This window comes from Rhinatrema bivittatum, chromosome 3 (assembly GCF_901001135.1).
Source record: "Rhinatrema bivittatum chromosome 3, aRhiBiv1.1, whole genome shotgun sequence".
In the NCBI taxonomy this organism is placed as follows: Eukaryota; Metazoa; Chordata; class Amphibia; order Gymnophiona; family Rhinatrematidae; genus Rhinatrema; species Rhinatrema bivittatum.
In genome coordinates, this window is record NC_042617.1 from 169561894 (window position 1) to 169850251 (window position 288358).

Below are 288358 nucleotides of genomic sequence, written 5' to 3' on the forward strand. Positions count from 1 at the left end.
AAACACACTAGCAACAGCAGACTATAACTTGGGCTCCTGGAGCAGCAGCAGCATCTTCCTTCTCCTGTGCTGCGGAACTGGATGCTGCCTGTTTTTTATTCCTCATTTGATGCACAGGCAGGAAATCACAATGTCTATTGGCCAAGGCAAACAGGGCGGGGCTGCAAGTGGCTGGATACAGGAAACAGGCTGTGCAGGAGCAGTTGGTGTCACGAGGAAGCGAAGTTAAAAAGGTCCGAAGATGGTAGAAATCATTGTCGAGTTCCTCCTTTTTCAGCCGCACAAGACCAATGACGTTCCTTTCTTCTTTCCGAGTCCAAGCAGATTGGTTTTGCTGCAACACCCGGAGATTTCTGGTATTGGCCCAGAGACCTGGTAATTCTTTTAGAATTCCGGAGTCTCTGGGCCAAATCTGGAGAGTTCCCAGGTATGGCTAGCAGCAAGAAGGAGCTTAGCACGGCTGGTGGTGGAGAGGAGGCTGAACTACAGGCTAGGTGGCCAGAGAGGAGAAGGCTCAGGTAGCTCAGAACAGAGCTCACTGGAGGCCTCTGCTGGTGGAGAGGTGTTGTAGTAGGCAGAATCAGGGCATGGTGAGGCTGCTCGGCAGATGAAAGAAACTGTGACAAATATCCCTTGTAAGTTAGCCAGACAACTTTTATCTAGTTAGCTCACTTAACCATGTTTCTTTGAATATTTATTTTATTTATTTATTGATTTTTTTTTTTATACCGGTGTTCAAAATTAAGTATCACATCGGTGAACAAACTAATCATGCCCTGTTATAGGCATTTAAAACATCAAATTAAAGGAATAATATTCAATCTTGAGAAATAAAAGACAAAACAACAAAATAAATAAGTTGCCTACCTGTAATGGGGCTCTCCATAGCCAGCAGGTTAAACCAGACACACATGTCCACCTGTCTTCTGGGTAGTAGACTCCTAGTTAGAGACTAGGACCAGTGATTCTCAACCCAGTCCTCGGGATACACTTAGCCAGTCAGGTTTTTAGAATATCCACAATAAATATGCATGAGATAGATTTGCATGCACTGCCTCCAGTGTATGCAAATCTAGTTCATGCATATTCATTGGTATTGAAAAAGTAAGCATTTTCTGGCATTCAGAAATATACATATTTACTATAAGATACATGCATACTTTCAGGGCAGAAATACACAATATTTTATAACTGTCCAGTGCTTGCCACCCAGTTTATAAAATGCTTACCTAAATCTCTGCATGTCTAGTTATGCTTGCAAATTGTGTACCATAGACAGTTTTGAAAGTTGGGCTCATAGAGGGCTGAAGACCACATGTAGACAGGACACACAGCCTTCAGTCCTAACTTTCAAAATGGACTTACACATGCAAATTCTCTTTGAAAATTAGTGTGGGTACGTGGTACCCTGCCTGCATGGTGTATGCGTGTATATTTATGCCTGCATGGGAACTAGAGGTGTGAAGGCCAAATAATCTCTTTTTGTGTCATGTTGTTTCATTGGGGGAGACTGTCACCCAAATTTGTTTCATTGGAGATATTTTCATTTTGGGGGTTTTTCTTCATTTTTTAAATTTTGGCAAATACTGTGCATTAAAAATGATAGGAAATTTTAAAAAACTTCAAACTTATTTTTCTATCATTTCTTTTAAAAAATGATATGATATGATATAGACAATGTGGTTGACATTCTCTTATGTCATTTCAAATTAAAGCACATCCCCATGCATGTGTGTGTGCATATGTACGCACATAATTTTGAAGATCGAAAGCTTGTGTGTAAATGGTTTCCCACCTCAATTCTGCCCCGGGAATGCCTCTTCCAAGAACGCATAAAGGTCTGCACAACCCCTGGGGTGATATTCAAAAAGCCCATTTCCGCATGTAAAACCATGCTTTACACACAAAGGGGCAGATCTTTAAACCTGCGCGCGGGCGTAGATTTGTTCGCGCAACCCAGCGTGAACAAATCTACGCCCGATTTTATAACATGCGCGTGCTGCCAAGTGCATGTTATAAAATCCAGGGTCGGCGCGCGCAAGGGGGTGCACAATTGTGCAACCTGCATGTGCCGAGCCGCACAGCCTTCCTCCATTCCCTCCCGCCCCCCGCACCTTCCCCTCCCTTCCCCTATCTAACCCACCCCCCCAGCCCTATCTAAAACCCCCTCCTGACCTTAATCGGGAAAGTTACGCCTGCCTCTGGGCAGGCGTAACTTGCGCATGCCGGCCAGCTGCCGGTGCGCCATCCCCTGGCACAGCAGCTGTTCCGGAGGCCTCGGTCCCGCCCCTGGAGCGTCCCCAGGCCGGCACCCCTCCCATGGCCTCGCCCCCGGAATGCCCCTTTTCGAAGCCTCGGGACATACGCGCATCCCGGGGCTTGCTTGGCATGCACAGGGGCAGCTTTTCGGGGGTTACGCGCGCAACCCTTTGAAATTGTGCCCCAAATACTTTTGAAAATTACACCGTAGATGTTTTTTATTTTTAGATAAAATTTACTATGTTTGTGTATGGGTCACTCTGTCAGTCATGCTCCAAAAAAACATATTTCATCTGTCTCTTAGGACATTTATTGATTGATTTTGTATCCTTATGGTCTACTCTTGGTATCCCATTAAAACTTTTTTTTTTTTTTTTTTTAAATATTTCTTGTGGGTAAAAATCATGCTTACACATGTAAAATGGGCTTCTGATCATTGCCCAGCCTCTGTGCAGGTAAAACTATGTTCATAGGGTAACAGTGCATGTTCTTTCACCTGCTCTTAAGAATGCATGTGCTGTCTTTCCCCACTAAGAAAAAGGATGCTCCCAGAAAAGGAGATGGAGATCGGGATAGTGACTCTATGCCTTTTTCCCCTATCATACTATGTGTGTGTGTGTGTGTGTGTGTATAATGTATATGCTCACACACACATACACATTCTTCTAGATCAGGTAGGAATTTGAAATAGCACCAGCATTTGTCTTAGGCCGGCTGGTTAGACGTCAATGGGATGATAGGGTTTTTAGGCATTCCTGTTTAGAGTACAGCACGAATGACTTATGGGAAAATCATGTCCATCTGTCTGTCTGTGACCTCTCACATCACAGGCAAAATGACAGCAACTATGGCCTTGCATTTTTGAAGATTTAAGCACTATTGTGTGCTAATTGCATAACCCAATTTAGAAGCTTGTCGGTTCTATCAATCCATTGGTTCAATGTGTCAAAGGCTGGACAGGAAGATGTACTGTACTACTGTTCGCTGTGACCGAAGGGATCAGTGCTAGGACCATGCAGGGGACAGAAGGGGATGGCGTGGCGGCAATGTCATAGCTGCAGGGACACCACAACCCAAGGAAAGAGGGGGACAAATTGCTAGAAAGGCAAGGAAACAGAGAATGCAGACTGCACAGCATGAGAGACAGAACTGGCAACAGCAGAGGTTAGGTTAGCTGGCAGAGGAGACAGATGGGAGATGAACAGTGCTGGTTTTTCCATTAGGTGAACTAGGCAGGTACCACCTACCCATGTTTAAGGCATGACACCACAACAGAGAAGGGAATGGATGCTGGGTAGGTATGGGGATAGAGACAGAGAAGAAGCTGGGTGGGTAGGGGAATTGTGAAGGGAGGGTGCTGGATAGGTAAGGGTGGAGTAAAGAGAGAGGGACACATTGAAAGGATCCTGGGGCAGGTAGGAGCGGAGAGAGTGGATGCTCAGCACTGCAAAAAGGGTGCAAAAAGATTGGGATGAAGCTGAAGTGCTGAGCAAGGCGTGAAGGGGATAAAGAGGAGGATGCTGGGAGCAGAATAAAAGGAGAGAGATGCGGGACAGGGGGGATAGAGAGAAGGGATGCCGGGCACTGTGTCCAGAGTGCAAAAGGAGGGGGATGCAGGAGTTGGCAGAGGGTGAGAGGCAAATGAGAGGTGGATGCTGACTGGGGCTAGAGAGAGAGGGAAGCTGTGCCAGAGCTGCCACCGATAGGAAGGTTTGTAAGGGGGAGGGCAAAAGATGGAAAGTTTGCCTCGGGTGCCTAATAATGCCTTTGCACCAGACCTGGAGCTGGAGCTGTGGACATGAGGGACTAGAGAGTGCTGTGAGTGGTAGAACCACTCCCACACGTGCTCCCGTAGTGGTGGAGTGCACTTTTTAATCTTGTTTCTAACTCAGAAGAGAGATTGGGGCATTTTTTTAAGTCAACCTTCAAAATCAGAAAGAAAAAAAAAATCTACTTTCAGAAGTCGAGGGACTGTTTGCAAATGACACCACCAAACCTGCTCCTCCTTTTCAGCTAAAAAGCTTGGCTCTTTTTCCTCTGGATTCACACTTACAAATTGCAGGGTGCTCCCGAGAGTGGATCTTTACCTTTAGTTGTCAAGGGCTTAGACAGACATCCCTGAAAGGAAAAAAAAAAAAAAAGTGGGAGGGAGTGGAAATTTAAGAGAGGCCCATCTAATGCAGCAGCTAAATCAATATGAGGCGCTCAGTGTGTGCATGGAGTTTGGTGGGCTCTCGGGGATGAGAGATGGGTGAGAATGTTTGATTAGCTCCTTTCAGGAGAGGAGAAAGGTGCTCAGGCCTCCCCATTTCCTTCTGGCCCTTGGAGTATATGATGCTACCGTAACTGGAGTTTGTTGGAGGGCTGGCGGGGAGGAAGAAAGGCTTGCAAAAAACATTTTTTTTTTTTTTTACTTACATATTCACCAGGCTGTGCAGAAGGAAAGGAATACAACATCGCTTTGCAGGCAGCAAAGAAAGGTAAGCTTGGAGTGACTATTATTCAGTATTTTTCAGTAGCTGTGGATTCACAGGCGTTGTTAAGCAAGGGTGAGCTACAGGAATATTTAGGTTAAAGCAGGCTGTTTTGAGCACGCTGTATGCAACAACTGTGGCACACCGACCTCTGGGATGCGTACAACCCTCCACTGTGCATCCAAAGCTTGTTGCCACCTCCAGCTATGACAGTCACATATAAAACCGTGGAGTTTGAACATCATTTTTGAATTGTGGTATTAAATGATACCTGTTTTCTCTGTACTTTCAAAAGCATGCAAATGTCCCTGTGTGGTTGGATCAAGTGCTAACTACTTGCCATAGTACCATTTTAAGCTGTCCTCTAATACCAAACTGAAAACAAAATGCTCTCTTACTTATTTGTATATTTTATAGGCAGTACAGAGAACTATTTGTCTGATGCAGGCTGACACTGAAGAAAGAATGTTGATAGTTTTTAAAAGCTTGCATCCTTACACATTCCTTAGCTTTATAAAGGTTTCACCTCTTTTTTTTGGCTTTCTCATCATTAATTCTGTTTGGTGGACTAACACGGAAGTCTGATTCTAATGTTTGGTGCATAAAAACAGCTGTTAAATAGGTTAGCATACCTTACAATAAATTTCCTATATTTTGCCATCCCCCCTTGAAGGCTGAAGCTTTTTGCTACCTATTCAGTATCTTTTAACAGGAGCCTCTTCCTCATAGTGAATGAAACATGACATTTTACACGTTTTAAGAAGGAGGAAGGTAAAACTTAAACCAGCTTTATTGTACGGTAGCTCTAATCAGGTCCCTCTGGTGCTCTCACGGTGTTTATTTTCCTGCCCAGTCTATGTCCTGTGTGAAGCAGACAGCGCCTGGAAACGGGACGTCGCTGAATTATTTCCCTCGCCACCATTCAGTGCATCATCGGCTGCGTCTCTCCGTTTATCTCTTATTATAGCAAATCTTTCTTTATGCTCCGCTAATAAGACGACCCTTGAGATCAGCAAAAAAAAAAAAAAAAGTTCTTATACGCAAAACATGCTTGCATTTAACTCTAACGGGTAACTTTAGCAGTAAGGAGCATATTGAGACAGTATATACAAATATATTTAAAGGACTACTATTATTCATGCAACAAGCAAAATGTGTGCGTTTCAGCTCGCTAGAAAACGTACTTTCCTGTCATACCACTTGTGTGCTAAATGTTTGATTTAGTGAGAAAACAGTAAAAGAAGCATTTGACAAATACAATTATTGTGCCTTACATTGGAGCTCCCCCTATGCCACTGCAGGATTAGATTTATGCGGCATCTTTAACAAACGTGAGGGTTGGGTCAAGCCTGCACAAACACGAAGCAAAACCCAAACGCCCCGAGCGAACAGTTTGCAGAGAGAGCAGGAGAAAGCGTGAGCTCTGGGTATTTTGGTCCCAGAACCTTATGGCAATTGCGCCACATTCAGAGCACTACAGGAACTGCGCCAGGAAATAAGTGAATTCTTGGGCTGTTTTGCTGCCGCTGTTAAGCATGATGATATATACCAGAAATATCTACTCTTCCCCAAAGGGTCAGGCTACTGTATAAAGCAGAGGTATGTCTAAATGAAATTCATCAGCAATTCATACTAGTAAAGTGCTTGGGGTGACTATGGACTGAATATCTTGCTAAATTAGACCAAGGTGCAAACAAAACTGTAGGGGATGGATGGGGCTTTTGAAAAATTGCTACAATACATGCTATTGAATTGTTTTACCCACATGAAGTGCACTTAACGTGAGTAAATGGACTTTTGAAAATTGCTATGATAATATTTTATATTTACATTTTCCTTTGAAAATTACCCTGAATAGCTGCTCTCCCTCAACCAGGAGAATTTCAAAATTAGGGTTAATCCATAAAACAAAAGTATTCAAGCCAAATTAAAGAAAAGCTTCACAGTGTGGCATTGCTGAGTCTCATGGGCAATGTTCCCTATAAGGATTGGGTTGCTGTGAGCAAAATGTTTTGTTTCATTACCCTGTGAGCACCACCTACTTTGATGCAAAAAGACTATCAATTTTAGGCTCACAGCAACCCAATCCTTAGAGGAAACATGGTAGCAGCATGCGCACAAACTTTCTCACATGCACACACAGTAACATATTTGCATATTCACTTTCATACTTTTTCTCACACATACATTCTCGTTCTAACCACACACACTCTCATTCCTTTCATTCACTCCCCAGACTCTCACACACATCCACACTCAGTTCTTCTCTTCCACACACATACACTGCAAACCCTTCACTGCCAAACACTTTGGGAACGATGTAATAAGATGTACTGAAGCTGCTGCAGGTTTCTTTATGCATGTACATGCATTTTCCTGCACAAAACCCTATACGGGGATGTAATAAGGATTTTGTGCACAGGGAAAAAAAGCACGTACAAATGCGCTGACTCGCATTTTTTTCTGCGTGAGTGCATGCTAATGGCATGCAAAGGAGGCGATTATCTAATCATGGGCAATGCAGGGAGCCATGCTAATGTTAAGAACAGAAGAAATTGCCTTGCTGGGTCAGACCAAGGGTCTATCAAGCCCAGTATCCTGTTTCCAACAGTGGTCAATCCAGGCTACAAGTACCTGGCAAGTACCCAGACACTAGATACCATGCTACTGATGCCAATAATAGCAGAGGCTATTCTCTAATACAACATGATTAATAGCAGTTAATGGACTTCTCCTCCAAGAACTTATCCAAACATTTTTTAAACCCAGTTACACTAATTGCACTAACCACTTCCTCTGGCAACAAATTCCACAGCTTAATTGTGTGCTGAGTGAAAAAGAATTTTCTCTGATTAGTCTTAAATGTGCTACTTGCTAACTTCATGGAGTACCCCCTAGTCCTTCTGTTATTCAAAAGAGTAAATAACCGATTCAAATCTACCCATTCTAGACCTCTCATGATTTTAAAGACCTCTATCATATCCCCCCTCAGCCATCTCTTCTCCAAGCTGAACAGCCCTAACCTCTTTAGCCTTTCCTCATAGGGGAGCTGTTCCATCCCCTTTATCATTTTAGTCACCCTTCTCTGTACCTTCTCCAGTGCAACTATATCTTTTTTGAGATGCGGAGACCAGACTTGGACACAGTACTCAAGGTACGGTTTTCACCATGGTTTGATAAAGAGACATTATGACATTTTCTGTTTTGTCATTCCCTTCTTAATAATTCCCAACATTCTGTTTGCTTTTTTGACTGCCGCAGCACACTGAACCAACGATTTCAATGTATCATCCACTATGATGTCTGGATCTTTTTCCTGGGTGGTAGCTCCTAATATGGAACCTAACATCGTGTAACGACAGCATGGGTTATTTTTCCCTATATGCAACACCTTGCACTTGCCACATTAATCTGCCATTTGGATGCCCAATCTCACAAGGTCCTCCTGCAATTTATCACAATCCGCTTGTGATTTAACTACTCTGAATAATTTTGTACAATATGCAAATTTGATTACTTCACTTGTCGTATTCCTTTCCAGATAATTTATAAATATATTGAAAAGCACCGATCCCAGTACAGATCCCTGAGTTACTCCACTATTTACCTTTATCCACTGACAAAATTGACCATTTAATCCTACTCTCTGTTTCCTGTCTTTTAACCAGTTTGTAATCCACGAAAGGACATCGCCTCCTATCCAATGACTTTTTAGTTTTCTTAGAAGCCTCTCATGGGGGACTTTGTTAAACGCCTTCTGAAAATCCAAATACACTACATCTACTGGTTCATCTTTATCCACATGTTTATTAACCCCTTCAAAAAAATGAAGCAGATTTGTGAGGAAAACTTGCCTTGGGTAAATAATGCTGACTGTGTTCCATTAAATTATATCTTTCTACATGCTCTGTGATTTTGATCTTTAGAATAGTTTCTCTAATTTTTCCTGGCACTGAAATAAGGCTCACTGATCTATAGTTTCCCAGATCACCCCTGGTGTACTTTTTAAATATTGGGCTGCAGGTTTTGTACCGCCAAGGTCAGGGCATGAGCTAAGTGACAGCGCCATCTCGGGGACTATTTTATCCCAATGCCCGCATTGGTGTGGTGTGGTTGTGTGTCCGTGCAGCTCTGGTGTGATTTTGATGATGGAGATTTCTGATTGTTTCTATTCCTGATGCTGTGGTATACCCTGCGGCTTCGCCAAAGGATGGCAGCAGCAGAAGGTTTGGCAGGTGACAGAGGTCATGGCAGGAGAGAGAGGATCCGGAGGGAATAGATTTGTGCTTAGCTGGTCACCCAAGCATTCAGATTTGTGGCCAGCTGAGCACCTATCTTGGCAACCGAGCAGCCAGTTTCGTGATTAGCTAGGCACCTGAGTGTCCTGACTTGCGTCCAGCTGAGTGGCAATCTTGGTGCCCAAACACCCATGAAAATATTTGCCATGTTTTCTGCAGCACACAATTATTCAAAATATTAAAAATACATCCCAGGGTCATTTTTTGCACTAAATAGGGAGACCCATTCGCTCACTTTTATGCGTGTGTTATCAGTGCGACTTTTCTGCACAGATGTGGCAGCTTATTACATAAGGCTTATCACGCTTAGCTATGCACTTTTTTCATTGTGTGCACGAATTTCTGCACGCAAATAATTTGCAAATTTTTTTTTTTTTTTTTACATCCCTCGGAGGCGCCAGCTTTAGTTGCACATGGTGATCAAAACCTGTGCTCATAACTAGCATCTGGTTTTGCCGCGGGAATTATTACTTCGGCCCCTTTGAGAAGTAACACAAACCCCTGCAAAAAAAAGAAAAAAAAAACCAGACACCTAGAACCTTGCCATCCCATATCAGCATTATTTCAGGTCTCAAAGAGGTTAATTTTAAAAGCATTGCTTGCACAAAAATGGCCACTTACACATATATGTGGGCCATGCGGGATAAGCGTATATTTTTAAAGCCACAAAATACGCGCATATACGCTCGTGCTCAAGCAACAGTACACGCGTACAAAAGGGGCGTCTTAGGGGCGAGGTCTGGGCATGACTATACATATGCGCAATTTGCGCATAATGTAGAAATACTGCATATCAGTTACATATGCAGAACACAGACAGACCCTTACCTAATACAGAACAAGTGACTACAAATTAAAAACAGAAATATGCAGACAAAAATAAAATGGAAAACCCAAGAAACCAGATTCTGAACAGTGGAATACTGAAGAAAGAATAAAATAGAAATATATAATGCACATTCCCAAAGATAACATATGCCAATCACTAAAAAATCAAAATCAAAATTTTTTTTTACCTTTTTGTCTGAACTTATTTTTCTAATTGGTTAGTCCCAGGCTTTTTTTTTTCCACATTTCCTTTCTTGGTTTTTTCCCAATTCCTTTTATGGGATCTCTATTTTCCTTTCTATTTCTATGTCTTCTCTTTTTCCCTCAAACACACACTCAGGCTCTCATTCTCACATGCTGGCTCTCTCACACACACACACGAACTTACTTTGCATGCTCTCTCACACACAGGCTTCCACTCCACATGCTGTCTCATACATACACACACCAGATCTCTCTCACATGCTGTCTCACACACACACACACGGCTCTCACTTTCACATGCTATCTCTCTGTTATACATATACACTGGCTCTCTCTCACATGCTGTTTCACTCACACACACACACAAACAAACACACAGACTCTCACTCTTACATGCTGTTTCTCACATATGCAGGCTCTTAACTCACTCTCACACACACTCACTCACTCTCTCTACAGGGCCTCAGCCTCCCTCTCCCCTCTGGGCCTCCTCTTCTTGGGCAGCTGCGAGATGGGTTTACGGCAGCCTTGACACAGATGCTGCTCCTTTTCTGCATGTAGGCCAACACTCCTCCTTCCTGACCACATGGCTCCAGCGTTTTTCTTTTGGGGCCATGTGGACAGGAAGGGAGAGGAGCACCGGAAGTTTTGAGGCCTATTTTTTTCTTCGGGCCATGGTGGGATGGGTTCCACCACTGATCCACTGGTCTTCAGGGCGGGGGGGGGGGGAGGGGTGCGGGTATAAGCTGTGCACAGCTGTGAGAAAAGTTGTGCGTGGCTATGCATGTGTGCAGCCTAAAGAGAACAGTGATCATGGGGTCAATTTTCAAAGAGCTGTTGTGTTTCCCGGCCCCGGCAGGCCCGCAACCGGCTCTACTCACCCCCGACGCTCAGGTTCTGGACGTGGCCCTTCCTCAGCAGTGGTAGGCAGGCGGCTATGCGCTCGTGCTCCTTCTTCACTCCCAGGTTCCTCCGGCAGCTCTGTGGCCTTCCCTGGTCCCAATCGGGTCTCCCCACATGCATCGAGTGGAAGCGCCACCATCACCTAATCTCTATCTGTTCGCCTTAGGAGCGTATGCACCTTCCCTGACTTTAAAGGGGCTGTGGTGGGAAACCTTCCCATGGCCCTGGATGATGATGTCCCCACTCAACAGGTCTCCATGCCTCCTGTCTTGTGCTTAGATGCTCATTGTGTTCCTGTTCCTGACCTAGTTTCAGTCTTCATGTTCCTGTTCCAGTCCTTGCATTCCAGTTCCAGCTCCCTGACTCCTGAATACCCGTTGGATAGATTCCTTGGCTTTGACCCTTGCTTGTTCCTGATCACACCCTGGATGGATTCCTTGGCTTTGACCCTCGCTTGTTCCTGACCACGCTCTGGACGGATTCCTTGACTCTGACCCTTGCTCGACCTTTGACCTTGTCTCCAGCCGCCTGCCCTGACTTCAGCTTGAACCTGACCTTGTCTTCAGCCACCTGCCTTGACTTCAGCTTGAACCTGATCTTGCCTCCAGCCGCCTGCCCTGACTTCAGCTTGAACCTGACCTTGTCTTCAGCCGCCTGCCCTGACTTCCGCTTGAACCTGACCTTGTCTTCAGCCACCTGCCCTGACTTCAGCTTGAACCTGACCTTGACCTTGTCTTCAGCTGCCTGCCCTGATTTCAGCTCGAACCTGACTCTGCTTCCAGCTGACTACCTTGGACTTGGCCTTTCTTAGGCTTCTGCCTTTTACAAGCCCGGACTTAATGTGCTCCTGACTCCTAACCTGCTTTAGTCTGTCCAGGCTTCTGGAACTGGGCCCTGTCTTTAACTCAGCTCCGTTGGACCCTGCATCTCCGCTGCTTCCTGGCCCCTTACTTGGAATACTCTTCTCGGGATCAACCACACGGAGGAGGCCCACCTAAGACCAGCCGGCCCCGGTATCCAAGGGCTCAATCTGCAGGGAACGAGGACTGGTATTGGCAAAGCTTCAGTTGGCCTCCGCTTCCCGCTCAGCTCCACTTCCTGATGGTGGGGACCCGTGGGGGCATCCCCACGGGTAGCGCCAACTCCCTCCACAACAAGAGCCACTGAGTGGATAAGATAACCTGTTAATTTCAGCCCATTATCTTTAGGAAAATTTTCAGATAAACCTACCAGAGAGGAAGAAACTCCATCTGGCAGAGCAGGCAATTGGTCTTTCTCTGCCATCATTTAATATATTACTGTGTTACCATCAAATTGCTTTTATTACAGGCTAAGGGGCTTTTGCACTAAAGGCTAGCATGCATGCTAAGGCAGTTTAGGATGCACAGACTACATAGTGTGCTATATACGTAGACCCTATCAAGCATTCTGAACCGGGCTTAGTAGACATTACTGGGTAAGCACTGAAATTAGTGGGCACACACATGTAAATTAACATACATCATATGCCAATTAGGCTTTAGTGGGTGCACAGGAAATATCCTGGAATGCTTTCCTCCACCCCTATTTAACAAGTGCTCCCTAAAGCCTCAGACCAGATGTTAACCTTTTAGCAAGCATGCAATATTGAAGGGGCTCAACTTCCAGCACGCTTTGTGGCTTGAAAAATAAAATGAAGGTGATGTATCAGAGATGACACTGGAAAGGTTTAACCACAAGCCATGAGCTACAGCATACCTTCCCATATGTCTCTTTGGAATAGAGAGATATCAGCACACACTATTTTTTTTTTCTATCTTCTTACACATTAGTTTTACTGTCTCTTCTAAATGGCCATTACAAACTAGAATGGCATAATTGTGATGATCATCGATGCTATGGTTGAGATTATTCAGTCCAAAGTTCATTCTAGTCAAGTGCTTTCTTTCTGGAAAAAAAAAGGTGCCGGTCAAATCAAGCAGATGGAAGAAAAGGCACCGGTACAATTACTGCCTAAAAAAAAAAAAGCCTGGATTGTAGATATATTGAGGCTTGGCCTGGAAAAGCAATCTGGACAGCCATGTCTAATCTGAAGCCCGTAAACATTGCAAAGAAGCACAGAACTCTTTTTAGAGAGCCTTGAGATACTCATTGACTATTTCCACTCTGCTTTCCCCACTCTACTTGCCTCATTCAGGGCCTCACATTCTTCCCCCCTCCCGCTCCCCAATTTCTTCAGATTACCTGCATAAGACACCACCAGAGCTACATCTGGCCCTGGCCCCAGTGCTACAGGGTGCTTTTTGAGCGTGGATGGTTACATGCTGGTGCTTTCTGGAGTCAAGTCTGGCAGATAACCCTCCCTAACGTATAGACCAAAGACCAAAGCATGTCTTATTAAATTAAATAAAACAGTTTCGAAAAATAGGTTCTATAACGAGATGCTCAGACTTTTTACTGACACCGTACATCAGTGACTTAGGCATCCCACGAATATAATCACGCGCCTACAATTTATTTAAACCATCTTTGTGAAACCTAGGAAAATAAAAAAAAAAAATCAAAATACTTATGCGTGCAGCATTGGCAAGGAGGGAGGAAAACAGAGTCTAAAGGAGGTACCCATAAGCTGCTCGTCTACACTCCTGCTTTACTTTGCAAAGTGATCTCACTAGGCTTGGGCAGGGGAAGACTGATAGTAAGAGATAATTTGGGAGACTAGACTGCGGAAAGGAGAGGGTGAGGGAGGCTGCTGGGACGGAAGAGGTTCTGAAGGCTACAGCTGAAGATGCTGGGAAAGGGAGGCGAGAGTGAGACTGCTGGGATAGGGGGTCGCTGAAGTTGGTGGCCTTCAATTCAGGGGCAAGCACACACACAAATTCACTTCTCAGTGGAAGAAAACTGATCTCAACTTATTTAACCCTGAGGAAGCCAGCGAAACACAGCCTGTGGCAGCCTAATTAAGAAAAAGATATGTACAGCATCTTTTTAAATGCATATTTAGATGTTTAAAATCGTTTTGAAAAGAATACAATAGGATTTGGACCATTTGAGGCTAGTTGTGTGGAAGTTGCCTACGGGGGAACTCAGGCACTGGGGGACTCAATGGGAATTAGGAGGAGAGTGGACATTCAGGGATTGGTACAGATGGGGGGGAGGCTGATAGTGGAGAGTTGGAGACTCAGGGATTAGGCTAGGGGTGGGGAGAGAAAGGGACACTCAAGAGATTACTTGGGGAGAGGAAAATGGGAACCCAGTGATTGGACTGGAGGAGGGAAAAGTGATGACTCAGGGACAGAGAGAGTGAGAGCAGGGACAGGTGGATTGAGTGAGGGCTTGGGAAGGTAGAAACTCAGGAATGGGGGGGGGGGGGGACCAGTAGTGACCGAGATTGGGTGGGACTTGGGGATTTAGTAGAAGTGGAAAAGTGGGAACTTAGCAATTGGGGAGGGGGGTATGAGCAGGAGGTAAGAGATGGGGCTGGCCATGTGAAAGGGGTGTGAGAAAAAGGGAGTCAGAAGGGATGAAATCTGGCTAGGAGTAGATAGAGGCAGAGAAGAAAAAAAAGAGATGGAAGGGAAAGATCAATGTCACAGGTAGATGTAGGGGAGGAAATAAGATGACAGGAAGAAAGAGAAGAAACAGAAAGAAAGCTCTGGAAAAGGAGTTAGAAGACTGGCAAGAGGCAAGCAAAAAGTAAGAGAGACCTGGATCAACACAATTAGAAAAATACAATATCCTGACAACAAAGAGAGGGGGAAAAAAACATGTTATTTCCAGTTTAGTGATTGAAGTATGGTAGTTATGGGAAATGGACATCTGACGTCTTTAGATTCTGCACAGTACAGGAGGAATGCATTTCTGGTTCTCTTTCTCCAGTGTTGCATTGCATGCAGAGTTAGACTTCTTGTGGCCTGCAGTTCAGTTTCTTCCTGCACATTTCTATGTTTAATGTTTGAGCTACTCCTCTGTATTTGGTCCGCGTTGTATGTGTATCTAAGGTGGGGTATTATGTTAGCATGTAGAGATCTCTAGCATTTTGGCTTGTTCTGTTTCCCCAATAGGAGATGTAGTGGGGCTCTAAGTTCTGTTGTTATATTTGCATTGCTGTCTTTTCATAGGTAGATTTTTCTGCTGTGTGAGTCCTGAGGGGGTTAGTGCTGTTTGGTATGGCAGGCTTGCTCTATAGCATCTGAGTGTGATTTTGCAGGGTTTTCAGTAATTGTTGTGCTTGGCACCGTGGCAGGGCATGTAAATATAATATACGTGTCAAATAAGTGATAGTCTTACCTCAGAAGACTATACTTTGAAGGACTCTCTTTATTTATGTGCTGTTTTGAAATATCCAATTATCGTATTCTTTTTTTTTTCTTGCAAAGGAAGGAAGGGTGGCACAAGACTAAAGGTTCAACCAGGGTGTCTGGTGTTTTAGGAAAGGAGTCTTTTAACACTAGTGAGCAGTAGTGAAACTTTGAACAGTATTTTTTTTTATAAGATTTAAAAGGAAGACTCACAGATGGGGGGGGGGGTAGATTAATTAAAGAGGGACGTAGCATGTTTTAAGAATACTGGACATATATCAAGGTAATGTATACTTTTAAATTTATTATCTCTGCACTCACTATCCTGCCTCTCTAATAACTTAAACTTTATTAACAATTAGTTTACTATGCTAATTAGTTAGTATTTTAGTCTATTTAATTATATTTTGAAACCATGTATTTACTTCCTTTTCCTTTTGGAAATGCAATTATTATTAAATTAATATTTGTTACCTACTGTAAACCATTTTGATATGTTCACATGAAAAATCCGGTATATAAAAAAAATTATAAATAAATAAATAAATAAAATAATAAAGCATACAAATTCAAATTATACTTTGCCGCGAACATTCTTGGAGAGCAAGTTATAAATACATTAAATAAGTACAAAATTCTTATTCTCCATTTTAGATCTCACAGGTATTCTGATAATTGGCTGATTCTCCATTTGGCCCCAAAACAGCACTGAAAGAGCGATAAAATCATGGTGACAGGAGGGGAATCATCTCAGTTCCCCAAAACCATGAACTCCCATAGCATTTGAATGGCAATGGAGCAGAGTTTGAGATGGGATTGCACGAAAGTCAGATACAAAGCAGGAAGGCACTGGTGATGTTTATTGTTTTGACGTAATAATCGGTTTTGACAGGAAATAGATGGCAGGAACTGCTGGCTGAGAAAGGAAATAGTCTGCAAAGCCAAGAAGTACGATGATCTTGCTCGTGTCCTCTATCAAAGCTCATGATTAGTCCCTGTTAATCATGAAGAACCGAGAATGCTGGGCAAGACTGCAAACTTTTCAAACACTGACCTCAGCAAAATGAATCCCATGCCAACAATGCCCCAGGGAACACGAAGAGCTCTTCCTGAAATGGAGGAAAACGTAATTGTTCATACAGGGCAGCAAAAAAGCTAGCACAAGCCCTGCTCTCAGTCACTCGCACACATATAGGCTCCACCACGGCCCCGCGAGCCTCCCGTTTTCTTCGGACCATGGTGGGATGAGCTCCACCACAGCCTACTGACCTTCCTGATTGGGGGGGGGGGGGGATGGAAGCCATCCATCAGTGCGTGCGCACGCAAAGGGAGGACGGGCCTCTCATTTTCAGCCCCCTGTGGTTTGAGCACAGGCAGTCTGCAGCCTCTTTCCTTCTTCAGCCGTTGGCAGATTGAGCACCGGCGGCTTAGACCTTCTTTGGCTGCCGGCAGGTTAGGCTCTACTGGCGGCTAAACGGCCTCTCCTGCTGCCGCCAGCCTGCCGCCCCCTCCGGGAGTGCCACCCCATGCAAATGCACGATATGCACACCTGGTCGCACCAGACCTGTCGGAGAGCCTCTGGGTATTTGAGAGCCTGTGTGTGTCTGTGTATATTTGCGTGCGTGTGAAAGCCCATGTTTCACATATAGGTTCCCACATGCACACACACACACACATACATAATGTATCTGTGAGGGAGAGGGAGCCTATGTAAGCTAGAGTGAGAGGGCGTGCACGAAAGAATGAATGAGTTATTGTGCGTATGTGTGAGAGAGAAGATAAAAGTTGTGTGTCCCTACCTTCCCAATCAACGACAATCTCAGGGTGGCTGGAAATCAGACGATCACAGGTATGGTTAAAATTATTGGGTGCAATTTGATGATCCTGCTCTTTTAAAATATTTAATTTTGGGGAGGGAATAGAACATCTAAAATTATTGCATTTTTTATTCAACAGATGTTTTGAAATATTTTATTGGTGTTTGGGAAATTTTGGATATTCTTATTCATTAACTGGTTTGAAATATTTATTCTTGCTGGGGTAGATTTTATAATTCTATGCGCGCGCAAACAAAAGTACGACGGATTTTACAAGATACGCGCGTAGCCACGCGTATCTTATAAAATCCGGGGTCAGCACGCGCAAGGGGGTGCACATTTGTGCAACTTGTGCATGCCAAGCCCTGCGCGCGCTGCCCGTTCCCTCCGCCTCCCCCCACCTTCCCCTACCTTCCCCACCCCCCTGGCCCTATCTAAAAACCCCCCACCTCTGTCGCAGAAGAAACGCCTGCAGGCGTAACTTTGCGCGCGCTCCGGGCCGGCTGCCGTGCGCCGTGTTCCAGTCCGGGGGCTGGTCCGGAGCCCGCGGCCATGCCCCCGGAACACCCCCGGGCCGAAACCATGCCCACGGCACCGCCCGCAGATGACGCGCCAACCGCATCACGCCCCCCGACACGCCCCCCGATGACGCGCCGTCCACATCACGCCTCCCGACACGCGTGTCCTGGGGCTTTGCGCGCACCGGAAGCCTATGCAATATAGGCTCGGCGCGCGCAGGGGGGTTTTAAAAGGGTTACGCGCGTCACCGTTTTAAAATCCATCCCTTTATGAATATGATTTTACTATTATGATTGATGTTTTATATTCTTGATTTTCTTATTTAATGTTTTATGTAGAATAGTAATGTTTCTGTTTTTACAATGTTGCTCTGAATATAGAGGCTGGCTTGTTGCAGGTTCCAGTTCAATTCTTCTTAGCACGTTTCTGGTTTATATTTTCTGATCTCTTTATTCTGTATTTGGTGAGGGTCTGTTTATGTTCTGCATATATGACTGCAGTGAGATATTTTGTTGGCATGTAATTTCTGTGTAGGGATCTACAGCAGCCTGATTTCCTAATAAGAGTTTTTCTAGTGTTCTAGGGCCTGGTGTAATATGTGCAGTGTTGCCCTTTCATAGATAAGGTGGTTAGGATTGTTTTGGTACGGGAAGTTTTCTAATTCTATTTATTCATGAGGACCAAGCTCACAGCCAACACACTTTACAAAAAGTCTAATGCCATAGGTGTTCCAAGTGTATTTTTTGCAGATTTTTCTGGTTGGCACCATAGGAGTGCATGTAAATATAATATGCATGTTGTGTTATTTTTGCCTAAGAAGACTCTACTTTTGAATGTTCTTTTTCATTTAAAATTTGTTATAAATGCATAATTTAATTGTGCGGGTCTGTAAAGGGTGTGGGAGTGTATGTGTGAGTGGGAGGGCTGGTGTGTGTGCAAGGCTGTAAGGTTTGACTAGGATACCTGATACCCTTCCCTATGCATGTGTTCTGGGGTGGGGGTGGGGCATGTCACTTTTTTTAAATATAGATTGCAAGATAGAGCTGGGCTTTATTTGATGGGCCCGGGACAGACACTGAATGAATATTGGGGCGGGGGGACAGCACACTAATTTTTCGCACAGGGCAGCAAAAAAACGCTAGCACCGGCCCTGTGCCTATCCAAGCCAACCTTGAAGAGCTGGGGCAAAGAGGAGAGCAGAGCAGGAGTAACAAACACTCGGTTGTATTAGGGTACAAGGGCTGCCTAGGACAATTTTTATTAAAGGGGCAGCTCTTGATTCACTGAAGTTTCATTTAAAGGAACAATGTTAATTTTGTTTGAAAGCCCACTATAGAGGCTCCTTGCCTAAGTGCCATGGCTGGATTTGGAGCCCTCGGATATCCTCAAGGGGCTCTCTTATCACCAGGAAGATGACACCAGCTTCAGAAAGAAGACCAAGGAAACTTTTATTGGAAGCTGCTGCTGTGACAAGATTTGCCACTGATTTTGATATACCAAACAGGATGGGAAATCGCCCTCAGGCATCTCATTCTGCGTGCACAGACTTCTATGAAAGGCATAGCTTGAGACTGTGAACAACTGAGAATATCATATAATCCGGGATGGGAGACAATCATTAGGCTGTGTGTTCTGAGTGCGTGGACTCAAGTTACTAAAGTGAGATAGCTGCGGAATCTGAATACCTGAGTGACCAGGTAATCTTAAAAAAAAAAAAAAAAAGTCTGTCATCTGAAGGGCTGTTCTGTGGATGTGCATATCAAGTCAATCTTAGAGACATTTTCAGTGTTTCTCTGGGTGGTTCATTTGTTGGTCATCTCTTTTCTTCCAGTTCTGGCATGCTGGAGAATCGTAACCAGGAACCTGTGTCTGACTCTAGTTTGAGGTTCCAAGTGAGTGGAGACCCTTAAGGTTAAACTGGATGCAACATGGTGTTTATAATCTGCAGGTCAAGGATATTTGATACATGAATGTAACAGTACCATACACCTGAACTTCATGCTCTTTATTAACACTTATTTTTCACACTGGAAATTGCAGTAGAAATAGTTGTAAAACTTGGGATATGTTACGCTGGGGCAAATAGTTGGAAAAAAAAAGGTGAAAAATGGTTTCCCACCTGTCAATGGTTTAGAATCATTTTGTATAGTCACTAACACAATGTTTCTTTCTGGTGTATGAAGAGAACCAGTAGTGACTACTATATTCTGCTAATTTTATTTCTCTTTACAGCTAATGTAAACTACAGAGATTTACAATATTACCTACCATGTGAGTGGTTATAGGAGTTAAATTTCCAAGGCATGGAATCTTGGACAGGGTTGGATGTCCAAAAAATAGATAGTGGTGGTGTTTGGAGGCTGACAAATGTGTAGCTGAAGAATGTCAACCATATGCAAGAGCTACCTCAGGATATTTCAATATGTATTAATTTGTGTTGTTTAGGAAGAACAATGAAGGAATATAAAGTGTATTATGTGTTTCTGGGAAAGAGTATATAGAATAGATAGAATGTAAAAATGTTCTAGTGGGATGTTTCTTGTTCTTAGCCAGAATAATAGATTTTCTCTATTTTCATATTGGTTGGTTACAGATTCTTTTAGGTAGTGTTATTATGGAAGAGTCTTGATTAACATCTGGCAAGAAAGAAGTGGATATCATCATATCTTTAACACTTTTCTGTTTTCCTATAGGTTGGGATGGAGCCTAGGTCTACATGTCTTATGTTTGGAGTTGAGTTATTTCATTTATAATATGTATGGATCATCATGTAACTGGACTCTTATTTTCAAGAAATGTGAGTGAATTCCACCTCACCAGCAGTAAGAGAGCTTATCCATAGTGGCAGTACACTGTAAGAAGGCAGAATATTATAGTTGAGTATTTTCTGGAACACTCCAACTATGGGGGGCCTGGCGGCAGGAGTGACAGAAGTGTTCCTCTGTTTCACTTATTTGTTTAGTGTCTCACATGGGGAGTGGATGATGCAGAAAAGAAGGTTTTGAGATTTGTAATAGGTACCAGGTCAATGCAGGCCAATAATAAACTCTCAATGAGTAACAATTGGAAGTTTGTACAACTGATTGGCAAATCTCAACTGAAATGGAATTTAATGATTTCCATATTGTTATAGATGTTTCCATACCTATAGTCTTGTGGGATTTTTCATTAATTAATCTTGTTTTCCCATAGGATGGAGTACAGACCCACATCAGTGAGTTCCTGTACCAGGTGTAGAGCCCGTTGTGGTTGAAGTGCTAAATCACAATAGAAATGGGCTTCGTTCTACTCTCCTTGTATGTTTGAATTTTGTATATTGTGACGTATAGTGAGCATTGTAAGGTAAATTTGTGGCTTTTGTCCCAAATTTAAAAACCTGAGGGAGAATGTAGAGATCCTTCCAGATTGCTAGCAGAACTACATTTCTATTGGAAGGAATATTCCAGTGATATAGGGAGGAAATGGAAAAGTAATTAATGTGATTGTGTAGCTCCCCCATGTGGAGACTAGAATGGTGTGCTCTTAGAGTATATAGATCCCCCTACTACCATCTTAGGATGTGGAATTTTTAGTTGACCCTTTCAGGGACAGCATGTCCACGGCAGTTCCCTGTTTATGTTTATTTTTTAAGAAGGAAGGCCTCTGGGGTCTCTAGAAGTGAGACTTGGGTTCAGAAAAGAGACAGAGCGCCTTTGCTCAGTTAGTAGATCATGTTTTGTGTTTGAGAGAAGAGTTTTTTTCCACCCTCCTCATCTCATGTTTTGATTTCTCTTTTTTGAGTAGTTTGCTTTTAAAATATATGGGTACTCAACCAGATGCTCAGTGTATGTAACCGAAAGGAGTAGTTTCTAAGTCCTGGGGGAATTCTGCACTACTGCAGAGTGCAGAATTTGTGCAAAATTCCCCCCCTGTGCAGAATTGCCAAATTCTGTGCAGAAAATGGCAGAGGAGACCCCGGCATGCTGCAAACAGAGCGCTTGAAGATGAAGGTCCCAGTGCGCTGTTCGAAGCGAAGATGAAGGCCCCTGTGTGCCGCAGGACGTGCTCCGCTCGCAGCAAAGATGAAGGCCCTGGCGCGCCATTTGCACTGAAGATGAAGGGCCCCCGTGTGCCGTGAATGGAATGTGCATGGTTTGAGCGAAGATGAAGGCCTCTCCTTGTGCCATGGGACACGCTCTGCTCATGGTGAAGATGAAGGCCCCAGTGAGAGTGAATGTGAGTGTGTATGAGAGGACAGTGCAAGGGGTGTGAGAAAGGGGAGGGGGTGTGGGGGAGGGGATGTGAGAGAGGAGAGGGGAGGGGAGGACAGGGGAGTGGGTGTGAGAGAGGGGAGGGGCATAGGAAGAGCGAGGGATGTGAGAGAGGGGAGGGGTGGGGTATAAGAGGGGAGAGGGGGTGTGAGAGAGAGCATGGGAGGTGAGAGAGCAGGGGGGGATCCTTGAGGGTGGGTGCCAGAGAGAGGGAGCCTATATGAGGAGATTGTGAAGGAGTGTGTATGTGTGTGAGAGATTGGGAGCGCGGGTGTATGAAAAATGGATCATGTGATTGTGAAGGTGCTAGCCTGTGTGAAGGGATTTTGTATGTGTGAGACGGAGCCTATGTGAAGGGGTGCATGAGAGAGAGACATAGGTAGCCTGTGTGAGGATGTATGTGTGAAAGAGAAAGGGAGCGTGTGTGGGTGTGTATGCAAGAGAGAGGGACCCTGTATGAGGGGATGAGTGTGTGTGAGAGAGTGAGAGAGAGCCTGTAAGAGGCTGTGTGTATGCATACTAGAGAGAAGGAGCATGTGTGAGAGAGAGGGAGGGACAGAGGGAGCCTGTGTGAGGGGCAGTACTGAGAACAGGGTCAAACTCTGGGACTGGCAATAGAGTGGAAGGAGTTGAGCCTAGAGGTGGAGGGGAGAGATACTGGCAGGTGGAGGAGATGGGGCCTTAGAAGGCAAAGTGGCTAGGAGTGTAGGAAGAGCGAGTGGAAGGGACACTCTTACAGTGAATTTTTAGGGAAATTCTGCTCAAAATATTTAAAATTCTGCATCTCTAAGTAATAACTTTTTTCTGTATTAATTTAAAATGTAATTACTTAAAGACTGTCACATAAATTGTGTTATTTTGACCAATATAAAATTTGCAGAATTTAAAGTTTTTGTGCGCAGAATTTTAAATATTTTTTTTGCACAGAATCTCCCCAGGAGTAGTTTCCTAGTTAGAGAACATGAGAGGACTGTGAATAGTTCTGAAGAGGAGTAGATTTTCATTCATTCCTGGATGAAGGAAAGAAAGGAAAGAAAAACTGGTTGGACCTATTAGTAGGTTCCTCATCATCTCAAGGAGATTCAAGGAGAAGAGGAAAAGAGAGGAGCTCATCAAGTACTGAGAGTAATAAGGAGAATAAGGGAAAAAGTTAAGGAGAGGTAGGAGTTTTGGACTGTGCCTATGATAGTCCTTTTAGTCAAACTGAAATGATCTCCTGTCATGTGGGAGGGAGTTTACAAACTGCCATAACATTGATTGGAGAGAGAGGGGGATTTGATTTAATTGAACTATTAATATAAATTTATTAAAATGAAGGAAGGTCACAAGTCTACTTAAAGAACTATGGCCTATATTTACTAAATGTTTTTTCCTGAGTAGCCTTTTACAATTGCTATAAGATATGCTATTGAATTGTGAATAGTTTTTACCCGCATTAAATGCACTTAACGCAAGTAAATGGGCTTTTGAAAATTCCTATTATAGTATGTTATGTAACCCCAGGGCTGATAGTCCAGGATAAGGTCCCAGGGCCCACACCTCAAATATTTCCTTGTACTTTTTCCTTTGAAAATTGCCCTGCCATTGTTTTGTATGATTGATTGGTAAGCGTAATGAGGACAAGAGTCCTTTGCAAAGATCGATTAAAGCAGTAGACAAATTCCACTGCAGCCTAGCAGAATGAATAGGGTAGATTTATTATTAACCTTAGCATAGAATCTGGTTAAACCCTTTGTACATCAAATAGTTTTATTTGTAAGGCAACTGACAAGAAGCAAACTACTGATGTATGAAGTTACAATATTTTATGTAAAACACTGCAGTGGGTGACTATAGTCAGCTGTTAAAAGGAGAAGTGTGTTATTGTCTGACTGTTAATGAACCATGGTTATATAGTTCGTTTGAAAGAAGGCATCAGTTCTCAAGTTCAGCCCTCAGCTATTCAGCTTGAAAGGTTCTTGGTGTCTGGTTCTTATAGTATTAACGGCACCAAAGTCAATACATGGTCAATATGATGCGGCAGTTAAGCCATGAGAATCTATTCTCTGTTATTAACCTGGCTCAACAGTTGATTGCTCACTGGTGCAGCTAACACGTATTCAATGGAAGAAGATTTTAAGCATTAAATCCAATGAATGAGGGAAAAACAAATGAAATTTGGACATCCTTTCTTAAAGTCAGTACATGAACAAATAAAGATTTTTTGTCTTTTTTTGTTTTATGTGGTGGGTAAACGCTGTATTCTGTTTCTACTTACTGGTGCAAAAAATAAAAACTGATAGGTTACTGCCCTTTATAAGGAATCTATTATATTTGCCTCGAACCAGTTTTCATAGTGTTTTGTTACATCACAGTGTTGCTTTCTACTTAAACTAAACTCTGACTAAAACTCTTCAATGTAAAGTTTTATTCAACATAAATACCCAAGGCTCCATTGGCCCACAGCTCGAGGGCACAATATGGCTGCTGGCCACATGTTCAGAGGGTCCCATTGGGAATCTGGTGTATGCCTCAGCCTCCAGACCCAGCCCAGCATGCATAATATGGGACTAGAGGGAGGGGGTGGGGTAGTCGGGGTGACCTAGGGTTACCAGACTGGGGCAGAGCTGGTGGTGAGGTATCTGAGAGCATTTGGAGGCTTGCCCCCCTGAGGCCTGTGAGTTGATCATGCAATCCCTCACTCAGGGCACCTGCAGATCCTTCCTTCAGGGGCTGATAGACATGGATGCCTTCTTAAAGAACAGAACTCCTAGCTCTGCTGGCCATTAGCACAGCACAACCTCCTGCAGTTCAATATTTATGTGAAAGTCCTTGGGGATATCCCCAAGCATCTTTACTAATGGGATTGTCATTTTTCGCCAAGGTCCAGAGATACAATGACCCCAGCCTGGCCTTCACTGTAAAAAATCTGGTTAAAGGTAGGTGAAGGGCTCCCCAAGACTGGGAGATAGTATAAGGCCAATAACCCATAGCATGCCCAGGAACATGCTCGAGGCATTACCCTTTGTACCCTTTAGTAGCTACGAGGTTATGCTGTTTGCATGTCTTTTCTCCTTTGCCTCTTTTGGGGCCTTCAGGGTTGGTGAATTGTTCCCCAAAGTCAAATATGCTGTGGTCTCCAGTGGTCTAATGGAGTACAATGTGGCCATGTCTCAAGGGATGCTCTGCATTATGCTGTGCAGATCCAAGATTAACCAATATGGCAGAGGGCCAGTTATAGCACTGAAGGACATAAAGGGTTTGCAACCTTGCCCCCTCAAGAACCTCCTCAGATTCCAAGCTGTCAGACTACCATCAGACCATGGCTTTTGGATCATGTTAACAGGACTCTGCTGACCATATTTCAGTTCCATAAGATGATGGAAAGGGTTATAGAAGAGCTGGGTCTGGATATGTGTCTTTTTGGAACTCAGTCCTTCTGAATAGGAGTGGCAACATCAGCATCAACGTTAGGATTGCTTCAGAAGGCGATCATGAAGCTGGGCAGATGGCGCTCTTCCCATTTCAGGTCATAGGTACATCCTGCTGATATTCTTCTATATATCAAAATCTTGCTACAATAATAATCAAGGGCTTGACTTTATAGAGTGACCATCATATAGTGCTTATGGCTTTCCAAAACGGATCTGCCCTGACCAGTGCTAGGGCTTTGTAATCATCAGTCACTCTATGCATGGTTTATATGCTTTGTGATTAAAGCTATATTGGTATTCATAAAGATGCTTTGTATTACAAGCTATCGCCACACTTATCTGCAGTGAGTCCACTGTGTTGGTGAGCCTCTTAATAGTTGATCGTGGTCCTACATTCCAATGTTTCGGAGTTGTGCTCCTTCTTCAGAGAATAGAATCGGCTTGTGTGGATTGTAGTCAACTTATCTGCAATGTATAAAAATGAGTTAAAATTGCCCTGCAAATGATTTCTTTCATGGCAAAAAATGACGGGAGTCACTCACTTGGTCAGAATGATCATGCGTGCTAATTGCTTAGTCAAGTTTCTTCAGCACTAAAATCAGAAAATTTGGAGTCAAGAGTTACACATTTTGGAAAAATATGTATACATATCAGAAATGGATACACTGCTCCCAATCTACTTACGTTAGTCACCAAGGTGCATTAAGGTGCCACAATAGATACTGACTGAACATAGAAGCCGAATTAACAACAAAGACCTAAAAGCTCCCACCGTACAACACTGCATAGAAGGAGGACACCGATTTGAAGACTTTAGTTGGATCATTCCTGAACACATTCCATTGCACTAGCACGGAGGAGACAGATCACACACTCTCAATTACAAAGAAAATCAGTGGATCCACCATCTACAATCAATGAAGCCCAAGGGGTTGAATGAAAAATTAAATGGTATACCCTCGTTTGACTTCAGCAATACGTCATTTCTGGATGTCAATCATTCCCGGTTTTGTCGGCACATTTCCCTTTAAAAATGGTGGCTATAGAAGGTGTCCGCTGTCAGTATCTATAGCTCACAGCACCTTGGTCTGATCCAGTATGGCAAATCTTATGTTCTGAAAGGGGAGGGGAAGAGGGGCAGAGGTTGTGGGAGGAGCCTGGGACCCACGAGTTCAGCTAGACAGAACTGTGACATTTTAGGATATGCCAGAGAAATGATTAAATTATGATTCCCCATATATTAAACTAAATAAATGCTGGCAGATATGTTCATTCCGAGTCCTGTACGGATGCACAAGAATGATGTAGACTGAGCTTGCCATCTAAAGCTTTTCCAACTGTCCCTCTGTAGTTCTGTTTACTGCTTGTTTCCCTGATGTACTATATTTCCTCTGCCTGCTATACTTTCTCCTTCTTTAGCACAGAGTACAACTAGCAGGTTTCTTTATGGCTGACATGATATTACTGACAGACATTATGTGTCCTCTAATCAATTGCGCCTCTGCCCTATAAATAACTCCTCAGTTCCATGGCATGGTGTGAAAGACCCCAGCTGCAGCAACATCTTGCCACAGAATCATGGCAAACTACCTCCCACATATCAGCCATTAAAACTGCTGGGTTTTCCTCCTGCCTAATGTCACAGCTCATGGTGCTGCCACTACTTCCATTACACTAAATGATGGTCTACCATCCAACCACTGCTGTAGTTATGCCGCTACTTAAAGGACCAGAAGCCTGCTCTTTGTTCCTGCAAGCTATGTGGCTTTGAGTTCTAGGTTGCTTGGTGCTAGAAATTGCACAGTTAAAAGTAAAGACAAGTCATACCAGTAACAGAGCTGGAAAAGGGAGTGGCCAGCAAGGAATCCAGGAGGTGAAAGGGAGCACAGAACAGGCACACCAAATCCCAGAAGAATCAAAACTGTCTGTTCAACGCTAATGCATCTGAGCACAATTGGAAAAATCTTTAAAGGACTCAGGTCTAGATTTTCTAACCTTCCACGGCGTCTTGAGTCACGTGGGACGGGGGGGCGGGCCTGTGATAGCCAGCGAATAATAAATTTCCTGCGGGGTATACTAATCCAGCGTTCCAACGGTGGAAACGACAGGGTATAGGCCGGTGGGGTATTTTGTGGAAAGACACAAATCTAATTCCTTTCCCAGAGCTACAAGTGCAATTTCACTTACCTGGTGTGGATACACTTGCATACATGCAATTGAGGCATTTTGCACATACATACTCCATTGGACACTCACTTAGGCATGGTAAATCTGCTTTTGAGGAGTTGTGTCTGAAAGCTGACCAGGGTATCAAGTTGCTTTCCCAAGTATATTCGCTGTTGGGTTCTTCGCATTTTGGTCGTACCAAACAAATGATAGCTTGGGAAAAGGATCTTCAATGTTCCTTTACTCAAAAGGACTGGGAAACGATTTTTAGTCAACTGGGAAAGGGATTAATTGCAGTATCTATGATTGAAAACGCTTATAAACTGCTCTACCGATGGCATTACAGTCCAGTACACCTACACATGGTCCAAGCGACAATATCGGATCTATGTTGGAGGGGCTGTGCACAAAAGGGGGACTATTTTCATATGTGGTGGGGCTGTGTGTTGATTCGGGATTTCTGGAGGGCAGTGGAGGGCTGGCTTAGCCTCCTTTTCAAGATGAGGATTGAACTCTCTCCTGGCCAGGCGTTATTGGGTCAATCCTTACCACTGTTAGGGCTGCAAGACAATCGGCTGGCTTCTTTCATCCTTACGGCAGCTCGTCTTCATATAGCCCAGAAGTGGAAGGACAGTCAACCCCCTACTATGGGTGGAGTATACTCTAAGATGCAAAACATTTATATGTTGGCGGACCTTACGGCACGACTTCATAAAACCTATGGAAAGTTTGTGCGGACTTGGCGGCCATACCGAGCATGGCAGGAGAGCGAATAGAACATATCTGGGCTCGAGCTTTATGGGATATTATATTGGGAATGACATACTTTTCTATCATACATTGGGTATATTTTTGATTGGGGTAGGAAATGGGGATGGGGATTATAAATATAATATTAAATATACGCTAACAAATGGATCTTAGAGATTTCTAGGTTTTTGCTAGTGGTCCTAAGGGAATCTGAGTCATAACTGGTTATGTTAGCATAGATATGCTTGGGTTTTGTGTTTTAACAGTATGGAGCACCTCCACTGAATGTTGACGTGGAGATGTTATGATGTTTGTTCTTTTGCTGATTCTTATTATGCTCATGAGACGTACTTACTGTTCTGATGATTTCATGCTTATGTATGAGATGTTCTCTTTGTATCGTTTTGTACCTCATTTTCCTAAGGATCTAATAAAGCTTGTAATAACAAAAAAAATATAATAAAATCAAGAAATATAAAACATCAATCATAATAGTAAAATTATGGTCATAAAAATAATATTTCAAACCAGTTAACGAATAGAATATCCAAAAATTCCCAAACACCAATAAAATATTTCAAAATATCTGATGAATCAAAAATCCAATTCAAATATGAGCTAATATTTCCCCCCCAAAAAACAATAAAATATTTCAAAATAGTAGAAATATCAAATTACACCCAATAATTAAAATTAATAAGGATTAAAAAGTCTCCTGCTCTCCATACCTGGATCTTTTGATTTCCAGTCACCCTGAGATTGTCCTGGATTGGGGAGGTAGAGCTACACAAACTATCTTCACACACATACACACACACACACTCCATCTCTCTTATTTATTTATTTATTTATTTAGCATTTTTATATACCGACTTTCCAATAACAGAATTACTGATCAATTCGGTTTACATTTTAACAGAACAATAACATTGACAAGTAAATGTCTTACAAAGAACAGGTCGATATAACTTGGATAAGTAAATATGGGGTTAACCAGTAAAGATACATTGCCTAATATAGGTATAAGTAAAAGATACAGTGCCTAATGTAGGTTAAATAAACAGTTGCTAATTATAAGACTAGGTTATGTCTTCGACTGCCATAGATTAAGTGAGTTCTATAGATGATCTAAATAGCTCTCAGGTGGGTAATCATTGGCCGAGATGTTCCACAGGAAGCTGTTATGGGAAAGCTTAGTTGAACAACCAAGTCTTGAGTCTTTTTTTAAATGTAGATGAGCATTGCACTGCTCTGAGTTCTGGTGGGAGAGAGTTCCAGATTTTGGGGCCCGCTGTAGAGAAGGCTCTTTTGCTTAATGCTGACTTCATCGGTAGTGTATGTAGGTTGTTTTTATAGGCTTGTCTTACTGGTCTGGAGGAGGTGTGGAATCGGAGAGGGATTTTGAGCTCGAGTGGTGCCAAGTTGTGTAGAGCCTTGTGGGTTATTGAGAGCACTTTGAATAGTATTCTGAATTTCACGGGTAGCCAGTGTAGGGTTTTCAAAATAGGTGATATGTGGTCTCTTTTATTGGACTTGGTTAAGATCCTTGCTGCTGCGTTTTGCAGCATCTGTAGGGGTTTTATGGCGTTAGCGGGGAGGCCTAGTAGAAGCGAGTTGCAATAATCTATTTTCGTGAGAATGATAGCTTGTAGCACTAAACGGAAATCTTGGAAATGGAGGAGAGGTCTCAACCTTTTCAAAACTTGTAATTTGAAGAATCCATCCTTTACGATATTATTTATGAGAGATCTGTAATTCATTTGATTATCAAGGATAACCCCTAGATTTCTGACTTGTGTGGACATTGTTAATTGAGAAGACAAGATGGTACTGGGATGTGTGTGGGTTCCGTCTTGGGAGATGAGTAGGTATTCTGTTTTGCTTTGATTTAGAATCAGATTGAGGCTCGTGAGCAAGTTGTTGATGGCTAGTTGGCAAGAGTTCCAGAAGTCCAGGGTTTTTTGGAGAGATTCAGTGATAGGAATCATTATCTGCACATCGTCTGCGTATAAGTAGTGTATGAGATTTAGATTAATGAGGAGCTGGCAGAGTGGTAGAAGGTATATATTGAATAAGGTTGGAGAAAGTGACGAGCCTTGTGGGACTCCTAAGGTGCAGGTGACTGGTTGCGAAACTTCCTTGTTGACCTTGACCTTGTACTGTCTGTTCTGTAAGAATGATTTGCACCATTTGAGGGCCTCATCTCTGATGCCTATGTCTGACAGACGATCTATTAATGTGTTATGATTGACCGTGTCAAATGCCGCCGAGAGATCAAGTAGGATGAGAAGACAAGGGTGTCGGTTTTCCAGGTTTAGTAATATGGAGTCCGTTAGTGAGATAAGTAGAGTTTCCGTGCTTCGTGATTGGCGGAAACCGAACTGAGCTGGAGACAAAATGTTGTTATCGTTTAGGTATTCAGTTAGTTGTTTGTTTACAACACGTTCCATGTGTTCCACAACACGTTCCATGATTTTATACATGCCTATACTCTCACACACACTTGCTTTCTCTCCCTCACTGACACATTATGGGGTAGATTTTAAAAGGTTGCGTTTGGGTGCAAGTGCTACCTGGCACGCGCGCATGTTATAAAATACTGCGTCAGAGCGGCCTAAGAGGGAACTTCCCTTCCTACCCCTTCCCCCAGCACTACTCTAACACTCCCTCCTGTCCTTTATTTTACCTTTTGCACCTGCCTCTGGGCAGGTGCAAGTTGCGCAAGCCGGCCAACTGCCGGCGCGCGATCCCGGCACAGCAGCAAATATGGCTGCTGTGCCAGGAGCCTGACCCCGCTCCTGCCCCAACCCTGCCCCTTTAGTAAAGCCCCGGGACTTATACGCATCCCGGGGCTTTACGCGCGTCGCCGGACCGTTTGAAAATAGGCCCGGTGCACATAACCTTTTTAAAATCCGGCCCTATGTGTATAAGCATGCCTTTGAGAACCTATATGTGACACATAGGCTTTCACAAGCACACACATGTACAAGGTACTCGCACAGATATACACACCACAAGCCCACAAGTTCTCACACAGACACACACACAAGCTCTCACACAGACACATGCACACAGGTTCTCACATATACACACACAGGGTTTCCTTTCTCCAGGCCACAGTGGGATGGGCTCCACCGCGGCCCCCTCTGTCATGCTTTTCACTTCGGCCGAGGTGGGATGATATTCACCATGGCTCCGCCAGCGTCCTTCTCCCTTAAGCTCGGGGTGTGGTGGGATGAACTCCACCATAGTCCCTGGGCTACTCTTTCCTTCGGATCCACCAGCTTTTTCTGTGAAGGTGGGGGGCAGGGGTGGGAACTGGAAAGCTGTGAATATGCGTGCAGCTAAAAGAGGAAACTACTGTGGCCTCTCTTATTTTCGGCTGCCGGCAGGTTAAACTCCGCTGGCAGCCTACCTCTCTGCAAACTTTTTTCGTTTTTGGCCACTGGCGAGCTGAGCTCTGCCAGCGGCCCCATGGTCTCTCCTGCTCCTGCCCCCCCCCCCCCAGGTGTGCCGCCCCATGCAAATGCTTGCACACTTGGTCGTGCCGGGCCTGACCATAAGCGTACTTAGTGGCAGAGACGCATAAGTAGTTCCAATGTTGCAGGGCAGAGCTTTCTGCTCTTTTTGCTGGTACTTCACAAGTTCTGTACAAAAAGGGAAGAATGGCACCAAGTGCAAAACCAAAAGCACAACATTGGTGACATCTGGTGGTCACCAGACTCACAATCCATTGTATGTTCTCCAGTGACTGTACCGAAGGCCCTTTATATGTAAAGAGAATTGACATTCACTTTTTGATCATCCATGAAATCTGTGAGATTTGAAGGCCTATGAAAAAAACGGCACCAAATTTATTTTGATTTTTTTTTCTCATAAATATACTTGGATATCCCATTTGTGGATATTTTTGTTCTCTACTCCCCTCTCTCTCCTGAGCTATCTTTTTCAGGGTGGAATTTGTAACCTGTCTTGGTGGTGTTACTTGCCTCATTATAATGCTGATTTAAAACAATATTTTTAATAGTGATCCTGTCACTTCTAATTCTTTTGGTTTTTCACATTATTCTCTCATTCTGTTGGTCGGCATCCTTTGCCATTCAACTACTATGTGACGCCCCTATCTTCTCTTTGCTTTACCTACTCAGTCCTGTATCTTATCTCACCCTTCTCACCTGCATTCCACATTCCAGACCTTTCATTCATCTTGGAAATTTGGTTAAGTACAATGATATTATCTGCCCTATCACACTTTGTGTGGTAGTCTGTATTTATTCTCATATTTTAAGTAAGTCATTTTGAGTCAATTATTATATTTATATTGAATTCATTTAAGCAATAAGATGTTTTTAGTATTCTTTTACATATTGTTCTAGTAATAATAGTAAATAAGAATCCTTTTATTTAATTAATTTTGTAGCTTCATCTATTAATATTTTTTTAATATTTTTTAATTTATTTCTCCGGAGAGCAATAATGAATAAAGATAGTCCTCTCATTTAATGTGACATATTTTTCATCTTTTTTGTCTTTATGTTTGTTTGTTTGTCTTCTTATAATTATTAATTTTTTATAATTTTTCTTTATATACAGTTCACAGTCTTAATACTTTTGAAGGCAATCCAATGTTATAATTCATATTTCAAAGACTATTTTCTACAGGTAAAATCACCTATACTTTCAACTAGATTTAATTTCATATATGCACATATTTCATTTTAAATGTTTATATATGGTTACATATGTCTTTTCTGATTATTGGTTTTATAATTTTTGTATGTCATGCATCTTTTATTGGTTCCATTGTTATATCTGTTTGACGTTTAGTCAGGACTATGTTCCATTTTAAGTGTTTTATATATGTTTCATATCCATTGTTACCGTTTATGTTTTAATATTTTTTGTCTTTATGATTTGTGTGTGTTATGTAATTTTTATTGTATTGTCAATAATTTAAATGTATTTATTGTAGCCCCTGAGGCAGCCCCAATGAGTGGGGCGAAACTTGGCCTGAGTCGGGCATATTGCACTTTGGATTTGTAAGTCTCCTGAATAAAGCTTTTCAACGGACATTTTTAGGCATCTATTGTGTGTGAGGCAAGGATAGGGCAGCAGGATCTGTCCTAAATAGGACCCAAGGGTGGTGTCAACATCTGGGTCTGCGGGAAGTTTTTCCCTCCATGGCCCCTTTAAATCTATTTGAGAGCCACGCGTGCCTAACAGCAGCAAAGGCCAGCAGTGCGGTGGCAGGATTGGCTCCCCGCTGTGCTGGAAGGAGGCAGCAGCGGCGGCTCGGGGGGCCGTGTAGAGGCCCGGACCGGCTCGGAAGATAAGTGTGGCTGGCCGTGAGGCTCTGCGGCCGGCCACCGCAACAGGTTCCTTTATTCTGTGTTTGGAGAGGGTCTGTCTGTGTTCTGCATGTGTAACCGAGGTGAGGTATTCTGCTGGCATGTAATTGCTGTTGAGGGATCTGTAGCAGTTTGGCTTGATTTGTTTTCCTAATATGAGGTATTAGGTGTTTTAAGGCCTGGTATAGTTTGAAGTGTTACCTTTCATTGGCAGGGTTGTTTCTGTTTGAGTGCTGACAGTTAGTGCTGTTTTTGTAGGTAAGATTTACTATATTGCAATTGTTTTTCAGTTTAAACCTGGCTTTCTGAGGGCCATATCTTCACCCAATATGCAGTACAATAGGCATAATACCATATGGGTTCTAACTGTCTTTTTTGCAGGGTTTTCTGGTTGGCACTACAGTAGTGCATGTAAATACAATATACATATTGTGACATTTTTACCTCAGATGACTATACTTTGAATGCTCCTTTTCATGTAAAATCTATTATAAATGCATAATTTTTAATTGCGTGTGGGGAAGATGAGGCTAAGGTGGGGAAATGCAAGGCTGTAAGGTTTGCCTGTAATGCCCAACACTGGCTCTGGCTGCACACGTGGGAAAGCAGGGTTAAATGTAGAGCTGTGCTGCTTTGGTTCAGTAATTTTCTCCAGTCTGAGCCAGGACTTAATTTTTTTTTTTTTTTTTTAAGCCCTGGAGGAACAGCATGGATCACGTCTGGTCTCCCCTCTCCTGGAGTAGGTAGACAAAGCAGAACCTGGATGACCATAAAAGCAGTAGTCTCTGTGTAGCACAAAGTCACTGGGAATGCACTGGAGTGGGTGGGGAAGGGAGGAAGAAGGAAGAGATGGGTGTTGAGCTACAGTCACAGAAGGGGAAGGGGTGAGCCAGGAGGAAGTGCTTGTGCAGTACTAGTGAGGTTTCTGTCTGAGTTGGCTGGGCTGACCTCTGAAAGGGGAAACTAGCTGTGGAATCAGTGAGTGTCCTGGAGAGAGAGAGGGGGGGTGTCGAGTTACGGTGGGAATGAGATAGGAAGGACACTGCCAGAGACTGGGGAAGGGCTGGCAGCAAGAAAGAACATCATAAAATGATGCTGCAGTGCTGGGACACTCATACACAGGCCGATACAGAAAAACCTGCGGGAGAGCCGGCGAGCGCCCCCTTTGGCAGGCGTTAATTTCTGAGACTAAAATGTGCGGCTTGGCTACACATTTTACTTTCTGGATCGCTCAGGAATGAGTAATAGGCCCATCAACATGTATTTGCATGTTGCGGACGCTAATAGTTTCGGGGGGGGGGGGGGGTTTGGCCACGCGTTTTCAACGCACTATTACCCATTACTGTATAAGAGGTAAAAATAGCACATCAAAAACGCGCGGGCCGAATGCGGGCTAACAGTGCGCTCCGCCGGAGCGCATTTTACTACATCGGTCCATGTGTGAGCAGAAGAGCAACAGCAGAATTTGTGTGTCAGAGAGTCTGTGGATGTCTCTTTGTGTCAGAAGGAAAGACACCTACCTACACACACAGTCTGTCTCAGACACAGTGGGGAAGATTTTAAAAATTTGCGCGATTGTGTACTTTTGTTCGCGCACCAGGCGCGAGCAAAAGTACGCTGGCTTTTATAAGATACGCGCGTAGCCGCGTGTATCTTATAAAATCCGGGGTCGGCGCGTGCAAGGGGCTGCACATTTGTGCAACCTGCGCGCGCGTGCCGAGCCCAGCGCGCGCTGCCTGTTCCCTCCCCCCACCTTCCCCTCCCTTCCCCTACCTAACCCACCCCCCCCCGGCCCTATCTAAACCCCCCCCTTACCTTTGTTGGCAGATTTACGCCTGCTAAAAGCAGACGTAAATCTGCGCGTGCCAGCGGGCTGCTGGTGCGCCATCACCCGACCCGGGGGCTGGTCCGGAGGCCTCGCCACATCCCCGGGCCGGCGCCACGCCCCCGGGCCCGCCCCCGAAACACCGCGTCACGCCCCCGAAATGCCGTGTCATTTCGGGAACGCCCCTGACACGCCCCTCCCCGCCCCTTTTACGAAGCCCCGGGACTTACGCGCGTCCCAGGGCTCTGCACGCGCCGGCGCCTATGCAAAATAGGCACGCCGGCGCGCAAGGGCCCTGCGCGCATAAATCCAGCCGGATTTACACGCGCAGGGCATTTAAAATCCGCCCCAGTGATTGTGTGTCTTTATATCAGAGAGAAATACACACACGCTCTCACTTTCTCTCAGACACAAAGGGGTAGATTTTCAAAGTGTTACGCGCGTAACCCCTGAAAACCTACCCCAAACCCCCCCCCCCCCCTGCGCACGCCAAGCGTATCTTTCATAGGCTGCCGGCGCGAGCAAAGCCCCAGGACACGCGTAAGTCCCGGGGCTTTCCTGGGGGGGGCGTGTCGGGGCGTGTCGCAGCGGGCACGTCATCGGGGTTGTGTCCGGGGGTGCGTGTCGCGGCTGGCGTGTCATTGGGGGCATTCCAGGGGCGTGGCCACGGCCTCCGGACCAGCCCCCGGACTGGACCATAGCGTGCCAGTGGCCGGCCCGGCGCAAGTTACGCCTGACTCGGGCAGGCGTAACTTGTGCAACAAAGGTAGGGGGGTTTAGATAGGGCCGGGGGGTGGGTTAGGTAGGGGAAGGGAGGGGAAGGGGCAGGGGGGTGGAAGAAAAGTTCCCTCCGAGGCCGCTCCGATTTTAGAGCGGCCTCGGAGGGAACGGAGGCAGGCTGCGCGGCTTGGCACACACAGGCTGCCGATTTTGGCCAGCCTTGTGTGCGCCGACCCCGGATTTTAACAGATATGCGTGGCTACGCACGTATCTATTGAAATCCGGCGTACTTTTGTTTGTGCCTGGTGCACAAACAAAAGTACGCGCAAGTAGTTTTATAAAATCTGCCCCAAAGTGTGTGAATGTGGGTGTCTGTGTTTGTGCATGCCTGACACCGGGCTGGCGGTGTGGTTGGTTGTCTTATTATTTGGCGACTTGTTTAAGAGCCGATTGGTTGGTAAGAGACTAACTCCAGATCAGAAATCCAGGATGTATATGTAAAATATAACCAAAACATGTGGGTGGCCCAACTGATGGCATAGAATGAGGGGGTACTGCAGCTCAGTTTGCTCACCTTGGCCTAGAGTGAGCTCTAATACACAGTTATTTAAGAAAAATATGAAATTTATGTTGGAGAAGTTTTGGCTCAGTTCTGCCAAGCTCATGATATGCTTCTCAAAGATCAGCTTGGTGTACTTTTGGGAGTTGTTAAAGCACATGCAACACAGAAAGTGCACAAGGAGTCAGACTGATACCCCGTGGGCTGGTTTTGAAAAATATCCTCTGAGCTGATATTTTCCTGCAATCCACATCTATTAGTCATACAAGTTCCCTCTCTATCTTAGAGGCAAACAAAATTTGATAGGTAAGCTGAGCCTGCATTGGCACAACCATAAGATGAACCAAATCTATAAGCACAAACGAAGCTGTCCCCACAACTTGACCATAATACTGAGCAATGCAGAAGTCTCTGGTCTGAGTCTCCTACCCAGCAGGGCTGGCAAAGCTTGGGCATGTTATAAGAGTAGAAAAGAAGAATAGTTGATGTGCCTACTGCTTCCAGAGGCACACCTCAGCCCATCTAGCAGTAGTAGGCACACCAACTATTCTTTTTCATTCTTAACATGTGAAGAGCTCGCCAACATGGGGCATGAATTTCTGACATCATTACTGACATTCATGACATGCAACCAGTTCTAGTTTAGTTTATCCATCAAACTTCTTGTTTACCTCTAGAACATAGCCAGTGAGGTGTAGATATTGAAGGTAGAGAGGGAACTAGTATGACTAATAGGCATAGCACAGACAGGCTCAACTTTCCAAGGCAAGCCATCTGAGAAAGGGAATTTCAGTGGAAAAGATATTTCCCTAGGGAAAAAAAATCAATTTGCAATGCTCAACAAAATGAACTTTTTTGTGACTGTGGTGTAATTTATATTATGTCTCTGTTCCCTCCTTCTTGGCTTCTCATTCTTCTTCTCCTTCCAAACTTTTCTCATTTCTGTCTCGCATTTCCTCAGCTTCTTTTTAAGTCCCCACTCTCTCCTCTTAGGGTACATGTTTCTACACATCTCTCCCTTTCTGCCCCCAAGCTCTGCCTTCTTGCCCTTCTTTCTCCCAAATCAGCAGCCATTCCAGGGTGACCACAACTCAAAAGTTCCCAGGTCTGGGAGGAAGGATTTGAATTTGCCTCCAAACTTCTCCGGACTCGGTCAAATACTCCCACAAAATCCCAACTGCATTCTTAGTCAAATATACAGTGCTCTGGGTGGACAGCAGATTGCAAAGGGCTTAGCATCCATAGCAGAAGAAATAAAGTGTTGATGGATGTATTTGGTTCTCTTCCAGGGTCCCCCATACTGAAACTACTGTCCTCTCATCATGAACGGATTAACCATTGCAGCCCTTTTTGGTAAGTGTAACACTTGGTTGTGTTTTTCTGTAAGCAGTGAATGAAATCCAATAAATACTAGGGATGTGAATCGTGAGCCCGATCGCCTTAACGATTGAAATCGTCTGGCAGGATGGTATCAGGGATAGGGCACTGCGTGCAGGAAGATCACAACACACCCGGTATCATGGATAGGGCACTGTGTGCAGGAAGATCACAACACTCCCGGTATCAGGGATAGGGCATTGCGTGCAGGAAGATCACAACACTCCCGGTATCAGGGATAGGGCACTGCATGCAGGAGGATCACAACACTCCCGGTATCAGGGATAGGGCATTGCAAGTTAGAAGATCACACCTCTCGAGATCCTGCACAGGGCAGTGCAGAGAGGAAGATCACAACACATATTGGGGCTCTATCTGATGATGTCACTCATGTGTAAGGACTAACATCCTGCTGTCCTTGGAGAACACCTGTTACAAGTAAGCAACTCTGCTTTATCACTGTATCATATAAATAAAAATCTATTTTATATTGGTACCTACCCTAAAACGGACTCTATTTATATTCAAGAAATTCAGCTGTTCAAATGTGTTTTTACCCTCCTGTATACCCATTTATTGTATCAATGTCTGCAGGTAAGTGTAAGTCATCCTATAACTGGTAAACAAAGTTTTTGTTTCCTTCATGCTTTTTAGTGTTCCAAATAGATTTTTTGATGCTGATCACAGATATTACTTTGAAATTTGTACATCACGTAAGGTTTTTGAGAAACGAACAATTTTGTGTTAGAATAATTGTAAAATTTTAAAACAATCTTGCGTACATATATTGTCTTGCTGGACAGTAGTTTTTATGATTTTAAAAACTCATTTCATATTTTTGACGGCCATAAGCAACGTAACAAATAACAAAGACTAACTTTTTTAAAAATACACTAAGAAACTCTGCCTGATCATGCCAGAACTTGCTCGGGCAAACCCCAGCTCAGCTGCAAGATTCCAACTTGTTTCCATGACAATGCAGCCTTATATAAGCAGCAGCAATGAATAGTCTCCTATGCAACATCTGCATGATTGAGCGAATTGTATGGCTAAAACTGTTGAGTTTAAACTTGTGGATTTAATTTCATATACTTTATGAAATGTCACGTCAATGTTGTAATAGCCATGATACGTTTTGTTACATCTATAGTGAGTTTACTCTGAAAGCACAGAAAAGGAAGGCATACGAGTTATACTTTGGGTGCAAAATTGGTGACCAGGACAGAGCATGGGCTCCTCATATATGTTGCGCATCTTGCACCAGTAGCCTGCTGAAAGGTGTGCGACCTGGCTGAAAGGTCTGTGACCATCCATGCCGTTTGCCATCCCAATGATATGGAGGGAACAGAAAGATCATATAACTGACTGTTACTTCTGCATGACGAATGTGTCAGGATACTCATCAAAGAACAAGTTTATAGAGTACCCTAACCTTGCATCAGCAATGAGACCAGTGCCACATGACGACATTCTTCCTGTTCCAAAACCGCCAGAGGTGTAGACACTTGATGACGAGGATGAGGAGGTAGGCGATGATGGCGAGCCATCGCAGATGGAAGCTGTGGCTGATCCTGACTTTGTGCCATCAACATCCAGTGATCTGGTCAGAGATTTGGCTTTATCGAAGAGTCAGGTGGAGCTGATTGGGGCAAGGCTGCAAGGATGGAATCTTTTGTCATCAGATACAAAAATTTCAGTATTTTGCAGCCGTCATGAAGATTTGACAAAATATTTCAACCAAGTAGACAGTCTGACTTTTTTCTGCGACATCAATGCATTGTTTTGTGCTCTCGGATGTGACCACAACCCAACAGAATTGTGACTGTTTATTGATTCATCAATCTTAAGTTTGAAGGTTGTTTTGCTGCATAACGGCAATATTACCCATCAATACCTGTCGGACATGCTGTTCATATGAAAGAAACATATGAGAACATGCAGCTACTGCTGAACCACATTGAGTACTCTAGGTACAACTGGAATTTGTGTGGTGATCTCATGGTAGTTGCAATTCTAGTGGGTCTGCAGCTTGGTTACACCAAGTATTGATATTTCCTTTGTGAGTGGGACAGTCGAGCAAGAGATTTGCATTACGTCAGAAAAGTCTGGCCTCTCTGCAAGAAGTTGGTTCTAGGGCAGAAGAATGTTGCACATGACCCATTGGTGGATCCAAGTAGGATATTTCTTCCACCTTTGCACAACAAACTTGGGCTGATGAAAAACTTCATTAAGGCAATGAACAAGCAAAGTAAAACCTTTGATTATTTGCAGCAAATGTTTCCATGCATAAGTGATGCCAAGATAAAAGAAGGTGTTTTTGTTGGTCCAGAAATCCGAGCTGTGATGAAGGACAGCCACTTTGATTGTCTTCTGCAAGGTATAGAATGTGTTGCATGGACAGCCTTCAAGAATGTCATTTGTAACTTTCTAGTCAACTATAAGGCAGCAGACTATGTCAAACAGGTTAAAAATCTGCTTCAGGGATACAAATTGATGAAGTGCAACAAGTCATTGAAGATACATTTTCTTCATTCCCACTTGGACTTCTTCCCAGACAATCTTGGGTGCTGTGAGTGATGAGCATGCTGAAAGGTTTCATCAAGACATTGTCAAAATGAAGAAACGGTATCAACGCAAGTGGAACCCCTCCATGCTGGGTGACTATTTTTGGACTCTCATTGGCAAAGCATCAGACAGTGATTACAAACGAAAATCTGCAGCAAAACATTTTTAGTTTTGTTGTCTGGTGCCAACATTGCCATTATAGCTTATACCGCTACAGACACGTAACAATGCTTAATGTATATCACACTTTTCTGGCAAACGGTACGTGATACAGACATAAAAAATGCATATTTGTGTTCAGCGTTTTAAAATCTACTTGTTTCACCGAAGGTTGTGGAGGAAACAAAATGTTCCCAGAAATGTGTTTACCATATGTCTATTTTGCAATAACAATGTTAGTAGTATTAACCTCCTGTTAGATGTACCAGTAGAGTATAGCCCCGTACTAAATAACATTGTATACTGCTTTGGGGTACAGATTTATTTTCAAACAGTGGTTAATAAATCATAGTACATAAATACATTTCTGAAGACCATCAAAAGGAAGGTGAAAGGGCAGTTACCCTGCCCTTCCTGAACTATCTTATCACTTAAAAATAAGCAGGCCATCATTCAAAGAGTTCTAGCCGGCTAAATTAGACTTCGCTGGCTAGATAAAAAAAAACTTTGAAAATTAGCCAAACTAGCTAGCTAAATTTAGCTGGCTAACTTTCACCAGACAGTACATTTAGCCAGACAATCTGGATGGGCTTGGGGGTGGGATTAGATACAGCAAGAAAGTTAGCTGGCAAGCATCAATTTTCAACACAAGCTGCCCAAGCTGGTCGGACAAATTCAGGTGCTATAATACCAATCCTAAATTTGTCTGACCACTCTCCCTCTGGCTCTTATAAGTAAAAGAATTAAAAAAATAAAATCCCAGGGATCCCAAGCTATTTCCGCCCTACAACTCAAATATTTTTAGAACATAGATCCCGGGACATACCAACTTCCTCACTCTCTCTCCCTCCCATCATCCTTGAAAATATATATAAAAAAAATAAATGTTCCCACGCATGGCCAACCCCCTTGCTTCCCTCCCTCCATCCTTCTAAACATGAAAAGGTTTTATTAGACACAGCAAGATCCCTCTTCTTTTCTTCCTATCCTCTACCTATCTAAAGTGGCAGTGCCTGGGATTTCAACTTCCTCCAAAAAAGGGCAGTGATGTGGGGGATTCCCTCACCTCCTGTCCAAAAAAGGAAAACAATCCTTTTAAGGACAAGAGATCAGTGGATCTACCCACCCACCCACCACTGTGTCACTGCCCTTTTTTCAGACGGAGATGTACTTTAGAGTGGTGAGAGGGAGGATGAGGGGAGGGGAGGAGAGGATTCCTGCTGCCGCCCAGTGACATTTTTTTTAAATTTTTGGATGGGCGGAGGCCAAGAGGTAAGGAGGCTGCCATGTACGGAGACATATTTTCTTTTTTTTTAAAGGGTGCATAGAAGGGAGGAAAGGGACCATTTAATATGAGGACGTCTTTTACATTTTCAGGGGTGATGGGAGGGAGGGAGTTGGGATGCCCCGGGAACTATGTTAACATTTTAATTGTTGGAGGGAGAGAGAGAAGGTGACCCGGTTTTGTTTTGAAGAGGATTTAGCTAGTTAGAGCCAGATTTCCAGCACTGACCAGCTAAGGGAAAACGGACCAGTAGATGTAGCCTTGTTAAAGTTGATCAGCTAGAATTAGACAAATATTCACCTGAAAACCTAGCAGGTTTCAGATGAATATTTGCCTAAAGATAACTGACTGAAACTAGCCAGTTATCTTACCCAGTCAAGGGCTGTTTGATAACTCCCCCCCCCCCCCCCCCCAAAGTTAACTGATCTGGCTGAAAAATATATAATAAACATTCTCCTAAACTTTCTGGCAGGGGAAATTTCATACAAATAAAATTCCAAACTGAAGTGCTCTTGATCTCCTAGACAAAAGCTGGCGCTAGACACCTGACAGAGATTGTCTGCTAATGTTAGTTTTTAAGTCCAGGGAAGAATGGCTTATCAAGATGAGAAGTGGAGTTCTCCCAGACATAACCAAGCCCACACAGAAAAAGAGACGGCAGTCTTTGTCCACTGCAGGAGCATTTTCAAAGGCAATTTGATAAATTCACTGTAGTTAACGCCTAGCAGGTTGCCGTTACCGTGCTGGCAGTGCAATTGTAATAAAAGAGCAACATGACAGAATCTTTTGACTTTGGTCCAGCAGTTTTCTCCTGCTCCTTTAGGCTTCTAGCTCATTTGGAACTGGCCTATATTAGACCATCATTTCATGAGCCTTCATTCAAAACCGTCCAGGTAATTTTCTTTTAATAGTCTTTATAGCACCTTCCACAGACAGCTCAGCCATTGCATTGACAATCCTCAGCAAGGGTCCACAAACTGCAGCTCCCTCTGGAACCTGGCTAATGTGGACCCTGAGCCTGGACACGAGATAAGGCCATTGAGTGATAAGCGAGATCCCCCTCCCTGCAGGGGTTGTCTCTGCAGTATTCTCAGCTGGCCTAGGACCGGAACCCAGGTCTTCCATGTTGCAGTATGCAACACCTGCCACGGAGCTACAGGGCTGGCCCCTAGCATAATGAAAAGTTGTCCCTTTCCTAGGGTATTCTTGTAAGCAAGACTCTGTGCTCTCATCTCACAGACATTGTTTCTTTATTAAAAAGTCTTGTGTGTGGAACTGGGGCGGATCCAAGATGACTGCACAGTAGCACAGCTCGGCGTTTGCTCCGAGGGCGATTTGAATAATTTACATTTTCTTGCGAAAAACTTTCTATGATGGGAAGAAAGTGGAAGCCAAGGGAGGAACTATACCCTGTGGTCCCCCGACGATGCCTGTGACGGAGACTCAGGAACGGGACTTCAGCCGCTGGATAGAGGAGGAGGGGAAGAGGAGCTCCCCTCTCTCCTTGGCTCACTATCTCCTCTCAGCCCCGCAGAAGGAACCCCGCCGAGGAACATTGCTGCAGAGAGAAGCACTTCCGGAGTGGCAGGAACATTGTCAGACCAAGGAGCCATGGAACGGAGCCTTGCAGGGACCGTGGGAAGTGCAGCAGCAGAGAACTCAATTTCAACGGGGCAGATCGGTGAGGAAAGAAGCACAGCACTGGGAGAGACGGAAAGTGGCACAGAAGTTAGCCCTGAGACTATCTCATTGACTGTGATAAGACCTGCTGTCTTTTCTCTAGAGACAATCTAGGAATCAATAGTTGAAATAGTTGAAAGTTTCTATATTGCGATAGCTACAACCGACAAATACTAAGTTAAATGAGTTGAAAGGGAAAGTTGAAGTTTTGATGCATACCAATACGAATCTGGAACAGCAAATTATATCAAATAGAGAACAAATAAAGGGACTCCAACAAGTTCAAACAACAATGATAAAAGATAAAAAGAACATGGCGGTAAACATAGAAAATATGGCGAATCAAATAAAAATTCAGGAATTTAAGATTTATAGATTTTCTGCAAATACCCTTGAACTCTCCAAGAGAGATGTTTAAAAAATATCTCCGAGAAGTCTTGCAAGTAGAGGAATCTGCTATGCCATCTGTTTCAAAGATCTTTTACTTACCTAGAGTAAGCAGCCCTATGTAACAAAGAGAGACAGTCGGCGATATTACATCTCGGCGATATTACATCTCGGCGATATTGGAAACGTCAGATACAGAACAAGCATTACCTGCAACCCTAATTGTGACCCTGGCCCTAGAGCCAGATAAGGAGTGGTTGCTTATGTCTAAGACATAGAAATGTTGTACTTCTAGGTTGTAGAGTAAGAGTATTCCCAGATGTCTCGAGAGATACTCGAAGAAGAAGGAAAGCTTTCCTTCTTCTGAGACCACAAGTATTGTCAGTTGGGGGGAGTTTTTTCCTTAAATTCCCATGCAAATGCATAGTAAAGTATGCTAATAATACGTATATATTTTTGAGCCTCCCCAACTGACACAATTTTAATAGGGAAAACTCCTGTTACTCCCGTGGGAAACAGTTTGTGTGCTTTGAGTTCCTCAAATTAAAAGAGTCTCTGAAATCTACTGTGGATTTGCTTTATTAATTGGACTTTGCTTGAGGTTGTGTTTTCCACCCCCTCATTCTGTGGACTTTAATTAAGAGAATATGTTGTTCATTTCTTAGAATATTGTTTTTGATTGAGGGTATTGAATGTATTCTCTGTATTTTCCTTCAAGATGTTATCTTGTAAATTTGTTTAAATGCATAAAGAAAAAACAAACAAACAAAAACAGTCTTCTGTGTTTCACCAGAATCCATTTCTATCTATGCAGCTTGTTGTGGTTAAAACATTTGAAGCACTGAAATATTTTATGGTGCTGCCTTCAACTCCTAGAAAATGCACCAGTATTATTAAATAGAGGGCTGGATATACTGAGTGCTTTCCTCATAGACACAATATGGAAGAAACTTTACTTACTACACCTGGCTCATGGGGTTTAGAAGCTGAGGTTTTGCTCTACCACAGATGAAGTCCACAGTTTGTGTAATCAATATGTCTTTTTTTTTTAGTTTTGCTGTTCATCTTTACACGTGCAAGTAAAGAAGCCACAAAGACGAACAAAAAACCAAAACACCGTAAGTGATTGCAGAAGCAGGATGGATGCCCAGCTGCTGTATAGCCATCATTTACAGGCTCTGCAGCAAGCTTAATGCAAAGGCTATGCACGTCTTCAAAACAGTCCAGTTTTTTAAAATAAAATATCAACCATCGCTTTACATTGTCAACAAAATATAAAGTGTAGATTTGAAAAATCCATGTTTACACACCATTTTTCCCCGTTATAGGTAGCGGAACAAGGTGGGCCACCAGCAACTAGGGAATTTGGGAAGCAGGGGTGGAGATGTTTCTACTACCCCTGGTTTCCTGCCCTTACCTAACACACCCCTATGTCACAGGAACACCTTTTTTTTTATTCTGGCACAACATGTGTGTACTTTTACCTGCCATGAGAGAAACAGTTTTTGCTCAGGGTAATCTAGACAGGAATTACGGAGTTTACCTGGCAAAATCCATTTGAAAATTAACCTTCCCGTTCATGTTACTTGCTATTTCAAAAATATGTATAACAATGAATGTATTGAATAAAAGAATAGCCATAAACACCATGAGAGAATTTCAGAAGAGGACATGACATCATGGGTGGGTTTATATATTTCTGAAAGAGGAGGGCTAGTGGCAGGGCCATAGTATACCACTTTGCAGTGGTATTATATATGCCAACACTTGAGAGATGAAGATCTGATGAGAGAAGAGGGAGATGTCTTAATCCCCTAGTGAAATACATTAAAGGACAATGGGGAGGAACAACAGGTGCAATGTTCATTTTTTCCCTGTTTGCGTTTCTGCAGTCTTCCTAAAATATCCAATTGATTATGGTAAAATGAGCAGAGCTGATAAGAAAGTCCTGTCTAAAACACTATATATATAAGTAGTGTTACAGAACTAGACAGCCACCATGGATAGCTTCAGATCCTCTTCCCTTTTCATCCTGGCACTACATCGTGTAAAACGCTCCAGTCTTACAGTATCCCACCAGTATGGAAGATCAGTCATTCATCTGTGAAAGTGAAAGACTGATGTCCAACTGTTTCATATCACAGCACTTTTATGAAACCTCAGAAGCTCTCTTCCACAATTTCTTCATATTTAGAGAAGCAAGCCAGGAATCATACTATAACTAAAGTCTTGCAGATATCTACTTGTTTCTTTGGTAGTTTCATAGTTTCCCCTTTCAGGTCTTGCTTTTCTTTTTTTGCTTTTTACCATTGCTTTAAAAAAAGATGTTAACAAAGTGATGAAGCAAAGCACAAAGCAACACCCTCCAAAACTGAAGCTGCCAGAATTTCATCCAGGTTCAGCAAATATACCAAGCAAGTACATTTCTAGAACAAATGTGTACAGTTATATGACCAAATCGCTGTGCCACAGACACAAAAGTGTTTCAGAAAGTAATACTTGCTGACTTCAGGAGTCAACTCAGGCTTTCATCCTACACAGTTGATAAGTTGAGAATCATAGTTTGTCTTATCATAATTGTATAAAGCAGATAAAGTTAGCTAAATTTTAGGCAGAACTTTGAAAGAAATCGAACACTTTGCTCAGGAATTAATTCCTGACACTCTTTGGGTTCCTTAATAGGGATAGTCATTCATTTGAAATGATTGTGAAAAACATAATGAATGGGGCCATTTTTGGTTCATTCCAAACAGAATGAATTGAAAATGGTCTCTCATGAAAATACCTGAAAATATTGGGGTATTTACGATTTTCATAAAAAGGCTCTTCCAAGGCCTTCTACAACCCTCCTGCCTTTCAAAAAAGGGCCCCTCCCAGTTCCCTTCAACCCAAATCCCCCCCCCCCCCACTCTTGTCAGCAAAACTAGCTGGGCTGAGTCATGTCCAGCCAGTGCCTCCCAGGACCCCTCCCCTTCTACCTCCCTAAAGAACTTGGCCAGTTCCGGGGTTGACCTTCCCTCCCTAGTGTGGGGGACCTGGCCCTCATTTACCTCTTCTGTTCAGAGGAGATCACCAAGATGCCCATAATGCCTGCCCTTATGAATTCCTTTTAAAAATGGCACCAGCTGCCTGGAAGATGGCATCAAAATAAAGTCACTTTGGCGCCTGTCTCAGCTGTGGCCAGCACCAGAGTGTTATAATACCATACTTTTGTATGCCTTATGGCCATACAGCATTATGGCATTGGCCACACCTGAGACAGGCGCCAAAGTGACTTTATTTTGATGCCATCTTTCAGGTGGCTGGTGACATTTTTTATAAGGACTCCATAGGGGCAGGAGCTATGGACATTGCTCCTTCCCCTTTTCTGGTGATACCCCTTCAATGAAAAGATTAAATGGAGGCTGGGGAGGTGTCCTGCACTGGCCAATTCTTCAGGAGGGAAATAGAGGGGGCCCGGAGAGGCCCTGGTTGGGCATTACTCAGCCCAGTTGGATAGACCTAGGCCTCAAAGCTGTTTTTGCTGGTAGGAAGGGCCTGGGCAGCTCCTACCTGGACTTGGCCCAAGCTCCAACTCATTGCTGAGGATTGGGAGATGATGAAAGGCCTTGGGGAGGCTCAATCTGATTTATTTTTTTGTTCTGGATGTTTTTGGGGGGTTTAATGTTTTTTTTTTTCGGTTCAGGAAATGAGCCAAACCAAAAAAATATTAAACTGAACAAAAAACCAAAATATACCTCAAATGAAAAAACAAATCAAAATGAAATTATTGGGCCTGCACAACCCTAATTCTTTAAGTATCAGTCGATCAAATAAATGTATTTAATCCTCACTGTGGCAGCTCTGATAGCTGGAGCCAGTACAAGACAATTATGGACTGTTAGATGATTGAGAGGTTAAAGGTGCACTTAGGGAAGATAAGGCAATCATGGAAGGACTAAATGAATTCTTTGTTTTGGTGTTTACTGAGAAGGATGTTGGAGAGATACCCATTCTGGAGACAGTCTTCAAGGGTGACTATTCAGATGAATTGACCCAAATCACAGTGAACCTGGAAGATGTAGTAGGCAAGATTGACAAACCGAAGAGTAGCAAATCACCTTGATAGTTGGTATACATCCCAAGGTTCTGAAAGAACTAAAAAATGGCATTTAAGACCTATTACAAGTAATTTGTAACCTATCATTAAAATCATTCATTGTACCTGAAGACTGGAAGGTGGCCTATGTAACCCGGATATATAAAAAGAGCTCCAGAGGTGATCTGGGAACTATAGACCAGTGAGCCTGAGTTCAGTGCTAGGAAAAATCATGGAAACTATTATAAAGAATAAAATCAGAGAGCATATAGACAGACATGATTTAAAGGAACACATACAGCATGGATTTACCCAAAGGAAGTCTTGCCTCACAAATCTGCTACATTTTTATTGAAGGGTGAATAAGCATGTGGATAAAGATGAACCGATAGATGTGGTTTATTTGGATTTTCAGAAACATTTGACAAAGTCCCTCATGAAAATCTTCTAAGAAAGCTAAAAAGTCATTGGATAGGAGGAGATGTCCTTTTGTGGATTGCAAACTGGTTAAAGGAAAGGAAACAGTGGAAAAAGGTAAACAGTGGAGTGTCTTAGGGATCTGTACTTGGACTGGTGCTTTTTAATGTATTTATAAATGATCTGGAAAAGGTACGACAAGTGAGATGATCAAATTTGCAGATGAAACAAATTTACTCAGAATAGTTAAATTACATGCAGATTGTGATAAATTGCAGGAGGGCCTTGCAAGACTGGAAGTTTGGGCATCCATATAGCAGATGAAATATAATATGTGCAAGTGCAAAGTGATGCATATATGGAAAAATATCCCATGGTGTAGTTATATGATGTTAGGTTCCATTTTAGGAGTTTCCAGCAAGGAAAAAGATCTGGGCATCATAGTTAATATTACATTGAAATCGTCAGCTCAGTGTGTTATGGCAATCAAAAAATGAAACTGAATGTTAGGAATTATTAGGAAGGAAATGGCATATAAAATGGAGGATATCATAATGCCTCTATGTCTCCATGGTGAGACCTCACCTTTAATACTGTGTGCAGTTCTGGTCACCACATCTCAAAAAATATATAGTTGCACTGTAGAAAGTACAGGGAAGGACGACCTATGAGGAAAGGCCAAAGAGGTTAAAGCTGTTCAGCTTGGAGAAGAGACGGCTCAGGGGGGATATGATAGAGTTCCTACAAAATCATGAAAGGATTTGAAAGGGTAAATGTGAAATGGTTATTTACTCTTTCAGATAATACAAGGACTAGGGGGCACTCCACGAAGTTAGTAAATAGCACATTTAAAACAAATCGGAGAAAATTCTTTTTCACTCAATGCACAATTAAGCTCTGGAATTCATTGCCAGATGATGTGGTTGAGACAGTTAGTGTAGCTGGGTTTAGAAAGGTTTGAATAAGTTCCTGAAGGAGAAGTCCATAAACTTCTATTAATCAATAGGGAATAGCCACTGCTTGTTGCCGGCAGTAGTAGAATGGGATTTATAATTCTGGGAACTTGCGAGGTACTTGTAACTTGGATTGGCCACTGTTGGAGACAGGATTCTGATCTTGATGAACCCTTGGTCTGACCAAGTATGGCAAGTCTTATGTTTTTATGGCTTCCTTACTACTGACATCTGTCTTCTGGAAGTCTCACTGTAGTTAACTACTTCAATAAATAAATTCTCATGCTACTCCAGCTTCAGTCACTCTCACTGAACACACTCAATTCTAGAGCATGTTCACATCTATTGGGCGGGCACTACCATTAGGTCTCACACCTCATTGGTTCATCCACTCTCTGAGACACACCATGTGGCATAGAAGCCCGACAAGGTATTTACAATATATTTAAAATAGGTTAGGAGTCAAAGAAAAAAAAAGACAGCAATTTATTTTGTTTCACTCAAAACATGTGACCCTTTAAGAATAGCTGGGCTTGCCTGTAATTGTGTGTCTGTGGAAAATCAGTGGGGAATAACAGTTTTTGTAGCTTTTCACTTCAGGCAGAATGTGCACAAGCTCCTTCTCATTGCCTGTAAGCAGAGCATTTGTGTTTACAGATTTTAACCTGCATTTGGATTTATAAATTTTATATTACATTTTGCTGTGACTCTTGTCCTGAAAGTGCTACCCATGTTTTAGTTATCGCTTCCCAACCTAGACATTTCTTTAAATGGTGCCTCTATGTCTATGTGGTAAGACCAGGTGTGTTATTCCAAGCGTGCCATATGGCCTTATGGGATGCACTGAGAGAGACTCTTAATATTTGTTCAGTTTACAGGACAGCATATCACAGGATTGGATAAGCTCAGCTGTATCAGAAAAATACAGTAAGACCAAATCTGACAACAGTGAAAGCCAGGAACTCACTGAGGTCATATTCAAAGCTGTTTAGCCAGATAACTCCAAAGGTATCTATCTAAATGGCAACTTTTAAAATATCGGGCCACTTATCCAGCTAAATTATAACCGGATAAGTCATTATCCGGCTATAATTTAGCCAGATTAAAAAAAAAAGGCATTTTGGGATGGGCCCAAGTTATTCAGTAACTAAGTTTTCAGTTGTAACCACTAAAGATGTGCATCATTTTTTGTGTTTGTGTCATTCTTCGTTTTTTGGCTGCCATGGAAAATGTCGGGTTTTTTCGCAAAAAATCAATTTTTAGTTAGTGCACGCTAACTCCCATTAGTGCGCACTAACAAAAACCGTTAGATTTTGTTACTTTTTGTTAGTTTTTGTTAGTGCACACTAACGGGGAGAGTTAGCGTGCACTGACTCCCGTTAGTGCGCCCTTGTGTGGCTGGATAACCTGCCACTTAATCAGATACCTTCAAAGGTATCTGGCTAGGTGGTGCTGTCAATTAATTGCCTTTCAGGCCTGCAGCCCAATTCCTATCCCTGTTCCCAAGATCTCATGCATGACCGTACTGGGCTGCATACACCCCCCCCCCCCCCACTCTCAAACCCCTCCCATGTTTAAAAAAAATAAAATGGTTAGGTTGGCATCTCTGAGCCACCCCTCATCCTGTTTGTTTTTTTAAATGTAAATACTGAGCCTCTCTCCTTCTCCCTGCCACCCATAACCAATGTAGCCCTGACCGCCCCAGCCCAACGCCTCTCCCTCTAGAACAAGAAATACTCAGGCTAGGGGCGAGATATTTGCCTACCTACTCCCATGCATTTCCAGTGCAGTTTTGACAAGAGAAATGCTGGTTAAGCTAACCCTCACTTGTTCACATCTGTCACTTTCAGCACTGCTCAGACAGGTGGATGGGATGCTGACCTGAGTATTTTACTTTTTTTTTTTTTTTTTTTTATAAACATCGGAGGGGTTTGGGGGATTGGGGGACGCACAGCCCGGCAGGCCATGTTTGAGATCTTAGGGAGGGGGGTGCAGGAATTGGGCCACAGGCCCAAAAAGGCCCTTAAATATAATTTTGACAGTGCCCCTTACCCAGATACCTTTGATGATATCCAGTTAAACGGTAGGTTGTCTGGCTAAACAAGGCTGCATACATTAAAAATCGAATTGGTTATATTCAAACTTAACTGGTTAGAATATTTTTTTAACTAACATTTTTATTATTTTACTAGCAATACAGCTATCACACATTATGACTGGTGCAAATCAACATCCAAAATGATAATCTCACTCCCCCATCCACTCCACCCACAGTGCCTTAAACATGAGAAATATACAAAGGGTGAAGCCATGGTTACCTCCAAGATCATACCAGTAATTTACACAGATCTATGGAGAAATCGCAAAACTGGGGCCCACAAGTTTTTAACCTTTTCAGATTTTCCCCTGGATTTTCTCCATCAAAACTTCCATTTCCATCATATCACCCATTCCCACTTTCCATTCCTGTAGCACAGATGGGTTCTTGTTCTTCCATTTACCCAACAGAACGCTCCTACCCACACTAAGCAAAGCTTCTTAACAAGATTCCCATTGCTATCCCAGTCTAATCTTTCTAACCAATTTTCAAACTGCATTCCCCCTCAGTTGTTTAGCTACCCTTCCTTTCTCAAAACAAAATACCCATTTTAGTCATTTTCATAAGCTTATCAATCCATTCCTGCAAAGGAATATTCAACTGACCTCTGTCTCTACACAATTCCTTAAAACAATCTGTATTCCTCATTTCTCACATGTTCTCTTTCCAACTTCTTAATTTCCGCTTCTAACTTCTGCATCTTAGACCCTCTTTGCTTCCTTTTATATGAACAAATCATGAAAAAAAATCACATATATTCAACGTGAATTATTGAATAAGGTACACCCTCATACATGAGCTGTTGTACATTTACGCTGGAAGAGCATTTTAACTCTTATGCACTTGTTGCAAATGTGCCTGCGCACTTGAATTAATCATGGGGTAACCCTTTTCATTTCACGTTGAGGTATGCCACTCTTAAACAGAGAAAAACATTTTTTGAAAGGTTTTTTTCAAAGGACAATTTTGTTTAGAATTTTAACCTCATTAACGGTTTACAACATCAGCTCCAACTTAGTAAGAAGACATCAATGGAATAGAAAACTTACCTTTCCAAAAAAACGGACTAGAGCAAAGAGCTCGTCAGCTCTGCTCAGCCAAACGCCCGACACCGCTGGTGTTTCGAAGGCTTCTTCTTCAGGGGCTTTAAACACTAAAAGATGGAACAAAGAACATATTTAGCACAAAAACGCCGACATTCAGGTTAAACGGTTTTAGTAGTGTAAGCATACATGTCCAGAGTTGGAGAACAGATTATCTGGTGTGCGGCATACTAGAGGACCCACCATCTTAAAACCGACGTATTTAAGGCTGATGTAAAAACTCCTTAGCATGATTGTTCTGCCTAGGCTTGACTTCTTCACTAGACACTAATGCCTAGACTCAATACATCAAGCATCCTGATGCAAAAATGAAAGAATGAAAAGTTTGATGCACAACGAAAACATAAACCTCAGTTCAGTTCCCACTATCATCTCCCAGCCATTCTGAAGGGTCATCAGAACTTCTGCCTCCCCAGGGCTTTAAACTCCAGACAGTGCCCTTCCCGCTGCTTGCATATAGTGCTGTGGTGATCGAACCATCCCAGGCCACTCCCAAACATCCTTCAGGGCAGAGCAATCATCTTCTCCCTCCTTTCTGGTATTCACGCTTCCATTACCCCTCTTTCTCCGATCTAAGTCTCTGCGATCTGCACTCGCTGCACTCTTAGCTGAACTCAAAGGTGATTCACTGCTTCATGGTTTACTGGAGGTGCCATTTTGTGGAAGCAATGTGATAAACGTTAGTGTTCTTTTCTGGAGAGTTAAATCTCTTCCAAACCACCTCCACAAGTATAAACAGCCTTGCCCGATACAACAGCCAAAAACTCAGTCGTTTACTCTGAAGTATTTTCTCAACTTCCGCAAAGGCTGCTCATTTATTATGCAGCCCAAAACTATATAGTCAGGATACTGCCATATGGTGACCTTAGAACTGAAGCAAGCTCGTTTTCTTTTGCCTTTTGTAAAACCCACTCCTTAGCTTTAAAGTGGTGAGATTTGATTAAGAAAGGTGAAGATTGTTATTAATGAGACGCCGCTATCCCAGAGAGTAATGCCCTTGATCAATGGTTAGTCTCAGATCACTAGCATCCAGGGTAAAGAAGTCAGCAAACATCCAGTCCAAAAAAAAAAAAAAAAGATAGCACCACTCTCCTCCATTTCCTATGGTACACCAAGTACTCACACATTTGATCTGCAGGACCTATCTTCCAGGTCAATTACTTTATCCTGCAACATTTTTACATGCTTTCGGAGCTCAATGAATTTTCTGCGGTTTCCCAATCTTCCAAATTAGAAACATGGAGGTCCATATTCGGACACAGCCTGGATAGAAAAGTTAGCCGAATAAACTTATCCAACTAACTTTGCAGGTATATTTAGTGGTGCAACCATACCATTGAATATAGCCAGCTATCTTAAAGTTAGCCAACTAACTGTAGCTGGCCAACTTTAGGACAACTTTTTTGGATTCAAAAATACTAACAATCATTCTTCAAATCTCATTTCAAATGGCACTTGCATAAGGAAGGCTCTCAATGAGTTGAGGCCACCAGGAAAAATGCAGCCACAGTCTAGTAGTGGTGCTCAACAAAAATAGGTTTACTTCAACTTAGTAAACAAAATCCAGGCCAAAAGGGAAAAGATCATTAGTCCAAAAAAGAACTCCTCCTCCTAGGGCTGCAGTTTATTTGTCTTTTTTTTAATTATTATTATTATTATTATTATTATTATTATTAATTTTAACAATTATAAAGCATAATATCTTTGCACAGAAAAAATATAAGATTAATATTTTAAAGGAAACAAACTCCTAATAATTAGACCACAAATTCTTGAGATGGGGACAGGTCCATAAGAGGAGCACAAAATAAGAAACAATATGCAGTTTCTTTGTCTAAAGGGCTCCTTTTCTTAACTCTTCTCTGATCTGAATCAATTTCCAATGTCCTCCCCTTGAATGGTGGGAAAATTTCACAATCATAAGCAAGGGATAAATATTGGGGGGGGGGGGGGGTGAGAGAGAGACGACTCGTTGATCAAACTGGATACAAAAATAATTTCTTCCAAACTGGCAATCTTTGTCCCAGTGTTAATTGGTCACAGGGAAAAGCACTGGAAAATCCAGCCCTTCCAGCTAGGGGTAGTGGCTCACTGTCAGGAATTGTCAAAAATCCAGAAATGTCTCAGGTTCTCCAAAAACACTCACAATTCTAAAATCTCTTAAGTGAGCTGTAAGGCCTACCAGGAACTCCACCTCACTTCCCAACTACTCCTCAAAAAAAAAAAAAAAGGTCTCTATTAGAGAGCTTCTCCTCCGAGCCTCCCTGCTCGAGCTTGCATTGAGCACGCTCACCCACTACAGAAATAGCAAGACCCAACCCAAAATAAAGGGGATGGCCAAAAGATGGGGAGAATTTAAGTAGGTAAAAACGCCAAACACAGCTGCAACATGAGAAACATTTAGTGCAGGTTGCAAAGCCACTGTCACATCTATGTCCCTTTTATTTCAAAAAAATCAAAGCATCTGTTAGGCAGGTAAATGAAGAGAAAAACCCCTGGATGTGGATGGAACCCTATGAAAGCGCATCCGTCGCCAACAGCGCTCAACAGCACCCCAACCGGTTAGGATTTGAAGTTATCCAGCTATATGAAGCTCGAGAACTTTAGATGAGAATATTCAGCAGCTTACTAGTAAATATGAACCTCACTGATTTTAATCCCTGAAAAGGGCCAACAAACATCAAATAGAGTACAGTATATGATATACTTTCTGCCTTATCTACATTCTGGGTTTTGTACAATGAAAGTTACAGATAAGACATACCACCTACATATATTGATTTTTATTTTCACAGATGTACCTCATATTGATTGCGATGATAAAGCTGGAAAGATAATGAATCCAGAATTCATTGCTAAATGCCCAGCTGGATGTCAGGAAGGCAAGCATCGTGTCTACGGCACAGACATTTATGCATCCTTTTCCAGCGTGTGCAGTGCTGCCATTCACAGGTTTGTAGAAATGGGTTTTTTTTCCCACAAATTTAGATAAATTCCTCAGATTATGAAAGGACTCATGAGTTGGCAGGGTTGGCTCTTCCATTAAGCATACTAGACGATCGTTTAGAGTGCCCAAGTTTTGGGGGCGTCCTCAGGGGCAGCATCAGGGGCTTCAGACATGAGTACACTACTCTATTATCCAATGCCCCAAATCTCAGGCAACGAGAACAGTTTATCTGATTCCTGCTCCAGTTCCTCCACTCCAGGCAGTGTGCGGGGAAGAAGAAGGGACGGTGGGTAAAGCTAGTTTGGACACAGCAGAATAAGAGCGAAACACTTGTTAATCCAGCCCCTCCCTTTCTGCTGTGCAGGGAACAGGACCATCCCGTGAGTTGCCCAATGTAGCACTTTGCTAAATGACTTGAGTGTAAACTGCTGATTATCTCTTTCTTGGATTGCTGGAGGAAGCAGACTTTTGTTTTAACTTGCCAATAATAAATAAAGAATTGCAAAAGGATAGCCAAGAGTCCAAACTGAATCTGTCCTCTGGCAAACCAAAGAATGCTGATGGTGTCACATTCACACTGGTAGAAGTCTCTACTGCCACTCTTCTGCGTGCCAAACCTCTTCAGCTGCAGATACTCACTCTCTGGAGCTTTATCTTACCGATGTCTATCCATGCCTTCACCAAGAAAATAGATTTGGATGACTGCTAAAAGAGCAAGAAACCTGGGATAGGTTTCCCTCCACTGGCTCTTAGCAGGACTCCTGCTTAGAAGCCCCTCTCAGCTGTTTCAAGTACTCACTCCTTCTCAGGAGAGTCAGGGACTCTAACCTTGAGCCCCAAAATCCACCTCCAAAGACAGCCAGGAAGAGAGAGAAATTTCTGGGTTCTTCAACTATATTCAATTCACAAACCCTTCAGGCACCTCCCATTGGGGAGTGTCTGAATAGCACTACACCTCCTTTAGCAGGATTGCAGTGTCTCTCTGTGGAGATACATGCCTTACTAGTAACAGACCAGCTTTAACGCAATCCTGTATTTGTTGTGTAACAGTCTTATAATTATAATACACAAATTGGCTTTTACAATTATTTAGTATTGTGTGGGTACTTAGTAGAACATACACAAATAAACCCTGTAGTTAGGAAAGTAACATCACTATTGTGTTGATCAATATGAATTTATGGTATTACAAACTTTATTACACAATATATCTCTCATACCATTCCATTCCAATACTAAAAGGCTACCAGAGAATAAAAATCCATACTCATGAACTAAACATACACCATACCCTAATTAATCATTACCCATTCACTCTAAATATAAAAGCAATCCTAAAATATTATTTATGCAATGCACTTCATATAGAGCAATTGTGCAATAAACCTGCTAGATTTGTTACATATATTGAAACCAACAATAAAGCATATGTAAAGCACTTTCAATGAAAAGGATACAAGTAAAGGATACTTGGTATATAACAATGAAAAAAATTCATTTCGAGCACAATTCAAAAAAAGGATACTTTGTAAATCCTTAGTGGGTTTACATTGTATAGAGTCCAATACTTTTCTTTATCCCTACAATGGCCTCTGTTTTGCCATCATAGGCTTATTCAGGGGAAATAATCTTAGCACAGCCCTTCCTGCAATGACAACGTGATGTGTTTGCAGTAACTTTATATGGTGAAAAACACACTGTATTTCCTGACTTGCTTGTTGTACTTTCTATGCTGATTTCTCAGCTCGGTGGTTCAATTTCACCTGCCTTTAATAATGTGCTATCTAATGCTGGACATAACTGATTGTAACCTGTTATTTCCTGCACTCTGCGGGTAAAGAACATTTGCATTACGTTAACATATCTTTACCAGTGGTTGCAGTTCAGGTCATATATATATATTTGAATACTGACCATATTCAAAGGCATTTAGCTGGGTAACTTGTGAATATTGGAGGCACTTATCCAGAGCCGGAGAACATTATCAAATTAAAATTTAGCTGGACTTAAAAAAAAAAAAAAAAAAAGAGCTATTCCAAGAAGCATTCTAGGGTGGGGTAACATTATCCTTCTAACTTAGCCCATCTCCAACTGTGTCCGGATAAGTGAGCCAGACAACTTTAGAACATTCTCAGAACAGTCTTAAAGTTATCTGTCCGCATGGGACCAGATACATTTAAGCTTAACCACCTATGTTCAAAAGAAGTGGTCATACACTTAAAAAAAAAAATGTCCCTTGCGGGCCTATGGCCTAATTCCTTGACCCCCAGCCAAAATGTTAAAAAGCTTCTCTGCCAGGCTGAGCCCTCTCCTCCAACTCCCCCAAACCATAACCACTGAGCCAGATCAGTCTCTCCTTAGTTATCAAGTGGGTGGGAGGGTTAGAGTTGGCATGCAGGAAAGGAGGGAGAGGAGGGGGGTTAATGCATTTGCATTTTGAACATTTTGCCTAATTGGAGAGGGGATGGGGAGGAGGGCAGCCATTGCGGACCTCTCAGACTTTTATTTTTAAATTATACTTAGAGGGCTTGGGGGAAGGGGAGGCTTCACCCAACTAGGCAAATTTATAACATTTTAGCTGGGGGTCAGGGATTTGGGCCACAGGCCTGCCCAGGACTTTTATTTTATTTTTTTTAAGTATATGGCCACTTAGCTAGCTATTTTCTTTTCAATATAGCCAATTAGGTTTAAAGTTATCCAGCTAAAAAGTTATTTGGATAAATTTAATGAAGGATATTCAACAGAACATTTATCCCACTGAGTATCCTGGATAACTTATCCAGCTAACTTTAGCCAGACAAGTTAGCCATTTTTTTAATATTGTTCTGATATTTCAGTTTAACTTTTAATTTTTATGGTATGCTTTATTTTAATTTTAGATTTCTTTGTACATTGCATATGAATTTTGTTATAGATTTTACTTATTTTATATTCTATTTATTTTTGTAATTGTGAACCGGTATGACTGATCACAGAATGTCAGTATACAAAATAATATAACATATAATATATAATATAAATAAATAAACATACCACAACCAAATAAAACACTACTATGGTGAATAATAAATGTGAAAAATAATATTTAATAATTGCACTCTATGTTTTTTATAATTATATTAAATTCAAAGGGGTAAAAACAGAAAAAGCCAGTTCATGACCTACTGAGCAGGCAGGAATCGAACTTGAAGGTCTGTCACACATGTGCCAGCAGGCCTCAAGGGATTTTAATCACTACTGGCAAAAAAATCCCACTGAAAATAGCATTGTGTTGTCTGCCTAAGATACTTCAAAATCTAATTATAGTCTTAGAAACACTATGGATGAAATAAATCATAACAATTACTTCTGTCACTTGTGAAGCAGTGCAATGGTAATGAGCATGTCAAAACCCCTTTTCATGATCATTTAAAATTGTTTCTCATGTAGAAAATATATGTTGGTACAAAAGCAGCACAGTGTTGGCAAACTCAATACCCCAGCTTGAGGCCCCCGTTTCACCACATAGCAATGGCTTCCTCGGAGGGTTAACAACATGGCACTAGCTATTTCAAGACTTGAACAGGGGCAACATGTGAAATACAGCCTTTATTGTTAATGAAAGTTTTACATCCACTCAAACGTTGCTGCTCGGCGAACAACCGCTTTTATAACATGCTCATTAACACTGTGCTGCTTCAAATTTGTTATGATTTATTTCATCCATATTCTGCTGTGATACCACCTGTGGGAGGGCTCCGCGAGTGGCCTCACTCACCAATGCTGGCCTTGACTCTGTGAGCTATGCAGCTAGAAAGATGCCGCCAATCTGCCTTGCAGCTGGGAGCCACCACTGCTGCCATCTTCTTTGCAGCCTGTGCACCACCGACTTTGCTGGGCCACCTTGCTCCTGCATGGCCTGGAAATGCCACTTCTGCCTTTCTGTGTGGTCCTGAGCCGATACCACCTGTTCCATGCGGTGGAGATGCTGCCGACACTGCCAGACTGCCACCAGCTTTCGCTCCTGCTGGTGCTCTCTTAGACAAGCACACCTCTGCTTAAACTTTAAAGGGACCTTGGCAGGAAAAGCCCCACAGCCCTTCCTAATGATGTCTTTTCTGCAGCCCTATAAAAGCGCTCTTCAGTCAGTTCTTCCTTGCCTTCACAAAGGTCTGCTAACACTTTCAAAGTCCTCCATGTTTCCTGTTTCATGTTCCTGGTCTCCTGATTCCTGTGGTCTCTCCATCTTTTCCTGAATCCAAGTCCTTGCCTTGTCCTTCATTCTGTCTAGAGCCTTCAGAGTCTTCGCTGCTGTTTCAAGTTTCCGGAAGTCCTTCCTGGTTCCTGAGTCTGAGTTCTTGAGTCCAAATTCTGAGTCTGAGTCTGAATCCGAGTTACTGAGTCCTCTCCCTGGTCTTCAGGGGTCTCATCCTAGCTTCCGCCTTGTTCCAAGTCTTTGAATCCATTGCCTGTGCTGCTATTGGTGTGGTCCATGGCCAGCCCTGGGGTTGTGTAGGGCATGCAGTGATGCTGGTATCTCTCAGAGCCTTCTTCATGTTTCCAAGTCCTGAGCCTTTGTCTTGTTCCAAGTCCTGAGCCTTTGTCTTGTTCCAAGTCCTGAGCTTTCATCATGTCCAAGTCTTCAGCATCTTGTCCACATCTCCAGAGTCATTGCCATAACCCTCAGCCTCCATCTGTCCTCATGCTCAAACCGCTTTTGAGTAGCTGGAGAATTACTCCAGAGACCAGCATGGGTTGCTGGTTCTCAGTTCCTAATCTCTTTCCACTATCTCTACGAACCAAGTTGGATTGACTGATACTGCCAGATCAGTCACATTTACTGTCAAATGAGTCACTCTGTTTTTCTAATCTTAGTCAGGGACATCTTCCCATCCCAGTGACTGGGCAAGATCCAGAGTCCCATTCCAAATGTCCAACAAAGAGTCCCAGCAAAATACCTCACTGATATCCTGTTCATTCCCACATTCACTCTCCAGGATGAGCGGAGTCCTCCTTGGGCGGTCTTCCCTTAGACTTTATATCCCGAGCCTTGCTAAGATATGGTAAACAACAGCAAGGTGAGGTCACGTGATGTGGTGTAGCTGAACAGACATGGGCTTGTTTGGCTCCAGGCTCCATCCTCTTAAATATCCGACAATTAACCCTCCACAGACAAAAGGAAACACTGAAACCGAACCACAGAAGAGGTATGTCTATAGACAAATATGTACTAAAATTGCAAGCAGCTATGGCTCTGAGAGGGGGTAAAAAGGAGAAGGAGAAACTCAAGGAGGTTCCAGACAAAATGGTGCTGGCAGCCGGCCATAATATACCTTCTCCTACTACGAGTGATATGCCGGGCTCACCGCTGAAAGAACCAACAAGTGATCTCATTGCCCAAGTTTCTGCGGCAGTAGTAAGTGCTTTAGATTCTCGCTTCACAGATTTGGTGGCACAATTCCAGGAACTTAAACAAACCATAACAGATTTCCCCCCGAGACAGGAGCAAGTGGAGATCCGCATTGGTCAGTTGGAGGAAGAAATTATCTCTCTAACGCAGAAAGTCTTGGTACTAGAGAAGTCTGCTCAGGAAACCGCAGACAAGCTCGACGACCTCGAAAACCAAGAGAGACGCAATAACATACAAATAACCGGACTGCCAGAATCAATTCAAGAGCTTAATTTAGCTCCCTTTCTGGAAAAATGGATGTAGCAGGCACTGTCCCTTTCTGATATGGAAGGGAAGCTTCGCATCGAAAGAGCGCATAGATTAGGCAGACAGCAGGAGAACGGCACGAGACCCCATCTACTAATCGCCCGAATATTAAACTGGGCCAACAAGCAACAAATCATGCAAGCGTCTCGATCGAAAAAAGATCTCACATACCAAACGGCCCCAGTGCGTATTTTTCAAAATTTCTCCGCCCAATTATCTCAGAAGCGGAAAATGTTTAGCCCATTCTGCATAGACCTCTACCGGAGGAATATTAAATTTCAGTTACAATACCCTGCCAATTTAAAAATATGGCACGGAGGGTCGGCTCATCTCTTTAAAACTTTCTCTGAGGCGAAATCCTTCGCAGATGGTATTACAGGAGACTGAGTATGTGCATGTATGATGGATATAAATCGGCATCCATTTTTTTTTTGTTTAACCTCCTCTTTGTCTAAACATTACAGTTGATCAGGAGGTCTATATGGGCAGAGGTTTTTTTCTCTGTTTGGACTTAAGATTTTATACACCAGGGTATTTTATTGGTTGAAACTTCGGCTCAGTTTCTTAGCCAAGCTCTTTTATGTTTGTAGCGGTTACAGCTTTCACATGTCTATCAGATGATGCTCCGGGTTATAAAGTTCAATGATGTCGTCATGCAGTTTTCCCTATTGCAATGCGTAGCTGTGTCAAAGAACCAAGCAGGGACATCACTTGAGTCAATCAGTTTTCCAGAGCTTGCACCAATAGTGCAAGAAGGAAAAAGAACTTTGGATCTTCTTAAGCTGATGGTAAGACTAAGAGTCCTACCAGCGGGAGAATATACCCCGGACTATTATTATCAGCACAACTGCAAGACTTGAGTAACCCAGGGGGCCTTCCCGGAAAGGGAGATCCAGCTGGCTTCAAGGCTCACTCCTTTTTTTTTTTTTATGGTATTAAGAGCCAAATTGACTTACAAACACTTTTCAACAGTTGGGGAGGATGGTGCCCAGACATGTCTTTAGTGATCTTTACCCTTCCTTGTCTTTACAGGAAGGACATAAATCATGAGTAGTGAGGGAAAGGGAGGGGGGAGGGGAATGAATAATCTAGCTCTATGGTTGGTATCAGGAACAAAGAATAACGTGATTGTCTTAATGCCCCCTCCTGTTTTATCAGTAGCCGGAGGGTACAGGATACGACAATGGCTCGAGAGTCTAGGCTGGGGGGCTCTTGGGCTGACTATAATGAATCACCATGTAATACCCTTTGTTTTTTTATTATGGTTAGTTCATGGCACCCTCTACATTAAGACTAGCAAGTTTAAATGTAAATGGGCTTGGCAACCCCATTAAAATGGCAAAAGTACTCCAAAACTTATGCAGGAATAAAATTGATGTAGCATGCTTGCAAGAGACTCACCTGACTGCGGCTGAAAGCAAAAACTATTTCAAAATTGGGTGGGGCAATTATATTATTCCCCGGCTAAGGGTAAAAAGGCAGGAATGGGGACTCTTTTCCTTAAAGCTTTAAATTTCCAATTGCATTCTGAGATTGATGACCCAGAAGGTAGATATTCTCTTATTACTGGTAGACTAAATGGTAAGGATATTACTCTTTGTAATGTATATGGCCCTAACTGTGTATCCCCCACCTTTTTTCATCAGTTATCCAGTCAGATACTGAAACACACAAAGGGTTGGCTTCTAATAGGAGGAGACTTTAACACAGTCATGGTTTCCAAACCACTTGGGGTCCTGGGTTTCCCCTACGTTGGTCTGCTGCACATCTGAAATATTTAGGGGTCTTGATACCTCCCGACATCACCATGATCTACAGGGCCAATATAAGGCCTATGCTGAAAAACCTTAAGGGCACCGCTTAATGAGATCACTTACCTCTCTCTCTCTCATGGGAAGGATACACTTGTTTAAAATGAATGAACTCCCCAGGTGGTTATATCTGTTTCAGATGCTCCCAGTGTGGCTCCACAGATCAGACCTCCTGGAGATTCAACGGGCCTTCAGGAGTTTTATATGGCAAGGTTGGAAAGCCAGAATAATGTTGCGTTGGCTCTATGAACCCTTGCATAGGGGTGGATTAGCACGCCCAGATTTTAAAAAGTATAACCTCATTTGTATGTTGAGACACTTCAGGGATTGGTTCGTAGGGACATCCTTTCATTCCTCCCAAGCACACCTACAAGCATGCTTTCACAGGTTTGCACCTACTGCCCTCATACAAGTACCCCAAACGTTACTCCCGCATAGTGTCCAACACTTTTTAATTTTAGAGTCCAGCAGGAAAGCTTGGATATGTCTTCGTGCATTCCAGATTCTACAAATCGTCATGACACCTCTAACCCCAATTTGTGGCAACCCACAGTTCATACCGGGCAATACTGACCCGATTTTTAGGCGTTGGGCGAGTAGAGGCTTAAAATACTTAGGGCAAAACTTAGCTTTATGGAACTACAGACCAAATACAAGTTACCAAGCCTGTATCTGTACGCTTACATGCAAGTTAAACATTACGTTATGTCTCTGGGCTTACACCATTACCCACTGGAAGATTATAGGTTTCTAGAAGCCTTATTTCTGGGCCCCTATCTGGGAAAACTGAAGTGTGCATTTTTTGCCCGTGCTTTGCAGGTAAGCAGTCCTGACTCACTTCCAGCAGTTATTGCCCAAAAATGGGGGAATTGCTCAGATTTGGAAGTATCTGACACAAAAGTCAAGGAGTATTTGAAGAATATACCTAAACTTACTGCAAACTCAAATTTACAGGAACTGCAATTCAAATTCATTTGGCAATGTTACTATTCAAGGAAGACAGCTTTCCAATTGAGGATTTGCCAATCCTCCTTGTGTTTAAAGTGTGAAAGGGAAGTTGGGGATTACTTTCATTGCTTCTGGCCGTGTCCCAAGGTGCATGACTTTTGGCTAGAAATACAAACTACCTGCTCCAGTTGTTATGCACATGATGTTCCAGATGACCTCAATTTATGGTTAATAGGGGCAATGTCTAATACACAGATAAGACTCAATGCCACTCAGCAGAAATTCCTGAATATAGCTGCTGTTCAAGCTAAACAGACGATCCTAACAGTATGGCTCTCAGCAGAAGCGCGGTGTATCAGCACTGGTTCAATAAGATGACTAAAATGGCCACTTTTGACTATATAACAGTCCAGCAAGGGACGTCCGGCAAAAGGAAACAGATTAAAAATCTCTGGGACCCATTTCTTTCAAAATATCCAGAGACAATATAGGCAATTGAATTCCCTAGGCCATGAGGATAGGCACACACAAGAACACTGAAAGTAGTTCTTTAGTGGTAATTTAAGAGATACACATGTTCTTGTCCCTCATGGGATAGCTCAGATAGGATGGAGGGATTGGACATACACTAACTTTGACACAATACCAAGTTGGACAATAAGCACAATACAAGTATAAGACAAGGGCTAGTAGGGCAAGGGGGGAAGAGGGAAGGAGGGCAATAGGGATGGGTTGTTGTTACAGTTCATGGTTATTACTAAAAGTTATACTGGGATTTGATCCTTCTATTGGAGCTATGCCAGAAGACCTATTATACGAAGGTTTTACTTACATAGTAGCTGGGATACCAGTCCAGTGGCTGTATTTGTTCTGTTGTGCCATACCATTAGCCATTTATGCTCTGTTCTGTTTAGTAATCATTTGTTTTGCCCGGCTATGCCCAGTTATGTTATTTTTTCATGGATTCCCTGTCATACTGATTATTGTTTACATGGGTGATCATTAATAACTCAAAGATTGTATTACTATTGTAAAGGTTCTTCTGGTTTATACGTTTTTATCGGTCATTATCCCAATAAAGTCAATTACAAAAAAGATAACAGCAAGGTTGTATATACTCAGTGAGCCCCAAATTCTCTAGCACACGTATCACTGGCATCACCTTGTTTGGTGTCTTGGCTAAATCATATTGGTGGCATGTCCATCATTGTCATTGTTAACTTGTTGGCACTTATTACTTTGAGGCACATATCAAGGCCCACTCAGCTTCAGTATAGGCCCTGTGAAAATAACCTTGTGGCACATTGCTCACCAAGACAACATGCACCTCCAATGATGAGGGCCTTGACCTCTGTCCCAGTGACAATTGTTCCTTGGTGCATCCTGGGCCTTACTGCCACTTCAGTCTCTGTACTGGCAGATGGCTCTCCAGAAACCATTGCCTTACTAGGCACACTCACCCAACTCCAGGGTAGGTTTCACCTCCAACATCGCTTCCATGCCGATTGCCTCTTTTGCTTTGGCATGGGCCCTGCAGAACTCCAAATAAGGCTCACAAAAGACAGACATAAATAGGGGTTCCCCTACACATCGGTGCATTGGAACAGGAATTATATGGGCAACATTTTTTATATTGCTAACTATGGCGATAATTTCTGAAACACAGAAACAGAAAGGACAGCAGAAAATGACCCACCCACTCTGCCCAGCAGGCTTATGCCAGTAGATCTGCTGCATTGTGCAGGTTACCCCCATGCTTATCAGTTTCCTAGACTGTAAAAGTCAGGGCCCTCGGATGCTGTTTGAATCCAATTTCCCTTAACCCTTGCCATGGAAGCAGAGAGCAATGTTGGAGTTGCATCAAAAGAATCAGGCAAAAGGGTAGATTTTAAAACCCCTGTGCACGTAAATCCCGGGGTTTACACACATTGCCGGGCCTTACGTGCGCCGGGCAAATTTTCAAACGGGCCTAGTCACATGCGTAAACCCCGGTACGCGAATAATTGCCAGGCTCTGAAAAGGGGGTGGGGTGGAGGCCGGCCAGGACAGTGGCCATTAGCCACGGTCTCGGGGAAGCGTGCGTCGGCAGCTGGCCAGTGCGCGTAAATTACTTCTGCTCTGGAGAAGCAGACTGGGAGGGAACTGGGGAAGCCCAGATTGAGTCGCTGCGCAGAGTTTTTAAAAGTCCCCCCTCCCCCTTGCGAGCACCGCATGCACATGCGCACGTGGTTTATAGTTTGGTCCACTGTTGTTCCACCTCTCTCATTTTCTCCCAGTCTGCTAGTTCTTCTTCCAGGTATGGCCCCATTTTGACAAAGTTTGTATTTTTTAAATTTAAAACTCGGGTCTTCATGTGACCTCTCTGTATCCTATTTGCAATATCAAACCACACCGTTTGATGATCACTGGTGCTCAGTGGACATTAGAGACATTATCCCCATTAGTGAGCACTAGGTCGAGTGTAACTCCCTCTCTCATGGGTTTCATCACCATTTGTTTGAACAGAGCCCCTCGCAGGGCACCCACTACCTCCCTACTTCTGGTAGATTCTGCAGAAGGGATTCTCCAGTCTGTGGCCAGCAGATTAGAATCTCCAACTCACTCTTCCTTCAGAATATGAAGCAGTAGTGAGTTCAATTGTTTCCCAATCAGAACCACCTTGTAGACGATGGCTGAAAGGAAGAGATCAGAGGGAACAATTTAACTGAAGGATATTTTTGCTAAAGGATGTGACAGACCTGTCACAGGTGGTAGATATTATCTCAAGCAAACTGATGGAAGGAAGCATTGATTATTTATAATTAATCATTTCCCCAACTCTCAAATATAATTTCCCAAAACAATTTACAAAAGAAACACGCATAATATGAAAGCATAAAATATAACATGCAAAAAAAACAAAAGCAATGTTGATCCACAATCTGTTACTAATTACCTTTCACATCACGCTGCTAATACATCAAGATTATCTGACCACATTGCTGATCCATCATTATTTATCTAGCAAATATTATGCTCCTTACCGAGAGAATAAATAGGTCTTCACCTTCTTATGAAAGGTCAGATAATTTTTCTTCATCCTAATCTCAGTTGGCAGTAAGTGCCACAGCATTAGGGCCATGACTGAAAATGCTTTAGCTCGCAAGCATATTCACCTCAATACCTACCGTGTTTCCCCGAAAATAAGACATCCCCCAAAAATAAGACCTAGTAGAGATTTTGCCGAATTCTTAAATATAAGACCTCCCCCGAAAGTAAGGCATCCCTTGTAAACAGGGGCGGATTGACCTATCGGGGGATCGGGCTTCCCCCGGTGGGCCGGTCAATCCTGACACGTCATTTTTTTTTAATTTTTTTTTTTTTTTTTAAATAAAGTTTCCAAAGTATTAGGGGCAGACGCGAGCAGTGGTATCCCGAGGGGAGCCAATGCCCCCGGGCACAAGGAGGCTCATGCGGCTGCTGAGCCTCCTTGCCCGAAGAAAAAGATCGCGTTCAAACGCGTTGATGCTCTTCCTCCTTCCTGCCTGTGCGGCCCGGAAGTAAACGTTGCCGGAGCCGCGTGGGCAGGAAGAAGAAGGAGCATCAGCGCGTGCAGAAGAGGAGCCGCCGCGGGCTGCTGCGAATCCCAAGTCGCAGCGGCCCAAGAAGAGGAAGAGGCCCGGTAGCAGGGCCGAGGAAGAGGTCCGAGAAGTTCAGGGCTGCTGCAGAGCCCATCCTGCGGCGACCCGCGAAGAGGAGGCCCAGAGGTGAGAGAGAGGCTGAGGGTCTGTAGAGGGTGTGTGCGTGCGTGTATGAGATGAGTTGAGAGATTGTGTGTGGGAGTGAGGATCTGAATGTTTGCAGAGGCAGCATGTGAGAGCCTCTGTGTGTGTGAGAGAGACAGCGTGTGACGGTGAGAGCCTATGCTTGAGCAAGACAGCATGTGGGAGTGAGAGAGAGCCTGTGTGTGTGAGCGTCAGACATCATGTGCCAGTGAGAGACTGTGTGTATGAATGATTGTATGAGAGACAGCATGTGACAGTGAGAGCCTGTGTGTGTGTGTGAGAGAGAGAAAAGCATGTGAGAATGAGAACCTGACTGTGTTTGAGGGAAGAAGATGGAGAGAAAAGAAATACGGAAGAAAAAAGGACAATATAAAAGGAATTGGCAAAAAAAATAAGAAAGGGAAGGTGGAAAAAAAAAAAGCCTGTGACCAACCGATTAGAAAACTAACATCAGCCAGTAAAGGTAAAAAAAAAAAAAAATTACTTTTTAATGATTGGCACATGTAATCTTTGGGAATGTGCAAGAATAGCACTTTCTCTATGCAGATCTCACAATGTACGAGATCAGCATGGAGAAAGTGGAAGCCCACGGGGCTACACAGAGGAGGCAGCAGAATGGGCTTCAGTGTCAGTAGCAGCAATCGGCACCTCCCCAATAGCCATGTGGCAGCAGTGACAGTGGCATCAAGATTACTGACATCTGGGGACGGTGGCAGTACCAGTCGGGGGACCCCTTCCAAGCAGTGTGCAGAGGTTCAAAAGCAGCAGAGTCAGCCCAAGCTGACTACCATGAATGCTGCACACTCCTACCTCTCTCTGACAGCACACTGGTGAGGCATGGCTGGTAAATAAGGCCTAGTGCATCTTTGGTAGCAAAAATTAATAAAAGACACCGTCTTATTTTCGGGGAAACAGGGTAAAAGGAAGGAATTACTAGCAAAGCCTCCTGACTAGTTCTTAGTTGTCTATTTGGTACATATTAATACAGTTTTTTTCACAAATATTCTGGCCCTGACTCAAATAGAACCCAAAAAGTGTCAGTAGCCCATCTAAGGTCAACCTTTATTGAGGAGATTTGCAAGGCTGAAAACTGGAGCTCATTGGTGTTGGTGACATCACTCATCAGTGTGACTGGTGATTTCTTCTGTCTTCAGAGAACACCTGTTACAGGTAAGCAGCTTTGCTTTCTCTACACAGAGATGTTTTCAATCAGGGACCCAGCTTCAGAGATGATCAGTCAGCATGGGTTTCCCTTATTTATAAATGTATCCTGAAAATAAAAAAAACACATATTTTAAGGTATAAGTTATCTTCTATAATCCACTTTGAACACTATTCCGCTTGTGAAAGTGCAGAATAGGCACTGTAACTAGACAAGTATTTATCAGCGCATCTGCAGTATAACTGCATCTAGTTAAGTTTTGATCAGTGTAGTTCCATAGTAACTACAACAACAACTACATTGTTAAGTATGAACTAGTGTATTAGTATAATTAATGTACTCTAACTATTAAACAAACAATCAGTGAAAGTACTAGGGCATTAATGTGTTTCCATCATGCTATCCTAAAAAGTGTTATCTAAATTGAGAAAGAAGTGTGCCCTTTCTTAAATACAGTTCACTATACCTGAAACTTGAATAAACACAGTACAACACGTTTTATTATTATTTTGTTTTCTATTTGTATTACCTTTCATGCTAACACACGAGTTTTCTTCATTTATGATTAGAGTAATCTAAACACATTTTTGTGTTGTGCTTCATTTCAAATAAATGGATTTTTTTTTTCTTCTGCAGTGGCACAATTACTAACGCTGGAGGAAAAATTCTTGTCCGAAAAGTTGCTGGGCAGTCAGGCTACAAAGGGAGCTTCTCGAATGGCATTCGATCCTTGTCCTTGCCACGCTGGAAAGAATCCTTCATTGTTGCTGGTATAATCCCCTATTTTCCAAAACCCAGAGAATTAACTTGAGGATATTTTGTAAAACAATGAATTGTGTGCTGCCTACAAGGCATTAGTAGATCAAATTAAGTTACCGTACAGTAATGTATAACAACATAATTCATCTGATCTGTAATGTGCCATTAAATTTCTCCGACCTCTTGCTAATGAAAGCTAACATGGAGTGTACATTGAATGGAAATTATTAATTACTATTAGCTCAGTAAGCACTGATTTGCTGCTGCAAAATTCTGTGTTTGGGATGCATCGAAATAAGACTGCATTGGCAGTAAATCCATGTGTGATAAGTCTGAAGTCTTTTTTTTAAGTGCAACTCTTTTAAGGTTTTTAGCTTTCTTTTGTCTATATTTAGCATTCTTGTCACTCTAAAAATCAAGATTCTAGACTTCCTAGCCACTATGGACTGGATTTCCTTTCTCCTATTTAGCCACCTACTTTAAATAGATTCCTAACGTATATTGGGTGTGGGCCTAATACCAATTCCAAGGGTCTTTTGACCTTTTTTGCAGGGTTTTATGGTTGGCACCACAACAGTGCATATAAATATAATATACATATTGTAATTAATATTTTTACCTCAGAAGACTGTACTTTGAATGTGCTTGTTCATGTAAAATCTATTATAAATGCATAATTTTTATTAGTGTGTGGGGAGAGTATAGAGGTGGGGAGGACCACGAGTAAACAATTATAATTTCAACAAAGAAAATCTCCTATACCAAAACAGCAAAAATTGCCAGCACTCAAACAGTAAGAACCCTACTTATTAAAAGGCAACACTGCAATTATTACACCAGGCCCTGAAACATCAATATAATTCCTATTAGGAAAACAGAAGAAGCCAAGTTGCAACAGATTCCTACACAGAAACTACATGCTAGCAGAATGTAAACAAACCCTCACCAAATGCAAGATAAAGTGACCATAAAGTAGAAATAAAAACATGCAGATAAAAACTGTTTTGGAAACCGCAACAAGACAATGTAGATAGTGTAACAATAGAAAATCAGAAACATTACAGTTCCTCATAAAACATCAAACATCATCAGAAAACATAAATCATCAATAGAAGTAAAACCATATTAATAAAAAGAATAAATATTTCTAAACAGCTAATGAATAGAATAACATCCAATAATTTAAAACTCATACAAAATGTCCAAAGACCAATAAAACATTTAAAAACAGCAGACACAAATGCCATCCAATTCTTAAAATTAATAAGAATAAAAAATTCCTTGCTGTCCATACCTGTGATCTTTTGATTTCCAGATGCCCTGAGATTGTTGTGGATTAGCAGGAGAAGAGAGGAGTTGTTGCTCACAAACTTTCTCCTCTTTCTTTCTCATATATATATAGACGTTCAGTCACAGGAAAATGCTCTCATATACATAGACACACACATACATATTAAAAGCCTAAATGTGGGCACTCAGCCCTAGTAAATTTTCAAAACAGTCAATTTAAGAGCATAACTCCAAATGTTAGCGCCCTAAACCCTTTGAAAAATGACCCCTAAGGAAGTCATTTTTAAAGTCATATACATGCATAAAACATGGGTTTATGCATGTAAATGTCTTGTTATAAAATATCCTGAGTTTGTGGGCTTAACCTGATTTTGTGCATATTTTTATGCACACAAATGATAGGCATTCTGGAGGGTGGAACTAGGGTAGAGTTTGGATTTACATGCATACTTTTGATGTTAAGACGTGTGCCTGTAAGTTGATGTGCACAGATTATGCCCCCTGCAAAGAACAGGAGTAACTTTATGCAGGTTACTTTCTGCATGTTCTTAGAGATCATTTTCAAAGTGAACCTATGCATATAAGCTCACTTTGAAAATCATTTTAAGTTATATGCTTTGGCAATGTACAAGTTATGCGGGTCGTTGTAAAGTTATCCTGTAAAGGGAGGTTGACTCATCCTTTAAGGAAAGCCCTGAGGTCCTCCCCGACAGCTGGCAGGACTAGGCTGGTATGAGACTGGTCTAGGGCTTCACATTTACCAACCCCTTTCCCCTTAGGTTGAGCCCTCAGGTTCTCAGGGCCATCAGGACTTAGGTGAGAGTCTTGTGAGGAGTAGTGCAATGGGAAGTCCTGGTCATGGCTGTTGTGGGCGTGGACACGGAGTGAGGTGGGGTTGGCGCAACGACCCCACCATTGGCTGGTGGAGTTGGTTGAGGCAGAGGCCCAACTGGAGCTTCACTAATACCAGCTCTCATTCCCCTCAGATGCCAGGGCCAGATGGATATAAGCGTGGGCCTTTGCTGACGAGGAGAGGATCCATTGAGACAATAGAGTTGCAGGCCAAGATCTAAGGTGGAAGGAGCAGCAGCAGATTCGAGATCTGGCAGTAATCAGTGGCAGGTGGAGGTCAATCAGAGGCAGTGGCTGGCGGAGGTCAATCATCAGTGGCAGGCAAAGATCAATCAGGGTCTGTGTCCAAGCAGGGGTCAAGCCAGAGATCCGTCTGAGGAACAAGGAGGAATAGAGAGGTGGAGGGTAGGTGAGGAAAAGCACAGGCAAGAGCAAAGACATTGAAGACAGAAGAAGAAGGGATGACGATTGACCACAAGAAGACAGAACTCAGAAGCAGGGGCAAGACAGGAACAGGAGTCAGGAACATGGAAACCAAGAACTGGAGCACAGGAACACTGTGGCAAAGCACTATTTCCAGGGAAATCGACCTATTGCTGAGGCAGGGAACAACTGCAGGAGTTGCCCTTATATATGCCCCATGTGATCAGGAAGCGCCGATCGTCATACCCTGTCACTGGCCCTTTAAGAAGGGCAAGGTCGGATGCATTTTTGCCTTAGGAGGTCCCAGGGCTGATGCAGCATTGGAGGCTGGCTGAGCACGACGCCCTGCTGCATGGACATGGGAGAGCAGCATCAGCATCTCCAGGAGCAGCAGAGGCGGCTGGCATGTGGTGGCCTACTGTATCCATCTTTGGAGATCTTCCCTGGCATCCGCTTGCGACGGGTCAGCCTCAGGGCTGGAGGTAAGAGCAACAATCCATGGGCCTGCCCAGTGGACTGCCGAGCTCAACAGTGTCTAGGGTCAGAAGCAGGCGGCAGACAGGGATAGTTGTTCAGGCTGAGGTCCAAGGCAGGTGGCAGACAAGAATGGTCAAGATCTAGGTTGTGGTCAAAGGCAGGTGGCAGGTGAGAGTGGTCCAGGCCCAGGCTGTGTTCAATATGAGAATTAGTCTGAGGAGAAACTGGGCTAAGAGAGATGAGGTAGGCGGGCAAGGATGGAAGGACAAGGCAGGCAGGCAAGACTTGGAGAGGTCACTGGTTAAGTTCATCCATAAAACTGCATGCTCCAAACAGAAACCTCAGATCAGCTAACAAAGGACTATTAAAGATCCCACCTTCTCGATCTAAACAACTCACCTCAACTCAAAAGAGAGCAATTTCACTTGGAAGCCCCAAACTCTGGAATACTCTCCCAATTGAACTAAGAATACAAGAAAACTTAAAACCTTTCAAAAAGACCTAAAACATGGATGTTTACTAAAGCCTACCAACTCACCCACTGACTCTAAAACACTGCTCCCCTCCTATAACACTAGCCAAACTGAAGGACCCATGAAAGTTATGATTATTACTCAGTTATGTAACATGTTTTGATTAATATACAAACCAAGTTCATAAATGATAACTTCTATGTTAGCAACCTTTTGAACCATTTTGAAACACTGTTAAACACTGTAACTTTGTAAACCATTGTGAAGGCGAAATCGAATGACTGTATATAAAACTTGATAAATAAATAAATCTGTTAATAAAGGGCACTGAGACAGTACAAACAGTTTCAACAAAAGAATGAGAATGTCTTGTGATGTTGGCGCCTGAAAGGCACATCCCAAGTTTCCTAATACATTTTACTGTGCAGGAGCTGAATGTGTGAAAGGGATTTTGAACCACTAAACGAAGTAGACATGGGCAGTCTTTCATAAGGAAATGCAGTCTCTTATATTCACAAAATGGCATCTGTTGTTTTCATCTTCTGTATTTTATTAGTTTTATAATTTAGGTTAAATTTTGTACACCATTTTGAGTGGCCTATATATGACAAGGGAGGCTGTTTAGAAAGGTTTTTAAATAAAGACAGACCCATCATTCTCCCACTGAAATGCAAGGTATTTTTAGGATAAAGAGCACAATCTGGTGCAAAAAAAAAAAAAAATTAGTTTTCCTCCTGACTGGATTCAGTATATAAATGGTGATTGAGAGCAGTAATAACTAATTATTGCCCAAAGTAAAGTATTTGGATTTTAATATAATACTAGACATCATCTTATCTGACATGCTTATCAAGGCTCTAAAAGAAGATATGCTCAATGCCTCTGCTATAATGCCTTTTAATATTTCATATAGATATTGAGGTAAATAATCAAATTACCCATGTTGTTACAAACTCTGTGTGTAGTTCTTACCCATGGCGTTTGTACGAATGATCAAAGTAAACACATGCAGATATTTTTGCTTTGATTAATGTCCCTGGAAAAATTACCTGTAAAGATCAATGCCTGCTTTCTCTGTGGGTAATTTTTCCATCAGAAGCATCGCAAGTAGTTTTGATTTTACAAAAATCCGCTTGTTGTTACCTCCCTCCGAGCAAACTCCTTTCTCTGGAATGCAAGTAAAACTATACATGTTGTTGAACGACCCACTTGCTTTGCTCCACATTGAGAGTGGGCAATAACCAGAGAGCCCATTTCTACTGATAAAACACTGTTGTGTCTGTGGAAATGGCTTACATTTTTGCCCTCCTTCTGTGTTTTTTTTTCCTCAGTACAAAAACTTTAAATGTTCTGACAAACACTCTAAGGACCACAATAACACAATATAGTATAGTCAATAATCAAGAAGGCCCAAGGTATACAATTCTTTTCCAGTAACAGCCGGGCTCTCTTTTTAACCTGTATTGTTTCTTTTCACAGAAGGAAAAGCGAAAAGGGGCGTAACCTACCCAGCCATTCTTGACTACGTGACTTCAAAAGATGCAACAGATAAAACAGGCAAGGAACTTCCGTTCTACGATGTCTGAGTCTGTTTTCCACTGTAATCTCTACCAAGAGATTTTTCCTCCTAGTGGCTTGTGCAGTAGGCCCAAAATTTATAATCTAGAACACAGACAAACTCTCTATGCTGAAAAATCCAGGAGTACTGCACAAGTGTTGCCTCTTCGAGCTTCCTCCTACAAAAGTGATCACAGTAAAAAAAAATAAAAAAATAAAAAATAAAAATATATATACACACAAACACACACACATATACACCCTCCCTAGATAGATAGGGGTGTGTGTGTGTGTAGGGATGTGTAACTACCTCTAGAGGTCTGACCACAAACTTACACATCAGGGGTCCTCAGACTCAGTCGCAAGATCTTAAAGGAATAGGCCTCCTTGCAAAAGCTACAGTCCAGAATAATTAGGAGCACTTCACAATAAGGCACCAGTTCTTCAGTAAGTAAAAATGTACTATTTTAAAGTAGTGGCAGCAGCTAGCTTGAATCTTCAGTATATCAATGTGCTTGTTTCTTAGCTGTTATTCTTTTGGTCTTATTCCTAGGCCATTTTTATGTTTTGTCCTAATTATGTTCTCTGTTTTACATACTTTTAGAATAATAGGTGTGTTCATGTTAAAAATATCATTCTGGAATGCGTGGTCTTTTAAAATTATATGATTACATAGGATTCAGATAAATATTAACACACAAGTGCCCCAGTTTTCATACATTTATATTGGTGAGAAATGCTTAAGTTGGAGACCCTTTCAAAGCACATGGGGACCTACATACTAAAGTGTGGATTTGTACTATAGGGAAAATTACCACGGGATTTACTAAACTGTGTTACCAAGAATCACAATTTAGTAAATCCCATGGTAGCTTTCTACATGTTACTGCAGCCGGCAAATTCACGAGTTTCTTACCTTGGCAACAGGCTATGACGGTCCCTATCCTAGGGATGCCATGTTTTAAAGGGGCTGCACTGGACTGTGTGACATTCCTTGAAAGTCTAGTGGGACCCCCTTCTCTCAACCTCTCTCCTGCACTTGACCCATTCAAAAAATACAAATTTGCAAGAAGTCCCTTTAGGCCTTGGCTCTCAGTTAAGATGACCACTCACTTGGGTTCCCCCTCCCCAAAGTTCACTTGAAATGCTGGTGGTCTACTAGGGACAGGAGTAACACCCTCTACTCACTCCTCCCTCCACTAGACCACCAGGATTTCATGTAAGTTTTGAAACATAGAAATGATGACAGAAAAGGACCAAATGATCCACCCAGTCTCAGAGGGAAACTTTTTTTAAAGGAGAGAAGAGTGGGGTCTAATGGGGCTTATTATGACATTTTTTTAATTGGGTCAAGATGCAGGAGGAGGGGTTGGAAGATGGGAATTGGAAGAGGTGTAAAAAATAACTTATACCAAAAAAGTTTTTCATGAACCATCAAATATGTTTTTGATTTACACTTCACTGTTTTAAATTTTTATTTACTGTCACCATTTAATTCATTAATAATATTTTTTAAGTTTTTTCTATATTGTGGATATTTGATTTCAGATCTTGATGATGTTTAAAAAGGATGTTTTATTCATTTTGATAAAATTCTTTTTAATATTTATGAGATCTTAATAATATCAATATTGGTTTTTAGTAAATTATTGATTTGTGATTGTTTACTCTGTTTGTAGCCCCTGAGGCAGCGGCTAAAGAGCTGCGAAACTCGGCCTGAGTCGGGTGATTTTTACGTCTCTGCATCAATAAAGTTTTGGAAAAGAATCAGGCATCTATTTCTGTGTGTTCACCTAATGGTATCATAGATCACCTACCCCTTTGTTTTCTTGGACCATCCCTCCTGAGTCCATCAGGGCAGGAGTCTGAACCGTAGCCGGTTCGCAGATCACGGAGACTGGAAGAGAGAGCAGAGGAGAAAACGCAGTTTGGCCCAAAAACAGTCCTCCCACGGGACTTAGGCCCGTCCATTTCCCGGATGAATGGGGCATGTAGGGACATCATGGCCGGGCTGACCACAGTACATGCACAGGCCGCGTTTCTTCCAAAATCTTCTCTCCTTGGAGGTCAAGTGTCCATGACCAAGTTGCAACGGCTCAACTTTATCAGCAGCAGAAGTTACTGAGACCATCCGAGGTGCAGTGGTAGTACTAGCCCATTTCAACCCAGGTAACACCTTAGGCCAGAATTCCTTCACCTTGTCTCGGAGCCAGTGATCAATCCAAGTGGCCAAGGCTATTAATTCATCCAGCGAGTCAGGTGTCTGGCGAGCGGTCAGCTCGTCCTTTAAGCGGGATTCCAGGCCTCTGCAGAATAGAGTCTTGAGACAATTGGGATCCCAGTGAAGTTCTGCTGCAAGAGTCTTGAATTCTATGGTGAATTCAGCCAGTGACCTGTTGCCTTGCTTCAAGTCCACTAAAGCAAAACCGGAAACAGAAATACAAGCAGGGTCATCAAAGACGGATTTAAACAAGTCCATAAATCCTTCTAAGTCCTGCAAAATAGGGTCCTTGCGTTCCCACAAGGTAGATGCCCATGACAGGGCTCTCCCATCCAAGTATGACAGGATGTAGGTGGTCTTTGAAAGAGCCGTAGGAAATAAAGTTGGCTGTAAGGTAAAGTGCATGCAGCACTGGTTCAGAAAGCCCCGGGTCTTCTGGATTTCTCTGGAAAAGCGTATAGGAGCCGCCAGTGGTACAGCAGTCTTTAAAGTTACCTCCTGTAACTGACCTTCTTGGTTAGAAGCTGTGCCTTGTATCTTCTGTGTGTGTAGCTGATGAATTGCTGCAGTATGTTTCCCCAAAGTTTCTTGCTGCTCTGAGATGCGTTGAGCCAGGCCTGGTATAGCCTGCAAGGCAGAGAAATCTGCCGGATCCATGGGGTTAACAACATCCCAAAGTTGAAGCCGGATCCACTGGAGTTAGCAATCTGTTATTAATCTGAAGCTACGAGTTGCTGAAGTTAACAATCTGTTGTAGATCTGATGCCTGATGGGCAGAGCAATCAACTAGGAGTAGCAATCTGTTAGGAATCTGATGTTAGTTAAACTGCGGAGATAGTCTGTTATGGATCTGTGTTGCAGGCTCCTGAAGAGGAAGTAGTTAGCAAACGTGTTAGGAAAGTTCTGTGTAGAGCTGGGAGTAGCAATCTGTAATTCTGATATAGTATGGATGGATCCCTGGGCCGGTGGCAGATGACCACGCCCCCGGGAGGATATTCCGAGAGGGACCACCGGCTAGGCTTGAGTATGGAGACAAACATACATTAGTTCTTTTATTAAACAGGTTTTTGAAACCACCAGAGGTGGCAGTAGTGAGCTGATATGCCCGGCAGGGTTGTGTCCCTCAGGTACTGGAACAGCGATCCAGGATGGCTGAGCTGTTGAGAAACCGTAGAAAGTGAGTAGGCAGAGTTCATGAACAGAACTAGATGACAAAACTCACGTAAGGTCTCAAGGAAGCTCAGGAGCTGGAACGGTTTAGGCCCTCGAGGAGCGAGTACCTGGTTCCAGGGAAAGCTCTGAGAGAGCGATAGTAACTCACAATTGTTTGTAGCAGCAATAGCTTCCAGGCAGTAGAGAATCTTCAGAGTATCCAGGAACATGGGCCCTCGAGGAGCGAGTACTGGTTCCTATCTGTAATCTGAAAGTAAAGAAAAGAGTGAGGCCCCTGAGGAGCGGGTACCTCTGGTAAGTCCGAGGAAGCAGAATAGCTTGGACAGCCAAAGCGAGTCCTTAGCGAATCCTTGCTAACTCAGTTAGTTAGCGATTACAGAGACCTTTAAATATTGGAAGCGGATGATGTCATCTCAGGGGGATGCCCCTGAGGTTCGCGCCCTTGGTGGTACTTCAATCAGAGCGCACGTGTCGCACATGCCTTAAGTCTTCAGGCAACATGGCAGATCTGCAACGTCGAGCTGGTCCAGGGACGCCGGAGGGAGATGGGATGGAGATGCCACGGCAGCCAGCAGTCCATCAGACCCAGAGGGAGTCGCCACAGAGGTAAAGAGGGCGGAGTGAGGGCGTCGAGCAGCGATGGTCGCAACAACCCTTTCCTCATATATACACAAACACAGTCATGTTCTCACACACACAAACATGTTCTTACACACATACATAGATGCTCTTACACATGCTCTGTCACACACATACATATATTCACACATGCTATCACACACGCACACAGCTCCTCCAACACATGCTCTCTCACATACACAGATGCTCTCACATGAAGATGCTTACATACATGCTCTCACACGCACACAGATACATGTGCTCCTTCTTCACATTCATAGCACATGCCCTCTCACCCACAAACACACGCTTTTTCTCATACATACCCATGCATATGCTCTCTCACAAACATATACTCCCCTCTACCTCACTCACACATGCTCTCTCCCTTTTTTTGTTTTTTGGCTGCCAGCAGCCGCAGACCATTTTCTTCTTCAGCCACTGGTGGGGTTTTCTGTTCTAGCCCACTGGACCACTTGGTCTTCTGCTCTTCAGCCATGGCAGGTTGGACTCTGCTGGCGGCACAAGGGGCCTCCACCTTTTTCAGCTGCTGGCAGGGGGGTTGGGAACCCCACCAACATTTAGCTACATAAGTATCAGATGGTAAGGTGAAATGACCGCCAGGCATTTTGGGGGACACTTTTTTCTGCTCCAAAATTTTGCCGCCTGAGGCAGCTGCCTCACCTTGCCTCATTATAGAACCACCCCTGCGCATGGACCTAGTAATCTATTGTAATTAAGAGTTTGAGTGATGAGAAGCTCAAATGTAATCTGTTTAATTGTGAATTTGGACACTAAATTCAAAGATTTGTTCAGTTAGAGACTAACTACAGACTGAAGCACAAGTACCCTGGCAGAGTGAACTGCTGTTTATAAAAGGGAAGGGGTTGTTTTTTTTTAGACCTGCAAGAATTTGATTGGAACTAAATCTCCTAATGAATAACTGGGGTGAGAAAATCTAAAGAAGATCTCTCTGCTAACAAAGGACCTCATTTTCTAAGCATTTTTCCCATAGACACGGAATGGGAGAAAAGCCTTAGTAAATCAGGTGCTAAAATTCTTCTGTACTTGAGCTGTAGGTATGCCAGTAAGACTGACAGACACACAATTAGTGAAAGAAAGCAAATTTGAGTAGCCTGCAAAAATTAGATAAGGAGACTTTTTTATTTTTGTATTAGCTAATTCACAATCCAGCTCAGTGATTCCTGCGAATGAGGCATATGCATAGCTAGATCCTGCTGGATGATAATTTGCATAAAGAGAAGATGGTCTTTCTTTTTGATTTGGTAAAGCTCAGGATAATTGGTGGTATGCCTGGACATGGACTAGAGTTCCCAAGGACCAGATGATCAAAGATTTCAAGAAGAATAAACCATGCCAGCATACTTCAGTAGCACCACGAAGTACTGCAGAACTGTGAGCTATTTCTTGCACACCTGTTACAAAGACATTACATTTCTGGCCAGAACACAGAAGACCACAAACAGAAAATACACACAAATACGCAGGGACACAAAGTGGTGCATCGAGTGAAGCATAAGAAAGATGGACAGAAATCTAGTCTTGTGACAAAAAAAACCCTACCCCTATCTTCTTTCTCAATGTCAACAAATTCAAACAAAATCATGAGGCATAAATCCTTTTACACATTTATTTTTATTTGTTTTTTCTATACCGGTATTCACTTTTAGATATCACATCTGTTTACAGTCAACATGAGTGGTGCAGGAAATCAAACATTTCCTTTTGTCTAATACAATGAACATCTGTAACAGGTTAACGGATAAAAAGAAAATAGGAACGTTAAACAATAGTCAATGGCGCAGAAATTTTACCTTACAATAGAACCTCTATGATTGATGAGAGGTGACCAAATAACAAGGGTAAATAAAATGTATATCATGGCAGTGTACAGAGAGCTGATGAGTTAGTATGGACAGGGCTCCTCTTGTCGATTACAAAGTAACACATAAAGTGGATAAACAGCTGAACAAAGTCTAACGAGTAGTTATTGCAGGTACTGATTGAGGTGGTAATTGACAGGTTTTCAATGGTTGTAGGGGATAGGGTCTGGTGAAGGATTTGGTCACATTATTGCTGCGAAGGCTTTGTGAAATAGCCAGGTTTTAAGTTTTTTCTTGAAAGATTGAATTGATGGATCTGTTCTGAGTTCAATAGAGAGCTTGTTCCACAAGGTGGGTCCAGCAAGTGAAAGCATTCATTCTCCTGTTGATAATTTGTATGTTGCTTTCAGAGACTTTGTTTGATGATCGGAGGTTCCTTGGTGGGGTGTGGAGGTGAAGGGGTGGGGTTAGCCAGTTGGATTTGTTGTTTAGGAGGGTTTATGTATTATGGTTAGAGCCTTGTATTGGACTCTTTGCTGAATGGGCAGCCAGTGTAGTTGTTTAAGTATGGGTGTGATGTGCTACGATCTTCTGGTGTTTGTGAGAGCTCTGGCAGCAGCGTTTTGAAGAAGTTGGATAGGTTTAAGGGAGGATGCTGGGAGACCTAGTAGTAGTGTGTTACAGTAGTCAAATTTAGAGACCAGAAGGGCCTGTAGGACTGTTCGAAAGTCTTGTGGATAGAGAAGTGGTTTGAGTTTCATAGGATCTGGAGTTTGTGGAATCCATCTCTTAGGGTGTTGTTGATGTGTTTTTTGAAGTTTATTTGGCTATCTATGATGATGCCTAGGTTTTTTACTGTGGAGAGTATTTGGTTTTTTTGTTGGTGTGTGGTGGGGTCTGTGCAGGGAGGTCGCGTGGGTTTGTTGGATATGTAAAGGATTTCTGTTTTGCTTTGGTTGAGAGTGAGTGATAGTTGAGAGAGTAGGTGTTTTATTGTGGGTTAGGTGGGAGTTCCATAAATTTAGGGTGCGCATAAATCTACGCCCGATTTTATAACATGCGCGCGCAGCCGGGTACATGTTATAAAATCCGGGGTCGGCGCACGCAAGTGGGTGCACAATTGTGCACCTTGCATGCGCCGAGCCCTAGTGGAGCCCCGATGACTTTCCCTGTTCCCTCCAAGGCCGCTCCGATTTCAGAACATTTCTTCCACCACCCCCACCTTCCCCTACCTAACCCGTCCCCCAGCCCTCCTAAACCCCCCCAACCTTTATTTTGGAAGTTGCGCCTGCCTTTGGGCAGACGTAGGTTGTGTGCGCCAGTCAAGTGCTGGTGAGCGATCCCCCGGCATGGCTGCTGTGCCGGAGGCCTCGGTCCCGCCCCGCCCCTTTCACAAAGCCCTGGGACATGCACGCATTGCCAGGCCTATGCAAAATAGGTTTGGCGCGCTTAAATCCAGCTGGATTTATGCACAAGGGATTTTAAAATCTGTCCCTAAGGATGTAGTAAGCAGGTTATAGTATCTCTAATCATTTCTAATGCACCTTCTTATAGAATACTGATGTACAAAGCCTGTGCATCCAAGGTCACAAAAAGATCTTGATCAGTGACCACAATGACCTCTTCCAATATCTGGAGCATACAAGACGTGTCTTGTATGAAAGATTTCATGTATTGCGCCTTATCATGTATCACAGCACTTACAATTATAGTCAATGGTTCTAAAACTAAAATTAGTGCCAACACTATCAGGCAGTACGGTGGAGAATTTAATGATTTATGTATCTTTGATAATCCTTATATGACAGGAATGTCAGGCTGCTGAACCATTAGTCCTGAGAGTAGGTGACATACTGGGAGGAGGTAAATGTTAAAGAGAGTTGCGGACAGGGCTGATCCCTATGGGACTCCTGTTTGTAGTTTGATTTTGTCTGATAATGTGTCTTTGATTTGTACTTGGAAACACCTGTTGCTTAGGTATAATTCAAACCAGTCTATTGTTTTGTTATTGAGTCCTATCTCTTTTAGTCTATTGATTAGTATTTTGTTATTTATAGTGTCAAATGCTGCAGAGAGATCCAGAAGAACCAGAATGTAATGTGTTCCTGTATCAAAGCCTCTTAAGATATTATCTGATAGAGCTAGTAGTAATGTCTCGGTACTGTAGTGTTTGCGAAATCCATGCTGTGCAGGATATAATATGTTATTAATTTCTAAGTGGTTTGATAGTTGTTTTTGGATTGTTTTTTCAATTAGTTTGGCTATTAGGGGTAAGTTGGAGACTGGTCTATAGTTGCTCAGATTTAGGGGGGTCAAGGTTTTTTTTTTCTTAATGATTGGTTTGATTATGGCTCCTTTCAGGGTATCTGGCATTGATCCTTCCTCTGGGAAAGGTTGATGATTTTAGTTAATGTTGGAGCTACTGTGTTGGCAAGTTTTTTTAATTCCAATATGGGTATGGAGTCGATTGAGGGAGAAGTAGGGTTTGGTTTTTTTTATCATGTTCTCAACTTCACTTCTTCAAACTCTGACCATGTGTTGATGTCCCTTGCGGGCATTTTAATCTCTTGTTTGGTTGTATTAGGGATTTTTGTTCTTAAGTTTTCAATTTTGTCTTTAAAGAATTGAGCTACTTCGTTGCATCAAATCTCTTGTAAGGTCTGCAGATTGTTAGTGTTGTCGCTGGTGAGGTTTGTAACTATGTTAAATAGGGTTTCTAGCATTATTTGCAAACTTTTCTATTTTTGAGCTAAAATACTTCTTTTTGGTTTCTAGAATTACTTTTTTGTAGTAGGCCAGTTGTTTTCTGTATTTACTTAAGTTCTCAGTTGTTTTGGTTTTTTCCATTCTTTTTCTTTCTTTCTAAGAATCCGTTTTACTTCTTTGATTTGTTCGTTATACCATGGATTTTTAAATTTTTCCCACAGAATCTACCCTGAGCTGCCACAGGAAACGTAGGGAACTGTGTCTTAGGAAGGGGAAGAGGGGGGGGTGATAGCACCGCCAAAATCCTAAATCAGTCTCTAGGAAGCACACAAGGGCGAGGAGCCCAGAAGGTGCTCGGGGACCCTACAGCAAAGGCAGAGACAGAGGTTGCTGAAGAGGCAGCCAGTTTTAACTGCACTGGGGCCACTGTGGGAAAGACAACCGAGGTGACTCCAGCATGGGGGGGCAGGAAATGGACTCCAGGAAATGAGAGAGAAGCTCTGGCGGTGGCAGGAGAAGCTCTCTTTGAAACTCCAAGATGGGAAAGAGGGCGACTCAGATTCCTTTGGGGGAGGTGGAAGACCAGCCATTTGAGTAAGGGGGGGCAATGCTGGAGACTTGGTGATTGGGGGAGGGGAAGAGCTAGAACTTTGCTATTGGGGCCTGGGGAGGGGGAGTGTGTGGAGGGATCCAGGGAAGAAGAGAAAAGTAGGAAACTCTGCTATTGTGCGGGGAGACACAGGATGGAGTTGACAGGAGAGGAAGTCCAAACTTGGCATGGGGCAGAAAGAGGACAGGGAATGAATGGGGGCAGAGATTAGGGAAAAACGGGTTTCCCTAAAGATAAGGGGAGGGCAGAAACATGAGGAGGGTGATCAGGAAAGTTTCCTGGGGATTAGGAAGAGGGAAAACCAAATCTGGGGTGGATGAAGCATAGAGAGAGAGAGAAAATCCAGTATGGCGAGAAAGGGGATCCTAGATGAGGGGGGGAAGAAGAGATGGAGGCCCCAGGATAGTGATGGGGCAAGAAAGACAACGAGGGTGATGGAATGGGGAAAGGGTAGAGGGAGAGAGGATCTTGAGGGAAAAAGATGGAGAAAGAAAAGACCAAGGATAGAAGGAGAGAGAGTGCAAAAACTGAAAATAGGAGAAGGAAGAATTGGGGAAAGAAGAGAAACCTGGGGATATGGGAGAAGGTTTAGAGGCTTCATGAGGCAGAAGAAACAAGGTGGCAGCAGGGATAAGAGAATAAGGGTGGGAGAAAGAGGAATTCAGGGATGGGGAAATAAGTCCTAAGGAAAGTGGACATTTCTCTTTTATTGTATTGTGTTGTATTTATTTTACACCTGTTGGCACTTCAAAGTGAATTACATTGAGGTACTGTGGTTATTTCTCTGTCCCCAGATACTTGGGATAGGAGAAGAGCAGGGGACATGGGTGGGGGTATTAGACGGAATGGGGTTGTGAATCTGGAAATGTGGGGAGGGGTGGAGAGATGGCATGAAGGAAGCAGAAGGGCTGGGAGAGGGCAGTTCTGTAAAGGGAGTGAAAGTGGGGAAATGGGCTGGGGAATGGGAAGTTGGGTAGGGGTAAAAGTTCAGGAGGAGATAACCTGGGGTTGATAGTCAGAGGAAGGTAGATGAAAACTAGGGATGGGATGAGGACAGATCTGGTGGGAATATTCACTTAAATTATATAAGTAAAAGTTAGAGAGGAATAGGAGGCTGGGGAAGGAGTAAGAGAGGGCTGGGGAAGGAGGAGAATGGAAAATGAAATGCTGGTAGGTAGGTGGAAGATAAGGGGGAGCCTGAGGACTGAAAGGGGGAAAGAAGGGTTAATTCTTGCTATGAATGGGTCGAGAAGCAGAGCAGAGAAAATGGAAAGCAAAGACACAAGGGAAAGATCAGTGTCAGAGACACATGGAAGGAAAAGAAGACAGGAGGAGAGAGAAACAAATGAAAAATGGAAAAAATCCCAGAAAAGATCTTAGAAGCCCAAAAAATGAAATAAGGACCAACCTACCGAGAAAAATAAAATGCCCAGACAAGCAAGGTCGACACAAACTGCATTTCATTTTCAGTTTTTAGAGACTGGAATACATCAACTTTGAGAATGTGCATTTCCTGTATCTTTATATTTTGCTCACTGTAAGCAGAAATGCATTTGTTTCTCTTCTTTTCAGTATTGTACTGCTTAGAGTCTGGCTTCTTGGGGTTTCCACTTCAGTTTTGTCTGTGTGTTTCTCTTTCTAAATTGTGGTCCTTTATTTTAGATTAGGTAAGGATCAGTCTGTGTTCTGCTTGTGTGGCTGATGGAAGAGATTCTGCTGTCAGGTAGTTTCTGTGTAGGGATGTCTAGCAGCCTGCTTGTTCTCTTTTTCCATCAGGTGGTGTACTGGTGTTCTAGGCCCCAGTGTAATATTTTATAGGTAGGGTTGTGGCTGTTTGAGTCATAGTTTTATTTTTGTTGTTGAGTTTGCTTGTTTTTTTATCTTTGCAAAGTGACCGGCAATGGAAGTAGTGTGTGTTGCTGTGAATGAGATGATACCAGAATTTGATTATATTATTTTGTATGGTAAGTTGTAAGGGGTAAACGTCCTAGTGTAAGGGGTAAACGTCCTAGTGCTGCTGTTGGGGGAATGACTGTGAATGTGGAGTATGGGTAACAGAATTGGAGATGCAAGGTTTGATGGGTGGTTGAAATTGGCTGAGGGTGTGTTCTTTTGGGGGGGGGTTTATCGTATGGAAGGCCTTTGGGACTCCTCCTTGTCGTGTCTTTTATAGTCAGTTTAAAAGCAGGAGGGGCCATACTGTGGGGGTGGCAATGACACCTTGGGTTTGCTCCCCTCCATATGCCCAGATTCTTCTGCTCCTCTGTGCCTCTCAATACATTCCTCAATTGCACAGAAATAAAATTGAATAAAAAGGTATCGTCTTATATAGAGAGAGATTATAAAGTTTTTATTAGTTAACCTTTATTTCTGTGCATTCAAGCGGACTAATATGACCGCCAAAATAATGTCTTCCATCTGTCAGCACTTCACATCTCTCATAATTTTGCATCTCATATTTTGTTTTGTTTGTTTTTTTACTTCTCACATTTCTATTTGCCATTTTATTCCTCCAACTCTCCACCCCATCCTTCCCTGACTCATTCCCTCCCACCTATGTATCCCTTACCCCCTCCTAGCCCTCTGTCTCTCACTGTCCCTTAGCCCTTCTCAGCAGTCCAGCTCTCTCCTCTTCCTCCTCTCCCTCTGTGCCCCATTTGTCATTCTTTCTCTCTCCCTTTGAGCCTTCTCTCTCCTTCTTCCTGCATTCCCATGGCTCCCCTTTTGCCTCTCCTCTCCCTCCTCACCTGTGGCTTCTCTCAAACTTTTTCTTCCTTCCCTCCCATTTCTCTCTTTTCCTTTCCTCATGTTCCTTACCCCCTTTCTCCCCCCTGGTTCTTCTCTGCCTTCTCCTCCATACACTTCCCTGTGACCCTCCTCTGTCTATACCCACTCATACCCCTTTGTCTTTTTCCCCTCCCTATCCCAGAGCACCCATTCTACCTCTCTCCCTCCCCTCCAGGGGCTGCCGGCTTTTTCAGTAGCAACAAGCTTTATGGTAGTTCTTTTACACAATGCACCAGTAATTCTGGGAAACCTCTGTTGCTGCAACAGTTTGGAAACAGCAAAAAAAAAAAAAAAAAAAAACACCACAATTATGGGAATGTGAAGGCAGAAAGGAAACACTTAATATGAGAAACGCTATGGTTTTTAAACCCTTCCTTCTCCAAAGACACTGTGGCTGGCAGAGGGGAGAGGCGGGAGTGAATTAATTAGGTACAATCTTTATTTCATGATCCCTTTCTCCCAAAAACATGAGAGAAGTGTAAGACGCAGAGCTGACCGCGTGGCAGTGCCATGCAGAGGATTCTTGGCTCAGCCCCTGGATTGGTTGGGGCCGGGGTGGCAGCATTCACAGCGCTGCTGAGGGAGGGAGTCACACTCATTGTCAAGAGTGACACCTGTTGGCTGGATGTAGAGCCCATGATTCAGGGTTTCTAAAAAGAGCTCAGGTGCATGGCTCCTCCTGGCCTCAGGCCCATTGCTACAATAAGCAAACTAGGAACAGTGGGAGGGAGGAAGGGTCTATGAAAATAGGAGGAGACTCTATGGGTTACTGTGTCTGAAGGCTCGTGGCACCAGAATCCCAGCACTGGGTGCAATTGAGCGTGATGAAAAAGGAGGAAGGGAGGAACTACCAGGCCCAAAAAAAAGAGAGTGATGAAGACTCAAAGTGAGGCAAACTACTGTAAAATAATAATAATAATAATAATACCTAAAACACAAAAATAAACAAAATGGTGCTTGGTGCAGCTGTTTATTTGCATATATGAAAAAAGTGAAAACAAAGAGGTCCATATTCAAAAGATTTGTCTAGGACATTTGGGAGTTATCCAGACAAATCTATGCTTTTAAAACTTTCCCTGTCTTACTCTCCATTTAAATTTTGTCTAGGTAAATCATTATTCAAAGAACATTTAAGCCAGATAAAAGGGGCATTCTGGGGGCAGGGCATAACTTTAGCAGGATAGCGCCAGATAACTTTATCCAGGCATATTCAATGGAACACATAACCAGGTACATCTAAGTAAAATTATCCAAATAACTTCTCCACTCACTCAGTTTGGACCTCTCCCTGATTAAAAGCACTGATGGTTCTTTGAGTCTGCATGGCTGTCAGGATCTATTATTTTGCTGTGAATGCTGCAGCTCTTTGCTGCCCCCAGAAGCTGCCGTCTGGTACTGATGGCAAGGTTTGCACACCCAGTGGCACAAGCCTTGTGTACAGTGATTTGAAAATGAAATCACTCCCCCAGCCTACATCCTCCTTATCTGCATGAAAATCTTTGAAAATTGTCTACAGAACCACTAGATTTAGATTCCGGGTGTGTAATACAACTGAATGACAACACGATGTCTTAATGTTATGAATACGGGATGGTGGGTTGGTCCCCTTAAGAGTCTGGGTTTAGATGATTGGTGAATGTGAGTCTGGCGTGTGAAAGGAAGAGGACTCGGAGGGAAGTAAAGTACCTGTTGGGATATGAAAGGATGTATACCTAAAAGTCGGAAAATTTGGGTACGTGGAACTGTAAGGAATGTAATCCATATATTCCAATAAAATGTTTAATATCGGGAGTTGGACACTCTTATTCCTGTTCAAGTGAATGCTGACTGGTACTGTGATCCTTTGGGGTATCAAATGGTATAACAATGGGGAAGATTTACTCTGAGTATTGTATCCCATGAATTCTGAGTATTCAGTATATAGAGATGTGCTTCGGGTTTTCATATTGTGTCAGGCTTCGTTTCAGGACCCTCCCGCAGGAATTTCATTTTTCCCCACGGTTCGGGGTTTTTTTATTTTTTGAGGGCCCCGATTTTCGAGTTAGTGCGCACTAACTCCCGATAGCGTGCACTAACGGGGAGTTAGCGCGCACTAACCTGGAAAAAATTCAATCATTTTTCGGTTCTCCCAAACCATTCCGAATTCGTTGAAATTGCCTAATTCGGGAAAAACGAATGCACATCCCTATTCAGTAATGAAATGCCTACCCTATTCTATTCCTGTACATCGTGACTGGCTTGAATACCAGAAATAAAGCTGAGAGTTTGGGTTTACCAGAGAGAAATGAGACACTGATACTTTATTTATACCAGTACTCAGAGATAGTTATGGGGGACAGGGTTTATGGAGGGAAGGTGGACGCAGTTCTCCCTGACTGGTGAAGGGAACGTGAGTTACACCTGCTGTTTCTAGCTGGGTCCATTTCATCATCTAATGACCTATAATTTGGAACCTACTAAATATATTTTAGAGGTGGACCCTTACTCTAGTAGGGAAATGCTCCCATCATTTTATGTGCCCCGAGATTAGAGTTACACATGTTTAAAGTTTGATTCCCTAGTCATCTGATAAGCTGAAATGAGGCTTCTGTTGTGTGAGAATAAGGCCCTTTGTGAACTTTGCTGCAACATTGTGACTAAAATGGTATGTTCATACCACCTATGATGGTTTCTAGCATAGTACAGCTCACCAGCATTGTTTTGACTATTACTATAAGGAAAAAGGAAAGGACACCAACTGTTAACATTCATTTATCATGAAAGTAAATTGAAATTAATTTGGGTGCCATTTTCTTTCTGTGGTTAGCCTAATGGCCCATTGTCTTAGCTCTCATTGTTTCCATGCAAGAGACCCTAGCTAGAAACCATCCTCAGTTCTCTGTCCCTTCCAAGACAGAGAGAAAATGGTGCAAAAAAAGGGTGTTTCTTTTGTAATGAAAGCTAAAGACAATTTTCCTCCTTAAAGGGATGTTGCCGACAGTCATGGTAACTTGTTTCACCAGCTTTTGGGTTTAATTGGTCATCATTCCCATAAAATAGACAGATGAAGAACTCATTTTAAATATTTGTAAGGAATAGATCTGTAATCCCCATTTTGTCTAGATGGCATGCATGATTACTTCATTAGCTGTATGCACCACATTTTTTTCATTGCATCTTGGGTTTTTTAAATTTTTTGTTTGTTTTGTTTGATGTTTATTTTGGTTTGTTTCATTCAGCTGAATGAAAATAAAGCTAAAACCCCATAAAATTGGAAATTTAAAGAGAAAAGAAGGATCCCCCTGCCCCCACCACCAAAAACCTACCGCACTATGAAAATTAATAAAAATCCCCCCCCCCAATCCCCACCAAGGCTTCCCTTGATCCCCCCCCCCCCCCCCCCGACCTGATCTGATCTTATACAATCCATGGGGGCTGTAACACAAACGGTAGAAATGGGACAGGAGCATTGATCACTTACTTCAGGCCCTGCCAAGTTCAGACTTAAAATTGAGGCTTGCACCATTTTGTACAACATACAGCCACACAACCAAATGGCACTGGACTCAGGGCCGGCCAGTGCCATTTTGAAAACAAGACTGGGTGGATCAGGATCACTTCTGCCCAATTCCCACCGCTTCTGCAAAGTTCGACTCTCACGGATGGGGGTAAGATTGGCTTCAAGGAAGGTCGAGGGACAGAAAAAAATCCAGGGAGGTGTTATTCAATTTTTAGGCTGCAATTAGGGGGTCTTGCCTGCTTCTGAAATGAAATGAGGATAAAAATGAATTTTGGAGGCATCTTTTTTGTTTTCATTTAATTTTCTAAAAATATGAAATGAGGGTTTTCCTTAGAAAAAAATGCATATCCTTGTATCACAGCAGCTACAAAATAGCGACAAGTTTGCAGAATGTATGAGCTCCTATTGAATGGTAATAATTACTGGATATCATGTACAGGCTGCGAGTTAAAAAAAAAACAAAAAAAAACTGTATATTACACTGAAAAGACTTGCAGTAACCATGGACAATTATTCTAGAAGATGTGTTCCGGAAAGAATTTCATGCATCAACAGTACCACAGTCTACCACCACCAGCACCACCACCAGCACCACAGCCACCACCACCAGCACAACCACACCAGAACCCACAACTACACCGCCGAAACCAACAACAACTCCCACGACAGCCAGCACCATAACAATTACTACTGTCAAGCCTCGTCCTCCAGTGCATCGCGCACGGGATACAGGTCAGTAGACGGGAGGCTGGTTTTTTGGGGGGGGAGTTGTGCCATCTCAGATATTGCATTTTGTATTGCATAAAAAATAAAGGACTTTAGTTTTCAATCTCTATTTTTTAAATATGACTCTTTGCTTTACAACTCTCGAGAAGAAAGGATATTTTTACTATAAGAGCAGGCTAGGAAAGAGTTCTGATACGAGCATTATATGCCAAATCAGGAATACTTCCTTATAATTATAACCAAAGTAGCATTTCTTTCTTTGTTGTTGTTAGGTAATGGGAAGGAAAGTGAATATATCTCACTTTCAGTAAAACTTTGACTCCGTCTCACGTGACATTTATTTTATCTGATTTTTTTATATTCTGTTTTTCTGCACTTCAAAGCAGATTACATTCAGTTATTGTAGCTATTTCCCTATCCCTAGAGAGCTTACAGTCTTACAGGGACATTCATCAAAATGGGTTAGGGCCCTAACACCCACGATAATGCCATAACACATGCGTTATTTTTCACCTCACAAGATGTGTATGCAAATTCTGAAAATTTAGTCAAAGGGGAGGAGTTTGGGCAGAGTTTATGAAAAAGAGGGGTGTTTAACGTTGCATAGCTCATTTCGGGCAGGAGTGGAGTGTAGTGTAGAGAGAGAGAGAGAGAGAGACAGCCTCTGGGGAGGCACACATATTAGTCAACTACTATTTATACCACTGTAGGAGGGTCAACTAGGAACTCGAGGTGAGGTTTTGATGGTTGTCTAGGGTTTTACTTACACAATCAGAGGTACAAACAGCACAGTATGCCGTGAAGATTTGATTGATTTGGAGTGAGGAAAGGTACACAAAGATGAGATTTGTACAACGAACTCTTGTCCTAGCTTGATAGCTAGAGAGTGCATCAAACCAGGTCGAGAGTACAATGTACAAATCTCATCTTTGTTTACATTTCCTCATTCCAAATCACATCAAATCTTCACTGATGCATACTGTGCAGTTTGAACTTCTGATTGTGCATGTAAAACTGCCCCCCAAACCCTAGACCAGGGATGGCGAAGTCCAGTCCTCAAGGTCTGCAGACAGGCCATGTTTTCAGGATATCCACAATGAATTTGATTGAGAAAGATCTGCATGCACTGCCTCCACTGGATGCAAATCTCTCTCATGCGTGCTCATTGTGGATATCCTGAAAACCTGGCCTGTTTGCAGCCCTCGAGGACTTGACTTCGCCATCCCTGCCCTAGACCACCACTAAAACCTCACCTCAAGGTACTAGTTGACTAATATGAGAGTCTTGTAAAGTTTCTCTCTCTAGCCAGGAGTAGCCAAAATGTGGAAATGCCAGTCTGAGCACTTCACAAGCTGCAAAGTGAAAATTTCATGGGTGCGACAAATTGTACATGCGTTGCAGTAAAATACCTATGCGAAGTGGGAAAATAGCACGTGTTGCAGTAACTCAAAAATTATCCTAACCACGCCTCTTTTTTTTTTTTTTTAATCACAGGAGCTATTCATGCAAAATTTATAGCAAAATTATTAATCTAGGCCTTAGTTTATAAACCAAATAAGAAAAGATGATCTAGATAATACTGTTAGGTGAGTGCACAACTAATTTGAAAAATTAACTCAGACTAGTTGTTAAAGATCTAGAAGGCACATACTCAGTGCTATTTGTCCAGGTTTGAATTTAGCCAGACAAATGAGAGGATTTGTAAATCCCACTGCGCTGACTGGCCCCGAGTTAGTCTGATACAAAGAAACATAAGAAATTGCCATGCTGGGTCAGACCAAGGGTCCATCAAGCCCAGCATCCTGTTCCTAACAGAGGCCAAACCAGGCCACAAGAACTTGGCAATTACCCAAACACTAAGAAGATCCCATGCTACTGATGCAATTAATAGCGGTGGCTATTCCCTAAGTAAACTTGATTAATAGCCGTTAATGGACTTCTCCTCCCAAAACTTATCCAAACCTTTTTTGAACCCAGCTACACTAACTGCACTAACTACATCCTCTGGCAACAAATTCCAGAGCTTTGAGTGAAAAAGAATGTTCTCCGATTAGTCTTAAATGTGCTACTTGCTAACTTCAAGGAATGCCCCCTAGTCCTTCTATTATTCGAAAGTGTAAATAACCGAGTGACATCTACTTGTTCAAGACCTCTCATGATCTTAAAGACCTCTATCATATCCCCCCTCAGCCATCTCTTCTCCAAGCTGAACAGCCCTAACCTCTTCAGCCTTTCCTCATAGGGGAGCTGTTCCATCCCCTTTATCATTTTGCTTGCCCTTCTCTGTACCTTCTCCATCGCAACTATATTTTTTTGAGATGCGGCAACCAGAATTGTACACAGTATCCAAGGTGCGGTCTCACCATGGAGCGATACAGAGGCATTACGACATTTTCCATTCTATTAACCATTCCCTTCCTAATAATTCCTAACATTCTGTTTGCTTTTTTGACTGCTGCAGCACACTGAGCTGACGATTTTAAAGTATTATCCACTATGATGCCTAGATCTTTTTCCTGGGTGGTAGCTCCTAACATGGAACCTAACATCGTGTAACTACAGCAAGGGTTATTTTTCCCTATGTGCAACACCTTGCACTTGTCCACATTAAATTTCATCTGCCATTTGGATGCCCAATCTTCCAGTCTTGCAAGGTCCTCCTGTAATGTATCACAGTCTGCTTGTGATTTAACTGCTCTGAATAATTTTGTATCATCCGCAAATTTGATAACCTCACTCATCGTATTCCTTTCCAGATCATTTGTATATATATATTGAAAAGCACCAGTTCAAGTACAGATCCCTGAGGCACCCCACTGTTTACCCTTTTCCATTGAGAAAATTGACCATTTAATCCTACTCTCTGTTTCCTATATTTTAACCAGTTTGTAATCCATGAAAGGACATTTCCTCCTATCATATGACTTTTTAGTTTTCTTAGAAGCCTCTCATGAGGGACTTTGTCAAACGCCTTCTGTAAATCCAAATACATTACATCTACTGGTTCACCTTTATCCACATGCTTATTAACCCCTTCAAAAAAATGAAGCAGATTTGTTAGGCAAGACTTGCCTTGGGTAAATCCATGTTGACTGTGTTCCTATAAATCATGTCTTTCTATATGCTCTACGATTTTGATCTTGAGAATAGTTTCCACTATTTTTCCCGGCACTGAAGTCAGGCTCACTGGTCTATAGTTACCTGGATCACCCCTGGAGCCTTTTTTAAATATTGGGGTTACATTGGCCATCCTCCAGTCTTCAGGTACAATGGATGATTTTAATGATAGGTTACAAATTTTAACTAATAGATCAGAATTTTCATTTTTTAGTTCCTTTGGTACCCTAGAATGCATACCATCTGGTCCAGGTGATTTGCTACTCTTTAGTTTGTCAATCTGGCCTACCTCATCTTCCAGGTTCACAATGATTTCGTTCAGTTCGTCTGACTCATCACCCCTGAAAACCATCTCCGAAACTGGTATCTCCCCAACATCCTCATTAGTAAACTCAGAAGCAAATAATTCATTTAGTCTTTCTGCAATGGCCTTATCTTCCCTTAGAGCCCCTTTAACACTTCGGTCATCTAATGGTCCAACCGACTCCCTCACAGGTTTCTTGCTTTTGATATATTTTAAAAAGGCTTTATTATGAGTTTTTGCCTCTATGGCCAACTTCATTTCAAATTCTCTCTTCGCCTGTCTTATCAATGTTTTACACTTAACTTGACAATGCTTATGTTTTATCGTATTTTCTTCAGATGGATCCTTCTTCCAATTTTTTAAGGATGTTGTTTGGCTAAAATAGCCTCTTTCACCTCACCTTTTAACCATGACGGTAATCATTTTGCCTTCCTTCTACCTTTCTTAATGCGTGGAATACATATGGACTGCGCCTCTAGGATTGTATTTTTAAACAATGTCCATGCCTGTTGAACACTTTTAACCTTTATTTATTTATTTTATTTATTTATTTAAAGAGTCTTCTATACCGATGTTAGTCGAAACATCACCTCCGTTTACATGGAACAAAAGCAATGGAAATTACAAGTAACAGGGGAAGGGTAGGGGGTACAAAAACCAATAGGAGAGCAGAGAAGCATAGGAACAATTAACAAGTGAACTATAATGTCATAAGAACAAGTTCATAGTCAAATTTAGGTCATGATCCATCACAATTCAATATTCATCAAGGGTGTTGGGGAAAGGCTTTTTTGAATAGCCAGGTTTTGAGCTGGGCTCTGAATTTGGTGATGCAAGGTTCAAGTCTGAGGTGGGTTGGGAATGAGCTCCAGTGCATAGGTCCAGCAATGGAGAGCGCCTGATCCCTTGTAGCTGTGAGGTGTGCTTTCTTTAGGGATGGCACATGGAGGGACCCTTTGTTAGTGGTCCTTGTCGGTCGATTCGAGCAGGCAAATTGGAGGGGATCTACCAGCCAGTTGGAGTGATGGGAATATAAGGCTTATGGATAATGGTCAGGGATTTAAAGAGGATGCGGGAAGGAATAGGGAGCCAGTGTAGGTCCTTCAGTATAGGGGAAATATGGTCGTATTTATGAGCATTGGAGAGGGTTCTGGCTACAGTGTTCTGTAGCATTTGGAGGGGCTTTAAGGAGGAGTAGGGTAGGCCAAGAAAGAGGGAGAACCTTTGCAGCTGCACCTTTCATTTTTTTTCTATTTTCCTCATTTTATCAAAGTTTCCCTTTTGAAAGTTTAGTGTTAGAGCTGCAGATTTAATTATTGTCCCCCTTCCAGTTATTAGTTTAAATTTGATCATGTTATGATCACTGTTGCCAAGTGGCCCCACCACCGTTACCTCTCTCATCAAATCCTGCGTTCCACTAAGAATTAAATCTAAAATAGCTCCCTCTCTTGTTGGTTCCTGAACCAATTGCCCCATGAAGCAATCATTTATTACATCCAGGAACTTTATGTCTCTAGCAAGTTCTGATGTTACATTTACCCAGTCAATATTGGGGTAATTGAAATCTCCCATTATTATTGCACTGCCAAATTGGTCTGTTTCCCTGATTTCTCTTAGCATTTCATCATCTGTCTGACCATTTTGTCCAGGTGGACGGTAGTATACTCCTATCACTATACTCTTACCCAACACACATGGGATTTCTACCCCTATAGATTCTACTGAGATTTTAGTCTCTTGTATGATCTTTATCCTGTTGGACTCTATACCCTCCCAGATATAAAGTGCCACACCCCCACCAAGTTGATCCTCCCTATCATTGCAATATAATTTGTACCCTGATATAGCACTGTCCCATTGGTTATCCTCCTTCCACCAAGTCTCTGTGATGCCAATTATATCAATCTCATCATTTGCTGCTATACACTCTAACTCTCCCATCTTACTTCTTAGACTTCTGGCATGGCATACAGACATTTCAAAGTGTGGTTTTTGTTTGTTTTAACAACCTGCTTTTCAGTTTAACATTTTATTTAGCTAAAAAGTTATCCAGGTACAAAGATCCCAAAATATGCTTGTTGAATATTGGCCAAGGTGTAGGTACTCCATCCCAAACTGGTCTGATTATTCAGGTAGTGACAGCGGCTAGATGCAAAATTGCATCGTGGTGGAAGAGACAAGAAATTCCAGCTTTGACTGATATTATATGGAGGACTGAGAGGCTGTATTGCTTGGGACATTTTACAAGCTATCCTTAATGATTGATTGAATGCATCTCAGAAACTCTGGGAGCCCTATCTTCGTGGGAAAAGTGAAGCTCAATAAGGATAATTTGGGGGTAGAAGGGTTGCTGGGTGGGGGGGGGGGGGAACTGAGGAGTATAAGTTGGGGGTCATTTTATGTTTAGTACATAAAACTAAATCCATGGGGAAACATTGTTAGAGGACGTTGTAGCACTTACAAGTTGGAGGGGGATCGCCTTGTAATTTGATGCCATTTTGGCACTTGCTGATTACAAAAGTATATTCAGTAGAATATCCCCGAGTGAGTGTTGTGCTGAACAGGCCTGACTAAAGTTAGCTGGATAAACTTTTGGACAGAAGACTTAACCAGCTAAGTTTATTCGGGCAGTGACGAATATCAGAGCTAGCCAGATATTTTAGCTATGCCCCACCCTGCTTCTTTCTATCCAGCTATGTTTTAATTGGGTAATGAGTTAACCTGGGTAAAATTTGCCAGTGAGAGGTGTGGGAGATTTAAGTCTTGTGATTCGTGCAGATCCCTCAAAAATCTCAACCTGGGAGGACCCATGAGGCGGGGCTTTCACAGAAATCAGTCTTGAGTTGCGCACACTTTTGGGGATGGGCTCTGTTTCATTTATCCATGCTGTCTGATACTCTCCTCCCTGACCCCAGTACTTTGTTTCCCTCCGGCCCCCAATTAATCTGATGCTGCCAGCCCGCTGTTGCCACTTTCATCCTCTGTGCCAGCTGAAAGGAGGCCAATCTGTATGTTGCCTCCACTCTCTGGTCCTTGCTGGCTGACGCAAGCATACCTCTGCCTTCTTCTGGCCTATACTAGGCCATGCCGGCACACCTCTATCTTCTTCCATCCTGTGTGGGGCCATGCATGTGCAATGTGAGGCAGCCTTTGCCTTCTAGCCATGTAGGCTGGAATGAGCATGGTATTAAGGACCTTGTGCCATGGGAAAGACCGATTCAAGGGCATTAGGGGTAGTAGGTGAACCTACAGCCTCGCAACCCCACCCCCATCCCCCATGATTGTCTTTTAAACCAATAGGATCCTCCCGCAGACATTTTGATAATCAACTCAGCAATTTATTATGACCCCACCACCACCGTTTCCAGAATTATCTATTTTCAACTCAATTCCAGTGACAAACTCCCTCCATTACCAGATACTTTGCAAAGTAGCAAAAAATCCTGCAAAGAGTCATTTACAATAAATATAGGAAACCTACCATCCCAAAAAAGTACTAACCCTCAGACTGGTAACAATCACCAAACCTATATGAAAAAGCAACACTGCAAATATTCCACCGGGCCCTAGAACACCAATACACTTTCTACTGGGAAAATAGAATAAACTGGACTTCTACAGATCCCTACACAGAAATACTAGCAGAATACATCACCTCCGCTGCACACATAGGGGCAGATTTTCAAAGGGTTATGCGTGTAACCCCCGAAAAGCTGCCACTTCCACCCCCTGCGCGCGCCAAAACTATCTTGAATAGGCTCGGAGGCGCACGCAAGTCCCAGGGCTTTCCTGGGGGGGTATGTCAGAGGCGTGTCGGGGGGCATGTTGTGGCCTGCGCGTCATCAGGGGGCATTCCGGGGGCGGGGCCATGGGCATGGTTCCAACCCAGGGGCGTTCCGGGGGTGTGGCCACGGCCTTCGGACCAGCCCCCAGACCGGAACATGGCACGATGGCAGCTGGCTGGTAAGCATAACTTGTAAAATAAAGGTGGGGGGAATTAATTAGGGCTGGGGGGGTGGGTTAGATAGGGGAAGGGAGGGGAAGGTCGGGGGGGGCCAGAAGGAAAGTTCCCTCCGAGGCCGCTCCGATTTCGGAGCAACCTCGGAAGGAACAGAGGATGGCTGTGCGGCTCGGCGCGGGCAGGCTGTCGATTTTGCGCAGCCTTGCATGCGCCGACCCTGTATTTTATAACATGCGTGTGGCAGAGCGCTCATGTTATAAAATCAGGAGTAGATTTGTTCGCGCCGGGTTGCACGAACAAATCTACTCCCGCGTGCACCTTTTAAAATCTACCCCATAGAACATAGATCTTCACTAACTATAGAAGTAACTATGAATTAGAAACAAAAATATACCAACAAAAACTGAATTCTTTAGGGAGCGGATTGGCTCTTCTTATGCAACAAAGAAATCCTGGACAGATAAAACCTTCCCAATAAAGCTCCTATTAAAATTGTTTGATAGCATCATTTAACCAATTGTCTTATATGAACAGGGGCGGTTTGTAACAAAACTCAGCCTGGTCAGGCTGGAGAGGGGGAGTAGCAGGGGAGAGGCACGGAAGATGCCTGAAGGGAGAGGGTCTCTCTACCTATCCACCCAGCGTCTCAGTCTCCCTCCCTCCTCCTTACCTTACCATTGGGCCTGTGGTTCCTGTTAGCACCACAGGCTCCCCTCCCCATATTCCTGGCTGGCCCACTCAGCACTTTTCTACTTTTGAAAAAAAAATTCACTGCTTATTCTCTTCTTTACTTTTCTCCATTTGCGACAAAGTTCATGTCTGGTCAGCTGTACATTTCTCCTTCATAGCTGGATAGATTTTTTTGTTTAACTTTCTCTTTATAATAATAATTTCAATGCTATATGTCAAGAAACAAGCTTTTAAGAGGAATATGGAGAAGAAAAGACACCACAGAAACTGCAGGCATTGTAATACATTTTGCCATTATAAGTCCACAATATGTAGAAGTCATCCAAAATTGAAAAAAATCACGCCAAAAATATGAAAAAAAAAAAGGAAAGGTTATTAATTCATTCTAAGAGGATTCAAGCTAGAGAGGAGTCCTATAAATTTTGGCATAGAAGCGAGGTTGCTTCGATAAGCAGCCAGGGGGTCAGAAAAAATATAGGAAACATCCTGTCATCTGACCTAGCTTCTTTGTTTTTCTTTTTATGATCATTTGCCCAACTTCAAAAGACACTGCCAAGCCCGCCTACAACCCCAGGACATGGTGGCAGTATGTAGTTTGAAACTGCAAACCCTTTGTCAGGGTCTGATTTAAATTCCATGCAACAGGCACACCACCTTTCAGTAAGGTTTAATGAAAAGCAATAAAAAGTTCATGGGTTTCCCGCCTTACGGATTACAGAAAACACCCAGGTAATTCAGCAATGTGGATTCTCATACCGGATAGGCAAGGGGGAAGATCTGGCACAGTCCTGTGTGTTCAGCAAACCTCATCCTCTTAGAAACCCCCTGCTGGCTAGCCCTTAAAAGCAGCCATGCAGTCAGGGAGAATCTACTTGCTGACTTACCATTACCTGTTTGACATAGCTCTACCCAAGAATTCCTAAGACAAACTAAAAAAAAAAAAAAAAAAGTTACAGGGGGAATTCTCTCTCTCTCTCTCTCCCGGATTTGCTAACATTTTGATGATTCTTTCCACCAATACCAAGGACTCACAGGACACTCGAGTGGGGTGTTCCAAAATAACATTTTACTATACTAAAGCTTCAAAGTCATTCACAGGTATCTTCTCATTTAATCTTCTAATACGGATGTGAATTCAGCCTTAGCCCTGTTCTTCCACTATTGTGCCCTTCAGGTTGGCAGGCACTAGGTGAACCCTTCTTCCAGGTGGGGAACCCAGGCTCCTAGTGGGGATACCAGGGTCTCCTGTTTTCCTCAGATGTTTCCAGGGACTTTGAGCCGCAAACAGTGTACTCGTCAGGTCCTTCTCCTGGGCAGGAATGATGGGCAAAAATTCTGTCCAACATAAAGGAACAAAAATCCTCTCCAAAATACAGCAAATTTCTCTGATGTGAGATACGATTGTTCTTCCTTGTGTTGCAGGCTGTTTCCCTGACATTCTCCAGCAGGGAGGAAATATCCTCCCAGAGGCAGGAACAGAGATTCTGCACAAAAAAACAAAAGCTCTACAACAATTTCTCACTCCCTTGAAGCAACTCCTTCCAGGTCTCCTCCCCTTCTCCTAGTATCAGGCTGAGGGGCCTAAGTTTGGAGAGTGGGAACCTCCAAAAATTGCACCCTCCTCTTTTCACATAGCTAACTCAAAAGCCACACACTGATTTCCCACTTTGCCTGCGTTTATACAGGCAGCACTGACCAGTCCAGCAGCCCCACTGGAAGCGCTGGTCATGGATGGTCCGCCTCCCACCATGCCTATCCCAAGGCTTGAGCTAGAGATATCTAGTGGAAATCTGAGGGGGGGGGGGGCGCCTCAACACATGTTTTTACACATTCGTTCTTGGGGCATGGGAGGAAGCCTGATTGGGATTGTTGAATTTAATTATCAAATGTTTAGGGGGAAACAGTTCCCCAAGTTTCTTAAGTACCTAGCAATGCCTGTGTACACGAGTGAACCTATACTGTACCGTTAAGTAGCATAACTCTAAAGGAAAATACAAATCAAAGAAGAGAGACGTGGCATCCTCACTTAGGGGCGGATTTTCAGAGCCCTGCTCGCCTAAATCCGCCCAAAACCGGGCGGATTTAGGCGAGCAGGGCCCTGCGCGCCGGTAAGCCTATTTTACATAGGCCTACCGGCGCGCGCAGAGCCCCGGGACTCGCGTAAGTCCCGGGGTTCTCTGAGGGGGGCGTGTAGGGGGCGTGTCGGGGGCGGTCCCAGTCGTCGTGGCGTTTTCGGGGCGTGTCGGCAGCGTTTTGGGGGCGGGTACGGGGGCGTGGCTACGGCCCGGGGCGGTCCGGGGGCATGGCCGCGCCCTCCGTACCCGCCCCCAGGTCGCGGCCCAGCGCGCGGGGATTTACGCCTCCCTCCGGGAGGCGTAAATCCCCCAACAAAGGTAAGGGGGGGGTGTAGACAGAGCCGGGCGGGTGGGTTAGGTAGAGGAAGGGAGGGGAAGGTGAGGGGAGGGCGTTAGAGGATTCCCTCCGAGGCCGCTCCGATTTCGGAGCGGCCTTGGAGGGAATGGGGGTAGGCTGCGGGGGTAGGCTGCACGGCTCGGCGCGCGCCGGCTATACAAAATCCATAGCCTTGCGCGCGCCGATCCAGGTTTTTAGCAGATACGCGCGGCTCCGCGCGTATCTACTAAAATCCAGCGTACTTTTGTTTGCGCCTGGAGCGCAAACAAAAGTAGGCTATTCGCGCTCCTTTTAAAATCCGCCCCATTATACCCAGTTCCCCAAAAGCATTTCATTTACAAAATCACATTTTTATTATATGCAACAAAGAGAAGTGAAAATCAGGCAAATAGAGAAATGAGACTGATGTAAGAGAACATGATCTGTAAGGAAAATTCAGTTTGGTTTCTTTATTACCAGTTGCCTTTTTGAAGTAAGAAAATGTCTTTTCTGCTTAGGATCCAGCAAAATCCACCCAGCCTACACCTCTTTGACTGCTGCATCAAGTAGGTACAGCCCTTAACCTCTAGTCTCTGCAGTGCAGGTGACGTATACAATGCATATAGCTTTACGCCAATGTACAATAACACTATGACCCTAAACTCTGTACAGTTTTATTGAGCAGAAATGCAAAATGCACATTAACAAGTCCTGTATTGCTCACATTAAGGATAGACAAATTCAGACCTTGAAAAAAGTTGATTACCACCTTTCTCCTCCTCCCACTTGCTGTTGGTTGCACAGTTGTCCAGTAAGTGACCACTTTAAGATACTCACAGGCCGATTCAGAAAAACGTGCGGGAGAGCTGGCGAGCACCCGCTCTCCCGCACTAGCTCGTCCCTAGTGCCTCCTTTTTGACAGGAGCGGCGGCTGTCAGCCACAGGTTTGGAAAATGGACGCCGGCATAATTGAGCATCCATCTTCTGACCCGCAGGCCGTGGGCCGATTTTTTTTTACTTTTGGGGCCTCTGACTTAATAACACCAATATCATTCAGAAAGAAACTAAAAACGTGGCTGTTCACTCAAGCCTTCCCTTGCTGGACACCCCACTAACAGCACAGTCCTGCACTTCCTTTTCAAAGATCTGCCCCCACCTTTTCCCACATTCTTGCCTTCAGTGTTTGATCTAAAGATTAAGCCATTGTCAAAGCTTGCTACATTCCTTCCTTTTGTTAAACTTTGTTATGTTAAACTTTGTTATGTTAAATCTTATTCTAATCTTTTTGCTCTCATCTCTCCCACTCTGTAAATCCCTGTTCATTGTAACTTTATCTTTCTAGTTAATTGGTTACCCCTTCATTCGCTGTAAACCTGTATGATAAGACCCTAGTCTTGAGTATCGGTATATCAAAAGAACTTAAATAAATAAATAAATAAATGATATTAAGTCGGAGGGTGCACAGAAAAGCAGTTTTTACTAGAGATGTGAATCGTGTCCTCGATCGTCTTAACGATCGATTTCGGCTGGGAGGGGGAGGGAATCGTATTGTTGCCGTTTGGGGGGGTAAAATATCGTGAAAAATCGTGAAAAATCGAAAAAACGTAAAATCGCAAAACCGGCACATTAAAACCCCCTAAAACCCACCCCCGACCCTTTAAATTAAATCCCCCACCCTCCCGAACCCCCCCCCAAATGACTTAAATAACCTGCGGGTCCAGTGGCGGTCCGGAACGGGCTCCTGCTACTGAATCTTGTTGTCTTCAGCCGGCGCCATTTTCCAAAATGGCGCCGAAAAATGGCTGCGGCCATAGACGAACACGATTGGACAGCAGGAGGTCCTTCCGGACCCCCGCTGGACTTTTGGCAAGTCTTGTGGGGGTCAGGAGGCCCCCCCCCAAGCTGGCCAAAAGTTCCTGGAGGTCCAGCGGGGGTCAGGGAGCGATTTCCCGCCGCGAATTGTTTTCGTACGGAAAATGGCGCCGGCAGGAGATCGACTGCAGGAGGGTCGTTCAGCGAGGGTTCCGGCGCCTCGCTGAACGACCTCCTGCAGTCAATCTCCTGCCGGCGCCATTTTCCGTACGAAAACGATTCGCGGCGGGAAATCGCTCCCTGACCCCCGCTGGACCTCCAGGAACTTTTGGCCAGCTTGGGGGGGGCCTCCTGACCCCCACAAGACTTGCCAAAAGTCCAGCGGGGGTCCGGAAGGACCTCCTGCCGTCCAATCATGTTCGTCTATGGCCGCCGCCATTTTTCGGCGCCATTTTGGAAAATGGCGCCGGCTGAAGACAACAAGATTCAGTAGCAGGAGCCCGTTCCGGACCGCTGCCGTTCCGGACCGCCGCTGGACCCGCAGGTTATTTAAGTCATTTGGGGGGGGTTCGGGAGGGTGGGGGATTTAATTTAAAGGGTCGGGGGTGGGTTTTAGGGGGTTTTAGTGTGCCGGCTCACGATTCTAACGATTATAACGATAAATCGTTAGAATCTCTATTGTATTGTGTTCCATAACGGTTTAAGACGATATTAAAATTATCGGACGATAATTTTAATCGTCCTAAAACGATTCACATCCCTAGTTTTTACTGCTTTTCTGTGCATTTCCCCGGCGCCGGCAGAAATTAATGCCAGCCTTTGGGCAGGCATTAATTTCTGAAAGTAAAATGTGCGGCTTGGCGGCACATTTTACTTTCTGTATCGCGCAGGAATAACTAATAGGGCCATCAACATGCATTTGCATGTTGCGGGCGCTATTAGTTTCGGGGGGGTTGGACGTGCGTTTTCGACGCGCTATTACCCCTTACTGAATAAGGGGTAAAGCTAGCGCGTCGAAAACGCTCGTCCAAATGCGGGTTAACAGTGAGCTCCACTGGAGCGCACTGTACTGTATCGGCCTGTAACTGCAGCTATTCTTGTCAGATTTTCTTGCTTAATTCAATATGAAGGGCCTAGAAAAATTGAGACATGTTATGGGCCTAAAATAGTTATACATACATAGCAAAACCTTTTTTTTTTTTTTTTTTTTTGGGGGGGGGGGGGGTAGCTGCATTCTCTTCTCTTTTTCAGAGCCTCTCAGCGTCATTCCTCTTTTTATAAGATGTAGTTGTACTGTTTCAGCATTAATACATAAGTATATTTCAGTATCGCGTGCATTCTCTGCAAATATAATATTCACTGGAATTAAATCAGTGGTCACTATTGTGCCCTTGATTTGGAAGGTGTACAACCATTTTACAGTATAGGTTCACTTTGAAATAAAACCAAAAGCTGTCACAGAGTGGGGTTTAATGCACAAATGTCTGTTGCTATACTGTTTGTCATTAAAAGTAGTTGCTGTCAATGCCTCTGATTTCCAAAAAGCATTGTGAGGTAGCTGTAGCAGAACATGGAGTGGACTGGATTCTCTACAGGTTGAAATACCTTTAATTGGACCAAAGTAAGAATTATCCAGACAATGCTGTACATGAATATCTCATTCTGCAAAGAATCAGCAACATGTGCCAGTTTAAGCTGGTTAGCCTCTGCTCGGATAATCGACTAAGGGATAATCAGTTTTCAAATATATATGGAACACTGGCAACTTAATCTCAATTTTTTGAATGCAGATAAAAACTGAGGTTAGAAGGTACAATGACAATTTTCAAAGGCTTTAGGTGACTAACTTTAGGAGAAGGACACCTAAATTGACCCCCTTTAAAAATTGCCTGGGTTTGAACTCCTAAATTTAGGACTAACTACGGACCTTAAAAGCGAGTGTGGCAAAGGGTGGGGGACAGGTCACAGGAAGGGCGCTTGGCAGCTAGCTCTGATTTTCAGTACCAGCCACCAGAGTTTGGCAGCCAAATCTAGGCCCTGCCAGAGCAGCCTTAATCTAGCTGTCCAGATCCTCCATCCCTCCCGCTGATACAAAAAATTGGACAGGGGAAGGCCAATAGCCACCCAGCCACCCCCCTCTATTTTGTTCAACTTCAAAAGATTTGCAAGGGGAGTGCCAGCCCTCCCATGCTCCCCATCTTCCAATTGCAACCCCTATTCTCCCCTCAGACCTCCACCAGCCCCTCCCCTCATAGCCCCCCAAATCTCACCCACAAGATCCCAGCTGAGCAGGCAGGATTCACTCTTCCCACCTGCCAGTTTGCTGTCGAGTGGGTGGGGGAGGGGGGCAATGGCCATACATTTTAAATGTTATTCTGGCTGGTGGGAGAGGACTTAGCCTGTTAGTGAGGATTTTTCAGCACCAAGGCTTAGGATGATTTTCAACTAAATATCTAGCCATCTAGATTCAGCGAGAATTCAGCTTATTCAGCTAAGCTAGGCCCTCGGCTGTTTTTTTTGCAAAATGGCCTATCCAAGTCTAAGTTGGTACCTAGAAATGTATCCTTAACAGTACACCCATAAGGTATTAATCCTGCAGCCTTTTGTTAAAATACAATTATTACTTACTTACCACCTTTAATGTAAACTGGATCAGACCGTACCTTACGTCATGCTTCAGAAGCATACGTGCTGCTGGCACATTTGTGGTGCCCAGACTTTGCAGGGTTCCAAAGGGAATGGAGGAGAGAACAAGGCCATTGTCTTTATTATTCAATTCCAGGTGAGTAAAGTACCGCACAGTAAGAAAAAGTGGCTTATCCAAAGTCATACAGAGACAAAAAAAAGATAATGAGCTCCAATTGAGCCCTGGGAGGCCTGATTCCTGGTTTCTTGGTCTGTTGATCTGTTTTTGTGTTTATGATATGTTTTTATTTATTTGTTGCACTTTATTATACGTTCTACTAACAGAGCTCTAGGTAGCTGCTGCTGATAGGGCATTGAATACATGCAAGTATAAATATAAACACCACAAGGTCACACCCTTTTTCTAACAAAATTTGATCAGCACCATTGTGCCTCAGTGGTCCTTTAGGGGCTAATTTTCAAAAAATGGAGTTAGGCATCTGAACGGCTTTTCTAAAATTGACCCAAGCTCAGAGCGTGCATAAGAGTGCCCACGTAAACCAGCTTTGCTCGTACCTTTACACTCACTTAGGCAAGGTGTTCTGGGTGGAGTTGGCACTTAACTGTAAAAAGTATGCATGGAACTGTAGATGCATAAGGTATGCCTCAGTGAAGAGGAGGTGTAACTTTACACGCGTGAATGTGTGTACGTACTCAGACAATTACCAGAGTATATTCAAAGCAAACTGACGCATATCAGTTCACTTTGCAAAACCTTGGTAAAGTCTAAATGTATAATATACGTACAAGCAGGCTTTACCACTATGTGGCCTATTTGAAAATTACCCTCTCAGTTTTCCACTGTGAGTTAGTCATTTGTGCTTGAGTTTTGTTGCATTAATAAAATGCTGGATGACTAGTCAAAGCACACAAGTTGTAACATACTCACAAGAAAACCCCGTACGCTATGAATAACTTTATTCTCACTTCTCATAGCCTAAAGAGTACAATGCAGTTCAAGTAATGCCAAAGTACTGAATTAATGCTGACAGATGTAAAATGTGAGACTAACCAAAAGCCAGATTGATAATACTGGAGGCTTTGTAGGTTTTGATACCTTTTTAAAGGACCAACAAAAAAAAAAAAAAATAGGCAGTGCAATAAAAGAGCTTTCTGGACTTCAGATGTCATCTGCAGCAGAGGTCTATGAAGTATGAATGGGTAAAATATAACAAATGAGACCATTTTTGTCCCATTTGTGCATCCCTAAAATGAACAGCGGGTGCCCATGATTGAAACAAAGTTTTTTGTTTCATTCATTTATGTTTCCCATTGAAGTCTAAAGTCCATTGAAAAGTGCTGCAGCGAGACTGGTAATTACAGTATAGCAACCAAGACATTCCCGAGTGATGTACTAGCCATAACAATGTCAAGGTTGGAGAAGAGGGCAAGCAGACAGGATGGAGAACCAAAGTAAAGATCATTTGCTCCTGATGACATAGCTTGGGGATCTTGCTGTCACTCTGCCTTGACATCATCTCTCTTATCCTGTCTTGGGGGTCTTGTTGCCACACCCCAGACTCTATGCCTTAGGATTCTTGATACCACTCTGCTTTGTGCTGTACTCCTCATGTTACATCCCTGATGCTACCCTTGGGGGTCTTGCTGCTATAACCTTTATGCCATAACCCCTGATGTACCACCTTGGGTGTCTTACTGCCACTCTTCCTTGTTGCTCTGTGCTTGAATCTACACCTTGGGTGACTAAATGCTACTCAATGCATAGTTAAGCTCTGGAATTCATTGCCAGAGAATATGGCGAAAGCTGTTAGTGTAGCAGCATTTAATACAATTTTGGACAAATTCCTGGATAAAAAGTCCATAAACCAGTATTAAGGTGGAGTTGCAGAAATCCACATTTTATTCCTGGGATAAGCAGCACAGAATCTATCCATCCTTTGGGATCTTGCCAGGTACTTGTGACCTGGATTGGCCACTGTTGGAAACAGGATACTGGGCTTGATGGACCTTTGGTCTGATCCAGTTTGGCAAATCTTGTTCTTATGCCTTGGTGGCATCCATACCCCTGGTGCTACACTTAGGAAGAATAACAGCAAGATTCCCATCTACTATGCCCTCTATGCCACACACCTTGGGGGGGGGGGGGGAGGGATATTGCTGCTATTCTTCCTTGTTGCTATACTTCCATATGCCACACTTTGCGGGTCTTGTTGCCACTCTGCCTTGCTGCTATACCACTTATGATTTACCTTGGGGGTCTTTATGACACTCAGTCTTGATGCCATACCCCAGACTCTGCACATTGGGATGTTCTTGCCATGGTGAGTGGCTGTTTTGCACCTCTCGTGGTGCTTCGGGGTCTTCATGCCATGCTTTTTCCCCTCTATCAGGGCCTGGGTTTTCTTTTCGGCCCCCCTTTTGCTTTTTTCCTCTTTCACGGTACCTTGGTCATGCCATTCTTGGTGCCACTTTGCCCCTCTTGTGCTGCCTTTGGGGGTTCGTGCCACTGATATCGATGCCCTCTTTTGAAGCCTTGGGGTATTCTTGGCACTCTTGCTGCTGATTTGCTAACAGTGCCTTGGAGAATTCCTGCCACTGCTGGTACCATTTTGCCCCTTCACAATGCCTTAGGCTATTCATGCAACTTTTGGTGTCATTTTGCCACAGTCTTGGTGGCCTTGGAACTCTCTTCCACCTTCTGATATCTACCTACCAGTTTCATTAGAACTGATTAAAAAAATCCCAATTTTGAAGCTCAAAATAGGCTACATTGCTTCCCTAACTAACAAAGAAAAAAGAACAAAAGGAATAAAGCAGCAAAAACAATTTTCCATTTTAAATAAATCAAATAAATTGAAGTGCCCTACAAAAAAATCCAGATGAAAACAAAAATATTGTCTGTGCACATCCCTATTATAAAGTCTTGAAAGCTTATTTAATGCATCTTTTGTTTTGCTGGTCCTTATATAAAGGTATCACAGCTTTAAAAGTTGTCAGTTTTCTCCAGGACCAATACAGCTACCAAAATGCTAGACTACTAATACCACAATAATCTTCCACACAAGCGACTACAGCTGTATGTTTCTTTTTTGATGGCTACTACTTCAGGACAGATTCAGGCTGCGCAGGGAAGAGGACAGAATCAAGGTACGTCAAGAGTCTACTATGCTCCAGAATTGCTGGAGTTTACAGCTTGAGAATTATTTTCTCTCTGTCATTTTTTAATTCTATACACTGACCAAAACATGTTTTTAAAGCATTCAAGGCAACATCGACTTTTGCAAGCAACAGAAATCTTCCTCGTACCAATGCAGGTAAAGTTTTCAGCAGATTTTTTTTAGCTTTCCAAATATTAACTAATTCTTAAAGAATAGAAGTTAACCTGGCAGTCCACTGTGGCTAAAATAGTTGTCACCTCTGTTAGAAGTTCTTTGTTCTTTTCATTCTAAAAACTAATTTTTTTTAAAAACCTACCTCTCCCTACCCTAAAAGTAAAACAGGCAGGGCCCCTGGTCTCTAGGTTGCAACTCCCTCTGCCTAACCCCCATGATGATTCGGCTGCAGGAAGAGTAGAGCAGTGGCAACACATCGGGCCATGTTCTTTTCTGTCACTCAGGGCCCAACTGCACCTTTCAACTGTGCTGGTCATAGGGCCCTGCAGTTGAAAGCTACTGTTAGGCTCAAAGCGGGAGAGGAAGAGGATGCAGCTTAATCTGCTGCTATCTGCTTCTTAAGGCTGATCAATATGGGGGTGGGTGGGTGGGAGGATGATGAATACTCGAGAAGTGGCTTGGGGGGTTGAACAGAGGTGTTGGCAGGAATTGAATATACAGGATTGGTATATACAGTGCATTCAGAAAGTTTTCAAACCCCTTAACTTTTCCACCTTCTTTTATGGTACAGCCTTATTCTAAAATTGATAATATGCATTTTCCTTCCTCAATCTACACACAATACCCCATAATGACAAAGCAAATTCAGGTTTGTGTTGAGGAAGTGGCCCCTTGGTGCAAACCTACAGGGAGGAGCTCTACAAGTCCTCATCATCAACAAGCAGACCTGGCTGAAACAGAGGCCCAACTGGAACTTCACCAATTCCAGCCCTCATTCCCCTTGGGTTGAGCCCTCGGGTGCCGGAGTCAGCTGGACTTATGCCCCGGCCTTTCTAGAGGTGAAGTTCCATCACGTGGAAGATGTTGCAGGCCAGCACAATAAGGGAAAGCGGAGTCAGGTCAAGCAGCAATCAGGGCAGGCAGCAGGTTGACATCAAGGTGGGCAGATTTCTTTCAGAGCCGAGGTTCAGGCAGAGGTCAGGCCAGGCAGAGTTCAGTCAATAAGGTTTGGGTTCAGTCAGTGGCAGGCGGAGGTCAAGCAGCATCAAGGTCCAATCCTAGGTCAAGCCAGAAGTCCTATCCAAAGTTGAAGCCGGAAGTCCAATCCAAGGTCAAAGCTAGAAGTCTAATCCAAAGAGCCAAGGGACAAAGAGGAGGACGAGGGATCACAGGAGCATAAAGACGCTGAAGACAAATGAGGAAAATTGACCAGGATGACAAGAACTCAGGCGAAACAGACTGCCAACAGAACTGGAACAAGACACAGAACACAGCAGGAATTGGGAACCAGGAACAGAGGTCAGGGCCCAGGAAGAGTGAGGAAATGCACTTCTCTAAGGAGACAACCAATTCCCGAGGAACTGGAGAGGCATTCTAGGCAGCCTTTTATAGTGAAGGGCGCCTCTCTTTGGTTCTTACCATTGGCCCTTTAAATTAGGTAAGTTTGCACATGCAAGCCCTAAGATAGCAGGGCCATGTTGGTGGCAGGCTGTCGGTCGTGGCATGGCCTGCTGCCATGTTAGAGGACCAGCGTTGGGATTAGCAGGGGGAAGAGAGGCCTGCAGGACGTGGTGGCCAGTCGCGTATAATTTTGTGGTCTTCCCCAGCATCCGGCAACGTTGGAACCTGGTTGGGGCTGAAGGTGAGTGTGGTGACTTGTGGGAGAAGTCCATGAGCCATCAAGCACAACAGTTTATAGAAATTTGTGCAAAATCATTTTAAAAAACTGAACTATCACATTTACATAAGTATTCAGACCCTTTGCCCAGTACTTTGTTGAGGCACCTTTTGCAGCACTTACAGGCTCAAGTCTTCTTGAGTATGGTGCTACAATCTTGGTACACATGAATTTGAGGATTTTCTCCCATTCTTCTCTGCAGATTCTCTCGAACTCTATCAGGTTGGATAAGGAGCATTGATGCACAGCAATTTTCAGGGTTCACTAGAGATGTTCGATTGGGTTCAAGTGTGGGCTCTGGATGGGCCATTCAAGGACATTCACAGACTTGTCCTGAAGTCACTCCTCCTGTGTTGTCATGGATCTGTGCTTAGGGTCGTTGACCTGTTGGAAGTTGAATCATCGCCCAAATCTAAGGTCCAGAACACATTGGAGCAGGTTTTCATCAAGGATCTCTCTGTACTTTGCTATGTTCATCTTTCCCTTGATCCTGACTAATTGCCCAGTATTTCAGCTGAAAAACATCCTTGCAGCATAATACTGCCACTACCATGCTTCACCGTAGGGATGGTATTTGGTAGGTAATGAGCAGTTCTTGGTTTCCTCCAGACATGACTCTTGGCATTCAGGCCAAAAGGTCCAATCTTGGTTTCCTCAAACCAGAGAATCTCATTTCTCTTGCTCTGAGTGTCCTTTAAGTGCCTTTTGGCAAACTTGAAGCAGGCTGTCATATGCCTTTTACTGAAGAGTGGCTTCCATCTGGCCACTGAACTTTAAATATCTCATGGGTGGAGTGCTGCAGAGATGGTCATCCTTCTGGAGGATTCTCCCATCTCCACAGCAGAACTCTAGAGCTCTGTTAGAGTGACCATCTGGTTCTTGGTCACCTTCCTGACCAAGACCCTTCTCTCCCCTGATTGCTTAGTTTGGGCAGACACCCAGCTCTAGGAAGAGTCCTGGTGGCTCCGAACTTCTTCCATTTAAGAATGATGGAGGCCACTGTGTTCTTCAGGACCTTCAATATTGCAGATCTGTGCCTTGACACAATACTCTCCCAGAAGTCTACATTCAATTCCTTCGACTTCATGGCTTTGATTTTGCACGGTCAACTGTGGGACTTTATAGACAGGTAAGTGCCTTTCCAAAGCATGCCCAATCAACTGAATTTACCACAGGTGGACTCCAATCAAATTGGAGAAACATGTCAAGGATGATCAATGGAAACAGTATGCACCTGAGCTCAATTTTGATGTCATAGCAAAGGGTCTGAATACTTATGTGTAACCCCCTTTTCTCTGGGGTCATCTTTGGAGGCTGCAGAGATGTTGAATGATGCTGCTGCAACCCCAGGATCAGTCACAGTCCACTAGGGTCTATCCACCAGGGATCACAAATGGGGACCAGAGATCTTCTGGGAGGCCCAAAGGGAGACTCACAAAACTAAACTCAAGATCCACACTGTGACTTGGTTCCAAAATAAGAGTAGAGTTTATTGTTTTGTTACAGAGCAAGGAAAATAAAGTAGAATTCCTGAAATCTTTCAAAATATATGGTCTCAAAATACACTCCTACAGCAGCAAAAAAAATAAACAAGAGTCACTTACAAGTCTCTAGGAGTAAGCATGCCTTCCTTCAAAGCAGAAATATATCAGTAGGTCACCTCTTCTTCTGCATTGATCCCCATGGCTTATGGTTCCTGCATTAGACTAGCACCCTTCAGCAAAATACCTCCACTGTGGCCTATCCCAGTTGACAAGAACTCTCTTTTCTTTGGGAGAAATCTGCCTTCTAGTTGACACACCAGTGGTCTTGAATAATTTCATTCCCCAAAAACACTGCTTCTCAGCTTAGGATCCTGGTCTAGGACCCCACACCTTTCTTCCCCTCTCCCAAGAAGTCTCTCAGTGCTGCTTCTCTCCTCACATCATCCCCTTTGGGGGAATGCCACCTCCTCCCATCACTCAATATTAGCTGAAACCTTTACAAATCCCCTTCCAACTCCTCCTTGACAGGAAGGATCTTGCAGTTTGCAAAAGCTCTGCAGTAGCAGAATTCTCTGTCCTTTAGAGAGCAAGAATCCTCTAACAAACCTTCTTAGTGATCCTAGGTTACATATGTAAATGTGATATTTAAGGTTTTTGTTTTTTTAATTAATTTGCACAAATGTCTACAAACCTCATTTTGCTTTGTTTTTATGGGGTTTTAAATGTAGATTAAGGAGGGAAAAAATGCATATTAGCCATTTTAGAATAAGGCTAACATAACAAAATGTGGAAAAAATGAAAGGGTTTGAATACTTTCTGAATGCACTGTATGTGCGTGTTTGTGTGCATGGAGGGGGTTTGGTTGAGAAGAGGGGAGTTGGTGTTTGAATAGAAGGACTAGCAGGGATATGAATAGAAGGGTCAGTGGATGGGAGGGAGGAGTTTGACCAGAGGGTCTGGGAGATGGAGTGTGTGTGTGAAAGGGGATATTGGGAAAGGGAGGATGGGTGAGATGGAGACAGAAAGGGGAGGGTTAAGGACAAGGGATGGAGGATTTCTCCCTCTCTGAGTCCCAGAATCTCCTTCTCCCCACTCTGCATTATTAGTGTCATGAGAAAAACCTGCTAATCTCACCAAATACTCAGCCATTTATACAGTTTAGGAAAAAAATGAACCAATATACTAAGGCAATCTAACACAGTATTTCTGAATCCAATTCTGGATTACCCCACAGCCAGTTGAGTTCTCAGGATATCCCCAATCAATATAAATGAGACAGAGTTGCATAAACTGCCTCCATTGCATGCAACTTTCTCTCATGCATATTCACTGTGGATATCCTGAAAACCTGACTGGACTGGCTTGAGAAACCCTGATAGAGCAAGTTTGCTGTAATCGCCAACATAGTTACTTCAATAACCGCACTGGTGTGACAAACTTGATGATCACAGAGTAATGATACTCACTAAAAGTTCCTTTTTGGTAGAAAGATAAAAATGAAAATAAAAAATGGAATCACAGCAAATCTATACAAATATTCAACAATTTGCATGGAGCTCTTCCATGGAACATTCTGATTTTTAGATAGCCAGAGCTGCAGAAGAATCTAATTATAGAGAATCTACTTTAAATAAGAAATGAAACAAAACCTAAAGCTATTGACTGGTACACAATTCTCTGCCATTTGCACTGTTAATTTATTTATTTTTTTTATGTACACAATTTTGGTAGGTACAATGGTGACACCTAGTGGTCAGATTTAAGGTCCATGATTTTGAAGGGTTCCAGAAGGAGCCTTGGTGCTTCCCCGCCCCCGCCCCCCCAAGCAGAGGACTGTTGCTGTAATGATTGCACTAAAGTTGGGAGGAGATATAATATAGGGCCCGGGAGGGGATGACCAACCTGTGGGGTTCAGGAACCACATGCAGCACTTGCCCTCCTGTCCCAGTGGTAAAGGAGCACCACACTGCAGAGGACAGGAGAAAAGGGGCTGGAGCAGGGAGCACACACAGCAGAACAGAGTAAAAAAAGAGCCATTCTATTCTCTGCTCTAGGCCCTTCTCCTTCTGTTCTCACAGTGCAAATGATTGCAGCTGAAATGGAAAGGAGGGTCTACAGCAGGAAGTACTTATCCCTGCTCTGCCCCTCCTCTACTTATCTGTAACCAACAGGACTAGGGAACAGGAGGAAAGGGGGCAAAGCTTGAGCTGACAGGATAACAAAGAAAATCCAGTCAGCTCCCTACTCCGGTCATCCCCATCCTGTCCAATTCCCACCCCACCAGCTGCCTGAAGTAGATGGCTCTCTCTCTCTCCTACTGTCTGGAAGGAAGAAGCTGCAGTGGACATTGCTCCAGGGCCAGCAATCTATTGTGCTCCTGGGACTTGGAATTCAACTAACAACCAAGGGGAGGAGGGAGTCACCAAGAGATCCAGTCAGGCCAGAATGATTTGTGGCAAGGGAAAAAGAGGTAAATGCTTGGGGGTGGGAGGGGCATGCAAGAAGTGGTGAATGTTGGGGGTAGGGAGACCAACTGCCCGGTTTGCAACCAGACAGCCAGGTTTTGCAGCCTGTTGTACAGTGTCCGGTTACCCTTGTTAAACCCGGTCGGGCAAGGCCAGGGGCCAATCAGCGGTGGCAGCCTGGCAGCGCTCCAATCACCTGCCTGTTTTCGGGGCTCTGTTTGACTCTCCTCCTCCTCCTCCTCTGCCTCTCCCACAGCTGTGCCTCTACTTGTTGCTACTTCACGCTGTCCTCCTGGGAGTCATGGAGGAAGAGGAGACTTGAACCGAGCCCCAAAGACAGGCAGGCAGAATCTGCTTAGTAAAAAAATCGACGCTCAGTTTGAAAGGGGAAAAAAGGGGAGGAATGGCTACAACCGGCCACCCCACCCCCCCAAGTGTTTGGTCCTGCACCATGGAAAAGTTGGCAACCCTAGTTGGGGGAGATGAGGAGTGTGAATACTTGGGGGAAGAGCGGTGTAAGAGAGTAAATGCTTCTGGGGAAGTATCATGAAAACGGATGAATGTTGGTATAGCTGAGGAAGAGGCTGAATGCTGGAAGGGGATGAGGGGTTTGAATCTTGAAGAAGCTGAATGCTGTGAGGAAGGGGTAAATGTCAACGCTATCCCCATTTCCATGAAGTTAGCAATGCAAATTCAATTGTCTGATACATTATTCCTCCCAGGCATGAAGAGATCAGGGCTAGAGTGGAGGAATAGAGGGAGAGAGGATAAGAAAGGAATCAATATTCCCTGGTAAGCTGTGCGAGTGTGCGCACACAAAGGTCCTAAAACAAATGCACACAGGAAAAATTAACACACGAAAGGAAAATAGAATGGTTCTTCAAAGAACATTTTACACAAATCTATATATGCACATGAGAACTTTTTATGCATGCAGCCTGCAAAAAATTGGGAACATTGATAGGGATAGGGGGTTGTGTGAGAGCCATGTGGCAAGTAGTGCTGTGTGTGAGATAGTGGAGGGACATGATAGAGCCAGGGATGGGATTAGAAGGGGGCTTGAAAAAACTGGGGACGATGCAGTAGAGAGATTTGAAAAAGCCAGAAAAGGGGGGGGGGGTAATATGTAAAAGAAAGCCAGAGGTCAGAGTTGTTGATGGGGGGAGGTAGGTAAAAGAACTGAAATGTTGTCAGGGTGGGGACAGGGCAGAGGTGGTGATGAGGGTATGTGAGAGAGAGGCCAGATTTGAGGTGGAGGAGTGAGGAAGGGTGACAGAGATCCATAGTTAGTGAAGGCCAGGACAGAGGGTGACAGAGAGCCAACGCTGAAGGAGGAGACAGAGAATAACAGAGACAGAGAATAACAGGGGGGGGGGGGGTGAGAGCTAGCAATGAGAGATTGAGCCAGAGATGGAGGTTGAGAAACAGAAGGGTTTGAGGGGTGACAGCCAGAAAGGGCAATAGTGGCAGGTATATGAGAGAAAGCAGAGATGGTACTGAGGAGGAGGGAGATAAAGAGACAGAGGGAGCAAAAGAGGGAGATGGGGAAGGGTAAAAAAGGGAGTTGAAGTGAGAGAGAAAGGGGGGGGTAGAGCAGTGAGATACTGATGTTAGGCATAGAATAAGGGAGGAGATAGGTAGGGATAAGGAGGGGAGTGGAACAATGGGGAAAAAGGGTGTTGGGAGATGCTGGTGCTAGGCAGAGGATGAGGAGAGAGGAGGCAAAGTAGTCTAATGGCTGGGGTAGGAAAAGTTATGTTTGGGGCCACAGAGTCCCATCATTGTTCCTGTGGGGAACATTATGCTCGGGGTGGCAATACAGACTTTTGGGGACACTGGGGATAGGGTCGGGGCATTGAGAGAGGCAGGTGAGGACAGGGTGGAGGGTGAGCGAGAGTGGTAGAGAAAGAGTGAGAGGATTGAAAGAAACTGATGGGAACAAAATGGGATTGAAAGAGAAACTGTGGGGATAGGGTGGGGGAAGGGTTGAGAGAGATGCTGGTGGGAAGAGGGCAGGGGAATTAAGAGAGACCAGTGGAGACAGGATGGATTTGAGAGGGATGGATAGGGACATTGTGGGAGACTGAAAGAGAGATTGGTGGAAAGGGCAGGGGATTAAGAAAGGGATACTGGTGGGAAAGGGGGAGACCTCCATCTGAGATTCTCATCACCCCAGTCTCTTAAAAACAAGGGGCTCCTTGATGTGCATTCTGATTCCTTGGCTCCTGGTATGTGAAAGGTTAGCCACCTCGAAACAAGGAAAACATTCCCAGGTAGTTGTGAATGAAAGCTCCTGGTAACAGATCCCAGCCCGGACTCTGAATGAGCTGGAGATCCAAAGGTACAGGAGAAAGCTACATTTATAAAAAAGCTTTAAATGTATCAAATTAAGTTGTAATCAGCAATCAAGAAGCAAACCACCTCTCCAATTAATCAAATGAAAAAACAAAAAGAGAGGGAAAAGGATACAAATCCAATCATATAAATCTAACAAACAACAAATTTTCACAAAAAACTTATATATCAGCAGATGACAATATCATAAATGATCGCTTCAGAATCTCACTCTGCAGCCTCTCGCCGCACAATGGGCCCCAAGCTGTAATCGGTTTATGAAGCAGTGTGTTAAACTTAATCATTTATTGTCATCATACTGAAAATGAATAAATTTATTTAAACAAAGAATATTTCTTTTTCTTTTTCTTTTATAACTCGTTATTTAAACCACCAAAAAATCTTACCACTAATATTCAAAAAATACTATAATTCCCACATTTAAACTACCCGAAGATAATTTAAAAGCTATGCATCCGAAATGTTGAAAAAACGAATACTTAGCCACTTAATCTAATATGGCCAAAAAGGCTCATAAAGAAATCGAAATGGTTCCATTTAAAGTTGTCCCGACATGTTTCGATTGATACACAATCTTCCTCAGGGGATTCTAGAATTTTTCTTTGCAGGCCAATATTCTTTAACCCTTAAAAACAAAATAAAATCAAATCAGTTCTACAAACTCCCAAAATAACAGGGGAAGATGTTACATATAGCAGTTACGCAAAGAAAACTCACTGTTAGCAAAAGAAACTCACCCGGACAAAGCAGCTGTCTCATTCACTACATTCCAAAAATGGCGCCAACGCGTCTATAACCACAAAGTTTGTCTCCTAACATTTAAATCTGACCCGGTCAGCATACGTCACTGGAAATGCACACTAGATAAAACTACAACTCCCATCATGCAAAAAGCTAAAAAACGGACGTATGCTGACCGGGTCAGATTTAAATGTTAGGAGACAAACTTTGTGGTTATAGACGCGTTGGCGCCATTTTTGGAATGTAGTGAACGTGACAGCTGCTTTGTCCGGGTGAGTTTCTTTTGCTAACAGTGAGTTTTGTTTGCGTAACTGCTATATGTAACATCTTCCCCTGTTATTTTGGGAGTTTGTAGAACTGATTTGATTTTATTTTGTTTTTAAGGGCTAAAGAATATTGGCCTGCAAAGAAAAATTCTAGAATCCCCTGAGGAAGATTGTGTATCAATCGAAACATGTCGGGACAACTTTAAATGGAACCATTTCGATTTCTTTATGAGCCTTTTTGGCCATATTAGATTAAGTGGCTAAGTATTCGTTTTTTCAACATTTCGGATGCATAGCTTTTAAATTATCTTCGGGTAGTTTAAATGTGGGAATTATAGTATTTTTTGAATATTAGTGGTAAGATTTTTTGGTGGTTTAAATAACGAGTTATAAAAGAAAAAGAAAAAGAAATATTCTTTGTTTAAATAAATTTATTCATTTTCAGTATGATGACAATAAATGATTAAGTTTAACACACTGCTTCATAAACCGATTACAGCTTGGGGCCCATTGTGCGGCGAGAGGCTGCAGAGTGAGATTCTGAAGCGATCATTTATGATATTGTCATCTGCTGATATATAAGTTTTTTGTGAAAATTTGTTGTTTGTTAGATTTATATGATTGGATTTGTATCCTTTTCCCTCTCTTTTTGTTTTTTCAAATTAAGTTGTGACAGTAGCAAAAAAAAATGTGAAATGACAGAAATGTGCGTGGTCCAGCCAATTGCTCAAACATTCGCTTTGCTTTCCATTAAGTTCTGGGCATTTTGCTCTATTAGAGAGAGCAAGAGTGTGAAAGAAAGAAAGTGAGAATGTGATTTAGAGTGAGAATGAAAGAGTGAGTGAAAGAGAAAAGATTGAAAAAGTGAGAGTGAGAGAAAGTGTGAGAGTGAAATAGTGAGAGTGAGTGATTGAAAGAGAGTGAGAGTGTGAAAGTGAGAGTGAGAGTGAAACAGTAAGAGAGTGAAACAGTAAGAGAATGAAAGAGAATGGAAGTGAAAGTGAGAGTGAAATAGTGAGAGTGAATGAAAGAGTGAGATTGAGAGAGTGAATGAGATAGTGAGAGTGTGAAAGAAGAGAGAGAGTGAAAGAGTGAGACTGAAAGAGTGAATGAGAGTGAAAGAATGAGAGTGAGTTAGAGAGATTGAGAGTGAGAGTTACAGAGAGAAAGAGAGGGAGAGTGAAAGAGATTGTGTGAATACAGATAAATTTCCAGTGATCAAGGCATTCATAAAGAAGTTGAATGCCTAGGACTCAAAGTTTTCATGAAGTATATTTAATAATCAGTTTATATTCCTAATTTTTTATGAATGTAACTTTTCTGTAAATGTATGTTCTAAAACTACAGCTAATTTTATGTAATTATCATAATTTCAACTGATTGAACCAATACTAAAACTTGATCACATTTTTAAAGAGAACCTGAAGTACTATCAAAAGTAAATATTTGATAAAAAGAATTTAAAATGTAAAAACATTTTAGCAGATGGTCTCCTTCAAAATTTGACACATCACTCTTGCTGTGACCTTTCTTGTTTCTACTTATTCTGTGTTCCCTGTTCTAATGCAGGGCTTCCCAAATGCTGATCTAGGAACCCTGGACTAGGACTGGTATTCAGTATAACGAGAGACATACTAAAGAGGGGGGGGGGAGGTGAGGAGGACAGTCCCCCCCCCCCTCCCCCCGGGTGATAACAGGGAGAGGGGAGCCATTGCCATGGTCTCCCGGTAGCACTGTGAAGTAATGTGCTGATGGGGTTTCTACTCTCCACCAACAAAAGCAAGGCCCTGCAGTGCTGTCAGCCTTTCCCTGGAGCCAGCAGCAGAAAAGGAGGCCCTGCCGTGCCGCCAGCCTTTCCCTGGAGCAAGCGGCAGATGAAGAGGTCCAAAATGTATATGAGAAGACGTCTGTGTGCATGCATGAGAGGGTGCGTGTGTGTATGAGAGGGGATGTGTGTACATGTGTATGAGAGGGTGCGTGTGTGTGTGTGTGTCTGTGAGTGCCTGTGTGGGTTTCTATGAAAGAGTGTGCCTGTGTATGTGTGCCTGTATTTATGGGTGTGAGAGGGGTTAAAGTTTGTGTGCAACAATCTCAGGATGACTAGAAATCTAAAATTCCCTGGTACGGAGAGTGAGAGATTTTTTTTATCCTTGTTTTAGTTATTAGATGTGATGTGTCTGTTATTTTGAAATATATTAGTGTTGGTAATTCTATTCATCATGTTTTGATATGTATAATTTTTTAGTATGGTTTTACTATTCTGAATGATTTATATTTCTTACTTGTATTGTTTTGAGGAATAGTGATGTGCTGCTTTTCCATTATTGCACTGCATACAGAATCTGGCTTGTTATGGTTTCCATTTCAGTTTTTGTCTGCATGTGTGTGTGTGAGAGAGAGAGAGGAAGCATGTTTGTGTTCTGAGAGAGAGACAGAGGAAATAAGTGTGTTTGTGTGTGTCACACATACACACACGCTTCCTCTATCTCTCTCACACAAACACGCTCCCTCCTTCCCTCACCAAGCATGAATGTATGTGTGTGAGAGAGAGAGAGGGCACATAGTGTGTGTCTGCTTGCATGCTCCCAGTCTACGACAATCTTAGGATGACATATATGGAGAGCAGGATTTTTTAAATCCTTATTTTAATTATTGGGTGTTATTTGATGTGTCTGCTGTTTTTAAATATTTTATTGATGTTTAGGAAATTTTAAAATGATATATGGGGAAGGGTGCCAAAGGAAGTATCTGCCCCGGGTACCAAATACTTTAGGTATACCTCTGAGTATAACCAAAATATGCTAATGTATACAAGTACACCTCATAAATATCCATTACGGGCAGCAAAAGTTGGAACACCAAGCAGCCCCAAAAGACATCGCAATTGGGTAATCTCCCAGCACATGAAATATGGCATGAATTCCTTCTCTGTGGATTTTCATATTGGCTGTGGATATCCCGGAAACCAGATCTGATTGAAGACAGGGTTCCATGGACTGAGTTTTGGGCAACCCGGTCCTAGCTAAACCCTCTGTGTCCTGATGCTGCCTCTGCTTCTAAAACCATGCAGGTGTTCTACGCCAAGATTCTGCGGCATCCGTGCGGAAACCTACAGGAGCATCCACCAGTCTCGGTAAGTTAAATCATGTTCTTAAGAGCATAAAATCAGTTTTGGAAACATTTGTACTTCAAAAACCCTCTCAAACACAGGGTGGAAGAAATTGAATTGTAAAACTTTTTTGTAACGTAATCTGAAAAACCCTACTATAAAATAGAAAGTTTCTGCTGGTTAATCAGGAACCAGATTCAGATACCAATACCAGACCTAGAATTGTCTCACAGGTGGGATAGTATAAAAATATTCAAACTAATGTTCCTTTAATGTTATATTTACTTTATTTTGTAATAGCTGATAGTGCCCTTGGATAGCAAAATATATCAAAGATTGCCTTTGTTCATTTCTTAGACACCGTGACCTTTGACTCAGGACATCTAACTTTTGTTGCAGGAACATTTCTGACTTTAAAAAAACACATTCCACAGCCACCATTATCGCTTCATTATTTTGACTTTCAAAAACATGAAGATGCTTCCAAATTGGGTTCCCAGAATCTTTTTGACATCAAGAATTGGAATTTGAAAGAGGAAGTGAATCTCACTAACTGAAGAAGTCAAAGCTGAAAGGGTCCTCACACATGTGTACAGCACTTAATTATAGTGTTACACACCCTTCATTAGCAAAAAGAAGTTTGTTTTAGTCTATTTTTCCTCTCCCACCGAAATAGCAGCCTTTTGCTTATGTTAATTTCCTTTCCTAGCCCCTCTTTGAACTGTAGCAAGGTAACATCACCACTGCTGTTTCAATGGGCTTATGCCAGAAGTGAGATATGACATGCCATTCAAGCCACCAGTATTAAAATGATGCTTCCCATCTATATTGAAGCATGAAAGTATCTAAAACAGCAAATGCTTTTACTCAGATTGCATCTTTGCTTTCTCATTACCTACATGCTTACTGCCCAAGCCAAATGCAGTTCTCCTTCAAAACCACCAGTAGCAAGCTAGCAGAATGACAATACAAAAAATAAAATTCATCAGCTCTGCTCCAAGTCGCTGATGTTGTACTGTATGGTGTTCAATGTTGCCCACCATATGAAATGAGAAAACAGAAATTGCAGGAGAGAGGGACAGGCAGGCTGAAAGTAATAGTAATAAACAGAAAAATTAAACTGAGGTAGAAGAGTAGGATTGTCTGTGTTGAATTTCTTTCCCATATGGATAACTATGGAGGGTCATGTGATGTGTGTTGGCATAGTTAGCAGCTTGGTATATTGCAGGGATTTGTGATAGTCTCTTCTGTCTGAATTTCTGCGGAAGCTTGCTTTATATTAAAGTTTGCTTCAGATTAGGTAGTTGTCAGAAAGCCAGTTCCAGTAGAGCAGGGAGTATTTCTTTCCATGACTCATCCTCAGGGAATAGTGGCTGTAGGGTCTTTTATGATTTTTCTCAGTATTTACAGCTTTGGGTTTGTTACTACAAGGGGTACTCACTCTGTGGTTGTTCTTTCTTTGTACAGCAGTAGGTTTATCGTGGGTGTCTTGAGCAAAGCGGCAGTCTCTTTCTGGAGATGATTTTGGGGTTGTAGTCTTTTTGGTTTGAAGGATTCCATCAGGAATTTGACGTGTTCATCCCTGTCTCTTGGGTCAGAGCACATACAGTGACACCATGTGGCTTGGCTGTCTATAATAGATTTCTTTATATGTGAAGGCTGAAAGTTGGAACTGTGAAGATAGCTGCGTCTGTCAGTCTCCTCATTCAGATGTTTGTAGATGGCCACTATTGATGGAACCTGTGCTGTCCAAAGTTAACTCTTTCTGTAGACTAATACCAACCACACCACATACCGCCAGCATGGTTGTGCGGGCACCATGAGTAACCAGGTGCCTGCTGCATCCCTGGGGGGCGTCGCCACTGCTGCACCGGGCCAGCTTACCTCTGGGCATGAGGGAGGGGATCTGTCTCCTCCCCCTCCTTCCTCTCCGGAGGCGGCCAGCAATGGCACCGGCCATGGGCTTCGGCGCGCCTGCAGCGCTAGCCTCCTGAGGCTCTGAGGGACACTGCTGATGACATCACACCCCTGGCGTCAAGCACGGTTACATCATAAGAATGCGCCCCGACGCCAGGCCACTCGATTGGCCGGGGGGAGAAATGCGGTGACGACGGCCACAGGGGAGGGGCTGGTGGGAGATTTAAAACCTGCCGGCTCCCTCTCATCTGTCCTCTTCTTCCTTGGCCCAGCACTGCACAGCACGATTTTCGATTCATGACCTTCTGGCTGCTCCGGTCCTGGCCTGACCCCGGTGGGACCCAGATGGTCCTGGGCGACTTCCCAGTGGCCTCGAGACTCGGGTGAGTTATAAACAAATTTTAGGTATATAGGAATTGGCATTAAAAGAAAAAAAAAAAAACCCTGGTCTTTACTGGGCCTCTAGGGTAGCAGAGGCAGCATGCTGTGCGCTGAATCATGCTCAGACCCTGTGCTTTGCCCCTTTTCTTGATTCCATGCAGTCCCGCTGTTTAAACGCACCCATTAAAAAAAAAAAAAAATTAAAAATTATGCCATTAGCTAGGAGCTATTAATTCAGTGAAATCCGGCATTCCGAATTAGAAGTGCTGTTAGCGTTTGTCACGGATGTCTGTGAGGTCCAACCCCTCAGCTGTGGCTCAGCGGGCCTCAGCACAATGCATTGCAGAGGCTTTAGGTGCCTCTGTCACTGAGGTGTCCATCGGATTGGGACCTGATGATTTCCTTCCCATTGCCCTCCCGCCCGCTGGATTTTTCAGACCAGAGGGGTGCCAGAAGCCGACAGGGAGGAGAGGTAGGGCATGCGAGCCACCTCAGGGAGTGACAGCGGGTGCAATAAGGTCTGGAAGAGGTGGTGCAAAGAGGGATCAGGTGCTGATGGGCAAGCAGAACCCAGGAAGTTCTGTGCAGAAAAAGGGCCATGGAAGAACAGCACAAGCGTCAGTAGCAATCAGTGTGCTCAACACTGAGCTGCCACGGCCCGGAACTGAGGAGACCAAAGATCAAGTGGGTATGTCGACAGACTTGGTCACGCCGCGTCCCCCTCCTCCACACCAGCACCCAGTACGCAAAACTCGGCGGTCACAAGGCGCATACTTCGGCATCCCCTCGTGATGCAAGAGGGCGCAGCCCCTCAGGAGAAGCTGCGCTACAGGTCCCCATCCTGGCCGCCATCACGCTCGCCTTCTGAGCATTTCCATGGAAGCCACTTGGCGCAGGAGCTATCGAAGTTCCCCTATGGGATCCGGGTGCCCCTACGCATTATCGGAGGGACAGAGCGTTTGAATGGGATTCCAGGTCCATGCGGGAGAAATGACCCGACTACCCCACCCCATGCATATAGATCCCCCCCTTCCCTACTCATATTGGGATTATTCACCATTCCCCGATAGCGATGGAGTGTCAGGAGAGCACAGTCAATGCCACCCTGGTTGCAGCTAGCATAGGCAGGGACATAGGGAGCACAGGGTAGGGGGCCCCTGCGATTCTTCCACCAAGTCCGCGCCCATCGGCCTGCGAGGAGGCACGCAGTCAACGCCGCTGTTCTTCATCTGGATGCTCAGCCAGATCCCGAAGCAGCATTGTGGAGGGCAGACCTCAGACACCGAAGCCCTCAACAGATGCCCACCATACAGTTCCACAGCCAGCCGAGGAGCTCGGTAAGCCTGCTTCATCTAGCGCAGATAGAGCTTTGCGCGGAAAGTGTAGGGGAAAAGGACAGACGCAATCAGGTGAGGCACAGGCAGTCGACATCTTCCCTAAGCTCTGGGTCTCCCAGCACACTCTCCTGTTCCTCGTCTTCGCGTTCTTCCTCGGTGGTGAGCAAGGCAGGCCGCGACGAGTTCACACAGCCCGCGGAACTCCCCCATGGGGAACACGAACTGTGGGAATCGGTGCCCAAATATCTTGGGCATCACATCGGGCACAGGCATTATATATTGATCTTTTCTGATTGCTGGAGGGGTATAGGAAGCGGGGGCAGACCAAGCAGGAACGAAAGAAGGAGATGGAGTCAGCCAAGCCTGCGCAGAGGGAAATTGTGAACTGGGTGCAGGCATTCGCCAGAATGGCTTCCGTGGCCGTGCGCGCTGATCCCTCCACTGTGCAGCCTTTGCTCACGTATCTCGACACCATCCTGGGTCCTCATAAGGAGCACAGCAGGTTTTCATGGCTGAACTATGACGAGGCCTTTCGGAAAAGAATGGCCAGCAAGCCCACCAAGTCTTGGGGAAGACAGGACGTCAGCCTCTGGCTTATGAAAATGACCGCGCGCACTCCCAAAGCCAAACCAGGAGCACGGCCCTTTTGCAGTGAACAGACCCGGGGGCACAAAAGTCAAGCGCCTGCAGATCCCTAATGACATCTGCTGGAGATCTAACCGGGGAGCCTATTCCAACGCAGACTGCAGGTACAAGCACGTCTGCAATTGATGCACAGCTCCACACGAGGGAAACAAATGCCCGTGCAAAGCCAAGTAAAGGACGGGTTCCGACTATCGCCCCTACCCCCGTTAAATGGCAGGCCATGCTCCCATGATTGGCATGCTATCTAGATAAGGTCGGGGCGAATACTCTGCTGAGTGGTTTCTGAGACGGTTTTCCCATCCCCCACATGGGGTGGCCGCAATCTACCAGGGTCATTAATGCCCTGTTGGCACGCAGTTTGGCCTGTGTCATCAGGGAGAAAATCGAGAAGGAGGTTCAGCTGGGGCGGATCACTGGTCCGTTTACCAAGTCCCCATCTTGTCCTGTCTCCCCTGGCAGTCGTACCAAAGGAGGAGCCAGGAAATTATAGGTGATACACAATCTTTCCCATATGACGGGGATTCTGTAAATAACCATATTCTCTCGGAGTTCTGCTCGGTACAGGATTTGTCCTTTGACACGGCATTAGAGTTGCTGCGGTCATGCGGGCAGGGCTCGGATATCGAATCTCCATTTCGGCTGCTCCCAGTTCACCCAAGTAGTTTACCGCTGCTTGATTTTACCTTTGAAGGGGGCTTCTACTATGACAAATGTCTGCCAATGGGTTGCTCGATCTCTCGTGCCTACTTTGAAAAGTTCAGCACCTTCCTTCACTGGGCTACCGCTGAGGCTACTGGGCTAGCGTCTCTAGTCTACCTCGATGATTTCCTGTACATAGGAAAAGGATGCACATCAGAATGCAGCAGGCTGTTCGACACATTGGCAGCGGACAAGTCGTTAGGCCCAGTGATAGTCCTTATGTTCTTGGGGATCGAGCTCGACTCCACCTGGATTGAATCAAGGCTCCCCAGCGACAAGCTGGCAAGGCTGGCCGACATGGTGGCAGTCACCATGTGAAGTAAGAAAGTCACGTTGAGGCACATGAGGTCCCTCATAGGTAGTTTGGCTTTCACAGTGCGAGTTATTCCCATGGGCAGGATCTTTCTGCACCGCTTAACATGGTCCATGGTGGGCCTAGTGCAGGACCACCACCGTCTGCGTGGAGGCAAGGCAATCAGAGAAGACCTAGCCTTGTGGTCTAAATTCCTCAGGGACTTCAATGGTGTCTCAGCATGGCTTCGCAGGCCAATTAGCAGCGACAACCTTCAGCTGTACTCTGACACATCAGGAGGCACTGGCTTCTAGGTGCACTTCACAGGCACTTGGTCTGCAGTGCAATGGCCAGACCATTGGGCAGTAACTGGCTTAACCTGGAATATCACATTTCTTGAGCTATTCACCTTCGTAATTGCCCTGCACATCTGGGGTGATGTCCTTAGTTGCCAATAGGTGGTTTTATGGTGTGACAACGCAGCAGTGGTACAGTCTATAAACAAGCAGACCTCCAAGTGCCTCCTGGTGTCAAAGCTGCTGAGGGATGTTCATTCGCTATTTGCGAATGAACATTGTGGCATGGGTAAAGCACGTTCCTGGTATGCGCAATGATACTGCTGATTCTCTCTCTCATTGCAAGTAGTCCCTGATCAAGAAGCTGCTGCCACAAGCGGAGCTGATTGGCAGAGAGGTTCCAGAGCAGCTATGATTCTTCGGACAAGGACGGCATAGAAGATGCTGAGTAGATCACTCGCTCCATCCACCTGGAACACCTATATATGCAACTACAATAAAGTGAAGTCATCCCTCACTGCGAGCAGTTGGTCCAGTCACTGAGTTCCCCAGGACCTACTGATTAGCTATATAGTGCATGTCAAGCAATGCGAGGTATCCAGGAACATGGTTCACTCGTACCTGGCCGCCTGGGCATTTTTCACGAAGCTAGAAATGAGATGTGCAGAGCAGTACTTTGCAGTTAAAAAAGAGTGATGCTGGGCTGAGCAAGAGAGCCTGTGCCTCAACACGACACTCGGAGGCCATTAACCCATGACCTGCTGATGTCGCTGTGGAGCGTCATGCCCTCAGTAGCGAACATGTTTGAGACTGCCTTCTTTCAAGCCGCGTTTGTACTCACATTCTTCAGCACCATGCACGTCAGCAAATTCACTGTGCCATCGCGGAAGGCATCTCAGATGCATGGCCTGCTGCAGGAGAATGTCAGCATCTCAAGCGGCATGTTACGCGCGACTTTGAGTCAGTCAAATACTGACCAGGGAGCACGCGGTCAAGTCATCACTCTGGCGGCAGTCAAGGGTCTGTTAACATGTCCAGTGGCAGCCATGATTGTCATACTTGGCTTTGCAATCAAGAGTGAATGGCCTGTACTTACTGCATCAGGACAAACCCCGCCCCTAAGCAGATACCAGTTCTCCAAGTCTTCAAGAAAGTGCTGCAAAAAGCCGGGCTATAGAGTGAATGTTTCGGCACTCACTCTTTCTGCATCAGAGCTGCATCGGAGCAGCATCTAGCACAGCAGCCACCAGTCTGCCTCAGGCGGCTATACAACAAATGGACCGATGGAGGTTCAGGACATTCGCGTCATGCGGTAGGTGCAATGACAGCTGACCTGTGCTTGTGGCAGCCAGGGTGCGCCCTGAGATTTAATTTTCATTTCACTTGCAGCTGCCATCCATCATCATTCTGCATGGATTGTGGGCCACTCATTCATAAACCAGGGGCGTAGAAGGGCTGTGAGAGGGAAATTCGGGCTCGAACTGGGGATGACTGAACAAGGCTGGACTATCGAATGGCTGGGCCAGAGGGGCATGCATTGGCACCAGCTCTGGCTCATGCTGCAGTCAGATCTCGTTGTGCACCACTGGACCTCGTCATATGCACCTCGGCAGGAACAACCTGGGGAGCGGTGCTGGCCTCTCACTGCTAAATACGATTAGGAATGACTTGAGCCACATCACAGCAGCATGGCCATCTTGCAGGATATGCTGGTCAGAAATAATACCCCTGAGGAAACTTCTGAGCTTGGGATGGTGGGGGAGATACCTTGTCAAATTCAACAGGCAGATAGCTAAGGTGCTGCAGCGCCATGGCAGTCATCACCTGAGGCACGTGTGGGAAGACGCACACTCCGCAGAATTGTATACGGACATAGGAATCGATCTGTTTCTGCAAGCCTTGCAGAGGGTTTTCACAGGCGTAGTGCATTGGCCGTCGTCATTTGGTATGGGGGGGAGCCCATCCTGTGGGGCCGAAGGTTTATTCTTGGCCCACACACAACGGGATCCCAATGGCAGTGGCAACTGAGTCCTGGAAGATTAATGTTATGATGAATGCTGCATATGAGGCGTCTAGGGGCCGCCTCTTGGTAATTGGCTGTCAAGGACGCATGTCAGGCATGGGGAGTGGGCCTTGATGATTTTTGACGGCCTGGCACATCTACAAGGGGCCCAGTAGGGCCTGCTGCGTGGCGGCCTGATGGAGTCCCTTCTGCAGCAACGCTCCACCGCTGGATGGGGGAGCTCACCGGGAGAGCAACCCTGGCCTCTGTCCCCACTTTCAAATTCTGCTAGGGCGGTAGGGGGGCGGAGTCATCGGCACCTCCCCTGCGGATAGTTATAGGACTCTGTGCCAAGTTTAGATTCCCCTGGTAGGGTCAATCTAATAAACAGCTGCAGCCAATTTGCATCCCAGCGATGACTGAGGCTCTTCTTTGGGTCTGTGTGTAATTTTGGGGTGGACGTCCCGGCTGGGCAGGGGCAGGATAGAACCCAGGGTGTTGAGGCTGCCTGGTTAAATATATCTTGAAATAAGACTTCCAAAAAGTACACTCAGAAGCTGTGTGTCATAATAATTATCCTTTTACGAACTCTAAGTAATGTATTCAATACACTAGTAATATTTGCAACCATAGTCCCTACACTCATTTGTCAGAAGGGGAAGATACAGATAAGACAGGTTTCTCCATCAGGCCTGCCCAGCAATGGAAATGTAAACCTCAGTCAAATTCTCATTCCAAATCATTAAGGAAACATACAGTCTTACAGACAGGGAAAGTGGGGGGCACTATCAAGACAGAATGAAGTGAAGTACCAGTAATGGAATGGATTGAGAAAGATAGAAGCCTCTGCCATATCAGCCTACACAGCATCCACTTGTAGATTTATTATTTATTTATTTTATTTATTTATTTGGAGTTTCTTATATACCGATAGCCGTTCGCACGTCGTATCGGTTTACATACAACTAATAACTTGTGGGCATAGCCCTTACAAAGAACAGTAAAAGAATGTGGAAAACAAATATACAAGAGATATATGTAATTAATTACTCTAAGCAACAATATACAAAGGATAAATTACTTGCTCTATGCAACAAAATACAAAGGATATATGTGTATATACTAATAGGGGGTATGAACGAGGGATTCTTAGACAACAATAGTAATAAATAAATCATAAAGAGAATAATTATGAAGGAGGTGTCATGTTACTAGCAAAGGATATTCTTAAACTATACAGGGTTATCATAATAAAGTTAGTAACAGCCGTGATGAGCAGGGTAAATCAGAGATTCAAATAGTGTGTCGGGGGAAAAAACGGAGGTAAATGGGTATGGGAGAGAAAAGGAGGGAGAGGGAAAATACAAGGGCGGGCATACAGAGGTAGGCGCGAGAGGTGGGTCATGGGTTACGGGCGGGGGTGAGAGTCACATGCATGAGTTATCTTATAGATGGATGAATGTGCCCAATCACAGACCCACATTAAAAATATATATATATTGTTGTTAACCACAGGCTATACTAGACTTCAGCAGGCTGCTTCAGAAAAAGGACAAGCAGCACAATTAAATCCAAGTAAGTATCACTAGCACAGTTTGGTTTGGCCATGACCAGTGAACTGATAATGCAGGTAGATTTATGGAGAGGCAGCATTTCTTTTAGAACGGTTGGTTTCCAGTATCTGGTACCAGTAGCATGGGAGAAATGATGTAAGAGGCAAATATGTTAAATACAAATAGATTTTACTGGTTAACAAGGAAGGTAATATATTCCTGCAGCATACAGCAAAATAAAAGTCAATGGAACCACATTCAGGTTTCTTCTTATCTCTCTCTGGGTGATACCCTAGAAATTGATATGGACCACTTTTGAATTGCCATGTCATATCTGTTTTGAACAATAGGTAAGATGGTACCTGCATGGCCACACACTGGTAATAGTGTATCATACCATTCAGTTCTTTGATATCTCTATAGCATCCTTATGGTGCTATGACAACAATTTGGCAATGCTACAAAATATACTGGGACCTGTACTATTTAGCATATTCATAAATGATCTGGAGAAAGGAATGACACGTGAAGTGACCAGATTTCCAAATAACACAAAATTGTTTCAAGTTGTTAAAACAGCAGCGGATTGTGAAGAATTGCAGAAGGACCTTGTGGGATATCAGGAGACTTTGCTTCTAACTGGCAGATGGAATTTGATGTGAACAAGTGCAGAGTAATGCTTATAGGGGAAAAATAATCCCAACTACGGGTACATGATGCTGGGTTCTGTGTTAGGAGTCACCACTCTGGAAAGGGACCTCAGAGTCCTTGTGGACAATACCTTTAAATCTGTAGCTCAATGTCCAGCAGCAGTCAAAAAGGCAAATAGAATGTTAGGAATTACTTGGAAAGGAATAGAGAACAAAACTGAGAATATCATAATATATTTATACAACTCCATGGTGCAACCACATCTGGAGTATTGCATGCAGTTCTGGTCACCCAATCTCAAAAGAGACATAGTGGACATAGAAAAGGTAGTGAAAAGGGTGATGAAAATGATAAAGGGGATGGAAAAGCTCCTTTATAGAGAAGGGCTAAATGAATCAGGGCTGTATAGCTTGGAAAAGAGATGACAAAGGGAATTTGATTGAAATTTATAAAATCATGAGTAAGGTGGAATGGGTAAAGAGGGAATGGTTATTTACCCTTTCAAATAACACTAGGACTAGGGGACACACCATTAAACTAGCAACCAGCAGATTAGTGCAATCCGGAGATCTATTTAAAAACTTATAATCTGTGCAAAAAATGTCTCTATGTTATTTTAAGATGTCTGTAACCTTCCCATGTTTGTAAACCGTTATGATGGCTTTATTTGAAAGCCGAATGACGGTATATAAAACCTGTTAAATAAATAAGTAAATAAATCATAGGAAACAGTTTTTTCACTCAGCGCCCAATCGTGCTATAAAATCTGTTACTGGAAGATGTGGTCTAAGCAATTAGCAAGGTGGGGTTTGAAAGAGGCTTGGACGAGTTCCTGAAGGAAGAGTTATTAGCCAGGTAAACCTGGGAAAGCCAGCGCTTATCCCTGGGAGTGAGATACAAGAAATAGATCAACTATTGGGGATCTGCCGGGTACTTGTGACCTGGACTGACCACTGTCAGAGACAAAATGCTGGGTTTGATGGACCTTATCTGACTAAACATGGCAATTTTTATATTCTTAGGTTATGTTCTTAATGTTGGAAATAGCAAAATATACACCTACTGAATATTCTGTCATTTATTTTTTTTAACAGCACACGCAAGACGTGACTGGCAGAGCCCAAATAAAAGAGTAGGGCTGCCGACAATACAGAGAAAGCAACCAGGTTCTGTATAACAAAAAGAATCATTAAATTCTGTATGAAAAGAATAAATTACTCCTAAAGAGTGAGGGAACCATAAGGGAATAATCCATTTTTCATTCCAATCTGCAGACAGCAGTAATATTGCACCAGATCTGGGATACACCTGGACTGCAGACACCTACGACTCTCAAGGTAATTTGTCACAATTAGAAAAAGATTACAGGGCAACTTATGCTGTGTGATGTGTAAACTAGAAAGACAGCTGTGCTCTGAAACGCTACAAGCAAGAAGGAGAATTTGGTATATTATAGGTGTAACCCTTTGTTGGGGAAGGTTTAAATCCAAAGGGTGCACAAATATTATTCTTTGGGGCTGCTCTGGCTAGCGCTTTCTTCCATAACATTACTTTCTGTGCCAAGCGTGGATCCTTTCTGTGGGGGGGGAGGGGGGGAGCTAAAGTTTATGGCCCGGGTGATGTGTTCCTTTCTGTGTGTGCTGTTAGATGCTACATGCCAGGGGGTGAGATGCTGGGAAAACCAGGCAGGAAAAGGGACTGGGGGTTAAGTTAAAAGTTTACTGATTCTTTTACATTTTAATGAAAGTCCATTTTATCCATCAAAAAGGTGGAAGTATAGCTGACTGCTGTACAGATGTGATTTTCTCTTCTAGTAGGTGTCCTTTATCTCAGGTGTCTGGGTAAAGCGTCCCGTGGTAATTTTAAAGTGCACTGAGCTCTCCCAGTGGGACACATGGGACTCCTATTTGGATGGGGGCCCTCAAATATGGAAACTTCCTTCCAGAGTCCCAGTTTGTTCACGGACACCCAGCCTGTCCTGGTCCCATGAGGTGGAGATTCTAGGAGGGTCTCCAAAGATCTTGATCCTTCTCCTTAGCCTTGATGTTGGTGACTTCTCATACATGAAAAGTCTTAGGAATCGGGAACCAGGCTATCCCAGCCCTGGAACCCTTATGGGGAGGGGTGGATCGACCGAACCTCACCACAAACCAATATGGGGTAGATTTTTTTTTTTAAACGCATGTGTCCATGTGCACGTGGTTCACGGCGTGCGCACATGGACGTGGCTATTTTATAATATGCGCGTGTCGGCGCGCACATGTTATAAAATAAGATTCCCGCGCGCACATGTGCACCGGATTTCAATATCCACTCGCGCATGTGCGGGTGGGTGGCCTCTTCTGCACAAGAGGGATATTTTTTAATTTACGCACGGTGACACAATTTCGTTTTTTCCCAGTCCCCTAAACCTAATCTTCCTTCCTCTTCCCCACTCCTCCCCGACCCCTAAAACCTATCCTAACTATCCCCAGATTTTTTATTGTAATACTTACTGCTCCTCCGGAGCAGAAGTTTCTTCCGCGTGCTGGCCGGCTGCCGGCGTGTGCTTCCCCAGGACAGCGTGTAATGGTGCTGTCCCGGCCTCCCCTCCGCCCAGCCCCCTTTGTTCAAGCCTGGCACTTCGACGCATATCGGGGGATACACGCGTGGCTGGGCCCTTTAGAAAATGCACACAGCGCGTGCAGACCCAACCACACATGTAACCCCTGACTTTTACGCGCACAGGGCTTTTAAAATTGGTGCTTGCTGCAAAAAAAATCTCTCAGTGACTGCTGCTATACTGTCAGTGGTGCTTGCCTCATCTAGGGAGTAGATTAGGATTCACAAGTCTGTAGCACTTGTCCTTTGTGTCCGGGGAAGCCTACTCCAAAGTGTCCCTTCTGAAAAATCAGTATACATCTTGGCCATCAAAATTCTCACGCTGTTGGGTACAGTTACTGGTGCTTGCCTCACTTAAGGAGCAGAGTGAGGCTCACAGGTCTTCAGCCCCTTCATGGGAGTCCCAAAAGGGAATCCGGTAAAAATCTAGCTCACTGCCAAAAATATGAGAGAGATCCTCTGGCAGGGGAGTGTTCAGTGAGGAGTTCAAAAATAATATAGTTCATGATAAGGCTGGGAGGCATCATCAGGGAGTATAAAAACTGTATCCTCACTGTTCGAGGCTCATGCAAAAGACCACGCTGAATATTAAACTAGCTGTAGTACACGGGCTGAGGAAACTAATCCCAATCCTCCAAGCTGGGATGGGCTGAAGAGGATGGAAGGCTCACAGGGATGTAAGTTTCTAAGCAGGGACCTAGGGCCATCTAGTGGCTGACCCAACGAGGCGCCACATAGTATTATCTATTAAAAATAAAACTATCCTAAGGCATTTTGTTAAAACTATAAAGCTTTTTATAATAATTTTGTTAATTTGTATTGCACTCTGTGTCACTTCAAAGAAAATTACTTTCAGATACTGTAGGTACTGCCCTATCCCCAGAAACTTTATTTTCTAAGCTACTAAGGCTTTTATCCTAAGTCTATGAAAAAAAACACCTTAGTAAACTAGGCCCTAAATTTATACTTGAGACAATGGAGGATAAAATGACTTGCCCAAAGTCACAAGAGTATCAATAGGATGGCTTCCATGGTTTTCAGCCTGCTGTCTAACCACTAGACCAGGGGTAGCCAACTCTAGTCCTCAGGAGCCACAGACAGGTTAGGTTTTCAGGATATCTACAAGGAACCATGCATGAGATAGATTTGCATGCAAATAACTTTAAACAATTATTCAGTAGGACAAGCCTTCCACCGAATATGCTCTGCTATTGTTATCCAGGCAGCTTTATCCCGATAACTTTCGCTATCCTACTTGTAATCTCCGGGCAGATAGCCCCAGATAAGGGCCATGTAGCTCCCACCTCAGTTCAGATAAGTGCGCGGTTCTCAAAAAGATGTTCAGATGCTGTAGGCCCTTTTACGTTGCTTAATGCGAAGTCATCTTTTAGGTTCCTTGTAAACACCACTAATGATCTCATGAAGGTAGACAGCAGCAACAGTCTCGCTGGAAGCTGGATGGTTTCCAATTCAATTTTACCAATAGCTGTTACCATGGATGAAAAGTTCTTTACAGCTCATTGGTGTTAAAGTCCAATTGATTTACAGTTCAAGTGCTGAATACATTTGTAACTTGCAAATATCTTTAATGGATATAGCCAACTCCTTTAGTAATTTACTTCTCTCTAGTCCAATTAGTGAATTTATCTGTTGCTTCTTCCCTCTGTGAAATGGTTAGCCCCATTTAATTAATAGGAGGAAAAGTCGCAGTTCTCATACCTCTCTCCTGTAGTCTTCTCTTTTTTCCTCTCTCTTCACGTGGTCAGTACCAGATTGACACTCTATGTTACTCCTTGCCTCTTCCAAGTCTTTTTCACTTAGATCAGTATTGATATGCTCATGAATGCTGCTCTCAAATTCCTCCTCGCTCATTAAGGATGTGAATCCACTCCTCTGACACAGCTGCTCTTCAGGGTCTTTCTAGGTGAAAGACACTTTGCCCTCTAGATCAGTGGTTCTCAACCTTTTTTCTATTGGGTCACACTTGGCAGATAAAGCTTACAGGCATGACACACTGAACACTTGACCATCACAGGGCTAAATGTAAACATATACTCTGCATCCACAGGAACCTGCACCCAAACAATGGATGCAGAGCAGAACTAGGATTCAGTTTTCCCTCCGCTGCCTCAGGAACAAAATTAGATTGTAAGCCCTGTGGGGATAGGGATATGCCTATAGTACCTGAATGTAATCCGCATTGATGTTGACTTTAAAGTGCCGAAAAGCAGAATATAAAAATATATATAAATAAATAAATAAATATTTCAATTACAACTCGCTATGTAAAAAAGATATTCTGATTCTAGTGCTATCCCAGTAACAGAAGCACAAAGTCCCTTTCTACCAGGTGCATTGTAAAATACAAAACCTGAAAAAAAATCCAAACACTCAGCACATGTGCAGCAAACCTTCCACACCACTGCAACACTAATTCCAAGAGCTCAAACAGCAATAGCCCTTCCTATGAAAAGGCAGCAGTGCAGCACCAATGCATGCCCTACTGAGAATGAGAAAACGCAATAAATCCCTACCTACTAGTAAACTACCTCACCTCAGTCACATACAGATCCGACCTTCACCAAATCAGAATAAAAGACCACAAATTACAAATGTGGAGACAAAAACTGAAATGGAAACCTCAAAAAGCCACTCTGCATGCAGTACAAAATCAGAGAGCTAGAAACAGAAGTACATATCCTCCTACACTAAGCAAAGTACAAAGATAGAAGAAATGCACATTCCCAAAACTGACATATTATGGCTCTTGCAACCCATCACTCCCCCTCCATCATCCTTCACTTTTCCCCAATTACTCCCTTTCAATCATCCGCTCACACTCACATTCCTGCCCAGCACTCCTGACCCCCCACTTCCTCTTCCCTGTTCTCCCTCTCTCCCCTGCTTAACTCTCCCTACCCCTTCATCCCATCACTCCCCCTCCATCATCCTTCACTTTTCCCCAATTACTCCCTTTCAATCATCCGCTCACACTCACATTCCTGCCCAGCACTCCTGACCCCCCACTTCCTCTTCCCTGTTCTCCCTCTCTCCCCTGCTTAACTCTCCCTACCCCCTTCATACCATCTCCCTGCCTGCCCAGCTACCCTGACCCCTTTTCCCACCCCTTCCTGCTCAGCAGCCCCCACACTGCATCTCAGTTCCACCTTCATCTTCCCAGCATCCCCAACCTCCTTTCCGCCACCCTCCACAGGGCGAAGAGATCAGCAGCATCACTTCCAGGCTCAGCAGGGGAAGATAAAGTTTGCATCCTTTCAGGCCCAGAACTGCAGGAGCTGGCAAGGTCTCGCTCAGATCTGGAAACAGGCCCCCACTGGCCAGAAAAAAAGAGAAGGAAGTGAGAGGAGCTTCCTATCAGGCCCAATGTAAGAGAAGTCAATCAACTCCCACCCGGGCTGATAAGGAGGCAGGCAGTGAACATTGAAAGGGAAACCCAACAAGAGGCAGGAAGGCTGGGGAAAAAAAAAACCAACTTCCTGCTCTCACAAAATCTGGATAAAATTAAGGATAAGGCACGCAGTCTCCCATTCTTTACTTAGGTCTCTGTCGACAAAAAAAAACCAAAAAAACCGTGTCCTTTACCCAACAAAAATAGGGGACTGGCTGTCCCTATGAAGGGTAAACTCAAGAAGTCTGGGAAATGTTACCTACGTAACATTGAACTTAACTAGGTATATTCAGAATATAGCTGATTAAGTTTAAAAAAAAAAAATCAAAACTTTTGGGTCAACTGGTCTGATTTACACCCCCTCCCCCCCACCACCCCCACCTAGCCTACAAAGTATTTAACAAGCTGTCAGGATGTAATGCCCAACCTCTAAAAATTAAAAACAAAGTTTCAGCCAGAGCCATCCAAGCCCCCAACATCTTAAAGTTTAAATTCTAAACCCAGTTTGAGAGCAAGGTTTATGGGGTTCTTTGTAAACTGCTATGGTTCTGAGTTCTGAAGATAGGACAAGCTGTAAACATGTCTGACAAACTAAAAGGGCCAAATGTTCAAAGCCCATTGAATTAAAAAAATGTGCAGTAAATATAGTGATTATAAAAGGCATCCCAGAGTCATCATTTGGCGACTGTGACTGGGTTGTAGAGCACCCCTTCCTTCCACTAGCTCTCAGATACCATTTACGAAAAGATTAGTTCCTGTTAGCCTCCCTGCCAGGGGTTATGGCAAAAATGGCTGATGCAGGACATTGGTGATCTGAATTCGGACAGCAGTGGGCATCTGGTGCCAGCTAGCAGATGAACTCCCTTAGTCAGTGGATGGCAGTAATATGACCAGGCATTGGCTACTGCAAAACAGTATCTGCTTTCCCCAGTTGTCAAACAAGGTGTGCCACTGGGCCTGCATTTCTTAAGCTTAGGGGGCATTACTATAGCTGTTCTTATGTGGCATAAAGGATATTATTTGGGGAAAGTCCTGTGATGATGGAAAGAAAGTGGCTGCAGCAGGCCTGAGGAGCCAGATGCTGCCAGCTGGTGCTCTGCACATAGGCAACCTAAATGTGATGCTTGCAGCAGGATAGTTGACCAAGTGACAACAAATTAAGGGAGCTGTTTAGATGTTCAGGTACCTTTGTTTTTTTAAGGATAGAATTGCCTGACCCTATCGGGGAAGGCCCTCGAAATTTTCTCTCTTTATTCTGGTTGGTCAGCTGTAACCACCAGGTCTTTTCAGCGGTAAGAAAAACGGCATCAAAACAATGACCTAGCAAGCTGGAATTTCTGTACTCTTTTGGAAAGCCCTCCAATGTGTCAATACTTTTATAAATTTGGGAAGCATGCAGGGGCGGCTCAAGGCAATTTGCTGCCTAAGGCGAGGGATGAGATGGCACCCCCTCTCAGACATACACTTTCACATACACACACATACAAACTCTTATACACACCCACAACCTCTCTCACAGACACTGACACACACTCAGGCTCTAAGACCCTCTCTGTCCCCCACACATAAGCTCTTACTCTCCCAGATTCTCTCATACACACACCCACGCTCTCACTGGCTTCCTTACATACGCACACCCTGGCAAGTTCCCATTCATTCTCACACGGCTCCCCCCCACCCTCCAGGCATGTACACATTCACACACACACACATCCCATACAGGCACCAGTTCATTCTCACATACACAGACCCCCAGGCAGGCACCATTCTCACACAGACAGATCCCAAGGAAGGCACCCATTCCTTCACCCACCCACACCCAAGCAGTTACACATCCCTCTCACCCCTCCCACCACACACACACCTCACCGACACACACAGTCCCGATTCCCTCAGTGGCAAACCCGGGCAGCAGGATTCACCTTTTTCCTGACATCATCTCCTGCTGTTGCAGCAGGAGATGACGAGTAGTGTTTCTTCTGACGTCACCTCCTGCTGCTGCGAGACCCATGGCAACAGGAGTGACATTGGAAAAAAATGTGACTCCTGCTGCCCGGGGTTGCCATTGAGAGGATTGGGCAGGGGTTTGGTTTATCCCCACCCGATCCGATGTTTGACTTTGGAGGCAGGGTGAGGTGGCAGCTGCGGTAGAGGTACTTTGGAGGGGCACATTTTGCTGCTCCAAAATTCTGCTGCCTGAGGCCGCTGCCTCACCCTACACCTCGTGATATAACTGCCCCTGGAAGCATGGTTGCTAGTGATAGCTACCCTGATGCAGAGGTTGCATATTACATCCAGCCAACATCCAAAGTGTTTGGGTGGTTACTGTAAAGGCATTGCTATCACGACAGAAAGTAAGGTCTGCTGTGCTGTGGTACTGAATGTTCTTCTGTATCCCATAAAATCAATATCCTTGAATAGATAATAGTAAAAAGCTTACAACCCTGCAAATGAGACATCAGCGGCAGCTTTTGGTTATTAAGTGGCAAGGTAGAATTCCAAGCACCAAGTTATTGAGAAGAATGAGGCACTTATAACAGCTTTGCAACTGAGATGGACAGGCCACATTGTCCATATGCCTGAGCACTGGCTCCCAAAAAATTCTCTTTTATGGTGAACTCAAGGAAGGGAAACAAATGGAGATCTGTGGTGAATGATTCTATTTGGGTAATTGTTGCACACAGAGAAGGGAATGCATCATCAGCACCATTTTCATTGGCACAACATCAAGCAATTTCTTCTGCCAAAAATATCAAAGAAGTTTCATTTCAAATGCAGGACCTGCTTCTCGTCGTCGAACTAACGGCTAAATTTGCCTCCTCCACAATCATTGTGGTCATGCAGACAGCTGAAGACTTTGAGGATACAGCAATCACTTTGAGCAGGATTTTCTTCAACAACTAAAACAAATACTGTGAAAGGAAACATTTCCGAGCCATGCTGCATTCGTTTATAAAGAAATCAGTCTTGTGCTGCATGTTGAATCTCTGAGTTATCAGGCCACACGACTTAAAATAGGAAATATTGCCCCCAAGAGATATAAATATGAGTAAGAGATGACCAGCACTTCCTATAATGTTACATTTTACTACAGAGAGCCCACCTTTCTTCAATACATTTCTTCTAAAAATCAGGATGCCATAGTTAGTCCCTAAAAAGATGGCTTGATACAACGAGTCCTGTCTTCAAAAGGATTTCTCCCATTCTGTGCTAATAAGACAATTCTTGTGAAGGGGGTCCAGTCTTCTAACATCCATCTCTTTTGTTTCCCCGAACCATCAACAAAAGTGCTTGTCAAGGATTTGTATCATTTTTGTCTTCCTTATCCCCGATTCCTTGCCTATTCCCATTTAATCTTCCACATTATAGAGCTCTGCTTGTTGACTCACGATTTAGCATACAAAAGAGACAGGTTGTGATGCCACTAATTACTGTGCCCCCGCACTGCACTGAAGTATCTTCTTTATGGCACTCACAAGACTGCAAATGAGTAGCAAATAGAAGTAATTTATTCTCAGCTGGAAAACTAAGTATTAGGCATACCACATTCATTTTTAACCTAGATAATATATTTTAGCAATCATGGCAGAGTGTTACCACAATACTTATATAAATATAGAAGATCAGAGAGCAGCACCAGTAACTTGATTATGGAAACCACTGCAAGGTTATTCCTTAAGCATCACAACCCAAGACCTGGATCTGAAATACAAAACCAAAGTATACACAAAGTATGAAAAGCTACAAACACCAGGAGCAGTTAGGTCAAAACCATTCCCTCTTGCTGATTTCCGAGAGCTCTAGGGTCAACAAAGGATTTGACTTTATAGATAGGATATCGGCCAATTTACTACCCTATTTGCTAGTATTTTTCCACCAAGTTCTAGGCAACCCACTGAGGACTTTCTCTGATCTGTCCTCCATTGTCACGTGTCAGATTTATGGTATAGCCAGAAGATAAGAGCATATATTGCTATCTCAGTCTGACTCTTGCTTCCTGGTTTCCCCAAACATTTCTTTTTTTTTTGGGGGGGGGGGGGGAGGGGAAAGGCACTTACTCCAAAGGTCCAGAGTTTTACAGCATCTTCCAGCCTGGGCTAGCTGTGTCATTTCAGCACTAATACACATACACTGGAACACAAATTGGCTAAAAAAATATAGCCGTGGTCCTCAAGAAAGGATTCTTTAAACAAGTGTATCACTTTAAATGAGTGACACTGTGCAAGGCCCCGGTTTTTTAGATGTCTTCCCTGAACAGTTTGAGGTATCTCCCAGGCCTTTGTGAATTCTGTGGAAAACATCCAACTGACTGTGGAATCTGCCACAACTGATAATTGTAAAAATACATTTCCTTGCAGTTTCTACCATTATCATTCAATAGTCTTCAAAATAACCCATTTTGCTACTGTGTCGTATGTATGAGATATTAGATGTATGGTTTTGGTTTTTTTATTGGCATCTCAAACTTCTTTTAGAATTTTTTTTTTCACATTGGTGCATGAAATATCTATTCTGTCACCTGATTGGTGTTAATGTGGTTATTGTGGGAGGGAGGGGCACTCCATTGCACAGATTTGGAAAATTTGTACCAGGTCTGCAGAAAAGTCAAACCTTTCATTTTAGTTCCAAGCAACAGAATACAAATGAAAAGGAATCAATAACAACTCACTTATAAGTGTAGCCAAGATCTCCAAAGATTAGTGACTGCAGAGCACAAAAGTCATATAGCAGGCCCCCGCCTCCTAGTGATTTGTAAGGTTGAGTTATTTAATTGAATTTTTTTTTATTTCTATTCTGCTTTTTGTGCCTGCTCAGCCACTTCAAAGTGGATTATATTCAGGTACTGTAAGTATTTCCTTATTCCTAGGAGTTATGCCACAGTTGTGGTTATATATTGCCTTCAAAGAGTGCAAATATTGCATATACGCCAATATATTTGTTATTTATTATAACTATCGAAGGCCCTTACTATGTCACAGGGGCTACCGGTGCCATTGGTCGGCCCCTGTCACATGGTAGGAGCAATGGTCAGCTGGTGCCATCTTGTGCAGGAAGATAGACTAGGGGGCACTCCATGAAGTTAGCATGTGGCACATTTAAAACTAATCGGAGAAAGTTCTTTTTCACTCAATGCACAATTAAACTCTGGAATTTGTTGCCAGAGGATGTGGTTAGTGCAGTTAGTGTAGCTGGGTTTAAAAAAGGTTTGGATAGGTTCTTGGAGGAGAAGTCCATTACCTGCTATTAATTAAGTTGACTTAGAAAATAGCTACTGCTATTACTAGCAACAGTAGCATGGGATAGACTTAGTTTTTGGGTACTTGCCAGGTTCTTATGGCCTGGATTGGCCACTGTTGGAAACAGGATGCTGGGCTTGATGGACCCTTGGTCTGACCCAGCATGGCATGTTCTTATGTTCTTACAATATTGGAATGCAAGAGTGCCAATCCAGGAGCTTGATTTTAACGTTTCGAACTGCAAATATGGGCATGAATTAAAAACAAAGTGCTTTATAATGCAATTAAAAATAAGTTCCAAGAGATTTAACAAGTTATTTTCAAGCATAAGGCCAGATGTACTGAGCCTCTCTCTCCACAGACACAAAATGGAAAAACTCTTTAGTATATCTGGCCTTATAATAGGTTAAATATATAAAATCATACTGTAAGTAGCAAAACTCTCACATCCAAGTTCTGCATAGGACATGGTGGTGGATATTTTCCTTACTGGAGGTACCAAAGGCACACCTCCATATGATGTACACCAGCGACCCAGTTTTCATCATGGAAATTGTGACTAGCACAGATACCATAGGGAATAACAATTAGCACTGCTCTGTAGGGATGTGAATCGAGTGCCCGATCGTTCCTGCTTTCGGGTTCGTCTGGCCGTGGGAAAATCTCGTTTTCCAGCGGATCCCCATTTTTTTTTTTTTCGTGAAAAATTGGTTTTCGGGTTAGTGCACGCTAACTCATGTTAGCGCGCACTAACAAAAAATAGCAAAAAGTAACAAAAAATAACAAAAATAAACGGTTTTTTGTTAGTGCACAGTAACCCAAAAAACGATTTTTGCAAAAATTTGGGGGGAAAAGTGATCATTTCTTTTTTTACCCGATATATAACGAATTTAGAAATATCGTATGATATTTCAATTCATTATAAAAACGATTCACATCCCTACTGTTCTGCTCTAACTCTCAATTATTATAGAATACTACATGCATAAGCTAAACTAATGTACTATTGCAGGGAACATAGCATGAATGGTGCCAAGTGCTGTAACCAACTGCAGCTTGCTATACATGATTGCTCTTCTCTTCTTAGTTCACAGCTCCAGGTCTGGCCTGTCTGATTTGGACAGGTGGGTCCTCAGCTTTGACCAAAGCAGTAAGTATTGTAGCTTCAGCAACTCATTAACCATCATGGCTAAGGCAGGTTATTCTAAAACTGTATTACGTGCCTGCTCTTTAGAGCATTGGGAACAGCAATGCATAACATTTCAGATTTTGGTGGATTTTGCAGCAATATGGGCACCTATAGGCAATACATAGACAAGCTCTGTGTAAAAAAAATGGCAGTGCATATGGGTGCCCTCTAATTACGAAGGAGCATTATGCAATTCTCTGAGGACAAGCAGTTCTCACATATGGGTGACATCATCAGATGGAGCCCCAATGCAGAAAACATATTCAAAGTTTCTAGAATTTTGACTAGGCACACTGAACATGTCCAGCATGCCCTATACTACGTGTGCATGCGGGATCCCCCTCCAGTCTTTCTTTTTCAGCAGAGCTGTAAGCCTTGCGGTGCGAATAAGCTCACTTTGGCTATTTTTGCCTTGTGGGAACACTGTTTTTTCTTGCACTTTTTTGTGGTTTTTCCTCATTGATACGTCACCGGGATCCTCTCGATGCCCTCCCATAGCATCTCCTAGTCATGTTTTTGGCGATTCGGGTATGTTTCCTTTCACAGTCGATTCCCTATGGTGGCAGTGCATCAGTGCCTGCTGGCTATCGACACCCACCGCCATCGCCTTCAGTTAATGCCCCTTTTGTTTCGTCCATCATGGCAAAGTCCGGTTTTCAGCAATAACCCTGGGCCTGAAGACTTTGTCCATCACAGATCCACATGAGATGTGTGTCCTCTGCCTGGAGACATTGCATGATGTTCAAGATTGCTGCTTATGCACCCAGAGGACTCAAAGGGACTTCTGCTTTGACTTGACAAGATAGAGCAGCTCTTTGGGTCAAAGACGTCTGAGCCATAGGCATCGGCAGCATCACCACTGAAAAACCAAGGAACTGCCCTGTTGGACACCGAGCCATCGACATTGACTGAACAGTCTGTTCCATCGATACCGCTGGCTGACAGAGCACCGGAGACTGACCATCATAGATATCCTCCAGGCCAAGGACATCTAGTTCCTAGTCATCAACCTTGGCACCATGGAAGGACTGGGTTGAGCATCAAGGGAAGCCAAAGAAGCATCGGCACCGGTCCTCATCGATGCCCCCAAAGTGACCCCACAGCGAGGAGTGCTAATGCTCCATCGGTGCTGGGGTCCATGACGGTCTCCACCAGTCCTGATGCTAGTCACTAATCCACCTCGAGGGTCCAAAGTGGATCTGGCCAGCCCTCCTTCCTTCTAGTTGGCGTTGGCATCGGCAATGTTCAAGGAAGAGTTGGAGCACAGAGTCCAGCTAGTGGTGGACCAGGCACTGCAGGGCTTCAGTCCTGTGGCACCAGACCCAGTGCCACCCGTCCTTCTGCAGAAGCTCAATGTGTTCATCATGTGTTACCAATCCAGCTGGTGCCAGTTCCCATGGCAGCATCGAGGCCTCTCCCTACCAATACGGTGGTCATTGCTGGTTCCTCCGAGGAGGAAGCTCCACCAAGGCTGACAGAGATGTTGAGGCCTGCCGCCCTGTGTCCAGTGTTATCAGTGACTGCTCCTCTGAATAAAGGACAAACACCTAGGGACCCATCCCCTGTGGCTTGCAGTGAGGATAAGGAACCCTATGACCCCTGGTGGGATGACACTTTGGAGTCCTGCTCAGAGTGTATCCCTTTAGAACCTTCTCCTCCAGAGGAGCAAAGGAAAACTCCACCTGAGGACTTAACCTTCACAGGTTTTGTGAGTGTGATGGCGGAAGCCATCCCGTTTCAGTTATTGATGGAGGAAGATGCCAGACACAAAATGCTTGAGATGCTGAGTTTGTGGAGCCTCCTGAGAAGATTGAGGCATTCCTGGTACATGAGATCCTTAAGGAGATGCTGCTGAGGAAATGGGAACACCCACTCACAGTGCCTCCCATTAATAAAAGGCAGATGGAGTCTACCTCGTCCAGAAGACTGCCAGAATCAATAACCATCAGCTGCTCCACCAATCGGTGATCGAATCCACCCCTCAAGAGGGCCAAGAGCTCTCAGACTCATTCCTCAGTACTCCTGGGGAAGGATCATAGAGCAATGAATGCTCTTGGGAGGAAGGTGTTTCAAGGCATCATGCTCATTGCCCGCATCGCTGCCTACCAGCTCTACATAAGCCAGTACTCGCGGGTCATCTGAAAGCAGGTGCAAGAGATGGCTGAGCAGCTGCCTCAATAGCGGCAGGACACTCATGTTGCTGGTGCATAAGGTTGTGGAGTGCGGAAAACACGAGATCTGTGTGACCTACGATGTTTTCAAGATGGCATAGAGAGTCTCTGCATTGGGAACAGGCACCTGCAGAACCGTATGGCTTCCGGCCTCAGATCTTTGTCAAGAGATACAGGAACAACTTGCTGATGTGCTGGGTACTGGAGAGAATTTCTTCACAGACAGGGTGAGGGATGCTGTGGCCCAGCTTTGGGATCACCATGAAACCCTCCAACAACTCTGTCAGTACTCCAGACATGTCCTCCTCTTCTAGGAAGCCGGCCAGACTGGGGCCAAGGAAGATTTTCTTTCACCAAAGGAAGTACTATCCTCCACTTCATTGTTCCCATCAATACCATCAGGGCTCCCGTGGCCGTCCTAGACAGCAGAGACCTCCAAGCCCCAGCCGGCTCCTCAGTCAACTCCAGAGACAGGGTTTTGACTAGGTCATAAGGAGCATATGCCAGTTGCTTGTACCCAGGATGATGGACCTTCTGGTTGGCGAAATGCTGCAGTTCTTTGCGAACCAGTGGCCCAGTATAATTTCAGTGGGCTCTGTCTATCATCCATCAGGGGTAACAATTGAACCTATTGTGTGTCCCGCCAAGTTGTTCTCCATGCCCGTTTTGGGGGCCAGTAGTGCATCAGGAGGTACTAACTAGCGGAGCTCTCCTCCCTCTTAATGGCCAGAGCAATTGAGCCTGTATCACCAAGGCAAAGAGGGCAGGGATTCTACTCCAGGTATTTCCTGATTCCAAAGAGAACAGGAGTACTCCATCCCATCCTAGACCTAAGGGTCTTGAACAAGTTTCTAAGAAACGAAAAGTTCAAGATGGTTTCCCTGGAAACCTTGATCCCCCTTTGTTAAAAAAGTGGGCTGGCTATGCTCCCTTGACCTAAAGGATGCATAAGCTCATATCAAGATCTTCCTTGGTCACAGGAAGTATCTCTGATTTGTTGTAGGAAAACAGCACTTCCATTACCGAGTGTTGCTATTCAGGCTCATGTCAGTCCCATGGGTCTTCACAAAATGCCCGGCCATCTTGGCAGCGCACCTCCACAGGCTGGGAGTGCATGTTTTTCCAAATCTGGAAGATTGCCTGGGTCAAGAGCACATCTCGTGCAGGGGACATCAGGTCCATGTGCCTGACCATCAGGGCACTGGAGTCATTCTCAACTACCCAAAGTCCTCTCTCAGCCCGTCACAACAATTGAACATCATAGGAGCCCTGCTAGACATGGCTCAGGCCAAGGCCTTCCTGCCTCACCAGAGGGCTGTCACCTTGACTACCATCATGGCAGAGATCCAACAGAACCAGCAGGTGTAAACCTGGCACATGTTTAGGTTGTTGGGCCATATGGCCAAAAACATCCATGTTACTCCCTTGGCACGTTTACACATGTGCAGAATCCAATGGACCCTGAGGTCGCAGGGGCACCAGGCCACTCAGCCTCCAGGATTGCATCTGAGTCAACCCATCTCTCCAGGACTCATTGTCCTGGTGGTGGGTACTTTCAAATCTGGATTGTGGGATCTCATTTCGGAGTCCCCCTACCCAAATTGTCCTAACCATGGATGCATCCACCCTGGGGTGGGGAGCTCATGTAGATGTGCTCAGCCCTCAGGGTCTCTGGTTCACCCAGGAAAGCTCTTGACAAATCAATTTCCTGCAGTTTCGAGCAATCAGATACAGGCTATATACTTTCAGAGATCGGCTGTCCAACAAAGTTGTCCTGATCCACACTGACAACCAAGTAGCTATGTGGTATGTCAACAAGCAGGGAGGTACAAGATCATACCGCCTGTGTCAGGAAGCAGTCCAGATCTGGTCGTGGGCCCTGTCCCACGAGATGGTGCTCAGAGCCATGTACCTGGCTGGAATAGAGAATGTGGTAGTGATAGGCTACATCAAGCCTTCAAAACCCACAAGTGGTCCCTGGACCAGAAGGTAGCATATCATATATTCCGGCTCTGGGGGAGCCCGGGCATAGATCTGTTTGCATCCCCCTGCAACAAGAAGGTGTCTTGGTTCTGTTCCCTGTACATGTCAGACAGCAGAACAGCCTCGGATGCCCTCACCCATCATTGGGGCAAGGGTCTTCTGTATGCATATCCTCTGATTCCTTTAGTGGTGAAGACTCTCTTGAAGCTTCGTGAGGACAGGAGGACTATGATCCTCATAGCCCCTTCATTGGCTGATACAGGTCTGGTTTCTACTCCTACGGAGCTGTCCATCCAGAGTCTGATCAGTCTGCAGACTTGACTAGATCTCATCATACAAGATCAAGTGAGGCTGTGGCCTCCCAACCGCCAGGCTCTGTCGAGAGGTTAATCCTGCAACCACTTGATCTTTCAGAGGATGTGTCTCGGGTCCTGGTGGCTTTTAGAAAGCCTTCCATTAGAAAGTCCTATGGACTTTGTGTGGTATGAGCTAAAAGCTCTAGATCTGTTCTCCTGCCCCACATAAAAACTGCTTGACTACCTCCTACACATATTGGAGGAATGGCTTAAAGACCAACTCCATTAAAGTTCATCTCAGTGCAATTGATGCATACCACCAAAGTGTAGATTGTACACTTATCTTTGTACAACCTAGAGTTGTATGCTTCATGCATGGCCTGCTTCAAATGAAGCATCCCCTAAAGCCTCCTGCTGTGTTTGGGACATCAACATGGTGTTAGCTCAGCTAATGAAAGCTCCTTTTGAGCTGCTGGGCACCTGTGACTTTAAGTACCCGACCTGGAAGGTCATATTTTGGTGGCGGTCACTTCAGCATGCAGGGTCAACAAGCTCCAGGCTTTAGTGACTTATCCATCCTATACTAAGTTTTATCATGACAGTGGTCTTGCGTATGCACCCTAAGTTCCTGCCTAAGATGGTGACAGATTTCCATATTAACCAGTCAATTGTCCTGCCAATATTCTTTCCCAGGCCCCATTCGCACGAAGGTGAATGATCACTGAACAGTTTGGACTGCAAGCAAGCCTTAGCTTTCTATCTGCAGCGGACAGAAGCCCAGACAGTTCACCCAACTTTTTATTTCTTTTGACAAGAATAGATTGGGCATTGCCATTGCCAAACAGACAATATCCAATTGGCTAGCAGATTGCATCGCCTTCTGTAATGCCCAGGCGGAACTGCATCTTGGGGGTCATGTCATGGCTCATTCTGTCAGAGCCATGGCAGTGTCTGTGGCCCTCTTGGGAGCAGTTCCCGTGGAGGAGATCTGCAAGGAATGACTTGGAGTTCTCTTCACCACATCAGCATCCCATTACTGACTGGATACTGATGGCCGACATGACAGTAGGTTCAGCCAGTCTATCCTTCGGAACCTGTTTGAGTATAGAATTCAGCTCTCACCTAGGGCTCGTTGTTTGGGTTCAGGCTGTCTCCCCCCACTGTTACCAACAGCACCGGTGTTGTTGTGTCTGTTGGCACCTGGTTGGATGTCTTTTGGTCCCCTTTGTGTTGGGGAGCAGCTTGTAGCTAGGAATTCACTCATGTGTGAAGACTACCATCCTTCTTGTCCTCTGAGAAAGCAGCGGTGCTTACCTGTAATAGGTATTCTCTGAGAACAGCAGGATGTTAGTCTTCACAAAACCCGCTCGCCACCCCGCAGAGTTAGGTTTCTTCTATTTATTAGAATCATAATTCCATATTAGAAGACTGGAGAGGGATCCCACGTGGACGTGCGGTATAAGACATGCTGGGCATGCTTAGAGTGCCTAATCAAAGTTCTAGAACCTTTTGACATAAGTTTCTCGCATCGGGCTCCTTCTGATGTCATCACCCATGTGTGAGGATTAACATCCTGCTGATAGTCACCTGATGTCACCCATGTGTGAGGTCTAACACCTGTTACAGGTAAGCAACTCTATTTTCCCCTTGCAAAGAAGTTTAAGCCTCTACAGAGTTTACTTTTTGTTTAATTAGCAATGCCTGAGTTTATATACTGGGACAGGTACAGCTAAGGGCTTACCATTTCAGCTGTGGCAAATCAAAGCACAAAATAAAATCTAGAATGGCTCAAACTGTAATGCAATGGGAGTCTTACCTGCCAATTGCCCATGGAAACAATGCGGGGTGTGGGGGGGGGGGGGGGGGTTTAAACAATCTACATTGTAGAGGATGATTCAAATCCTTGGTCGTGTTTTGTTTTTAATAATCAGTCTGTTTTCTGAATACAATTTATGCAAGTTTAATTTAAAACTGGGAGAAAATCTAATGCAAGGTCAAGTTTTCACTAACATTGTCTGACCTTGACAAATTTCCATTAACTGTTAGTAGCATCATATGCCTGAGCTGCACTTTTTCCTGGTATACTCTTTGAATAACTAACTCTAAAAATGGGATAAGACTCTCTCACATTCTAAGAACAGAAATTTGGAATTTATTGGTGAAAATTAATAATTGCTGTTTTATGACACCATAAAATAGATCCCATATATTTCCAAAAATTCTTCTGCATAATCTTTAGTATAAGGATCTATGCTGTAACATAATGAGCTTCAATGTATTTTGGAATGGATCTACATTTAGAATTTGACAATATATAGTATTGCAAACAACCTACCTTTTATACATAATATAAAATGATAGATAAAATCATAGTTAATGCCAAGAAGCCCAATCTAAGTGTAAATCTCAGATCCCCCCCAGACTGCTTTTCACTTACTTGAATGTTTCTATTGAATCCATGGCTTCTCAGCATGTTCTTATGTTAACTTGATCTGTACAATTAAGTGGACAGTGTCTTGAATGTACTTACACGCCTGCCTGTCTATAAATACCATATACATGACACTAAGCTTCCCTATTATATACAGTTTTGCTTTTGCCAACTAAAACCTGACTTTAAATGGGTCAGTGATTTTATTATCCCCAGCATTTTAAAATTTCTCTTTGCATTTTTTTTTCATTTTTTCAGTTTATGTTCTGTAACAGCGGCAATAACACAGGAAATAATTATACAAAATTCAAGAGCAAGTACATGCAGAATAGTTTAACATTTTGGCTATGATAATTCAGTCTTTCACTGCATCCAGTAGTATGTACCTCTGCTGTACTGAATGATTACAGCAGAGCTAAAAGTTGTAACTCTACTTTTACTAAAGTTATAAATCAGAGAGTATTCCTTTTTGTGTAAAAAAAAAAAAAAAAACTATACAAATGTAAGGCTAATGATGTTTTACAATATTTTAAACTAACTTTAGTCAAGCAAGACAATGAGGGTAACTTTCAAACATCTATGCGCGGCGGCATATACACTTGTATATGGCCATAAGTAGATCTACAATAGTATTTTATGACCCATGCACATCATATATTTATTTATTATTTATTTATTTATTTATAGATTTTTCTATACCGGGGTACGTAAATAACATCACCTTGGTTTACATTCAAACAGTAATTCAGCATTGCGCTTTACAATATAACAAGGAAACTAAACGAAAAACAATACAGTATATAACTTTATATTAATAGAATATCAGCAATATATGAGAGATTGTGGCAGTTAGGAAGAGTAGTTGAGGATTCAGATCATTGATAGTAGGCTTTTTTAAATAGCCAGGTTTTAAGGTTTTGTTTAAATTTTTTGTAACAGAGTTCCTGGCGTAATTCAGAGGGCATGGTGTTCCATATTGTTGATCCAGCAATGATGAAAGATCGATCTTTTGTGCTAGAGAGTTTAGTCAGATTGGGTGCTGGGATATTTAGTTTGGCTAAATTCTGGAATCTCGTTGGGCGGGAAGACGTTTTGAATTGTAGTTCATCTGTAAACCAGAGCATTTCTCTGTTTTGAATGGCTTTGTGTATCAGCGACATAGATTTATAAATTATCCTGTAAGCCACAGGTAGCCAGTGCAAAGACTGAAGAGCTGGAGTGATGTGATCATGGCGGCTTGTGTCGGTGATAATGCGGGCAGCTGCATTTTGCAGCATTTGCAAAGGTTGAATGGTGGCTTTGGGTAGACCCAGTAACAGAGCATTGCAGTAATCAATCTTTGATAAAATAGTTGCTTGTAAAACTGTGCGGAAATCATATTGGTATAATAGAGATTTAATCCGTTTAAGCGTAAATAGCTTAAAGAAACCATTTTTTACCGTATCCGCGATGAATTTTTTAAATGTGAGATTGCTGTCAATGATGATACCAAGGCTGCGTACTTGTTGTGAAATAGTGGAGTTGTTTTGAGCAATATCAGAGTTGATCAGTATTGTATTTTTTGGAGGTGAAATTATGATAAGTTCAGTTTTATTGGTATTTATAGCCAATTGGTTGTCTGTGAGGATAGTTTTAATTTCTAATAAAGCTACCTTCCAGGTATTCAGTGCATTTGTGATTGTGCTGGTTATAGGTATGAGTATTTGAACATCATCTGCGTAGATGAAGTGTTGAAGACCCAATTTAGAGAGTAGCTGGCATAGCGGTGTAAGGTAAACATTGAACAATGTGGAGGAGAGAGAAGATCCTTGGGGGACTCCTTGAGAGAGGTTTCTTGGCTTGGATTCACTTCGTCCACATCTAACGCTATATGTTCTATTGCTCAGGAATGACTGAAACCATAGTAAAGCCGATCCCGAGATACCTATTTCAGAAAGACGGGTAATAAGAGTGTTGTGGTTTACCGTGTCGAAAGCCGCTGATATATCAAGAAGGGCGATGAGGTATGATTTGCCAGCATCTAAAGCTTTTAGTAGCACCTCAGAAAGAGATATCAAAAGTGTTTCCGTGCTGTGGTACTTTCTGAACCCATATTGAGATGGAAAGAGTATTTGATGATCATCTAAATAATCAGATAGTTGTTTGTTGATGACTCTTTCCATAATCTTTGAGAGGAAGGGAAGGTTTGATACTGGACGAAAGTTTGCTGGATCAGATGAATCTAGGTTAGATTTTTTTATCATTGGAGTAATGATAGCATGTTTAAGTATAGAAGGAACTATGCCTGTGGTGATGGATTTGTTAAGAATCTTTGCAATAGGTTTTGCTATTGTAGAACGTATTGTGAGAAGAGTCTTAGTAGGTAATATGTCGGTGGGGTGGAAAGCTGGTTTCATTTTCTTTAGAATTGACTCAACTTCAATACCAGTAGTAATCTCAAGATTAGATAGCTTTGTTTCAAATTTATCTTGAGTGGCTGATGTAGCTTGGTTGGTGTGTAAAGGAGCAGGAAATGAATTAAATCGCGTTAAAATAGAATGTATTTTGTTATAAAAGAATGTAGCTAGTTCCTCACATTTTGAATCATCATTGTTGTTTAGATTGTTGTGAGTTGGAGCAGTAACAAGGCTTTTGACATATTGGAAAAGTGCTTGAGGGTTGAATTGATATTGATGAATTCTGGAAGCATAAAAATCTTTTTTTGTTTTGTCGGTGGCTTGGCGATATTTGTGTAGTAATGATTTGAATTTTAATAAAGTCGTGGAATTTTGGTTTCTGCGCCATTCTTTTTCTGTCTTACGTAGCTCCGTTTTCATAGCTTTAAGTTCGGGAGTATACCAAGGTTTTTTCCTTATTATTTTTTCGGAATTGATTTCCTTGGATTGAATAGGACAGAGTTTCTCTGCTATGTTACTAGTAATTTTAAACCAAGAAGAGGTAGCTGTTTCAGCGTCTGTGAGATCTAAATTTTTGAGATCTTCTGATATCACATTATTAATTTCATCTGTTTGACCTTGTTTTCGGAAGTAGATGGTTTTTTTGCTGTGAACATTAGATGGTAATTGTTTTATTGTACAGCAGGTGTCTATCCGAAAGTGGTCCGACCAAGGAATGGGAGTGCAGAGGGGAGGTTTTGTATCAATATGGGAGTTAGTAAACATGACATCAAGGGTATGACCAGCTTTATGAGTCGGGTTAGTCACAGCTTGTTGAAAGCCTAGAGCATTAAGAGAGGTCAGTAAAGTTTCACAGGCTGGGGTTAGAGGGATGCGATCAAAGTGTAGGTTCAAATCCCCCAGAATAATTGTTGGGAGTGTTATGTTATGAGTAAAGTCAATAGTGGACCCTTGGGCCGGCTGAGGTGGACAGCGTCCACAGGAGTTAATAAGCCGGGAGGCGGCACTCAGCTGGAGCGGACTGATGGCGTCTTCACCCTGGAAACCCAAGACCCCTCCAGGAGGAGCCCGTAGGGGTCCGAGTCGCTGGGACTTAGGAGAATCGTGAATGAGTCCAAGGTTCGAGGCTGGCAGAAGACAAAGGAGAATCGTGAAGAAGACCAAGGTTCGTGGCTGGCTGAAGACAAAGGAGAATCGTGAAGAAGACCAAGGTTCGTGGCTGGCTGAAGACAAAGGAGAATCGTGAAGAAGACCAAGGTTCGTGGCTGGCTGAAGACAAAGGAGAATCGTGAAGAAGACCAAGGTTCGTGGCTGGCTGAAGACAAGGAGAATCAGGAACCGGAGCTGGAGTCAGGATATGTAGACAGCAAGTAGAGCCCAGAGCTGGAGCCAAGGCACAGCAGGACCAAACAGAACCTGACCTGGAAGCAAGGCACGGCTGGGACAAGCTGGAACCGGAGCTGGAAGCAAGGCACGGCTGGAACAAGCAGGAACCAGGGCTGGAAGCAAGGCACGGCTGGAACAAGCTGGAACCGGAGCTGGAAGCAAGGCACGGCTGGAACAAGCAGGAACCAGGGCTGGAAGCAAGGCACGGCTGGAACAAGCAGGAACCAAGGCTGAAAGCAATGCTGGGAAGCAACTAAGCACACAGTAGAGTGACCTCGTTGCAAAGGCAAAGCAAGGAAGTCAGACGCTGGTTTAAATAGCCGGCCAGCGTCTGACGTCAGGAACGGGGCGGTTCAGCACTTCCGGGTGCTGGACCTTTAAGAGCCCCCTGCTCGCGCGCGCGCGCGTTGCCTGGCAGTGGGAGGAGTCTGAGTCGTCCCTCGGCAGCGTCTCCACGTGGAGAGAGACGCTGCCATGCGGCCCTGCAGGCCCCAGGAGCAACGGAACGCGGCGAGACCGGGAGAGGCAGCAGAAAGGTAAGGACCCGGTCGCTAGCCTAGCGACCGGGACCGCAACAGTACCCCCCCTTTTACGCCCCCTCTTCAGAGGACTAGGCCTGTCAGGATGGTCCAGATGATATTGCTGTAGGAGAGTCTTGTCCAAGATGTTGCGGGCAGGCTCCCACGTATTGTCTTCGTCTCCACAACCTTCCCAGGCCAGCAAATACTCCCAACGTCTGTTGGCGAAACGAGCATCCAGGACCTCTCGTACCTGAAACGTAGGATCCCCATCCGTGGTGGTGGAAGCGTCGTCAAGAGGCCTGGGGTGGATTCTGGAAAGAATTACTGGTTTTAAGAGAGAGACGTGAAAGACATCATGAATGCGTAAAGTGGTTGGGAGTCGTAGACGGTAAGAGACCAACCCTACTCTTTCTGCTACGCGGAAGGGACCACAGAACTTGGGAGAGAGTTTCTTGGAAGGTTGCCTCAAATGAATGTTCTTTGTACTAAGCCACACTCGATCGCCTGGGAGGAAGGTGAATGCAGGTTTTCGGTGTCGATCATAGTAGCGTTTAGCAGTGCGTGCGACCTTCTGAAGACGGTGTTGAGTTGAGGACCACAATTTACTCAATTGGTCCGCGGACAATTGAGCAGCGGGTGAGGAGGTTGGTACAGGTAGAGGTAACGGTGGTTTGAGCTGTTTACCGTACACAATTTGAAAAGGGGATTTCCCCGTCGCCGTATGTATCTGATTATTATAGGCGAATTCAGCCCAAGGCAAAAGCTCCACCCAATTATCTTGTTTGTGGTTAATGAACGCTCGTAGGAACAACTTTAAAGAACGATTCATGCGTTCAGTTTGCCCATTACTTTGCGGGTGAAAAGCAGAAGAGAAACTCAACTGGATCTTAAATTTTTTGCATAAGGCTTTCCAATACCTGGCTGTGAATTGAGGACCTCTGTCTGAAACAATGTCCTGAGGCAGACCATGAATACGGAATACATGGTGTGTGAACAGAGAAGCCAGTTCAGTGGCGGAAGGTAATTTGGGTAAAGGCACAAAGTGAGCCATTTTAGAGAAGCGGTCCACCGTGACCCATACCACAGTCTTGCCTTGCGAAGGCGGGAGTTCCACCATAAAGTCAGTGGCAATGTGTGTCCAGGGTTCCGTGGGTATAGGTAACGGTTGTAGTAACCCTCTCGGGGGGCCATTAAGCGGTTTCTGCAGAGCGCAAGTGGGGCAAGAACTCACGTAAAGGGAAACATCACGTCGAAGACCTGGCCACCAATAGAAACGATTTATAAGATCCAAAGTTCTTAGTCTACCAGCGTGCCCCCCCGGTCAAGGAGTCGTGGCCCCAAGACAGGACTTCCCTCCGAAGCCTTTTAGGAACCGTAGTCTTACTTGAGGAACAAATGGAAGTAGTAGTTAGTTGAACACAGGCAGGATCCAGGATGGTTCGTGGAGAGTCGTCCTCTTCCTCCGGCTGACAGGTACGAGATAGAGCATCGGCTCGAACGTTCTTCTCCGCTGGTCGAAACTTGAGGATGAAATTGAAACGACTGAAGAAGAGTGACCATCTTGCTTGCCGCGAGTTTAGTCGTTGAGCTCGGGCCAAGTACAATAAATTTTTGTGGTCAGTGTACACTGTCACCGGATGATTAGCCCCCTCCAGCCATTGCCTCCACTCCTCGAAGGCTAACTTAATGGCTAGGAGTTCCTTGTCTCCGATGCCATAGTTACATTCAGCAGGCGAAAACTTTTTAGAGAAGTAAGAACATGGCATCAATTTGCCCGAAGTATCGTGTTGACTGAGCACCGCTCCAACAGCCAGATTCGAGGCATCGACCTCCAAGATGAAGGGTCGTTGTGGATCTGGGTGTCGTAGGCAGGAAGCGGCTAGGAATGCTTGTTTTAAGTCTTCAAAGGCAGCCGAGGCGGTAGTGGACCAATCGTGAGCGTTAACCCCTTTGCGAGTAAGCGCCGTGAGAGGAGCTACCTTCTGGGAGTAATGTGGTATAAAATGCCTGTAAAAATTGGCGAATCCAAGGAATCGCTGTAGCGCCTTCAGGCCAGACGGGCGAGGCCAATTGACAATGGCCGCCACCTTCTCTGGGTCCATCTGGAAACCGGACGAGGAAACAATATATCCCAAGAACGGAAGCGACTCGCGCTCAAACTGACATTTTTCAAATTTAGCGTATAGATGATTGTCCCTTAGAGCCTGTAAGACTTGTTTGACTTGTTGGCGATGGGAAGAAAGATCTTGGGAATAGATCAGGACGTCATCAAGGTACACTATGACGAAGGAATGAAGCATCTCCCGGAGTACCTCATTCATCAGATTCTGGAAGACAGCAGGGGCATTACATAAGCCGAAAGGCATTACTAAGTATTCGTAATGTCCATCTCGCGTGTTGAACGCTGTCTTCCACTCGTCACCGGGACGAATATGAACCAAATTGTATGCTCCACGTAAATCCAATTTTGTAAAGATCTTGGCCCCCTGAAGTCTATCGAGCAGTTCTGGGATCAGAGGCAAGGGTTAGCGATCTTTCTTAGTGATGGAGTTCAGACCTCGATAGTCTATGCACGGCCGGAGGGAGCCATCCTTTTTTGGACACAAAAAAGAATCCTGCTCCTGCAGGGGAGTGCGAAGGACGAATGAACCCTTTGGCAAGATTCTCCGTAATGTAGTCTGACATTGCATGGGTTTCTGGCAGAGAAAGAGGGTATACCCTACCCCGCGGAGGAGTGGAACCAGGTAGTAAATCAATGGCACAGTCGAAGGGCCGATGGCATGGAAGCAGTTCAGCCTTTTGTTTGGAGAACACGTCAGCGTAATTCTGGTACGGCAAAGGAAGGTCCAGGGCAGAGTGAGAGAGTAATATCTCCGGTCTAGGAACGGGATCCAGGCAATTCTGGAAACAGGAAGGACTCCATTGCGCAATTTGGAGAGAGTCCCAATGGATCACCGGAGCATGTTGTTGCAACCAAGGGAGTCCCAGGACCACAGGGTGCACCGATTTATCAAGTAGCAAAAAGGAGATTGTCTCAGTGTGAAGCACTCCCGTCCGTAAAGTGAGAGGCATCGTAGTTTCAGAAATGGATCCAGGTAGAGGGGTTCCCTGGATAGAGGTAACCCGTAATGGAGGTATCCGGCGCTTAGTAGGTAGTCCTAATTGGTGTACCAGTTCTCTCCAGATAAAGTTCCCTCCGGCTCCGGAATCAATGAAAGCTAGAGTCTGAAAGGAGCCACCTGGATACTCCAACGTTATAGGAACTGTACATTGAGGAGTAGCATTAACATAGCCTAGGGGAACCTCCTCATCTCTCCCTAGACTTGAGCTTTTCCCAGTCTCGCAGGACACTGACCCAGGAAATGACCCTTAGTGCCGCAGTATAAGCACAGGCCTTGAGTGCGGCGACGTGTCTTCTCCTCCTCGGTTAGGGGCGCCCGAGCAAGCTGCATAGGTTCCTCAGAGGGGCTGTGGGAGGCTGATGATGTCTTGTGAGATAAAGTCAGAGACCTGGAGAAGGAGGGTGCCAAAGAGACAGGCCGACGAGGAACTCGACCCTCCTTAGCTCGTTGCTGCAATCGCCGGTCAATCCTCCCGGCCAAGTCTATCACCCCGTTCAGAGTGAAGGGCAGGTCACGAGCCATCAGCTCGTCCTTGATACGGCCTGCAAGGCCTTCCAAGAAAATACCCCGCAAACAGTCATCCTGCCAGCCGAGTTCCATCGCCAGAGTACGAAATTCAATAGCGTACTCCGCCAGAGAACGGGATCCTTGTCGTAGCTGTAGAATTTCAGTGGTAGCGGTGGTAGCACGAGCTGGCTCATCAAAAGTCTGTTTGAAGTGAGTCACGAAAACCTGTAAATTGTGCAGCATGGCGTCCTGTTTCTCCCACATGGGAGAGGCCCATAGCATAGCTCTCCCATCGAGCAGAGACAAAATATATGCTACCTTGACGGCATCAGACGGGAACTGCCCTGGTAGCAAAGTGAAGCGGATGAAACACTGATTCAAAAACGCCCTGCACGATCTGGCATCCCCGGAGTATCGAGTAGGCGCTGGAAGCTGAGTCTGCGCGGGAGCTAGAACCGCCGGTGGAGGCGGGGGTTGTGCCACCGGAGGAGGATTGGCGTCCAAGCGACTGGCTAGGCGATCCACCGTAGCAGCCAAGACTTCCAGACATTGCTGTTGCTGCTGGATTCTTTGGGCCATGCCAGGGATGGCCTGCATAGGAGCGGAGTCCGCCGAGTCCATGGCCTTTGCAAACTGTTATGTTATGAGTAAAGTCAATAGTGGACCCTTGGGCCGGCTGAGGTGGACAGCGTCCACAGGAGTTAATAAGCCGGGAGGCGGCACTCAGCTGGAGCGGACTGATGGCGTCTTCACCCTGGAAACCCAAGACCCCCCCAGGAGGAGCCCGTAGGGGTCCGAGTCGCTGGGACTTAGGAGAATCGTGAATGAGTCCAAGGTTCGAGGCTGGCAGAAGACAAAGGAGAATCGTGAAGAAGACCAAGGTTCGTGGCTGGCTGAAGACAAAGGAGAATCGTGAAGAAGACCAAGGTTCGTGGCTGGCTGAAGACAAAGGAGAATCGTGAAGAAGACCAAGGTTCGTGGCTGGCTGAAGACAAAGGAGAATCGTGAAGAAGACCAAGGTTCGTGGCTGGCTGAAGACAAGGAGAATCAGGAACCGGAGCTGGAGTCAGGATATGTAGACAGCAAGTAGAGCCCAGAGCTGGAGCCAAGGCACAGCAGGACCAAACAGAACCTGACCTGGAAGCAAGGCACGGCTGGGACAAGCTGGAACCGGAGCTGGAAGCAAGGCACGGCTGGAACAAGCAGGAACCAGGGCTGGAAGCAAGGCACGGCTGGAACAAGCTGGAACCGGAGCTGGAAGCAAGGCACGGCTGGAACAAGCAGGAACCAAGGCTGAAAGCAACGCTGGGAAGCAACTAAGCACACAGTAGAGTGACCTCGTTGCAAAGGCAAAGCAAGGAAGTCAGACGCTGGTTTAAATAGCCGGCCAGCGTCTGACGTCAGGAACGGGGCGGTTCAGCACTTCCGGGTGCTGGACCTTTAAGAGCCCCCTGCTCGCGCGCGCGCGTTGCCTGGCAGTGGGAGGAGTCTGAGTCGTCCCTCGGCAGCGTCTCCACGTGGAGAGAGACGCTGCCATGCGGCCCTGCAGGCCCCAGGAGCAACGGAACGCGGCGAGACCGGGAGAGGCAGCAGAAAGGTAAGGACCCGGTCGCTAGCCTAGCGACCAGGACCGCAACAGGGAGGTGAATATCAAGGTTTTTGATAATAAATTCAGTTAGTAGAGATGGGTTATTCTCAAGTATGCTGGGGGGGGGAGTAGATCAGGCAGATTTGAAGATCCTTAGATTTGAAAAGGCCAGTCTCCATTTTGGAGGAAGAGGAAGTAGTTTGAACTGTAAGGTTAAATTTCTTTTTGGCAGCCAGGAGAATACCTCCACCTTTCTTTTTGATCCTTGGAATGGAGAAAACATTGTAAGTGTCAGTGGGAAGTTGATTTATTATGGCTGTGTCAGTGTCTTTTAGCCATGATTCAGTGATCGCACATATATCTGGCTTTTCATCTGTGAGGATATCGTTTAGTAGGGTGATCTTTTTTAGAAGAGATTGTGTATTTAATAGAAGGATGGAGAAAGTTATTAGACCTAACATTTGAGTGATAGGTGCTACCATAATAGGTGTTAATGTTCTGGTTAATGAGGAGTGTTGGAGAAATCTAGCCGGTTTATAATTCACGTTGAAGTGTTTGATAGTGGGAATGTGGCGAGATAACATTTCTGATTGGTGCATTATTTAATGCTTTATTTAATATACTTGAGTATATCATATACATGTATCTTTACTAGAGATGTGAATCGTGTGATCGATCGTCTTAACGATCGATTTCGGCTGGGAGGGGGAGGGAATCGGATCGTCGCAGTTTGGGTTTTTAAAATATAGTGTAAATCGTGTAATCGAAAACCGGCACACTAAAACATCCCTAAAACCCACCCCGACCCTTTAAAATAAATCCCCCACCCTCCCGAACCCCCCCCCCCAAAATGCCTTAAATTACCTGGGGTCCAGTGGGGGGGGAGGGCGGGAAAACCGGCACACTAAAACAACCCTAAAACCCACCCCGACCCTTTAAAATAAATCGCCCACCCTCCCGAACCCCCCCCCCCCCAAAATGCCTTAAATTACCTGGGGTCCAGAGGAAGGGTCCCCGTGTGATCTTTCCCTCTCGGACCTCCTTGCGTTGTAGAAATGGCGCCGGCGCCATTTTGTTTTTTGTCCCCCGACGTCAGGAGATTAGGAGATCGCTCCCGGACCCCCAGGGACTTTTGGCCAGCTTGGGGGGGCCTCCTGACCCCCACAAGACTTGCCAAAATCCAGCGGGGGTCCGGAACGATCTCCTACCGCGAATCGTTTTTCCGTATGGAAAATGGCACCGGCCATACACCGTATGGCCGGCGCCATTTTCCATACGGAAAAACGATTCGACTGCAGGAGGTCGTTCCGGAACCCCGCTGGACCCCCAGGGACTTTTGGCCAGCTTGGGGGGACCTCCTGACCCCCACAAGACTTGCCAAAAGTCCAGCGGGGGTCCAGAACGACCTCCTGCAGTCGAATCGTGTTGCCGTATGGCCGGCGCCATTTTGCGCAAAATGGCGCCGGCCATACGGCAATGAAAATGAGGGGCTTTATCACACTATGGGGTAGATTTTAAAACCCCTGCGCGTGCAAAGCCCCAGGACGCGCGTAAGTCCCGGGGCTTCCTAAAAGGGGCGGGAGGGGGCGTGTCCAGGGGGCATGTCCGGGGGGGCGGTCAGAGTCCCCCAGCACTGCGGCCTGTGCCGGGGGATGCCGGGGCGGCGCAGGTGTAACTTGCCCAACAAAGGTGGGGGGGGGATTTAGGTAGAGCTGGGGGGGTGGGGTAGATAGGGGAAGAGAGGGGAAGGTGGGGGGACGCGGAAGGAAAGTTCCCTCCGAGGCCATTCCGATTTCAGAGCGGCCTCGGAGGGAACGGAGGCAGGCTGCGCGGCTCGGTGCGTGCAGGCTGCCGATTTTGCGCAGCCTTGCACGCGCCGACCCCGGATTTTATAAGATACGCGCGGCTATGCGCGTATCTTATAAAATCTGGCGTGCACAAAAATACGCGCACGTGTATTTTTTGAAGATCTACCTCTATGCGATAGCGTTATGCACGCTATCACACATTTTTAATGCCAGAAATAACTACATCTTTTTTCCTGGCGTTAAGCTGTGCGATATGCCTGAAGCAGAATTTGCAATAAATATCACAAATTCCGTTTTGGGCACTTTCAGGCAGGAAGAATGGGAGGGATGGGAGGGGAGTGGAGTGAAGAGAGCGCGAACCTCTGGGGTGGCACACATAGTAGTCAATTCTTTATACCACTATAGGAGGGCCAGCTAGTAACTCAAGGTGAGGTTTTGGTAGTGGTCTAGGATTTTGGGGCCAGTTTTACATGCACAGTGGGACGTACGAACAGCACAGTACACATCAGTGAAGATTTGACATCATTTGGAGTGAGGAAAGTCCCACAAGGATGAGATTTCTACAATGTGCTCTCACCCTAGCTTGATGGACTCTCTACCAGGGTACTATCAAGCCAGGCTGAGAGAACACACTAGAAATCTCACCTTTGTGGGACTTTTCTCACTCCAAATGATGTCAAATCTTCACTGATATGTACTGTGCTGTGTGTACATCTCTTTGTGCATGTAAAACTGGCCCCAAAACCCTACACCACCACCAAAACCTCACTTTCAGTTACTAGCTGGCCCTCCTATAGTGGTATAAAGAGTTGACTACTGTGAGACCCTTATAAAGAGGCACGTTCTCTCTTTCTCTCTCTCTCTCTCAGCCCAAAAGTGAAAAATGCTTAAATTATCATAGCCTCTCTCCTTTTCCTTATCGCAGGCGTTATTCATGCAAAAATTATCGCATTTTGATAAATCTAGGCCTAAATTATTAAAGTTGTGAAGACACAAATTTTCTATGGGTTTTCAGTAAATAGCTCACTGATAACATTGTGAATATTAAGGTATGGATTAGAATATTTCACTTTGCTTTCAGATCAAAAATTGTCCGAGCCAGAAGCAAAATGGAAAGTTGTCCAGGAAGTTTCTGACACAAAAAGTAAGTTTATTGTAATTTTATTTTGTAATGGGTTTTCATTCCATATGAAGATTAAAAGATGACATTACAAGTGATATTTGGGTTTTAGGTTTCTCTAACCGTTTGCAGATGGATAAATTATTTTCTGAATCAAACTCTCTTTTTGGTAAAATATAATAATTTTGACAAATACGCAAATATTTTTATATCACATTTGCTTTTACTTAGCAAACAGATCTACCCAAATAGTACATTATATGCCCTTTCACCTGAAGCACACAGAAACAAGGCAGATCCTATTCCCATGTCTCTGGAGTACACACAATAAGTATATTCCTAAGGTGACAGTTTAAATTGTGAACCCAGAACTAAAAAGCCAGTAATTTACAAGTCTATGTAGTTTTGGAACTAAACACCATTATTGTAACCCAGCTTAATATATATTTGTATATTTGGTTAACATCATCCTTAACTGAACTCATTTTCCACTGACAGGATGAAGGGGCATAGCCCTCTAACTGTAGAGAAAAATCTATTATTTCAATAAAAAGGTACTATGCACAACTTATTTGACCTTTATTTTTCCATCACCATGTCCTGAAATCCTCGTTTAGTGTAGTGTTAGAAAATATAATTTGTGGTGAGGTTATCTAATCCTTCAGACATACAGTGTGTAAATTGCATATGGCAGTCTACCACAAGGATAACTAAGGCCCAAAAAGGATACTTTTAATTGAACATGTATAGTGAGACCCCCAGTTGGGCGATGTGCTGCATTTGGGGGAGCTATGTTGCAGAGGTTCATCCGGCAGGGGGCGGAGCTTAACTTCCTGGGCCCTTAGTGTGGACATGTCCATGAAGCCTTTAATCCAGTCCCAAACCACTGCTCTACTCTGCTGTGCAAAAGGGTCTTTAGGAAGGGCCATAAGAGACACCATGGAAAACAAAAATGCAAACACTCTCCATTCTCTGTACTGGGACCCAATGGAAGAGTCTGAGTCCAAATTAGTGTAGTTCAGAAATCAAAATCCAGGCAAGAATTTTAAAGATCAAAAACCAACATGAGAAAAAGAATCAGTGTGAGAAAAACCATGGTCTCCTTATCCATGCCTTTCCTCTCCCCTGCAGCAGCACCCACGTTCAACAAGCCTTCCCCTGAAAGGGGAGGCTATCCCCATTGCAATTCCAGCATACAAATTGCTGGAGAAAAGTGGCAAAACCCCTTGTCCTCAAAACTCTCTTACAAAACTGCTATCTCTGGGCATGGGGAAGGCAACTTCCTGTAGCAGTCACTACTCACTGTTAACTGGTCGTGAGCAGACAACCACCAGAAATACTATTAAAAATCTTCCACTCTTCACCTTTGCTATTGACTAAGCAAAGGTAAAAAGAATCAAAGCCAGCCCTTTCAGATGCCGGAGGGTGGCGGGGAGGGGGGACCCGCAGGCATCTGGCAGGCTAGCTCCGCCACACCCTGCCAAGCAAAATCCCACCCGCTCGCCCTCTCTCCTCCACGGTTCTCCCCCCCCCCCCCCCCCCCAGCTCTGAAGCACAGGTGAAGCGGAGCATGGTGCAGCTCAGCTCAGCTTGTCCCCGCCCCCATTGATGCCAGGCTCCACCCCTGGCCCCTCCTTCCAGCTGCAGCCTGCCCTTTCCTGCTCGCCCTTATCGGAGGCTGGGGGTTAGGGGTGTGGGGGCGGGGAAAGGAGAGGAGAGAAGCTCCCGACCGCCGTGCACTCCTTCTCGCAGCGTGCTCCCTCTGCCCTGGCTCCACTCGCACGCCATTGGTTCTGCGCTTGTGCCAGGCAGGCCCCGGATGGCTGCTGATAGGCTTGGCCGGCTTTCTCGGGGTAAGTTGCCGGAGCTGCTGCAGAGGCTGGAGAGTTTCTGCCCTCCCTTCACGAAGATCAAAGGGCTTCAATAAAAGAGATTAAAGGCCCGTGCTAATAAAGGCATAGGAGGCACCCATATTCATCACTGCCTTTATTAGCACGGGCCTTTAATATCACTTATGAAGTTCGCCGTTCTTCAGCATCGCTTTTATTAAGTCGTGCCTTTGTTCGCGGAGCTCTTTTATTGAAGCCCTTTTGATCTTCGCCCTTATCAGAGGACACCCTTGCCAGATACTTGTGACTTGGATTAGCTACTGTTGGAGACAGGATACTGAGCTTGATGGACCCTTGGTCTGACCCAGAATGGCATATCTTATGTTTTGTTCTTATGTTCATGCATCCCCCAATTGATGCCTGTGCTGGGCTTTTTTAATTCACCTTTAAGTGAATAGCTAACAGACAGACTAGCTGGATCCTTACCCATCTAGATTCAGAAAAAGGCCACAGAACAGAGAGAGTCCTTGTCACCTTGTTAGGTGATCTCCTCAGGTACCATAATAGAAGACAGCCAGATGTTCTGGTGCTACTGGATTTCTCAGCAGCATTCGATACCGTAGATCACAATGTCATGCTAGCACAGCTAGCTGCAGCTGGACTAAGTGTCAAGGTCCTAACCTGGTTCAACTGCTGTCTTTACGTAGGGAATGATCTGTATCTTTGCTGATAACTTTGTCGGGCCCCTGGATCTTGAAAAGCAATCTCACAGAATTCTATACTATCACCAGTTCTTTTCAACATATACCTAAAACCACTAGCACAACTTATCCAAACCTATGATATAAAAGCATCCATCTATGCAGATGATGTCCAGCTCGTACTATCAATGTACCTGGACCCATCAACAGCTATAAAAAAAAAAAAAAAAAGTTAAGTACATGTCTCACATCCATCCAAGAATGGACTAAAATCAACAAAATCTGAATCCAACCAAAACAGATATTCTATGAAAACAAAATATGCACAGGCAAATCTCTGATTTGCAAATCCCATTCAGATCCTGAGCTCCCATTTAACACACAGGTAAAACATTAACTATGCTCCCACAAATCCAGGTGATAATAAAGACATGCTTCTTCCAACTCCATAACTTCAATGGCAGGGGAGAAGTAAAACAACCAATAAGAGCTGAATAACATAGTCTGGGTAAACAAATAAGTATGGGTGTAGCTTGCTTATTGCGGCGGTTACTACCCCTAACTAATCAAGCTTGATATTTCACTTGGATGCAGCTCCATCACTGCTCTCTGCATTAATGGTGGGGGTGGAAGGGAAATAGAACCAAAGGTTACTAAGAGCCAAGAGAAACAGATAAGTATGAGAAAAAAAAGAAGTGTGAAGCTTGCTGGGCAGACTGGATGGGCCGATTGGTCTTCTTCTGCTGTCATTTCTATGTTATGAGGACTGCGCCCTCTCATTGAAAAGACAAACCTAATCACAAGTAGTAGTCCACGCAATGATAACCACACAGTTGGCTTACTGTAACACTCTGGGCAAAAGTCTTACAGGTAGGGCTCTCCACAAACTCCAGGTCTGGACTCATTTCAGAAAATAAAACCAATGATGGGACTTGTATTTAGTTTTTGTGCAAAACAATATACAAAAAGGGGGTAAAAATTCTACACCAAAAGTAGAATAAAGTATACCAATAGTAGATTCACTTTGATTTATGAACTTATGCAATCAAACAAAAGTTCAAAGCACCTTTAAAATTGTAAAAGAGGCAGCAAAGAGTAATGCATTAACTTCTTAGCTGTACGCCCTTGTTCATCATCCCCTGCCTGATGTAACTTTTTATACATGCATTTTTTTTAAGTAATTAATTTGAACACTAAAATAAAAAATGCATGTATAAAACGTTACATCAGGTAGGGGATGATGGTCAGGGCGTACAGCTAAGAAGGTAAAGCAATACTCTTTGCTGCCTCTTTTACCATTTTAAAGGTGCTTTGAACTTTTGTTTGATTGTATAAGTTTATAAAAATCAAAGTGAATCTACTGTTGGTATTTGGCTTATGTTACAGGGGGGGGGGGGGGAAGGGTCTTGAATAGGCCTTTGTTTCTCTTTAAAACTGGTGATCTTAAAGTATCCTACAACCGGGTAAATTTTCAGAACCAGGAGAAAATAAGGGGCTCTAGGACTGTTGATTGCTCTCCCTACTGCAAAAAAAAAAAAAAAAAATCAATCTATTTTGACCTCTATTTTGTATAGTTTCAGAAATTGTAAGGAATGCAAGGACACTTTGCTGACTTTGTAAAGCCATGAGATGGGGGTTAAAAGCGCGTGTCCAGGCTGTCTGAGACACAATGCCCACTTCTCCTCTGAATCGCAACAGTAAGATATCACAGTATAGGTTCTATTTGCTAAAACCTAGACGAAATGAGAATCTCAGGAATGGGTGATGATTTTCTTCTCCTGCAGTTTTCTGCTATGTATCCTCTTGAGGAAGAGCATTACTCAAAAACACTTCAGTTTCACTAGTGTTCACCACTTAGAAATTATAGGGAAATGGCATATGCCAACCATGAGAGCTGTAAAGTACTCAAAAGCCCCGGTGTGCTGAAAAAAAAAAGGTGTATAAATTGCCCAAGTGAGCAAATGATGACTAAGCTATTGTGGTTTGAAAATGTTATTGCAAACGAAATTCCTTTGGGTCCCAAACATTTCAGCACCAGAGGGTTTGAAAGGCACAGTATTTACGCTGAAGAACTGAAAACCGGGGTTTCTCTTGGACCAAGACAATGGCTTATTGGGGGCCTATCAGCTCTGCACAAAGGGCTCAGATTCATACTTCTCTGGCCAGCATACATCTCCCATATAGAGATCAGCGTAAGGAAAACCAGAATCAGCCAATTTTTATGGGGGGTTTTTTTGTTGTGGTAGAAGTCTTTCTTTTTATACAATAGATACTTGCCAACTGGAGCAGTATGGATCAGGACACAAGTATTTTAGTCAACTAGCAGTGTTACACTTACTAGCAGGCATTTTTTTTTAAGTTTTAAAATAAGTCAATGGTCTTTATTTATGCTTTTCCCTTTTTGCACCAATATAAGGCCTTGAACCCTGCATTCACAGAGTGTCAGGAGATGATCAGAAACTTGGTTCTTACAAAATCTTGGTGTAAAAACAGACTCCCTGAGGAGGAACAGACTTTCCTAATCTAAAACCCAATCTGAAGATTAATCTTGGTTCCCACTATTATTTCTTTAGACAGAATGAATTTTGCTTAATTTATTTTCTCTCTTTTTTTTTTTTTTGCAAAGATTCAGAACTTGAATTGGCAAAACCTGGCATGGGCCTTTTGGAAACAGGTAAATAATTTCCAGGGGGGGGGGTTGGTAATTTTAATGTTGTGAATCTCATCATCTGCTCATTTGAAGATAAATATCTTCACAATTTCCAGGTGCCCACATCAGTATTTAAAGGAAAACATGTTCTATTCAACATATTTGAGAGTTGTGAGTATGGTAACATATCAGAAATATCAGAGAGAGCAACCCAGAAGACAATTTAGATGGGAGCAACTACAATCGAGAATATTTTATAAGAAGAGTATGGGGGGCAAAAAAAACAAAAACAGAATTGTGGCATAGCAGATCTGATGAGGAATAGTGGTAGGAAACAGCCAAAGGAAAAAAATGAGAGAACAGAGAAGGCAAGTGACCAGTAAGATAATAATAGGCTGAGAACATTGACATTGACATCAAGTGGGGGTTAGCATAGCGAGCAGATGCCAATATGAGAACCAGAAGGAATGAGGTCCAGAATATGTCTGTCACATGAAATGGGAGACGGACAGACTTGATAGAGTAGAATCTAGAAGTGAAAAACAGAAAATGGATGATAAACTTAATGATAATACATAAACCATGTGAAAGATCTTAGAAAAATACAACTATAAGGGGAGAACAACTGAAAAAGAGACCTAAGCAGTCTTGAAAGCTTAAGTGCATCCTTCTTCATAGCCCCTCTTCTAGGTGTGACTATAAAGGCAGGGAGCACTGTAAATTGTAAATCCCCCGAATATATGGGCCTGTCCCTTTCTGAGCCCCTTTGTATGGAAAGTGATTGTGTTGCTTGCGCTTAATATTGACCCTTGAATATTGTTAAAATGTTTTTGGGTAAGATTATTGTAAAACCGTTGCGCTATTAATATTATTTATGTGTTTGATTATAATGATTCCTGTGGTGTTAAACCAGAGTAAATATGCCGGGCTTGCCCTTGCAGACCATCGGCAGGGTTGGAAGGCTGTAAGAACACTTAGATACCCAATGAGATATTTATACATAGATCATGGATCGATTAAAAAAAAATAAAAGGGAATCACTATTGGGAGGATTAAGATTCGGCAACATTAATGCCTGCTCTGTGAGAAAGAAAAAAAATGCATTATAGATGTGATTGTTAAGAACAAATTAGATATATTAATGATTACTCAATCTTGGCATTATCCTTGGGACCAAAAAACAAACCAGAAGGGCAATTGATACTATTGTGAGATGGGCTTTCACCTATCCTGTTGTTGCATTATCCTTGGGACACCATATTGTTAGATCATTTATGCCCTGAGAGTTTCTTAATAATGCAACAAGCTCATCCCAATAGAAGAGACGGTGGAATCTGGTTAATTTATGGGCAATCCATCAATATTACTAGAAGAGATATTCCTCCCAGTTCTACTATTGAAGTACTTGTGGTTTCAGTTTGGAACTGGACAGTATGAGTGTAACATTATCACTTCCTCGGTATGACATTGATAGTGTTAATCAGCTGACAGAACTTTTGGTAGACTTGCAGGTCAGGTTTCCCAAATTAAATATATATGGGAGATTTTAACATCCATGTTATTGATAAAAACTTAGCACAAGGAAAGGATTTTTTTTTAACGTGCTGTGAACTCTACAGTGTGAGCAACTGATAGATTGCTCTGTACATATAGGAGGCTACACACTGGATTTATTAATCTGCCCATGTGAATGGATAAATATGTCAGACCTTAAGATAATTAACGTCTTGTGGTCAGATCATCATTTGATAATTTGCACTTTGAAATGCATATACTGTGAGCAACAGACACTATGGCTCAAAAAATGGGTTCATGTAAGAGCTTTGCCTGAGGATTTCCAAACAGCTTGTCTGACATTCATTTATGGAAGACGAAGATAATAAATGGTTAATAAATGGAACTCAAATTTTTCTATGGTATATGACAGGGTGGCTCCAATAAAGGAAATAAAGATAAGAAAGTACAATAAAAGGACCCCATGGTTTACACAGGAATTAATACTTTTATGAAAGACATTAAGAAGAGCAGAAAAGAAATGAAGAAAAAGGTACTAATTTAAATAAGGAATATTATGTGGAGAAGCTGAGAGATTATAGAACCCAGCTGCCATATCGCAAAGAGGAGCTATCAAGCACATCAGCTTGAAACCTCTCTAAATCAACCATTTGAGCTGTTTCATACAGTAAAATCATTAAAAAAAAAAATACAGCCATGCAGTGAGAAATTGGCAGATTATTTTGAAGAACAAAAAGTACATCTAAAATGTCATCATTCTCTGACTTCAACAGCACCATTAGATAGTCCTAAAATTGATGAGATAGATCCTATATGGCAAGAATTTGACAAGTGTCTCTACTAGACAAATTTAGCAATTAAGAAATTACGTACTACCAATTCGACATTGGATCTATGCCCTTTTGTTTACTTAAGAGGCATGAAAGTTTACTTATATCTGATAATTAAAATGATGGTGAATACATTCTTATGAGAGGGAACAGTGCCTGATTGTTTAAAGCTAGCAACAGTGCGACCTGTCCAGAAGAATATTGTTTCACTTGATAACTTAAATAATTATTGTCCAGTGTTCAGCCTGCTTACTCTGGCTAAAATAATTTTAAAATGTGTATTAGTTCAGTTGGATGAATTCATAGAGGTGGAGGCAATCCTAGATGAAAACCAATACAGATTTAGAAAGGGAAAGAATAGCCTAGTGGTTAGAGCAGTGGGCTATGAACCAGGAGACCAGGGTTCGAGTCCTGCTGTCACTCCTTGTGACCTTGGGCAAGTCACTTTACCCTCCATTGCCTCAGGTACAAAACTTAGATTGTAAGCCCTCTGGGGACAGGGAAATACCTACAGTACCTGAATGTAAACCAATGTGATATCTCAGATCAAATGTCAGTATATAAAAATAATAAATAAATACGGAATTGTAGTTAATATCCTTATTAGATACTCTTTGTAGTCAGGTAGACATTTACTGTTTGGGATCTTGCTAGGTATTTGTGACCTAGGAGGGACTGGACTTTTGGTCCAGTTGGATTATGTCCACTGCTTTCGACCCAATCAATCATAAAATGTTACAGCGTATGCATCAGGTTGGATTGGGTAGGCAAGTGAGTCTTTTTAACCGGCAGAAAACTAGAGTTTCATTGGGTTCGGATTAATCAGCCTGGAAAGCTTTGTATTCAGGGGTACCACAGGGCTCTGCCCTATCCTCGGTGCTATTTAATATCTTTTTGGCCTCGATAGGACCATTCTTCAAGAAAATGGAAATACTGTATTTCATCTATGTTGATGACATACAGTTTTATATCCCAAATGAGATCAGTGGTTCCACTTGCCTTCCAATGCTGTATAACTGTTTGGAAAAAAATTAAGAACTGGCTAGGATCCCATGGTCTGACTCTCAGTGTTGCTAAGACTAATGTTCTTTGGCTTTGTAAAAGAGTTGTACCAATTGATGATGGGATTGACTTACCTGTTCAATCAGAAGCTAAAAAATTTAGGATTATTATTGGACTCTGGGCTTACTTTACAGGCCCATATCAGAATGGTGGCCAAGGAGCATTTTTTAAAATGAAACTAGTGAAATTACTGAAAGCACTATTTTCCCTGCAACTGTTTCTTACAGTTGTTTAGACACTAGTTATAGGACAACTCGATTATTGTAACAGCATTTGGGGTGATTTACCAGATAAATTCCTTCAGGCACTTCAGCTCATGCAGTACGCAGCCGCTAGACTTATTGGTAGTAAGGGATACTGAGATCACATAACCCCATTTTTGAAGGAATTGCACTGATTCCCAATAAGGAGTCGTTCACATTTTAAACTGTTGGTTCTCATACATAAATAACTGTATTCAGTGAACCCTTGTTTGGTGAATAATACATTTCACAGGTATGAACCTGGTCATGTACTACGATCTGAGGGAGCAGGACAATTGAAAATCCTATTGAGTCAGGAGTACAGATCAGATTTTATACTGAAGAGATCAGCAACATATGCAGCTCCAATACTTTGGAATTCTTTTCCTAAAGTATTGAGATTGGAGAAAGATCTAAAAAAATTTAGAAAAGGTTTAAAGACCTTCCTTTTCCAAAAGGCATATGCTTGGGTCAGAGGCACTGTTTTTAGTGTGTGTATTATTGTTCAGATGTTATTGTATGAAGTGTATGATTATTATTTTTTTTATTATTATTTTCAACAGTAATTACAAGAATCCTCTTGTACAGTAATATGGATAATATCATGTAACAGATATCTTCAAATCAGATATCTTCATTCAAGGAAAAGAAAAGCAAACATGAGTTCTCCAAAATTAAGGAAACAGGGGAGAGACAAGTGTAATCATGCAGTATATCATAGGAAAAGTATTAAAAAAAAAAAAAAAAAAAAAGAAGAAGATATATCCCGTGAATACCCCAAGACATTGAGTCTAGCACCTACTCCATAAAAATGGGATCTCTTCAGGAATGTGCATCCAGAAATGCTCATAACTGTATAGGTTTAAGGAAAACATACTTCGCATTGTAATAATATATTAAACATTTACATGGATATCTCAACATAAATTTAGCTCCACATGTTAAAGCTTCTGCTCTCATTTCTAGAAACCTTTCCTCCTTAACTGGGTGTCCCTTGCTAGGTCAGGGTAAATCTACATTTTTTGGGCCATAAAAAAATGCAGAATGTTTTCGCAAGAAAAATCTTAATACAGAATTTTTTTCAGAAATAAAGGTAAATGACACCAATAATGTAACTCGATCTGTTACCATAGTATCTAAAGACATCTCTAAAATATCAGACAGAGTCACAGGTTGCTCAGATAATTGTTAATCAGATGAAGAATCTTGATTTTGTTGGTCTTTATGCAAATAATAAATTTTTGAAATTACAGGTATATTATCAGATGGAAAACCCAAAATCTTAATTAAGATTTGAATAAACTATAGGAGGTATTAATTTAACACTTGGGAAATTAAGTAAACAAAGATTTAAACTTTTCAAAACATTTTCAGTGTTCTCAAACTTCTTTGTATTGATTCTGACTTTACTAAGTCATGCTGAAGATTCCCCACAGTTGTTAACAAGTATATTTGTTCTATCTTCTTATCCAAAGAATTAAGTCTCATCCATAGTTGGAATGCGTTGTTTAATATCCAGCGTAATATTTGTTAATGTCGAAATAGCTGACTCTAAAGAAACCAAGGCAGTCCATAAAGAATCCATGGTTATCACCGAAGGTTTAATCAAGGGTTTATTAAAAACAGAGCATACCTTCGGGGCGCCTTCTCCTGATCCCATATGGGTTAAAACGCCTTCTCCAGTTCCAGCAGGGGCCAGTAAACCAGTTAATCCTAAGGCCCGGGCAGGGCTCTCAGGTATCATAGCTGACAGGGGAAGAGCTACCAGGAAGAGCTACCAGGGGAAGAGCCTGAACTGATGGGCCCCCATCAGTTCAGGCTCTTCCCCTGGTATCACAACCCTCTGGTTGGGCTTGCCGAATTGAATCATCGATCCATCCAACAGAATGTTAAATGGTGGTGAAGGCGTTGTAGGTGCACCTTGGCTCAACGATATTCCTTCAGCCAGCAACTCTGAGGTCCACTGTACCTCAGCTGTTGCAGTGGCTGCTCGTTCCAATGGCGTTGTTGGTGGGTCCGCGAAGAAATTGTCAATCCGGGGCTGATGGTCTTCCGATAAGGGAGAAGAGACTAGGTTCTCCCTAATCTTAGCCTTCCTTTTTGTGTGAGGCATTATTTCAGGCAATATAAGGCAAGGAAATAAAGAATCGTGAGAGAGAGCTCTTCAGCGTGTTCCATGGGTGGCGGCCATCTTGTCTCTCTCCTCGAAATGTATGATTTTAAATGTTTTATGTCTTTTAATGTTTTATCCATACCAAACTATTTAAGGAGCTAGCAGGCTACAAGACTTTTAAATAAATAAGTAAATATGGTTCTATCTGTCAGGCCTTCTTCTCTTCCTAGATACTATAAGGAGATGTTCTTCATAGAATAGTGTGTACTTTATTATTCAGAACTTATCAGTTAGCTAATATGATAATGAGTAGAGATTGCAAAAGCACAACAAGAGGGAAAGAAAAGGCTGAAAACTTTTATATGTTAGACATTATAGGAGATAAATCACAGATTTTCATATCTGCTCATTATTCTAAGTTACCTTACATGGTTACAAGTTAGCATGTTAGTTACATCCTTATCCAGTTGATCAGATATTCATTGGAAACTGGTATAATCATCTCAGAACTACCTAGTCTCGGTGCCATCCAGCAGATGTAAACTCAGAGAAACTCCAATATATTTTCTAACCTTTCGTCTACATCCAGTGATAACTTAAAACAAAGATAATTTGTTAATTGCTACTTCTGCATGGTTGGGCCTCTGTTCCCAGTTTCATTATGCATCTGGGGCATATACCCTCTTCTCTGCTCATTCCTAGCTCAAACAGAGGATAATTTTCAAACAGTTACATGGTGGTTACATACATATATGCGTGTAAGCAGCATATACACGTGAATGCACTATTTTGGAAACTATAAGCATGCGGGTACATGTTCAGGCAAAAAAAGCAGCAGTTTACAGGCATTCTAGGGTAGGGTACAGAAATATGTATGCAAGTTGCTATTTTGTAAGTGATATACACACACACATTAACAAACGTGTCCATGCACCTTTCCACTACTAAGTAAGTCATGAAGTGAAAATGCACTTGTCTTTTGTCTACGGTTTTTGGCTGCAAAATTTGAGTTAAATGGTTTGGGGTGAGGAATTTGAGCTTACACTCACAGAAAGACACTGTGGCGTGGGCCTTGGAGATCGATTCTCTACCATCTTTCGCAGAATTCATGCCAAGATTTTAGTGCGTCTGTAAAAAAAAAAAAAAAAAGAAACCCAATTGCCTTGGACATTACTGGGCCCAAGAAATCAGTTCTTTGTTACTGTGGAAATATGGGTAGATCTCTGGCTATTTCCTAAGACTGAAGTACCCTTTTGATCAATGCAGTGATTTTAAGGCCCTTGATTTTTCAGAAAGTCGGCATATGGCTGCAAAAGCTCTGCAAGGCCTGGACAGCTGTCAATCACAGCTGGAATATTCTCAAACCTTCTAGAGCAGTGGTTCTCAACCTAGACCTCAGGAGTGAAATGGCTTGACTGGTTTTCAGGTTACCCACAATGTACTACGCATGAGCCCATTCAGCCACCAGCCCATACTTTCTCATCTCTGAGGCTGCCCTGGTCAAGAATGGAAGCACTGCAAGGCAAGTGTGTGCCAAATTAATGCACAAACACATAGCCTGCTCAGGGCTATGCAATGGTGAGGTAAAGGAGGGAGCTACCAGTCCAACGTCACCCCCCAGACACAGATATTGACAGAGGCTAAACACCACATGTCACTTACTAGGTGTAATAGCCTCAGGGGCGGGGGGGGAGGCAGTTAGGTGTACATTGCAGGCAGATATCAGCTCCTCCCAAAATGTGAGACTGCATATCAGCAGTCTGACGTGGGCAATTGCCTCACCCCACAACTTACTCTTATGCTTAGATTTATAATTGCTTTACAACCTAAAATATTTTTTAAAAAACCCATTGCTGTAATATTGTTTTTGATACAAATATATCAAGCAGAATAAAAAGGAATGGATATTTTAATCAATCAAGTAATCCAATTAAGTGACCCTTTGTTGCTTAAAAATTCAGTTATTTTTCCATTGATCTTTTCAGCAGGAACCTCAAAGGAAGAAATGAACCCAAGATCGACAGAGCCTGTGTCCCAAGGAAACCAGAGTATGTAAATCAATCATTGGCAGCTCAGTTTCTTAATGCCATGCATTTCATGCTAATCACCCTCATTTGTGGCTATAGTATGAATACTGTTGTCCTTAAAAATGTAGTCAGTTTACTAATTGTTGAAAATAGGACCACAAACACAAAAATAACTTCTAGAATTAATGATGCGTTTGTTGCTGGTTTGGAACTTCATTTTAAAGACTTAATTCATCATTATGTTTGATGTTAGAAAATCGTATCACTACAGAAAGAAGTACAATGGCCTGTGTTCATGGGACAGCAAAGAATTGGTAGTGGTCAACAATTACAAGGAACAGCTGAGATATACTGGACAATTACTGCCTTGTATCTTTTTATCAATCTCTCTTATGCCAAATGACAGCAAGATCTTATCCGGTTAAGTTACAGGAAGGCATCAAAGAGAAGGTAACCGCTCTACAAAGAACAATAATCCTCAGACATTTTGTGGAAAGGGTCAAACCCCAAAAAGCTTTGTTTTTTTATTTTATAGTAACATAGTTGATGGCAGATAAACATAAATTCCTGTACTTAAACCAACACCAGCTCTCCAATATGTCTTTTTCCCAAACTCTCAACCCTATTTCTACCAGTGCCCTCTATATCTATCCCTTACATTGCTGGCCTATACCACCTCCACTGAGTGCGCCATACTAAATCCAGCCCCCAGGCCCCCTCCCACATCTTACTACCAAGCTTTGAAATAACCCAAATAATTAATACAACTAGTGGGCCTATTATTTGAACAGCTGGCCATCCTGTGCTCATTGATGTTAGGGTTGTATCCATTGTCACTCCATGTAGGTTACCCCAAACTTCTTGGAAGCCTGATACAGCCATACTGCTACTCTCTGTTCATTGGCTTGTACTCTTACATGAAGTTCCAAGCCCCTTCCCTCAATTTTCTTCTTATCCTCCCTCCCACCACCTGACCTTACTTCTATGCTCTGGATCTAAATCCTGTCATGGTTTTATTATTACAATCTCTGTTTGTAGGTGATTACAGGCATCTACCACCCTCGCTGCACAGAAGTATCTCATATTTCCTCTGAACCTCTCTCTCCCTGCAACTTTATATCATGAACCATTTGTCCTGGTACACTTCAACTTCCTGTATATTATGGAAGCCTGTCAAACATTGTAATGTTTCTATCAAATCCCCTCTTTCCTTTCTTACCTTCAGCAAGTACATTTTGAATGCTGTAATCATCTCCTTGTATGGCAGGCCTCACATTAGTTAGTGGTCCTCCTCCTCTGAATCTCTTCCAACCTCTCAATGTCCTTATTTTATTTATTTAAAAATGCTTATATTCCGCAGCCTCCATAAATCAGTTCAGCGTGGATTACAATAAAACAATCAAATATCAATACAACATTAAATACAATAATTAAAAACAAACTCATACATATATTGACTGTTTTAAAATACTTCTAGAATAAGTCATGCTCCTTCATCCCAAAGCTTCCTCAAAGAGCAGTGTCTAATTCCTTTCTAAACAATTTAAAATCATGCTGCTGTCTAAGCTTAGCTGGCAGTTTGTTCCACTCATTTGAAGCTATTGAGGAGAAAACCCGCCCTCTTGTCTGAGCTCTTTTACATTTTTTAACAGCAGGAATAGCTAATAATTGGGCACACTCAGATCACGAGCTCTGATCTCCAAAACTGACTATAGTACTTGAGGAGGGTTCTCACTAATCATCCATACAAAGGCAAAATTACCTCCTGCTGAGACCACCTCTGCTTTTTCAAGCATGGGTTTTCTCTGTTTTATTTTTGAGAGCGCTGAGCTGGGCCCAGGGATTTCCTCTAATTCCTTCAGTCTTCCAGATTCATTGGCACTGGCATCTATTGGGGAAAAGGCATCATGAGCATTTAGTCACAGTTATTGTAGCCCAGTCAATGGAACAGTGGATGCAGCTGGAGGAACCTGATGAGTATTCGCTAACTCAGGCCAGAAGCTGTCACTGTGGCCTGATGCTGAGACTTCCTCTCTTGCCTTTGCAGCATTCCCCAGCCACAATAGCCTTGAGGAGAAGAAATGGGCACAATGCTACCACTTATCAGGCTAACCCATGCTTATTTTTGTGCATCCTGTGGGTGGCTGTCCCCACTATCTATAAAAGTCAGTATGTTAAATTCAAGGTTTGGTTAATAAGTAACTCCTAGCTAATATTCTTGACTCTGCATTGCTCCTCGTGAGATTCAGCAAGGGTCTTTGTGATAATTAACATCCTAGGAATAAGAAAATTATGTTTTATGTATATATAGCTAGATATGTAGATTGATAAATAGCTTTAACTCTTGCTCCCTGTGTAACATTAAGCACATCATTTTGTACTGCTCATTATACCCACTAAGACAGCACTAGAGCATCTCCAATGGCATCACTTTAGTCTTACAAATACGTTTTTGGGTTTTCTTGGGCCCAGAAATTTCCTCTTGCTCCTTTGGCTATCAACTTAATCAGAACCAGCCTTGGTTGGGCTATGGTGCCATGAGTATGCATTCACAACAAACCAGGGATTATACCCCAATTTTATATTGCCTTCCAGCTTATTTCAGTCATACAGTGACAGTCCTCAGTCAGGTGCCAGAGTGCCTTCCAGAACTCTGCAATTATAGGCCCTAAATCCAGCTGCCAAGTGTCACCATTACGCTTTCTCCTTCTCCCGCAAACCTCAGAGTATTTTCATCATTTGCTCTCTTTCCCTCTTGGACCTTTACTCCACTAATGTGCTCCTCATATTGCAATGAGAAAAGGGACTAGGCTTTTGCTCATAGGCCCGAACCCCTGCATGGAAGCCCAGAGGGGGCAGGGCCTGTGAGCACAGGCTTAGCACCTGCACCTCACTGCAATTTGAGGATCATGTAGAGCTGCAACTGGCTCCATACTCGCCTGACAAGGTTGATTCAGCTCTAGGTTTACACTAATCATGCACGGTCTTGTAGCTCCGATTTCTCTATTGCATTCCCTAAGAAAACTAAGACTACAAGTCCCTGCATGCAATAGGGTAAAATCAGGACTGGATCAACCCTGCTAGGTGAATCTGAAGCCAGCTGGCAACCCTTAGGATCACGTTGCTGGAGTGGAGGTCTGGAGGGGGTGCAGGGGGAAAAGGGGTTGTGTGTTTGAAGGTGACACTGAAGTTCTTGGGTAGGATTGGCAGTCTGTAGGCAAATGGAATATGCCACCCAGGCCTGCCGACCCAAACTGGGAACTGAACCCAGATCCTTCAATAGGGCAGTATATGGGGAATAAAAATTGACTGAAAAGAAAGAAAATGCAAAAACTTGAGGTTGTTTAATTTTGTCTCCAATTTATATTTTAGGAAGCTGAAGAATGGTCTTCCTATTGTAATGTAGGGGTTAGAGTACATACCTAAAAATTGGAAACCCTCTATCCAAATTGCTTTGTTTTGTACATACCAAGACAGTAATGAACTTCGCTGGGTAGGGTGACCCTAATCTTGCTCCAATATATGAAAAAGTGCTCCTTGCCAAATTTCAGCTCAATTGAACTATTTAAAGGTGACCTCCAAAGGCCTTAAAGTTTCAAATTTCACCAAAAATTAGTATTTCTTATTTAAAAGTTTTTCATTTTCAAACGTTGTTTGGGAAAATAATAGTCAGTTTAAATTGATCTTGGAATAAATATATTTTAAAAAGGCATAAATAGCCTTTCAATCATATTCAATCATATTCTATACTTCTTTCGAAAAAAAGTATGATAAAGAAGATAAAAACAGTTTAATATAAAAAATATTGATTTTGTTAAAGTCTGAACCTTCAGGGCCTTTGGGGACCAATTTAATATTATCTGATTGAGCTGAAATTTTACAGAGAGTACTTTTACACCGATTGGAACAATTTGGGGGATTGGGAGATGAAAAATATTTCAGTTCACAAAATCATATACAACTACGGGCCACCTTGCTGGGTATGGAAGGTACGGTCTCGGTCACTCTAAATTCCGGAGCTTGTAAGGTGTGATATACGCAGACAGCATATTGAGGCCCACCTGAACCTTCTCTCTGATTAGGCAGGAGATGCTTTAGACAATTGTGTATCCTTAGACAATATCTGTATCTTTCTGACATTTCTTGGTACTTGATGATCTTCTATCTGCCCATATGAGGAACAGAATAGTCACTTGGTACCAGGGTTGGTGCAAGACTATTTGGTGCCCTATAGTTATGCACCCTCTTCCCTCCAGCTCCAGCATAGTGCTCCCTCCTCCCAGTGGCTCCAGCACAGAACTCCCTTCTTTGGTGATATTGGCTCTGGCACAACACCCCTTTGGACCTCATGCTGGTATAGGATTTTTCCAGCCTCCCCCCAAATTTTGGCACTCCGTCTTGCCATATAAATTAAGTTGCATGGTACTGTTAAGGTGAAAGGCTATAGAATAATAAATCTAGCAATTGTTTTGCTTGAACTTCCTCTAGTTTAATTTCTTGGGAAACAAAGAGAACAGCAAAGTTCCGTCCTTGTTTTTCTAGGCTGGGATTTTATGCTGTTATTAAAATGGTAGGTGGTAAATAGAAGGGATAAAAGTAAGAGAGCATAAGCCTAACTTTATGCAAAATTGTTATTTTCATCCCGTAGACTGTAAGGTGGACTTGGCCTTCTTGATCGATGGAAGCTGGAGCATTGGGAAACGCCGTTTTCGAATCCAGAAACATTTCCTGCGTGAAGTGGCCCAGGCTCTAGATATTGGTCCAGTTGGTCCCTTAATGGGTGTCATTCAGTATGGGTAGGAGTACTATATATTTCAAAATTATATGCTTCCTTGCTCTACCTATCATGATTGCATGGCATGAGTGTGTCATCAAAACTTTTTTTTTTACCTTTTTTGGCCCAGCATGTCCCTCCATTACTCTTCCAACTCATGAACCTTCATTCACGACTCCCTGGGAGGGGGTAGGGTTCCCCTGTTTTTTTGGCCCAGAAAGATTCCTCCTGCTCCTTTGAGCTTCCAACTCAGTCAGAACTGGGGATATATTACACTTATACAGATATATTATACACATACAGATATATTGGAGTCAGGCCTGTCTATGCTGAGGAGTGAATTTTCAAAGGAGATCCATGTATGCGCATATCTGCTATTTTAGAAATGTTGAAGGTAATGCATGTTCAGTTTCACATGTACATTTTACTGGGGAGAAAAAGTGGTGGTCTGGGGCATTCCAGGACAGGGTTCTGAAGCACATGCAGTAGTTGCTGTTTTGTAAACAAAACAGGGTAGATTTTAAGAGCCGTGCACACATGGATGCGCCGATTTTATAACATGCACGTCACTGCGCATGTCATAAAATATGATGGTGACGCCGCACACGCGCTCAAGAGGGGGATTTTAAAAAAAAGGGGGATTTTTAAAAAGACATGATCCGGCCATTCCCAGTCTGCTCCAATTAAGGAGCAGGCTGGGAGGGAACTTCCCTATCCCCCTTCCTTCTCTCTGCGTCCCTTTTCCCCTCTCCTCCCCGACCACTAAAACCCCATTTCCTACCTTTTTTTGGGGGGAGGGGGGACTCACTTCATCTCAATAGATGAAGTAAATTCCGCGCGCCAGCCAGCTGCCGGCACGCGCTTTCCCAGGACACTACCCAGTTGGCTCCCGCCCAGAACCCCTCCCAGCCCACCCCTTTCACAAAGGCCGGCACTTTGCGCATGGCTGGATGGCTGGGCCGTTGCGAAAATGCGCTTGACGCACGCAGGGCCAGGCGCGTTTCCCCTGGTTTTTGCGCACGCAGGGCTTTTAAAATTTGGGCTTATAATCGTATACATTACCAAACTTAATTGACTCATGCAAGTGAAATCAGACTTGTCTGTTATCTGCAATCTTTGGGTGGGAGGTCTGGGTGAACTGGAGAAGGACTGGGTGAAATGACAAGATATCGGTGAACTGGCAATTCCAAGTATGTGCACAAGTATTTTCAAAACAGCATACATGCATACTTTAGAAAAAACCTGCCTCCACATTTAATTCTTGATGTTTATTCATGAAATGTCACGATTATTTCACACGTAAGGTACACACATGTATGTTTAGAAAATGGGTAGAGAAAGCATGTGGTTTCTTGCACTGGAAACACACATTTGTCCTTTCAGATAAGAAATACGGTATTTAATTATCTCGCAGTTCCTGATGCACAATTTAAGATAAATACTAGAATTAATCTCCACGCATTCACTTATACACACAAAAGGAGTACCGCAGATAGATTTGAAAGTTAGGCTCCCTGTGGGGAGTATGACTGAAAGCTAAGATTCCGAAGTTTTAGAAAAAGAATGCAAAGGGCTTGACTGATCATGGGTTGCCATCTGACTTGACCACAACTAGAACTGAGTGAGCCTGTTAAAGCTGATCCTAGGAGAGGTGGCAACATTGCCTGTTGACATGCCAACATTCAAGCCCAGCTCCCACTGAAGCAGTGAGACTCAGCAGGTAGAGGTACATATTAGCAGGATGCTACAGAGCCAGAAAAAAATCCTCAAAAGATGGACACTTTTTTTTTTCTTTTGGGGATGTATAGTGTACTATGTATTGGAGCAGAGCATTTCAATGTATCTGTCTTTTGAGTCAGTGAAGTTGAAATGACTCTTTAGATTCTTGAAAAATAAAGTCCATTTGTACTTAAATGAAAGAACTATTGAAATGTTCCTCCTGTGACCTGATAACTATTTCAATTTAAAAAAAAAAAAAACTTGATCTCTACAAATAGCAATAGTCCAAAATATAGATATCTAGATTTTACTACAGCTTAGCTAATAAAGTCCAGAGATTTATTTTATTTAAAATTTCTTATAAACTGCTTCCCTGACCCAAAAGGGGTGCCCGAAGTGGTGTACAAACATTATGCACAGTAAACATATAAAACAATCAGTATATCAAAGTAAAACCATAACAAACAAAACAACTGCAATATGCTCTACAAGGAATAAAATTAACCCCTGCATTCATGTTCTTTATCTCCTAAAACCACTACCTACAAAATAGGCCCATGAATCCAAGTGCAAGGGCACACCAGTATCTTTAATTTTCTCTTAAAATATCATAGAAAGAAATCTAACTGGAGCTATCTTGGAGGAACAATCAAGTCTACCTTTTTTTGAAAGGAACAATAATGGTAGCAAGTTCTACAGAGTTGAAACAATAAGTGAAAAAGCTCTAGCTCATAATCGAATTGTCCCTTTTCTCTAAAAGATGGGATAACCAACACCGCTTGATTTCAACTGATTTCCTAGGATATAATGGTCTAATTTATTTCTCAAATATTGAGGTCCAGACACCACAAGGCACAAAGTCAAGACAAAAATCTTAAAGTGTAGACATACCGTGATTGGCATAAGAACATAAGAACATGCCATACTGGGTCAGATCAAGGGTCCATCAAGCCCAGCATCCTGTTTTCAACAGTGGCCAATGCAGGCCATAAGAACCTGGCAAGTACCCAAAAACTAAGTCTATTTCATGTTATCATTGCTAGTAATAGCAGTGGCTATTTTCAAGTCAACTTAATTAATAGCAGCTAATACAAAAAGCATATAATAGGTGAAATGGGAGTTCTATGTGCACAACCCAGGGGCGTTGCTAGGTCCTTCAAAGATCTGAGGCACGGGCCCATAGGTCCTTTCCTTCTCCCTCCCCTCAGGGTTGCCAGCCTTTCCAGACCAGGACTGGACACTTGAGGTCTGGAGAGAGGTGAGAAACATCTGACCCTCCCCTCATTTGCATAAATATTCCACCACTGCCCCTGAACCTGCCTTCTCTCTCATCCCTCTGTTCCTTCTATTCTAGCATCCCCAGGACAATGGCAATGGACAATCTAACAATGGATCAAGAGAGCCGTCAATGATGAGTGATGCACTCATGAATCTATTTGAAACACCACAAAAATGACAAAGCATAACCTGAATAGATGCATGCATTCCATTAATTGGGCATACACTTGTATTATTGGGGCACTGCTCTTTTTTCCAAATGTTATGAAATTATTATTAATGTATCAATCATCCTTAACTTTCACTGATCTCTTCTTAAGGTGCACTCACAGCTGACTAAGCGACCTAGAAACAGCACAGCACACAGTCATTTATATCCAAATTTTGGGTTACAGTATTGTAGATATTTAAAAATTGTGGTCTTTAATTTGATGCTGAAAACAAAATGACAATGAATCCTCTGGAAAAAAAAAAGTGAATTACAATTACAATTTAGTAATTCGCCAATACCAAAACAGCACTAACTGCCAGCACTAGTATCAACCCTGCTTATGAGAAGGCAACACTGCAAATATTACAATAGGCCCTTAAACACTAGTACATCTCCTATTAGGAAAAAAAAAAGAACAAGCCAAGCTGCTATAGATTCCTACACAGAAACTACATACTAGCCCAGTGATTCTCAACCAAGTCCTTGGGATACACCTTGCCAATCAGGTTTTCCGTATATCCACAATGAATATGCATGAGATAGTTTCCCATACAAAGGAGACAATGCATAGAAATCACTCATATGCATATTTATTGTGAATATCCTGAAAATCTAAATAACTCGATGTTTCCCCAAGGACCAAGTTGAGAACCTGTGCACTAGCAGATTACCTCGTCTTGATCCCACATGCAGAATACAGACAAACCCTCACCAAACACAGACTAAAGAGACCATAAAATATAAACAGAAACATGCAAACAACTTGAAACCATAACAAGCCAGACTTTGTATGCAGTGCAACAATGGAAAAACAGAAACATTCCACATAAAACAATAAAATCAAGAAATATAAATCATAATAGTAAAAATATACTCATAGAAAGAATTTTTCTAAATAGCTGATGAAAAGAATATCCAATAATTAAAAACTCATAAAATTATTTTAAAATGTCCCAAACACTAATAAAATATTTCAAAACAGCAGATACAATACCCAATAATGAAAACTAGGGTAAAAAGAAATCCCCCATTCTCCACACCTGGAAATTTCATTTATTTCGCGTCACCTTTTATGGTGTAGTTATTTGGCACGATGCCGGCAGTGATCGCACCGCGGAGGTGTGATCGCTACCGGCTAGCGCAGGACCACCCCCACCCCCCGTTCGCCCCCCCCCCCCCCATTACCGCCGAATTCACTATGCCTTGCAGCATTAGTAAATCCAGCCCTAAGTTTCCAAAAGGTGGCCCGATTTACTTGAGAACTGTGTTTAAAAAAAAAAAAATCAGAATCAAAAGGAACTCCTGGATCCTTCACCCAGGCAGCCAGCTTCATAAGCTCTAACCCAGGAGTGAGCAAGTGGGAGGGGAGGGGGGGGGGGGGGAAGAAAAAAAAATGGCTCTGCAGTCACGCTTCGGTGTCAGGGAAGCACTGATAAGCTCGGGAGGGAGGGAGCTGATAGGACGTATTGAGGTCATCGTAATCATGCCAAAGCTTTAGCCATGTGTCAGTGGACCAGGAAAAGGAGCTTCTTCTGCTGTCCCCATGTGCAACAGAACTGCACATGGGGACAGCCCCTGTGATGTTCCACAATCCAGGAGTACCTGCCATGTCAGGCCTCAGCCCGGGAGGAGTTCCTGCTGCTGCTGCCGGGTGGCTACCTAGGGGGAGAAATCACAGGCCTTGTCCGCCGGGGGAGGGGGGAAGAAGTGGTGAGGTGGGGAGGTGGGGAGGGGAATGGACAAAGGAGCCAAAGAGAATGAGGAAATGGAGGGGGGAGAAGGGAGAATAAAGGTAAAAAAGTGTTTAAGCAAATCAAAATATGAGATGATAGAGTAGCAAACTAGGAAAAATACAAAAACAGAGAAAAATAGGAAAAAATTAGCCTAAATTGTAAAAAGGAAAAAAAAAAAGTTGGGCAGCACACCCAGACAGAGCTTGTCTGTCTGGGTGTGCTGTATCTATGCCTCTCTCTCTCTCTCTCTCTCTCTCTCTGTGTCTGTCCATGTGTCTGTCTTCTGTCTGGGGATGGTATGTCCATCTGTGTTTTTCTGTCTAGATGTGGCATGCTCATGTCTGTGTGTCTGTCTGGGGGTGGTATATCTGTCTCTGGGTCTGGGGTATCTTTGTATCACTATGTCTGGGTAAACTATGTGTGTGGTATCTGTCTGGCTATGTTTCGCTGTCTAGGTAAGAGGTATCTGTTGTCTCTCTGTGCACATACTCCTTTCACTAGCTTGAACAGAAACAAAATGGGGTGTTTGAGACACTGCTTGGCAGTGTGGCTGCCTGGTGAATAACCTTCACATATGAGGTGTGTGTATACACACACACATATATATATATAATCTTGGGGGTCCTAACCAATTACATGAATGGAAGGGGGCCAATGGCTCAAAGTTTGCTCACCCTTGATCTAACCCCCACATTTAATAGCCACATGGGCTAAATCTGGTATGGGATCCCCAACTCTCAGCATCTCAATCCTTTTAGTGTTTCAAACCAAATTATTCCTTAAAAATTCATTTGAGATTTCTACAAGATTTATATTCAGATTAGAAGTAGATCTAGGCCTGTCCTCAATCAGCAGAATAATTTGAATGTTATCTGCGTAAAGGGACCAAACAAAGACGTTTCTCCAATGGTTGTAAAAAGATATTAAACAGGAGCAAGCAAGGAGAGTGGGGAACCCTGACGGGTGCCACAGCTCAACTCTACTGGGGCTGAGAGGTCACCCTGCACAGACATCCCAGCTCTTCTCTCACCTAAAAATGAAAACATGCATTATAGTAAACCATTGCATAGACCCAAACTTTTACATCTGCCAGGAGAATCAGCTGCTCTACCAACACAAAAGCGTGAGAAAGATCCAACAAAGTTTAACAAAACTTGATGGCCCTTTCAACCCACCAACACATATCCATGAGTAACATGGGGGCAACTAGCATAAAGTTGCCCTACTGGAGACAGCACTTTTGGGGGTAATTTTCAAAGGGACTTCTTTGCGTAAAACACAGTGTTTTACGCAGAGAAGGGGCCGTTTACAAAGTTGCCTGCCCAATACATGTGTAAACTTACGTGCATGTGTCCTGTTGGCATGTAAGTTCACCCAGACTGATCGGAGGCACTCCTGGAAGCAGAGCTCAAGAAGGGTTTGTAAAATTCGAGATGCGTGTAGATTTTCAGGAAAATTTGGTGTTCCCTGAATATCGGGTATAACTTGTGCAGAGTAGGGTTTGGTGGGATCATTTTCAAAAGATGACTCATGCATGTGAGTCCACTTTGAAAATTTGTGTAAATATGCATGTACTTGCGGCATGAGCTTCCCGAGATGTTTGAAAATTACCCTCCCTGTAACGTGAAATTTAACTAGTTACAATTTGCACCTATCCATTTCTTGCTCAAATATACTAGAGATGATCCTTCAACAGAATTCAGCCTTAAGACATATTCAAACTCCAGAGATGTGAGAGCTGCTACAGAAAAAATTCAGCAGAAAGGTGGATTTTCCAATGTTGGTAAGTAGATTGGGAACAGGCTGATCAGTTCCTTCCCGTTGGCTAAATTTTTGTATTGCTCCCATTTTCCCTCCACTGTAGTACATCCGTTATTTTTATTAGTGAAGATAAATACCTGAGGATTCGCATAGCTTCAGGGCATCCCAAGGTAAAGCCAAAGACATGAGGGGGGCAATTATCAGCGCTGTTTACACAAATAAAGCAGCATGGAAGGCTCTATAAAAAATTGCCAGCTCTCCATGCAGGTAAAATTACACATGGAGTGTTTGGAGGCATTCCCGCAGTGCGGGCTTTGGTCAGGGTATGACAATGCCATGCATAATTGTGCATTTTCAAAACTACACACATTGTTATGCCCGCAGAAAAAGTAGGCACACATCTCTGTGGCTACTTTTTCCAGTGGCAATGATGAAAGCAAAACCGCGCATGTAGTATTGCTTTGATTATTGGTGCATATTCCATGGGCAGCAAAGTATCTACGGAGTTTATATCAATGAAGGCAGATTGATTGTTGTTTCCATAGAGTCACTCCACAACAAAAAACTATTGCCGTTATGAACAAAAGTTTGATAAATTTTTTTTTATAGTTCCATTTATAAGATATTTAGTCTTGCCAGTAGTGAAATATTCATGATATATAGCCGTATAATAAACAATAGTTTATAAGAATTTTGAACGGCAGCTTAAGAAATAAAATGAATGCCATATTTAATTATTATGAACCATCAGTTACAAGGAAACCAAACTGATGGCAATCTGCGACCTCCCATGGGTTATCAGATCATCATATAGTCGGATTCATTGACTTTAGGAGTAGCAGAGGAGCTGCCACATCATTCTATGAAAAATTTGTAGGAGGACTACAGGCTGTTGATTTTAAAGGGAGGGTTTTTTTTTAAAAAGCTAATTTATTTCAGAACAAAATATAAAGATAGTGAAAGAGATGGAGAGCACAGTAAAGGACAAAGAAGCATTGACTTCTTTATATAAGAGGGTGGATATGAAAAAAAACAGATGGAAGGGGGGAGGAAGAGTATTTGTTTTAGTGGATCATGAAAATACTAACATGTAATGTTATTTATATTCTTTCTGGAGTTTGTTTTGTTCAGTTTAGAAGTGTTATCTTTGTGGATTTTATGTAAATAGTCCTCAATGAACAGCATCACTTATTCACTCAATTTTGGTCAAATTAGAGCAAGGCATGCATGATCTTATGTACATATGTCTAAGCAATCCCAACCCATTTACTACAAGGATCCGTGATCCTTCAGCGCTGTACCATTTTTACTTATGGTTAATCACCGCTAATGTACACTGCTCATCGTTTCCACTTCCTATTGGCAATTAATAAAGGGTAATACTACCGGTAATGCCTTACACTGCAGATCGAGAGTTCTATATTGTGGCAGAGATTGTCCAGGGTTAAAAATCAGGATTGCGCCTAAGTGGAATGAGATAAGATCGGTCCCACGGGCTTTCCAAATAAAACGTGCAGCTGAAACCCAGAGAGAACTAGAAAGATATGATGGTAAATGAGAACTTGACAAATGAAGAACATATAGTAAAGAGTTGCGGAGCAACTATTGCGGATTTCAACAAAAGGTCTGAATATGAACTGACTCCTCCAAGCCAGTTGCCAACACAACACAGATTACATGCAATATTATTATCTCGGTCCTTGTTCCAATAGATATTTCTAAGGGGAGAGATGTTATTAATGGATTACCTATTAAAAGTCATAAGTTAACACATTAGAGCTCATAAGAGTTAATAGATTTATTGAGTTCAGTTAATTATGAAATCAGATTATATACTCAGACATTCTCAAAAGAAAAGTATATTTTTATTTTACATGAGAAAAGTATACAATTAAATTCAATTGATAAATTTAATTTGATTAAGTCAGATCAATTCAGATACATTCAAACTAAGTTTGTTTAAATCAAATGAATTCAGATCAAGTCATTTGATACAAAAGGATAACATTCAAAGTGATTGCTTACCAAGAGTTAGAATTCTTTGCCAAAGCCTCAGGCATGCCATGATCAGAATAGGACAGCAGCAGCCCCGAATATCTTCAGTGTACAGTATATATATATTTTCTTTTCTGTGTATTTTTAATAGTTTACAATTAGCATGTAATTGGCAAACATAGCAATCTTTTAACCTCGTAAATTATTAAACTATTAAATGTCCAAGAAAATATTGCTTATAAAATACAAATACACTTCATCAAGACATCTGTATGCCTTGATCTAGTATAGTAATTCCATCTAATTGACAAAAGAAAAAGCACTTGATTTTACTTCTCTAATTTTTAATATATGCGTGTGTGTGTGTGTGTGTGTGTGTGTGTGTGTATGAAGCTTCTAATGCTTCTGTTTAAATATATTGTAATAAATGCAATACTAAGATACAGCATCTTTCTTCTTAGGTGCAAAAGGTTATAAGGAATTATTTATCTAGGTCTGGTGTTAATTGTAAAGCAATGTCTGGAAACTGAGCTGTATCTGGAACATAAATCACTCCTAAAGTGCTGTCTGGCTTCCCAGACCTGACAACTGAAGAAAATGTCTTTTGAACTAGAGCCTACTTCACATTTAGAGACAAATTGTGCACTGGTCAAAAATGATTCAAAACAATTTAAAATAATTCTGAATGGGTCAGAGTTTCTTGGTTTTCAATTTTTTTTTATTTTTTTTTTTAAAGGTAAAGGGGGACAGATACCATGTCTTTATGATATCTAAGATTAGGAAGTCCACCACCCCCATCCCCTCTAGGGACCATCAGTCCCTTCATCTACATACTAGCTCGCTTACCTCTCCAAATAAATTTAGGCTATATTTTCAGAAAAGTGGAAATAGTTTTGTTAGTAAGATGGATGGGAATCATCTGTAAAACAAAGTCATTTAGGCAGGAGCTTCCTCTTTTTGAGCGCTATGTGCTCCATGAAGGATAGTGAGAAATGCATCCATTTCTCACACTTCCTCTAAAAATCCATCAGTAATGGCTGAATATTCAAATGGTTCCACAATTTAGGATTCCTGTGGAGTTTAAGACCCCAATATTTCAATCTATCCATCGCCCAGCGTAAGGGAAAATCCAGCCATACCTTCTGCAAGTTTCCAGTGAGGTTAAGTGCCTGGGCCCTGGGTAAAAACAGCAAAATATCATCTGCAAAGAAGAGCACTTTAAGAACAGGGGAATCAACCACCTCTCCAACTGTTGCCACAACAGTGTTTAAAGTCAAGACAAGGGGTTCTAGAGATAAAATAAAAAGGGAGACAAGGGACAACCTTGTCTTGTACACCTCTGTAAGGTGAAGGGGGGGGGGGGGGGGGCGAAAAATAACTGTTGACCCAAACCCTAGCCACAGGATTAGACTATAGCACAGAGATCACAACCCAAATAAACCCCTGAACGCTAAAAGAGGGAAGACGCTTCAGATAGGTCCATGAGATCCTATCAAATGCCTTTTTGGCATCAAAGCCAATTACTATCAGATTGACAAGCCCCAGGTGCTGCCAATTCTCCACCAAGGCCAAACCTCTACGAACATTTAACACTGACCATCTCCCATACACAAACCCCGCTTGGCCTCAAGAGATGAGATCCAGTAAAATATATTTCAAACGGTTAGCAAGGATGTTTGCATACAACTTAATGTCAATGTTCAGCAGCGAAATAGGATGATAGGAAGTAACCAGTGTTGCATCTTTCCCAGGTTTGGGTAAGACAATATTGGCATTTTTCAAGGAGTCAGGCATCCATCAGTCTTGTACCATAGTTTTGAATAAAGGTTTAAGGCTCATCTCAACATGGCCACTCAGGGTCTTATAGAAATGTGCTGTCAAACCATCTTGTCCTGGTGATTTCAATACAGACAATTCCTGGATAGCCTGACAGGGTTAAGGTGGGTAATTGAACCCTATGCAAGAAATCTGCTTTCTATCTTCGTGTGCCTCTTCAGCGATATATAAAGTTTGATAATACTGCCAAAAGGCTTCACTAATAGCCTGAGGGGAGGTAACACATCACTACCCCTGGACCAGCGATATTCAGGATAAAGGAAGAAGAAAATTTAGCCTTAACCAAATTTGCCATTACTTTATTGGGTTTGTTACCATAGAGAAAAAAAACCTATGATTTAAATGAGAAATAGAGGAGAGCGCCCTCTGATGCAGTTTATCATTAAGTTATTCACAGGCAGTACAATATTGTTTCTGAAGACAGGGGTACTTATCAAAAGATAACTGCTGCTGTAGAGTGTGTGTTAATTGTGAGAGAGACAAAAATGTCCTTATCTAATTCCCTCTTCTTCCGAGTAGTATAGCTTATAATTTCCCCATGGAGAACTACCATAGCCGTTTCCCAGAACAGGGGTCTCTATATGTTGCCAATTATTATAAGCATACTCCTCCCATTTCTTAGTAAGAAAATCCTTAAAATCAGGGTCCGTGACCAGCCACCTCGGCATTCTCCACTCCGATTTCTCAGAGGAGACTGAGAGGTGTTCAAGAACACATGATAGTAAGCAGTGCTCAGAAATGGCCATTAATCCAATGTCAGAGGAACAAAGTTGGGAAAAGTAACTGGTAGAGATAAGAAGAAAGTCTATCCGAGATTGGGAACTATGTGCATGGGCTATGTGAGTATACCCAACCTCCCCCAGATGCTTACATAAAAAAGTTATACCCTTATTGTGACTGAGCTTGGGTTGAGACGCAACAGACTGTCTAAGGTGGTCGTCAACTATACAATTAAAATCACCCCTCAATATTATGGGCTCATTCCCCAAGGATTCAAGTATGCTAACCACCTTCATAAAGAAGGCATGGTCATATCTGTTGGGGGCATAAAAGGAAGCCATACGCACAGATTTGCCAAAAAGGAGACCAGAGATTGCCACATAGTGACCTTGGGGATCAAAGTAGACCTGGGAGAGCTGAAATGCTACATGTCTATGGAATAAAATAGCCACCCTACATTTCTTGGAAGTACCAGGTGCTGCATAAATTTGAGAAACCCACCTCCGCTTAAACTTAGAATGTTCTACATCAGTTATATGTGTCTCCTGAAGAAAAGCAATCTGACATTTCAGTCTATTTAAATGGGATTCCTCTCTTTTAACATCACATGTGAAAATATTCATTTTACTCCACATTTTCAATCACAAAAAAGCTAAACGAAAGAACTGCTCCCATAAAAAAAGCAGCTGAAACCCCAAAAGAAAAAACTGAACCAGAGGCTTCCCTAAACCACTTCCCTCCCTCCCCCCCCAAAAAAAGGAACCACTCCAGTGCAGATTTTGCACCCCCAATATGCCATGGACCTTTCTTCCCCAGCCCACCCTCCACACAACCTCCCTTCCTCCTCCCCTACACAGAAGTCATCTACCTTCACCATCACCCACAAGGTAGATTAGAGGTCAAGCTGACATGTACAGGAACCATCTCCCCATCAAAATAGGTATAAACCCCACTCAACTAACAGAAAAGGAAAAGTGAAATAATTAAAAACATACAAAAACTCGCATGACTACAGAGGTAAGAGGGTAATCCCTTGAATATGTTAGTGGTGAAAAACACTATCCCATAAAATAAAATAAGATAAAGGAAAAATCAAAACTAAGAAGTAACGCTCCAGTGTTGAGAAAATAACCATCAAGGTACAATATGAACAGGAGCTTTGCAAGTCAGGTAGCTGGAGAATAAATAAAAAATATGGCAGTCCATCAAAGCGCATAAAAAGGGACTCAGTAGAATCTATATGGGTACAAATCCCATGTGTGTTGGGTAAGAGTATAGTGATAGGAGTATACTACCGTCCACCTGGACAAAATGGTCAGACAGATGATGAAATTCTAAGAGAAATCAGGGAAGCAAACCAATTTGGCAGTACAATAATAATGGGAGATTTCAATTACCCCAATATTGACTGGGTAAATGTAACATCAGGACTTGCTAGAGACATAAAGTTCCTGAATGTAATAAATGACTGCTTCATGGAACAATTGGTTCAGTAACCAACAAGAGAGGGAGCTATTTTAGAATTAATTCTTAGTGGAACACAGGATTTGGTGACAGAGGTAATGGTGGTGGGGCCACTTGGCAACAGTGATCATAACATGATCAAATTTAAACTAATAACTGGAAGGGGGACAATAAGTAAATCTGCAGCTCTGACACTAAATTTTAAAAAGGGAAACTTTGATAAAATGAGGAAAATAGTTAGAAAAAAACTGAAAGGTGCAGCTGCAAAGGTTAAAAGTGTTCAACAGGCTTGGGCATTGTTTAAAAATACAATCCTAGAGGCGCAGTCCATATGTATTCCGTGCATTAAGAAAGGTGGAAGGAAGGCAAAACGATTACCATCATGGTTAAAAGGTGAGGTGAAAGAGGCTATTTTAGCCATAAAAAAATCCTTCAAAAATTGGAAGAAGGATCCATCTGAAGAAAATAGGATAAAACATAAGCATTGTCAAGGTAAGTGTAAAACATTGATAAGACAGGCGAAGAGAGAATTTGAAATGAAGTTGGCCATAGAGGCAAAAACTCATAATAAAAACTTTTTTAAATATATCCAAAGCAAGAAACCTGTGAGGGAGTCGGTTGGACCATTAGATGACAGAGGGTTAAAGGGGCTCTTAGGGAAGATAAGGCCATTGCAGAAAGACTAAATGAATTCTTTGCCTCCGTGTTTACTAATGAGGATGTTGGGGAGATACCAGTTCCAGAGATGGTTTTCAGGGGTGATGACTCAGACGAACTGAACGAAATCACTGTGAACCTGGAAGATGTAGTAGGCCAGATTGACAAACTAAAGAGTAGCAAATCACCTGGACAGGATGGTATGCATCCTAGGGTTCTGAAGGAACTCAAAAATGAAATTTCTGATCTATTAGTTAAAATTTGTAACCTATCATTAAAATCATCCATTGTACCTGAAGACTGGAGGGTGGCCATTGTAACCCAATATTTAAAAAAGGCTCCAGGGGCGATCCGGGTAACTATAGACCAGTGAGCCTGACTTCAGTGCCGGGAAAATAGTGGAAACTATTCTCAAGATCAAAATTGTAGAGCATATAGAAAGACATGATTTAATGGGACACAGTCAACATGGATTTACCCAAGGGAAGTCTTGCCTAACAAATCTGCTTCATTTTTTTTGAAGGGGTTAATAAACATGTGGATAAAGGTGAACCGGTAGATGTAGTGTATTTGGATTTTCAGAAGGCGTTTGACAAAGTCCCTCATGAGAGGCTTCTACGAAAACTAAAAAGTCATGGGATAGGAGGCGATGTCCTTTCGTGGATTACAAACTGGTTAAAAGACAGGAAACAGAGTAGGATTAAATGGTCAATTTTCTCAGTGGAAAAGGGTAAACAGTAGAGTGCCTCAGGAATCTGTACTTGGACCGGTGCTTTTCAATATATATATAAATGATCTAGAAAGGAATACGACGAGTGAGGTTATCAAATTTACGGATGATACAAAATTATTCAGAGTATTTAAATCACAATCAGACTGTGATACATTACAGGAGGACCTTAAGCGAAATAGTTTAGCTCACACTTTTTTTGCAGTAAGCTGCTCAAGCTATTAAAAGACCCTGCACTACAGCTTTAGAGTAATCCCAGATCACTGTTTTTGGATGTGAAGATGAAGTTGAAAATACTCCTTTATTTGCTCACCCAGTGTATCAGAAAAGGAGCCACTTTTGAGCAGACTGTCATTAAGACACCAAAAGCGTTGGCCGCCATCTAAATCCTGAAATGAGACATCCAGCCATGTAGGAGCATGATCCGACCATGTAATAAACCCAATATCCACCCCACTTACTCTATTTTGCAAACATTTATCAAGGAGAAAATAATCAATGCGGGAAGATGACCCATGGGGCAAGGAATAAAAGGTGTATACCCGAGCTTTAAGGTATCTATGTCTCCAAATATCAACTAAGCCCTAGTGAGTAATCAGATAATTAAGGACCTTTCTAGCACCAGGCAGCACTACAGGTGTGAAACACTGATGCGAATTGTCTAAGATAGGACACTTAGTAAAACTGAAGTCCCCCCAAAAAATTATAAGTCCCTCTGCATGAGTGAGTAAAATTTAATCTAATGTGCATAGGCAGGAACCTTCATCATGATTGGGGGGGGGGGGGGGGAGTATAGATTCACCAAAGTGAGAAATTCATTACCCACTCTGATTTTTAGCAAGAGAAATCGACCACCTGGATTCAGAAGCTTAAAAAGCTCTTCATAGGTAAAAAAAAAAAATAATTTAGAAATGAGAATAGCTACACCAGTGTATTTAGCTCCTGTCATGCTAGCCACCAAAAATTAGTGAGAGTAATCTTTATGATAGAGGAGACACTCAAACCTCTTCCGCAGATGTGTTTCCTGCAAGAATGTAATGGAAACCTTATGAGATATGAGATCCATCTGCTCCTGGGGAACATTAGAGACAGACCAAGATGAAATCACAACCATCCCACACCAACCACCCTGTAATAATTGATAGAAGAACATAGCCATTAACATGTGCTTGCTAAGCAGGCTATGAGAAATGCAAAACCCAAAGCGAAACAATGCTTCTCAAACCGAATCTCAGAAATGCCTGCTCAAGATTGTCCACCTCTCCGCAAGAGTAACCATAACCAGTAAAAACATTACCAGCAAATAATAAAGAAATAGGGAAGCCTAAGAGTTCTATCAGCCCTGACCAGAGAGAGTTGAGTGAGTTCTCAGATTGCCTCTGCATCCTTCTGCCTCCTTTTTCAGTGCGTTGCTATCACGGAAGAGTATCCTGGATGCATCCAATGCCTTTTTAGGTGCAGGAAAATTGAAAGGTATGTTTACTTTTTTGAAGGCTTCTACAGCTTCTGTAGTAGTTTTCACTCCATAAGTTATTCCTTTAACAGTGAACTGGAGCCCAAAAGGAAAGGACCACCGCTAGCGAATATGTTCATCGCTCAACGTGCGAGTCACCTCACGTAGCTCATAGTGCTTGCAGAAGAGTAGATGGAGCAAGGTCCTGGAATACTTAGATGGTGTAACCCTCCTAGTGCCTTTCAGAGTGCTGGTGAGTGGCAACATAGATAGTAGACTTCTTAGCAAAGCTGTGTAGGCAGAGAACAATGTTTCTGGCCCGGTTCTCAATTTTAGGGCCCATCGCCCTATGAGCACACTCTATTTTAATCGGAGAGGAGGAGGGGTGTGTCAGGCGCTGCTTCAGCCCCTGTGGTAGTGAGGATGAAGGTACAAATTTTTAATGCGGCTTCCATGACGTTTTGATATTCCGTTGATTCAGGTACTCCCTGAATACTCAGATTACACTGGCATGACCGGTTCTCCTTTAATTTATCTGCAAGGACCATGGTCTCGGCTTGTAGTAGTTTCTGCTGTGCCGATAAATGGTTGATTGTGTCAGCATGGCCTTCAACCTGCCCGTTGAGCTCAATGCGGGCACCCAGAGCTGCCAAAACTTCCTTTACCTCGGAAATGGAGTCTAAGAACTCTTTCTTGTATTGATTCATATTGGCTCGGACCCACGTGATCCGTTTGCTAACGGCCCTTGAGACTTCACACAGACAAAAATTACAAACGTTGGTGGTGGGGTTCGATTCCGAGAAGGCGTTTGATCGGGTCTCCTGGGACTACATGTTTTCCGTTTTGCACAGATTTGGTTTCCCTACCCAGCTTATCCAGGCTATTTCCTTCCTCTACATTAACCCTACCTCTCATATCTCGGCTAATGATGATCTCTCGGGGGAAATACCTATTCAACGAGGTGTACGTCAAGGCTGTCCGCTTTCCCCAATTTTATATATCATAGCATTGGACCCGCTTCTTAGGAAACTGATGTCGGCACCAGAGCTCCAAGGGGTGCACTTTAAAGGGGAGGAGTTTAAAGTTGCAGCTTTTGCTGATGACATGCTAGTAATCCTCAGTAATCCATTCTCAGCTTTACCCCAGGTGTTAAAGTTGCAGAGAGATTTTGGAGCTTTCGCGGGACTAAAAATCAACGTGGAAAAATCAGAAGCTTTGGATACATTAGGAACGCTGCGGACCTCCTGGCCTGGCCCCTTTCCGCTACGGTGGGTTGATAATTCCCTCAAGTACCTGGGCATTTATATTCCGGCAACCCTTGAGCGTCTTTATTCCTTAAATGTTACTCCTCTTAAACAAAAGCTTTTATCCAAATTGCATTTATGGGGTAATCTCCCCCTTTCTCTATCAGGGAAGGTTTTGCTTATAAAAATGATGGACATATCAAAATGGTTGTATCTGTTTGCTATGTTACCAATCTGGCTGAAGAAAAAAGATGTTAAAGACATAAATTCTGCCCTAAACCGTTTTCTGTGGCGGGGAAAAAGGGCAAGGATTCCTCTTGCGATTTTAATGTGATCCAAAAAGGAGGGGTGACTGGGCTGTCCGGATATACAGGCATATAACTATGCTAGCCTGCTGCGCCATGTAAGAGACTGGATATCATATACAGGTTATTGTTCTCCGGTGTCCCATTATAATCATTGGTTGCACCCGCTCACAGCCAGTGGGGCAATGCAGTCTCCGGTGCATCTGTTGCCTCCCTCTATATCCTCCAGTGCACTTCTTTTTCCCTTCCGCCAGATTTGGGGAAAATTATGTAAAATGTTCCAAGTGAATCCAGAGCATACCGTATGTTTGCCTATCAAGGGATGACCTTTGTTCCCACCGGGTATGCACACTACACCTTTTTCACAGTGGATACAGTATGGCTTGGTCAATGTGTCTCAGTTGTTCAATTTGCAGGAGGGAACCTTAACACCCATAAGTTTCCAGGACTTACGAGACAACTATGGACTTCCACAACAAGACTTCTATTATCTTCAATTGAGACATTTTATTATGGATCGGCTGCTCAAGGACCCTCACTTTGCCCTGTCTCATAAGTTATTGGCTTTTATACAAGGATCGGATGGGAAACGGAATCGTTGTGCACAATACTATGCAGAGCTAATACGTTTAATACATCCCCTGGACACCGGAAAGATGGTCCAAAAATGGAATAAATGGCTTCCAGAGCCGATTACGGATAAAGACTTTCTTCACAGCCTGCAGACTATTCCCAAGACAGTGGAAAATGTTATCTTGCGAGATAAACTTTACCAGGTATATTATCAAGCTTTCTATCCACAGAGTACGGCGTTCTACATGGGGGTTACCCAGAACAAACTATGTATACGCTGTGGAGGTCAACATCCGGACTTTTACCATGCATTTTGGTCCTGCCAGGCAATCCAGACCTTCTTGCACTATATACAACAGTTTTTATTTATTTATTTATTTATTTATTTTAACAACTTTTTAATATACCGACGTTCGTATGGCACATCACGCCGGTTTACAATTAACTCAAAAGGAGGAAATTACAATGAACAGGGGAAGGGGGGTGGGAGCAGGCGAGAAAGAGGAGAGGGGTGAGGGAGACAGGAGAGGAGGGAAAAGATAGGTAGCATGGAATGGAGAATAAAAGAACAACTGTTAAAATAGCAGGAACTTATTTACAGAAGGATCTATTTACAGTGATCTTTGATTTTTGCTGAAGTGATTTTTGCTGATTTTTAAGTGATTTTTGCTGATTTTGAAGTGATTTTTGCTGAAGATATGGGGAATTCAGTTACCCATGGACCCTAAATTGTGGCTCTTCGGGCTGGTACAGGACTCTGACTATGTTGTTGATAAATATAAAATAGACTTTTTTCAAAAAGTTCTGTTAATGGCAAAACTCGCCATCTTAGCGCAGTGGATGGAACCTGACCCAAAATACTAGCTGATATGGGAGCACAAAATGCAGTTTCTACTCCACATGGAATATCACACAGCAAAGCAGAGAACAAACAAGTGTCGGTATCAGACTCTTAGGATTTGGCAGGATTATGTTAAACAACTTCCTGGAGCTGTGAAGGATTTGCTTCCGACGTTGGCAATAGAAGGTATCGCGACGCCAGTGGCTATTACTACTGAAGACTAGAAGACTTGGTTGTGCGGGGTGCCTTTGTGTGACAGAGGGAGGCATTCTATTGTGCATTGGGAGTGGGATGATGTCCAGGGACGTGATGTGGTCAGTATATATGGAATCCAGATTCAGGCCTGGGCATTTGTCCCCACCCCCTTCTCACCGCACTCCACTACCCGGGTAGTCTTCCTGAACAATTGGTGGAGACGAGACCTAGGGAGCAGTGCTTACAGGAGGTTTTAGCTCCCTTCTATCACTTTAATCTACTTTCCAATTACGGAGCCCCAGGGTCACTTTCTCAAATATACCCCTATCCAGACGGAAACCTTTCCACTATCCTTTATCCATGAGCAGTGAGTAGATGACCAGTGTGACAAGAGGGGGAAACTGAGGGAGGGGGGTAGGGGTGGGCGGGGAGAGGGCACAAACATGAACGGTACTGTCAGTGCAGTTCCGAAAAATGATAACCTAGGATCCTATTGTATTAGATTTGTTCTAATTTTATGCCAATTAATGTTGTTCAGAATCCTCAATAGTGTTCAGTTTCATTCACCCTATGCTAGATACTTGAAACTTGGTGCAAAGCTAATATGGACTATTTCTTAGAGTCGTTATCATTATCATTTCTCAAATGTCTATACCTGTACTGAGTATTTGCATAGGTTTTTTACAATAGTAATGGTGGGGAGGCACTGGTTTGCTGTCTCTACCTGTTCTTGTTGTCACTACTTGTTATGGCTTTGTATGTGTGTTGGTTCTCTGGTTATAAATAAAGATATTATACAAAAAAAAAACCAAGTAGCTAGGAGCTTGATATCAGCTATCATAGTTGAGAATGGGTATAAAGTGTTATGCCGTAAGTATTGACCTCAAGCAAATTTCAACAGATACAATATATTTGAATGTATCAGAGATGTAATGGAAGGAATGTGGGAGTGTCGGTGCATTTTGGCAGATTTGGTGGGTGTGTGAAAATGTCCAATGTTTTGGAAAGCTGTACAATTAATGTTAAAGGGCATTATCAATACGGAGGGCCCACTTGATCCAAAACTTTATTTGTTATCCATTTTTTTCATTAGATTGGCTTAGTAAAAAAAATAAACTGATGTGACATATTATAGCGGCTAGATGAGAAATATCTGCCCACTGGAGAAGGCTGGCAATACCAACTACTGAGTCCCTATGAAAGAGAATAGTTTATTATGAGTAATTTAACAGCAAGGTGGAATGATACTATCAACAAATTCAACGTGGTCTAATCCGAATACAAGATCTGGAAAACAAGTTTGAGTTAATTGGATTAAGTCTCCTTTGGACTTTTTTCAGACTATATGTGAAAGCCAACACGAGTTGCTTTCCTTCAGTCTTCAATTAGATGGAGGATTGTGGGAGGTGAGATGGGGAGTTTATGTTCTGTATTCATCAGGCTGTATGGTATCATTTGTATAGTTAGGAATACATTTTATTTTGTTTGGAGGATTCTTGGGTTGTTATGCAAAATTATTAAAATTTAAATTAAAAAGAATGATGTTTACCCTAGGCTTTCACTTTATTGCATTACAGATAAACAGTAGAAAACAAAATAAAGCTCATTTCATTTTGAAGGTTTAAAGCAAACAGTTTTTATTTGGAACTCTGTATATTTCTAAAATGCCTCACTGAATTGCTATGGGATATGTGTCACTGTGCTGGAAGCACTCCTACCACAGACAATATAGCAAATCATTAGCTATATTCCAATTATCTTACTATGCAAATGTTTCTTACAGGGAAGGCACTCTCATTCGTTAACAAAAATGTCTTTTCGGATACCAATGGGAATCGAGGCTCAGCACCCAACGTAGCTATAGCATTAGTAGATGGATGGCCAACGGATAAAGTGGAGGAGGCCTCCCGGCTTGCGAGAGAGTCCGGAATCAACATTTTCTTTGTCACCATTGAAGCAGCTGATGAAAATGAAAAGCCATTGGTTGTTGAACCTAACTTTGTAGACAAGGTATTGCAATAGGTGATGTGGCAAGTTCTAGGGACAGTGCAAATAACACCACCAGTTAGGTATTTTTATCTGGCAAATATTTTCTAGGTTGTTTATCAAGTTCATTAAGCAGCAATAGATTCTTAATACTGAGCAGCATTTCAACATAGCTCATCACATGGTGGGCTATGTTGAAATGCTGTGGTACAGATGGATAGCATTATTAATTACAATATTATTCAGTCTTTACTGTAGTTAGTTTCTACCTTATTGGAAAATTGAGACTTCTCTCATTCCCTCATAGTTCTTAAGTCATATTTGAGAGACTTGGTTATTGATGCCTAGATTTTGATTCATTTCTATAAAATCTCAGTCTACTGAACGCCACCCAGTGGCAAATTCCAAGATGTTGGCCAGGGTTTTGACTACAAACAGAGCCCTGGATTCATCATTCCGCTATAAATATAGCGAAATGATCACCAGCAACCAAAAAAGGGGCAGAGGGGTGAAAGTGTGCAGGCGGCCGCATTGCGGCGGTGCGGTATCACACGCCATAGTTGCGGCTGCGCTGAACATTGTAGCCCCTGAAGCGCCAGTAGAAAAGGATTAGTTATTTCCAGTGCTGCTGCCAGTGATAATGTGCAAAACATCATTGCCCGCAGTGCTACTGGACCCTCATTATTCAAAACCCAGCCCAAACTCCTCCCTATTTTAATTCCAAATTTAAATATTCAAATCACAATGCGGTAATTATCGAGTGCGTTACCGTGGTAATGCACACGATAAGGCCCTTTTGCGATTTGATGAATGACCCTCAGAGATTGCAATCTTCTGGACTCTCTCAACACTGCATAAAGTTACCTTTTATTCTCTTTCATGGTCACCTCAACTTCTCCTTTAGCCAAGGTGCCTTCTGAAAGAATGACAATATCTTTCTGAAACATAAAAACATAACCAAAACTAAAATACATAGGTATTATTAATTACTATAGTCAAATACTCGGGCAAACTATCCAACATAACAAACACAGGAAAGGTAATTGTATAACTCTCTGCGTTATAGTAAAGCAGGCTTTACTGGGGATTTACAAAGCGAATGCATGTGCATAAGTTTGCGTGAAAAATCCTTGGGTAATTGGCCCAGAAAGTGCACAAATAACCTCACATAAAAAGATATACTCCCTCTTTGGATAAATAAAAAATGTGCATGCAAGTTCCAACTCCACCCCCAGGGAAGCCTTTCTGTAATTTGAGTAAAATTACATGTGTGCCTGACTGCCACCAAATGGCCCTAGATCCTTTATCAAGAAACAACCTAGTGAGATTTCCACTACTTTTCAGCCCCTCCCAACCTGGAGGGCTGTGATTGGTTCCCTCAGGGTATTTAGTGAGGAAATCAGAACAGTGGGGTCATTTAACCTGTGGAGAGGCAAGAGCTCTTTTGATTCCGCTTTTTAAGTTGACCCTCTGCCCAGTTGAAGGTTTTTTTTTTACCCAGGAAGTTCCTGCCTAAACTTGGAAGAGAGATTTTTGCCAAATTCCTTTTTTGCATTTTCATTCTGGGGGATCCCAGGACCAGAGGGCTAAAGATCCGTGAGCCATCTCAGTGACAGTACTACTCAGCATGGGATTTTTGATGACTAGAACTTTATCCTAGTTTTTGAGATTGGGACTGTTGGTTAAACCTTGAACCCTTTTGGATAAGGCAACCCCCCAAGACCCAAAGGACAAGGGCTGAAGACTTGTGAGCCTTTTTCTACTCCCCAGAAGAGGTAAGCCCCAGTGGCAGTATAACATCAGCCACAGAGAGATTTTTGAAACAAAAAGTATTCTAAGTTTTGTCTGTGTGGAGGTTTATTGATCCACCCCCTCCTCACATGAGAAATAGGCTGGTATAGCCGGCTTCTAATTCTACTGACTTTTCCTTCCGAGAAGTCACTTCTATTGGAATGTGCAAGAGACCGACCAAGATCACGGAGATCCCCCCCACATAGGATCTCCACCCCAAGGACCAGGACACAGGCTGGGGGACCAGGAATGAACATCTGCAACCAAGGTAGAATTTTTCTGTGATAAAGGGGATCCCCCCCATAGGATTTCCCTATAGCGCTGGGACAGTTTATACTCTCAGAGTAAAAGTGGTAATCTAAAACCCCAGGAGTAAGAGAGAAAGGACACCTACCCAGAAAAGAGAGACATCTGTAATCATCACAGCTGTACAATCACCTACTGGATAAATGGGACTTTGATTTAACTTAAAAGAATCGGTAAACTTTTATTTTAACCCCCAGTACCTTGTCCCAGGAACAGGATTACAGATACTAAGGAAGGAGGAGCTAGAAACACACCTCCATCTGGGCCATAACCTTTTGCTTTCTCACACAAAAAGGAACCACCCCTTGGGACAAAGAGAGAAGGGAGAAGTGCTAGCCAGAGCAGCCTCAGAGAAAAAACTGTGTTTGTGCCCCCTTGGGAAGCAGAATTCCCCAACTAAGGGTTACACACTCAGCGTTAAGCACGCACAGAGCACGGGGTTATTTTAGTTCAGCCATCTATGTGCATGAAACCAGGTTTTATGCTTGTAAATGGCTTTGAAAATCACCCCCATAATTAACAAGCCTGCCGCCTTCACCAAACAAAGAATCCACCCTTACAAAATAAAACCACATGCAATTACTTAAAAAGATAAAATAGTAGCTTGGCTAAAAATCACAGCTCCAACTCTCTAAGCAACCGACTTCACCTCAGAACCCCGATATCACCATATATAACCACACCACTAAAATATAGCAAGGCCTTCGAGGTGCATCCAAATCTCCAGTCCTTTAATAAAGAAATCTTACCTCGGAAATGGTTCCACAACTGGGCGATTTTATTTGAGAAAGAAAGCTCATGAGTTCTTAAGTTAATTGCTATTAAATTAAATTTAAATGTGAATTATATTTCACCTTTCACAGTCTGCTCCTCTAACCACTAGGCTGTTCCCCTACTTCTGCTCTTAATGATGAGATTATGGGATACTCAACAGTCCTTTTTCTGAGCCCAATGGCCTGTTAGCAATACACCTTACTAGTTTTTCACTCAAGTAAAAAACATATCCCTCGTCATTTCTCTTCGCGATTATGATTTGGTTTATTAAGTTCCCTTTCATTTTTCACTTTTTCTCTAACTCATGTTACCTTGAAGAAACCCTCAGATACCCTTTAATCTTTTTTTGCCTAATGGATCCAGTTCAATTCAATTGGATCGACCGTTTATTGTGACTTTCATTACTATGTAATGCTAATTGTTTCCTGGTCAATTTACTTTATGACTATGTTACCCAGAGTTTTTCTTATATATTAATGGTTCCATGTACCGCCTACAGGCAAGTTCTTTGTTCAATGTAAACCGGTTTGATTTGTATCTAATGCAAGAAGATCGGTATATAAAAACTAAAAATAAATAAATAAAGTAAGCAGAGCCAAGGCTGTGATATTTTAAATGCTAAAACCAGAATCCTAAACTGAATATGAGCTGAAATTGGCAACCAGTGGTAAGTAGGCCCAAACTGAAGAACTGTGCTTCCTAAATCTACATCCAATGAGCAAATGGGCTGCTGAATTTTATAATCATTTGAAGTCTATTAATTTTTTGGCAGCGCTAAGTATATTTCAAGAATCCAAACATGCTATAATAGCATATATGATGAGTGCAAAATAATTTTGATCAAAGAATTTAGTTTAGATTTCATTTCTGCCTTTTGTGACTGGTCAGTCACTTCAAAGCAAATTACATTCATGTCCTGTGGACAGTTCTCTGTCCCCAGAGGGTTTACAATCTAAGGGGCCTAATTTACTAACGCTTTTCTCCCATTCTGTGTCTGGGAAAAAACGCTTTGTAAATCAGACTCTAAATTTGTACCTAAGGCAACTGAGATTGAAATGACTTGCTCAAGTTCCCAAGGAGAGTTGGTGGTGTTTCAGAGCATATTTAACTGAGGCAGTGTGGCAATTGTGGCTTTCTGGCCTTAGTTTGCACTGACATTCATGCGCTTCATCCATCCCATTCCAGAAGCGGGCGATATCAGGAATGCGAGTTTGTATGCCTGAAAATGAAAAATGAAGTTCATGGATATTGTTAAGGCGGCAAGAAGCCAATAATACAATAGAACACAAGGGTTGGTCTAAAATCCCATATAAAAGGCCCTGTCTGCTGCCTTATTGAAATATAAGACATGATTGTTTGTAGTCACCTAACTTAGAAACATATCAAGGACAAAGTTATTTCTCGAGTCCTGAAAGGTGACAAATTAAGTCTGAACTGAATAGTACTGGAAGGCACCTGTGAAGGTGTATACAGGAGAAAAACCCCCAAAACACCTTAAAGGACTGGACCCAGAGATCTGGCCCGGGCCACCTTAAGCCTAAGACAGCAGGGAATCCTGGTCCGGGGGGGGGTGTCAGTCGGTCCCTGGTAAGGTATATAAATAGCCAGGGCCAGGAGAGAGAAGGAAGTCTACAGAAAGAAAGAAAGAAAACACTATTGAACTCTAAGTTGTAATACTACCTTTGTATGACTGAACTACAGAGAATAGCAGAGCTGCTTTTATTTGCTTTCTTGCCACTAATAAAGACGTTTATGCAAGATTTCTGCCAGAGTCCAGCCTGAATCTGACCTCTGGTTACTCTTAAGACCGCTCATGGTACCACATATGGTGCCAGTTCAGGGATTTCTGTGCTAAGGCCTTGCACATGCAGAGAAATCACCCCCGCCTTTTGTTTCTTTCTCCTGTATTGAGTTTTGCTGCAGTGGCAGCTGAAAGTTTAAATTACAAACAGGCTAAAAAGGATAACCATCTGGAGTGAGGGACTTGCATTTAGAGTGAGTCAGTGCTGAACAGGCAGGTTTTCTTTTAGTTTCCTGCAAGGAGAAAGGAACAGGGCAGATCCCTTCAACAAACTTTGGTGGTAGTGCAGGCAGTGGACTAGCATGGAATGAGCTATGTAGGCCCTTGCTGAGGGACAGCAGAAAACCTAGGGGGAGGGTCCTGCCTGAACAAGTGGCCCAGCAGCTAGTGTTCATGAGTAACCAGTAAACACTATTGACCCAGTTGGCTCAGGCAATGCAAACCACAATGACACAGGCATGCCTTCCACCTTCTTCTCTGTTTAAGATGAAGGCGAGAGAAGACCTGGATGTGTTCTTAAAGAATTTTGAAAGAACTGCCCACCTGATGGGCTGGCCAGAGTCCCGTTGGACAACATACCTAGCAAACCTACTCACTGGCAAGAACCAAGCAGTCTTCCAAACAGCCAGTCCCGATAGGAGAGCTATTTCATGATCAAAACCACCATCCTGGAAAGAGCAAATTATATGACGAGACCCTCCCCCCAGCAGCAGTTCCGAAGGAGTACTCTACAGCCAGGGAAGGTCCCACAGTCTTTTCTATCAGTTAAAAAATGCCAGATAGAAGTGGCTACAGCCTGAGGTGAAGACAAGCCTCAAGGTAGCCATTAAATTCCTGGACGAGCTGGACCGACCCCTGTTGAATTGGATGGGTCAACACTCAGGACTCACCCTGGAGAAAGATTTGGAAGTGGAAGATGCCTTTCATCGGGCAGAGACTGGAGAGACAACCCGCACAGGCTCCCTATCATGGTAGTGAACTCACAGAACTCCAACAGTCCTCAGAACAAGACAACTCTGCCTCCATACTTAAAGCACCACCATTTCTTTCAACTGTGGGAAAGAGATCACTGATACCAAGGAACTGAGGTCATGATTGTCAATCTGGTAACTCAGCAAACACCAGAGGTCAGCATGGGTATTGATAAGAGGACTTTCAAAACAGGGCTACAAGAGTCAGAGGAAAAAGGGAATTTTGGAGGTACCCACCCCTCCTGACTAGCATGGGTCTGGACATTTTTTCCTTTTGTTCACTTTGTGCCGGGAATGGACATGAGGAAGAGTTGCCCCTGACAAAGAAGAAAACAAAGAACCCTGTGTAGGAAGGACTAAACTTAAAACTAAACATGCGTCAGGGCCATGATTCTTCTCTAAGACTGACGACCATGCTGACGAGAAATGCCTAGGGCTGGAAGATATAGAATTGGAGCACATGTTAGCAGAGCAACGCAAGAGAGAACGCAACAACCCAAAGGAAGTGCGCGCTGAACCTTTTGCAGCCACTGTTGAAATCAAAGCAGAATAAGCCCCACAGGCATGCTCCCATTGTGGAACAAAAGAGCAATGTATAGGAAGAATGATCCTCAATGGGAGAATGAGGAGTGGGAGCAGGAATGGGCAAATACTTTTGCAAAAATGCAAAGCTGTAAACTTGGTAGATAGTCACGGGGTTGGGAGGGGAGGGGGGACTTTCAGAATTTCAGTGGAACTTACTGAGGTACCTACCCAGGCCCTAGTGTATTCAGGATGTAGAAAGACCTTCATAAGTAAAGACTTAGGCCAACGAGGACGGATTAATTACAAGAGTAAGGTGGTACTCTCCGTGTACATGGTGACCCAGTAGCAGTATCCAAGTCAGGCTCTGCTGACTCCAGCAGAGAAAACCATAATGGATGTGGGAATACTTCCCAAGCTCCTGTATATGGTGATTTTAGGGCACAATTGTCTCCAGTTTAAAAACATGTGGGGTCAGCTTATGGGTGGCTAAGCCAGGCCAGATGGCATTTCACCAAGAACCCGGCAAAGGAAATTGGGGTATTTCAGATACCCAGTAAACAAAGTAAAGGAACTTTCTGGAAGAAGCAAGGAAAAGCAGGCACCCCATGATTCCTTGAGCAGTTTCCCAAATGGGGTGGAGAAGGGAAACCTTTGATTGTTTTAACAGCCCCAGCATAGGACTGGGAATCAAGGGAGGAACAGGGGTTTTCTTAGGTATACCCATAATAAGGGCAAGCGCTCAACCGACGAAGTTTGGGCCAAGGGGGAGAGTATGTGAAGAAGTATACAGGAGAAAACTCCAAAATACCTTAAAGGTCTAGATCCAGAGATCTGGCCTGGTCTACCTTAAACCTAAGACCTTAAGGAAATCCTGGTCCAGGCAGAGGTCCTTCAGAAGGTGTATAACTGGCCAGGCCCAGTGGAGAGAAGGAAGTGTAGTGAAAGAAAACACTATTGAACTGTAAGTTGTAAGACTACCTTTGTGTTGTTGAACTGCAGAGAATAGCAGAGCTGCCTTTGTTTGTTTTATAGCCACTAATAAAGAAGTTTATGCAGAATTTTTTCTGGAGTCCAGCCTGAATCTGTCCTCTGGTTACCTTGAGACCACTCACAGTTACATAGCACCTCAAATGTCTGCCAACATCGCATATGTTCTAGGAATGCATCCTAAAAATCCAGTCTTTCTGATTGGTACCATGAAACCACTAGTGGCTGTTACTACTACACGGGCCCTTTTCAGGGAACACATTGATCTTTTAAAGGTTCCCAAGACAAAATATTGATCCACAGCTTATCTGAAGCATGAAATTCTATTTTACAAGCCTACAGATTCCTAAACTATCACCCTCCTCCTCTATTTTGGTTTGATATCTTGCAGTGATGGTGCTCAAATTGTCCGAGCTTGTGGTGTATCACAGAAACATATCCATACTGTATTTAGCCTTCTTTCATTTGTATCTTGAATTCTCCTCCTTTATTGCAAGCACAGGACTACATTCATATGTTTTATACAGATTTTGAGCTGTAACTTTCTGTACAGTCTGTCCCTTATTTCCTGACGCTTTGATCTTGTACCACCTGGATTTAAGGGATTCTGGGATCAGTCACGTGTTTACTTTTGAGCTAACAGATTGCAGCTTCGTTTGCCAACTTTAAAAATAGGAAATATATATATTTTATCTGTTTGAATTTCCAAAAGGTAAAATGCATTCCTCAGTTTATAAAACTAATCCCTCCCCCGCTTTTTAGTACATAACAGGTCATGTACTGTCTCTCTTTCTCTTCACAGGCTGTGTGCAGAACCAATGGGTTCTTTTCTATTAATGTACCGAGCTGGTTCAGCCTCCACAAGATTGTCCAGCCCCTTGTAAAGCGAGTATGTGACACAGATCGGCTGGTATGCAGCAAAACCTGTCTAAATGCTGCCGACATCGCCTTCGTCATAGACGGCTCCAGTAGCGTTGGCACAGGCAACTTCCGCACAGTCCTGCAGTTTGTAGCCAACATCACCAAAGAGTTTGAGATATCGGACACAGACACCCGTGTTGGAGCCGTTCAGTATACTTATGAGCAGAGGCTGGAGTTCGGATTTGACAAGCACAGCACCAAGCAGGATGTCATGAATGCCGTCCAGAGCATAAGCTATTGGAGTGGAGGGACCAGCACTGGGGCAGCCATCAGCTATGCTTCTGAGCAGCTCTTCAGCAAATCAAAGCCTAACAAGAGGAAGATAATGATTGTTATTACAGACGGCAGGTCCTACGACGACGTCAGAGGACCAGCCACAGCAGCTCATCGAAATGGTAAACATTGTTTGTGACAGAACGTTAAGATAACATTCATTTCTCTGAGTTTATTTTAAGACCTGAGAGCATTCAGCACATCCACTTTACTGACTTCCACACAGATTCCTTCATTATCTGTACAACAATAGATTGGAGAGCAATGCTTGCTTAATCACAGCTGAGCCACACAAACCTCTTAAGCTTATGCCCTGCTCTCATCTGTTCTAGCTATCTTTAGGACTAATTAGTAGTCTGCTGTATGGCCTAGCACATAGGTTCATCAACTGAGCTTTTTCAGTCACACGAGTACAGTAACAGAATTGAAAACGTATTCTTACATTAAAAGGAGCCATCTTTATTCTTACCTAGGACAGTTGGCTTCCTGTTGACCAAGTCTTCTCTGAACAGGTTTCATGACTGCAGAGATGATGAACTTGTCGCTTGAGAAATCCCATTTGGCTCCAAGTAAGGGGCTGCAGTGGAGTGGAGGAGGAGCCTAGTGATCGGAGCAGCAAACTGTGAAAAGTCTATGAACCAGGAAAGCCAGGGTTCAAATCCCATGGCCACTCCTTGTGATCTTGGGCAAATCACTTCCCACTCCCTTGCCTCAGGTACAAATGTTTAGGGAGATATACTACGCTGCAATATGCCATTGATGCATGATAAATCTGCATATTGCAGCTTATTTTGGCCCCAAACACACCCTTATTATAATGAACTACTTTGCATGTGATTTGCAAATGCATGCAAAGTAGTTAATACATAGATAATCCTATGCTAATAAAGTAACACGGCTTTCCAAAAATCTGACAAGTCACATTATTTTATCTGCAACTCAGGAGCTCTGTTTTCCCACAGAACCATCAGGATGCTAAAAGCACGTCCCAATGCTCCCATGCTGATATTTAGAGGGCCTCATGGTACGAAAAATCCCCCCAGGGATTTGTAGACCCCTCCCCTACCTGTCGAGGTGGCCCAGCAGGGCCTAAAGTTTGAAAGTTAGAAGTAGATCCTGGGGAGGGGGCTTTCATTGCCCCAGTATTTTTCCCCATGGGAAAATGCTGCAGGATGCAGAGTTTTGCTGCAAGGAAAAGTACCTTGGGATTCACTAATCTGCAGAATCATCTTACTGCAGCTTAGTGAATGACCCCTTAAGTTTGTACCAGAGGCAATGGAAAGCAAAGAAACTTGCCCAAGGTCACAGGGAGCAGCAGTGGGATTTGATTCTTAGCCCACTGCTCTAACCACTAGGCTACTCCAAAACCTCATCCACAAGGAAAGACCTGAATAATATATCATTTTTTTAAGCCCATCTCTAATGAATTACCCTGTTTTGGTTTTTTTAAGCAACAAAGCGCCTAAGACTGGCATGTCTTATACTGACAGACTACTGCCTGCATTAGGTTGCCGTAACAGATTTACCACAATGATGAAGGGCAACCAAAATGATAAAGGGGATGGAACAGCTCCCCAATGAGGAAAGGCTGAAGAGGTTAGGGCTGTTCAGCTTGGAGAAGAGACGGCTGAGGGGGGATATGATAGAGGTCTTTAAAATCATGAGAGGTCTAGAAAGGATAAATGTGAATTGGTTATTTAATCTTTCGGATAATAGAAGGACTGGGGGCACTCCATGAAATTAGCAAGTAGCGCATTTAAAACTAATCAGAGAAAATTCTTTTTCACTCAGCGCACAATTAAACTCTGGAATTTGTTGCCAGAGGATGTGGTTAGTGCAGTTAGTGTAGCTGGGTTCAAAAAAGGTTTGGATAAGTTCTTGCAGGAGAAGTCCATTAACGGCTATTAATCAAGTTTACTTAGGGAATAGCCACTGCTATTAATTGCATCGGTAGAATGGGATCTTCTTGGTGTTTGGGTACTTGCCAGGTTCTTGTGGCCTGGTTTGGCCTCTGTTGGAAACAGGATGCTGGGCTTGATGGATCCTTGGTCTGACCCAGCATGTGTATATATTACCTGACTTTGGTAAGACGCTTAGCTGCTACAGGACACACAAGGATATCACAAGTAATTTAGTGCTGCCCATATATCACATGGCAATTTCTTATGTTCTTATGTGTGTTCACAGATAATAACTCTGCTGAACCCTCACTTTAAACTGCCACAGCTAGCACATACAAATGAGACAAACCCAGGCTGGTGTCAGCATCAATGAAAAGCTCTTTAAGACTGGGCCCAGCAGCAGTACCAGCACTGCTGATCAGACTCCTCTCCCTCCCTACATCCTCTTCTCTGTTTTCGGACATGCCCATCTGAGGTAACAGGTTACAGCAAAGCAAAAACAAAACCTTCACTCCAGAAATCTCACACACTAGAATGACAAATAGATGATCAAAATATAAAGGGCCAGATATTCAGTGCCACTTAGCCGGATACGTTTGGACTGACGCGGATAAGTGGCGATGTTTGATTATTCAGCCACGTTCAGTGGCAGGATGGGGCATTCCAGGGTGTAGCAATTTATACAGGTAAGTGGCGAAATTCAGACTATTTTGGCTGAGTTAGACCTGCAGGTCTGAAGTTAGGCAGATAAACTTACCTGGCTAACTCCAAGTTATGAGGGTATGTTCAGTGCCAGACAAGTTAGCTGGATATGTTTATCGGGCTAACTTGTTCATCCAGATAGTGGTTGAATAGCAACTTCAAAAGACTAAAATACATTAAAGATATTAAGTAAAACTCTTCCTTTTGAAAGCTACCTCTGGCATTCACTCTCTCCCTCCAATTTCCTGCCTCATTAACTGCTCACACACCAAACAGATCAGAGTTACATTGACTTGTATTTACTTGGTTCTAAGTAACCTTGGTATATCATTTATTTTAAAAGATTTATAATCCACTCCTTTCCTAGGGTTCAGGCCAGGGAACAATAAAAATATACATAATATACAAATGAAACATGATCAAAGAAACACTGACAATTCCTGTATCCCTCCCCCCCCCCCCCCCAAACCATATCAGAAGAGTGTAAGCTATTCTGCCAATTCAAAGCATCCCTGAATAGGGCCGTTTTTAAGGCCTTTTTAAAGATGGGCACATCCACAATTGTCGAAATTGCAGATTCCATGCATCTGGGGCAGCTATTGAGGAGGCTCTTTCCTGGATTTCACAGAGATGGGCATGTCTGAAAGACGGAGTTTCTTGTAGACGTTGTTGAGAGGATCTTAAGGCCCTTGACGAGGCATAGATACACAGGATTGAATTATTCCAGGACACCTGTACATTGTTTAACAGCTTTATGGATCAGAAGAGCCACTTTGTAATCAATTCTTCATTGGAGGGGGACCCAATGGAGAGTGCACAGAAGGGGTGTAATTTGCTCCTACATGCAGGTCCCCATTAGCAAACTGGCAGCCAAGTTGTGAACAATTTGCAATGGACGAACAGTCCATGTCCTGTCAATACATGCAAAGAATTAAGAGTTCTTTTTTACTTTCAACCTCAACTCTTACAGTACCACAAAATGTACTGTCTACACAGGTATACAAGTTCCCAAGAACAAGCCTTTATTTTCAGGAAGATGATATAATAAATAGTAATTCTATATAAAGTCTATTAACATCTATTCACAACCAGTAGCTTTAAACTATACTTATAATCTTACCTTGCTCATCTGCTTTAGATGACAGATTGTCCATTAAAATCTGATATGGAACTGCAGGTACTAATCAAGTAAAAAGGTGGCTACTACTTTCCAACATCCTCTTCAAGGATACCTTACCCAGGAAATTAGTTCTAATCAGTAGAGCACCTTCTTACCATCACTGAAAAACTAAGATTCTCCAGTTCATCCCACAAAAATATTACAGCGGAATATCCTGAAACCTTTCTCACATGAAGCTGACTCACTTGTCCTGTGTCTTTGTGAATTAAGATTTTATTTAGCACCATCCACAGACAAGTTTAAGCACCTCCAACATCCATGTTCCCTCACTGCAACTACAGCCAAGGCTACATGTTTTGCTGCTCTGTGCTAACTATTGTGCTATCCCTACTGGCAGACATGGCGTCCAATGGAAGTACTTGCAGAACATAGGGGCCTGTGAACCAGCCTGCAATCATAGGCCTCACTGTATCCCTGCTCCCCCCATGGGTTTCATTATTGAACATCAAGAAATTATTAGGAAGAGAATGGTGAATAAAATGGTGGATGTCATAATGTTCTCTGTATCGCTCCATGGTGAGACCGCATCTTGAATACTGTGTGCAGTTCTGGTCACCGCATCTCAAAAAATATATAGTTGCACTGGAGAAAGTACAGAGAAGGACAACCAAAATGATAAAGGGGATGGAACGGCTCCTCTATGAGGAAAGACTAAAGAGGTTAGGGCTGTTCAGCTTGGAGAAGAGACAGCTGAGGGGGGATATGATAGAGGAGGGGGGATATGATAGAGGTCTACAAAATCATGAAAGGATTTAAATGGGTAAATGTGAATTGATTATTTACTCTTTTGGATAATACAAGGACTAGGGCCATGCCATGAAGTTAGCAAGTAGCTCATTTAAAACAAATTGGAGAAAACTCTTTTTCACTCAACGCATAGTTAAACTCTGGTATTCATTTCCAGAGGATGTGGTTATTCCCATACTAGCTGTTTGTCATCACAAGGGAAGGAGGAAATGTAGGAGAATAAGCAGCACTGCGTGAAGCATTTCATCCCGCCGCTGTCTGGCCCACAGTGGTCTGGCTCACTGCTGCTTCTTTAGCTGTTTCTCAGCTGGCAAAGCTTAGGAGCACGACCAGCCTTGTGGCTCCAATTGTCACCACCTCCTTCCCCAGACGTTGTTAGTCTTGCAGCTGCATGGTTTTTACGCTTGGTCAAGCCAGCCCTGACTTCAGCTTCCATTTTAGAACGCTCTCGAGTAAGACTTGTCATGAGAAGGGCTCATCTTCGTACCAGAGAGGACAGACGGGCAGAGACTGATTTAGGAGTTTTCCACCCCTAGGCACCGTTGCGCCCCTACCATTCAACCTCCCCTCCCCCCACTCCAGGGTAAGGTCAGGGAGCAGGGGGTGTAAGGCACAGTTTTACAGTTTGCCGTCGCAGCTCATACATACATTGTGGGTAAAAACTGGAAACTTCTGAAGCTCATTGGCAAACATTTCCATCTTTCATATTGTAAAAATAAAGTATTTTTCCAGCCTTGCTTGTGTCTGTATAATTTTTTTTTTTTTTTTTTTAATGGGTGAAGAAAAGGGATCTTAAGTATCAGTGCAGGGATGAGATCTCAGAGTTGGGTAAAAGAGAAGGAGAGGGTGAGAGGACCAGGGATGGGGTAGGAGGAGGACTAGGAATGGGTTGAGGAAAAGGTGAAAGGACTGGGGATAGAAGGGAGGAATATGAGAAGGAAAGAGGACTGAGGATGGGGGTAGGAGAGATAGAAAGGATGGGGGGATGGGGGTTCTGGGATGAGGAAAGGGAGTAAGACATCTCGGGGGGCAGGATCTCAAGAGAAGGGAGAGGAAACAAGGAGGTTCCAGGATCTGTGGAATAGAAACTGAAATTAAGGTAGCGAGAACCTAATTTGCAGTGGGTGGGGGAGGGGGGAAGTATCCCTACTCCTGTGCGCTCTGGTCCCACTTCCCCTTACAACTCCTCTCTAACCTCTCAGTCTGGCACACACACCCACCCACACCAGCTTCAATCCCATCTCTCTCTCACAGACAAACACTGCCCCCCCCCCATCTGATCCATTCATTCCTCAGTCTCTCTTCTCACCCCCACTGATCCCCAATCAACCCCTTCTAATCTTACCAAAATGATCCCTCCCTTTGCTCTCTGTGGTCCTGCTCACCTCTCTCCCATTTTGTTCCCTGCCTGCTACCTGGGAAGGGGGCGGGGATTGGATCAGGAAGCAGAGGACTCTTCTCTACTGTGTGATATTCAGCACAGCTGGAAGGCAATAAATCTTCAGACAGCCTGTTGACACCCCCCCAGATTTTTGTCACCCTAGACACAGGCCTAGTGTGCCTATTTACAAATCCAGGCCTGCAGGTGGGAAATTAAGTTAAATTCACTGAGAGGGCTGGACAGTGTTCCCTGCCTTCTCCCCCACTGCAACCTCTCCAATTGGGACTCTTCCCAAAACTTTTTTTTTTTTTTACTGGAAATCCCAATAGTAATATTTCTCAGACTTTGGCAACCCTGTCCCCTTCCCACAGCAAATGCCCCTGCTTCTTTCTTTCTTGACCAGCATCTATTCCCTTTTACCTTATTTATTTTATTTTAAACATTTCTATCTCATCAATGCTAGTCTTCCTGTCTCCCTCCCTCAACAAAAGCCCTGCCCGCCAAGCTAACCATTCTGAAAATGACCATACTGGCACCGCAAGCATGTCCAAAACTTGCAGGGCGGCACTTCCTCTCCTCGCAGCTCATTTCTTGCTTTGCAAGATCAGTAGGGAGGAAGTGCCGGCCCATTAGCTATCAACATGCCAGTGGTGCCAGCAGAGTCATTGTTAGAGTGGGTTGCAGCAGTGGAATACATTCTCACCACTCCTACATCCACCAGGCTGGAAGAAATTCAGCCACGGGCCGGATGTGGCCCATAGCCCATAGATGGTTACCTTTACCCTAATACTCAATATGCCCTCTTTTGGACATAGCTCAGATTCAAAGGGGTACCTAGAAGGTACCAGTTTCTTTCCTGCTTTAGGGACTGGATTTGGCCATCCCTGACGCAGGGAATGACTTGGGTTCAACTTCAGTAAGCCAGGGGGACTTAGATATGTGCATGATCTGAACCAATCTGAGTAAACTAATACCCACGCTCCCTCTTCTGATTTCTTCCCACCTCCAAAAACAAAATCTAAATTGAACGGAAACTGAACAAAAGTCGACCCTGATTTCACAGCAACAATTTGAACAGCCAATCCTATGTTTAAATTAGGAAAGAGGTGTGCCCTCCCTTAATAGCCAAAACCTTGCATTTTCTTGGTTTTCATTCAACCTTTTCCTTAACCAAATGGGTGAGTTCTTTCGCAGTCCATCTTTCATACGTGAGTTATAAATTATAAATTCATGTTCTTGCTTTTAGAATTCAATTTATGCACCAATGAAAGCTTGACAGACTCCGATTAGCCAACGTTTCATAAACTCACTAATAATCTTGATTCTTATCTGTTTCCAGGAGTAATTGCATATGCAATTGGAATAGCTTGGGCAGCCCATGATGAACTGGAGGCCATTGCAACAGATCCAGACAAAGAGCATGCCTTCTTTGTGGATGAATTCGACAGCTTATATAAATATGTTGGCAAGATCATCCAAAATATTTGCACGGAGTTCAATTCACAGCCACGAAATTAAGATCCATATAGACAAGGTCAAGATGCTTGAATAAAATGGGTCCCTTGCAAAGACTCGATATACCTTGCAAATCACATTGGCTACTGTAGACGTCAATCTGATACATACCATAATATTTTATGGCATTCGACCAATTAGACCAGCTCTCTCCTCTTTGCATACAGTAATGCCCTATATAGACTGAAGGCGTTACAACACTGTGCGTTTTCTGGCTAGCTGCAAAGTTCAAATTTTGTTACAAGCAATTTTTATTGCAAGATCTATTCTACTTAGCGACTGGAAAAGATAGGTCACAACATATAATACAATACATGGTGCAGTATTTCAACCCTGTGCTTTTCTATATTGTATGTGGTTTTCTTTTTTTTTTTTTTTTAAATGGGAAGTAATCCTGTAGTTGAGTCATAGTCCGACTTTGGGAGGGTAATTTTATAACATCGTAACTTGTGCGGTGGCTACGTGCATAACTTACACCAGTTTTCAAAGCGTTTTGACACTTATGCAAAAGCATGAGCAAAAATTCCCCCACCCAAAGTTGCACTGCTCTTTTGTAATGTGTAACAGGTACACATTAGTTTACATGCATATAATTTAAATCCAAACTCCTCCGTGATCTCACCTGACCTCCCCCCCCTGGATGCTGCTTTCTTGTGCATGTAAACATATTTGCAAAATGCACCATTTATGTGCAGAAACGATTACCCCCTTAGAGGGTGATTTTAAGAAATGGGCCTTCTACATAATAGTCCACCTGATATGCAGGTAAACTTCCAAGCCAGGGCTTATATGCACATAGGTTTTCCTGCCGTGAGCAGAGGCACTCCTGGAGCTGGGCAGAGTCTTGCACTTACACGCATACTTTTGCATTTTCAAAAGCATGAACAGTTTTTCCTGAAAAAGAAAAAAAATAAAATAACCGAGCACAAACTAGCAGGCAAGTAGCTCTTGTGGGAGAATTTTCAAAATGAAAGTATGTGTGTATTTTCCCTTTGGAAGGCTGGTGTAAACTGCACGGATAATTGAGTCTGATTAAATGTGGGATTTACAAAATTACCCCCATGAGGCAGAATAGTGGTGTCATCAGTCTTGCAATCAAGCTAATGTTAAATAAAACTATTGGGAAAATTGTGGGAATGTGTTTAACTATGAATTATACAATTATGAATTATAAAGCATTTTTCTACCAAAAGCACACTATTTTAGTCTTGCTACTTTGTCTCCAGAATCTACCAAAAATCAAAGTCTTATTATGTATCTGGATCTGGGAGTAAATTAATCTTTATCTGATACTAGTATTCAAACTGCTTTAGGTAAAGGGTTTAAGTAAAAGAAACGAAGAACAGATAAATTAATCATTTTTTTCTAACACATACTCTCCAGTACACAGATGTCCAAATTAATGTTACATAACAGTATATGTGCCTCCGTTTGAAGTTGGAAGCTCTTGGGTTTTGATACAATTGTTTTTGATTTTCAGTAATGACCTGGTTTGTTTTTTTTTATTTTTACCATGAGCAAAAAGTTTGGCTAGAATTTTATTCTCTTTTCTACCAACTGTTTTGACACATTTAATTCAGAATGATCATATGAAACTCACCAGACCATGCAGACTGAAAAACCCAAGTGTGTATTGTTAGATCATTATGAGGCAGATGCACTAAACTGTGCTGAATTTCACACAGATGTCAGGATTTTATGCACGCAAGTTTTCTAACAGGACTAACATACAGATGTGCCCGAGAGAAAAGTAAAGCACGTAAGTTTCATATCAGCAACTTTGCAGAAAAGATAATTACATCTAATTGAGGTGTAGTTGCCTTTTTTGTGAAAACTGGAGTACGAAGACATCTTTGCCCAATGTTTTTTGCTGATTTTTCAGATAATGTGCTGCTTTGCATGATATTGCATCGCAGCAGCTCATTAACTCAGAATTTTTGTAAACTTATACATGCAAAGAGGCAATATTGTGAATGTTTTTGCAAACAGGCTCTAGGCAAGAAAAAATGTGCAAAAACCCAGCACACCAGTTTCTCTGCACATTTTGGGGCGTTTTGCACATATTTACATGCATAGTCCCCATCTGGAAAAACCTGCGCAGCTTGGTACATCAGCCTCAGAGAGATTTTCAAGCAGTCAATGTTAAAAAAAAAATAAAAAAAATGCTAAGATGCAATATTTGCACAAAACTAATGCATTGTTAGAGTCAATGCCCCTGGTTTCCAGCAGCAGATTTTTCAAGATTCTGTGGCAAGAGATAAATTCTGTGACAGATTTTTCAAAATTCTGCAATTCTACAACAAATTTGCAAAATTTTGCATATATATGCATATTAAAAATGTTATTTTTCTTTTCTTTATAAAACTGAAGTCATTTTCTGACATTTCTGTGTCCAGTTTATTTAGTTCTTTAATACTTAGGGATATGCATGGAAAAAAATTTTGTTTTGATTCATTTGGTTTGTTTGGCTTGGACTCAAAAAAAGTTATTTGTTTATTCATGTTACTTGGTTATTTGTTTTCCATTAAAGTCCATGAGGGAAGTAACACATTCTCTTTTCGGCTCTAAAATTCCAGTTTTCTATCCAAATTTAGTGAAACTTGCAGACATCAGCAAAAGAGGAAAAGGCACTCCAAGACACCAAAAGTGACATAAATAGTCCAACACCTCAAAAGAGAAGCAAAGCAGCACCAATAGTGGCATAAACATTCCAAGACGCCATATGAGAGAGTCAAAGCAGCACAAACAGCAGCAACACCACAAGGCACAGAGTGAGGGGAATGGCAGCAAACAATGGCAAAACAGCAAAAAATAGGAAAAAGAGTAAACATTGTCAAGTTAAGCGTAAAACATTGATAAGACAGGTGAAGAGAGAATTTGGAATGAAGTTGATCGTTGAGGCAAAAACTCAATGTTCTTATGTTCGCCTTACATGCATTATTGGGAGCTTGTGTAATCCATAGTATACTTAGGTGACTATCTCTTACTTTTTCTTATGCTAACAATCTAAAATCCATACTTCATGCCCTTTAGTGTTTAAATCTAAGCAGCCCCCTTCAAAAGGGACATGACAATGCAAATGTAGACATTTCTGCTAGATCACAGATATTGAAGGCAAAAAAATAAATACTTAGCTTGGGAGCTCTTCTGTGAAGGGTAAACCTACAAGGAAACAGCACATGCTTCCTCCAATGCACAAGTCTTTCTTCTGGCTGACATTATTGATTGGATCAGCCATACTCCCAAAAAAGAGCAGACTTCTGTTAGAGATTTAATTTTTTTTCTTTTTTTATCCATGACATGTGGGAAATGGCATCAGATGGCTCCAAATGGACCTCTCTCTCCTAGTTCATAGTAGGCGCACTGTCTCATAAGCTCCTTGATTGGTTTTAGAGCTTAGCTTTAGCAACGTAGTTGACTCTCCATGGCTAATTCATCCTGCTGCATACAGAGAACCCTGGTTATAGTAAGAAAACTTGCTTTCTCCATTGATAAGCAGGGCTGAATTAGCCATGACACACCCAAGCTGAGGGTTGCAGCAGAGCGCTTACTAAAAAATCATCCCAGGCCTCCTCCCCACTCACACTTGAGTGGGCTACTGGGTGAACAGACTGAACAAAACATTGTGCAAAGTTACTGTCACTTTTTGATAAATTGTCCAGACAGTAATGAGACATAAATGTGTAAATTGACGACCAAATTGCAGCTTTGCAGATGATGCCAATGAACAAGGCTCTTAGGTGAGCCATTGAAATAGACATGACTCTTACTTGATCAGCTTCTATGATTTGGAGGCCAGCCAGAGAACAGCAATATGTGATACCTTCTGCAAGCCAGTTGGACAGTATTCCCAGTCTGTTGGGATCAAAGGAGAAGCATTTAGAAGCCTGATATTGTGGTTGAAGAGGAGCAGCATCTCTGGCACAGCTGCTGTGGATCCCATCTCAAGGCAGGAAGAGCAGACAAGGCACAGTAGCAGGGCTAATGCGGATCCTATCTTGCAGTGGCCAAGAAGATCTGGGCCGACACAAAGCCCATCCTGCAGCAACCTGCAAAGAGGAGGTCCAGAGGCGAGAGGGAGGATGATGCCCTGTACAGTGTGTGTGAATGTGTGAGAGTTGAGAGATTGTGTAAGATAGAGATTTGAGAGACTGTGTGTGGGAGTAAGAGCCTGTATGTTGTGAGAGGCTCTTTGTCAGAGAGCATGTGAGAGCCTGTGTGTGAGACAGCATGTAAAGAGAGCCAATGTGTAAATATGAGAAAGAAACAGCATGTGAAAGTGAGAGCCGTGTATGTGTAAGACAGCGTGTGAGAATAAGAACCTGTGTGTGTGTGTGTGAGAGAGAGAGTCTCAGCATGATGTTTAGATAGGCACATCTCCTGCTGCTATCCACCCCACAACTCGGCAGCCACAAAAGAGAGGATCCCATCCCACTGACAGTCAGAGAAGGATGTGAAAGCTGCTAGCAGGAAGAGGATGCGATGGCCGTCAGCAGACCCCATCCTGCTGGCAGATGAAGATGAGGCCAAGACCCTGTGTGTGTGGCAGAAATTTGGGGTGAGTGTGGAGTACCAATCTGTTGTAGAGAAACTATATGTACAGCAAGTAATGGACTAATGCCTGAAGCTCACTTACTCTTTTTGCAGACATAACTGCAACTAGGAACATCACTTTCCAGGTGAGAAACTTTAAGAAAGCCAACTAACAGTTAGTAAAGTGGTTTAATGAGTTGTGCCAATACAACATTGCGATCCTATGACACTGGTGGCTTGGTGACAAAGTTTAATAATCCACAAGTCCTTCATGAACTTCAACATTAATGGATACAAGTGATGATAAAGCCATAGCAGAGAAACTACATTAATTCTTTGCTTTGGTATTCACCGAGGAAGAGGTAAGAAACCCATGCCAGAAATGATATTGAAAGGTAATGATTCAGATGAAATGAAAGCAATTTCAGTAAACCTCAAAGATGTACTAGGGTAAATTGATAAACTAAAGAGTAGCAAATCACTTGGTCCAAATGGTATACATCCCACAGTGCTGAAAGAACTGAGAAATGAAATTGCAAACCTGCTATTGGAAATTTGTAAACTATCATTAACATTATCTATGGTACCTGAAGACTGGAGGGTTACCAGTGTAATGCCAATTTTTAAAAAGGGATTTAAAGGGTGATCCAAGAAACTACAGACCAGTAAATCTGCCCTCCCTACCAGGCAAAATGGTAGAAACTATCAAAGAACAAAATTGCTGAACATATAGATAGGGATAGTTTAATGGGACAAAGTCAACATGGATTTAGCCAAATGAAGTCTTGCCCCAACAATTTGCTAATTTTTTTTTTGAAGGCATAAACAGACATGTGGATAAAAGTGAGTCAGTTGGTATAGTGTATAGGGATTTCCAGAAAGTATCTGACAAATTCCCTCATGAGAGACTTCTTAGGAAATTAGAATGTCATGGGATAGGGGGCAGTGTCCTACTATGTATTGCCAACTGGTTAAAAAATAGCAAATAGCACATTTAGGACTAATCAGAGAAAATTATTTTTCACTCAACACACAATTAAGCTCTGGAATTTGTTGCCAGAGGATGTGGTTAGTTCATTTAATGTAGCTGGGTTTTAAAAAGGTTTGGATAAGTTCCTGGAGAAGTCCATTAACTGCTATTAATCAAGTTGCCTTAGGGAATGGCCTCTGCTATTATTGGCATCAGTAGCATGGGAACTTTAGTGTTTGGGTAATTGACAGGTTCTTGTAGCCTGGTTCGGCCTCTGTTGGAAACAGAATGCTGGGCTTGATGGACCCTTGGTCTGATCCAGCATGGCATTTTCTTATGTTCTTATGATAGAAAACAGTAGGGCTAAATTGTAAATGTTCCCAATGGAGAAAGGTGAATAGTGGAGTGCCCCAGGGATCTGTTCTAGGACCACTGCTTTTTAATATATTTATAAATGACATGGAAATGGGCATAAGTGAGGTGAACAAATTTGCCAATGACAAAATTATTCAAAGTTGTTAAATCACAAGAGAAATGTGAGAAATTGCAAGAGGATCTTGAAACTGGGAGACTTGGGCATGCAAATGACAAATGAAATGTAAAAATTGATACACTAGGGAAGAGAAACCCAAAATTATAGCTACACAATGCATGGTTCCACATTAGGAGTCACCATTCAGGAAAAGGATCTAGGCATTATTGTTGATATGTTGAAATCTTTTGCCCAGTGTGCAGCAGCAGCCAAGAAAGCAATTATTTATTAAATTTCTATACTGTCACTGTGTTCAATCGTAATGGTTTACAATTATACAAAAATAAAACAATCATATAATCATGTACAATTATAAATATAATGCATTATAAAATTAAAAGAAAAAACATCTAAAATAAAAATAAACCTAAACCATTATATAATTTATCACCATAATCCGTGAGCCTTAATCCACTTTCACTACACAACTCTCATATGCAAGCATGAACAGCCAAGTATAAGTTCTTTTAAAAAATCAGGAAGTCTTTTGCAATAAATCAGTGGGGATAGAATACCAAAGATTAGGGTCAGCAAAGAAGATGGCTCTCTCACTTCAGTCAAGTGTGCGGATCAGACAGCAGGAACCGTCAACAGGCCTTTATTTGCTGACCTCAAGTGTCTGTGTGGGATATGCAAATGTAATGAGGCATTTAGCCATTCTGTTTTCTCACTATTGATTGATTTATGTAATAAGCAAAATTTTATATTCAATTCTAAACTTAACTGTGAGCCGATGTAGGGCAACCAAAATAGGAGTATTGCGATAAAATTTACGTCTGCCAGTTAGAACTCTGGCCATCACATTCTGTAATAACTAATGTTCTTAAAGAGCTAGCAGGTAGACCAAGAAAAAGTACATTATAATAGTTGAAATTCAAAAAAATTGAAGTCTGGAGTACAGTACGAAAGTCATCATGACATAGAAGAGGCTTCAATCGTTTTAACGTGTAATTTGCTGTAGCCATCTCTAATTTTGTGGCTTATTTCTTTCTTCAAATTAAGATCGTTATCAATAATTATACCAAGATCATGAGCTTGGTTTGCAATTTCAATTTGCAGTGTATCCATTTTAAAATAATAGAAAATCATCACTAAGTACAACTGCTTAAGTAAAATCTGTTTTTTTTTATTATTCAAAACTAGTCTCATATGATCAACAGTTGCCCAATTGCGGAGAAATAGACTCCTATTAGTTTCAAGGTATGCTGGGGTTATTATTAGGAAAGGAATGGAGAATAAAACAGAAAATATCATAATGCTTCTGTATTGCTCCATGGTGCAATCTCAGTGTTCAGTTCTGGTCACCACATCTCAAGAAAGATATAGCAGAATTAGAAAAGGTACAGAGAAGGGCAACCAAAATGATAAAGGAGATGGAACGATTCCCCTATGAGGAAAGGCTAAAAAAGTTAGGAACTCTTCAGCTTGAAGAAGAGAGAGCTGAGCGGAGATATGATAGAGGTCTATAAATGCAATCAAGTCTAAAAACATTTAAGGAGGAGCTAAAACCTGGCTTTTTACCAAGGCATATCACGATTCATAATAACCATCGCATATCCTTACCCTTCCTACTCTAATAGTGGAAGAATTTATTCTTTTTATATGTTTTAATAATTATTTTTCTTTTAATATATAACTATATTTTTATTTTTAATTTTGAAATTTATTGTACTTTATTTTTTATTATGCTTTGTTTTATTTGTACTTGAATTTGTTAAACCGTTGTGATGGCTACACTGAATGACCATATACATAAACCGACAAATAAATAAATAAAGAAGGATGCTTAGGTACATAGGAAGAAAAATAGCCAGTAGGAAAAGTGATATTGTCTCTGTATAAGTCTTTGAAACCTCATTTAGAATACTATATACAATTCGGGAGACCTCACTTTCAAAAGTATATAAACTGAATAGTCAATATAGAGGGCAGCTATTAAAATGGCCAAAAGCATTCATAATAGGGTCACACAAAGATCTGAACATGTATACCCTGGAGGAAAGGGAAGATACAACAGACATTTAAATATATCAGTGGCCTCAGAATGAGGGGTTATGGGATAAGAGTAAAAAAGGGATAGGAATAGTCTAAGAAAATATTACTTTATGGAAAGGGAGTGGATACAAGAACAGCCTCCCTGTGTGTAATTGATGGAGACAAAGACAGCATCAATATTCAAGAAAGCCTGGGACAAAGAGGATTTCTAATGCAGAGAGACTACAAAGCTGAACAGATGTGGATGGGCAGAATGGTCTTTATCTGCCATCATGTGTGTGAGTGTGGATACACCTAATAGTGTGTACGCACACATAGCAGTCACTTTAGTTATGAAACAAGCCTGCTGTGCTGGCTAGGTGGTTTTACTGCAGTGGTATTCATTTTCAGCCCTATAGAGCCACAGACAGGTCAGGTTTTCATGATATCCCTAATAAATATGCATGAGATATGGGTAACATCAAGCTAGGTTGAGAGAACATTGCACAAATCTCATCTTTGGGTGAGTTTCCTCACTCCGAGGGTCATCAAATCTTCACAAGAGAGCACTGTTCTGTTCATACATCTCACATTGAATATCAAAGTGGCCCCTAACTCCCTACACTAATACCTAAACCTCACCTCGAGTATCTAGGTGGGCCTCCCATAGACTTATAAATACCTATCTAGGGTCAGGGCATTATGGCTAGGTGCTCTCTCTCTCTCTCTCCCCCCCCCCCCCCCCCCCCCAGGTCACTGATAGCTAGGTGGAACCTATGGCACAGCTTAACACTCCTGAAAATGTTCATTAAACATTAAAGTTCATTAAATGTTCATAGGGCAGTAAACCCAGCCCACTCCCATCCCTAACTCCTCCTCTTTTAAGGATTTGCATCCGATCATACAATATGGTGCTATCGCATGCATTAAAGGCGTTTATGGGGCTTTACACATGCGAAAACGCATTTTGATAAATGAGGGGGATAGTTTGTTAGAAACTTTGAATGAAGAGCTTCAGAACAGAATCCCTCTCCTTTCTAACAAAATGGCTGTGACAAAATAGTGATTGCTTAAAGGTCAGTTTTCCTTTCAGCTTCAGGTTAAAAATAAAGAAGTGATGCTGGAATAGGCAGGCTGCAAAAGTGCTTCACCTTGATTGGTTTTGAGCCTTCTTTGTCCCTTCCCATCCTGGCTACACTCTGAATTGAGTAGAAAAAAAACCCTGCAGTTTTGCTTGTCCCATAGTTTATTTTTATTTAAGTATTTATTTGATTTATATACTGTCTTTTGGCATTTCAAAGCAGATTACATTCAGGTACTGAAGGTATTTCCCTACTCCCATAGGGCTTACAATCTAAATTTGTACCAGAGGCAATGGAGGATAAAATGACATGCCCCAGGTCACAAGCAGTGGCAGACTTTTATATATCCAAAAACAAATCGAAATGAAAATTGTTAATTTTGAATATCTGTTCATTCATTTAATTTAGAATGAAACACAATGAGAATGGACTTTTTTGGTTCAAATTACCCATTCGTTTCAAACCAACAACATAGCCCTACTGGTACTTCTATATTCTTGAATAATTTGTATGACAAGTGTTTCGCTTTAGAAATAAAACAGTAAGTAACCCAAAGTTTTTGTGACTACATACCAAAACTGGATGAAAGCTGAAGTCGACTAAATTGAAAGGGTGATTTTATGGTTAGTGCAATGTGTTGTATTTTGCTTAGTGTTTGAGCTCCTTAATGAATTCAAATAAATGCTCATCTGAATGAACAATTACATCTGTAAAATCCTTATTTTCATGAGGAATATCTTTATATCAATTTGATTTCTTAGAGTTTAAGGTTTCAAAGATTGGGTAATTCTTTCAGTAGCTGTGTAAGGCAATCAGAATACCATTCAAGAAGTTAATATAGCTGCTATAATTAACAGATCCACAAATGGTTCAAAATTGAGTCTCCTACCAGCTTTAGTGAGGCAATAGCTTAATCAATGCACACGACTGTCCATACAATCCTCAGCTCCCAGAATTGCTGCAGCTGTTCGTTTGGAAGTTATTGCAGATTCTAGATAAATACTAAACTTTTTTCATCTGATCAGTGCAGAATGAACTAAGAATTGTGATATTTGAATATGCAAATAAAATTGGAAGCTGGAATATATCAGTGTTTGTTCATGAAGTAAAAAAAAAAAATAGTGGGTGAGGAGATAGATTTTGGCGTCTTTTGAGCTATAGGAAGAATTATTTTCAAGCAACCTGTGGATGTGTTTTACCTGCTAATATCGCTCCATGGTGAGACCTCATCTTGAGAAGTGTGTGCAGTTTTGGTCATTACATCTCATAAAAGATAAAGCAGAAATAGAAAAGGTACAGAGAAGGGCGACCAAAATAATGAGGATGGAATGGTTCTCCTATAAAGAAAGGTTATAGGTTAGGACTCTTCAGCTTAAAGAAGAGACTGCTGAGGGAAGATTTGATTGATGTCTGTAAAATGAGTGGAACAAGTAAATGTGAATTGGTTTACTCTTTTAAAAAGTACAAAGACTAGGGTCACACAATGAAGTTATTAGGTACATTAAAAACTAATAAGAAATTTATTTTTTTTTGCTCAACACATAATTAAGCTTGAATTCATTGCCAGAGGATGCGGTGAAAGCTCTTAGTGTAGCTGTGAAGGAAAGATCCATAAAACATTTTTAAGGTGGAGTTGCAGAAATAAATGCTGCTTATTCCTGGGATAAGCAGCATGGAATCTATCTACCTCTTGGGATCCTGCCAGGTACTTGTGACCTGGATTGACCACCGTTGGAAAAAGGATGCTAGGCTTGATGGACCTTTGGTTTGACAGGACATAAGGCTTGCCGTACCCGAACATACCACTTATAGTGGGAATCACATACTAAGCATTATACATACATAATCATAAAACAAAGTGTAAACTTATACAAGGGGGGGGGGGGGGGGGAGGTACCAGATGGTCCATCAATGCAAGAGGGCTGCTGAAGGTCTAGCATTGATTTTTCTTCATTTTCTGTTGCTGCTGTAGCCCGAACTCCCTCCCCCCTCCCACAGGGAGAAGGGGGAAGGATACCATCCCCTTCCCCATTGCCTATGGGTGCATGCTCCCTTAATTTGGCCCTGGCAAGGGTTTTTCATAATATAAAAGGCAACAGGTGCTCTTCAACTTCATTAACAACCATGCAACAGCAGGTTCACAGTATTCAGAGTCAATCCAGTCTGGTTCAGAATATGCCCATAGCTTTCACATATATTAGAAATACTACCAACAGGTCCAACAGGGTTACTTCACAGATGCTTAGGGTACAGATCATCTTCATCCCAGGATCCACAGCACAATTTACAGTCTTCAAATTGCTGATAATACTAGAATATCCCCATTGATCTCTTATGAACCCCAAGAGGCCAATCTGAGTCCTCCAGGGTAGATTTACTTTTGCTGTCTGATCTTAGTTTTCTAATCGGTTGGTCACAGGCTTTTTTTCCACCTTCCCTTTCTTATTTTTTTGCCAATTCCTTTTATATTGTCTTTTTTTCTATTTCTTTTCTCTCCATCTTCTTCCCTCAAACACAGTCAGGTTCTCATTCTCACATGCATTTCTCTCTCACACACACACACAGGCTCTCACTGTCACATGCTCTCTCATACAATCATTCATACACACAGTCTCTCACTGGCACGTGCTGAATCTCAGGCACACAGGCTCTCTCTCACTCCCACATGCTGTCTTTCTCAAGCACAGGCTCTCACTGTCACATGCTCTCTCTCATACAATCATTCATACACAGTCTCTCACTGGCACATGCTGTCTCTCACACACACACACAGAGGCTCTCACCTGCTGTCTCTGCAAACATTCAGGTCCTCACTTCCACACACAGTCTCTCAACTCACTCTCACACACAATCTCTCAACTCATTTCATACATACATACACACACACACACACACACACTCTACAGACCCTCAGCCTCTCTCTCTCACCTCTGGGCCTCCTCTTTGCGGGTCGCCGCAGGATGGGCTCTGCAGCGGCCCTGATCTTCTCGGGCTGCAGCGGCCCTGCTACTGGGCCTCTTCCTCTTCTTGGGCCGCTGTGACTTGGGATTCGCGGCGGCCCATAAGCGCTGCTCCTCTTCTGCATGCACTGATGCTCCTCCTCCTTCCTGCCCACGCGGCTCTGGCAACATTTACTTCCTGCCCACGCGGCTCTGGCAACATTTACTTCCGGGGCCGCGCGGGCAGGAAGGAGGAGCATCAGCGCGTTTAAACACAATCTTTTTCTTCGGGCTGTGGTGACGTGAGCTCCACCACGGCCCTACCGATCTGCCTTCTATATGCATGTCGCTGCTCAGCTTCCAGTGGGATGAGGTCCACTGGCGGCCGCATGAGCCACCACCCTACCCCCTCCTTTTTCCCCTGCCCTCCACACCCCTTACATACCCTTGAAGAAACCCTTCCCAGTAAATTATTTATTTATTTATTTTTAGATTTTTATATACCGGTGTTCCTGTATTAAAATACAGATCACATCGGTTTACATTGAAACATAAAAATTACACCAAGAGGCGGTACATATAACAAGGTTATAGAACTTGGAAAACATGGAAAACAGGTTCGAAAAATAACATTGAGAAAATTGTATAGTCTCTTTGAGAAACCAAATCATAAAATAAGGCGTAATTGTCTAAGATAAATGTGATCTGCAGAAGGGATTGCGATGGTGAGAAAATCTTGATAGCTGGAGGTAAAAAATAATCAAAGTTCTGGAAAAGCTTGGCTAAAGAGCCAGGTTTTAATTTTCTTTTTGAAGGAAGCAAAGCAGATCTCAAGGCGGATGTCTGGCGGGAGCATGTTCCATTGGACGGGTCCTGCTAAAGAGATGGTACGTTTCTGATGTAAGGATATTGTTGAAGGAACATAGAGTGTGCCTTTATAAGCTCCTCTGATAGGTCTAGATGAAGAGTGAAAACGAAGTTGGGTACTTAAGTGGAGTGGGGATATGTTGTAAATAGATTTATGAATTGCTGTGTATATTTTATAGAGAATCCTTTGCTTAATAGGCAGCCAGTGGAGGAGTTTTAGTATGGGGGTTATATGGTCTCTTTTATTTGTATTGGTAAGGATTCTAGCTGCAGAGTTTTGAATCATCTGGAGGGGTTTGATGGATGAGGTAGGGAGACCAAAAAGGAGCGAGTTGCAATAATCGATTTTTGTTAGAATAATGGCTTGTAGAACCATCCGAAAATCATTGAAGTGGAGAAGTGGTTTCAATTTTCTCAGGACAAGAAGTTTATAGAAGCAGTCTTTAGTGGTGGTGCTTATACATTTTTTGAAGTTAAGCTGATTATCTATCATGACGCCTAGATCACGTACATATGGTGAGTGATTAATTATAGGAGTGGTAGAAATGAGTGGGACAGCTGGGTATATTAGATTGTTATTAACGTCATGATTGATAATTAAGATCTCGGTTTTGTTGTTGTTGAGAATAAGGCTGAGACTGGATAGAAGATGATTGATTAGTTGCAAGCAATTATTCCAGTGAATCAAGGTTTTGTGTAGGGATTCTGAGATTGGGATGAGTATTTGGATGTCATCCGCGTAAATGTAGTGTGTTAGGTTTAGATTATTAAGAAGACGACAGAGAGGGAGAACAGGAAAACAAGAGGGTGAATCAGGGGGCAAGATACACTGATTAATGAAAATAAATACCTCCTGTGTCAATTGTTCCATATTCCTATTTAATCAAGTGATTCCTGTACATTAGTCATCTATACATAGTATTCCTCTTTTCCGCTTTACTCCCTCCCTGTACCTCTGTTAACTATACCTCTCCCCCCTTCCCCCCCTTATCCCCCTTTCCCACCCACCTCCTACCCCTTCCCTCCCTCCCCTCGCCCTGCCCCCCAGCCTATCCTCCCCCCCTTTCCCCCCCCTACCCCCCTCAAATCTCTATTCCTTGGTTTCATTTATTGTTTATTTTGTTGTATTTGGTTTTGGTTTGTTTTTTTGCTCTTGCATTAGTATTTTCATACTGTTTTATTGTCATATTGTTATACTGTATCTCCCACCTGAGTTCATTGTAAACCGGCATGATGTGCTCCACGAATGTCGGTAAATAAAAGTTAATAAATAAATAAATAAATAAAATGAGCCTCCCTGCACCTGGGGGCATTGGCTCCCCTCAGAATACCACTGCTCGCGGTGCCCCCTAATACTCGGCGCCCTAGGCCCAGGCCCCATACTGTTGGGGGGAGATCTGAATACAGTTTTTGACCTTACCCTAGATAAATCTCTGCCCACCAAGTGAAAAGATGGTAAAACAAAGGATTTCCGTGGCTATGTGAGCAATTAGATCTTCTTGATGCTTGGAGATTTCTTCATTCCTCTGGGCAGAACTACACACATCTCATGTGCATGCCACGAAATCCCAGATTGATTACCTGATCTCAAAGCCTCTGTTTTTTCAGGTTAAACAGAAGATTATTGGCCCATTTGAAATTTCTGATCATGCTCTCATTTGGGTGGTTTTATTTTGGGGCAAGCAGTTGGGAGGTTCAGGGAGGTGGAGGTTCCTGGCCCAGTTATATGGTGATCTGGATTTTCAGGAATTTTTCCATCAGAAATGATGAGAATATCAGATAACAAGGGACATATCAATAACCCTATTCTTTATTGGGAGACAGCAAAAGCTGTCATATGAGGTGATATCATTGCTTACGTAAGATGGCATCAAAAAATGATTGACAAATGAATCTTGGCTTTGGAAAAACAGACGAGGTGAGAGATTATTTGCTGAGTCCCCCATCCCCAAAAATAGATTTGCATATGTCAAGCAGCCTTGAACACTCTTTTACACCAGAGGGCTCACAAGTCCATGTTTTACTACAAATATCAATTATTTAAATTTGGCAATAAATCTGGCAAATTACTAGCATCCTTGGTTAAATGGATGGAGGGAGCCTGGTTCATCACAGCAGTTAGAGATAAGCAGGGTAAGGTGGTGAGCTCTTCTGAGGGGCTTTGTAAAGTCTTTTGGGATTTTTTTTCAGTCCTTATATATCAAAGATAAAGTTGAAGTGGGAAGAACAACAGATTTTTTTGGCAATATTTCCTTACCTCGGTTGACTGCTCCCCAGTTGGAAGCCCTGAATGCACCAAGGTCCATCAAAGAAATACAGGTTCAAATAGGACAGGCAGCACTTTACAAGGCTCTTAGGCCGGACGGGTATGGTGGGGAAATTTATAAGATCCTGAAAGATCTGATTGCGCAATCCCTGCATGCCCTGTTCACTCGGTTGGTTGAGAAGCAATGCTTTCCCCTTGGAGTGAACAAGGCATTGATCACGATCCTTCCAAAGAAAGTGAAGGATACATTTCTCCCAGAGTCGTATCGCCTGATCTAGTTACTTAATTTTGACCTTAAATTATTAGCTAAACTTTTTGCAGACCATCTAGCTATTCATTTACCAGCTCTTATAGCATAACATCAGGTAGGTTTTGTGCGGGGGAGACATTCGGCATTTGGGTACTTGTCAGGTTCTTGTGGCCTGGTTTGGCTTCTGTTGGAAACCAGATGCTGGGCTTGATGGACCTTTGGTCTGATCCAGCAGGGCAATTTCTTATGTTCTTAATGTTTGGAAGGTGCTGATCTCCATATCCCAATGCCTTCAGGCTAACGTTCCTTCTCTACTTGGCAGTTTTAACGCTGAAAAAGTGTTTGACAGGGTGGATTGGGATTATTTGTTTTATGTAGTGGAGGAATTTGGAATTTCAGGACTTTTGTGATGTAGTAAAATTATTATACTCTTCTTCCAAAGCACAAATTCTGGGTAATATGCAACTAACTGAGGAATGTGATATACAATGGGGAACATGCCACAGTTGCCCGCTATCACCTTTACTTTTTCTTTTATCCCTGGAGCCACTGTTGAAGTCAATCCAATTAAATAAGTTAATGGGAATTCCTGTTCGTGATCAGGAATTTAAAATAGTGGCCTTTCCAAACCCTGAGAGTCTTGAGTTGTTGAACACGATCTTATTTGGATCTTTTTCTGGTTTTAAACTCAATATAGAAAAAAATCAGAGGCCTTGGCCTCATGTCAGTCTATGTGAGGAATGGATTTTTCAGTGCGTTGTGCGGACAGTTCCTGCTATTTAGGTATTGCTCTCACTTTGGATCTACCCCAACTGTACGATTTAAATGTGCCCCCCTGTTAAAAAAAAATATGAAAAACTGTTGATATGGAACTCTCTGCCATTGTCCTTATCGGAGCTTATCAACCTTTTTAAAATGTTGTAGCCTAAGTGGCTTTACAAGCTGCAGGTTTTACTTATCTACAAAGGTTTTTCTGACAGGGAAAAAAGGCCCAAATATCAATTAATCGTATTTCAGGGGATGAGGGGGGGGGGGGCAGGAAGGGGGATTGGGGGGGTCCCTAGAATTGAGCTTGCATATTGTCTCACTTCATGATTGGCTCTTCAATGTATCTACATTTACCCTTCCACCTGGCAAGAAGGGTGGTAGCACCTTTAGGGCTTCGTTTTGCTCTTCACTCTGTTAATATCTGTTTCGCCTGCCCATGTTAAGATACATTACATTGTTTTATCTATTAGGCATGCATGGTGTTTCCTATGTGATAGGCTACGCCATGACCAATGGGAATCTGTCTTTATACCTTTACAAGGCAATAGGAACTTCTTACCGGGTTCACAATCTAAAGCTTTTATTAAGTGGGTGCGGGAGGGGCTATGTCATGTTGCACAAATAGTAGTTGCAGGTGGTCAATTTATTTCTCCTCAAGATATGGAAATTCAATTTAGGATGAATATGGGGCAACGTTTTGCTTACCATCAATTTGAGACATTATTGGAGGTCTTTGATGAGCACTAATCTTCAGGAATACTTTAAAACATATGTTAAGATTTTTTCAAAGTGGAATATGGAACAAGATGGGAATTTCTCATCTTTATAAGGTATTATCTTAGCTACAAGACCCACTTACATTTGGTTCTTTATTAAATAAATAGAAGGTTGAACTTCCAAATTTAAATGACTGCGAAGCAATTGGTTTTGGCTTTTACAAACATACCAGGATTGGTGGGAAATGAGATTGAGGGAAATGCAATATACATTTTTGTTGAGATTCTATATGCCCCCAGTTTGGTTGCTTAAAGCAGGACTCCAACAGTCCAATGTATGTTCCAAGGTCATTATTTTTGGACATGTTCTGTAATCCAAGCCTTTTGGGGCAAGTTGCACAGGTACCTACACAATGTCCTTAGGGGTTCTTTCTCCCTTATACCAGAAGGTGTGTCATTTGATTGTAAAGAAGCATTTGTCAATGTTGGGGGGAGACCATCCTTTTTTGCATAAGGCTTGGTTGCTGGGGAAGAAAGTGATACTCTTTTGTGTAGTGTACTGCAAGCAGTCCTGCATATTAGCATTGGAGGAATAGTTTGCATTATTTAATGCAAATGGAGAACATGGACACCACCAGATCCTTTGAACGCAAACTGCATTTTATAGCTATATGGGATAAATATATCCAATCACTTTCCCCGAAGGCGAGAAGTATGGTGCTTAATTACCCATAATGATTGGCGAGTTTATCTGCTGCTGTAGAGCAGGGTCAGTCAACAAGTATATACTGTTACTAGCAACTCTACCTGTTCTACGCCCGGGCGGCGAGCCTTTTTATTGGCACATCTGCTCTTGTTTTGAGCTGAATTCCCCTAGAAATTCACTGTTAAGAGTGTCCCTTCCACATACACACCCTCATACAGGCTTCCTCACTCTCTGGCACACATACACATCCCCTCATATAGGCTCCCTCTCTGAAACCCACACTCAAGCATCCCACGCACTCCCCCTTACCAACCAAGCTGTCTCTTGCACTCCCCCACACCCCTCTCACCAACAATGCTGTCACCCCCCCTCACACATTCTCTCTCATCAGCATCTCCCCCCCATGCTCTCTCACCCTTACCGACACACATTCTCTCTCACCGGCATACCGTGGGACCTGGGCTGTTCGCGGCGAAGATGAAGGCCTGGCACACCGTTCATGGTGAAAATGAAGGCCCGGGCGCTCCGATCACGGCACACAGGGGCCTTTTCCCTTTTCGCCGTGAATGGCGCGCCAGGTATTCATCCTCACCGCGAACGGAATGTGTGCCACGGAACGCGCTCCCTTCGCGGCATGCCAGGGTCTCCTCTGCTATTTTCTGCCTGTCTCGCGATGGCCGCTGTCCTTCTTACCTGTTGTAGCTGGTGTTGTCACATGGCTGCTGTACGGCGTGTTTGAGCCATTATAGCACCATCTATTGGCAGGCTGCGGAACATTGGCGAGCACTGACAGACACTACAAAGCCCGATATATTATGGATGCTTACTCTATTTGTGCATCTGTTACCAGGTGTTTGAGGGTGGGGGATGGGAGGGGGAGGGGAAGGAATATGTCTGTAAGCTGTCATTTGATCTATGCTCGACCTGGTGTGCGCATCAGAGCTCCATGTACATCAGTGTTTCTTTGTAAAGTTCTTGCTTACATTAAAGATTTGAAATAAATTTCATCTGGCATTCAGATGACCAGACTCCTAACTTCGCAAGGCTCTTCTGCAGTTCTTCACAATCCGCTGTTTTAACAACTTTGAAAGTGTCACCTACAAATTTGATCACCTCACTTGTTTCCTTTTCTAGATCAATTATGAATATGTTGAACAGTACAGGTCCCAGAACAGATTCCTGTGGTACTCCACTAATGACCTTTCTCCATTTGGAAAACTATTTATTCCTATTCTGTTTCCTTTTAATCAATTAATCCACAATAGGATACTGCATTGTACTCCATAACTTTTTAATTGCCTGAGGAGTTTCTCATGAGGAAGTTTGTTAAATGCTTTCTGAAAATCCAAATACACTATATCAACTGGTTCATTTTTATTTACATTTGACGCTTTAAATAAATCACAAAACTTCCCTTTGCTAAAATCGCGTTGACTCTTAAGCCAAGTGGTATTGTTTTTATAAAGTCATCTCATATCCTGTATATAAAGGAATGTTTCTTAATCAAGTGAGGAAGAGCTAGAGAAGAATCATCTGATTCTTGAACCAGAAATGGAGTATTCTTTGGAGAGCCCCTTAATGATTGATTGGCACCAAGAGAAAGTGCCTGGTGTAGATAGGACTTTGAATTAGAAGAATCTATGCTTTTGTTGGTGGATGGCACAGAGAGGAGGGTCAGCTCCAAGATGCACTATGCGTGTTCTGGAGTTTCTTCAGCACCTTAGGCAAATATCTTCCTAACCTTCAGTGTCAAGGAGTGCTCATTTGTTTGCACCAAACGGTCATGACGCCAAACAGTGAGATTCACTTTATTGGAAGGGGAATGGTACTTGTGTGTTTAAAATCTTAGAGTTGAGACTTCTCCAAGCCACAACACTAAGACTGCCTCAAACCTTTGCTCTGAAGAAAGGACTTCTCTTGTTAGGAGAAGGTGTCCCTGCAGATACTGACTTTCTCCTCTTTGAAGAGGAAGGCAGAGGAAATTCTAAAGCAAGAGTGGCTAACTCTGGTCCTTAAGAGCCACAAACAGGCTGGTTTTCAGGATATCCACAATGAACATATATGCATGGTCATTGTGGATATTGTGAAAACCAGACCAGTTTGTGGGTTTTGTGGACAGTTGGCCCTTCCCTGCTCGAGAAAATCAAAGCATGTGTAATTCCTTTATTTTATGGTCCTGGGGGATATGTGGCTGCAGGCAACAATTTAAGATATCATAGCCTGGGCCCAAGCTTCTTACACAGCAATCATGCAATTCAGTCAATAACATTTTATGAAACTCCAATGGGAGTTTGTTGAAGAAAAAGAAAAGAAAAGCTACAACCAAAAAAGGGAAGAAACCCAAAGAAAATTTTGATGAGCAGCAGTGAGCATTAAAACCTAGGTGTCTTGTACAGTGGGTGGCTGTGCAGAAAGACAACACATACTCAGAAAATTTAGCTTGTTTTTTTCTGAGCTCAAAAAGTTTCTTCCATCTTGGCAACCTCAGATGATATTCACTTGTGTAGCTGATATCATCCTGCTTGTCCACAGAGAATATATTTAACTTTATATACATAGTAAGATCTTGTTGGAGGTTTTGCTCTGTATATATGTCTAATGTCTGAGAGTATCACTAAGCAGCTCAGAATAATGCTATTTAGTTTTCCCATGTATAATTTAACACTTGGAAATGAAATACCAATGATATACTACATGATGGGAAAACTGATGCATGGATCACAGGGCTGTTTTTGACTACTTGTGGGAGCAAGCATGGGAGGGAAAAACTACTGAACATGCTAACATGCATAAAATGGTATTTTTGACATGAATTATTAACTCTGAAGAAAGTTCCATAGAAAAGCAAGATGTTGGCTAACGGGCAGATTTTAAATAGGCCACGCACTTAAAATCCAGCCTTTACATTTGTGTGGGCAGGTCTTGTGAGTGCCGAGCCTATTTTCAAAAAGGCCTGGCCTCGCACGTAAAGGCCGGTTCACACAAGCAGCAGCCTTCTTGCAAGGGGTGGGCCAGGTGGCATGTTCTGGGCAGGGAGGGGCAGGTTGGGGTGGGCTGGGACAGTGGCATTGATCGCTGTGCCGGTGCACGCAACTTACTTCAGATTGGGCCCTGAAGTTGGAAGACAAAAAAAAAAAAAAGGAAAAGATAGGAATTACGGGTTGGGGAGGAGAGGTGAAGGGAGGTTAGAGTAGGGGGTAGGGAACTGGAGAAGGCCGCAATGCATCGCTGCACGAAACTAGCAAAAATCTACCCCTTTGCGTGCACACATGCGGATTACAAAATGTGGTACGCATGCGTGCACGGTCCGCTGATTTTATAACATGCGCGCGCATGTCATAAAATCGGCACGTCCAAATGTGCGCATTCGGTAGTGCACGTGCACCTATTAAAATCTACCCTTAAGGGTGTAAATTATTTTAATTAGGCTCGCTTTGTCCACATACGTATTTGAGATCTCTTTTCTCACATATTGTCAGGAAAGTCATAGTAATTGTATATTTTAATAGTAATTATTCCGAGTACAGCAGAACTAATATTCCTGAAGCAATTTTTTAAAACATGGATTGCTTTAACCACCACAATAAAGCTCCATACAACCATATCACTATTATATATATTTTCTTGGGTAACTGAATTCACTTGAACTCCAGACCTTTTAAACTAGTGGCTCCTTATATCATGGAGAATCACTTCAAATATGCACTCTGTTTCCGCATCACATTCAAATAGTATCATATTTTACTGTTAAGATTTAAATTCGATATATTAAAAACTATTTCATTTATTTAGCATTAAACATGTACAATACTATATAGAAAATTCAATATAATCTGCTTTAAAAATTCTGCAATGCAAATAATCTTCCTGGAGTTCCTAAAAGGCCATGCGCTGCTCCCCAGTAATGGGCTGGGTAATAAACTTGTATGAAAATATGCAGTGCCATCCCTTATTGCTATGATCAACCCATTCCATGCCAATCTTATATCTTATTAGAAGTGATTGCTATAAGTGAGATGAATGTACGGTTTAGGTGTTGAAAATTCAAAAGAAAAAACTTCCTTTTGTAGTTTAATTATAGATCTCATAGGTTATCGTAAAGGTTCAAAAATTGAATACAGCGAAAAATTAGAAGACATAACACCTTTTCATTATTTGCTTTAAGGTCTTGATGACAATCTAATTTATTTGCTTGAGAAGACAATATATAATTACAGTACAAAACATGTATATTCTTGTTAAATTAGGGCTTAAAGGTTCAAGAAATTCTACCTACAAATATCACAATAGAATTTCCAAGAAAAAACTCCATTTATTTTTCTGCTAGCTGATTAAAAAAAAATGTGCACGAAAAACAAGTTTTCCTCAAATAGTTTTAAATTCCTTTTTCCTGCCTGTAAGCATTTTTTGGCAATGTGCAAGTGCATTGTGTGGTATGTAAAGAACTCTTACCTAAACGAATGTGCCCAACTCTTCCTGTCATGTAGTGTTCCGAGAATGCATACTGATAAATAGGTGCCAAATGTGAAAATACATGTTCATTTCACTTTATTTTAAAGGTGCTAACAAATTATACAAAAGCAACCACCCTTTTATTTGAGAAATAGATTGATCTTGTCCCTTTAACAGTGACAATTAAGTAGAAGTGATGTTCGTAGCAGTTCTTCAGCCCAAGACTCAATATTTCCAAAAAATAAAGTAGGCAAGCTTAATTATAAAACAGAATACAGAGTTTTGAACTTTTTTTAAGCTATACTAAAAAATAAAAACCATGAGTACAGCTTTTCGTCCACTAACACTTGTATACAATTACATTAAAAAGACTGAGCAAAAGTCACATGGTCTTCTTAAAGCAGGATGCAGACCATGCACTCCTAGGGCAATGAACAAAAAACATAGCTAGCAAGTGATGACAACTTAATTAACCTTACAAAGCAAAATCCTCCTTTATTATAAGGCTTTTCCTCTGAGTTTTGTTTTTAAAGGCACCTCTCAGTTATAACAATTGCTTTCACCTTAAGATAAATGTTCAGTCTGAACAGTTCAATGTTCCTGTGGAACATCTCTTTCAACTTAGGTCTGAAAAGTCATAGTCTTTTACTTACATTCAGATTTTAATCAATCAACTTAAAATTACAGTCTTCAAAACAAGCATGCTGACCTATAATTTGTATATTCATTAACTGGAATATCTTCAATTATATATTATAGTGTATAAGCAAACAGCACAACACTCATTTCATATCCAAACCATTATCCTTTGTGCATACTAATTCAGGAAAACTTAATACAAAAAAAGATTAAAATGCAACCATAGCGTTTTCCCATACTAGACACATTTAATACATAATGTTTACAATATATATATATTTATATATAATATACATAACTTTTAGAATTTTAAAATAAATCTGTGCAACCCACCTCTTAAAAAAGAAAGAAAAAGGGTCAAAAGTCAAATACACAAATATTTCATAAATTCAGATGTTTAGTTAAGGAGACAAAAACCTTTTTTCATTTACTATCTGGGAAGTTAATTATGAAAGCTAAATACATTAAGCCATTTGTAATATTAGTGGTAATTATTGTCATTCTTTCTTTAAACAGAAACATTACTACTAACATGGAAATATCTGTGCACATTCAAAGTGATGAAAGGGTATTTTAGAAGGTTCAAATAACACACAGATTCAATACAGTGTGTAAATAAGGTTGGGGCATATTTTCTATACATCACTTTAACAGTAAGGCTCTTTACATTATCCATGCAGCTTCTTCAAAATGAGACTTTTGATTACATGTGTTTGCTACATGACTTCCAAGAGATATTAACAGTTTACAAGCTGCATTTTCATCATCAGACTATAGAGATGAACAAATGTCTTATAATCTCAGTCAGTCCAAGAGACAGTCAAAAGAACATAAAATGATACAATATGGTAGGTAAATAGAAATATCTGACATTTACAAGTAGTGGTGCAACAGCAAAGAGATGCAAACTGAAGTAACAGATTCAGCTAATCAGAAACTGATTCGCCAAGATGGGTTTACTCTCTCCAATTTACAAATCTGTGGTACTGCACCATAAAGGAAAATGAAAAGTAAAATAGAACATTCAAGCAGAGGTATAAAAACAGTAAGTTCCTTGATTTTATCTTGGATATGCAAGAACCAACCAAACTAAATATATTTTTATGCATCACTATTAGAATGTTTTATTTTTTCTATCTTACTGAAACTGAAGCAACAGGACTGACCCACTCTGTTGAGCTCTATTAATATGCAAAAATTGAATTTCAGACATCACTGTGTGGCATGTCCTCCACATTATTACTGAACTCTAAGAAAATGCTAAAACTCCACCCCCTAAAAAGAAATTTGGAAGACACCACTGACGTGATAAAAAAAACATTAAGATACCAGGAGTTTAATTTTTTCAAAATTTTTCATATTATATTAACCCAGGTGGTGTCCCTTCATATTTGTAAAAAAAAAAAAAAAAAAAAAAGTAGCCAAGTCCAAAAACTAAAAATATAGCACTAGCCAACTGATTGGATGCTTGTGGAAAAAATAACATTCTTCAAACATCTAAAACAAGCAAAAAATACTCCAGTAAAATTGAAGTTTTAATCACATTAGGCATAATAGATAAAACTGTGCTTTCCTACAGAAAGTTCTCCATGAACCGAAGGGATAATTTTCAAACTAAGAGGGCTGCTTGCTGACCTGTGGATACTTTACCTTCCAAGCCAGTGGGTACAATTTTCAAAAGGAAACTCCATTTGAAAATTCAGGGGACTGTACGTGCAAAGTAAGCAGGGTAAAATACTCACAGGGATTTCAAAATGAAATTCTTGTGAGTACTTTGCTGTCTCAGGTCCTTTTTAGCATGGCTAAAAATATTCATGCTGTCATAGAGTGCATACTTTTATCCATATAAAGGGGGTGGGGAGAGGAATAATTTTCATAAAATGCTTTTAACTATTAAAAAATTTTAAAACACTGCCCTTCCCCAAGTCGGTATCTCTGTATTGTCTAATGCTGTGATTAAAACTTGGAGTTTTGCTGGAATGCCTACAGTATATATTTTTTATCCCTTTATATTTATCAGCAAGTTAACTGTTAAAATATCCCCCAAACTACTAAAGGTTTTTCCCATGATCTTCTTATTTCTTCTATTCCCTTATACTTTGCCAGACTTATGGCTTTATAGTTCTAGACAAACCTTTAACTCATGGTGTGCCAGGACACCTCACAGTCTGAAGCAGTTTGTTCAGTAAAATGGTGAACATGGAACAATTGCAGAAATGTCAGACAATGTATGTTTTTATGACATATATTAAAAATTAAATGCAAGCTAAACAGAGGAATACACCAATTCTTTAAGACTGCATTTGAAATTCCTAAGGAAAGAGACAGTTATCTAAAGAAAAAATGGCCAAAAGCATGTTAAGGTGACGTTTCAGAGTTGTTGGTTAATGAGCGAAATAAACTAATATTTATTTACTTTTCTATATTTTATTCTAAACACTGGGCAATTAGGCCATGTTTGCTCATTGAATTGATTGCTATTTTCTCATCCTTGAGACATTTGCCTCCGATTAAAAAAAAAAAATAAAAATTTCCCTTTGAATCAAAAGCACTGATGGACTTGCCCAAAGTTCCACTTTGATCAGCAGCTTGCGAAAATGACCAAGACTCCCTCACAATATTTCCTTATAACTGTTACTGCTAGTGTTCAAAACTCCTCCTCACCTGTTTCATTAGAAGAACAGAGCCAGCAAACACTGATCACTAGAAGCGCCTTCATTAAGTTTACTCAAATATTATATGCAATTTTGAGAAACACAGAAAGCAACTGGGTTATTCCCGAAACAAAATCTTCTCAGAGATTTGGCATCAAAAGTAGTTACCAAAGAAGCTACTGAATTCAAGAGCTAAGTTTTATCTTTTATTTTTATGGCTGCAAAGATGAACAAATCCACATCTACCTGATATGCAATGAAGTACACTCAATACAGTGTGAGGAATTTGGTTTTTCACTGGTGCTGGGAGTGCACAACCTTAGCTTTTCCAGGCTTTTTTTTTGGGGGGGGGGGGGCAGTTGTGGTAGTAGTAGTGGGGTGGGGGAGGGAATGTTATTTATCAATTACTACACAGCCTTTGTCACAGTTCAGCAAGTGTTTAAAAAGTTATTTTCACCAGAGTAAATATGACCTGAAGTCACAGAGCAGACATGCACATGCAATACACAGGTCTCCTTTTCGGAAAGGGACTCAAAACTAGAGAAAAACAAAGCAATAATGGAAAAAAAAAAAAGAATATCAATTAAACTAATATGCAGAACAGGAGAGAAAGCTCAGCTCCTGGGAGAGCTTCCTGCTCCCCCACCCCCTTAAAACTGAAATACAGTTGTAGGCAAGGTTACCTTTCACAACCAACAAATGAGAATGACTCCACAGTAGACTGGTTTAGGTGTTACTGTGGCTTAAAATCAGAACAAGACTTTGGACAAAGAGAGGTATAGCTAACCTATGTGCACCTGAAAGTCCCACAATATTTACCTTGAGGATTTAATTCAGGATCTGTACTAAGATGGCTTAAACCTACAGATTTCTGTAAGAATTCAGAGTGTATTTCTAGTCAGTGGTGAAGGAAGCAAACAAATGGAACCTATACTGTGCACAAGATACTACAGTGGGTACAAACTGTGCCACCATTTCTAGTACATGACCTGAAAATGATTGACAGAGCTTTTCAAAGCAGAATAAATTAAATTCCTAATTATATGCCGACCGTTTGTATTACTAGTCCACTCTGTTAACTGATATTTAAGCCTGGTCTTCCAGCTCCTTAGCTATTACATTGGTCCTTTCAAAAAAATAATCAAAATTTACAAATTACTTTGCAAAGTAAATGTTTGGTATTACTGTATAATATATTTCAGAAATCATATTACTACATTAATATCTTAAAAATTAGTAAAAAATTTTTTTTTTTAATTGAAGTTACTTTCTGCTTGCAGTTATTTTATTGGGCACCTTCTTGCATTTACTGCCAACAGGGTGAACAAACTGTGTTCATCCAAGTTCAGTAAATGAGTACAAGGGTTCCTATTTGTCATCTACTGCAGCTGACGACTCCTGGAGAAAGATGCATTAGGAAAGCTTCCCACACTTCCTCCTACTTTTGGGCTACAAGCTTGTCTACTCCCGAACTGTACAGTGACCCTATTTTCCCATTAAGAACATAGAAGAAGCTACTCTCGTCCAGGCCTGCCTGGACAAATATACACAACCCCCACAATAAATGCTGTTGCCTTTAGCAGACACTTGAAACGGAGTTAGCAGGCTCTCAGCGCCAGCTGAGCTCCTAGCACCCCAAACAAGCTTTAAATTTAGAAAACAGCACCCTGCAAAAAACTAAAACCACAGCAAATGTTCACTGTACTGTCCTCCAAAACCTAGGGAGGGTTAAAGGGCACAGAGAAAGGACATTTTGGTCCTTGCCCCTTCTCCCGTTTTATGTGGCCAGTTGAATCTATGAAGAGCTAGATGTTGAAAATGGAAGCAGTGTGTCATACGAAGACTTTAGCCAAAGCATCGGCTCCTGCACTGGCAATGAAACACTTGGATGGGTGGAATGCCACGTCATGAATAGATTCATCTGACTTTTTACGATGAGCTGTGAACTCTTGGATGCAGGTCTTGCTTTCTAGGTTCCAGAGGCGTATTGAACAGTCATGACCTAGGCAGAGGAAGGAAAACCAGAGCGCTGAGTTTATGAAAAGATAAAGCAGGGAGGACATTTTAACAGTTAAGAATAAAATAGTTTAAGTACTTACTGCCAGACATCAAGTATAAGCCATTAGGATCGACCGCTAAACTTGTAACAGCATCTAAATGAGCTACCATCGAATGAACTAGTTTCCCTTGGAAATAACCAAAAAAGAATTGGTTAATTGTTCTGAACAGTACATTTTACTTTATGCTCATTTGTATTAAATTAGAGAAAATAAGAAATGACTAAACTATTCAATCACATAGCAAAAAGAAAAAACATCCCCCCAAAACATCAATATCAATCTGAGAAACCTATCAGGGCAACCCCTCAGAGGTTGGAAAATTCTGATGACTTGTTTTATGTGAAACTCTTAAAATAATTAAGACTAAAATCAAATATTACAATTAATGGGAAGATTGGTTCCTCTTTATCAGTTTCTATCTAATTAGTTCTCTACTCAAGTATGGATATATAGGGGAAATGCTGTTCCCTTCAGAGCCAAAACCAACTTGAATTCTTGAGAGTTGTAGCACCATTTGCTGGCTCAAGATCACACACTCCTTTCGTTCCAGAAAGTACTTCCACATTAGCTGTCATCTATTCAACATTCAGAGATTTGCACCATAACCCCATCATTCTTATCCCTCTCCAACACCTCACCTCCCCTGCCAGAGCCTACCATAGGATTCTCATTCTGCACACTCAGCCCAATCCAAGCACTCTTTCCCTTTTCCCTTCCTACCCATCCAAGCTCTGGCATCCTCTTTATTGGAGTCTGCCCATCCCTTTGTGTCCCTGGGGTCTTATGGTTTTGCAACAATACTTAATAGCGCCCACTCTTCCAGTCTGCTCGTCTCTCTGGTCCCACGGGTATGTGCACTTTACAAAATACAGACATTTGACAGTAAACAGTACTGCCTCATGGGAAGGGACAGGCTTGACTGCCTTCAGCTGAGTGACTCAACCTGCAGCAGCCACTGGGAAGATTGAGAAGGGCTGGAGCTGAAGACAGAGCGAGAGAAGTGTAAGCTGCAGCCATACTCCACAATTTTTAGGACTTTGGTGATACGGAACCATTCTGGGAAGAAGGACTGAACTGTTTCCTGGTGTGATATTTTCACTGCTAAGCTGTTTATTGCAATTTAGAAAGTTATGAAAAATGTATATGTTGATATGGAATGGTATGTGTTATTTTAGCAGCAAAATACATGAAATCCCATGAGGAAGTCTGACAAAACTTGTTGGGTAAAAGTTGCTGCTGTTTATGATTTTAAGGTTTCAATCACCTTTGAATGAAAAAATTCCCACATTTCTTGTTGGGCACAGTATTTAGAATTTCATCATCTGTGATTTGTAAAAATTATCTCCTTGGATTTACAGAAGCAAAATCTGTTTTATTCTCTGTGTTAGATGAAAGATTTTTTGGACCTTCAGGGTTGAAATTTGTCACTGCTGGTATTGTTTTCCTGTTGGTTAGACTATTACTGAAGATCTTATTTTAAGAAACCACCATTCTAAAATAATCAGAGTGGGTTACAATAACTAGAGCATATCAACCAAACAAATACAATAAAAATAAACATTAAAATAAAATAAAGAGACACTAAAAATTAAAACAATGCTGAAAAAATCCATATTATCCACATGGACAAAAGCTGGTCTTCCTCCTAGGACTTTTAAAATAACCATGTTTTTACACTTTTCTTGAACTTCATAAAATTCAACCCAAATGACCTCCATTGGTAACGCATTCCATAAATATGATTCTTGGTAAGCAAAAGCAGTCCATCTGGTCAGTTCTAGTCGGACCTCAGATGGTGGTGGCATCCTCAATTTTTTACCACTAGATCGTAAAGGTCTAGAGGGGGTATAAGGGATTAAAAGATTGTTTGCGCCATCTTCTGGAGTCCTCTGTGACTAACAGCAGCGGGGTTTTTTGAGGGTATTTTTTTTAATTTATGCATGTATGTTTGTATTTTAATTGGGGCCAGATTTAAGATTTTGGTGCCCATAGGCAGGACCCGTGAGCAGGAAGAGGGAAGGTTGAAAATCATGCTATGGCCCTAAAGCTGTATGCCCAATAGAGAAGGTAGCTGTTTGGCTACTGCCTTAAATCTATCTCTTACCAGCGAATGGGTCAGAGAAGACCTGGGTTTGTGGTTCTGTACTTCCTCTACCCCTCCCCACAGCTGAATACTATTAATGGACAGGAAATTGGGTCAACTGGAAGCTATCCACAAAAGAGCAAAGTCAATCATAAGTGTTCCTAGATATCCTTTAGTTGCTAGAGATTCTTGCAGGTTGATTTAATAAAAAGGTGCAGGAGAGCTGGTGCTCCAAGTTGAGCACCCGCTCTCCGAATGCGCGCCCAGGCACCTCTCCTGGGCACGTGATTTTGTATTTCAATTAGGCCGGGCGCTAATAAGAAGGCACTAGGGACAATAGCGCATCCCTAGCACCTCATTAGTTGAAGAGTCGGCTGTCAGCAGGTCCGACAACCAACACAATTTTACCGGTGTGTTTTCGAACCCGCTTACAGCCATGGGTTTGGAAAATGGACACTAGCAAAACTGAGCGCCCGTTTTCGAACCCACCGACTGGCAGGCAGACTTCTTTTTGTACTTTTCTTTTGCATTTTTGGTGCCTCTGACTTAATATCGCTTTTTTTCTATTTTTCTGTACACTTTTCCCGGTGCTTTCAAAGTTAATACCAGGAATAATTAATAGGCTCATCAACATGCATTTACATGTGATGAGCCTATTAGTTTCGGGGGGGGGGTGTTTTCCACACACTATTACCCCTTTCAGCATAAGGAGTAATAGGAGCGCGTTGAAAACGTGCGACCAAACGGGTGTTAAATGGTGCGCTCAGCTGAGCGCACCAAACTGTATCAGCCTGAAAGGCAGGTAGCCAGGAAGGACAAGAAAAATAAGCTAGAGCATAAACATGTCTCTTCCCTTAGAGAAACCACCACAAACCTGGAAGAAAAGGCTAGTGTTACCCTCAGCGAACAGGAGGAGCTACAACTCACAGTAGTTTGGGCTTGTCTAAGCCCTAAAGGGACAGCATTACCAATTAGGGAAGAATGTAATAGCTATACATATGAAAATCAGAAGAGAAGCCATAAATAAGAAAGCGAGGTGTGTGTTAGTTTAGCTCATCTACACCGTATGCCTGCTTTAAATAGAAAATATTTTCCAAAAATTTAAGAAAACAAGTCTATGCCCTACAGAACTATCTTAGCTATTATTGTGCATTAGCATGAAATGCCTAGTATCTTCCGGAAGGATTTTTACCTGTGATGTTATCATAGAACTTGATGTGCCTATCTTCATGGGCTGTGATACTGATTGGAAGAGTTGGATGACTGATTACTCTGTTTATCTGGCAGGATGAATTGTTGATTCCTTTAGGGGGAAAAAAGCCACAAACAGAATACATTATATGATGACTTCCATCAACTTATTTTAGCAATTCTTTTCATAGGTGGTTCTAAAAGATATTAAAATTGGAAAATGATGATAAAGAATTAAATAAATAAATAAATAAAACTGTGAAAATGAAATCGCTTAACTGTAATGTCAGACTTCCTTTTAAAAAAGTAGCATGACCTAGTTTCAAACTATTAATTTCTTGACATTGAATAATTGTATGTTTGAGGTGAAAGGTGAAGCAGCATGACTACATGCATCCGCAGTAATACGATCTTCAACACTGAGAAATGAGCACAAAAATGTTCAGAATTTTCTGAGAACATTAATATCAACATTTAGAAGCTTTTTAAAATCTATTTAAGATACTGAAACGAAAAGGAACAGAATTTTGACAGAACATATACCCATTCCATTTTGAGTTGTAACATAGCTAGTTAGGCAGCAGTAGAACTAAAGTCCAGTAGTTTTCTCCTAATTATGTCTTCCCTGGATTATGTCTCCTATCTGAGACATAATCCAGGGAAGGTGACAAAATATCTGTAGCAGAGTCTGAAGCAGTGAAAAAAGAAACCATATATGGTGATTATCTATAAGTCATTAGATAAGTGCTTTCTTCTAGTGTCCAACTAGGAGGGGAGGAGCGGAGGAGGCATGGGACAAGGCAGTGAGACATATAGTTTCCTAATGCGCCTGTTGGGGTTCCAGCTCAATTGGAACCAGGGCTGGGATCTGGTATTGCCCTCAGCATTCATTTGCCAGTATCTAGGGATTTCTCTCCCCCCCCCCCCCCAAGTTTATATCCCCTTCCAATTTTAGTCCACTTACTGCAGCCACAGCCCTGTATCCCTAAGCCCCTAAATGATCCAGGCAGCAGAGGACTGGAGCAGGGAACAGAGCCCAAGTCCCTCTGCATAGCTGTGTGCAGCACTAGCACTGTGCAACCAGGCCAGCCCTAACATCTAAATATTGTCCAATTGGCTTGTGAAGATGTGCAGTGTTGTACCTATTAAGTTTCTATTGGCAAAAGTCCCATAATTTCATCACCCTGAATTAAGAACCCCTTCTTCTCAACATGAAGAAAACTATTTCCCCTCAACTTTACAGGTATTTTTCAAAGCAGTTGTGCATGTAAATGTAACATTATCGTAGCAATTTTCAAAAGCCATTTACCTGCGTTAAGTGCACTTCATGTGGCTAAAACCTATTGAAAATTCAATGGCATATTGTAGCAATTTTCAAAAGCTCACTTAAAGTGCCTAAAAAACCCAGTTTTTTTTTTACTTTGTCTTTATTGAAATTTAGAAATAAAACAAGTATAATACCTTATAGTAACATACATGGGAGGCAGTAAGTCTGTGTTATGCACAATAAAAGAAAAAAAATGAAAATGAGCACAATATACCTCATAATATTAAGGAAATAAAGGGGAGATACCAGGATGAAAAATTGAGTGAAATAAAAGGAGGAAATTGAAAAGAGAAGAAGAGAGGCAGTACTTAAGAACACACAATATATTGACCTTAACCAGATGTCAAGCTGAGGTAGCAGAGGGATGGGCATTTAAATACCAAGGTAAAGCTCAGGATCAAAAAAGGTATGATTGGCTCCTGGGTGAGTAATAAGACATTGACAAGGAAATTGTAAGGGAAATTTAGCTCCTAGAGCCAAAACTTCAGGACACACAAGAATTTTTTTCTGACATTCCTGAGTGGATCTAGTAATATCAGGAAAGATCCAAACTTGCTGACTGAGAAAAAGAGACTGTCAGAAAAAAGATCTTAAAATCAAATCACAATCTTGTGAGAAAACAAAAAAGAAAAAGATTTCCACATCCAGAAATCTCAGTGTCCATAGAGGATCCCAGGAAATGAGACAAATCCAAATCTGGCACACGAGTGGACTCAGCTGGATTCAAGTCCAAACATTTTGTCATATAAACCTTAGCAAAGGTGGGCATTACTTCAGTGGGAATTTTCAAGACCTCAGTAATATATTTTTTGACCATATCAGTAGGGAAAATTAAGCTAGACTGAGGAAAATTCAAAATCCACGGATTTAAATAGCAGATGGAATTCTCAATATTTTCCAATTTCCTGGAGTGAGAAAGGTCTGATTTAACAAGCATATCTTGAGCTTGCTGAAGAGAGGAGACTTGCTGTTCCAAAGCAGAAATCTTCTGAGAATGAGAAACTGACTCAGTTTCAAGAAGTCACCTGAGTTCCCGCACACATGGGGGAGAGGAGGAGTCAGAGCGCCGGGGCCGAGAGTGGTTTCAAGGTCCAGTGATGGAGCCACCCTCTCCACAGCTTCAGACGCCAAGGATACCATCGACGGTAAATCAATCGCTAGAGAGAGGAAACTCTCTATGGTAGGCTGGAGAGGGTAAAACGTAAGGAAAAGAGGAGCTCCAAATGACCATGCCTCTGAGTAGGCAGCCATCTTGGATTGTAAAACCCAGTTTTAAGCATATAAATGCTTTTGAAAATGAGGTCCAGATTTTGTGGTCTCTTGTTCTGTTTCATGCTTCTGAAGAAAGCTCTCCTATGAGATCCTTGCAGTACCCACTGACAAACTTTTATAGTGTGAACTGCCTTTCTGGGCTTTCCCCACCCCCAATGTAAATAAGTCTCCATTTGGACAACCCTTCAAGTATATGCAAACCCTTGTAGCACTTTTATTAGCTTACTATCACCTTTTTTGTATTTTCTGGAACCAGGAAATCAATTTTCAGAAAGTGTGACAAAAACAGATCTGTCTCCAAGAAATGTGGCTAGACAATGGCTTTGTACAGAGAAAAATCACATCTCCATGCTTCCACTGTTAAATGCATGCCAATATTCACCCAACTGTAGGTACTGCATCTGGCTTTTATTCTAAGTCTGACATCAAATTAAACCTCATTGGTCAAATGTCTCATAATCTAAGATATGTGTACCTCTCTGCTTTCCCAAGACGAAAGGTTGATGCAAGAGTGCTAGAAATCCTCTCCAAAAGCTGGTCTTCTATTTCTCAGCAGAAGCCTAATGTTCAAAGTAGTACTACAAATATACATATGCTTATCTTTAAATATCACACCCAGTTCACATACTATATTACAAATTGAGATTCAAAAGAAAGAGGTAAAAAATGGATTAAATATTCTTTGTGAACATTTTTTAATATGTTATTTTTTTCGGTTATATAATGATGTAAACAAACTTGTAAGAAAATAAGTTACAATGTAGATAAGACCCTCCCCCCCCCTACAAAATCTCAACTATACAAAGAATAGCTGGAAAGTATATGCACCAAGATATATAATATAAACGATCCACTTTAAATCAATCAAGTGGCAGACCATTTGGTGGTATACCAACTCTGAAAATAAGACTATATACTACACACCAAGTTATTCCTATTCACAGGTGTAAGCTTTTCCATTAAATATGCCAACCCTCCCCCACAAGCGTCTAAACATATCAAACCCAATGAGCTGTACTTTCTTTCAGTTAGCCACTATTACACATCTTGCTGCAATGAAACAGTGAGAAACCAACTTCTATTGCTTTGAAGAAATATCTACTGAAAGACTCAAAATAATTTTTGGGGTGACAGAATTACCATGTCTGTGTTCTTCAGGTGCATATCATCCTCCAATATGCTTTAACGTTTGAACATTCCCATCATACATGCATCATTGTTCCCACCTGGCTACAATGACACTGAGTACAAAAGAAACTCCCTCAGAACACTTTAAAGGACTGGCCACAGCTATCTGGCCTGGTCTTCCTTAACACCCAAGCCAGCAAGGGATTCTGGGCACAGGGAGGATCCTTGCAGCCAAGCAGAAAAAAGTAGGGCCCAGAAGGGAGGATGCGGCCACAGGGAGAAGGCAGGAAGCCAGCTTGTGCCAGAACTATATATATTTGATTGTTTGTTAACACAAGAGACTGATGAGGTAAAGTGGTTTTATGCTGCACTTTTATTTTTGACTGTAAATAAAGCCTTTTGTTTGATGGGAACCAATCACAACTTGGCCTCATTTTGTACTCCTGACTGTTTCCCAACCTGTGGCTATTCCCGAGTGACCACAAACACCAAAACTTATTCCCCACTCCAGAAAATATTTTGCTCAAGCTATGAAGGAAGAGGTACCATCTATAGTACATTTCATATCTATTCTCCATTAAAGCAGCTGAATAGAGGACTTACTCAAATTTTTCAGATGTCATCCCAAATCTATTCTGTAAATTCACCCACAAGATCCCTTTCCCATTTTAACATGTGTGTGTATTTAATGCCATCCTTGGAGTTAAGATTTTGGTATAGTTTGGAAATTAACTGCTTAACAGATTTCCTTTCTTTACACAGAATTTCAAAGGGTGTAACTACCCTTTGTACTCCTAACTTCACATTCCCTTGATTTAGAAAATGTCATATCTGGATAAAAATGAAAATATTCGTTTCATGCAGATAGCAGTGGATTTGCAAATCTTCTATTACATTTTCTTAGAATTGACCCAGATGTTCTAACCCAATGCCCTCCTAACCTTTAAGTACTAGACTGCATCCCAGGAGGGAGTGCTGGATTATATCTTACCAGTAAGAATATTTACCCACCAATCCTCTAACTCCACTCACTGAATTCCAAATGTTTACTGTATGTCTAGCATATGGACAGGAACATATTCCTGATCATCTTATCTTTCAAGGAAGCCAACTAATAAATCTAAAGGGAATTTTTCTTAGGCTATATTGCTCCACATTCACCCACTGTTTCATAGGCGATACTTGCGACATCCTATCATTGCCCTCAACCGCGCAGCAAAATAATTTCTAAAGTTCGGAACCTGCAAGCCCCCCATTAAATAAGACTGGTATAAAACTTTCCTAGATATACCTAGGTATACCTATATTTCCATAAACCAGATATATCTGAACACCTTATTCTGCAGCGTTCTGAAAGTTAAATCAAATACAAAAATAGGAAGGGTCTGAAATATTCTAGGTAACACATACATTTTAATGCTAGTGATTCAGCCAAACCAGGAAAAACTAAACTGCCCCCTGAATTGAAGATCTTTAGCAAACCTGCTATAAAAGTGGGGACTAATTCAAATAGAACAAGAACATAAGATTTGTCATACTGGGTCAGACCTAAAGTCCATCAAGCCCAGTAACCTGTTTCCAACTGGGGCCAATCCAGGTCCCCAAAGTTCAATACATTCTATGCTGGATTTTCCCAAGTGTACCTTAATAATTGTTTATGGACTTTTCCTCCAGGAATTTGTCCAAACCTTTTTTAAACCCAGCTACACTAACAGCTTTCACTATACCCATTGGCAACAAATTCCAGAGTCTGTGTGTTGAGTATAAAAAATATTCTATTTATTTGAAATGTACCACTTAGTAACTTCATTGCATGTTCCCTAGTTTTTGTACTTTTTGGAAGAGTAAACAACTGATTTGTGTTTACCCATTCTAGAACACTTTTATAGACTTCTATTATAACTCCCCTCAGCCTTCTTCTTCAAGCTGAAGAGCCCTAACCTCTTTACCCTTTCCTCATGGGGGAATCATTTCGGTTGCCTCTCTGTACCTTTTCTAATTCTGCTATACCTTTCTTGAGATATGGTGACCAGAAGTGCACACAAATGATATGCTCTGAAATACTGCCCCCCCCCCCCAAGATAATTTAAATGAGATTTTACCCAACATAAAGGAAAATTTGATTGTTGAGATCTCTATATAGGCTTCAGTTAGACTGATATTCATATCTTCTGATTTGGTCAAATTGACCTGAAAACCGGAGATTTTCCCATAACTGTGAAATTCTCTAACCAGTAAAGGTAGGTTAATAGAGATCATGTGATGCGGTGAGCCTAGTGAGTCGCAGTCACTGGAGCTCCAGGTACCACCCCTCCAAATATATAGATATAATAGTCTCATCGTTACCCTTCCAACAGTGGCCAATCCAGGCCACAAGTACCCAAAAACTAAGTCTATTCCATGTTACCATTGCTAATGGCAGTGGCTATTCTCTAAGTGAACTTAATAGCAGGTAATGGGCTTCTCTTCCAAGAACTTATCCAATCCTTTTTTAAACACAGCTATACTAACTGCACTAACCACATCCTCTGGCAACAAATTCCAGAGTTTAATTGTGCGTTGAGTAAAAAAGAACTTTCTCTGATTAGTTTTAAATGTGCCCCATGCTAACTTCATGGAGTGCCCCCTAGTCTTTCTACTATCCGAAAGAGTAAATAACCGATTCACATCTACCCGTTCTAGACCTCTCATGATTTTAAACACCTCTATCATATCCCCCCTCAGCCGTCTCTTCTCCAAGCTGAAAAGTCCTAACCTCTTTAGTCTTTCCTCATAGGGAAGCTGTTCCATTCCCTTTATCATTTTAGTAGCCCTTCTCTGTACCTTCCCCATCGCAATTATATCTTTTTTTGAGATGCGGCGACCAGAATTGTACACAGTATTCAAGGTGTGGTCTCACCATGGAGCGATACAGAGGCATTATGACATTTTCCGTTTTATTCACCATTCCCTTTCTAATAATTCCCAACATTCTGTTTGCTTTGACTGCTGTAGCACACTAAACCGACGATTTCAATGTGTTATCCACTATGACGCCTAGATCTCTTTCTTGGGTTGTAGCACCTAATATGGAACCTAACATTGTGTAACTATAGCATGGGTTATTTTTCCCTATATGCATCACCTTGCACTTATCCACATTAAATTTCATCTGCCATTTTGATGCCCAATTTTCCAGTCTCGCAAGGTCTTCCTGCAATTTATCACAATCTGCTTGTGATTTAACTACTCTGAACAATTTTGTATCATTTGCAAATTTGATTCTCACTCGTCGTATTTCTTTCCAGATCATTTATAAATATATTGAAAAGTAAGGGTCCCAATACAGATCCCTGAGGCACTCCACTGCCCACTCCCTTCCACTGAGAAAATTGTCCATTTAATCCTACTCTCTGTTTCCTGTCTTTTAGCCAGTTTGCAATCCACGAAAGGACATCGCCACCTATCCCATGACTTTTTACTTTTCCTAGAAGCCTCTCATGAGGAACTTTGACAAATGCATTCTGAAAATCCAAGTATACTACATCTACCGGTTCACCTTTATCCACATGTTTATTTACTCCTTCAAAAAAGTGAAGCAGATTTGTGAGGCAAGACTTGCCTTGGGTAAAGCCATGCTGACTTTGTTCCATTAAACCATGTCTTTCTATATGTTCTGTGATTTTGATATTTAGAACACTTTCCACTATTTTTCCTGTCACTGAAGGCAGGCTAACCGGCCTGTAGTTTCCCGGATCGCCCCTGAAGCCCTTTTTAAATATTGGGGTAACATTAACTATCCTCCAGTCTTCAGGTACAATGGATGATTTTAATGATAGGTTACACATTTTTACCAATAGGTCTGAAATTTCATTTTTCAGTTCCTTCAGAACTCTGGGGTGTATACCATCCAGTCCAGGTGATTTACTACTCTTCAGTTTGTCAATCAGGCCTACCACATCTTCTAGGTTCACCGTGATTGGTTCAGTCCATCTGAATCATTACCCATGAAAACCTTCTCCGATAAAGGTATCTCCCCAACATCCTCTTCAGTAAACACCGAAGGAAAGAAATCATTTAATCTTTCCGTTATGGCCTTATTTTCTCTAAGTGCCCCCTTTAACCTCTCGATCATCTAATGGTCTGACTCCCTCACAGGCTTTCTGCTTCGGATATATTTTAAAACGTTTTTACTGTGAGTTTTTGCCTCTACGGCCAACTTCTTTTCATATTCTCTCTTAGCCTGTCTTATCAATGTCTTACATTTAACTTGTCAACGCTTATGCATTATCCTATTTTCTTCTGTTGGATCCTTCTTCCAATTTTTGAATGAAGATCTTATGGCTAAAATAGCTTCTTTTACCTCCCTTTTTAACATTACCGGTAATAGTTTTGCCTTCTTTCCACCTTTCTTAATGTATGGAATACATCTGGACTGTGCTTCTAGGATGGTATTTTTTTAACAATGACCATGCTTCCTGCACACTTTTAACCTTTGAAGCTGCTCCTTTCAGTTTTTTCTATTTTTCTCATTTTATCAAAGTTTCCCTTTTGAAAGTTTAGCACGAGAGCTGTGGATTTGCTTACTGTCCCCCTTTCAGTCATTAATTCAAATTTGATCATATTATGATCACCAATGCCAAGCGGCCCCGCCATCGTTACCTCTCTCACCAAATCCTGTGCTCCACTGAGAATTAGATCTAAAATTGCTCCCTCTCTTGTCTGTTCCTGAACCAATTGCTCCATAAAACTGTCATTTATTGCATCCAGGAACTTTATATCTCTAGCATGTACCGATGATACATTTACCTAGTCAATATTGGGGTAATTGAAATCTCCCATTATTACCGCACTACCAATTTGGTTAGCTTCCCTAATTTCTCTTAGCATTTCACTGTCCGTCTCACCATCTTGACCGGGTGGATGGTAGTATACTCCTATCACTATAGTCTTCCCCAACACACAAGGGATTTCTACCCATAAAGATTTAATTGTGCATTTAGTCTCATGCAGGATGTTTATCCTGTTGGACTCTATGCCATCCCAGACATAAAGCGCTACACCACCTCCCAGGTGCTCCTCTCTGTGATTGTGATATAATTTGTACCTCGGTATAGCACTGTTCCATTGGTTGTCCTCCTTCCACCCTGTCTCTGAGATACCAATTAAGTCTATGTCATCATTCACTGCTATACATTCTAATTCTCCCATCTTACTTCTTAGACTTCTGGCATTAGCATACAAACATTTCAAAGTTTGTTTTTTGTTTGTATTTTCATTCTGCTTTTTAATTGTTAGGGATAAGTTAGAATTTTTTTTAGCTCAGGTGACTTTTTAGTTACAGGCACTTGGACTACTTTTCTTATTATTGGAACCTCACTGTCAGGATGCCCTAATTCTAATGCATCATTAGTATCCTTTGAAGATACCTCTCTCCGAACCATGTGCTGCTGAGCGACTGTCGGCTTTCCCCCTTGTTCTAGTTTAAAAGCTGCACTCTCTCCTTTTTAAAAGTTAGCGCCAGCAGTCTGGTTCCACCCTGGTTAAGGTGGAGCCCATCCCTTCAGAAGAGACTCCCCCTTCCCCAAAAGGTTCCCCAGTTCCTTACAAAACTGAATTCCTCTTCTTTGCACCATCGTCTCATCCACGCATTGAGACTCTGGAGCTCTGCCTTCCTCTGGGGACCTGCACATGGAACAGGGAGCATTTCAGAGAATGCTACCCTGGAGATTCTTGATTTAAGCTTTCTACCTAAGAGGCTAAATTTGGCTTCCAGAACCTCCCTCCCACAATTTCCTATATCGTTGGTGCCCACATGTACCACGACAGCCCGTTCCTCCCCAGCACTATCTAAAATCCTATCTAGGTGACGCGTTAGGTCCGCCACCTTCGCACCAGGTAGGCATGTTACCAGGCGATCCTCACGCCCACCAGCCACCCAGCTGTCTACATTCCTAATAATTGAATCACCAACTATGACGGCCGACCTAACCCTTCCCTCCTGGGCAGTAGGCCTTGGGGAGATATCCTCGGTGCGAAAGGACAATGCACCACCTGGAGAGCAGGTCCTTGCTACAGGATCCTTTCCTGCTGCACCAGGTTGATGCTCTCCAATCATGAGACCTTCTTCCTCCAAGGCAGCACCAGGGCTGCCAGTCTGAAGTTGGGACTTAGCTACTATGTCCCTGAAGGTCTCATCTATATACGCCTCTGTCTGCCTCAGCTCCTCCAGGTCTGGCACTCTAGCCTCCAGAGATCGGACTTGTTCTCTGAGAGCCAGGAGCTCTTTGCATCTCATGCAAATGTACAAACAGTCTAACGTCAGTTAGTCAGCTAGAGTCACTCACTGCTCTCTTGATTAACAAATGTTGGTACCTAATCAAACCAAATCACACTAGGAGTAACTGAACTGAACTTTTCAAACTTTTTACTTAGGTATACACTGCTCCTAGCTTATTTCTAGCTTCTGGCTAATTTTTTCTTTTTTTTTTTGTTTTTATTATACAAACACTAACTTTTGCTTACTAGCTGCCTTACTGACTATTTAAAAATACAAACAGTAACTTCTTTTTATTTGCTGCCTTACTCACTATGAAAAGCACAAACACTAAATAATATTCCCAAATAGTTAACTTCGCCCCAATACTTTTAAAAACGAAAATGTTCCAAGCAAAAACTTACTGATTCCTTCCAACCACCAGCAAGGTGATCCTCTCCTCTCAGTGCTCCCACTGATCATTCTTCCTTAGCATTAGTGGTGACATTTGTATGCCGTACAATAGATTTAGGAGTAATAGCATTTTAATCAATGCTATTCTACCGAGTATATTTAATAGTAAGGCCATCCAATTCTGTTTCTTATTTTTAAATGTGGTTATAATTGGAGCTACATTACTATAACACCATTTCCCCAGATCCCTATGTATATAAACGCCCAAATATTTCAATTTTAACTTAGCCCACTGTAGGGGGAACTCCTGCCCAGGATTCTTCTAACCCTTCTACCAAAGCCAATGCCTCAGATTTATGTTTATTAAACTTGAAGCCTGAGAACTTGCCATATTGGCTAAAGACATTTAATATGTCCTCCAAATGGCATTTAGCTTCAGGCAGAAATAGCAGTTTATCATCCGCAACCAGGAATAGTGCTGGAAGACTGTTAGGTCGAATTAGGTCAATCTGCTGAAGGTACCCATTTAACAATTGGTTTAGTGGTTCAAGAAATATTATGACGAGCAGAGGAGATAGAGGGCACCCCTGTCTAGTGCCTCTGGTTAAGCAAAAAAAAAAAAAAGGGGGGGGGGGGGGGTAGATGTCCATTAACACAAATACTGGCAGTGGGATTACTATATAATACTTTAATCACCCAGTTAGTAAATCCCCGAAACCCAATGCAATCTAACATACTTTCTAGAAAGGACCAGTCAACTCTGTCAAAGGCTTTCTCCGTGTCAAATCTAATTAGAACTGGATCTTCCACTCCTCTGTTCGCATACAAGGTCTGTAGAACTGCTAATCTTTGGATGTTCATGGTAGGCTTCCTTCCTTCCTTTAACAAATCCTACTTGACCTACAGAAATTATATCTGGTAATACTATTTTTAAGCGATTGCCTAAGATTTTTGCAAACAATTTAATGTCTACATTTAATAAAGAAATAGGTTGGTAATGCAAGGTTAATTGGGAATCTCTTTCCGGTCCGTATAATACTATGATGTGTGCCAGTGTCATGATGTCTGGCATTTTCCCTTGTTCTATCATCCCTTGAAATAGGTTTGGTTTTGTTTTTTTTTTTGCTTTAAGAGACCCCACTATTTGTGGGTTCAGTGACTTACACAATAACGCAGTCAGCCCGTCAGGCCCAGGAGCTTTTAATGGCTTAAATTCAGCTATAGCTGTTTGAATCTCTACATCATTAATTGGGCGTTTCAAAAATCCCAACTGACGATCCGTCATTTATGGCAAAGGGAGCTCCTGCAGGTAACTCATGTGCTTCTACATCAGTATTTTCTTTGGCGTATAGAGTGATAATAGTCCCTAAAAGTTCTCCCAATTCCCCACATCCATCCTTCAGGGCATTAAGAAATGAAGCCCCTGACTGGGATTAACTAAGTTTGCCAGCAGCTTACCTACTTTGTTGCTATGGTCATACACTCTTATGTTTAAGAGCAGTCACTGATGTTACCGCTCGCTGATGCAATTTGTCATTGGGAAAAGTTTAGTGAGAGCAGAAGACTTGCTTATCTGTCTCTGAGTTGAGTTCACAAACACTCTTTTCTTCTTTGACGTTATTGGTCAATTTCAAAGTGTCACAATCTAGTTCTTTTTCTTTATGGTATACTTGATTATTTCACCCCGTAAAATTGCCTTTGCAGATTCCCAGAACAGTGTGGCCTGAGAGCTATGCTGTTCATTATGGTTTACAAATTCTCACCATTTTGCACTAATAAGCCGTTTAAAAATTTTGTTTAGTAATAACCATGCCGGCATTTTCCAGGTACTATAACTATGTAACCCCAACTCTATTATGCATGACACAAGACAATGGTCTGATATAGTCAGTGGTTCAATCTCTGCCTGAGAGCAATGTTCAAAGAGAGCTGTAGATACCAAAATATAATCCAATCGAGGTTTAGATGAATGGGATCTGGCTATACGAGTATAATCTTTGGTACCCAGATATCCAGTATTTGTAATGTAGGACAAAAAAGGTTTAACCCTCAAGCCACTCTATTATATGTCTCTAGATTTCCTGGAAACCTGTCCATTTTAGGGTCCATGGCAATTCAGGTCACCCCCTAGGATAAAGCATTGTTTGTCCCAATCCCATAAAATGGGCCATCAGCTCTGAAAAGAACTTGTGATCATAGGTATTGGGACCATAAATAGCAGCTAATATAGTGAGTTTCCATAACAAAGAACTGAATACCACCACATATCTCCCATCCTCATCTACTATTTTCTCCTCTATAAAGGAAACAGATTTATGAAGTAAGATAGCAACTCCCTGGCTCTTAGAGGTGCCCTGAGAGGCAAATACCTGCCCAACCCATCTACGTTTCAACTTCATATGTTCCTTATGAGACATGTGTTTCTTGAAAGAAAGCTATGGTGCTTTTAATTTTTGAATTTGGGACAACACTTTCTCTTTTCACAGGCATACCCAAACCTGCAATATACCACTTGACACACTTTATTTTTGATCCCATACTAGTAGCATATTCAAATGTGAAATGCTAGCCTCCATCCAATATACCATCACAACCACACTTCATGAGCCATAACTGTACCACTTCTCTGTGGTTGCATGCCCTGATAATTTGTCTTCTGCATATCCCCAAAGACCGATGTAGTCACATTACCCCAATTAACCCAGTCTCCTTCCCTACCTTCTCCACCACCCTTCACCCCCTCCCCAGCCTCCCCCCTTCCCCATCCTCTCTGCACATTCAGCTCCTGCATTGGAGTTTGGGTAAACACACTGATGTGCTCAGGTACTGCCCCCTAGCAAACTTCCCTCGCCCCCAAAGATGGTGCCTCTTTCTTCAATGCATGCTGGCTGTGTTTACTTGATCCCAAGGATTCAGCTTACTCTGCCGATGAGGGAGATATTTTGGAGGATGTCCTGCTCAATTCCCCTCCTGGTGAAACAGATGAGGTTGTGCTTTGGAATGATTTTGGCTTCTTCAAGCCTTGTGCAGTTCCTTCATTTTGTAGGCCATTGTTCTCTGTGTATGTGGTGACAACTGTCCACAATTGTAACAATTAGCCTGGTCGTGATCAGGACCCAGGCAAAGATACTAAAGTTCATGTCCATCTATAATGGATATTTTTCAGCTACAAATACAATCTTTAAACCCACTTACTGTGGACTTTTTCTTTTCTGACACAGAGGAAAATTATCCCTTTTTTTGGGAAAGTAGCACTGCAAAGTGCTGTTTGGAGGCTGCTGAGCCAGCAAGGCAACATTTTAGATAGAAAAATGTTAACAAGAACATGTTAACAAGAAAAAAAAAAAAAAGAGCGAGAAGTTTACATCCATGCTGGTGCTCAGACGAAAAAAAAGACTGAGGGGACATGAGACAACACTCGAGTGGGAATTCCTACACATGTTCAGTTGTGCAAAAGCTCTATTAGCTTGGGGAGAGGTGTCCATTTGGTACTGTTGGATGATGTCACTCAAATGTAATTTCTAATTCAGCCCTGCTTATTGATAGAAAATGTTCTTTCCCATTTCCCAGTAGAATTGCTTTGGATTCTTTCCAAAATGTTTTTTGCTCTCTCTCATTTGTTTTCTTCACATTGCCACAGTTTTTGTGCTTCTGTTGCTATTTTCAAATTGTTATTGCAGTACATAAATTTAAGGTCCACTTCTGTTAGTGCAACATGTTTTCAGTTGGAGGTTTTGAATTGTTTTCATTTTTGGCATCCTCTTTCTTTTAAGGTACTTGACTATTAGTGACATCTGTTTATACTGATTTTATTTTTTTCCAAAAAATTCTTTCCCCCCTTTTCTTCTGACTTGATAGGATTCACAGAGTAATGAGTTTTACTGCAGGGCATTATATCTATTTCTGAGATATCAATAGATGATGTTTTTATACAAATTATGGTCTTGTTGAATTTTTTTTTTTTTTTACACACACTTAAGATGTCAGCTAATTTTTCCCTCTTCTGGATTCCAGCATATCCATTTCTACACAGGTCAGGAGCTCAACTACTAATGCCTCCATTTTCTGTTTACTCTGCTTCCTGGCTTAGCTTACATTGCTTTTACCCTCATGTGTTGCACCATTTTCATTCACTGGTAATTTACTTATCACTTCCAGTTATTCTGGCAGTTCCATCATCTCGTTTATGGAGCTGCTTGGCAGTTCCAATATCTCTCTCTAAATCTCCTCTTTCAGTCTCTATTTCTCTTTCTGCATCAGTCCTGGTTTTAATATTTGCAAAATACTTTTTAAAACCAATTTTTTAATAAAGGTTTTACATTTTGATATGGTGCTTTTTGCAGCTTTTTCTTAGATATTATTCTTCTTTCTTCCAGTTTATGGCATACTCTCACTTAAACCCTTAATTTAAATACAGGGTTTGTCACATGAAAAAGCAGTACATTATCTTTTTATTTTCTAGGATCCAGGTAACTATCAGAGTTTTCATGAACTTCTATGGTTTGTCTTCTACTATAGTGGGTTCATGAACAGGGTCATCATGACCTATAGTTGTATCAAGATTGTCTTCTCCAACTGAAAGGTTTGAAATATCGCAACCATCATTAGCCCTAGTGTTGAAGCTAAAGTTGGGCACATTTTATCTTGGGTGGCGCATAGCCACTATGAATTTTTCTTTTTCCTTCCAATCATACTTCAATAGTAGTGATCACCTTGCTGAGATTTTATTTGTTATTCTAGGAGGTCACTGTGTGAAGAAGGTATTCAGCAAGTATGACTAGAGAAATGAATTCTATTCAATTCTCTTCCCATCAGACCACTCAGCTGTGAATGGCCTACGGCTTCCCTTTGATGCAATCAGAAAGTAGTGAATATGATCAAACTCAGTGGTTAAAGTCAATTAGGAGGAAAATAAGATATTGTGGCAAATGCCTGATGAAAACAAACATGCAAAAAGTATCAACATAACATTTTAAGGCATACACTGAAAGCAGTCGCTTACCTGTAACAGGTGCTCTCCAAGGGACAGCAGGTAAACCAGCTATGCATATGGGTTATATCATTTGATAATGCTGATGTGAACAGCAATTCTGGAAAGCTGTGGAAAAGGCTAGAACAGGGTTTCCCAAACCTGACCTGGGGACCCCAGAGCCAGATAGGTTTTCAGGATATCCCACAATGAAATAAATGTGCAAATACTGAGTCTCCATGGTATGCAAATTAATTTCATGCATAATCATTATGTATATCCTGAAAACTCAACTGGCTTTGGGGTTCCCAGGACAGGTTTGGGAAGTCCTGGGCTAGAAGTTTTTTCCAAAAATGAGCAAGATTTCCTATATAGCCACTGCATAGGGGCACCTGCCGTAATATATAAAACCTTACAGAAATAAAACTTCATAAAGAGAGGAAGGTTGGTATATTTGGACTGCTTATTCTGCTAGCCTTGGACCAAACAATTGCTGATTAAGGTGGAAATCACCTTAGGCCGGAACTTAGAATGCAAGTGCACAGTATCACTTTGTTATGATAAACCTTTGTATAAGGTCTTTATGTCACTAGCCTGAAGGTTACTGACATTATATGCTGAACTGACTGTCCAAAAAATACACAATCTTCTAGGTCAGGTACTTTAGCCTGCAAAGGTTCAGAGGCTTGAAGGGAGGTTTCAGCGCTTGATAAGCACCATATTGAGGTCTCAATTCACAGTGGGTGGCTTGATGGGAGACTCCAATTGAAGCAAGTCTCTCAAAAATCTGACAAATAGGGACTGTATAGGGATGTGATCACCTTCTGCATGATAAACACCGATAATACCAAGGTGAACTCTGAGTTGGTTTTCAGACCAGACTCCAATGTAAAAGGTATTCAAGCAGTTTTTGTGTGGCATATGAGAGAAGTCCTACTCTCACACTAGATAGTAAACTTCCTCCATTTCAACCTATACTATTTTCTAGTGGATTCTTTGCTAGAATCCAGATGGATTTCAAGACATGTTCTTGGAGAAACCAAGGGAGTTTACTACTTTATACTCAACATTCAAGCTGAGAGAACCAGAAACTGGCTATTAGGATGAAGCAATCTCCTTTGGTTCTGTGTGATTAGGGTTCAAAAAGTTTCCAACCAAATCAATCTTGTAACTGACAGCTCCCATGCCAGCAGAAACTAGCTGCCGAGGCTCAAAAGAAACAACAAGAATCACAGTAATTTGGTCTTGAGTTTGACTGATTTTTCACAACCAAAGGTATCAGAAGATATGCATATGGAAGGCCTTTCCTTCAATAAAGGGGGATATTATCTGTTTTCTGACTCTGCCTGAAGCTGAGGACCTTCCTGTTGGTTGCAGATTGATTACCTTGTATGTTCCCCACTTCGTAAAGATGCTATGTTACTTTTTGATTCAGAGATTATTCATAGGTGACTAGAATCTAATTCAGCTCATTTGCCAAGATACTGTCCTTTCCTGCATGTTGTGGGCTCTGATAGTAAGAGTACGCACTGTTGGTGGAGATTATATTAGGTGGGTTAGTTGGTTTTGATATACATATGTAAATGTTTATTTGGAATCTATATAAATGTGTAAAAGGTTTTTGTGTGTTGTTGTAAGTAATATAAATATAATAAAATATTTTATTCTATTTTTTGCAAGTTCATAAGATGACATGCCATGGGAGCAACAGAATCATTGATACTATATGGCCCAACAGCCTCAGCGTATCCCAAGCTAATACCTTCTTACTCTGAGAAAGTCCTTTCACTGTAAACATCAATTTAGCAATCCTGTTAGTGGAAAGACAGAATGCTGATAAAATCCAATTGAGAAGGGGGCATGTTTAAGATGGATTTGGGAAAATTTAAGGTGCATCCTGTGGCTCCAACACTTGGATGGTGGTGTACATGGATTCATCTGCTCCTAACAGATACATAATCTTGACCAGCCAATCATCTAGGTAGGGAAACATGTAAACCCAGTCTGCATAAATGCTGTAATGATCACTAGATATTTTTTGAAAACACATGGTGCTGACAAAGACCATAAGGCAATATATAATACAGAAGGCAGTATTTATCCTCTTATGAATCTGAGAACTTCCTACAACTGGGATGTATTTCTGTAGATATATACATTGTTAATATCCAGGGAACATAGCCAGTTTCCATCATTTATAAGAGGAATTAAAGTGCTCAGGGAAATCATGAACTTTTTTTTGTTTTTTTAAAGGAAAATACCAAAAAAGCCTTGCTCAAGAACCTAAAATTTAGGCTGGGATGGAATTCTCTACATTTTTTGAGGTGCTCAGAAGTACCTTAAGTAAAGTACTGCCCATTTTCCTCTGGTGGAGGCTCTCAATGTCATCTCAAAAGCATTGTTGGTTGATTGGGCCAGACACTTTCCACACGCCTCACTTCTGCTGAATACATGAACAAATGACTCCACTTTATTTAGTGGGAAAAACTTGGGAGAGTTTTATTCCCCTTCCAAAATTGTGTGCATGTAATAGAGCATGAAGATCTGATAGGATGATATGTGGGAGCTGAGCACAGTGTTCTGAAAGAACTTCTCATAAAAAGATGCAAACTCTGGGACTCACGCCCGTTTATAGGGTGAATTCGACCACAATATACTAGATGCATTAATTGGACTTTGCTGAATCCAAAAATTGACTGGACATATTTGGTGTCTGGCTTCTTACCACAAAAAACACTGACAGTAGAGATTCCCACATTTTCTTTTGTACCTCCTGTAGAACTGGTGGATAGATATTGCTACTAGTTCCTTAGAGGCTTTGAAGTATTTAAAGACACCAATTTGGTCTTCTTCTGCCATCATTTCTATGTTTCTATATAAAGGTGCCCTAGGGGGTCATTTTCCATCTTTAAATTAAATGGAATGGCTTCAACCATTCTCTGAAGAAAAACAGGGAAGGAACAATCTTCCAGAGGGGACTTTCCTAGCCTGTGAAGGAAAGAGGTCTGAAAGGAGGCATGGACAGCTTTCTTTTCCAGAAAATGACTCCTTAGGCCTGTAAGCAGAGCCCCAAAACACTTCAGACTCAGACATTGCACTGACCCTGGAACCATTGCCTCCATAAGGCCATGTGTCAGTCAACAGGTGGAGAGATTTCCTTCTTCAGTGCTGCACAGCTGATTAGATGCAGATGGTCTCAAGGCTGAGTCTTGGTGCTAGGAAAGATTTCAGTACTGTGCTACTTCATGCTGGGGTAAAGGTCTCGAGGCTTAGTTCTGTCAACACCACCTTTTAAGACAAGGTGTTTGGTGCCGATATCTTCATCTGAGATGTTAAGAGGGGACCTCACGATGCTCCTTCCAGAGTTACTGAGGCCAAATTCGGAGATGTCAGCTGATAAAAACAGGTCCTCCAGGGTAGCCAGAAAGTACTGATGGCAATGATATGGATCTCAAAAGACTATCACAGTTATGTCAATTCAAGAGGTTGAGATTGCCTCTGGATAAAACTCTTACAGGCCTATCCTGTAAAGTGCGGCCCGCGTTTACCCTGCTCCTAAGCCGCTTTTAACTCACGTTCCGGCCGCGTTAGCCCTTCCTGCGATCCCGAATCCCCTTTAACCTACTCCTACCGCGTCCTAAATTCCCCGGGCAACCCCTTCCGCCCGCGGCATGTATATTGCATTCAAACGAGCGAATTAGCTTGATATTGCATGCAAACGAGCCAATTAGCTATTCCCTAGCATCCCGTAACCCGCGCCCCGACTATCGCTAGTTTTCCTGCCATTTTGTCGCGCGTTTAACCTGCAAACTTACCGCCTACCCTGACCCCTGCGGTAGAGGCAGGGGTAAGGGTAGATGGCAAGCTTTCCCCCAGCCCCCGCTCACCTGCCCCGGCCGCGATCATGGGTGCCGGTCTCCGTGGCAGCCCCAGTCCTCTCCCCTGCTCCCGAAGCCAAAAAAAAAAAGTGAAAAAAACGTTGCAGCCCCCCTCCGATGTCCGGAGGGGGGCTGCAACATTTTTTTCGCTTTTTTTTGGCTTCGGAGGAGGGGAGAGGACTGGGGCTGCCACGGAGACCGCTTTCCCCCGTGCAAGTAAGTTGCTTCGCCGCTTCAGTTCTTCCCTCCTCCCGGAGCTGCTTTTTCAGCCTTGCTCCAGGAGGAGGGGGGACACTGACAGCGAAGCAACTTACTTTTAGCTTTTTGAAAAAAAACCAAAAGCAATTTTGGTTTTTTTTCAAAAAACCAAAAGGGTTTTTTGAAAAAAGCGAAAAAACCAAAAGCGAAAAAACCAAAAGGGGACCCGACCCGACTTACTTTTGCAGCCGTCCGGCATCGCTGCTCCCCCGCCTCGTCCGGCATCGTTGCTCCCCCGCCTCGTCCGGGAAGATGGCTGCCAGCAAGGGGGAAAGCGGCCCCTGTGCATTCAATTGGCTGCTCAAGACGTGATGTCACGACGTTTGGCGTCACGGCAGCCAATTGAATGCACAGGGGTCGCTTTCCCCCGTGCTGGCAGCCATCTTCCCGGACGAGGCGGGGGGAGCAACGATGCCGGACGAGGCGGGGGAGCAGCGATGCCGGACGAGGCGGGGGAGCAGCGATGCCGGACGGCTGCAAAAGTAAGTCGGGTCGGGTCCCCTTTTGGTTTTTTCGCTTCGCCGTCATCTCTTCTCCCCTCCTCCCGGAGCAGAGCGCGAAAAGCAGCTTTCGCGCCCTGCTCCAAGAGGAAGGGAAGACACTGACAGCGGCGAAGCAAAAAAACCAAAAGCAAGAAGTAAGTCGCTTCGCCGCTTCCCTCCTCCCGGAGCAAGGCTGCTTTTCGCGCCCTGCTCCGGGAGGAGGGAAGAGTGAAGCGACTTACTTTTTGCTTTTGGTTTTTTCGCTTCCTGGTATCTGTCATTTCAAATGACATTTGAAATGACAGATACCAGCGTGGCGTGAAGCCTTAGGCCCGCGCACCCAGGATACTGTATAGGCACTCTAGCCAGTAAAATGGGTTGCGCGGGCCTAACGCTTCATGGGCACTTATTAGCCGCGGCTTACATTTGCATGCAATTAGAGTTCAGGATCGAGCGGTAGGTGAGCTGCACTGTGCGGGCGGTAACCGCGGGTGCCGTAGGCACTAACGCAGCTCTTCCTACCGCTCGGTACTGGATAGACCTATTAGTAAAGCAAATGACAGCAGTTGATGGGAATGAATGAGTTAAAGTAAAAGTACAAAAAACGAGGAAATACACACGAAGTATCTTGTTTTAACAATTTATCTCAGTTTCTTTATTAATTAACTCACAGATTCAGAAGAAAATGCCCAGATCAGGGCCGGTGCAAGGGTATTAGGCACCCTAGACGAACCTTCTGCCTTGCGCTTGTCCCCCTCCCCCCCGGTCCAGGCTCCAGCCCTGCCCTCATTCATTCAGTCAGGCACCCCTCTCTTACATACACTTAGGTCCTTGTCTCATTCACAAATGCACCTTTACACAGGCTCCTTCCCTCTCTCTCACTAACACCATTGCTCTCTTGTACATACACAATCCCTCACACACACACACAGGGGTGCCACTCTTGGCCCGCTGAGACACTGCTTTTCTCGGCCATGAGCAGGATGGGCTCTGCTCACGGCCCCACATGGCTGCTCTTTGCCGCCCTAGGCGACAATCTAACTTGCCTACTGGGACACACTGGCGCAGATGATCTAATCTACTGTCTCTCGCCTTGTAATGGGCTTCAAGCAGTATCAGGAGATAGGGCTATCACTCATTTACTGATTGTTATTCACCAAATTATTAAAATCCCTTTAATAGTTACCAAATTTTTTTCAAAAAAAAATTTTTTTTTTTTTTACTTATCTTGCAATATTGTATAGAGCATCATCATATAATGTAGACAAAATCATGCTATATTTGCTCAATGAATATAGAAACATAGAAACATAGAAATGACGGCAGAAGACGACCAAATGGCCCATCGAGTCTGAATTTAAAACATCTTTACTGAAAAATATTTTACTCTTCTGCTCTGCTATCTAGATCAAAGGAAGCAGGTTGAAACACTGGTTAGTATTTTTTCCTAAATAGACAGGATGTCCGAGAACCAGCTTTGTTTCAAGGTTAAATAATTCACGTGAGCTGGATGTTCTTTATCTCTAGTAAAAGTTAAGCGTAAAAAAAAATTACTTCCCTGATGTTTTCCTTTGCAAGTAATGTCAACTAAAGCTTCGCTGAATGACTTCTTTGTCTAAAACAATATATACGTAGCAAGGCATGTAATGGATATTAGAACACTACTTGGAACATAAGAACATAAGAAATTGCCATGCTGGGTCAGACCAAGGATCCATCAAGCCCAGCATTCTGTTTCTAACAGAGGCCAAACCAGGCTACAAGAACCTGGCAAGTACCCAAACACTAAGAAGATCCCCTGCTACTAATGCCAATAACAGCAGAGACCACTCCCTAAGTCAACTTGATTAATAGCAGTTAATGGACTTCTCCTCCAAGAACTTATCCAAACCTTTTTTAAACCCAGCTACACAACTGCACTAACCACACTTTCTCTGTAGTGCTTTCTCCTTGTGACTCACTCTTAATAAATGGAATGGCTTATACTGGATTGAAGTCTTGTCTTATTTTTTATCAATGAGCAAAGGGGAAAGACCAGGTCTGACACTCACTATCTACTTGTTCTCAGATCCTTACACCAATGAGAACTGATGTTGGGACTTTGATGTCTCCACCCAATGCTCAATGACAATTCCTCTCACATCCATAATTGAGCATGACGAATCTTTCTAAAGGGTTGGGCGGGAGGAGCAGAAAAGGTCCCTGCTCCTATTCTCCTCGATGTCAAAGGATTGCAACTCCCTGATTCTTCAATATCTATTCCTTCAATGCCAATGGTGCATTGAACTCTGAAGTCTTACTAAAGATGTCCAACTGGTAAAATTTCTGGAGTTTGGTCGCTCTGGGTGGCATCTTCAAGGGGACTGGCATAACCAGGAATATCATGTTCTAAGCCCAGATAGCACATACATTCACAATGTGATAATCTGTTATGGATAGCTTGTGATTGTAGTACAAGCACCTTAAGCAGCCACTGGCTTTCTTCTCAGACATGAGTAAACTGACATTGCAAAATTAAAATAAATTATCAAAAAAAAAAAAAAAAAGAGAACAGAGACTGTAAATCAAGTGCACCAAGATCATCGGGACTTGACTGACTATGATTAAAGTCAGAAGAAACTTTAAGAAATGAAAATGGTCAGCCAAAGCTACTACCAGGAAAGAAATTAAAAAAAAAACAAAAAAAAAACCCCAGACCCGATCGCATTACAGAAAGATTTTCTCTTTGACAGGATAAGGAAGTGTCTGATGTAATTCTGTAGGCAAAAGGATCGAGGATGCCCTCTATGTGGTAGTAGCAGCTAGGCAGGAAATGCTAATGCATGCCCAGAAAAATTTTTAGGCTCTCTCACAATTTTCTAGGAACACCATCCACGTCAGTGGATGTAGTCTTCCCCATATATGGCTGCATTATACTTACTCTCAGAGAAAATGATGACAGAGTTCTATGTATGATCCTACTCCATAACTTCGAGGTCAAATCTGATCTGTCTCATAGTTTGCAGATGTCAGATTGTTCCCATTCACCCGTTCTCAAATTAAACCTACCTATGCACTGTGTAAAAGTGCTAATGGCAAAGTGTAAAACTATTCTGCACCTCTCTCTCCACTCCCACCCCTAACTAATTTGAAGAAAAAGCTACACAGAAATCATATGTTAACTGCAGTGAAGCAAATCTGATGCATGAATTATGTCCATTTTATTGATGCCACTGATGTTCTACTTCAGAAAGGTACACACGTAAGAGTGTGTATCTCGCAAGAAGATATGACATTAAAACACAGTAAACAATTATTGGGTCACTGGTGGGAAGGCTGCTATGACAACTGCTGGTCCAAGGCTGAAACCCTAGATATGGTCACAAACTCTGTAGTTCCTATGTCATGGTCATCATTGGGTATGTAGAATGCCTACAGTTTCCAGCTCTCTTCTTTAAAAAGTGACTTTGGCCAAAACTGTTCTCCCTTCCTTCCTTCATCCAATCTCCAATGGGGTCCCAGTGGAAGATACAAGGTATTTTTCCCTTCCTCCTAAGCTCCTTCCAAACAGCTTTGGAAATACTGGCTGCTACTACTCTAGTTATCCTGTGCTTGAAAGAATATTCACTGTCCTCTTCTAGACAAAAAGCCCAAAGAATATAGTGAGTTGAAAGGGACTCGGCATATTAGTTGGGAAGAGTTTACTCTTTTTATTAGGCTAATACATAGGCGCTCTGAACATCAATCCCCCCACCTCCCCTAATTTCTTTAGATTTAGAATTCTGGGCATGGCCCAGTAGGAGGGGCATTTAAATCCTTTGACCATCACACTCAAGAATAGAGGATCTTCATGACAATTTTTTTTTTTTGTAATGATGACCAACTGAAATAGGTAGAAAACTAAAGATATCTTTCCCCCTAGTATTGATACTTTAAGAGTCATTGGATAGACATTTTATTATGAGTTTTTGCCATAGAGGCAAAAACTCATAAAAACTTTTAAAAATATATCCAAAGCAAGAAACCTGTGAGGGAATCGGTTGGACCATTAGATGACCGAGGGGTTAAAGGGGCTCTTAGGGAAGATAAGGCCATTGCAGAAAGACTAAATGAATTCTTTGCTTCCATGTTTACTAATGAGGATGTTGGGAAGATACCAGTTCTGGAGATGGTTTTCAGCGGTGATGAACCAAATCACTGTGAACCTGGAAGATGTAGTAGGCCAGATTGACAAATTAAAGAGTAGCGAATCACCTGGACTGGATGGTTTGCATCCTAGGGTACTGAAAGAACTAAAAAATGAAATTTCAGATCTATTAGTTAAAATTTGTAAGCTATCATTATAATCATCCATTGTATCTGAAGACTGGAAGGTGGCTAATGTAACCCCAATATTTAAAAAAGGCTCCAGGGGCGATCCGGGTAACTATAGACCAGTGAGCCTGACTTCAGTGCCAGGAAAAATAGTGGAAACTACTCTCAAGATCAAAATCGTAGAGCATATAGAAAGACATGATTTAATGGAACACAGTCAACATGGATTTACCCAAGGGAAGTCTTGCTTAACAAATGTGCTTCATTTTTTTGAAGGGGTTAATAAACATGCGGATAAAGGTGAACCGGTAGATGTAGTGTATTTGGATTTTCAGAAGGCGTTTGACAAAGTCCCTCATGAGAGGCTTCTACGAAAACTAAAGAGTCATGGGATAGGAGGCGATGTCCTTTCGTGGAAAAGGGTAAACAGTGGAGTACCTCAGGGATCTGTACTTGGACCGGTGCTTTTCAATATATATATATATATATAAAGTCTGGAAAGGAATAAGACGAGTGAGTTTATCAAATCTGCAGATGATACAAAATTATTCAGAGTAGTTAAATCACAAGCAGACTGTGATACATTACAGGAGGACCTTGCAAGACTGGAAGATTGGGCATCCAAATGGCAGATGAAATTTAATGTGGACAAGTGCAAGGTGTTGCATATAGGGAAAAATAACCCTTGCTGTAGTTACACGATGTTAGGTTCCATATTAGGAGTTACCACCCAGGAAAAAAGATCTAGGCATTATGGTGGATAATACTTTAAAATCGTCAGCTCAGTGTGCTGCAGCAGTCAAAAAAGCAAACAGAATGTTAGGAATTATTAGGAAGGGAATAGTTAATAGAAGAGAAAATGTCATAATGCCTCTATATCGCTCCATGGTGAGACCGCACCTTGAATACTGTGTACAATTCTGGTCGCCGTATCTCAAAAAAGATATAGTTGAGATGGCGAAGGTACAGAGAAGGGTAACCAAAATGATAAAGGGGATGGAACAGCTCCCCTATGAGGAAAGACTGAAGAGGTTAGGGCTGTTTAGCTTGGAGAAGAGACAGCTGAGGGGGGATATGATAGAGGTCTAAGATCATGAGAGGTATTGTAATGTGACTCGGTTATTTACACTTTCGAATAATAGAAGGACTAGGGGGCATTCCATGAAGTTAGCAAGTAGCACATTTAAAACTAATCGGAGAAAATTCTTTCATTCAATGCATAATAAAGCTCTGGAATTTGTTGCCAGAGGATGTGGTTAGTGCAGTTAGTGTAGCTGGGTTCAAAAAAGGTTTGAATAAGTTCTTGGAGGAGAAGTCCATTAATGGCTATTAATCAAGTTTACTTAGGAAATAGCCACTGCTATTAATTGCATCAGTAGCATGGGATCTTCTTAGTGTTTGGGTAATTGCCAGGTTCTTGTGGCCTGGTTTGGCCTCTGTTGGAAACAGGATGCTGGGCTTGATGGACCCTTGGTCTGACCCAGCATGGCAATTTCTTATGTTCTTAGATAGAATCTTGGCCTACCATTCAAAATACAATGTAACATCTTTACCAGCATTAGATACCTAATACGATACAAATTTTGGGTCAGGACAACAAAGAGGGAAGAGTATCCCCTAATATTATGTTACACTTTAGCTCTAGTAGCTATTACTGGTCCAATGGGAAACTGGAGTCTTAGTAGGCTGTGACACAGGACCAGCCAAAAAAGCTTTTGTTACTGACTTTCAAAACAGCACATATCCCTTCTTCGGAGGATGATCTGCATCATCCCTTCATATCTGAAGGGACCTAAAGAAAATATGCAGTCAGGTAAAGATCGTAAGGATGATCTAGTCTGCTCAATTTCACTCCTGATACAATGTCAGAGACCTCAGGTGGTTGAGGTTAGAATGCTAATGGACTTCAAAAAGTTACAGGACAAACTGCAAAACGTTAAGCTACCCCCCATGCTTAGTGGGACCTCATGGTCCCACTAAGCATGGGGGGTAGCTTAGGGGTAACCAGCATGGAGCAGGGGCTTGCAAACCTAATAGTATCAGCTTCCAAGGCAGCAATGAAGTGACCTGCACTGAGTGACTGTTTCAACTAACAGTGGCATGGTTATCATCAGGCTTTCAAGAAGGTATTGGGGTAAACTGCATAGCACGACCATGGTTAAAACCAAAAATTCAATGAGCATGGGGAGGCCAGATATTTTAGACAATGGCTTTTCTACTTTTGGTGGCTGTGTGGATTATTAGCAAACTTGGTACTAAGATACAGTGGGGAACCTGGTGTTGGATTAAGTACTGATCTTGTAGGAATCAGAGGACAAGTCATAATCTTTCCTAAACTGCACTTTATTTTCTACTCTCTTTGGTGATTCAAGCACATTGTAAGGTTTCATACCATTTTCAAAAGACACAGCTGTTTTACTTCTCTTAATTCCCTTCACATTATATCCCTTACTTTAAGTTATTTTTTATACTTGTATTAGCTGTTTTAAATTTATGTTAAGAAAATGTGTTTGTTGGATATTGCATTCCCTTTTATTTGTAATTTATTATGTATGTTTTAACATGTAAACCACTTAGATCTAATTCCCACTGGATAGGCGGTATACAAATAAGTATAATAAATAAATAAAATGAATACGTATCACTTAGGCAAATATTCAAAGAACATATATATGATTGACACACAGTGGTACACAGGGAAAATAGCAAACAGCAAAAATTTGAAATTTGTAAGTCGATGCCATCACTGCTTCAAGACATTAACCAAGGTTGAGTCCTCGACAAGAAGTTACTGCTTATTAGTTTCAAACTTGTGCTAGTTCAAAAGATTTTCTAGTGTGCAAAAAAAAAAAAAAAATTGATAATGCTGCCTGAACTCACCGCTCTCTTCGGCATGAACTCAACCTATTACCATCCTCTGTTGTCCACCACTTAATTCAGGTGCTACCCTATGTTAGTATCCAGACTGCCCAGCTAGAGTCTCTATGTAGACACTGTTAAAGACCAGCACTTTTTTCAATTTAGTCTTTTAGTTATCTAGACCCAGATATTAGCCAAATTTATCCTATATGTCCTTCCTATAGTGAATCCTTGCTGTCTTACAGGCAGTGATTTGCTGAATTCAAGATATTCTAGAATCAATTACATCAGGCTACTTAGCCTGTATTTGCCCTCCTATTGTTGTGCAAAGGGACACATGACCTTCTTCAGTATTTACCTATTACAGTAAGTTATTCAATCTGCCCAGTTGAGATCCTGCCTCTGACTTTCTAACACTTTACGTAGATGAGCATATAAATTCTCAATACTTAAAACACCGCCTCTACCATTTTTTTTTTTACTTTCTCTATCAATGTGATTTCTACAACTACTCTTTATAATCTGTACAAATCACGCTCACTGTTTGAGTTTTAATCAGATCAGTACATGTGGACCAATGAACAGTGCACTGACTATAATATCTGAGCACCTGTATTTCAAAAAAAACAAATCGTCCAATCAGATCCCAACATTAGGCCAGACTGCCGATCCTTTCTCCTAAACTAACTAAACATGCATCTACAAAAGAACGCTCGCTCATCATAGCAGGAACCACAATTTGGAACAGTATGCCCTCGGAGCTACGCCAGGAACCCTGCCACCGAAAATTTAAACATAACCTAAAAACATGGCTGTTTAGAAAAGCCTACCCTTAAAGGAAGGGACTTATCCCTGCGATAACTACTAAACCCTTACAGATGGTCCAGAATGCTGCGGCTAGGTTACTCACTAACTCAAACAAAAGAGCTCACATCACACCCATACTACACGGCCTTCACTGGCTTCCCATAAAATCCAGGATCACCTTCAAAATATTGATGATGATTCACAAGGACATTCACGGCACCGCCCATCTCAAACTAAGCTCTCAACTCCGCACACACACATCTGACAGACCAATCAGAAACGCCTATAAAGGAACTCTATACGCACCACCGGTCAAAACCATTTTAAGAAAACGCGCCATTTCTACAGCTGGGCCCACCCTTTGGAACTCGCTACCTCCGGAGCTTCGCCAAGAACCCTGTCTTCAAACATTTAAGAAACACCTCAAAACATGGCTCTTCAGACAAGCCTTCCCGGAGTCTCAAGAACACTCGGACACTGGTCAAAGGACATAACAGGACATCAGGGAGACACATTATCGTCCTCAACCACCTTAGCTTGTCCCCTTAGCATGATTTAATGCCACTCATCCCCTCCCTCCTCCTCCTCTTCCTTCCCTCCATCTTTAGACGCCTTTATTTTATGTAACGCCTATTACCACTGTTTTGCTGTTCTATCTATATTTGTTATTCGTTTTTGACGACTTGTTTTACTCATTGTGTTATTTGTTTTCTGACGACCTGTTTCAATGTAACGCCATAGCCACGATTGTTCTGTTACAATGGAAACCGATATGATTTGATATTTTTTTCAAGAATGTCTGTATATAAAAATTCTAAATAAATAAATAACTTATGCAAATTACATACATCGCTGCTCAACCTCCTCCTGATTCCTCCCCCTAACCTTGCCCTTCCCTTCTCCCCTTGACTCACGTCCCCCCCCCCCCATGTTTCCATACCCCTATTATTCCCTAGAATATCTCCCTAAAGGTCAAACCTTAAGTTAATTTTCTCTGTTATTTTTGTTACATATTTGTATATGATATTTATATACCTAGTTAATTGCGTTAACTAGGTATATAAAAGCGTTTGGCTTTTTCCACTTATGTTTATTGTAAAGTCTCTGGCTGAATTACTGTTTGCTGTAAACCGAGGAGATGTGCATTACGTGCCGCGGTATATAAAAAACAAATCATAAATACATCTTTCTCCCCCATGGAAACTGTTAGTAGTAGTAGCATCACAAAATCCACCATCAGTGGCATAATGGGACTAGTCTGGTAGTAAAATGATTGCTCAGGGAAAGACTGAGAAGTCATTTAACACACATAAAAGCACACATACTGCGTGGCTCTCATTATGACTAATTTTTACTTTATCAATTTATATCCCATTTTTCCATAAAAACAGCTCAAAGAGGATTATAAAAGTTAAAATACATATAAAAAATACATGTAATAAAGCTACTGAGAATGCCCAGAATGATGAGCCTATTATTGCCTGATTCAAGACTACTGAAAAAAGTCTATTAAGGACAATTTGAGGAAAAATAAGATTAATATACATTACAAAAGTGTTATTTTCAATAACATAATATGAGCTCTTAGCAGCAAATCTTCTGAAGGGTGCACTTTGTATACATACCAGTCTCTATGCTGGACTCTAAAGTGAGGACTTGCTGCTGTGTTTCCATATTAAAAATGCTGGTGTGCCCGCTGTTAAATGATGCCACCATGTGAGCTGGGTCACTGCTCACCAGGTCCACAGAAGATGGGATGCCCATTTCTACAGAAAGGAAAAAATGTTAAAGCAGAAATGTAATGAATTCTGTTATTAAAACAAAGACTAATGATATCCTGTGCTCTTCCAATAAAACAGTTACTTAGCTGTAACTGGTGTTCTCTGAAGACAACAGTTCAACAGTAACACAAACAGATCACAGGACCATATGTGATGTTGAGGGGAATGAAATTCCAGAGCTTTCTGGAATAGAATCTTTTCTGCTCATGTGTGGACGACTTCTTGTGCTGCTGCAGCAGCCCTGCAGCTTCTCCAAGCTAGCCAAGATATATGATGGAGAGAAATTCTGCCAAGGGGAAGAGCAAGGGTTTGTTAGTTGCTGTCTCTAGAGAACACCCATTAGAGCTAAGCAACCTTGCTTTCTCTAAAGATACACTATGTCACACAAGTGGGACTCTAGCCAAGGGCTGCCAAACAAAAACAAAAAAGGAAAGTAAGAATTACCAACAAGCAGGAATGTTTTTGTTAAAAAAAAACCAAAAAAAACCCAACCCCACCTTTTTTTTGTAATGAAACTATAAAATGGGCCCTAGGTGGAAGGGAGCTGAGCTCTACCACTAAAAAGGTCCATAGATAACAGATATTCAAAACCCAGTATCCCAATGGGAGGCATGTCCAGACAATGTGATGTGAATGTGTGGACTGAACTCTTAAGTGAGAGAAATCTCTGGTAGGTAGCCCATGTCACCATGATCTTAACACAGTAGACTTTTACATGCCCTTTTAAGGCTAGTCCTGGCTGGGCCTACAGAAAGAGATGCAGTCATTAACCCAATTGGAAATGGAGTCTTTAGGGATCAAAAAACAAACAAAAACCTGAGTGCAATTTCTGAGTCTGCTCCAGATAGGTGGTGGCAGTTTTCTTGCAATCTTAAGTGATGCTTTACCCTTATGGGAATGTGGACTAAGAAAAATGTTGATAGGGCAATTGACTAAAATGGAAGACAGACATGATCATAGGAAGGAATGTGGATGTGTGTGGCACAGCATCCTATTATAATGAAATCAAATATAAGGTAGAAATGTCACTAGTCAGGAGACTGATGCGACCAACACCCAAAAAAAACCTGTTCAGCTCATGTGCTTTAACTCATATGAGTTCAGAGAATCAAAAAAGGCTATCATCAAATGGATTACAAACTGAAGTCCCATAACTGCAGAAGACTTCAAATGAAGTAACTCCAGGTAAATGACAACTGATGACTGAAAAGATGGTTTCCTTATATCAGGCCAATACAGTAAAGTGCAGCCGCAGTTACCCTGCTTCTAACCCGCTTTCTACTCATAATTTGGCCGCGTTAGTCCAACCTGCTATTCACTATCCCTTTTAACCCATCCTTACCGCCTCTTTAAATCAACAGGTAACCCTTTCCGCCCGCAGCATGAATATGAGATGTAAACGATCGGATTAGCTATTCCCTTCCATACAGTAATGAGCGCCCCGATTATCGCTTTTTAAACCTGCAGTTTTGCCACGCGTTTAACCCGCTAATTTACCGCCTACCCCTACCCCTGCGTTAGTGTGGAGTGTCAGGCAAGCCGAGACTAAATTTCACGGACCACGGAGCAGCCCCAGCCAGCCCTGCTTCACTGCCTGACCCCTTCACTCCCCGGGACAAGACCGAAGTGAATCGGGCAAACTTTCCGCCAGCCCCCGCTCACCTGCCCTGGCCGTGTCCATCTCCCGCGCTGACAGCTCCAGTCAGCCCCGCTTCACTGCTTGACCCCCTAACTCCCCAGGACAAGACCAAAGTGAATCGGGCAAACTTTCCGCCAGCCCCCGCTCACCTGCCCAGGCTGCGTCCATCTCTTGCGCTGACAGCTCCGGAGCAGCCCCAGTCCTCTCTCCCCTCCTCCCGGGGACAGCCGGCGGCGACAGCAGGCGCTCCCCATGGCTCCCTATTCTCTAAAAGGTAACGTGCATGCCGTGACCTCTGACATCCAGCCGGCTGCTCAGGTCACAGCGTGCACTCATTACCTTTTAGAGAATAAGGAGCCATGGGGAGCGCCTGCTCTCGCTGCCGGCTGTCCCCGGGAGGGGAGAGAGGACTGGGGCTGCTCCAGAGCTGTCAGCACGGGAGATGGATGCGGCCAGGGCAGGTGAGCGGGGGCTGGCGGAAAGTTTCGGGGGAGTTAGGGGGTCAGAGGGTCAGTCAGCCCTTCTCCTGTATCCACTTCCTGGTACCTGTCATTTCAAATAACAGGTACCAGCGCACCCAGGATACTGTATAGGCGCTGTATAGCGCCTATACAGTAAAATGGATTGCGCTTCATGGACACGGCTTGCATTTGCATGCCATTTAAATACAGTATCGAGCGGTATGTGATCCAGAGTGTGCGTGCGGCAAACACGGGTGCGCCCGGCACTAACGCACCTCTTTCTACCGCACCTTACTATATCGGCCCATATGTTTGTTGGTAAACGAAGAGTTGGTTTTAAGATCAGACATTGAAGGATGTAGAAGCTATTCAAGTTTTTGTGCAAGACATGTAAAAGGTTGTTGCGCTCTGCCCTCACACCAAATGACAATGCTTATCCATTTGAAGGATCTTCTAATGAATTCCTTTCTAGAAGCTTTAAGGACTTAACACATCTCATCTGAGAAACCGATTTCTCAAATTATATCCCTCTCAACATCCAGGCCATGAAGGCTAGGGACTGGTTGTTAAAGTGGAACAATTCTTGTTTTTGCATTAAGACTAAGGAGGATCCTACCTTGATTGTTTAACAATGGGCTAGGTTCCTGCAGATTTTTAAAATCTACGAGGACGATATAATTCAGTGCGCTCAGCTGAGCGCAGTGGTTAACCCGTGGTTGGACACGCGTCCACAACCCCTTATGCAATAAGGGGATTAATGTGTTCAAACAACCCCCCCCCCCCCCCCAATGAAGCTAATAGTATTCAGCACATGTAAATTCATGTTGATAAGGCTATTAGCTATTTCCCCCGATGTGTAAAAAAAAAAAAAAAAAAAAGTGCCCCCGATGCACTCATTTTTACCCTAAAAAATTAACACCTGCCCAGAGCAGGCATTAATTTTTGAGGAGCCCAAAATGCATACAGTAAAGCAGAAAATACTGCTTTTCTGTACTTCTTCCGACTTAATATCTTGGCGTTATTAAGTCGGACAAACACAAAGGAGAACTGTTTAAAAAAAAAAAGTGTGTCAGCAGTCAAGTTAGGAAAAGAAACATTCAATTAATGAGCGTCCATTTTCTTAACCTGTAGCTGTGCACAGGTTAGGAAGATGGATGTGCATAAAATTGAGCATCCGTTTTCCTAAATCACTGACAGTCACCTCTCCTAGGTGCCTGCTTGCCAAGGAGGCACTAGGGGCACACATTTTCCCCATGTACCTCCTTTTTACCTCTGCAGCCAATTTGCATATTGCATCGGGTGCCGGAGAGGTTGATCAGCGCCCTTTAGGGGAGCGGCACTCACTCATGTGCGCTCGTTTTATGCATACCAATATTGCATAGGCCCCATTTAATATAAGCCTCAGTACTTTCCAAATTTTACTGAGATTTTCACTACTAGATGCATTGGAGGATGTGCATTCAGAAGATTTGTCCCTTCAAGATTGACCTGCATGCCTAGAAACTGCCTGTCCTCAAAGTATGTGACCTTCCACACCTTAACTGTTTTTCAACATAAGGTTTGAGGGAGCTTGTCCACTACCCCCCACCTTGTTATCTGGATTAGTACAATTTTGACAGCCATCTGATTTCTAAAAAAGAAAGCATGTTCTGTAGTATTCTTAACTTCAGATTTGTTTGTAATATTCAAAAGCATTCAGTCAGATAACTCACAAATTATCAATACAAATAGCTAAGTGAATATTTCCCTTGCTTATCTGGCTAACAATTAACTGGATAAGTCTTTATCCAGCTAAGAATTAGTCAAATAATAAAGGGGAGTGCTGGGGACGTTCCAGGGCGGGGCAGAGTTAGGCAAATACTATTTGAGTTATCTGGATAAGTTAAGAGATAAGAGTATAATTTATTGGCCTAACTTTAGACGTGTTGAGAGCAGGAACATGTTCATGCTTCCATAAAAATCAAAAGAAATATAAAAAGGCACATCTATAAAAAAGACTGAAAGGAGGCCTCAACAAATAACCAGCAATTTATGTGATGCAAACTGTGCTACCATTTGCTGAACATAAGAAATTGCCATGCTGGATCAGACCAAGGGTCCATCAAGCCCAGCATCCTGTTTCCAACAGAGGCCAAACCAGGCCACAAGAACCTAGCAAGTACCCAAACACCAAGAAGATCCCATGCTACTGATGCAATTAATAGCAGTGGCTATTCCCTAAGTAAACTTGATTAATAGCAGTTAATGGACTTCTCCTCCAAGAACTTATCCAAACCTTTTTTGAACCCAGCACTAACCACATCCTCTGGCAACAAATTCCAGAGCTTTATTGTGCGTTGAGTGAAAAATAATTTTCTCCGATTAGTCTTAAACGTGTTACTTGCTAAATTCATGGAATGCCCCCTAGTCCTCCTGTTATTCGAAAGTGTAAATAACTGATTCACATCTACTCGTTCAAGACCTCATGATCTTAAAGACCTCTATCATATCCCTCCTCAGCCATCTCTTCTCCAAGCTGAACAGCCCTAACCTCTTCAGTCTTTCCTCATAGGGGAGCTGTTTCATCCCCTTTATCATTTTGGTTGCCCTTCTCTGTACCTTCTCCATCGCAGCTATATCTTTTCTGAGATGTGGCGGCCAGAATTGTACACAGTATTCCAGGTGCGGTCTCACCATGGAGCGATACAGAGGCATTATGACATTTTCCATTTTATTAACCATTCCCTTCCTAATAATTCCTAACATTCTGTTTGTTTTTTTGACTGCTGCAGCACACTAAGCCGATGATTTTAAAGTATTATCCACCATAATGCCTAGATCTTTTTCCTGGGTGGTAGTTCCTAATATGGAACCTAACATCGTGTAACTACAGCAAGGGTTATTTTTCCCTATATGCAACACCTTGCACTTGTCCACATTAAATTTCATCTGCCATTTGGATGCCCAATCTTCAAGTCTTGCAAGGTCCTCCTATAATGTATCACAATCCGCTTGTGATTTAACTACTCTGAATAATTTTGTATCGTCTGCAAATTTGATAACCTCACTCGTCGTATTCCTTTCCAGATCATTTATATATATATTGAAAAGCACTGGTCCAAGTACAGATCCCTGAGGCACTCCACTGTTTACCCTTTTCCACCGAGAAAATTGACCATTTAATCCTACTCTCTGTTTCCTGTCTTTTAACTAGTTTGGAATCCACGAAAGGACATCGCCTCCTATCCTATTGACTTTCTAGTTTTCTTAGAAGCCTCTCATAAGGGACTTTGTCAAACGCCTTCTGAAAATCCAAATACACTACACATCTACCGGTTCCCCTTTATCCACGTTTATTAACCCCTTCAAAAAAATGAAGCAGATTTGTTAGGTACGACTTTCCCTTGGGTAAATCCATGTTGACTGTGTTCCATTAAATCATGTCTTTCTATATGCTCTACGATTTTGATCTTAAGAATAGTTTCCACTATTTTTCCCGGCACTGCAGACAGGCCGGGAAAAATATACGCTATATGGTAATACGGGACAAATACACAGAATTATTTGCTTTTCTTGCAACTTGTTCCATGGGAGACTACAAATGGAAATGTTTAAAGTAAAGAACTGAGAGAAAGCATAGTTGCTTACCAGTAACAGGTGTTCTCTGAGGACAGTAGGCTGTCAGCCCTCTCATATGGGTGGGCATCATCGGATGGAGCATGGCATGTAAGACTTACATCAAATTTTCTAGAACTTTGTCTGAGCATGTCTAGCATGACCAGCATGCATATCACTCATTCACGAGGGTCCCCTCGGTCTTATAACACAGAATTGATGAATGAAAAATGAAAAGAACACAAGAAGTGGAAACCCAACTCCGCAGGATGGTGGGTGGGTTTCATGAGGACTAATGTCCTGCTGTCCTTGGAGAACAGCTGTTTACAGGTAAGCAACTGAGTTCTCTGAGCATAAGCAGGATAGTAGTCCTCACACATGGTTGAATCCCTAGTTATAGGCTGCCCCCCCAAAATAAAAGGGTACCAATAAAACACCAAACAATTAGTGAGCCTTGACATGGCCCTGAAGACTCAATCCTGACTGGGTGTAACAGAAGGAAATGCAGTCTGCTAGCCAACTGGAAAGTGTCTGCTTGGCAACAGTGATCCCCTATCTGCTTTGATCAAAAGAAACAAAACGTTGTGTGGACTGTAAGGGCTTTTGTTTGCTCCAGATAGAAGGCCAAGGCTCTTTTGCAGTCCAACTGTGCAGGGCTCATTCGCCTTGGTACGAATGGGGTCTGGGAAAAATGTTGGCAGGACGATGGACTGGATAAGATGGAAATCCAACACAAGCTCAGGCAGAAACTTAGGTTGTATGTGCAAGACCACCATCTCATGAAAACATTTTGTGCAAGGTGGATAAATCACTAAGGCCTGGAGCTCACTGACTAGCTGAGTTGACCACTATCAAAAATATGACCTTCCAAAGTCAGGTACTTCAGGTCCCAGGAGCCTAGAGGCTCAAAGGGAGCTTTCATCAGCTGAGCTAAAACTATGCTGAGGTCCCAGGACACAGCGGGAGAACTTAGGGAGACTTCAACTGAAGCAGGCTCCGGATGAATCGTACTCTAGGCTGTACAGCGATGGGCAATACCCATCTATACCATGATGATACGAGCCAATCGCACTGAGGTGAATTCTAATGGGAGTTAGTCTTCAGACCACTCTCAAAGGTATAGAAGACAGTCAAGCAGTTTGTTTGTGGAGCAGGAGAAAGGATCTAAGGCCTTTCACTCACATCACACTGAAAACCTACACTTCAGTGCATAGGACTTTCTAGTGGAAGGCTTTCTGGAAGCCACTAAGACCCAAGTTACTCCCTCTCAGAGATCGAGTGATTGTAGGACCAGACTCTCAACATCCAGGCTATGAGCGACAGGCCCTGGAGGTTGGGATGCCGCAACCTGCCTCGATCCTGAGAAATGAGATCTGGGGAAGTCCCCAGTCTGATTAGTTTCCTGATGGACATCTCCTGGAGGAGTGGAAACCAGACCTGTTTTGGCCAATGAAGAGCTATGAGGATCCAGACCCTTTATACTCTCGAAGCTTCAACAAAATCTTTGACACAAGTGGAGTTGAAGGATACGCGTACAGAAGGCCTGCGCTTCAATGACAGCAAAGTGTCATTTGAGGCTTGTTTGTCATGTGAACTGTAAAGGGAGCAGAACAGAGTAATCTTCTTGTTCCAAGGTGCCGCAAACAGATTCACCTCCAGGCTTCCTCACAGGTGGAAGATCTGATTCGCTACACCTTGGTTCAGAGACCATTTCTGGGGTCTCAAGGAACAACTCAGCCTGTCCACTACTGTGTTCTCCAATCCGGCCAGATTCATGGCTCTGAGCACCATCCCTTTGGAAAGGGCCTAGGACCAGATCTAAACAGTTTCCCGACATAGGAGGTACGAGTCCATACCCCCCTGCTCATTGATATAATCACATTACCACTTGGTTGTCAGTTTGTATCAACACAATTTTGCTGGACAGCTGATCTCTGAAAGCCCATAGAGCATAATGGCTCTCCCAGAGTGCCAGGAGATTGATCTGGGATATGGTCTCAGGCTGACCAAAGACTTTGGGTACGGAGCCCCATCTACATGAGCTCACCAACCTAAAGTGGACACATCTGTGGTGAGGACAATTTGAATCCCAGGACTTTGAAATGAGCCACTCCTGGTCCAGATTGGAATCGACTCACCATCAGGACAAGAGAGTCTCCGAGAGATGGGGTAACCCGGATGCAGTCCCAAAGCCTCTGAGTGGCCTGGCACCACTGGGACCGTAGTATCCAGTAGGCGCTCTGCATATGTAACTTTGCCCAGGTGTGACATGCATTGCTGCAGCCATATGGTGCAACAGCCTCAATATGTGCCACACTAAGACCTGCTGGCTTTCTTGACCCTCCACCTCAATGGTCATCAAGTTGATGGCCTTTTGTCGCAGCAGGAAGGCCTCGGCCTGAGCCATGTCTCACAGGGCTCCTATGAAGTCCAATTGCAGTGACAGGCTGAGATGGGACTTGGGGTAGTTGATGACGAATCCTAGTCACTCCAACACATGGATGGTCAAATGTATGGACTCTGCCTCCTGACCAGCCAATTGTCCAGGTAAGGAAAAACAGACTCCCAGTTTGTGAAGGTACACCGCCACTGTGGCCAGGCACTTTGTAAAGACACGTGGGGCTGACGCTAGCCCATATGACAGAACATGGTATTGGAAGTGCTGGTTTCCTTCTAAAAATTTGAGATACTTCCTGTGACCCAGGAGATATCAATGTGGGTGTACGAGTCTTTCAGATTGAGAGAGCATAACCTGTCTACTTTTTTGCAATAAGGGGATCCCAGATGCCAGGGAAACCATCCTGAACTTTTCCCATTTGAGAAACTTGTTCGGGGTCCTTAGGTCTAGGATGGGATAGATTCCTCCTGTTTTCTTTGGAATCACGAAGTACCAGGAGTAGAATCTCTGCCCTCTTTGCCTTGGTGGAATGGGCTCAACTGCTCTGGCCATTAGGAGAAGAGCTCTATGAGGAGTACTTCCTAATGTGCTACCCGTCCTCAATAAGGGCTCAAGAAGCAGATTGGAGGGCTACTCAAAAGAGAGCGAGGGGACCCAGTAGGCATGCTCAGGGAGGCTCAGTCAAAGTTCTAGAAACTTTGACATAAGTTTTCCATGCCAGGCTCCATCCGATGTCACCCGTGTGTGAGACCTATCCTGCTTGCTCTCAGAGAAAAAATAAGTGTTGGTACACAACTAGAAAAAATCTTAGTTGGGACTGAAGAGGTCTTCTTCTGCGGTAAGCCTCAGGCAGTCACATTTAACTATTTGGCTGACTTCAGAGAAGGTAGAAATAAATGTTGCTCAACATTTTGATGAGACTCAAGAACTGTCTGGGGAATTTAAAAAAAAATTAACTAATTATGATGGTATATTTGGAAAGGCAGGGTGGGGAGTGCTATCAGGAGAATCATGCTTTCAGAAGATAAACAAGACTTGATAAAGAAAATTTGCTTTTCAGATAAATTATAAGTTTGGAGGATAACCAAAGGAAGTTTAATCTGAGATTTATAAATGTTCTGAAAAGTTTCATAATTTCTCCTATAGAGATGTTCTAGTAGCATTTATATTGGAAATTTTGGAATACCATCTTAAAGGCCTTCCTTTAAGAGGAAAAGGTATTATTTGCAACAGAAAATCAAAGAGAAAGGAAAATTGAATCTGTAGACTGGATTAGTAACAATAAATAGTTTAGATATACGTGAGATCTTTCAAACATCAAGTCTAAAGTGGTTGGCAACCTTGTTAGTTTCCTGTGTCTTGAAGTCAAGTAGGAACAATACTTTAAAATAATTTTATAGCAAAATTAATAGAATTGAGTCAAGACATCTTTATAGATATTTCAAAGAATATGCATGCTAAGTATAAGTAGTTTTTTTTTGTACCATCTAGCAGCTTTGGCCATAGGTGTGCAATTTTACTTCAGATACCCACATTTATTTAAAATTATTATATTCAGCCTATGTCACCAATTGTTCTGTTTGAATTACAATTTAAATGCATACATAATAAATTCACATTTAAGATAAACAGTATACAAACAAATTAAACACCTAATGAAAACATTCAAGCTCTAAAATATGTATTTTGACCCAGCTCATTTTAGACTGTTCTTACAAGATTAAATCTCAGTTATGGCTACTACCATCCTTGAATTTAATCTACAGGTTGATATATAGCAGTGGTGGGCAAATTATGGCTCGCGGGGCCAAATCTGTCCCTTAAAGATTTTCAATCTAGCCCACCTATCACTTGGACACTTATGTGCGGCCCGCCAATGCTCCGACCTGCTTGCCCAATGTCGAAGGCCAAGTTATTGCTCTTGATGATACTTAACACTTAGGCAGGGAGGTCGGAATATCGGCATAGGGCAAAGAGGCCCCATTCGTCTGCATGCTGGCAGGGTTCCCACCATCCGCCAGCAAGGAGAGATTCCATCCATCGACGTTGGTGGGGTTCCTGCCAGGGAGCAGAGATGCAGCAGTGGTGTCCACTGAAGCCCAGGTAGTCAGGGCCAAAAAAAAGAAGAGAGGCAGCAGTGGCACCCCCCAGGTTGGTAGGGCTGAAAAAAATGTGGCAGCAGCGCCTACCAGAGCCCAGGCCAGCACGACCGAAAAAGAAGAGACGCGGCAGTGGGGCCGAAGGAAAAGAGATGCGCCAGCAGCGTCCAAAGGAGAAGAAGAGACACCGGGAGATGGGCTGCTACTTCAACCCAGGTCAGCAGGGCTGAAGAATGAGCAGAGGCACAATTGTGCGTTTGGGAGCATGTTTGTGAATACGCCTGTGAAAGAAAGAGGGGGAGATTGGAAGCCTGCTTGTGTGTGTGCCTGAGAGAGGGAGGGAGAGATTGGGAGCCTGCTCCTTAACCTGGTCTCTGACTATGTAAACCTGATACTGGGATTGGGCTACCACATGCAGTTACATGGTTGTCTGCACTGGCTGCTGCAGCCTGCATTGATTGTGTTGCCTTCCCTTCCTCTTTCATCCACTCTAGAGTCCAGCAGCTTCATCTTTCTTCCAGCAGGTAACAGTTTTTCTGTGGAAGACAGTGACAGAGGGGTGAGTGGGAATGAGGGGTGAGTGACAGAGAGAAGGGTAATGAAGCAAGGGAAAAGGG

At 42.6% G+C, this 288358-nt stretch overlaps 2 protein-coding genes across 13 annotated transcripts in view; one reads left to right on the forward strand and one right to left on the reverse strand.

The window, feature by feature from the left end:
- Nucleotides 1-3813: 3813 nt before the first annotated feature.
- Nucleotides 3814-219390, forward strand: VIT (vitrin). Of its 8 annotated transcripts, none has more exons than XM_029593919.1 (24): nucleotides 3814-3889; nucleotides 4689-4739; nucleotides 37903-37966; nucleotides 45119-45184; nucleotides 55511-55667; nucleotides 69679-69812; nucleotides 74796-74873; nucleotides 90851-91063; nucleotides 102039-102086; nucleotides 109087-109125; nucleotides 109236-109292; nucleotides 121370-121432; nucleotides 130493-130552; nucleotides 132276-132347; nucleotides 132456-132518; nucleotides 143516-143578; nucleotides 162908-162970; nucleotides 168103-168150; nucleotides 175874-175936; nucleotides 180564-180711; nucleotides 187310-187413; nucleotides 201188-201414; nucleotides 209348-209861; nucleotides 216990-219390. In XM_029593919.1, exons 3-24 carry the CDS (start codon nucleotides 37936-37938, stop codon nucleotides 217166-217168), a joined length of 2490 nt encoding a protein of 829 aa, XP_029449779.1. In that variant the 5' UTR covers nucleotides 3814-3889; nucleotides 4689-4739; nucleotides 37903-37935; the 3' UTR covers nucleotides 217169-219390. The 8 variants fall into 8 exon arrangements, with proteins under 8 accessions (XP_029449779.1, XP_029449781.1, XP_029449780.1 ...); XM_029593921.1 differs by lacking the exon at nucleotides 3814-3889 and adding an exon at nucleotides 3951-3969; XM_029593920.1 differs by lacking the exon at nucleotides 3814-3889 and adding an exon at nucleotides 4059-4077.
- A 23496-nt stretch (nucleotides 219391-242886) lies between these two features.
- The window catches only part of STRN (striatin), a 533408-nt gene continuing 487936 nt past the window's right edge, over nucleotides 242887-288358 (reverse strand). For all 5 annotated transcript variants that reach the window (XM_029593931.1, XM_029593930.1, XM_029593929.1 and 2 more), the window contains 4 exons: nucleotides 277395-277535; nucleotides 247849-247959; nucleotides 244613-244699; nucleotides 242887-244515 (listed from right to left, as the gene is read on the reverse strand). In XM_029593931.1, coding sequence (XP_029449791.1) covers nucleotides 244346-244515; nucleotides 244613-244699; nucleotides 247849-247959; nucleotides 277395-277535 — 509 coding nt within the window. In that variant the 3' untranslated portion in view covers nucleotides 242887-244345. The remainder of the gene's footprint in view (nucleotides 244516-244612; nucleotides 244700-247848; nucleotides 247960-277394; nucleotides 277536-288358) is intronic.

Bases quoted from the DNA above. Each gene is read 5' to 3' on its own strand.
- VIT (XM_029593919.1), top strand. From the start codon at position 37,936: ATGAACGGATTAACCATTGCAGCCCTTTTTG. The intron at 187,414-201,187 runs GTAAGTAGATTG...TGTTTCTTACAG, and splicing joins AGGTGGATTTTCCAATGTTG to GGAAGGCACTCTCATTCGTT. The intron at 209,862-216,989 runs GTAAACATTGTT...ATCTGTTTCCAG, and splicing joins CACAGCAGCTCATCGAAATG to GAGTAATTGCATATGCAATT.